At 47.4% G+C, this 285,887-nt stretch overlaps 3 protein-coding genes, 1 long non-coding RNA gene and 1 other non-coding gene across 18 annotated transcripts; 3 read left to right on the top strand and 2 right to left on the bottom strand.

Annotated features, from left to right (window-relative positions):
• Positions 1-491: 491 nt before the first annotated feature.
• Positions 492-11,601, bottom strand: RBMX (RNA binding motif protein X-linked). Of its 3 annotated transcripts, none has more exons than XM_090060647.1 (9): positions 11,466-11,601; positions 10,568-10,695; positions 10,265-10,371; positions 4,304-4,475; positions 2,960-3,079; positions 2,497-2,611; positions 2,272-2,397; positions 2,094-2,182; positions 492-1,570 (listed from the first exon to the last, which is right to left on the bottom strand). In XM_090060647.1, the coding sequence occupies exons 2-9, from the start codon at positions 10,674-10,676 to the stop codon at positions 1,263-1,265; spliced, it is 1,146 nt and encodes a 381-aa protein (XP_089916773.1). In that variant the 5' UTR covers positions 10,677-10,695; positions 11,466-11,601; the 3' UTR covers positions 492-1,262. The 3 variants fall into 3 exon arrangements, with proteins under 3 accessions (XP_089916773.1, XP_089916772.1, XP_089916774.1); XM_090060646.1 differs by having other exon boundaries at positions 2,094-2,197; XM_090060648.1 differs by lacking the exon at positions 11,466-11,601 and having other exon boundaries at positions 2,094-2,197.
• On the bottom strand, positions 10,440-10,512 carry LOC149858022 (small nucleolar RNA SNORD61). Its single transcript, XR_016444051.1, has one exon. It is a non-coding gene; the product is annotated as a small nucleolar RNA SNORD61 (small nucleolar RNA).
• A 6,284-nt stretch (positions 11,602-17,885) lies between the features above and the next one.
• On the top strand, positions 17,886-57,428 carry LOC149858023 (transmembrane 9 superfamily member 2-like). Its single transcript, XM_090060645.1, has 17 exons — positions 17,886-18,079; positions 18,779-18,846; positions 20,099-20,192; positions 21,239-21,366; positions 21,618-21,747; positions 25,472-25,599; positions 27,905-28,016; positions 30,590-30,669; positions 32,201-32,309; positions 36,222-36,354; positions 38,453-38,572; positions 38,704-38,761; positions 43,309-43,468; positions 44,090-44,241; positions 45,871-45,982; positions 47,715-47,886; positions 56,795-57,428. The coding sequence occupies exons 1-17, from the start codon at positions 17,945-17,947 to the stop codon at positions 56,860-56,862; spliced, it is 1,959 nt and encodes a 652-aa protein (XP_089916771.1). The 5' UTR covers positions 17,886-17,944; the 3' UTR covers positions 56,863-57,428.
• A 23,549-nt stretch (positions 57,429-80,977) lies between these two features.
• LOC149858024 (uncharacterized) lies at positions 80,978-213,757 on the top strand. Its single transcript, XR_016443794.1, has 4 exons — positions 80,978-81,070; positions 184,474-185,743; positions 209,790-210,733; positions 213,059-213,757. It is a non-coding gene; the product is annotated as an uncharacterized LOC149858024 (long non-coding RNA).
• Positions 213,758-244,893: 31,136 nt separating this feature from the next.
• Positions 244,894-265,413, top strand: ZIC3 (Zic family zinc finger 3). 12 transcript variants are annotated; one of them, XM_090059825.1, is made up of 7 exons: positions 244,894-246,065; positions 246,384-246,547; positions 246,642-248,490; positions 249,177-249,262; positions 255,549-260,381; positions 261,289-261,418; positions 264,606-265,413. In XM_090059825.1, exons 1-3 carry the CDS (start codon positions 245,012-245,014, stop codon positions 246,822-246,824), a joined length of 1,401 nt encoding a protein of 466 aa, XP_089915951.1. In that variant the 5' UTR covers positions 244,894-245,011; the 3' UTR covers positions 246,825-248,490; positions 249,177-249,262; positions 255,549-260,381; positions 261,289-261,418; positions 264,606-265,413. The 12 variants fall into 12 exon arrangements, with proteins under 12 accessions (XP_089915951.1, XP_089915953.1, XP_089915943.1 ...); XM_090059827.1 differs by lacking the exon at positions 261,289-261,418 and adding an exon at positions 264,292-264,401 and having other exon boundaries at positions 255,549-259,521; XM_090059817.1 differs by adding an exon at positions 264,292-264,401 and having other exon boundaries at positions 255,549-261,418; positions 264,606-265,412.
• The last annotated feature ends 20,474 nt before the right edge of the window (positions 265,414-285,887 follow it).

Raw genomic sequence — 285,887 nt, forward strand, 5'->3', positions numbered from 1 at the left:
AACACCCCCTCCCAACCATTACCTGTTCATTTTTCTACAATGAGCTGCATTCTTAATGTCTGTATTTTTGTAATTGGTGCCATACATGCTTTTTTATCCGAGATAAGAAGAATGTTGAATTTGAAAGACTCCTAATACTATCCAGCATTGCTTTTTCAGGGTTTTTTTTTTAAATCTAGAAAGCACTTCCATTGCCAGGATGTACAGCATGTCTTACTGTACAAAGAGGAAGGTACTTTGGTTCAATTTTGACTTAGACTGAAAAACTTGTTTGCTTTGCTTACCATCTTTGCTGTTGCACAGGCATTTGATGCTTTAAATCTGTTGTGGAATGCTGAAAGATTCACTTGTTTTTATGAAGCCTTTGAGAAGTTGGAGAGAAAGACTTCTTTGCTTATCTTATTTTCTCCATTTGCCTTTGGAATCAAAGATGTTCCTTTAAAAGTGAGACACTACAGAGTTGCAAAAATTTGAAACAGTAAGAGCAAGCATCGGTTTGCAGCTTCTTTGATGGAACTGGTCAACCCTTTTATTTATTTTTTTAATACAGCATTCGGTAGTTGACTTATTACATGTAAATTGTTTATTTTGGGGGGAGGTCATTCCAAACTCCCAGCGTAACAGTACGAAGGCAGAGTACAGTCAGCATTATCCATTTGCTGTTTTAGTGACTGAATGAATTCCTGAATTTCTCTTTATACAAGAATCTGAAGAATTTTGTACAGGGAATACTATGTGGATTTCTGACTCTAGAGAGGAACTGAAAGAGTTCAGATCCTGGAAACTGAAATTTTAGTGCAGCACATCCCCACCACCCTCCATACCACAAGTAACTAATTTGTTTGGAATGCGAGTTTGAATGTGTAGAATGATCCAGCTCCATTTTAGATGGCTAGATGTGTGGAAGATCTTAAACTGCTTGTTCCATTCATGAGGAAAATCAGATGGAAGTATGGCATTTCAGGGTAACTTTTACTTCGAAAATTACAACACTAGTACACAGCTCAAGTTTTATACATTTAACATCTGCGTTTTGAAAGAAATGGTAACAATTTTGAAATGAAATTAAACATTGTTTTAACTTTTCTTCACAAAAGCATAAGTCATGGAGGGGAACTTAACAGGCAACAATAAAAAAGGTAAAAACAACTTTTCCTTTCAGTAGTCCTCTGGTAGTAAAGATTGAACAACTTCCACTTTTCATGTGTTTTTTTGAAAAGTAAATCTGTTTTGGTCCAAGTGTGATTTTTTTTTTTTTTTTTTTAATATCTGCTTCTGCCTCCACCTCTATCAGAACGGCTTCCACCACGGCCACCACCTCTGGGTGCTCCGCGGCTTGAACTACTGTATGAATCTCGTGGAGGAGGATAACCCCTTTCCATGGAAGGGGGAAGACCTCTGTCTTGTCTTCCAACGCGATCACGGCCACTTGAGTAGACGTCACTTCTGCTGCTTGAGTAACTTTCTCGACTTCCATATCCATCTCGTGTGCTGCCGTAATCATCATACCGACTGCTTCCACCATAAGATGGCGGGGGCCCTCGTGCAGGTGGAGCACTACGTGAGTTACCTGCAGGGTCAATGGTCAGGTAATATGGCAACACTTAAGTTATATATAACAATTTAAAATCTGAATGTACAGAATTGCTGTATCAAAGTTTACTGTTACTCTTTTGCATGAATTGAGAAGTTCTTAACATAATCTGCCATGTGGGAAACTTACAGTAGGGGTTGCATATCAGGTAGTGAATGACTAAGGATCGTTTGAAAGGACTGAAGACGGTGTTTATTTCAGGTAGGTTCTTTTTGGGGATATTCCAGAACAGCTTGTTATTTTTTAGAGAAGACAACTCAGCCATATTTTCCAGAGATGGGTGCAATTCTGAACTGTAGACTCTGCTTCGTTAGGATATAGTAATCATTTGATCATCTTGTTAAATGAACTAAAAAATTGCTATTTCACTGTTGGGGGTGGGGGAGGAAAAAAAAAAGTGTGCAATTCCCACTTAAATGCAAGCAGTCTAGTAAAGTTAAAATCGGGTTCATGACTCTTGTACAGACTCCATTACATTATCCCCAAAATGGGTCCTTACCGTAACTCTCATACGAATCTCTGTAGGAGCCCCCGCTTGGGTGATCCGAGTAGTCTCTGTCCCGTCCACCACCGTATCCGTCACGGTCACTATAGGAGGAAAAACTGCTGAGACTTAGTACAAATCAGTGTTGTGACAATGATTTTAAAAAGTGACAGAAAAATTCAATGCTAGGTACCTGTATCCTCTAGAGGGGTACTCATCACGTGAGCTGGAATGACCATAATCACGATACGCATAATCTCTTGGAGGAGGGGCATAATCTCTTGTATCCCTGGAACTTGGATAATCTCTACTTGAGTAACTAGAAAAAGGAAGTTACAATAATTTATCAGCATCAGAGATTGAGTGCTTTACCCTCTGCCAGACTATTAAAATTTTAGCTACATTGCATTAGTTTTACCTGTCCTTGGTACTATAACCATCATCTCTTGGTGACATGTAGACATCTCTTCGTGATGGCATTGGCTCTCTCCGGGGAGGACCACCATAGCTGTCTCTCCCACGTGATACAGGAGCTTTAAGAGAGTTAAGTTACAATCAAATGAATGAACATGGAAGTCAGCAGCTGTACTACACATTCCACAGGGCAACTAGCTGGAAATTCAAAGTTACTTAAGAGATGAACTCCACTAATCAGTCACTACAAGGCCATTTTATGGCTACCAATCAACTCCAAGAACAGTAGTGGATGACCAGTCATGACACTTTTGCTTACCTGAACAAAATTGCTGTGATGCAAGTGAACCCTTCACAGCAATAGGCAATATTATTTAACTGAGTATTACAGTTCAGCTACTGCAGAAGTAGGATGTCACAATAAACTGAGTAAACCAGCCAGCACATTGAACTGTCCCTTTCCTTACCTCTGCCTCCCATTCCACTACTGCTACGCACTGGACCTGAAGGGGCCGATCTTTTTGGTGGAGGCCCCCCACTTCGGGGAGGTGGACCTCTCTTCATTGGAAGTGGTCCTCTGGAAGACCCTTTAATAAAGCAAAGCAAACTGTCATTCAAGCAAAGAAAATAAAATTTAAAAATGTTAATACCACTAGAGTTTCATCGGCTACAATCCAAGGTGACCGATCAGACAGCAGTAAGTCAGCATGAAGTTAGAGAACCAGTTTGTAGGGGGACTCATAAATGACTGGATTACTGGAAACACTTTGACTGCACGTAGGGTATTAAGAACAAGTCCCAGAGTTGTTCCATCTGCATCAGTCACATCTACAGGCCCAAGGTGAGACTACACATTGAGCTAGGTTTCATACATATTATGAGCACTCCTGTCATGAAGAGGTTCCCATTTAAGACAGACTAAAAATAAAATAAAGAGCACAGAAAAAGGAAGCCTAATGAAAGCCAAATCAACTGCTTAAAATTAAATAGTCAAGCAAGTTCACAGTTCTTAAGTGCTGAAGCCATTTGGGAAGATGCATTAGAGTAGCCTGAAAGCAGATCCAACTGACCCATATACCAAAGGTCGTATATAGCAAACTTCACAGGCCCTGCAGAAATGACATCCTCAAACAGTTCCCAGCTCGTTGGCATTAGATGCAGTCACACTTCAGATAAAGTATGTCGTGTTAAAAAGGGCACCTTGTTTTTGTGTAAGAAACTAGTACCCAGATAAATACCAACACAAAAAGTGTACTTTTATAACTTTTTTTTTTTTTTAACTGCCAAAACATTGTACAAAAAAAAAGTTTCTCTTCTTAAAGTGCTGTATTAAAAAAAATCAAACAAACAAAACAAACAAACAAAAAAACCCCAACACCAACCAATGCTAAGGCTTAGTTGGCAAACTCTCTCGATCCTCAAATGGATCATTCTTTTTGAGTCAGCAGGGATTCATTTGTGAGCTTAAAACTGGATAATAATGCAAGAGACATTTCTCCCCCTAGCTTCAAGAACCACTTTTTCCATTGTGTAACAGAAAGCTTCCTTCCTTATTTGCAGGGCAGGAATTTTGCTTTCCTTTTATAACCAAGAGTCAAGTGGAGTGATAGATGTAGAAATAAGTCTTCATTTGGGGCAAGTATGTCTTAAAAGACTTTAAAATTATTAAAATTTGACTCAACTGCAGAGGGCATATTTTCAATGGTTTTAGTAAAAAAGCAAGTAGTTTGATTTCCCAGTATGATATTGCCATCTTCCAACGATTGTCTTGTATGGTGTCCAAGTAGATCATTAGATCTGTAAATACATACCCAAATGACTTCCCCTTGAAGGTGGCCCTCTTGCTCCACTTCCGCCTCTTCCACCTCTAAGGCCCCTGGGAGGACCTCTGCTTCTTGGAGGAGGTGGTGGCCCACGTCTACCACCACTTTCAAAGGATGGCTTGGTTGCTTGTTCCACTTTAATTGCTTTCCCATCTAATGACTAAAAGAAGAAGCTGCTTTACTCAGTGCTCGCAGTCGTGTTTTGATTTCTTAGAAAAACAGCCCCTCTTCACCATTATTACTGGGCTCGTGTTATGAATTAAGAGCAATTCTAGAATAGATGCGAGTCTTCATTATTATTAGTCACTCTAAAACAGGTCCCCGTGCACTCATCAGCAAGTTGAGCCTATGGTTCTATGGGGCTTTGTTCCTGTGGTATTTCAGCTGCAGCAGAAAAAAAAAAATGGAGGGATTTTCCCCCCCACAAGTAAAAAGCCCCCATATTATCCATTCTATAATGTGAACACTGCTTATTATGCTTTCCAATTTCAGTATTTCAATACTGATTTTGTCCCAAACCATAACTGCACCTGGAGTTGCAAGAGGCAGGCTGAACGTTTGGTTAGCTGGTGGGGGAGACAATTTATTAGATCTGCTTGATGCTCTGCAAGATGATGAGCAGTGGAATATTAAAAGATGACATGAAAATTAAAGGCAAATTCAGAGAAATAAAATGATGCAATTCATATTTCTGTGCTACTGGTCCAAACAGCCTACTCAAGGCAACACTACATTTTCTCTTGAAAATAAAGTCCAGACCTAACCAGTTTTCATTTTGAAGACTTTCTAGAGCATATTTCTGCAGGCATGCTCAGTGTCTACAAAGTCTCACACGAGGCAGAATGGTGGATGTATTTGGAAACTCAAGCCAGCAAAGTCCTATATAGCAGCTTTGCTGCTGGTCTTTCACATGCTGTATTGGCTCTTATTAAAAGCTGTAGAACTGGAGAGATCAGTAAATGCTTAAAAGAATTTCTGTCAGTTTAAGACAACAAATCTTCCATAAAGTCTGTAATTTAGTTTTCTGCACATTCATCCAGATAAGAATTCAAGATCTTGCTTTTATATTTGCAGTTAGGCAAGAGATCATATACAATTTATTAGCGACTGCAGAAGGTTGAAGACTACTGTACATTCTGCCTTCCCGCTAACATTGGATATTAAAATTTGTGGCAGTTTTGTTGGAATGCAACACCACCTTTCTCTTACTGTTAAGCTTTGGTGCTTTCAAAGAATGATAGCTCTCTGCAATAGTACAGGAGCTCTGCTACTACATGTATTTGTTCAGGAAATTCCTTTTCAGTGTTATCCAGAGCCAAGAATCCAACATTCAGCGGTACACAAAACTGTTGGAGTTGAAGACAAACATAAGCACAGGCAAAATTAAGGCAGACTACTATCCTTTTATACTACCACCTAGGTTTATTGAGACAAGGGCACCAGTAATTTCTCAATAGTTTTATTGGGGTCAAGCACTAAAATAGGAACAGATTGTCTGGCAGCAGCAAGCTTCACCCTAGTGGCTACAGCTGCCTCCGCCTTACCCTGTGACTCACAGGAAATAGTTTTTTGGTTTTTTTAATCCTGATTCTAGAACATGTCGACTGCCCAAAAGGGAGCCAACCTCCCCCCTCTCCCCCAGTTTCTACTGAGACTACATTCTAAACCACTAGGATGAAAAGCAAATTCCTGTGCTCATTTTTCCCTCTTACTACATAGTAAAGAAGCCAGTTTATCTTTTTTTTTTTTTGCTCTACTGGCAAGTCTGGTTCACCTATGCAGAAGATGAACTTCTTTTGGCATAGGGCTTCAGATCTATGACCAGGCAGTAAGGCTCAGAAGAACTCCCCCAAAAGCCTGACAAAGTTTATCAGCCACTGCTGACTATGACAAGAAATTTGCAGAAAAGTAGAGGGAAAAAAAAAAAAAAAAAGATAGCCAAGATGTAGATTCTGACACTGATAGCATTCCTCTAGCAGCTAGCTTCACATAGAAAGGCAGGCATCTTACAGTGCTCCTAAGCTGCTGAAGCTGTTTTTTTTTGGTGAGATATACCAAATGAACCAGGGTGATCACCAAAGAAGTCTCAATTATATAGCTTAGAATATTAAGTTTCAAATACCATTTTCTTATTCATCTTCTGCCTAATCCATTGAGAGGTTATAGTGGAAAGAAGCCAGCAAGAACCAATAAAATCCAGGGAGAATCACACATTTGGCTGTTTAATACTGATCAGCAAGATCTCTCATCCTTTGTCCGGCCCAAGATAGGATAATGGATGTTAAATGCTTTCATCCGGCTGGAGGAGGTCCAACTTTTATTGTAAGCTCTGCTGGGCAGGTAGTCTGTGTTGCTTCTTGCAGCTCCTACACTACAGGTGCAGCCTCTAGATGCTACAAGAAAATCAGAGCCAACACTATGAAGGCCCAAGCACCGAACTACAGTTATTTCTGCAACTTCAAATTCCCAAGACTGGGAACAAGTACCCAATAAGGAAACAGTACAGCTGTTGAATCTGCCTTTGGCTCAGAAGCCTCCAATTAGTTGCAAGAATTAGTTCAGTACTCCTACTTCAGCTGTCAGTGCAGTCCCACTACTGGCAAGGTGGCAGGCAACAGGGCCACGATTTCTGACAACCTGAAAGCAAGCGACTTGGCCAATTAACATCACAGGGCTTGAGGTCATCTTACATCCTGCAGTTCCTGAACCTGGTTTCCCCAAGTGTTTCACTGATGGTCTGATTTCCTGGCTCAGACTGATGGCATCTCCAATGGCTGGCATCAATGGACAGTCACATCAGGTGGTTTATAAAAGGAGTATAGCTTCTGGTGGAATCAGAAATATTCCCAAGACACTCATAGTTCCCACCACTAATACAAGTTTAGACTGATTTAACAGTGCACATGCATCTTTACAAGGTAAGGCTTTCCTTACAGCAAAGTTGAGACTATTTTCCAAAAACAGTTTCCTCTTCTGGCATTTCTCTCTGCAGGGCTAGGGACCAAACTGGCTATACGTTGCATGCAGTGATTCTTCCAAGTCTTTAACACAAGTAGTTAAAGCTTGCACATCCAACCCCATGACCTACTTCAAAGATAAAAGAAAACTGATTTGCCAGTTGTTCAGAATACTCTGTGTGTTATATGAAGGCTTTAATCACCTCTGAGGATAAAAGTACTTCACTGAGGTAATCTGCAAATTTACAAATCTCTTGTGTACTTCCGTTATTATGAGCCACTTTTGTTCCAAGCAAGGTCTCATGTGAAAATGCTCTTGAAAAAAAAAAAAAAAAAACAACTTGTAGGAAAAAGGAAGCACGGAACTAGATGTACAGATGTGATCTCTTTTACCTGACAGCGTGGAAATGATCTCTTTGCTCTAAAGGACACGCATTAGTTACATTTACAAAGTAAAATAAATTCTCCAGTCAAAAGTGTCATCCAGTAGTCTGTTTTCTTCTCAAGGTCTTAGGAGCAGATTAAAAAAAAAAAAAAAAAAGGACCAGAAACTCAGTCTCTAGTAGAGGAATAAAAACCCCATTCCTTGGGTAAGAGGGAGGGTTCAACAACTGATTCAAAGTAGAGTTGTTCCTTAGATGAAAGAGGATTTGCTTTATTCTTCCAAATTTTGTCAGTCTTGCATCCCAGGATCCTAGGCCCTGGTTTAAGTTGCTGCTTCCCACAAAAGATCCCTGCTTCTGTGGTTTGGAAGGCAATGAACTGAAGACTTCACAATAGGTCCCAACCTGAAGACAGATGCCAGACCTTGTGCTAGTAGAAAGCTCCAAGCAACACACGCGCCTTTTCTACTGCAATAGGGGGATGGCACACATGGACACCACACCAGACACCTTCTCAGAAGCATCAACAGCAAGTTTGCTCAAGTGACTCTAAAAAGACATGGAGGAGCATAGGATATACCACTATGTCCACCTTTTTTTCCTTTGGAGTCTGGATAACCCACAACCAACCCAAAACCAGTTTAAAAGGGAAGGTAAGCTGATCCACATTTGACCTGTACAGGGGCCCCCCCAAAAACCAAACAAGCTACTAAAACCGTCTCTCATTACTGCTGATTTTATGCCAAACCAATACTCTGCAAGCAGGGGATGTTCATGCCACACAGATGCAGTTTGTCACAAAACAAACAGTCCCTCCCCCCACAACAGAAGCTACCCTTTATAGCCTCAGTTCTGAATGCCTGGTACCACAGGCTGTTTCAGCTCAGCAACACAAATCAAAAGCTTCTATTTTAGCTGTTTTGGAGCTCAGGATTTTATCCCAAAACCTCAACAAGCAGAAACCACCCTAAACAGATATGCTCCTATGAACTGGTCTATTTTAGCTATCATAGGGGCATGATTTCTAAACAAATTTCAAGCATGACCAAATGCAGACTATCACACAAGACAGGAACAAGCAGTAATTTGTTTTCAAAGATCTAGTTTTAGGCAGCTGTACTCAACACACATTTCATAGGGATTAGTGACCAACTCCAATCAATCACTAATCCCTGGTGCCTTTAGTTCCTACAAATAATCATGCAATTGTGTCCTAGTTTAAGTGGAGTTTAAGGCTACTTTGAGCCGTGATATGCAATTCTCATGCAAGAGACAGCCCTAAGGAACACAGAAGAGATTGCTTCACTGCCATTCATTCCAACACTGTTACATCAGAGAAGGCACTATTATATAGTAGTTCATAATGATTAAGAATGCATGCATGCACACACAATTCTAGAGAGCCAAGCTACTGCTATTAGAATTTAAGTTTAAAAGGCAAAAATAAGGAAATAGGCCAGACATTTTAAACTAACATTTCTTTTCCTTTCAAAACAATTACTATTATGTACTCTGCTCAAGACTTGGAGCTACTTGCTATACTTTAGTTACCACAATGTAGAGTGCTTTAACCATATTTCAACATATGAAATGCAGAAACAATATATCAGCAGAGAATCTGGTAGTCTGACAAGGGGCATTAAAAGAGACTGAGGACCAGCCCCATCAGTTACATTCAAGTGGACACACCTCAGAGAAAGGCTGAGGCCTGCATTTCAACACAAACCTTGCCCAGATGTGCAGGCACTGAAAACTGGGGGGCTAATTACAATGGTAAATGGATCAATTTCTCAATCCAAACTTGACTGGAAACAAGCCCTTGATCCAAGAGTCAGTGGCCAGGTATGCCAGCATTCATTTCAATCAAAGCCTTTTCTTCTAGTAATGGTTTAAAAACAGAATTAAATCAAAAGTTCTCAACATATTGCTGAGATGAGGCCATTCAAAATTCTCCTCTTTATCAGAGCTGCCAAGTCATGTTGGCTTTTATGCCTCAACGGTTTGGTAACTAATTGACAAATTTGTGAAGATGTTTCTAAACAGATAAAATACCTCTCAGCTTCCAAGTATGGAAGAAATTAGCAAGAGATACTAAGATCAGAAAACTGCTGGGGGGGTTGGGTTTTGTGTGCGATTACAAAACACTGGCATCTCTCCCACTAAGGGATTGTCAGCATCAGACCTATTCAATGAAAGCCGCATTTGTGAATGTGGTTTAATTGCTGAGTTGAGTTTGATGTGACTTTTTTTTCCCCTGCTTTACCAGAAAAGCAAAATGAACAGTATGGATACAGAACAAGCAACTAACATTTCATTAATTACTCAAGTTTCATGCATTATGATTTTCCAAGAAGAGAGCACGGATAAATAAACTTTCTGCTCGATCAGAGAAGTTTTCTTCTGCAAAGTCTTGGACAGGGAGAAAAACAGGATAAGAATGAAACTTTTTATGTGCCAGTTGCTATGTGGGAAGCAAATGGGTACTTAAAAATGTTAAATTCAAATAGAAGACATCTAGGCATCTTCCTACCCTGCCTGATAGGTCCTTAGAGGATATTTGGGCTTGTCAAGTAAGGTGACATCAACACAACATAGCACCAAGATCCTACCTTTCCGTTCATGTCTCTGGCAGCATCCTTTGCGTCTGCTGGGCTCTCAAACGTGACAAAAGCAAACCCTCTGGACTTGTTGGTTTCGCGATCTTTCATCAAGAGAACTGCAAGTATAAAACTAAACATTACTCGATGATCGGCCCCACGAACGTAGCCCACCTGCGACACCAAATCGCTCAGAACTTCTTAGAGGACGAAACAGCAACATCATTTCAGCAGATCAATGCCAGAAAGTTCATCACTGCACAATTTCACCAGCATCCCCTAAAAACGCCCCCCAAACCCGATGAGACTCCTCACCTTCTACTATGCGCCCATATTTGCCGAACACGGCTTCAAGCGCTTTCTCGTTCGTCTCAGTGTTCAGCCCGCCAATGAACAGCTTCCCGGGACGGTCTGCCTCCACCATTTTGACCTTTGAAAGGGACCTGTTCAAAAATAAGTAAGTGTTAAGACCTTTAGATGAGAGAAAATGCATTCATTGGCCTTTTGTAGGATGTTCCCACTGTAGAACCTCCCCCTCACAATTTGGCTAGTAAAAACTCCTATTCTTAGGGACAAAGCCCAATGAACCAGACAACTAAACACAGCATTGGATAATCATCTTTCTACTAACCAGTGTACAAGGAGAAAATGTCTTTGAACAGATGGAGATTGGGCAGGGGTGGGAGCCCTGTAAACTGGGATCTGACCCTGCAATCCTAAATTTCACTTCCCAAAAATCAGTGCCCACATGGACCACCACGTGCCACACGTGGCTCACAGAAGGGGGAGATTTGAGTGCTATCTTCCAACAGGGCGGCTCAGCCTTGTTTTCTCATGTACCCAATGCAGCCTGTGCAGGCTTCAAATCCAGGGACACAGGGATTTTTTTTTTTTCGGAAGGAGAAGGGGTATAATACCATATTGTCCCCCCCATGAGGATACCTCAGACAAGCGCATGCGCCTCAGGCGCCAAAGAATACCGAGGCAAAAAAAAAAAAAGCAGCAGCAGGCCCACCCGCGCGCGGGAAGGGGGCAGCGCCATCACAAAATGGCGGCGGGCCCCTCCACAGCGCGGCGCGGCCCCGCCTCAGCCCGCGGCGCCCCTATCCCCGCGGGCCTAAAATGGCGACCCCCCCGGATCCCGCTGTGGGGAACCGAACCGGACCCGACCCGTCCCGCCGCTATTACCACCCCCCCGCGCGGTTCCACTTACCTCCCCGCCGCCTTGCCTGCAACTGCGCAATGAGGGCAAACAAAGGCGCTGCGGCCCTTTATATAGCTGACGTCACAGCCGCGAACGAGGCCGCGGAACCCGGATGTTGCGCGCGTGAGGGGGCTGGGCCTCGCTGCTGGGAGACAAAGGGAGGGGAGCTCGGGGGGAATGGGTTTGCACTGAGACTGGGGGGGGCTTGTAGGATACAAGGCAGCCGGGGGGAGGCGAGATGGCGGTTGGGAAACGCCAGGTTATGTTAGATGTACAAAAAAACAAAACAATCCATGTGTTGCAAAGGCTGCAAGGAGGCACTTCGCTGTTTGAAGTCTTTTGAATCGTGTGTGCAGCTGTGGTAGTTCTAGGAGTGCCTGGCATTAGCACCCTGAAAGGTGCTGGGGAGGTCTGGCCCCCATTTGAGGGTCCCAAATTACCATGGCTGTGGGAGGATTTAACATTTTATTTTGTGAATTGTGTGTGCAGCTGTGATGGGGCTAAGACTGCACGGCATTGGCCCCCTGAAACGTGCAGGAGGTGCTGGGCAGGCCTGGATCCCCTGGTTGAGAGTAGGTGCCTGGTCCCAAATTGCCTGCTCTGGGAGGGTTTAATGCTCTTGGAGGATTTAATGCGACACAGAAGTTGCTTTGTCTTCCGGTGAAGGGGGCAGAGTGCGGTCAAATCCTCCAAGTTAAAGACAGAACAATGAGAAAACTGCCTTAAGTTGCAGCAAAGGAAGTTTTGGTTGGATATTAGGAAGGATATTCTCATGAGGAGGGTAGTGAAACATGGAAACCGGCTCCCCAGAGATGTGGTACAAGCACCATCCTTTTTAAGACCTGGGTAGATAAAACCTTGGCTGGGGTGATCTAGTCCCGATTTGAGCATGGGGTTGGACTAGATCAGTGGTCAACCTCTTTCATACCAGGACCCATTTGTACAAATCAATGGTCAGTCCCAACTCAGTGCCTGGCACTCCCAGACCCTCCCCCCCACCCCCAAGGTGGGCACATGGAGCATGCTGCCAGCCTGCAAGGGAAAACCTGTGGTTTTCTATGTTTTTCTCCTTTAAAGTAAAAACTATTGTTTAACTTTGTTCGTGACCCTTTTATATATTCTTGCGACCTACGAGTTTCATAGTTGGTAGGGTTGGAAGGGACCCGAGCAGATCATCGAGTCCGACTCCCTGCCATGGCAGGAAAGGTAATTGTCTAGCCAGAGTTGAGAAACATGAGACTAGATGACCTCCTGAGGTCCCTTCCGACCCTCATTTTTTATGAGTTTATGATAAAGGGATGCTTGAATGCAATATTGCCGAGGGTGGGTTTGTGCTGGAGAAGGCTTGTGAACTCATGTTAACCTAAACTGTGTTGCAGCCGTGCCTTCTGCGTAAACTCACACACTTGGTTTCTGCTTTTGTTTGTAGTCCCTGTTGAATGGTTGGTAACACCATTCTGGCTGGCAAAGTTAAGCAGCTGCATAAGTGTCTGTAAGACTGGGGGCCCTGTGAAGACAAGGGAATTGCCTTCACTGGATTTCTTTACTTAACTGCTAGAGTGAAATAAACTTGCAAGTTTCAATTACACAAGGGTTTAATGTCATCTAAATAGGAAGTCACACTTCTGCTTGCTTCAAATTCATTTTATCGGGTATTCTCAAGAGGACAAGCCCTAGGACTGCTTTGTAGCAGATCTAAGCTAAAATGAAATCATTCTTTTTTGTGGTAATTGGCACTGGAATAAATCTATCACTGTTTTAAAATGGCACCTGTAGTTAACCTGATGCAGTTTCCTTGTACGGAGCAGGCCTTATAGGTTCAAATTTCAGTTTATTATTATTATTATTATGGATTCTGGCTATAGGGGCAAATTAATTAAATGCACATAAGGTAGGAATAAAATTGTTAATATGCAGAGTTGTATCAGTTCTGTAAAAATTTAAAATTAGACCTGTGGCTAAACTCGGTGTGTAGACAAAGGTTCTTGAGTAACCCATGAGTCCCCAATAAATATCTTGCGATAGATCCAACGCAGAAGGTTCCTGGCTTTATCTCCTGTGATGCTTATGGGCAACTGTAAACTGTATCCACGTAAACCATGAGAGATGTGGCTATTTGGTGCACAAATGGAAAATTTAAAACTACCCAGTGTCTGACCACGGTCACCCAGAACAGACCACGGAACATATAACAACTCAGTGCCCAATCCACAAATACAAGGGAGGTATCACAGCGATATACTGCTGCTCCAGACACAATTGCCTGGCTCAGCCACCTAAATGTAAAATTATAGTTGCTCTTCTGTATCTACATCAGCCATACAAAAGAAAAAGAGCTTTCCAACTTGCAGCAGGACCTGACTTTCTAACTTTTCCTTACTCCCTTAGATCTCATGGAAGGGAAAAAGAAAAAGGGGAGGTGGGACGGGGCGGGGCAGGAGGAGAAGGGAAGAAGCCTGGTCTTATTTCCCCCCCCCCCCACATTTTTCACAACAGGAAATGGGGATTAGAAAAAATAAATACCTCTTTCTGTTTCCTTTAAGATGTACTGGTTGCATTTTAAATTACAACTATGAAGAAATTAAGATTTGTTGTTGTTTCCATACATTTTTACTGCAGCTGAAAAAGCAGCAGATGAAGTTGGTAACAGCAAAAATGCCACCCATCTGTTCTTCTTTCCGTAACTAGACTTGGGGACTTAGACCAAATTAATGCAGTGTCAGGCTCTCAGGCTCCCCACATGCTGAAACCAATGACTGTTTTCAGATGCACAGAATATTTTAGGCTTCTAATTCAAGTCCTGTTTCAGCTTGATCCAGTGAGGGGCTAATGCCAAGCAATACAGCAGCTGGGCCTTGGAAGGAAGCAGCTGTTCCTATTGAAGTCCCACTAATACGGCTAGCAAAAAGAAAAAGGGATGAATTGTTTTGGACCAGACAAAAATGAAGCATCAAGTTTTAATTTTTCCCCCTCCTACCTCCACAGTTCTGCTTGGCCCCGTCTCTTGAGCTGTAGATTGTACAACGATCATGAGTCATTCTGTAAAATTTGATCTGCTGGTGTATCATCACATTATTCATTTTGGAAAATGTGTGCCTGCGAGAGGGAAGTTTTTCAACTCCTCCTTGCCTTCCAGACTTGTCCTTGGTGTCTTTCTTGCATTCAGTCTTCCAGCTTCCTCTGTTACCATGCAGACATCCTGCAGCGGTTGTATGCCTTAATGAGGAATTGGGGCCCAGCAATCTCAATCCCCTGCATACACACAGTCCTGTTGAGAATACAGAAGAAAATAGGGCCTTTGAAATCTGATGGCTCATAGGAAGGGGGGTGCTGCAGGTGGTGGAGGAATAGGAAATGAGGAATGTCTGGCCAGCTGGTCAGTTGGTTATAATACTTAAACCAAATTAAATCCTGATTTCAGTATAATTAATCCAGACTTCACAGTTTCACCAGAGAAAATGGACCATTAGTAAAAACTGATTCTTAAATCACCCTCAGTGAAAACACTACTAGTAGTGACTAATAGCAACAGCAATAAACACTAAAGCTTTCTTTCTGACGTTTGCTGCCTATGTACGTATATGCACGGTTGCCATAAATACTGGACATCTCCCAGTTAAAAGTCAAAATAGTTATGAAAGAAACTCTCCATTTCTTGTTGCATATGTGGGAGTAAAAACGTTCTTGGATAATTTTTGAATTGGCAAAGTCAATTATGCATGCAATTTGTGGTGAGCAAATGGTCTTGATGTTTTTGCTGTTATAGGCATTAGCAAAAGTCTGATGTTTCTGGCCTAGCTGCAGTACAAATACAGCTATTGTTAGGACTCAGTTGCAATGCTTTGCCAGGCCATAGCATGGGGAGATATTCACTGTGTTCTTCATCCATTGGTTCTGTCTAGTATGAACTGAAACAGCATTATGTTTTAGTTTCTTATACAGTTGTATTTATAGTCTAGACAGGCCCTTGTTAGCGTTCAACAGTACCATTCCACTAAAATTGCAGAAGGCAGGGTAGAGGTGCATTTGATAGTCCAACCGAATCAGAGAGATGTACGCTTTCATGAGCCAGAGTTCACTTTATCAGATGCTAGCAGTTATAACAGATTAAGACATTTTCCTTTAGGATACTTTAAAAAAGTAGAAGCATGCAGTTAAATATGTTACTGATTTACCCACTGCATCAGATCTACACAACACAACTCAGTTCCTGAGCTCACTGATGACCATAAACACAAGAAAAAAGAAAGAAAGAAGACCAAGAAAAAGCAAGCTTGCATATGCAACCCCAAGCCCCAAATCTCCTCATCTAAATTGTATAAAACACTGCATTGTTCTTCCAGATGTCTTTGTGCAAAGAGAATTATCAAAAGTAATGTGTTGGAAAATCAATATCGAATAAATCAAAAGTAAAATAATTTCCTCCAGATGTACAGCTAAAAATTAAAAACAGAAATCAGTACTTCCATAGAGGCCTGCACAAACACCAGCCCTCTGGATATTTGTCATTTGATAGGTATGTCTAAAAATTCAGTCCCTTTCCGTCACAAAACTCAGGCTGGAATGGAACAGAACAAAACACGGCAATGATTTTAGTACGGTCTTTGTTAACTTATTGCATTTTATGACACAGATGTTTCTTTTAGTAGCATCTAGATGGACTCTAACCAGGTCCTTTGTTCCAGTTTGCAGTATAAGGGCAGGATAATCACACAGTTCACAAGAGGACCTTGCACAAAAAGGACTTGCCAAGAATCTTCTGAAAGTCTTTTTTTTCTTCCTTATCTTGACAGAAATCCAAACCGAAAAAAAAGAATCCTTACAACGAACCCACTTCAGTTGAAGTTTCATTTTAAAAGAAGTCTGTTTATTAAACCACATCCCTGATATTGTGACCCATTTGTTTCAGCTGCTTTGAGTTGAGATTTCCAAAACACAATGACTTCTACCCTTTTGTGCCTGCCTGATGCTGTCACATGAAAGGAGCAGCCAGTTAGTGAGTGATGAGTTGATGAAATCAACTCCCTGTCAGGAGAGACAATGGTGACACACTCAGGACCTGCCCTCAGAGGTAAGTGAGGATACCAGAGGCAGCCGCAAGGGCATGGTGGAAGGATATGCCTATGCTGCAGTTGCACCGGTGACCTTTGGCTGCTTGTACACACCACGAGGGGTTAATTTGGTTTAGTTCTCCCTAAGTTGAACTGTTTCCACTGTTTCAATTTAGGGAGAATTAAACCAAACTAACCCCCCCCCCCCCCCGGCGTGTACACAAGGGTGGGGCCCGATCTGTACCTGCCTCTCCAGCAATAAGGATGGGGGCAAGCTGTTGGCGGGCTGACAGTCCCTGAGCTGCGTGGGGGCCCGATGCTTCCCTCTACCATGGTGGTGCTCCCCAGCAGCACCCACTCACTGGCACCCACGGGGTGCCGCCACCGCTGAGGGAAGCACCGGGCCCCTGTCTGGCTCAGGCAGGCTCTGGGAGAAAAAAAAAAAAAGATCAGGTTCCTTGTCACTTTTTTTGTCTTCAGTTAAGCCACCTGCCTGCGCGGGCTGCTGTCATGTTGTACAGCGGCAGGAGAAAGCGGTGGGGATGGTGCCCGGGGAACTGGAGGCCCACCAAGCCCTGAGCACGTTGGCTTCCAGCATCCCATGCACTGCTGCACTTCGTTAGGTAGCAAACTAATGAACCTCGGAGGTGTTTTATCTGGCTAGGCTCCAAAGCTATTTCAAGCAGACTATGCTGCTGAGCGTGCAAACAGCAATACCATTAAAGCAGATTATGCCGCTGAGCGTGCAAACAGCAATGCCATTAAAGCGGACTACACTGCTGAGCACGCAAACAGCAATGCCATTAAAGCCGACTATGCTGCTGAGCGTGCAAACAGCAACGCCATTAAAGGGAGTGTAGAAACGGCGACGCCATTAAAGTGAACTATGCTGTTGAGTGTGCAAACAGCAATGCCATTAAAGCTGTACAAAAGGGCATTTAAGCCGCCTTAAAGGCCAATGTTGTGGGGTGTACAAAGGCCCTGGGTGAGGTGTGAATACCCAGGCTCCCAGGACCAGGGTGGAGCTCAGCCTCGCCCGATTTACTCTGCCCGGGGGCGGGTTGCAGCTGTTGCTGGGATCTGTGTAGCTCTGGTTAGGTTGCGGCCGGTCAGTGACCTAGCGATGCTAAACCAAAACTCATATTTTCTTGCATATCACATGCCCCTGAATATAACACGCAGACTTGAGGGTCCGACTCGGTGCGCCGGCTGCCAGACCCGCGCGCTGCGGCCTGGCTGCACACACCAGCCCTTTCCCGCCGTGGGGCTGCCCGGCGCGCTCTGCCCTCACCCAAGATGGGGGCCGCGGCGTCACCGCTGGGCCCGGCGCGGGGGCTGCGTGCGCATGCGCAGCGCCACAGCTTGTGACGCCGCCGCTGCCCGGCCCATGCCGGCGCCGTCCTCCCCCGCCCCGTCCCGTCCCGTCCCATCCCCGCCATGAGGGGGCTGCCCGTGGGGGCCGCTGCCCGCTTTGCGCTGCTGCTGCTCGCGCCCCTCGCCCGCGCCTTCTACCTGCCCGGCCTGGCGCCCGTCAGCTTCTGCGAGCCGGGCAAGGAGGGCGACGGCTGCAAGGTGCCGGGCCCGGCCCAGCCTGGCGCCCCGGGGGGAGGGGAGTTTGAGTGTGGGGGGCAGGAAGGGGGCTGAGGGTGTGGCGGGGGGGTGCAGGAAGGGAGCTGGGGGTGGGGCCAGGAAGGGGGTGGGGCAGGAAGGGGGCTGTGGGGGGGGGGGGGGTGGGAATGGGAGACCTCTGGCGCTGGGCGGGTGCGGCGGTGCAGCATTGGCTGCTGCTTGAGGCCTGGCTGCAAAAATTGAGCCGGGTCGAGGCTTTTGGCGCCGTGCCCCTAACCCTAACACGTGGTCCGAAACTAGGGTGCTCTGGGGTGCCTCGAGATGCTTGCAGAGGTGCCATGCTGTTAGGTGTGCAGCCCCGATTCGCAAGGCAAACCCAGAGGTTTCCAGTAGGGCTAAAAACACGGCTGCAGTCTTTCTGAGCTCTTTGCAGCATTAGAATCGCTCTAGTATTTTTCTCCAGTCAAAAAATCAGTGAAAACTGGCATTTTTTGAGAGGGGACTTGAATCTGCCCAGGGGCCTGCCGATCTAAAAAGACTGAGGCCCGCTCGCCTAGGTGCAGCCTGGGGAAGAGGGAATCAACCCCTTCCCCATCTGGCCTGGGTTTCATTAGTTGAACAGGCTTTTCAGGGTCCCACAGGCTTTATTTTTTTCATATTCCTCTACATATTTTTGCTTTATTTTCTTTCCCATGCCTTTAGTCGCTCATTGAGTTGTTTGTGAACAGACTGGACTCGGTGGAATCAGTCCTACCTTACGAATATGATGCGTAAGTATATTGCAGACAGATCCTGGCAGTGTTGGGAAGCCTGTTTTCTGTCCTGTGCTTTTAATGCAGTGCTACAACTTGTCATGTGACGTGATGTCTGTGAAGCCTGAAAAAATTATCAGACTAGGTGAAGGAATAGATTTTCATATTTCTCTGAGAGTAATTAATTGGGGACGGTGAAGATGGGATGCTTGGCAAACACCCCCCCCCCTCATTTGGGAGGTCCAGGTTAATCTCTTGTCTTATATATATAAAAAAAAAACTGAATAATTTGAAGTTTATTTGCTGGGAAACTAGAGGCTTTTAGTTTCTTTTTCTGTCTCTGTTCAAGGTTGACAAGAGAAGAAATGTGGTTTCGCACCTCTGAGCCTTTGTTTAATTTCTGTTGTTGTTTATTTTTGGGAGGTAGTATTGTGAAACTTGTGGAGTCCACTGGTGAATAACAAGGGAAACTCAGAAGAATCTTATAAATTTCACTGTGTGTTTGTTTGGTAGCAGCAGAGTACTTACTGGAGTTTGTCTCAGATTGCAAACAGAGGTAGCAGTTATCTTTAAATGTTGCACAGATCTCAGTGACTTAGGCCTGTATGCAGTTGGGGGGGAGCTCAGTCACCAGTGGCAAGTATTTTTTTATCGTACCTTTTACATACTTATATGTGAAGAGTAGCTCCAGAATAGTTAGGTTCCTCCCCTTCTCCCCCAGTCTTCCTTTGTTTAAAAAAAAAAAAAAAGTACTGGGGGAAGTTGTAGAAAAATTGATGGCCTCATATTTTGCCTCCTAGTATAAATGTTGTCAAATACTTCCTCTTTGGAATGCACAAAAAACCCCCATGCAAATTATTTTTTCTCTGAAATTATATATTTTATTATTCTTCCTTTGCCCTTGTGCTGTGAAAGGAACATAAACAGTGACTTACCTGATTCTTTTTTTGTTTGTTTGTCTGAAACTTGCAAAATGTGTTTTTCAAAAGGCCCTGGCACTAAAATATGACTGTTTTATATCTAAAAGAAATATTATTTAGTCTAGGGAGTGTCCTGGAGGGCAATTGATATTTTGTATACAAATGATCTAATCTCTTTGAGATTAGGTTGTTTGTTTGTTTGTTTTCTTAATGGAAATGGATGTTAACCACTGGTGATGAGAGGCATAAAGACTCCAAAATCAGGGATGTAGTTTAATGAACAGACTTCTTTTAAAATTAATTTCAGCTGAAGTGGGTTTGTATTAAGGATTTTTTTTCTTTTTCTTCAGTTTTGATTTCTGTCAAGATAAGGAAGAAAAAAGACCTTCTGAAAATCTTGGGCAAGTCCTCTTTGGAGAGAGAATAGCATCATCACCATACAAGGTTATTCCAGCTCTTGAGATTATAACTATCAAATACAATAGTGTCATGTTCAACTCTGCTCAGCCTTTCCTTTTGGTTAAGTTCAGCGGACTGAAAGCAAGCATGCCTTTTGGACTCTTAGTGTAATGTTGCATTTCTTTCCTTTTATAAAATGTTCTTGCTTACCATTCAGTAAGTTTCACATCTAAGAAAACCACTAAATGGTTTTTCCCAACAGTACTCAATGTTATGTTATGTTTATTTTATAGAGAATATTCAAGTAGAAGTCCCCATATGACCAAAATTTTGGTTAGTGTACAATGGAAATTGAGACAAACTAATCTACTTTACCAGTATGCATGCACTTTTGGAAAACTATTTATGACGTGGCGATGCAAATATAGAGAATTTTGATATCCTATTTGTTTCCCTTTGATATAGCCCACAAGCTATGTACTATCTTCTTATTTAAGTATTGCTTATCTACACTAGGACTTTAATTGTGCCTTTTACACCTGCTAGCTGACAGTTGTAAGTTCTGACCTATTTTAAATGTGGGCAGACATTTTCTTCCTAATGGAAAAGTGCACTTCAGCTGGAAAGGTTCATTGTCTTTCCTGTATTTTGGTAACATCATTGTAGGCTCTTAGAGCATCTATCCTTGATGAGTCTAAAAGCTTACATTGAAATCTGGTATTTGAAATGGATGTTGTTAATAACCTAATTTCCTGATGTACTGTGGTGAGCAAAACTGAGTGGGGGAGAAAAAGAATTATATAAATAGTTTTTTTTATCAGTTTTCAACTGAAGAAATCTTACTGTTAACATGTCATGTATTTGTATAATTCTGACTGGAGATAGTATGCTTTTAAGAGTGAGCAATGTTTTGGACAAGACATTTGGAAATCTTGGTTCTTAAAGTTAAGTTGAAGTTTAGTATAAAAAACAGCCTGACTTCAGAATTTTTTTTTATCCTGAAGGGCAAGAATCTGTATGGGAAAAGACTTTAAGAAGGAATTTTGGGAACATAATTTTAAAATTGCACTTTTTGTGTGTGTTTGTAACAGTTCAAGTTTAACAAACCTGAAACATGCAAGCAAGTTTGTATAAAATCGTATGACCCAGAAAATGCTAGTGACAGAAATAAACTGGAGTTTTTGAAGAAGGGAATGCAGCTGAATTATCAACATCACTGGTGAGTTTAGATATGCTCTCCATTTTTCATTTTGTTGCTTGTAGTTAATTTAACACAACATAATTAATTGTTCCAAATGGACACATTCATGCTTGCTATCTCATAATTATTCTGCAACATGATGTTCGTTATGACCTAATGAAAACCCTGTGGCCTTTTTCCTTGAATATTGCATACCAATGTGAAAATGAAGGACCAACTAGATAACATTTCTTACTGAGGAATTGCCTGTTTAAAATTTTTTTGTCTAGGATTATTGATAATATGCCTGTAACATGGTGTTATGATGTGGAAGATGGACAAAAATACTGTAATCCAGGATTTCCAGTAGGATGTTATGTTACTCCAGCTGGCAGAGTTAAAGATGCTTGCATTATCAATGTAAGTGGTGAGAGCTTATTTCTTTAATATAGCCAGATTCAACTTCTGCAAAGCTGTAGTGTCAGTCAGTGCTCGTGTTCTCTCTGGTACTTGTTAAGTTTTCTTTTCCTTTGTTAAAGAAACTGGGTGCTTGAGGAGTCCAGAACAGAAGATCTATAGAACAAGTCTAAACTGTAAAACACATTCAGAAACATGCAATCACGTATTTATAAAGCTGTTGTAAACAGTATAGATAATGGTGCAAAACGGCTTCATTGATCAGTTTTTGCTAACACATTGTTTTTGAAATTACATTTTGGAATGATAGCTCATGTTTACTTTCCAGCAGCAGGATATCTTTTTTCCTAAGGGTTGGGCAGTTCAAGATGTACAAAGGTAAAAACTCTACTCTTCACATAAGTTAATGCTTTATTCTTCCCTACCCCCTTGCTAAAGAAATGGTGAAGCCCTAGTCCTACAGTGAATCTCATGCAGGTAAATACCTACCCCCATGTAAAGCCCCGTTACCTTAATAATGCCCTATTTGCACATAACCTGTGGTGTGTTTGTTAGGAAATAAACCTTTCAGTGAATACCCAGGAATGGATATTGAAGTGTCAGTTGCAGAAAGCATAACATTTGGGGAAGTAAGAACTTAAAACACCAGGTTCATTCTAAATGCCAAACAGCTTTGGCAAAGAAAATAATTCTATTAGCAGGAAGCTGAAGGGAGTGGAACTTGGTGGCACAATGAATGATGCACTAATATTTTTGGGAATTATTGTCACATAGCCACAAAAATATAATTATATACAGCAATGGATTTTTACCAGCAACTGGCCAGCATGTTATTAATACAAAGCTTATTAGTACAAAAAAAGTTTCTTTGGTTTTGATACCTAAGTAACGCTGACCTGCGTGGTGTTCTCTCAGCAAAATCCAAACGTGTGTATAAAGTGCGTTCCAGAATGTATGCTAGCTGTGCTGTAGAGTCTTTCTTCACCATAAATAAAGTATTCGGACAAATTACCAGGCTACAGATAAATTAATCCATTGATATGGCATGGTGTCAGGAAAGAAATTGGCAAATGGGCACAGAAGACTCTCTCGCAGGCCTTGTGAATGTAAGGTTGACATGTATATTTTAGGAAATATCAGTATTTTTTGAGGGCACATCAAAATACATATTCCATCTTGCCTAAATTCTGAAGAGTTAGCATTTGAAAATAATAATAGTATAACACACCAAGACCTGCTATGAATGCAGGGCTATACAGTAATTGTGATTGTTTTTTGGTTTTAGTGTCCTCCTAATTTCCTAACGCTGCGCAAGGTCTGATGGAGAACAAAATGGTTGCTACAACCATGGATTCTGGAGCATTGTAGCAAAATGCCAGAATTTAGCATCGTCATTAATATTATGATTCTAGTCACAAGTGGGAGGAAGAGACTGGGTGCACTACCTCTTAGATGGTCGATTTTTTTTCTCTCCTGTCCCCCAGCGTGAGAAGTCTTTAACTGGGTTTTTGGCTGTAACCGTGTCGGTGTAAGGACATAGGCAAGCAGGGTTCTTTGGGTAGATGTGATATCTTTTATTAGATCAACTGAGTAGTTGGGGAGAGAGGGTTGTTTTCTTTTGGGTGCAGTCACCCATCTTCAGGCATAGGGAGTCTCTGCTGTTCTGAGACTCCAAGGAACGAAAGAAGCTAGAAGGGTGACAGGATGTCAGTGAGCATGTAAATAGGTGGAAATTAGGAAGGGGTTGGGGAACGAGGAAGCCAAAGGTAAGTAAGGGAGACCCTCTACAGGAGTATATTGTCAATGTAGAGAAGAGATCTTCTGTGAAAAAAGTAAATAGCTGGAAATTAGGAACACACAGGGTAGAAAAGGAGGGAGGAGAAGGGGTGGGGGAAGAAAAGAATAAGAGATCAGCGGCAGGTACCTGGTGAATCAGATGTTAGGCAGGTTGTAATGTGTCATAAATCCAATGTCTACATTGGGTCCATGATTTTTTGCATCCAGTAGATGTATGGAGTGAAGTTCGTAGACTCAGCTATGAAAGGTGTTTTGTAAGTTCCCTTTGAGGACTAGAACTGAGAGCTCAGAGAAGGAGTGATTATCTTGGGAGAAGTGTGCACCCACAGGTAACTGGTGTTCTTGTCTTCGGATTTTCGGTGTGTGTTCATTCTGGTGTGCAGTTGTTGTTTGGTTTCTCCTACATATTTTCCATCGGGGCATTCAGTGCGTTGGATGAGATGTATTACATTTCTAGAGGTGCAGGTATAAGATCCAGGATCAGTGATGATTTTGTTGTGGGGTGTAGTTATTGTGGGAGTGGTGGAGATTTGTTGGCAGGTCTTGAAATTCACTCCCTCTCCGAGCTCTCAGTTCTAATCCTCAAAGGGAACTTACACAACATCTGATTCACCAGGTACCTGCCAGACCTGACCTCTTACATTTTTCTCTTTCCCCTCTTCCTCCCCTCCTTTTCTACCCGTTTGTCGTCTTAATTTCCAACTATTTACTTTTTCACAGACCTAGATTTTCAAGGTTAGAAAAGAGGCATTGCTGTAAAGTCTCCCTCACTCACCTTTGGCTCCCTGTCCCCCCAATTTTCCCCCCTCCCTTCCCTGCTCTACCTTTTTGTTTCCCTGATTTCCATCGATTTCCATTCTTACTGATATGCTGTCAACCTTTTAACTTCTTTCATTCCTTGGAGTCTGAGAACAGCAGAGACTCCTTTATGCCTGAAGAAGGGTGATGGCGCTGGAAAGCTTGCAAAAAACTTTTTTCCAACTACTCAGTTGCTCTAATAAATGATGCACATCTACCCAAAGAATCTTGCCAGAACTGTTTAATGTTACTTCTGTGAGTATTGTGGAAGAATGTTTTTCTGAAAGTTTTCGGGGCAGGGACAGAAAAATCTATGCAGAAAAGGGTGCAGAGCAAGACTATTTTCTCCCTACATGAATAATCAAACAGTGCTTGGAATGCAAGTCCTGTTATTCAGGATAATTTAACTAATAGGGGAAGGGGTTGGGTGAGTTAGGATTATTTTCTGAAAGCATTGAGTTATTAACCTCAAAGGTGGCTGATTCAAAGACTTTGGGACAAGCTATAAGCAAACAAATTTGGAGTGACTGGGGAAGGGGGAGAAATTCAAATACCTTTTAATAACAACAGGCCTTGTTGTCACTAGTGAACTAAATAGTTGTAATTCAACCTCATTGTTTCCTTTTTGGGGGTTGTTAAGAAAAGCAGCCACTGGTAGCAAAGGTGCGATTAACTCTGGCTACAGAATTTTCTGGTCACATCTGCACTGCTGCTTCCATCACTGCTGCCAGTTTTTAGTGTGGGGTTAACCCAGGCCACCTGGGGCAGCAGCTTTGTTTAGAGGCAGTAGCAGACGCATCTCTGAACGTATTTGGTTTAGCTACCGAAGGGGAACATTGTGTCTCATTTTTGTGGGTTCCATACACGTTCTGCATCTGGACTGGCATCTTTAGCACAATATCTTTGTAAGGCTAATTTTAAGCTCTTTCAAATGTAATTTTGAGATGCAAAGTTTATCGTTGGCTTTTTTTTATTTACTCTGCTTTTTATGGTTTGTTACACAGCTGATGCTTTTAGTTATGCATAAACGATTCCTCTGTCACTTTGCCCTGTCTTCTATTTTGATGTTAATCATTCAGTATTGTGCATCATCTTCTGTTGGAAAGGTTTTCAAACATTTTATATTTTTCAGGCTGAGTTTAACAAGAAGAGCACTTTTTACCTCTTTAACCATGTTGACATTACCATCATGTACCATAGCGGGAAAGATGAAAGCTGGCCTGGAGCAAGACTGGTGATGGCAAAACTAGAACCGAAAAGGTAATTGCCACTTTTTAATATATACCTAGCAAAATCACAGGTTCATCTTGCTGGGAACCCAGTTTTGTTCTTTTTGAAGAGCTAGCTGTGCTCAATTAACTATTCAAATTCTTTTAATACATCAATATGTTCTTATATAACTACACTTGAGTAAAACTTACTTACTGGGTAGGGACTGCTGCTGCTTTAGGACTAAATGTCCATATTTTTACTCTTCTTTAGGGAAATCAAAGTGGGGTGCAGGGAGGCAAAATGCATTATTTGGCACGTCAGGCTCTTCGCCCACACCACTGTCAAGCACCATTGACTGACTGACTTTGTCACATCTCCTTTCATCTGTCAAGATGATGGATGGCCGTGTGAAGAAATAAACTTTTCTGGTTTCTTTTTACCAAATTAATTTCTTGTCCTGTAAGCCCTCAGCATTTAAAATTCTTGTTTTGAAATGTTTTGGGTGCTATAATTTGGCGAGTAGGACTCTTCTATCCTTGCACAGCTATTGTGTAGAGTTGACAAAAGTCATACTCTTCTACAAAGCGGCAAAATACCTAAGAAGGCTAAACTTGTTTTCTGTGGAGAAAAGTGAACCAGGTTTTTTGTTCACTTTACATATTGATTGTACTTGCAACTGTAGAAGCTTGCATAGTTTCAAAGGTCAGGAATGGACTGAAGTGATGGTTGCTCTAGTTTCTGGGGCAGTCTATGGATGGGTACCAAAACCGACAGTAAGTAGCAGTTACAGTTCTGTGCTTGTACAACCTACATGTGTGTGTTAAATGTGCACTTAAATTACATGATCATAAACTTTTTCAGCTATAGTTCATAAAAATTGCTGGAAGGATATAACTATGTTTAGCACTGGGCACCAGTACACAAGAAGCGAGGCTGCTTGGACTCGCCATAATTACGGCGTAGTGGAGCAGGTTTGATTAATTGAATGTGGTAATTATCACACTCCAGCATACTCCAGCGGCTTGTGTATCAGCATCCCTGTGCTTAAAAATGAAGGCGGGGGCACTTTAACTAAAGCTCATTAGACAAGCTTTAGTTAGTGTCCTGCTGCCATTTTTAAGCATGGGGACGCTGATACACAAGATGCTCCAGGCACTTTAATTAGTGCTGCTCTAATTAAAGACCTCCTCCCCCTTCCTCCTCAAGCATGGGGATAAATGCCCTGTATTTTTAATTTTACTGGTCTAGTAAAATAGTAATATCTTTCTTAGGTAAAGGTTTATTTCTGTCCTCCCCAGATTTATTTATTTAAACAGGCTGGGGCAGATTTTGTCATTTCCCATTTTGATTAGTATGTTATTCTGAAACAATTGGGTATGAAGTATTTGAGTAATAACATATAAGCAGTAACTTGACTGTACTGCTGGACAAACCACAGGGGGGCATAGTTGGGTTCCACCTGTACTGTTACTGTTCTCATGTTCTGATTTGGTCACTTGTCACTTAAAACTGCACTAGGAGAACTTTGTATCTGGACTTCCCTAGGTTTTATGAAAGAAGCCTAGAGATAGTCTAGACTTCGTAGCTTGGTTGGCATGTAAATATGCAGTAGTGAACATAGGCTCCGTGAGATGGAATTAGCAGCATGTGTACATCCTGTACACTTGCTGTCTTGAGAGGTTCAGAGAGATGAGGGGTCATTCTCATGCAGGTTTTTGAGTTCTGTATTGTCTTTGTCGTCAGGGACTGTGAAGTCCACCTTACAGCATGTAGAAACCCACTCTTAGCTACATACTTTGTGAGTTGCTTAGGACCCGTGTAGCTGGGATAAACCCATGTTCCATGAACTTGCAGTTCAATTTCCGCTGCACACCATGGCCTTCCTTGGTAACACACATCATAAACTTTGCAAATGTCTGCCTCTGAGATGCCCTGATCAAATCCAGGACATCCTTCGAGAAGCCCATGATTATTGTATTGGTTCAGATAAATCTGATTCTGTTTGTACAGTCACAGAGTACTTTTCAGTTCTGTGGCATGTTTCAACTTCCTTTCCTCATCACTTCTGCCTGCAGAGCTATTGCAAGAAAAGTGACTAATGGGTTACTTGTATGTGCCCTTTTTCCATGGGTTCAAAAACATCCAAATCATGTAATCTCAGACTACAAAAAGGGGAGAGACTGGTGGAAAGTTGTGGTTTCAAAGAAATCTGAATGGGTATTGCAGAAAGATACAAAAAATAGTTGGCAAAATTATTTTATTTATTAGTCCATATTTTAATTTTAATTGTGAAGCAGATCTCTACTCAACCCAACAGGTATGAAACTTATTTAAAATCTTTTTGTCTTGCTAGCTACAAACATACAGATAAAGACAACTTAAATTGTCAAGGTCCTCCCATGGAGATCCCCAGAGATTTCACCAGCAAGCTGGATCTGATCTACACTTATTCTGTGACATTTGAAGTAAGTCTGTGGAATTTATTACCAGGACACAAAAGTCTTTGGAGCTGTGTGCATGGTTTTTTTTTTTTTTCCTGCTCCTCCTAGCAGTTTTGTTTGCTTAATATAAATGTTTACTGTTCACAAAAATATATTGCAGTAGTGAAAAGCTTTCTGAGGAACAGCTTTTAAAAGCAACAGATGTTGTAGCTATAGAGGTATTAAAGTCTAGCACCAAACCCCAGAATGTAGTAGGAGAGTAGTGTAATTCTGTTCTAAAAAGCAGCTTCCAGATAAAGATATTTCTAATGAAAAGTAAGAATTCTTTGATGACCGTCCTAAAATTGGAAGTCCAATAAAATTGGTTAATTTTTAGTAATGCATGAATATTCTGAGAGTCAGTCTGTGCCTCTGGCTGCAACAGAACAAATCTGAATTTTTTAACTTTTTTGCTAATTGCTTAGGCAGTGGATTTGTATAGGACAATTTGGATAGGGATGTTACTACTGTCCCAGGCAGAGGGTTGGACAAGGTGCCCTCCGGAGGTCCATTCCAGCTCGACTTCTCTACGATTCTTGTTGAGAGAGAAGTAGGGATAGGCTAGGATCTTGTAGAGATAGGACAGCTTTACTGGCTCTAGTGCGAGGGTAACATTTTTAAAAATAAAACTTAAATTTGGCATTAAAATGAATAGAACCTTAATTAACACACAGCAGGTCTCTTAAAGACCATTCCTTTCCACAGCCACTATTCAGTTGCACTGTTTAAGTCCTCATTGGAAGAAATATGTGTATAACCCTACCTAGAGACGTGGGGCTTTTGTAATGCACCTCAGGGGTGGCCAGCTTGTGGCACAAGTACCCTGGCCAGCCTCTATGGCACCTGGCAGATCAGGGATGGGGGCAGGCTTCATGGCATTTGATTGGCAGGAGGTAGAAATTAGAGCAGGGGCTACAGGGTAGGAGGCAGGAAACAACAGCAGATTGGGCAGGCGAAGGGGATCAGAGCGGCACTGGGGGAGGGAATAAGGGGAGGGTGGAGCTAATTGTGGCACTCCTGCCAAAAAGGTTGCACCATGTATTGATCTACCTAGTTTTTTCTCATGCTAGTTTATAGTAAATCTATTTTTTGGTTCTTCTTGAGTTTTGTTTGCTGTCTTGTTTATTTTGAAAGTACCTTTATTATCATTCCATGCACTTCTGTGCACACCTGAATTTCATTAGGCGGTGGATTTTCAGACTGCCTGAGATTTGTATTTTGCTTATTACTGGGTAGGCAGTAGCGAATCGAGCTTATTTTGTGACTATATTTGCCCCAGTTTGAAAAGTCATCTTTCTCAGGGAATGAAGAGAGTTCAGTTTTAATATGTTGCTTCAGACCTTGGTGCCTGTGTTCCAGCCTGTCCTAAAAGCATGTCAGTTCTGATTTGTTTTTGTGATGTAAGACCTTGGTCCTTTAGGGATTGGATGGAGACCACCAGCTTATTTTGTGTTGGCAGCCAGACAGCTGTCATATAGTAATAGCTTTCACTCTTTACCAAATTGAATTTGATTTGAACCGGTGACCTCAAGGTGCAAGGTTCTAGATCCTATTACTTTTCCCCCGAGCCATCCCGCGTCCCTTTGCCTTGCTCCATGAATGAGCCTCCTGTCTGTTAACACTGGTGCTTAAATCTTTGCGATTTTAAATTGCAACCTGTAACTGTAATGTCAGCTTTGCTTAGTAATTCATAAAATGTGTTATACACTTGAAATATCTATGCTGCTTTCAACCAAGGAGCTTCTAAAGTATAATTATTGCCAATTCAGATACTTCCAGCAGATGGCACTATGTACATCTTAAATGCCATGTATATTTAAAATTGACTGCTGCTCTATTTTTAGTCTTATATTTGGGATATAATAATAATATATGGCTCTCAATATATTGTTTTACATCACCAGTTCTCAAAACACTTTTAAAAGGAAGCAGGTATGCGGCAAAATATTTGTTTTTAGGCCTAAAGAAGGATATTGCAGCTAAAACTTTAACTGATGCCAGTAATAGTTTCTTTTGTGTCCAAGATGCTTGCTATTTAAAAGTAAGCTAAGCACATCAATATGATCCAATCGCTGATATGCAGCATGGCCGCTTGGTAAGTTTTTAAAGCCAAGATGACAATTTTTTAATTAAACATAGATGCCTCGAGCCAGTGGTTATTTTTGGTGGTTACAACTGTGTACCTGGCAAACGCAGAAAAGTGTGAACTTGGTGCAGACACCTTGTGAATGTGCTGTGTGTGGTCTGAAGAAATGGGACTTTGTGGTCACAAAAGTACTTGGAACAAAAAAGATAGGGAGTTGAATGAAGATTTCAGTACTTATAGAATTTAAGTGCTCTGTGGGTCATATTGAAGAGACGATAACACATGTTGGTAGACATAAACAGAAAATGATCGTTTAGGAACAAAAAAAAGATACTATCGTTGTAGTCAACAAGGGTGAATGGTAAGTTTGAACCAAATAGCTGTGCAAGCTCACCAGCTTTAGGAGGCATCACTGAAAACTTTTACTTGTTAAAAGCCATGTGTTGCTTAGTTGTTTTTTCTTTGTTTATAGGAAAAGAATAAGATTAGGTGGGCTTCCAGGTGGGACTACATTTTGGAGTCTATGCCACATACCAACATTCAGTGGTTTAGGTAAGACTTTTAATTTGTGAAATGAATACCTTGTAGCAAAGTACAGAAAGTGTAACTTTTACTGTGGTAAAAAGAAATCTCTTAGTTTTCAGGCAAGCAAACTCTTCTTGTTTCCATATGTGGAGTAACTTTTATCAGTCTTCAGTCTCTTGGGACCAACTGAAGTATTGCATTTCAGTAAAGGAATGTGCCATTATTATCCAAAGGCAAAGCAACTTCTAGGCTTTTATTTCTATTATTTTACTCTACAGAACTTTTGAGAAGTTACTGCCATCATTTTTCTTACCATTGCTGTAAGGCTTGCCCTCACTGCCAAATACAAGATATCTGTGTTTATCTATATATCTGGATTTGCTATTTCATTAATATTAGAAGCTACCAGTAAATGCACAATGGACAGTCTGTCAATTTACGTTTTTTAGTAAACAATGAACCCAGAGTTATTGATCACTGTATAAATCGTATGCTGACCTGTAAAGAAGAAAATGCTTTGCTATGTAGAAATTTTGAAAATGGACAACATAACTAATTAAATATTGAATATGTAATTGGAGCTGTTTATTAGAACTGCTGGTTTGATGGATCTCATGCACCGTTTGAGTCTAGCATTCTCTGACCATTGGGAGAAGAGTCTTTCTGTTTATATGTAGGGAGATTATTTCCACGTGCTCTTTGAATACTTGCTACAGAATTATACAAAGCCTAGTAGATTACCTTTTTATAATGAGAAGTTAGTCTTTTTGGCCATTTTCAGAATCTCTCTCATCTGTAGTTAGTACTTGAGGGTCTGATCTCCTAAAAACTCTTTACATCTGCCTCACCACTTCCTTTGGATGTTGTATCCCACTAGATATGGTGCCTGTCTTTGCTTGGAACCTCTTTCCTCTCCTGGTGCACTGAGTATCTCTCCCCTTTACTTAGCCCCTTCTTTATCATGTCTTCTGTATGATCCTAAACCAGAAGTCTTAAAGGAAAGAAACCTCAAAACTTAGAACTAGCATGAAGCAGGATTGTCTGCTTTATCAGTGTTTTGTACATCTCAGTTGTATATTGGGCACCTAAGATCCAAACGTCTGAGAGTATTCATTTGATTTAATAGGAAAGAGCCTCTGCTTAATCTTGTGACCTTCTTCTAAATTGTTCAGTTTTTCTTACCCCAGCAGTAGGTTTTAGAAGCTAGTTTTAGGAGTGTACTGTAAATGCATAATAGAAAGCACACGACTAGTTGTGCTTGATAGATTGAAAACAAAGAGATGTTGTATTTAATTGTCTTGTCAGTAAACAGCAGATCATAAAATGCTATTCTTTGTGTTCCTAGGCAGTCATTAAGCAACTCATAACTTTTATTATAGTTTGTTTTTTGTGTAGGAAAACATTAAAGTTAAACGACGTGATGATGGCTTACATAAGAAATTGGTATCTAAGTCTATGCCACAGACTTTAAATATGCATATTTGTGTGACTTGTGGTATCCGTTCTGGAGTCTAAAAAAGTGGATTGAAACTTTGTCTTTTTTTTTCTTTATCTACAGCATAATGAATTCCCTCGTAATTGTTCTTTTTTTATCTGGCATGGTGGCTATGATCATACTGAGGACTCTTCATAAAGATATTGCAAGATACAACCAGATTGATTCTTCTGTGAGTAAGAATTATGAGTTTTAGATGAGGTCTTGTGCTAGGGATAGTACAATCTACTAACTGCAGTTCTGAACTTAGTTTAGGGGGGAAGTGCAGTATATTATGTATAATTAGCAGGGATCCTGGTTTTCTTGGATTTAAAGAGTTCTCCATTTTGGGACTAAAAAAAGTAACCCCTAATCCATATTTTTTTTTTTTTCTGAATAAAATGAAACTATATAGTGTTGTTTCATTTTATTCATGGAAAAATGTGGATTTGGGGTTACTTTTTTTTTTTTTTAAATCTGAAAATTGGTTTTGTTTTTGTTTATTTGTTTTTAAATTGGAGAAAACCAGGATCCCTGGTAATAAGTGGCTTCTTGAGCAGGCAGATCTATGTTGGTAACATCTTATTAAGACCAGCATTAATTGGCCTTAATGACAGCTGTTCATCTATAATGCAGTTAAATGTAAAAGTGGTAAGTCTTTGAGGAATATGGAAGACCTCCTTTAGATGATGGTGCAACTGTATGGAAACAGTCTGGGAAATGATGCTTTTTAGAGTCAGAGGCCCAGGAGAAAAAAATTCTGTAATCAATTTATGATTGAGTAGAATGCAGATTGTTTTCTTGTAGCCTCTTGAAAGTTCATTTGGATGGGTTTTTGGGGCGTGTATGTCCAAGAATAAAAACCTTGTAAATTCAGGTTATAGGATTTCTGTAGAGTCTCTGTATACAAAACTGGATTCCAGTAAGCCCCAGCCCCTCTCCTAAAACCTCCATTCCAGCTGCTTAAACTCCTGTAGACTCTTGTTCTGTTTCTGAATAACTAGAATGCACCAAAGAGCCACAGAGTAAAAAAGGTCTCTTGAATAACGAATAGAAACAAGTGATTTGTGCTCTCTGGAAGATGTGGTAGAGGGTTATATGCGCTTCACCTTTGTAATAAAGTAGTTCATTGGAGTACGTTTTCAATAGACTCCTGCTGTGTTTAGTTATTTTATGCTTAGGTAGGTGAATGTTTGAGCACAGGAATTGTTGGAAAAACTGCATCAGCAATGGATTTTGGAGGCTGCCTTTTTAGTTCTGCGCACTGACCAAAGCTTGTTGCCATATCACTATTAACCTGTTGCTGATCTTCCATTTCATTCCTAAAAAATGCAGCTCCTGGTGGTAACTGCCTAGATCCAACATGTGCCCATTACTGAAAGGGAAACTTACCTAGAATCAGTACAGATAGTTTCTCCAGACCAAAATGAAATGAGACAACACTGTAGAAGTTCATGTTGCCACTGCCATTTATCAGTTTTGGTTGAATAACGTAAATCAGATGCAATATTTTTTTCCCTCCAAAATTACTCATGATTAACAAATGCAACACAATGAATGCAGGAGCCACAGGTCTGTTCTGTGTATATACTTCTTTTCTGATGGATGGTGTCTTTTGTCAGCATAAATCCAGACAAAATAATTTTAAAAAATAGAAATATTCCACGTCCTCTGCCTGATCACGTCTGTAAAATTTTCTTCGATCTCTTAGTAACATTTTTTTTTTGGTATCTTACTACTGTGTCAGTTTGTCAAGCTGGCTGTTCTTTTACCTTGATGAAGAGTGAGACTTGTGAAAAGTAGAATAGTTTTACTGGGTCAGGTAGGAGAAAATTTACTTACAAAAAGCTCCTAATAATATTACTGCTTTGTAAGACTTTGAGATGTGTTGTGTTGTGACTTATGGAGCTGAATTACAAGTAATAGTTCAGGGGAGGGCACCGGCTGAAGGAAGAGAGATATTGAAGCTAATGTCTCATTTATTTCTTAAATTAGTATTCCCACTTCAAGGCAGGTAAAAACATAAGATGCTGAGTGTGTGTGTGTAATAGTATGTGTATGGAGCATTTCAAGTGGGTTCCAACATGTTGCTAACCAAGTATGCAAAAAACTGAGGTTTTAAAAATACAGCTAGGGTTGTATTAGTCCTAGAGTTGAAACCTTTTAGAATTCATACTGTTGAACTTTCCTCCCCAGCCATAAGATTCTTAAGGGGAGTGGGTGGAGGGAAGGCACTGAGAGTCTTGTAATCATGGTTGCAGGAGCTCTAAGAAAATGGCATTAGATATTCTGAAACTTGTGATTTAAAATTTAGGAGGTAGCCACATGGGGTCATGTGTAAAGCAAGTGGAGGCTTCCAGTGTTTTATCATGTAGTTAACATCATCTCTCTATTCCTATATAATTGTACCAAAACATGCTTTTCTTCTGGGGCATATGGCAATACTGTACCAAAAATGATGCTTTTGCCCATATATAGCATTTGTGCATACATGTAGTTCTGTGTAAACATGTGTGGGACTTTTACTTACACATTGAAGAAGCTTTTGTGTCTTGCTATGGATAATTTAAAAAAGCAAAGTCTGAATATGTATGTAATCACAACACCAAATTATGTTCTTTAATACATCTGGCCTTCAGAGAGCAGTGTTGCGCTCAAGACACAAGGTAAAATAAAGCATAAACAACACTCTCGCATAAGCATTATTTCTACAATACACTTAAGAGTACTCGTACTCTATTTTTGTTAGGTAAAAATTTGCAAGCACCCTATAAGTCAGAGTACTGTCTTTCACATGGATAGCTAACTAGGAAGCTACAGGTGGTCTGTGTATCAGTATCTGTGGCAAGCGCTATGAAGATTCCTAAACATAAATGGTATTTTAATTCGTACAGTTAAACTACAGGCAACTCATCTGTGATTCGGAAATAATCAAAAGACTTGCTAAAAGTCTGTCCTGTAAGTGGAGGTGGTGTTTTCGTTCATAGAAGACGAAACAAAAACTCAAGCTGTCTAACCTGATCTCATGGCTTACTTTTTTCCCCTTCTGCTGAAGAAGCAAATAGACTTCTAGAGGAGAATTTATCGTGCTTTTGAGTTGTGGGGAATTCTAAGTCTAGAACCATGGTGTCTTTTTTTTTTTTCTTCATTTTTAATTTTTGCTATAAAACTGCCTTCTCTACATCTTAATACCAGAGATCTTTTTCCTAGCACATCTCAACCTCCTGATTTAACCTGTTGTCAATCATGGCTGTACATAGTAACCAATGCTTCCAAAGGTGCCTGTTCCTGGCTAAGGTGCTGTATAATTACCCAGTTCTGCCTACCTGTCTTCTCACCCTTATTTCTCCCTACCCTCCTCTCCCCCAAATACCCTTGGGTATCTAATTTTGGTATTAAATGCTCCAGTGAAATATCTGCTTCTGGGCTGGATGATCCATGGGAAAATATCAGTTCTTGACTGTATGGAGTTTAAGTATATTTGTATTCATTAAGAATTGGCTGCTGCTTCATGCCTCCTGATAATGTTTCTTAAAACTCTGAAACCAAGTGAGTCCTCAGTTTTTGGCCAGCATGTAGACTGGGCAGAGAAGAAGATATCCAGAGTATAAGGAGCAGAGATCTGTACTTGCAAAGTAAAGCAAAAAGCTTGCACTTGTTCCTTTAAGATTACTGTTGAGATGCTTTCTCATATAAGCAAAAGAGATAAATATTTTAAATGCTTTAAACCAAAGTGAAGTGCAGTGATCTGAGTTAAACTAAATTAATGTTTACATTAGCATTATGAGGCTTGTAGTTAATCGCATTGCTTCTCTCATCCTAAAAATAAGGATTTCACTGTAAATCGTTCTTTCTTTTTTTCTTTCTGTGAGCCATTAGGAGCTTATAAAATCAGTGAGTGAATTCATAGATTCATAGATGCTAGGGTCGGAAGGGACCTCAATAGATCATCGAGTCCGACCCCCTGCATAAGAATTGGATACCATGAGTCTGTTTTTGGAATCAAACAAAAAGTTAATCAAACTTTAAAAATGTGTTTCACATCTTGTATGAATTCACTGATTAATTCTTTATAATTTGAAGAGTCTGTTCTTATTTTATACAGGAAGATGCCCAAGAGGAATTTGGTTGGAAGTTGGTTCATGGAGATGTATTTAGACCTCCAAGGAAGGGAATGTTGTTATCTGTCTTCCTGGGTCAAGGAACACAAATTTTCATTATGACCTTTATTACTCTATGTAAGTATCAACAAGTTATTAAAACTGCACCATTACAATTTACTGATGTAATACCATAAGAAACAAGAAATGATTTCTGGTATAGCTGTTTGTCCTTATACTGGTGGCAAAACTTTTTTTTAATTAAAAATTAAATTAAAAATACAACACTTTTGAAACAGTAAGGCTGATCACTGCACTAACGCTATTGTAAGCCTTATAATTTTGAACATAATTGTAGTATTTGCAAGAGCAAATTCAGATACTAAGTTGGTAGAAATAAAGTTACTGAATGTACAAATCCCTTGCATAAAAATAATACTTGGTTCACATTTATCCTTTAGGGTTTGAACGATAGCAGGGAATGCAAGCTTGAAGGCATTTAATTAAAACTGTTTTCAGACCAGTTTTCTTCTAGCATATTTGTTTCCACAGCCAGCCGTCATCTTGAAATAAGAGCTCTAATGCATGTGCCAGTAAAATGACAGACAGTACTTGGATTACTTGATGATCCTGGCATAAATACCTAGATCCATGCATAACATTTTAATCTGTACCACATTAGTATGTCTCATTACATGTGCCCTGCCAAAAGCTCTTATACTTCCTTTTCTCACTTGCACATTAGATTATAGAAACGCTATGGCTTATGTATGAAGGTAAACTCTTAGAAAAATGAGAAGAGTATGAATGCTTTTTTTCTCATTAAGTTGTTTGTTCAAAGTTTATATACTAGCAAAGTGTTTCTGTTTGAGTATCTTGATGCCAGGTGACAGTACATCTAGGTAAAAACAGTTGCTGTAATTTCTTTCTTTCTTGTTTTTTGTTTGTTTGTTTTGGGTTTGTTTTTTGGGGTTTTTTTGCCAAATAACTTTTCCTACTGTAAATAACATAGTAAAGAATGAAACTGGCCTTCCACAGTGTTTTTTTTTCACTTGCAAAAGAGGTTTAGACACAAGAGAACCTATGTTTTCTGCTTATGGTTTATAATAAAAGAAGTGTATTTGTATGCTTATCCTAGATATGTTTTTCAAATATATCTGTCATGTCTAGCAGTGTACTGTAGGTCTTTGGCCTTTTGATTCTGGTTTGATTCAAGCTTTAAACGTTACTGAACAAGGATTGGGCAGTGTTGTGGCCTTTGACTCCCATTGGAGCACAGTATAATCAGCCTCTCGGTATAGAAACTCATTTGGACTTGCTCAGACTAGCTGGGAGTAAACAGAAAGTAAACTTTATGGGCAAGCTAGACCTTTTGTAGTCAGTGTTTTAAAACTCTAGTGTTTTGTTACTGTGATCTGTTTGTGGTATGATGGTCTCTGAATAGCCTACGTAGGGCACTTGGGCGTATAATGGAAAACAAATCAGTAGCGTGAGGGTATGGTGACAAGGCCTAATCCAGGCACTTTAAGATTGCTTCAGGTTTTTTCCCCCCATCTGCTTTTAAAGCTCAGTTGTTTTATCAGTGAAAAATGGTAATTTTCCGTACCATTCCATTATGCTTATTTTATCCAGAGTGAAAAAATTATTGCTTTTATGGTGTTAGCAGATCAGAATGTGAAATGTCTAACCCAACTTGATATATTCCTGGCCGGCTTGCATCTCAGAGAAAATTACTCTTCAGTGTTCTGGTTTAGCTTATCCTTTGCTCTATTTCTAATGTGATGCCATGTAATTAATATAAAAAGATGCCTTTTGTGTCTTGGTAAATCGGTTCATCCATATGATGGCTCTGGGAATCTGTTTCCAATTACAACAATTTCACAAACCACTAGTATGGTTTAGCATAAGAAATCTGTATCATAGTTGTTTTTCTTTATGTCAGCTTCCAGCTGGAGATCAGGGTAAGGAATTGATGAACTCCCTTTCAGAGAATCTGTTTGGGCCTATTCTTACCGTTGAACAAACTTTGACAGGAATTTATTTTCAAGATGATCCTCCTTGTTCATAGACGCTTCTTTTTAGAGCTAGGCATGTTTTAGTGATCAGTCCATTTTTACACGTATGTCAAGATTGTTATTTAAACGTTTGCCAATGAAATTGATAAATGTGGGCACTGTGGTATAAGTTAGCAAATAGGGCACAAATGACCGAGTGTTTCTTTTCCCACCTTTTTTAGTTCTAGCTTGTCTTGGTTTTCTTTCTCCTGCCAACCGAGGAGCTTTGATGACTTGTGCGGTTGTCCTGTGGGTCTTACTTGGAACTCCAGCTGGTTATGTGTCTGCTCGAATGTACAAGAGTAAGTACGAACATTTGTTTGCTTTGACACCAGTGCAGCTTGCACTGGAGATGGCAAACCTGTTACCTGCTGCACAATATTTAAGAAGTACTGAGTTTGAAATTCTAGTAATTGTTTTTAATTATTTGCAGCATTTAGAGGTGAAAAGTGGAAGACGAACGTTTTGCTGACAGCTCTGCTGTGCCCTGGGTTAGTACTTTATTTATTCTTATGAGACTCCCCCCGCCCCCCCGTATGCCCTCATATAGCTGTATGGCTCCATTGGGAATGTCTGTTTCTAGTCTTAGAGCCTCCACTTTCCAGTGGGCTGCCTCAAGTCCTAGCGAGGGGCTCCCTTGAGTCTAAAAAAGTTGAGAACCACTAGTCTAGATGCTCACGTTTTGTAGGATGTTGATCTTGAATGTTTGTGGGTACTTACTGGAAAGGCAGTTCTGTCAGCACTCATGAGTAGTATCTCCTGCTGTCATTGCAGCTGGTCACAAATTTTCCACTAAGTTTAGGGGATTGGGTTTGAGCCTTTAACTCTGGGTACATGCACCTTGCAGCACCTGGTTCTTGGCTGGGCAGATTGGCATCTGCTGAGCTCCACACTACTACAGCTGTATAGTTATTGGTACTAAAGCGAGCTAGTTTTAAGTCACTTGGGTATCCTTGCATTTCAATTGGTGACTGCTCTGTACCCACAGCCTGTTTTCTTGCAAATATTTTATCTTCCCTTTGTCCCCTGAGTGTATTGAAATGTTCCCCTGAAAGACCATGTAAAAGGGACACTGGAATCCTATCCAAAAGTCATCTTGTACCCTCTAAAAGTGACTAGGCTGTGGTGTAGGGGGAATGATGTGGGGCTCTACTTGCATAGCTCTTACAATCAATATTACAAGCATCTCCTCTGCAAACTGCCTCTACTTCAAAATATCGTTATTTAAAAATAACATAGCATGCAAAATTGTAGTGGAAACCTTTAAAGGTAATTTAATGTTGTCCTTTAACACAGAAGATTGCTGGCTGGAGGTAGTTATTGATACAGTGTTCATTGTGAGCTAGAAGGAAAATAGATGCTATGATATACAGTGTGGACTCTTGGCACAGGAAATAGCTAAAGCAATTTATCTGATTTGTGTTCAGTAAATATTTTGAATTTGTCCTCAGGCTTTTTCTAGGTGACCTATTGCAAAATATTGCTTAGCAAGATATTTTTCAACGCCACTTACTAAATTAAGGCAGATGACTAAAGTAGATCTAGCTGTAGAATCATAGAAATGTAGGGCTGGAAGGGGCCTCAAATAATTTTGTAGTTCAGCCCTCTGCACTGAGGCAGGATCAAGCATGCTTAGGCTGTCTGTGCTGGGTATTTTGTCTGACCTGTTTTACACACTGCTAATGAAAGACATTCTGCAACCTGTGTAGGCAGTCCTGTGTTTCATCACTGGAATAGTTAGGAAGTTAGATCCTGAAGATTCAAATTGAGATGGCTCTTGTGCTTCTTCCCCCAGAGGCCATGGAGAACAGCTAATCACTCTCTCCTTTATGTGCACCTTTTACTTACTGGGAGGCTATTATCGTGTTCCACCTACAGACTTCTCATTTTGTAGACTAAGAACACTCTTTTCCTTTAACCCTTCTTCCTAGGTGGTCTTTTTTTGAACCTCTTGCTGTTCTTGTTGCTGAAAAAACCCCAAACCAGGTGAATGTGAAAGCAGTGCCCCAGACAGCACAGTCTAGCAGAGGCCTTCCTAGTGTTGATAGTTTGGGCAAGTGCCATATCCCACTGGTTAGGATCCATATGGTGATTCTTTTAAACCCGTGGGAACTTTTAAAATGCCCTGGAGGTGGTGTTTAATTTGGTGTAGCATGCAGTGCTTTTCTACATCTCAAGTCACTATTTACTGGCCACACAGTGATGCATAGAAAACAGGTTGGTTGCTCTTCCATCGTGAGTAATGCAATATTGAGTTCAGTAACTGGTGTAGCTGTAGTAAGAAGGGGGATGAGTTTGTTCCTATTGCATCAAGACTTGCTTTTTATTTTTTCTGGAAGTGTCCTATATTCCTTAAGTTAGTTCCTCAAGTAGGTGAAAAATCTCCAACGTATGTCCCTGCCCAAGGTTGAGGGAAAGATTATAAATCTTTTCCAAAACTATCTCTGCCAAAAATATGGAATCAATAAAACATGATTTGGTTTAGTAAACTAGAATTCGATCAGACAAAATGTAACGTGTTCTGTAAGGACTCAGTCCGTAGTATTTCAATGTGGAAATTTATTCCCAAACGAAATGTGCTTCAGTCTCCCTGCTGTCATTTAGATATTATCTTGAGAGGGCAGAGATTACTTATCTGTGGAAAAAAAAAATCACACTGATAATTTAAACTCCAGAATAAATTCAGTTTCACAGAGGAAGTAAAATGATTGGGAATGGTGAAATAAGAACAGATGTCTTGATTATGCTAGGCTAGTTCAGTAAATTTGCATAATGTCATAAACAGCCCTAGGCAGTTGTATGCTCAGTAGACTAATGAGAATGTCTCACTGTTTTTTTTTCTAACTTTGGAGGGTGAAAAAGTCTGAAATTGGACTGCTAACATGGACAACTCTCTAAATATGCTTTACAACACTTATTTCCCTAGATCTGATTTAATACACATTTGGAGCATACTTACTTAAGAAATAGCTGGGACCAATTTGTGAAATAAAACTTTCTTTTTTTGCAAATGTTTTTTGGCTGGTAAGGCTCCTGGCAAAGAAAGTCACGAGCAAATCTCTTAACTTTATGTCCAGTATGTTGGACCATGCATCTTTCTATGAGATGAGTGTCAATTCTGCTTTAGGCATTCTTCCGTAGTGAGTCCTGGAGCAGTGTGTTGGGCAGTGACGCTTCTGGAGACTGAATCTTCTCCGATATGCTTCCTGTTCCTTGGGTAGTGAAAATCCAAGCAGGCTTACACCAGGTTTCCAAGCAGTGTATTTTATTGCCGGTAGGATGCGATTTGTTTGAAATCTTTTAATTACTTTTCTCAATAATGTAAAATCGGATTTTAGTGTCAGTGTTTCCTTATGATTTTCAGAAATCAAAAGCAGTTGGGCAGGTTGGAAGGATGACACACATTTTCTTGAAGGCTAGGGAGAACACCATTGAGGTAGTGGTACAGGAAATTGTTTGCTTCCTAGCATAGACTAAAAATGCAGGAGGCTGTCAAGTAAGAAGACATCTGACGTCTAAAAAACCACTTGTTAGGGCTTAAGAAAATCTGCCTAGCTTGGGTTTTCGCTCTACAGATATTTAAAGAAATGGAAGATGCCCTGTTGATTTGAACTGAATAAATAATGCACTGTAATTTTAGTAACTTGGTTCCTGCTGAAATTCTGCATCTTTTTTAAAATGGTACAGCGAGATGATGTCTTTATAAATAGCAAATTTGAATTTACTTTTACATGTTGCCTTTCTGATTGCTGAAGGATGGCTTGGTTGTAACAATAATCTGTTTTTAAAATTGGTCTGCTGACCAGATTCATTCTGTGATATATGCCAGTATTTGTTGCCAAGAGTGATTTTTTTTTTTTGATATGTTGAAGCTTGGATTTTGCCATTGTTGAATGAATTTGGTGCAAGAAGCACATTGATTAGGAAGTATTCACCTAAGCATTAAATTACTAGCAAGAATAGGAAAGTAATTGCAGGCAAAAAGACTGTAGAGACAAGAGCTTGCTAAAACACACAGATTGTGTGCTCTCGTGACTCTTGTATTAGTTAATTTAGCTTATATAGATAAGCTTGTTTTGAATAATTAATCCTACTATAGAAAGTTCCTAAAGTTGTAAGGCTCCTGTTGCTAAATGTCTGTAATCATTTCCTTAAAAAAACCCCACATCTTCTTATGAATTACTGTTGGAATAGTATGGCATGGCTAGAGAACAAAAAACAAGAGCAAGTACTTGTAACCTGCTAGTTCAGTGGTTCCCAGCATTTCTGATCCTGTGGAACAGATGTCTCACACATGGGTTTGGGTTTGGTGGGCCTTGGGTTTTGAAACTTGGCAGTGAGGGAGCAGTAGCAGCATTAATTGCCACCATTCCCCTGCCCCAGACCTATGGACCTGTGGGCCAGGTGTGTTCTTGTTGCACGCAAAAAAAAAAAAAAAAAAAAAGGCTAACAGCATACTGGGTTTTATTAACAAGTGTCACTTGCAAATCGAGGGAAGTGATTGTTCCCATGTTCAGCACTAATGTGGCCTCATGTGGAGTTCTGTGTCTATTTTTGGGCTCCATGCTTTGAGAAGGAATGATTGGAGAGTGCAGTGTACAAAAAAAATGACTAGGAGCCTTGGAAGTAAGACTTATGAAGAAAGGTTGAAACTGCAGCAGAGGAAATGTAGGTTGGAGATTTTTAGGGACTTTCTGACTCTGAGGGTAGCCAGGCATTGGGACAGGCTGCCTAAAGAAGCTACGGAATCTCTATCTGTGGAAATTTGTAACAGCAGGTTGGACAGACACTTCACTGGGGTGATTTAGTCATGGATGACCTGCCTTGAGCAGGGAGCTGGGCTAGATGACCTTAGGAGGCCCTTTTCAGCCCTACCTTTGTATAATTGTATGATACTGCTCCATGGGCTGTAGTTTGAGCACCACTGCTCTAGTTTCATGAACTGCACAAATGTTTTTAAGTCCTCTTCATTTGTTTTAACTTGTCTACACGGGGTTCTGCTTAGTTGCTGATGCTGTATTTCAAATTTCCTTTCCAGAATTGTCTTTGCCGATTTCTTCATTATGAATCTCATTCTCTGGGTGAAGGGATCATCGGCTGCAATCCCCTTTGGCACACTGGTTGCTATCCTGGCCATGTGGTTTGGAATTTCTGTCCCACTAACCTTTATTGGTGCATATTTTGGATTCAAAGAGAAGGTAGGTTTTGAGTGAAATCCATATTGTTCTGCCCCTTGAGATAATAGCTCTCCGTCCTACAGTTAAACATTTATAGTATATTGAAGCTGTTGGCATAAAAAACTTGGAATTTGGCTATAATGTTGTTAACTTCTGATTTGAGAGTCATTTTTTTTATGAATATTTTGAAACCAATTGCACGTTTTCCTGCAGCCATTTTTCCTGGTTTTAAAAACAATTTTCTGACCGTCTTCACTGTAGCTTTGCTTGCAGTTTCTTTGCTGAAGTTGTTTGATTAATATAGCATAAAATCAGTGATTCTGCTTTTAAAAACGACATAACATAAAGAGCTCCCCCTTCCTACATTTTCATTGTGCCAAGTCAGCAGTGAGGTAAAATAGCTAGAATTCACTATTTTCTAAAGTTGGCTTGTAATTTTAATAGCTGTGGCTTGGCTCAGTGTTTTCATGCATCATCTGTATTACAAGATTGGTGGGAAAGACCCATTCTTTGTTAATATGAGATGCGTAGGAACACTTATGAGAAAATGTTTAAAATGACACTCAGTTAAGAAATAATATGAAGGGAGTAATCAATAAATGGTAATAAGGTGTTTTTTCTTTGTGTTAATTTCTCTCAAAGCCTATTGAACACCCAGTTCGCACAAACCAGATTCCACGGCAAATCCCGGAGCAGTCCTTTTTCACAAAGCCGCTGCCTGGGATCATCATGGGGGGCATCTTGCCATTTGGTTGTATCTTTATTCAACTTTTTTTCATTCTAAACAGCATTTGGTGAGTGTTTTATTTTTGTTTTGGACAGCCTGGACTGTCAACTCAAACTTGGGGATAAACAAAAAAGATGTGTACAGTGAGCGCGCAAATGACTCAAAATCAGGGATTCGGAAAACTGGTAAACACCTAGGACCCATGACCTTTGTTGCTTTTTCTCTAGAGGCAGAGCATGTTATATATGGTCATTAAAAACACACTTCTTGCCTCTTCTATCAGAATATTTTTACGGCAAAACTCTTACATATAGTTGCTTTAGTCTGGAGTTAGGAGACCAAAACAGCAGCAGTAAAGCGTGATGTGTCCTAGACGGTCTTAATGCTTAAGCTTTTCCTGCTATAGATGCAGCTGTGTGATTAGCTCCCTGACATGGCTGCAGCACCCTGGTGGCCTTGCCTGGTTAGGAAATCCTGCTGCTTTAAATTTAACTCTTTTAAAATCCACTCAAGACTTTGGATTTCACAGGTTTGTAAAAAAATGCAGAAACACGTTTAACACCCACAGTTTGGTCGGATATGCACATGCAAGCCTAGAATGGTGGATGAGGCAAGGACTTTCTGAGACCTGAACAAGGAAGGGTGCATAGTGCCTGAAAGCTTGTCCAGCGATAACTCCCAGCTACACAGGTGGGCCAGTAAAAGAGATCGCAAAAATAACCTCTTGCCTCATACGTTTCCTGGTCTGTCACGGCAATAACAACACTCTGGCCCTACTAAAACATGCAGATTTTCACATGCAGCAAAGAAACCCTAGCTCATTGCTAATAGTGTATCATTTTGTTGCTCTCTTTAGCATGCCCAGAAAGCATGCATACTCAGATTATGCTTTCATATTTTGCCATTTTGTCCATTTAGAAGAATGTTCTATGGGACTGAAGGCTCAAGCTTTTAAATTATATATAGTGTAAAATACTGCAGTGGGTATTTAGTCACTTTTTACCATTAGTCTTTTATAAGTGGTGGGTGGGCGAGTGTGTGGGTGTGTCTGTGATCGAAGTGTAAAAATGATGTTCTAGTTGTGATGATCCAGAAGTTACAAGACAGGTGAAGGATTTCTTAGGGTGATATCTTTTATTGGACTCAGACATTTGAAAAATGTAGGCAACTGACAAAAGAAACTACACAGGATTTTTTTTGGCTGTAGTTAAAAGTACTTAAACTTGTTATAAGAAAAATAATTCCATTTTTTTTCCTCCTAAAATATCCTTAAAGAATTTGCCAATATACCCTTTTTGGCAGATCTCGTAATTGCAGTAAGGGCACTTTTCTTTAAGGTCACTAAATTTGCTTTGATGCTTTTCTACCTCATCTCATGAAGACAAGGTTACCTTTTTACATTTTGGAGGATTGTGTGAATTTCTGAGTTCGCAAATGGCTGTTGGGTTGAAGTAAGATTATTGGGGGATATGTAGAGTAGAGGAGCAACTGGGTGAAGGTGTCATGGGGGTGGGGTGATACGGGACAGCTGGAAGACTAATTTCAGTTTTATAAAGAAGACAGATGCCAAGCTGCAGAGCTTGGAAGAATGAACCAGTGAAGCATAAGGGCCTGTTTTGCTTTGAAGTTTAATAGCATTTTCTCAGTGATAACTACAAAGTTTACATGCATTTAGCATTTATTGTTTTTGTTTTAGGTCCCATCAAATGTACTACATGTTTGGTTTCCTGTTCTTAGTATTTATAATTCTTCTGATTACGTGTTCTGAGGCTACGGTCTTGCTGTGCTATTTCCATCTATGTGCAGAGGTAAATGAATGTATACAACTTTTACACTGCAGTTGTCAGCATCAGTACATTGTTAGCTGCAAATGTTAGTGAGGTTTGAAAGGGGCTGGGTATTTTAATCAAGGCCATCTTTATAGGTTGCTGGCATTGTAGGGTGCATCTCCACAACACACAGTAGACTATTTTACTGTGTCATGTAAAAAACCATGATGTTACACTAATGTGCAGTATAATAGCCTTCTGCGCATTAAGCATCGCTAAAAAAGTAGGAAAATTCGCCACTACACGTTAGCATGGCTTAATGAGCATTAATTTAGTACCTCACATTGGAGGTACTAAATTTTAATGTGCATTAATTTAGGTGCATTAATGCATGTGTAGATGCTCCCATAGATGTTTTGGCTATATGATATCAATTTTTATATACCCCCGGGTCTGGTTATGGCATTAGTTTATGTTCTATGAAAAATGCATATTAAACGTTAAAAAGGTAATTTTCAGGTTGTCTCTGGATCTGCAGCTACCTGTGCAAACTCTCATTTTAATTCCTGGAACAGTGTTGTAACAGCAGAAACCACCCATAGGAATGGTCATCACAGCTAGATTAGTGGGGTGGGGGGTCTTTCCTATGTCATGAACAACTTGGGTTAAGGCAGCTGTAGAGCATAATACTTCTCTGCTCAACTTCCAGGGGCATTGTGGTAGCATCTGGCCTGCGTGTATATTTAGTAATTATCTCCTTACTGCAAGGAATATTTCAGTACTTTTCTGGAAATTTCCCATAAATTTCTCTTTAACCACAGAAAATTTTTAGATCTAATTTCATTAATGTTAAAAAAAAAAAAAAAAAAAATCCTTTTCAGCTGCATGTATTTAAAATTTCAGGAAAAGAATGAATGTTCCTTTGTGAATGTGCCTTGTTGAAATTGCAGGGATAATCACTCTGGGCCAATGTAATTTTATGCTGCAGTTTCAGTACCAAATGTGGTAAACTTTGTGGCATCTGACATGCACACAAGTATCCCCACTTTCATGCATACCCATTAAAGGCTGCAGATGTTTGAAACTTTTTTGCTGTCTCAGTCCTCAGCCACATAGTACCTTAATTTCTGCACAGCAAAACCAAGCACTCACTCTAGCGGTAGCTGCATTTTTGGTGTATTCTTATGTCATATGCGTATCAACTTGAAAAGTGCTTGAGGGTGAGATTTGGCTGATATAATTGTAATACCCGCACTTCAATGAGTTAATGTTTCCATAAGTGTTAAGTACAAGCTCAGCTGTCTAGTAAAAAGGCTCAAACATGAAACATACAAAATCCAACCCTCCTACCCCCAATAAACCCTAAACTTAGGGAGGGGAAAAAAAAAGGAACTATTTTGAATCTCCAGTACACTTAAGATTCTCTCTCTTCTTTTCTTTAAAAAAAACAAACAAACAAAAAAGCAAAAACATTCAGTTGCTAGGCCATCTTTTAAAATGTTAAATGTTTAGCTTATGAACTCAACATTGTATTGCGGGGGTGGGTTAAGTTAAACATTTTAACATTCTGTTTTAAGGGAGAATCAATAACTGGAAAAAGCAATTTAAATAAAGCAGGGCTCTGGGTAAAGTTTTGATTTAGATGACTGTCTTGAATTTAAATTCAGCCTTTATATAGTTGCAAATAATGAATTGCTTTGAAATAATATGTAGCAGTAGTTCTTGTTCTTGGATTTTTTTCCTCCCTAAACCAGTTTATCATTTCTTCCAGGATTATCACTGGTGGTGGAGATCGTTCTTAACAAGCAGCTTTACTGCAGTTTATCTTTTTATCTATGCAATTCATTACTTCTTCTCTAAACTCCAGATAACAGGAAATGCTAGCACCATTTTATACTTTGGGTATACTATGATCATGGTCCTGATTTTTTTCCTTTTCACAGGTAAGTGAAGCATTGTTAATAAAATTCAATGAAATAGTTTCGAACCTTTTGGGTTGCTGTTTACTGAGCATTATAGCTGAATCAAGTTGTGAAATGCTTTTTGGCTTTCTCCAAAGCATTGTTAATAGTTTGTACCTTCATTAATTTTACATTTCCTCCTCCCTCCACCTCCCAAGTATATTGGTTACATCACAATATAGATGCATTTTTTTTCTGATCTAAAGATCTTGCGGTCTAATTTTCAATGATTCTCTTCTAACTTGTTAAATTCCCTTGATTTTTGCATGGTAGGGGAGCAGTTGCCTAAGCATGTTTACATTTTTCAAAATGCCCTTGGCAAAATGTTGTTCTGTTGGAAATGTAAATCAAAGGAGACAAAAGGAGGCTTAAATGAGAAGTCTTCCTCTATGGAAAAGATCATGGGGTTTCGGGAATTAAAAATGCAGAGTGCCTTTTGCAAGTTATTTAACCTGTGGATGTGTGTTCATCCATAAAGTGGGACTAATGCTTATAAATTTGTGCCTTACAGTCGTAAGTATTTGTAAAAATAAATACATTAAGGATATGAAGCACTCCAAGTGCTTTGTATAATTATTAAACATAAATGTTTTTAAGCTAAAGACTTGATGTACAATATATAGGGATAGGAGCTGGTATTTTAAATATGCTTTATGTGTACATGGTGTCCAGATGTTCCTGTGCTAGTGCACTTGTATTAACAATGACTAGTTGGAACTCAGTACCCATTAGAGTTGAATTATTTCGGATGTCAAGTAGGAGTTGTAGAAAGCAAATCCAGGGCTGGACAACTAAGACAAAGCACAGTGAGCTCTAGAATTTGCTGAATGAAATGGCCATTGTACTGAAAAGTTCCTGGAAGTGTTGGATGTCTCTAGAATTTTAAACGTATTGAAACGAGCCAGATGGGATTCCCAGGATAAGTGTTAACATAGATGGTGGAAGGATGTCTTCAGTATTTTGCTGCTGCATCGGTGCAGGCAAGACTTCACTGTAGAGCCCAGGAGAGAGTACTTTTCTGTGTGGTTCTCAATATAAAGTATGCTTGAAGCATGGTATGTGAAACAGGTGGTTTGCACAACAAAAACTCTCTAACTTGTTCTAAACAAGGACACAATCAATACATTAGCCATTCTTTCCCCTTTCCCTGATCCCATGCAGAAGCTAGAATTTGGGAAGACATTGTTCTTGTTCATAGAAAAAACCATTAGTACTGCGGAGAGGTGGCCAGAATCATCACTTGCTCAGGTGCCTGCTAGAATCCACTAGCTGGCTGTTTTTATGTCTGGTTTGCCTTCAGCAAAATATCTAAATCTTCCCCCTCAATCAAATTGATGTGAACTTTTCAAAATAGCTTATAGAATGAAGGAAGTACCTCAGGCTGGGATGCTGCTTAAAAGGGTGATTTCCACTGCTCTTGGAGAGAATCGGCCTTTTCTGCTAAACTTGTATCGGCTGTTGTCATTGGGTTTGTGATTAGAACTTGAGTAAAGTAACTTTGTCCATGAGGAAACTGAAAGAAAAGTGGGGGAAAAAAATGATTGGGCAATTGGTGAAAAAATGGGAAAAATAATATGGTAATAGGAGCTAACAAGAAACTGGGTATTAACTGGGTAAGATACCCTTGCTAAATGCAGCCAAACTTCAAAACCTGTTCTGTGAAATCACTTGTGTGGACTGGATATCCACTAACTGATTGCTCTAATGTTCCTGAGCCCCTGGCTCTTTGTCATGTCATCCCTGAAATTATACCATCTGGAAAATGAACCTGTTTATCGACAGGTTTTGTAAATGGCCAGGGTTGCCTGCCCTGTGACCTTTTATTAACTTAGTGCTGCTTTTACAAAGTTCGTCTGTGACTCATGGAGAGAGGGGTACCAGAGGCCAATCGCACCCTATTACTGCAGCGGGGGGAGTCCAGGATCGTGATCTTGAAGGGCTCTGTGAGTGCCGATCAGCTGACTGCTGCTTCCGGCCGTGGGAATGCATAGCCCGACAAGACGCTGCAGGCTGGGAGCTGATCTGTTAGCCTCGTGTTCAATTTTAAAGTGCAGTGAAGACCAGCCACAAAGTTATTATTGCATGTTTTTTTGTAATAACTCTGTGGCTTATTTCCTGTCTCACCATGAACGTGTGGCTGGATTACTACTTAAGACATGATCAAGAGTGGCAGTGGGAGAACTTCACCATGCTGTGCCCTACTCTTTCCACTGTCTTTCACCTCCTGACCCCTGGTCTGTACCATGGAGGGGGAGGTTCTGGGGGGCAGGGGGAGGCATCCCCTGCTGCTGATGCTGGTCCCAGGAGCATGGGAGGGGCGGATTGCAAAGTGCAGCTTGGTCTGTGCATCTGCTGCTTGCAGCAGTGTGCTGCTAGGAGAATGGGGTGGCCCAGGGGCTGCCTGTGGGTGGGAGAAGGTGGTGGTGGCAATCCCCAGAGGAGCAGCCACAGGCACCACTGGAGTAGTGGGGCAGGTACAGGGTGCTGAACAGGGAAGGAGAGCATTTACCTCCTCACACAGGCGTCTTGCACCACACTTCTGTCTTCTCTTGCTGCCTTTGTTTCTGAGACAAGTGAACATTGTGTACATTATATTTAAAGTAATGGCATTTAGCTGCCATGCATTTTTCTATAGTGCTAGTTCCTTTCTCATTAGTTGGACTTTGCCAAAGTGTTTCTGCTCCAGAAAAAGGCTGTCATATTGAATATTAGGCAGTCTTGAGTCTTGTAAAAATGGTAGGCAAGGAAGGATTTTATTTCTTATGACTTTATGTTATTAGAAAGCAAGCACAGAACCTGGCACATGTACAAAGATATTAGTCCAGCATGCAAGGTTATTACTCCAGCTCCAGATGTCCTCTCCAATTTACCAAAAAAAAAAAAAAAAATCTATAAGTTAAAAATGTTTTAATTACTCTTTAACTAAAGAAATATGTTAATCTGTGTCTGGGTTTTAGCATAGGTTAGTCGCTACACTGCCAGTTTCAATTTCACTGACTACTACATGGAAATTGGTGGGATTAAAAATATCCCTTTCATACATAAAGTGGTAATTGAAATTGTCTAGGCAGCTGCTGAAATGGTATTAAAAGCTTCAGATGTGCTGATCCTGGAGTCCTTGATGTGAAGGCTGGTGAGGCCCAAAAAAGCACAATAATAAAGTGTACTTCTGTTCTCTTCACATTAATTGTAATAGAACTCTGTTAATAGGGGTTCTGCTGCATATAGCCAGTTAATGAAGGAAATCACCATGCAGTTGTGAACTTCTGAAACAACCAGTTTCCAAATTCACTGTTTTCTAAAGTCACAGAATCCTAGGACATAGCTGCAAGGGACACTGAGAAGTTATCCCATCTCCCTGCCTGGAGACAGGCTCATCCACCTACACCAATCTCTTGTGCTTTTCTATAAACGAACCATGCAGGCTTTAATCAAACTCCTTGATAAACTAAAATGCTGTTTTCAGTTTTATCTTGAGAATCTGTGCTTGGCTGAATAAGTAAACTGTTGCACCAAGATGATTCGAGCAAGATTAAGTTCAGTTTTGTGCCTGAAGCTTTCCTTAATAGCACCAGCTTTGGCCCAATTCTTCCCATGCTTTCGAATGTGGGAAGAATTGGGCCACGTTCTCATTGAATTGATGAGACTTTAATGGACATGAGGAGCTTTACTTGTGCCTGCATGTTTGCAGGAATGAACCTTGATCCATTCTGTTAAGTTGGCAAAATAAATGTTTTGTTTTCCTGTGTTCTTAAACGTTTCTTTCTCAGTTGCTGATGTCTAATATAAATAGCATCATTAGCAGCTTATACTTGGCAATGGGTGGTATTGTGGACACCACAAAAGAGATCACAATGCATAAATAAGTCTTGAATGCCTTTGTGAAATAATGACTGCCTGCAATCACACCAGTAAAATCTAACGATTATTGTATAAATTTGGAGAGAGTATTTTATTTTAATATACAAATTGCAAGAAATATGTTTTAAAAAGGTGTAAGTATAGCTGAATGGGGATAGTTGTATGATTATACACATTTTGTGCTTGGAGACCAAAAAAAAAAAAAAGTTGAATTTAGTCAAAGCATGTTGCTTTACAGTGACCTCTATTTTTGAACATCATTTTCGCTTGTGAGTTAATGCCATTTTCAAAATTGAGTTTTGATCTTCTGAGTAGATTGTGTTTAGAATCTGAGATTCTGAAGCACCCACCACTGTGCAGTGATTGAAACCAGTATGATACAAAGAGCTTTTAAGGTACATAAGATGTATCAGCCAAGTGCAGAGTGCTTTTCTATTTGCTTTCTTACAGTCTGTTCGTGTTTTGAATTCTTTTTTCTTCATTAAACAATAAAGCTGGAAGAGCTGAGTAGAACGGGAGGGTCTTCTTAAAGTATTTCGGTATTCCTCTGTGCAGTAATTCTGTTTTTTAATTCTGGATTTAAAAGAGCTTACCAGTAGCTTCGCTTGAGTCTGTTAAATGTTGGTTTGTGGTCGTCTTTCTGTGTATAAGACCATCTCTTGGCAGCAGTTTATACATCACATAAGATCAGGGAACAGAATATCAAGATACAGTTAAAATGTCCATCTTGTTGTAATAAAACAAATGATGTATTGGTCATTTTTCTTCTTGGTGTAGAAATGTTACTGTAGACATTCAGTAACACCTTCCCTACCAGTTTCATGAATTTGAAATAGTTACCCCAGAACCAGGCTTTATATCTACATCTCTGTAGAGAATGAAAGAAGATACGTAATCAGCTACAGTGAATGGATACTTCCATTTCTATGGATGAGCGGTAAGAGCTTTTTTTAGGAAAGGGAGGATCGTGTGCTACCAAAGGAAGCCAGTGCATGTTCTTCTAAAGCCTAGTTATGTTTCTGCAGGTGTGCAGCTGCTGACAGGGACAGGGCTTGGTTCTTTTTAGGTTAACAGTTGATTTTTTGGAACAAAATTGGGGCCACCTAGAAGCCCTGGAGGCAGAGGGAAGGGGAAGGTATGATCAGTGTCGGGGTTGGAGTCTCTGCCTCCTGTTGTAAAATAAAGGTATGTATCAAAGTTTATAATCCTATAGAAAAAATAGTTATGGAAGCGACAGCGGGGAACTAGCAGAAAATTATTCCAGAAATATTATCCTCCAATTTTAGATTAGTATTTCCTGAAAGTTGATTGAGTACCATCTCTAGTGATTCTTAGAACATGTGGATAGTAAAAACTATTTGCAGGTTGTCCATTTCTTCTAACTGATGAAAGTCTCATCGCTCTGATAGCTAACGAGCCAGTGATGAACTGGCAGAGCCCTTAGACTTTCAGAAAATTCTGGTCTACTTTTAACCATGTTTTTTGAAAAGCTGGTGGGTTTTTTTGTTTTTTTTTTTTTCTAGGCAGGTCCTTGAATCGTAACGAAATGAGACTACTTTTGAACAAGTAGCCTTGCTCTTTTGGCTTTTTGTAAACATTGGCATATTCTTCAAATTGGGCATCGTGTAGAAAATTTTTCTATAATTGATGCTAGGCTTGCACAGGACTCTAATTGATGGTCCTCTCTGCAGGAAAGGGCATCCTCTATAACAGGCTTGGTTCAGATAGCAAATAAAGCAACAAAGGAGGGCAAGCGAGGCAGGATCAGAATTGAAACTGCTGCCATACAGGCATGTATTTCAGGCCAGGGTCAAATGAAAACCAGCACCTGAAAAGGACAGTGCTGGCTCCTGAGGGGCTCCAGAGATTGGGCAGTGAGGAACAGTGGGAATGTTAATTGCTATGGCTCTGGATGCCCTGTTGCAATTAATGGTGTCACCGCTCCCCCATTGCTAAATATTCAGACCTCTGGTATTCCATGCACTGGATGACGTGGCCCCAGCATGCCAGATGCACTTGGACTGGCTGCATCCCCCTCATGGGCCTGCGTACCAGAAAGGTTGAGCAATGCTGCTCTAGGGAGTTCTAAATCCTTGAGAAATTTGGGGTGGGGTGTTGAGAGAAAATTGCAATGCATGTTGGGGCTTGTTATAAAAACACTGGCTACAAAACAGGGCCAGGATAGTGGCATACTGCCAGTGGAGGGAATACTTTAGATTTTGCCTGGCATAAAGAGCCCATAACTTTCCTGTTGAGAAATCCAGATACTGTTCTTCAAAGGGCAGTGTGACTAGTAGGTGCTGGACATCCACCTTTCAACTGCTTTGATATTATAGTTGGTCTGCTTGTCTCCCAGTAACAGAATTGGCAAGATCTCCCCCAGAGTTGTCTGACTTAGAGCAGAGTTTTTGGGACAGATGATGCAAGTGATTTGAAAAATCCGGTTGCAGATTAAACACCTTTTTTGAGAGGTGCGGGATAGGCAATTCTGTGTTTTGAATGAGGGGCTTTGAGGAAAGTGGCATCTACAGGAGAGCCAGTGTGGCGAAGGGAAGGGGCTGTGTGTAGACTGTCTCCCTGTGTTAAGTTCAGACATGCTTGCACTTGCATGGTCATGCTCTGAGAACTGTGCATTGTGAATCTCATCTTCCTGGCTAAAATTTTTTCCTTTTAAATAATAAATCAGCCAGCTTCCCTGTAATAGAAATTCAAGAAACTGCATCTGTTAAACATTCAGGAGAAACATAGCACATCACAGGTTTTTAAGAGACATAAGAGAAGGCTCAAAGCACGTTATGTTATAAAAATAACTAGAAGGCAGATGCTGAGACGTACCATAAAAGGAACAAACAACTGAGCATGAGGCTAGGCAAGTAGCAGTGGTGATGGAGAAGTATTGGACACAGTAGGAAGGAGTGAGAGAATTGGCTATAAGCTGTAAAAGACTTAGTGATGTCGAGTCCACGAAGGAATTAAATTCCATCTTTGGCTGGTGTATGATCTTCTATCAATTGCGATAAATTTGCCATCTCCTACTGTTTCTGCGGATGATAGCTGCAGACTCGGAGGAAAAGGGTAATCTGCGGCACATAATAGTAGGCTGTCAGAAAAGCCCTTAACCAGAAAGATGTGGCACGCAAGAACTAGCGTGCAGACAATAAGCAGCTTCCAAGGAAGGGTTTGTCGCTTATCACTTGTGTAATTGTGGTCAGCGAATGCATGCAAGGGAGATGTTTAATTCGGAGCCTGGCACTCCCTTCCACTGTCTGCATCTTCTGGTGCTGAAAACGAACAGAGGATGACAGAGTTGGTACTGACCGTGCCCTGTAGAAACGTAAGGAAAATTGGAGAAGTAGAAAGCTTCTAATGGAGTGGAATGGACCAGGAGGGTTGTCATGTTGATGGGACTCTTACAGTAACACACACAGCATGGTTTTGATGCGCTTAATCCTAACTTGTCTTAGTTGTCTGACTTCCACATAAATCACCGTGAAGCCTGGGGCTAAGTACTGGTGAATTTGGGGCATATGCTGATGTCCTCTTCGTCATCGCTTGCTGCGCTGTTACAGAACATGCAGTCTCTTTGCAGACTGCTGTATTCTGCTCATCCTTTCATGCCTGCTATCTTTACTGCTCTCAAGCCTATCTGAGAAGTGAGTAGAAGCACACTGAGGTTTTAAACCAGCCATCCTTTCTTCCACAGCTGCTAGCCAGTGCCTAGCTGTTACTGTTTCTGCTTGGAAGATGGAGAGACCTCCTTCATGCAGACACCAGTATTGTTTTCCAAACCCACTTGCTTTCTTCCAGTGGCCTAAGCATTATTTGCCTATTGGATAAATGGGAGGGGGATTTGGGGCACACTGAATGTGACCCCCCCCCCCAATTTACAAGGAGCCTCATGCTGTTTCTAGTTGTCTCAAAACCAACAGCCAGTTTCTTTTGTCTTCTGCTTCTTTCTCTCTACCTTCTGCACTGCAGTCACTTCTGCCTCTGGACCTTCACTTCCAGGTTAATCTGAGTGGAGGGGAAGAACAACTGAGATGGGATCCATGTGACTGGCATTTCACTGATGCATACAACCCTTGCATAGAGTGTGCGCATGCGTGTGTATATGTGCAGCAGGGGGTTAACTCTGCATAGTTGGACTGTCATTTCTACAGCCCAATTGTCCCACTCTAAAAATAAAAAGTTTGTGTTGTGTAATGCCTAGAAGCCCTATCCAAGATCCACTAGACTACCATCTGTTGCGACCCGAAAGAACGTATGAAAGGGATCAACAAACTTCTAAAAAATGGATTCTCCTTTAAAGGAGAAACACATGGGGAAACCATGGGTTTTCCCTTGCAGACTGGCAGAGTTCCAGCCTGTAAGGAGCTGCCCCACACATCCACCTCCCATCCCACAAATTGGGCAGCTGGGGCCTGAGGGCAGGGGGCAGCAGGTTGGAAGTGAGGGGCACTGGGTTGGGACTGGCCGCTGCTGTTTACAAATGGGTCCTGGAACAAAAAAGGCTGAGAACCACTGCTGTAGGGGTCACAGATGCTGTAAGACAGTTCCTCTCCAGAGAACATAGCCTCAATAGTAAGATGGAGTGAGAAGGTGAGAGTAGGAGGTAAAGTCAGTCAGTAGCAGAGCCAGGAAAAGCTTAGCCTTGCAGTAGCATACGGCAAGAAGCAGTGAGTAATTGCAGATAGATATGGTTTGTGTGGGTAAAATGTTAGGGCATTAACTGACCATTAGTTCAGAGCACTTGTGCATGTGACTGCTAATTATGGAATGGTGTAATTGTCCCATTCATTTGTTTATCTGTACATCATAGAAGTCCTAAAAATCTTTATTGACTTTGAAGCTGATGATATAGTAGCCCAGGCTGAATGCGCATTGTTAAATTTTAAAGAGTGCACTTTTACAGATAGAGAACTGGATTATAATAGGATCTGCTGCCCTGCTGGGAACTGCTTGTTATTAGATTTGCTCCGAGAGCATGTTGAAAGATAAACTAACCATTTTAACTCTCTTCTTATTCCAGGGACTATTGGATTTTTTGCCTGCTTCTGGTTTGTTAGTAAGATTTACAGTGTTGTGAAAGTGGACTGAAGAATTTCAAAGTGTCTTTTGAACATATCTTCCTTGCTGTTTGATATTTTTTTACCATGTATTGAGAAGCATACTGTGTAATTATTTTAAGATGTAAAAGCTAAGCAGCTGTCTGTATAGCATAAGATACAGGTTTTTATGGAAGGAAACAGCAGCAGTGGAAAACACACCAGTCAGATTCTTCTTGAAAATGTTAATTCTAATCGCTTTTGAAAAAATACTGTATCCAGATTTGATTTGAAACAAATAAAGGAATGATGCCGTGAAACCACTTCCTTCTTTAAAATAGTGCATTTATACAGTTTTGCAGCTGAGATTTCTGGTGACTGTTACTTTTTTTTCCTCCCCCCCACCCCCCGGTTACCAGTTGTACCATTGAAGCATAGGACTGTCAATCAAATCTTATGTAAAATGTGAAATTTTTTAACTTAAACTCTGTATATAGTATTCAGCACTTTCCTGACAGCTAGTTGAGCATCTTACAAATGTACATGCGTTTAGTGTAATGTAGACTTTATTAAAAATATCAGCGCTGGTTTTTGTTCAAATAAAGTTGCACAAATCCAGCTGATCTCATGTGCATTCTTGTCAGATGGGTCCCTAATGTTTTATGTGCAGGTCTTATTTAATGAGAAGCCAGAAAAAATGTTTCCCTTGACATGATTAAACAGTGCAACTTGCTCTCACGTGATGTTACTGGGACCAAGGGTTTAACCAGAGTTAAAATGGGATGGGGTCCTAAATAACTGCATGCTGTCTAGGGTGGCTGGCTAATTTTCCCTTCCAGTTTTATCGTTCCATCTCAGAGCTGGGGACCGTAACCAGTTTCCAACCCCTGTGGAGCAGATTATCCCACAAATGTTTCTGTGAGATTATTACACCTTCTTTTGAAACTACTGGTCCTAACTGTTGGCGCTAGATTTATGACCCAGATACCTTGTTCTGGGTGGAGCCAAACCCTCAGACTGATCACAAACTCTCTATTAGATAATAGGCAAATTTTATTGATACACAGTGATAGAATATAAGAAGAAGGAAGGAAGGCAAACAAAATACACCCCCCCCCCAATTCTGTATCTATCAGTCGTAAGGCTTGTCACAGAGGGAAGGTACGTGTGGCCAGTACACAAGCTTCACCCTATGTTTTTTTTCTTCATTTCTTCAAAGTCAGATGGCAGCAGCCTGCAGATTTGAGGCCCAGCCCACCCCAGTGGGGTGTGTGAGATGGGCTGGTGGTGTGCCCCCTGTCCATGGTGGCCTTGGGATTCCCCCCACCCCTTGGGGACCCTTTTACCTCTCTGAAATCCTGCCTTTTGTATTCTTTCTCCTCTGATAACTTTGCTGGGTACCATTGATTGGTTTCTCTGTGGTTATTATACTGTCCACGTTTTCTTCTGTCAGCGTATTCCTCTGGTCCAATAAGCCTGTCACATGCATATATCTTAATCTGGTCATTTACCTGTGTCTTAATTTGGGCATGCCCTGGACACATTTGAGTCAGAAACCAGAAGTCCCAGGGGCTCTGCGGCTGTTCGCTGACTTAGCCCATGTAGCAAGCCTATTTCATGTTATGGATTTTCAGGGAACACTGCAAATTTCCCAGCCTGTTTGTCCCTGGACCTCAGACACGTCTGCCTTGAAGCCTGAGACCATGAAACCTGGGCATAAATGGGCTTTTAAAAACCATTTAACTCTTGCCATTCCCCATGAACATTGTTCTAATGCAATATCTACTTTACCTATGAGCTTGTTTCTAAAAACAAACCTCTAAATATCCTTTACTAACCGTCACAAACCAGTCAGAGACAGGTGACTGGGTAAGATGGACCTGGGAGTGAAGGTCCTTTCTCTTTGCCACTTTCTATTTCATTTTCTTTCATCCTGATCCCTTGTTACTTATCAGCCACTAGGAGTGGAATGGGGTGAAGAAGAAAAAGACATGGAGGTAAGTCAGGTTGTTGGCATATTGGTGGCTTTGTAGCCCCAAGTACTTCCCTTTGTGACTTCCAGCATGATAACGAATGATGATGGTGGAGCAACTTCTGCAGGATTCTAAGGTCTCTCAGGCAGACCCCAAACAGTTTGCCAAGAAGCAAACCCAGCAAAGGCCCAGTCCTTTTGATCCACAAGATTTCATGGGTGAGTGAACAATAGAAACACCACGTTGCCCTTCTCCCCCAACAGAATTGGGTAGAATGAGGGTTGATGTTGGAAACATCCGCCAACATTTCTGGGCTCGCTTCAGTTCTAGAGCTATGATATTTTAATGTTTTGTTACTTAAATAGCATGGTTTTTCTTGAGGAATTCCCTGCATCTCCAATGCGATTTTAAAACATTAAGAGTATTTCTTCAACTTTATTTCCTTAACACACCATAGAAGCTGGAAAACCTGCCCCTTAGGTAAACAGCGTCCAGCTACGTGAGTAAATCTGATGGTCATGCTTAGATAGTAGATTCAGTATGGGGAGCCCATCTCCCAGACAGATGAGGTGTGGAGCATACTGCTTTGGGCAGATCTCCTCTAGGCTGGTCGCAGAAATCCAGAGGCCTCCCGTTTGGGACCCAGGTGGCATTCTTTGCTCTTGCAGCCTTGTCATGTGTCCAGAGAAAGCTTCTGGGTGGGGCTCTCAACATCTGACAGCTGCTTTGGCCCTCAGTTTTGCTTTGTCCAAAATGACACTGGAATTTCTCCTAACTGGAAACCTGTAGAATACAGTCATGGGTGAGCAGTGTTTGTTGCACAAATGCTAGGAGGGAACCCAATGCTTTTTACAGGGCAGTCGGTTTTTGTCCTGATGACCCAGCTTCAGCATCCTTTAAAAAACAAGCCAAGTTCTTCGAACCACTGTATCCAGAAAAACTTGTAAAAACGCACAAGAATGACCCTGGTTTTCAGTGTGCTTTTGGGGGCTCTGGCTTGTCATTTAGGATGTCATGCATTCTTCAATTGATTCCCTACCCTGAATGCATCGCATGCCTGGAGCCTGCATTGACCTGGGTCCAGCATCAGATCTGGAAACACTATCTGGGCTGCTGAATATGTTCCTCATGCTCTCGCAGATGCCGTTCTCTAAATGACACTTCCTGTTATAAACTTTGCATTTCAAGAGAGTTTAATTGGGTGGTAAAAATTCCCTAATTTACTTCTAAAAGAATTGGCTGGCATTGGTCCTGCATTGTACATGTTTGAAAAGAAATGCAAACATTCATTGTCCTGGAATTTTTAATTCAAACTGGTGTAAAATTCCAGCAGGAATCCCCACCTCCCCGAGAGAAATGAAGTTATTACGAGACGGTGAGTTGTAAAATAAGTTTTTTACAGTCTTTTTTTTTCTTACTTAAAAAAAAACAAAACAATGCAACCACTGAAGATTTTAAAAATATGAACTGCAAAGTGTCTTCAAAAATCACAAGTTAAATAAATCCAAGGGCCTAAAGATTAAATTGAGTTATACTCGTGGATGTTTACTACTTAAAAAGCTTCATAAAATTTTAGCATGTAGAACAGGCAGATTGATATGAAATCTGAGATGTTCTGGATCAATTCACGTCTCTGGGCAGAGATGCAACGAAACTGGTGGAACTAAAGTCATAGGATTTTTTATTCTGGTCTCCGTTGTTGTTTAAGCATCTTTATTCTGATGAAGGTTGTTCTCCCAGTGTCTGCCAGGACTACGTTACTGGGAAGAGTCCCAAGGGAGAATAGACGAGGATCTTTTCTGGTGTGTCCTCAGCTGCTAGGCCGAGCGGTGGAGATGCTGCAGTGCTGAGTCTGGTCGTGGTGGCCTGTTGCTTGCTCCCTTTCCCACGCCGCACCCCAGATGCTCTTGCATGTGTAGGCAGAGATGGGAGGGTAGAGAGGCTCTGCTGGCAGAGGAGCAACAGCAGGGTGGAAGGGTTTCAGCCAGCACGGGCCTGGGCTCAGATCCTGGCAGGCTTTCCTCGACTAAGACTGCGGTGTTGCCTTTTCCCCGGGGCTTGTGAGGATTTCCAGGCTCACCATGGCATGAGCTCCAGGGCACGAGGAGCCGAAGCAGCTGCTGGCATCTACCGGGAAGCTTTGGCCCCCTTTCTGGGCTGGTGCTATGTGGGCTTGGGGTAAGGCCAGATCCCCTGCTTGGGACCTGCAGGAATGAGACAAGGGAGGCAGTGGGTCAAGTGGGGGATACTCCAGCTGGGAACAAGAGAGGAAGGGCAGGTCTGCCATCAGCTCCAGGACATGGGAGACGATCTGGCTGGGGCAGGGCTCGGTGAGAGTTTAACACCTCGGCAGCACAGGGTCCTGCGGGGGCATGGCTAAAGCAGTGGGGCAGGGTGGGTTCCTTGTACCCCTGCTGTTTGCTGTCCTGGCTACAAATTTCTGCTGTGCTCTTTCTCCTCGGCCAGGTACCCTGAGAAGAAGCTGCTGCATCAGTTCACAACTGTGGCCAAGCCTGGGCCCTTCCCACTGCTCTCTGCTACGGAGCCAGCCAGCCAAGGGGTGATCCTTGCCACCCAGACCAGATGAGGATGCTTTTCCACGCAGAGTCTGTCACCCCTGCAGCTGCCCGCAGCTGGGGGTTTGGGTGGCCAGGTCCAGTGGCCTATTTGAGCCTGTTTCCTTTAAGTGCTTGATCCTAAATCCACTGCTGATTCCTGTCGAGAGCAATGGACTGTCATTCTGGCCTGTACTTCATCCCTACCTACGTGGCCCTAGTGCAATGCAAGCCAAGACGGAGGGCATGATTCCTCGGTGCACAAGAAGCAGGCGGTGGCATCCCCTGGGCCTGAAGCACCAAGGAGGCTGCAATTGGATCTGCATCCCGTTCAGGTGAAAAAAGAGATTAGGATGACAGAAAGCGATCCAAAATAGAGTCAACAGAGGATTCACGATCCTGAAAACCTGCCTGACAGCAAGAGACCAAAGACGCTTGTTAATCCCGGAGAAGGCTGAGAGAGGATTTGATCGGGGTCTACCTGGGGGAGGGATTGCTCAGAGCAGGTGGCTCATTCAGCTGGCAGGAGACAGCAGAACAAGAGCCGGTCTGAAAGCCAGGCACATTTACAGAAGAGGTGTGCATTTTTAAGTGAGGTTAATTAGCCAGTGTAGTAACTTACCCAGGGGTGTGATGGGTTCTTCATGTCACATCTATAAAGCCAGCTTGGTTATCACCGACTTCAATGGGTGCCGTGTCAGGCTGCTCACAGCTTGCTGAGCTGCAGCAAGCCAGAAAGCTCAGTGCTGCGCTCTCCCCTATTTCAGTCTCCAGAGTTTGCAGGATGGTGTTTTATCTTTCGAATCGAGATGCCTGTTCGTTATGGGCTGCGCACGCTAATTAGCATTGCTCACACAAAGTGGGAAGCCCTTAGACTTTCTGGGAAGTTAATAGCGCCAGGATTTGAAAGGTAACATCAGCGTCTGCAGAATTTACCCAAACTAATTTATGTTCTGTTTGCAACCAAAGGAAAAACGCTTAGATCTTTGACATAAAACAGTAAAAGCGCAGATTTATTACAGTAACGAAGAGAACAGGGCTCTCAAGTTGCTTTGTTTACCATAAAAAAGTCCGATTAATCAGAAGTGTACATGTGTCTCCCATATTTTTTTGCTTTAGTTTCCCTCTTGCGCTGCTTGTTGACAGGAATTGTAGTATACTGAAAGGCAGAGGAGCCATAGCAGAAATGCTCTAGGCGATATGGTGCAGGGATTATATCTTGCATCCAAGGACTGTTTCTCTCCTTGAGCAGCCAGTAATGAAAAGAAACATATGCAGTCAAAACTCTCAGTGAAATCGTAACTTTGCCCCGGGAAAAAACCTATGGTAAAATGAGAGAAAATGACTGTAGTGTAACCCAGCTGGTAGTTCACCAGTCTGGTGGTTCAGAAACATTTGTGTCACCAAGGCTCAAAAAGCCACCTTCCTAAAAGGAGAGTGTCGTCCTGCATTGGCTCTGATCACAACTGCGGAGAGAAAAATACAATTAGAGGGAATTCTCCTTTTAGCCCAGGGGTTTTTTTGGGGTTTTATTTTTTTTCCCCCCACTGGAGAAGATGTGCAACCAGGAGAAGACAATCCACACCCTGTGCAGGTGAAATGAAGAGCCTGGTGCTTTTGGGTTGAAATGGGAGAAGGACAAAGGTACGTAATAACGCTCAGCACCCAAGGGAAAGGCCTATGTCGTGTGTAACAACAGCCAGAGATGGGCTCTGGATGGGAGAGGAGGCTCTACCCAGCTGTGCTGGGACCGACCCAGTTGTTGAGTCTCTGTGAGCTTTGGTGGGTCCAAGCCCCCAAAGGGAACCCTCTCACTTGGGAGAAAGGCAGGTTTGGTGTAGAGGGGCTAATTAGCCTCAGCTGAGGGTGATTAGTTTGTGCAATTACTGCACCTGGTGACTCCCCCTGTGTTGCAGGAGGTACCGGGTGTGCTGGTGGGGCTTGTCCAAACTTTTCAAGCACTGGGCTAACTGCAGGCATTGCTGGTAAGGCCTCTGCACCTTCCAGGGCTGTGGTGCTGGCCAGGAGGGAAGTTGCAGGATCTGTCTGTGAGTACCAGAAAGCTGCAGCCCCTAAGCTGGGACAAAGGGAGGGGGTTTTAGTGCGGGGGCAGGACCAAATCCTCCCTTGGATGCTGCCCTGCTTCCTCTTTTCACACACACATCCATGTGCTATATGTCCTTTCCTCTGCTGCATGTGCACGCCAGACCGGGACTGGAGATGCACTCTGGTCCAAAGAGACTGCGGTGGTATTTGTACCATGAGGGAGAAGGAGAGAGCGTGCCTGGGACCCAGGCAGGGCTGCATCTGCTATCAATTGCTTGCGCTTGGCCTGCCCTACTGGACCGAGGTTCATGGTGCCACAGCAAAGTGGAAGTGACTGGCATGGTGCATATGGTGTTTACCCCCTCCCTGCCATTCCTGGGAGGAGAAACAGCCTTTGCTGTGTGCACTTTGGACTGGCTGTACTTTGCAACCTGGCTGCTGTCCCTGGGGGGATGGACCATTGCAGGGGTGCCCAAAGTTTTACCCCTGCAGGGCTATTTCAAAGGGGTGGCAGGCTGCCTTTGGCCTGTGGTCTATTAGGTCCTGGTTGGAGGAGAGAGGAGGGACCTTCCACATCCCCGGCTTGCAGATCCAAACAAACTTAATTCCTGTTGGGCAGGGGCAGTCTCGTGTCCTGCAGCAGCGGGGAGCAGAGCAGCCTAGGACACCCATTTATGTCACTAATGGGTGACACAGCTGAACTGTTTTTCGTCAATTAAGAAAAAGACCCTTGAGCTGCTTGGAAGCCGGAGTGAAACCTGGGAGAGTCCTTCTATGTTTCGGAGATGCTGGATGTGCCGTAGAGCCTGTTGCTACCTGTTAGACTCCTTTGATTTCATAGACATCAGGGCTGGAAGGGACCTCGGGAGATCATCGAGTCCAGCCCCCCGCCCAAAGGGCAGGAAGTCAGCTGGGGTCATAGGATCCCAGCAAGATAAGCATCCAATTTACTCTTGAAGGTGTTCAGTGTAGGTGCTTGAACCACCTCCGCTGGCAGACTGCTCCAGACCTTGGGGGCTCGGACAGGAAAGAAATTCTTCCTTATGTCCAGCCTGAAACGGTCTTGCAGGAGTTTGTGACCGTTCGACCTCGTCATCCCTTGGGGCGCTCTGGTGAACAGACGTTCCCCCAGATCCTGGTGGTCACCCCTGATAAACTTATAGGTGGCCATCAGATCACCCCCGAGCCTGCGCTTTTCCAGGCTAAAGAGCCCCATGGCTCTCAGCCTGTCATCATAAGATCTGTTTTCCTGACCTCTGATCATGCGCGTGGCTCTCCTCTGGACTCTCTCCAGCTTCTCCACATCCTTTTTGAATTGTGGAGCCCAAAACTGGACGCAGTACTCCAGCTGCGGCCTCCCCAAGGCCGAGTACAAGGGGAGAATGATGTCCCGGGATTTGCTCGAGAAGCATCTATGGATGCACGCCAGCATTTTGGTCGCTTTACCAGCCGCAGCATCGCATTGCAGGCTCATGTTCATCTTGTGGTCAATGATGACCCCCAAGTCTCTTTCTTCTGTAGTGCTAACCAATGTAGCACTGCCGAGCCTATAAGGATGCTGCAGGTTTTTCCTCCCAAGGTGGAGAACCTTGCATTTTTTGGTGTTAAACACCATGAGGTTCTCGTCTGCCCATTTGCTGAGCTTGTCCAGGTCAGCCTGGATCACCCGCCTATCTTCTGGCGTGGATGCTTTGCCCCAAAGTTTGGTGTCATCGGTGAACTTGGCCAGTCCGCTCCTGACTCCAATGTCCACATCGTTAATGAAGATGTTGAACAGGATGGGTCCCAGGACAGAGCCTTGAGGGACCCCACTGGTCACAGGGCACCACGATGAGTGACTGCCATCAATCACAACCCTCTGGGTCCGACCACGAAGCCAATTTCCCAGCCAGTGGATCGTGGTGGAGCCAAGGCCACAACTGGGCAGTTTGGCCAAGAGGTGATCATGGGATACCAGATCAAAAGCTTTTCTGAGGTCAAGATATATGACATCAATCTCTTCTCCCTTGTCCAGGTGATAGGTCACCTGGTCACAGAAGGAAATGAGATTGGTCAAGCAGGACCTACCCGCAACAAACCCGTGCTAGCTATCCCTTAGGATGTTAGCCTGGGCCAGTCCCTCAAGGATGGCCTCCTTAATAAACTTTTCTAAGATCTTCCCCAGGATAGAAGTCAGGCTAATGGGCCTGTAGTTAGCCGGATCCACTCTCCTCCCTTTCTTGAAGATCAGCACCACGTTGGCCTTCTTCCAGTCTTCGGGCACTACACCAGAGCGCCAGGAGCTCTCGAAGACCCGTGCCAGGGGCTGGGCTATGACGCTCGCCATGACGCTTTGCTTTCCCTCTTCCCCCCCTTGCAAAACCCACGGCCTGTCTTTTGGGGGAAGTTGTCCCGTGTCTACATTTACGGTTCTGGCTATGGACCGCACTGCTGCCGTTGGGAAGGCAGGCACTGGAGGTACGTAGGCCCAGGCCACGTGCAGTAGCGATGCCTGGGGAGCGGCATGGTGCAGGGGAAAGTGCATTCGGTTATTATCTACCGCCCTGAACTTCAGAAGGCCAGGATAGAGATGCATCCCACCAGAAGGTGGGCAGCGTAGTTGCAGCTCCGGCAAAGCTGTCTCCACAAAGGCAGGGGGAGGATGCTGCGGCTTGGCAGAGAGCGGCTGTATAAACTGTCGTGCAAATGAGATGGTGCTCTGTACTGCACATGCCCTTAATGACAGCATCCTCATTAACATATTGCCATGCAGGATAACTTCCAGCACTCCACATCATTAAGAACTTTAAATGACCGTGCTGGCATGTTGCGTCTAATTCTCTTTGCCCTCTGATTAGAAATGTCCAAGCGTCAGAACTGCTAACGCCAGATAGAAAATAGCAAGCGGGTCGTTACCTAATTAGAATCTACTTCACAATTTTGCCATGGGGCTTGTTGAGCTGGCCTTTTTATTTCCCCCTACTTTGTGCTCTGAATGACTCTGAAGTTTCCCTCTGCTCTCCCCCTTAATGAGTTGTGCTGTGGTGAACTAAATGAGATGCTGTGCTCCTGGAGATGCCGCATTTGAAAGGTTTTAATGGCCACAGTAAGAATGAAAAACCTATTAGCATGTTTTCTATTAATTATTTAATTGTTGTTTTGTTACTTGCATGAAATGGGAGAGCGCAACCGCAGCATAACAGACTTGCAAGCGCTAAATAACTTCCCTTTACAACCATGGGGACCTAATGGCTATAAAATCTTTACTGTTTGCAGTACTAGCCTCTGAAGCTCGAAACAAAGTTCCTTCCTCTTGCACCTATTGCTTTGCCAAAGGCTTAGCTTTTATTAATGGAGCAGAAACGTACACAGTCGGAGGAAGCCTGAGCGTACCAAGCGGGCCTTAATGGATTTCCCACAGAATGAATGGCTTGTGTAACAGGGTTTTTCCCCCGCTCTGGGGTTGGGGACTGATTTGCAGTCCTTGCTTGGGAGATGGTCCCAATAGCCAGAGGGAGTGTGTAGGTCCTCCACACTTTATTGGCATATGTCAAAACTCCAGCAGGCTTTTAATCTGCTCAGATCACGTTAATTCAAAAGGGGGGAAGAAAGCAAACGCACCCCAAAATACCCCCTCCGCCCCATAAACAAGCCCATTCTACACACCGAGAGAGAATAATACAGTATAGAAATGGGCAAAAACTGATGACTTTGGGGGAAGAAAACTCAAGTCAGACTGTTGCTGGACTTGACTTCTAATTCACCAGTCTACACCCCACGTGAAGGAGAGGCAGTAGTGGGTCTGGGCTAGGGAGCTGGGTTGTCCCTGCCTCCCTGGTGCGGGTGCCGCCACATTGGAGATGTGCGGGATGCGATCTTGGAGCGGGGCTCCCGGGTGGACACCCTGCTGGGGGCACGAGGACAAAAGCTTTTCTTTTGGACCTGGGCCCAGCTGTAGGCAGGTTATGGGCTCCCTGCTGCAAAGGAGGCTTTTGGGGGCCTGTACAGAAACAGAGCTTCAGGTCGCTGCGGACTTGGGTTTCAAAACCCGAGGTGCTCAGGATTGGGTTGCACCGGCCTCCAAGCTCGGAGGTGCTCGGGATGGGATGGGGTTGCATCGGCCACCGAGCTCAGAGGTGCTCGGGATGGGATGGGGTTGCATCGGCCACTGAGCTCAGAGGTGCTCGGGATGGGATGGGGTTGCACTGGCCTCCTTAGGAGCCAACCTCCAAACAGAAGAGTGCACAGGGGCCGGAAGCAGCTGAGGGTCGGGCCCTCGTCTGCCCAGAGGGCTGGTGTCTGGGTGCTTGCTGGTAGCACCGGGATGCTTTTGCCCCTCAGACTGCGCCCACCTCCCGGGCACTGGGACCCCCTTGTTCAAGGCCCGTTCTTGCTGCTGATCTGTGGAGTCCACCCTTGCTTTCAGCAGCAGCCCTCCCAAGCTCAAACCTTTTAAAGTGCATCGCCCCTGCAGAGGGAATTTGGGGTGTAATGTATGCAGTTTTGCTCAAGCAAGTCCTGTCTTCTTCACTCAAAGGGATGGGGGTTTCACTGGGCTGCTGCAAGGGCTGACTGCCTAAAATCCAAATGAGCACAGCCTAACTGCATCCAGGTTTGCTGAAGGTGGGCTTGTGCTCCTGGAAGCTGTGCGTTTTTCGACACAAGGTTGTTTGCGAGTCTTTAATTTTTCATTAAATGGTTTTCTTAGCTCTAGCTGTGAGGGAGAGAGCTCTTTTTATTCCAATGTGGTTTATTTTCAATAATTAAGAAGGATAAAAGACAATTACTGGAGTGGCAGAGTACATTGCTTATAGCATCACTATTCTTTGTTTTAAGGTTTTCCCCAGTGTCGGAGTACTGTAGTGTCTCTCGTTTAGCAAATATAGCATGGAGCCCTCTTGAAAAGGAGCTTTAGCCTAGTGGGAAAACGCAAAAAATATTTAAATATAAATAATTTACCTTAAACTTCATTTCCTGTATTTTACGTGCCCTGGTACCTCACTGGTTATCAAAGCAGTGTGCAAAACCAGTAAGCCTCACTGTTGTTCATGGTTTGTGAGAGGAGCTTTTCCAGCTAGAAGTTTCCCATTATGTGGCTGGTTCCATGTTTTGGATTTTGTATGATATATATTTTTAACTAATAGTCTGTTTTATGTAAACCTTCCAGAGATTACAGAGGATGAATTGACTCCTAACATCTCTTGATCATATTTTATGGCTTCTGTGACTTATAGGTGTAATCTTGTCTCCCTTGCATACTTGATATATAAGAGGAATTCCCTATGGTAGTTAATCTCAATTCTATACCTTCCCCCCTTGCAAAAAATTAAAATATCTTTAAAGTGGGGTTGGTAAAAAGGTAACTCTTACAGCCAATCTTCAGCTCCAATTGCTCCTGCTGGGGAAGTCATAATGATGAATTTGTGACATAATTTCTACGGCAACATGCTGTGATTTCATAAACGTGGGATGATGATTATAGTGCAGGATCAAGGTGAAGCTGGATTGTGATGGAAAAAAGCCCCTATTCAAATGCAAATTTTTCAATAATAGCAGAGGGGATACCAGAAATTACTGGCAATTTATTTTATTTGGGATTAAGCTCCTCATTCAGTTTTCTCCAGTCGGGAAAATAACTCTTTTAAAGCCGAGCAGCAAAGAAATGGTGGTGGGGGGGGTAGGAAGTGAAGAAAACCCCTCTTGTCTCGAGAGAATAAAATTGATTAGTTTATTAATTAATCGGTTAGGGTAATGAATGACAATGCTTTGTACTTCTACAGCTACTCTTATCCGAGAGTCTTAGTCCTTCAAAAATCTTAAATCAATTAAATCTCCAGCACCCTGTGGGGTGAATCCAGCCTCATTTCCCAGGTGGCGGAAGAGGTGGGAAGACGGCCTGGGGGTTAAGTGATTTGCCCAAGGACAGACGACAGTTGGTGTCCCATCCCTACCATGAATCAAAATGGGAAAGAATAAGAGAAATCTCATTGTCTTTAGGCCTCTCTGGTTTGCGAGCCAGCTGCTGATTTGGTTGCTCCTTAGACATTCACAGTGGAATTGGGAGTGAAGATTTTTGTTGCTGTTCCAAATAGCTTGGATTTTAAAGTGTTTAGCCCAGGATTCAACTAATTGTTCCTGCTCACTGCGGTTCCCAAACCATTTCATTTGCATCTGTTAACCCTGCGAGGGATGCGTGTGAACCAGTTGCCAGATGGTCTTTTGGATTCGAGTGGCCATTAGCCAAGTGGCTGCCAGTTGGCTGGTTGCAGAGAGATAGTTAAGAAGTCGCGCTATGTGCACGTTCCCCTTGGCTACTTCTCGTGGTCTTCCTGCCATCAGACCCCAACCTCAGCAAAACCAAGCCTCCCACAACGGGCTTAGTTTATCGATGCCTGAAGCACGCACTGACAAGGATGGATGTCATGAGAGCTTTTGTGAAAATTAACATTTTTCCTCCTGCCATATCTATGACTTACTCCACACTGTGCCTAATTATTGCTCATCTGTTCTGGTTTTTTTGTATGTAGAAGGAAAGCATTAATTTAATGCCGCTGTCTTTCAAAAGCAGGTTTACCTTCACTTCCAGTAGTGTGGAGTGATTCTTAATTTATTGCTTGAGATGTAAGCCAACTGGCATTCATCATGCCTCCCATAAAAGAAGAAATCGCTCCTCGTCGCTCTCCTTACAACTGCACCATGGAAGTTATAGCTTTTGGTTAATGCAGAATTTGCATTTAGTTGATAAGAGCTACCTAGGCTGGATTAAAACAGGTGCCCATGTCTGGAAAAAAAAAACTTGGTGCATGCCAGGGGAGCTGGAATGGGATTTTTGCTGCTGTAGGTGAGGTGGCTCATGTGCCACTAATCAGTATGTGTCCCTTCCTGCTCTGCTCCTCTATGATGATTTTTTTTCTTTTGTAATTATAATATTTATTAGTTTTCATGTTTATAACAATAAACAAAACAATAAGCAAAAACAATACAATATAAACTATTAAGTAACATACAATCTCTATGATGATGAAAAGTGCTTGTGGATCTGTCCCAGGGATCTGTTTTCTAGCCGTGTTGGTCTGAGACAAAGAGGAATACAAAACTCTAAAACCTTTGGTTCAGAGGTGATATCTTTCCTTAGGCCAACTAGAAAATAGCAACAACAACAAAAGACCTTTCTTTGCAGGCTTTCCAGTGTGCACCCCTTTCTTCAGGCGGAGGGGAAAATAAAGATGGTAAAAGTCCCATTAAGTAGAAAATAAACTTCATTTTGCACAGGCGATGTTGAAGGTGGATGCATGTTCCTCTGAGTCCACGAGAGTCCCTTTGCGCGAGTTGCTCTTCGATGTGCCGATGAGGCAGCTCTGTCCTACACTTGACTGATGTGATGCGAGGCCAGGGAGATGAGCTTTCACCGTGGCAATTATCACCTAGGATGGGACCGTTTCAGCTGAAGGGAGGAAGGGTGCCTTTACTTGCACCAATGCAACAGCAGCTTGTTGGCCAATTAGTATTTGCTTTCTGAAGGTCAGTGGCCACTTCATTTGTGTGTCTCTTCTAAAGGCAGCAGGTGTAGGCGGATGGGGCAAAGAGAGAACTCTCACCCTAATTCCCTGGGTGAGAGCTGAAGTGGGCTAGTATTTGGCACTAACGAGGCTTTCTGCCCTGGTGTCAATGGCGTTCCCATCCAGAGCGGCACGCTGGGAGGAAATGCACCTCACTAAATAGTCTTTGGTGGGGGCAGAGGGGAAAGGCTAACTGGAAATGTAAATGATCTCAATGCAAGATGCACCTCTTTGTAGTTAGTACAAATAGTCACCTGGAACCACCGGAAGGAAAACGGCTGATATTTAATAGACGGTGATGTCATTGCATCCCTTCTGGGGTTGATGTTTGTACCGCTAGCCGACAAGGACCTTGGGTCAGTCACATTTGCAAGCAAAAAGGAATCGCTGGATTGTGTGTTGCTAATGCATCTACCAACTGGCCCTTCAACTGAGGCCTGATCAAAAGCACATTGTCGTCAGTGGGAAGACGCTAATAAATTCATTGGGTTTGGAGTTGGGCCTTTACTGGAAGACAAATGCATAAGATTTCTCAGTTGCACCTATGTAATAGGGAAGGAGAAAGCTGTGAACCTGCAGAAAGCCTTGAGTCTCAAGAGGTATCCAAAAAATGGTGCTGAATCACATAGGAAAAGAGACCCTTACAGACCCTTACCCTTAATCCTATTTGAAGAAGCCTGGGTATGTGAAACAATCTCTGTGTTAACTGGTTCAGTCAGTGATTCTCACTATGTGCCTTGACATCCTTTCAAAGGTGCCCTGGAAGCCACACAGGTTTAGGATTGTTAGGTTTGCAAACGTGATTCACAAGCGGAATCCAGACATTTCACGGAGGAGCCCCTCGTGTTAAACACGGTCTGCCCTGCTGTGGCCTTTCTGAGGTCTTTGCAAAAGACTTGCTCTAATATTTTTCCTTCCATCAAAATGAGGATAGTCCTAGTGGGAGGGAGTTAGAAATAGCTCTTCAGTTGTCTGGAAACAAGCATTTGGTATTGAAAATGCGTGTCTCCTGTTTTAGCTTTTGAATGCTGGAGGAGGAAGCTGGAGCGACCTTTGAGGTTGGGCAGCCCAGTGGCAAACATATTTTAATCATGTGAAAACGCATTCAGGTGGGACATCTTTTGCTAATATAAAAGGTGGTTGACATGGGTCTTGTGGTACATTTATCTCATACCTTGGAGCTAGAAGGAACCCAAAACTTCCGACGTGTCACTTGCAGATCCATGGCCAAGACCCCTAAATTGCAGTGTGGCTATGGGAATCTAGCGCCTTTTCTGTCTGAAATACCAGGGAAAACTTTAGCAGGGAGAATATAATTGCCCAGACTTTCCAGGAAACTAAACTTCCCACCCCTGCACTTCTAAGTTGCTCAGCTCTTCCCCTGGATTAACCCCCCACAACAAACCCCTTGCTGCCTGCAGGACTTGCATTTTCACTGGAGGTTTCTTGTTCTCTTCTTTGGTGTAATGTGACCTGGCTTAGTTTATCAAGCTCATGGGCTGGTACCTCAAATGTTTCTGGCCTACCAGGCTAATACATCCCTTTACTGCCCAGTTTAAGAGGGGAATTTGGGATTAAATTCACTTAATTGGTAACTCCATGCTGACAGTAACTTCTGGCTATAATAAATCCACTGGTGATCAATCCTCTACCAAACCCAGTGCTGGCTGGAAGGCAGCAGAGGGAAATATTTATCAGCAGTTTTTTAAAAATAAGCTGAACTCCACAGGCTGGTAATTCCTGGTGCTAGGAAGGGGCTCTTCCCTCGCTCCTACAGGAGTTGGGTTTTTTTTGGAAATAACACCTTGAGAATGAAGTATTCTAGACCTCAGCCATAGACCGTGACTGGTGGTGTCATAAATTTAGAGAGGCAGAGCCTAATTTTTTCCCTCCCCATCTACTTTTATACTGCTTTAGAGCTACATGTGGTTCATGAAGAACGACGCGGACGCACTTCATACCACCACTATTAAAGTGATGTGAAGCAGCTTTTGTGCTGCTAGGGGTCAAGCCCAAGGAGCCCAGTAGCTCGGAGCCTACCAAAGGGTAGTAATGCCTTATCCACCCCGTGAAGGATGACTGATCACAGCATGTGGGAGTCTTTAAGCAAGCAAGCTTGACGCTGGGGTCCTGAGAGCAGAGCTGGTTTTTCCACTAAGTTGCTGACAGTGCTTTTGTGTTGTTATTGGGGTTTGCTCCTCAGGTTCCTTCCAAGCATAATTTTCTATGATTTATTATCTGGGAAGGCCTCGAGGCGTTTCTTGCTGAGGGGAGCCTGGGCTGAGCACAGAACTGCGACGTGGCTCTTATGCACAAATGCCTGTGTGGGAGGAAGTCAGAGGACCCGTGGTAGGAAAGTCTTTCTTGCCCAAGGGTGCCGAGATGAATGCTTGCCCACCAGCATGGCTGGATTTTTCTGATGAGGCCTTAAAAGTTCCTGCATGTGGTAGATATTTATCTGCCTTCAGAAGACTGTGTCATTGTGTGTCCAAAGATCCCGACATCAGGACTCGAATGAACTTCCTACTATGCAGGGCTGCGGTAATCCCAACTCTTCTCTATGGCTATGAAGCGTGGGTGACCTACAGGGACCACCTGAAAAGCCTGGAGTACCTTCACCAGCGCTACCTCCGGAAGATCCTTGGCATAAAGTGGGAGGTTTGTCTCTCAAATACAAATGTCCTTGCTGCTGCCAACACTACCAATCAGTGGAAGTACTGATTATTCAACATCCGCTGTGGTGGGCAGGGCATTGTGCGTGCATGCCTGATGCATGTTTACCAGCACAGCTGCTATACTCCCAACTCAGCCATGGCCAAGGGACACGCAGGGCCAGAGGAAATGCTTCAAGGGCACCCTCAAGGTGAACATTAAGTGTGGCCTGGACATCACAAATTGGGGAAAAACTCACCCGGGACAGGGCAACACAGTGATGCTTTATGAGAGAAGGTATATCTTACTTTGAGGAAAACCATCTCATTCTAGACACAAAAAAATGACAAAAACGGAAGGAAAGGAAAGAAGACCCTCCCTTTAACCGGTGACTCTAGGATCGGCCTACTTGGACATCAGTGGACTCCTCTACAACTCTACTTGACCCGTGGGAGTGGTCATCCTCGACCGTGGGGGATCGCCGCCTCTGCTGAGATTCCCTACCGCTCGGTGCATCTGCTGCTGAAGGATGCGGGATCACGATGGGGATCTGCGTTCGGGTCAGTTGTGTCTCTTGATCTCGCGGTGGCTGCTGCTGAAACGTCCGCTCTGTGACGCCTCTAAGCTCCCACAGTTTGGACGTGTCGGCAGAGGACTTGGCTAGGCCCTGACGTGCTTAACCAGTGTAAGAGCTCCAGTGTCGGGAAGGATTTTCTTCAGCGCAGCCGCGCGCGCGGGGCTGAGAACAGCACGTGGCTGTATGGGGAAAGGCTCGTATGTTAATGCCAGTAATTAAATTTGGCGTCCTTTGTTCCTTTCTGGGGGAACAGCATGTTTCCTGCCAGACGCTCTTCTCTGGAGGACTGATGGCTCCATCCTGGGGGAAGGCCCGATGCCAGGATGACACAGTCCCTTGCAGCCAGCCCACTCGGTGTTAGTGCCAGAGCAGGACAGACCACGGACCTCAGTGAGTTATGGGTAGCTTGCTTCACTAGTCCCATTGCTCTCCAACTCGATTATGGCTTTCATATGTGCTCTATACCCAGGCTGCTTTGCAATCCAATAACGGAGCTGGCCATGAACAGGGGGAGAGAAATGACTGTTTTGTACAAGGGAGAATTTGTAGGAATGATTTCCTCTTCCCCCCCTGCAGCTATCCAGGTGCTGTTCGGTGCTGGCACCTGCCCGGGGGCTACGAAGCAGGGGCGAGGCTCCATGCCAGTGCAAGGCTGAAACCGCCTGCTCCAGCACGAGATGCTTTCCCAGTACCCCTCCCCTCTGGCATACTGGGGAGCTGGCAGGGGGCTCGCATGTGTTGCCACCGGCTGCAATTTGTGTTAATCTAAGTCAAACAAATGACGAGATTGCTGCCTTGCACGTGCCTGACGCCTCTCACCTGGGTCAGAGCATCCCGTTTGTGCCCATTGCTAGCAATGCCCGCGTCTCCCATTGGCGAGAGGCTGAACTGCTGCTAAAGGGGTTGAATTGAACGGACGAACCCCGATTCAGCACTGTAGGAGTGGAGTTGGCGTCATCTTCATTTGTATCCGGACAGCCTTCGGAAACTGCTGCTGATAACCTTGCAGGCACTAGTAACCTGTCTGCTCAGACAAACTGGGGACTGATATGTATGCCTGCTGCGCGGAAACATTTTCCATGCACCTGGCAGGCGCTCTTTCCGTATATAATCCCAAACCGTACTTGGGAGGTGGGCGTCAGATGGTAGACCGGGAAAACAATCTCAATGCTTGCAGAGGAGAGTGCTTTCTAGCAATGCTCGCTAGTGCTTTCGTAAGAACAGGCATGTAGCAGCGTACAGGGTGGTCACATCTGTCTTGGACGCCCATGCTGCTTCTCTTCTCCAAGGTGGGGAGAAAAGCCTTGGTTTGCTTTGCATGAGATGAGGCCACCTACTAAGGCCCTTCCTTCCGAACTGGAGAGGACAGATGCTCCTAATGCACAAAACTTGGCTAGCATCCCTTTTGGGAGTTGGTGAGCCCTCTAGCGGTGCTCGCAGTGCTTGTGTTTCGATACAGAAGCTGGTCAGGGCTGCAGCGTGTGCAACGCTAAGCCGGGCATGTTTGTGCACGCAGCGAACGTTGTTATAGGGGGACCCAGCCCTGCCAGCTCGTCCGTGCCAGTGGACAAATGGCAACAGAAATGACAAACCTGGTTCCAGAAGGAGGATCTACACTTTCTACCCTGGGGCTGCTGGATTTGATTTCTTAGGTGCTGGCTGCATGTTTTAAATTTTTCCCAGCTCTGCTCTTGGAGCACGAGTGGAGCGGGGCAGGCTGGGCTGCACACTGAACCAGATTGTGTTCTCGCCTTCCCTTACCCTCGAGCTTTATCCATTTGTCTTTGTCCAGGGTGGGCCTGAGCACTTGCAGCTGCGGTGAAGATGGACGGGAGGAGTCATGCGGGGGAGAGGGGGGGAGTACTGTGCGAGCGCGTTGGTGGAAGGAAGGACAAGACGAGCGGAAGAAGCTTCCAGGATGGTGCCGAGAGGTCGGAGGCACGTGCGGGGACGTTGCTCAGCTGCCAGGTGAATGCCGAGCAGGAAAGGGCGCGCTAGCTTGCACAAACGCTCCAGGCAAACGTCTCCTGAACTGTACCCATCAATAGTGCAATGCTGCTGCTTAGATGTTCAAAGGGAGAGGCCCAGAGGCTTCCCTTGAAGAAGCATAGCAGATGCATCTCCGAGTCGATACGTGTATACGGGGGAAGTCGATCGATATGGCAAGTGCTCAGTGCCTCGGGAGAGGAGCTGCGGTAGCTTTCTCCAAATGTCCTTTTTAAGTAGAGGTGGGGCTGGAGGGGAAAAGCCAAACAATTGCTTGTTTCCTAAAGGTGACTCGAACAATTAAAGTCTGCCAGGGTGGCTGGAAGAGCTGTGCATGGAGCAAACCCCTTCATGGAAATAAATTAGCCTATAAACCTGGAGAGGCCTGCTGGGTGTGAGAGAGGGAGTTTGCCCAAACTGGCACCTAGATCTGCTGATGCTCCCAGCCCAAGCTTTGAGGCGGCCGATTAGGGCTATTCAAGGAGCATCGTGGCACGAAGTGTGGGAGTACCACCCATCTGAATTGAGATCTAGCCAGCTGTGCAAAGGTAAATGATAAAATACAGCCACAAGTCGCGCCTCGAACACACTGAGAAACACGGTGATGCTAAGGCGCTTGTAGAGGCGGCATGAAAAGAACGGCTAATCAAGTCCTTTGCTTTGGCTGCTTTTTGCAAATCGTAAGGGTGGAATAATACACCAGCCTTTCACGTTGTAGCTGCCAGTTTGAGTTTGTTTGATAGCTGCTAGTGACCTCTCTTCTCTGTCACAAGACCAGCATGCAACCTGACACGATGACATGTGGCTCGAAGCTTGTGTCTGCGCTCGGTTTCTGAAGGAGCGCTCTGGGCCGTGGAAAGACACGGGTAACTCTCTTCGGTAACTCCCTTCCCGCACATCAAAGTCGTTAAAGTGGAAATCAGCATGGGATTTTAAGTGCCGCTCTCCCGTGTCTTTCATGTCTTATTACATCTTGCTTTCCCTGCCTGTCTTTGGCGTGTGTTTCAGGATCAGGTGGGAGATGAAGTAGGCTCAGAGTTGGCCTTGGGGAAGCTCCGATAGCTACCCACACACATCCGAGACCTTTCTCTTTTGGAGGAAGGGAAAAAGCATGCATTGCACAGCAAAGCCTGGTCTGGGCAGCTTTGCAGTCATTCTCCTGCCACGTCTGGGGTGTACATTGCAGTCTGCAGAACCCAAATGTGTGCCAATCTGCTCTGTGTGGCGGCATAAAAGTTCACGAGCTCATTCAAGCAAGAGGCGCTCTCCCTTAAATGTATGCTAAAAGCCAACAGATGGGGGAGTAAATGCCAGGAAACCATGTGCCCAATCAAATGGCCTTAGCTGTGCTCATACTGTATTTGGACAATAGGCTGCAGTGCCTATTTGGAGACTGATCTTGTGAAAATGAAACCCTGCTGGTGCTAACCCGCAGAGGTTTTGCGTGCTGGGGAAATGGCCAAATTCCTTTGGAAAATGGTGAGTCTCCAGCTGGGGGAATTAATGAAAATTCGCCTGTGCCAAAAAGCAAAATTTCAGCCTTTCTGCATGACAAGAAGCTGCAGCAGCGGTTTAAATGGAGGAGCTTTTGCCCTGGGTAAAACGCAAATAATTGCCAACATACTTGTTTGCATAGAGTAGCGGCAACGTGAGAGTCGGTACAGCTATGCAGAGATCTTTTTCTCTGTATTGGGAGGATAAGCTATCTCTCCCACCTCCCCATCTTTTGGAAAGGGTTTGTAGCTGGGGGTTTGAGGTGTGATTGTTTTTACCCATGCTAGTGTGACATTCACTCCCTTTTAAAGAGAGGGATTGCTATAACTAAGCCCTGGTAAAGGCTATCACAGCAGGCTGGGGATCAATACTGTACACGTTTAATCACTTCCACTGACATGCATAAGTTCAACATGTTAGTAATTGATGCTAAAAGCTTTTCAGCAGAAATGTGCATTGAATGATTTTTTTTCTCCCAGTGTTTAAGTGTGTGCTTCTGGTCTTGTTTTAAAAACCAGCAAATCCTTTCTGGGTGGATTTGAAGTCCATGAATAAAGTTTTCTGCATTCCCCATCCCCCCGGTGGCTTTGCATTCCCTTTGCATAGACTGCAAGTTATATGCTGTAAACGGAAATGCAAACTTAGAGCCTTTCCTTGTTGTTCAGTATATACAATGAATTGTGCATTGCTTTAAAAAATAAAAATACCAAGCTCAGTAAGAAGATGTTAAGGATTTTCTTTTTCCCAGCAGAGGTCTCTCTCCTGTTTCTGAGCAGAAATACGATCAAAGCTGTCTTGTAAAAACTCAGGCCATTATATCCAAAATGGTTCTGTGGTATTAAGTTCCTTCACATTATCTCTCAGTAGCAGAGTTGCCCAGTAATTTGAATTGTAGCAAATTCTGGTTTCTGGGAACCGAATTCTGGTGTGCTGGAAAATGTGATAATGGGCACATAAAAGAAACAGAGGCCTATATTAACGTCACAATACCGTACGTTGCTGCTCTCTCTCAAAAAAGAGAGTCACCCCATATAATTAATGCCATAATGTGGTGTACGAATGCCTTGACGAACAGGCTCTTGTTGCATATGCTCTTTACAGGTATGGTTAATGGAGGAAAATGTGAAGTTCCTTTTTGGCTGGTACCGTGACGAGGGAAAAAGGCGAGCTGAGGATTCCCCGCGTCTGATCCCCTGCCGGAGTCACGGGAGGTTTTACAGGGGGTGCATTATGGCAATGCGCCCGATGGAAGGGACAAGTGGCATTTTTTAGATCTGAATTGCGTTAGGGCACTAGTTGAAACTTTGCCTCTGAAGTGGTGGTGCTTTCTCGTGGCATTTCAGTGTTGCAAAGCAATTTGGACGTTCAGTTGAAAAGCCACAATTTTGGGGCCCCTGAAAAAGCAGGTGCCCCAAAACCTGGTGTCTTGCATGTGGTTGCAGCCTCTCCTGTTCCACTGGCAGGTTTTCCCGCTCCGTTGGGGATGTCCATCACCGTACCTAGACTCCTGGCGGCCACAGGTGAACTTTTAGTATCAGGCCCCCTTTTGCTTGAGATGATGATGATGATGTTGATGATAATAATTTTAAAATTACCATTTTCAGGCTCCGTTTCTGTCCGGGCCCCAGGCCATCGCCCGGTTTGCCCATGGCTGCATCCGGCCCTGCAGGTCTCTACTCGAGTTGCTTCTCTGTATGTAGTGGGGAGGTGGATGGAGGTGCTCACAGCTGGCTAAAAATCAACTCTTCTTTGACTTAGTTTCTTTGGAGTTGGGGCAATGCGAGTGAGACGTAGCAAGGTGTTCTCAGTTGGGTGCCTGGTTGGGGCATCTGAGTTCAGTATCCAGCCCTGCCAGACTCCTCGGGGGACCTGACCCCCACAATACCAGCCCTGTGCCCCCGGCATTCCCAGGAAGGGATGCTATAAAGGCAAATCCTTATTTCCTTGCCCCTTAGCTTCACCTTGGAGGGGCAGACAGAGGTGGGCTCCTCCTTGGTCTTGCGTGTTTTAATTTGCAAGCTGTTTGGGTTGGGATCCGTGTCGTATTGCTGTGCACATCCATCCTCAGGGAAGCCCCAGCCAGGAGTGGGATCCCAGGTGCTGTTGTGAAGTGGTAAATCCCTGTACTTCTTTCTCCCCCGCTACAGCAAGCAGCATGTGAACCAAGGAGCAGTCATTTGCTGCATGGCCATTCATGTGCTAGTGAGCATTGCACGGTACCATTTCTTGCAGTTGTGTATAGATGCATGATCTTTTTCCTGATCCAGTTGCCCTGTGAAGGAAGCAAATCTTTTTGGTGCAAGCTCAAGCCCTGGTGATAGAAAACAGCAATAGGAAGTAGCCTTTTCTCAGTCAGAAAGAGCACAGACACCGCAGCTGAGCCCAATGTCATTCTCTGAATCATGTTGAAGTTGTTTAAAAGCACGCTCCTATTCCAGACGTGGTCCTGGGTTGGATGGGGAAACCTCTCAGGCCAAGGGATATGCGATAATGGTTTCTTACAAATGTGATAATTAGATAAAAGGGGACTCTTGGAATTTAGACTTAAAGACACTAATTAAATTCATATTGACAAATCAACATAGTGGTCTCCTATGGATTAAAGCCATCCAGAAAATGCTTCGTTCATGTAGACCCCACTAATTGAATTCATACATCTTTGGCGATCCAAACCAGTTACGTTAAAACATGCAAGGCAAAAAGCTGAACTTTTTCAGTGAAGGTGTCTAAATTGGAAGTTTTTAAATGAGCTAATTGCTCAGAATTTTAGGAAAATTCAGGGCCGACAGTTTGTGCAAACGTCCTACCTTCTCGGCAAAGGCTGTCAGAATGATGCATGCTTTTACTTAAATGCTGAGTGCTTAACTGCAGTTTTAAATTATGCTCAATGATGAGGTAATAAAGTATTTCAGTAAATACGTCTCGGAGGAGAGCTCGGTCAAGGAAAAACGCACGTATTCCCAGTAGCCAGTCTGTTCAGGTCACTGTTTGAAAACCAGAGGTCACGCGCTGGAGAATTATGACCTGTTGCCAGCAATATTTTCAGAGGTTAGGACTTCATAAATACATCAAGCATTCTGCGCAACGTCCCACAACAGAGTGAGCGAGGACCTCTGCATATTAGTTTTAAAGAGTGAAGCTAATATTTGCCTTCTTGTAATAGAAAGGTTTTATTGGGCATTGGGTTTTTTTGGGGGGGTGGGTGGGATAGGAGGGAGGAGGATCTTAAAACACTGCGTTCATTGATGGCAGTGTTGCCTGGAAACTTGAGAGGCGATGTCAAGTTTCGGACCCGTAAAAACTCCCCAGCCCTCAGGACAGAGCCTGCTTTCAGAAATGCAGGAGCCAGCCTTCAAGGGGATGCTGCTCTGCAGAGCTGGCAGGGGTGGAAATGAGAGCAGATGGCTCCCTCGTTCAGTCGTGGCCCTCCCGAAAAGAGGTCAGCCTTTTAAAGCAGGGCTATGGGAGAGGCTAGGAGTTTGGGGCAAGGGGAGGTCATGGTTTGTTGGCTGTCGGGAGTTGAAAGAGTGCAGGGCATGGTTATATTGGGGTATCTCCAATGGGTGCAAAGCCCCTAACTGTGAGACAGAGAAGGGAGGGGGGTAGTTTTGAAACTTTCCTTTGCTACCCTCCAGTTACAATGACCTGTCTCCTATGGGAGGACCAAGTCCTCCTATTGTGTTTGAATTAACTGCTGCCCATACCTGGCTCCAGGCACAGCAGCATACTGGTTAGCCATGTAACTGGTTGGCCATGCTTCCCCACCCTGTCCTGGGTCATGGCAACTGGTTGGCCATGCTTTCCCCATCCTGTCCTGGGCCATGGCAGCCCCCAAAGGCTTTATTCTGGTTTGGCTGGCATTCCCACAGCAGTTGCCTTTCCCCAGTGCAACTGTGCATCGGAAGGGTGCTCTAGTGCTGTGGTCTCCAAACTTTTTTTGATCATGCATCCCATCAGTAAAAAATTTTTGAGCATGCACCCCCAATATAGGTATATTTATAAAAATATAAATAGAAGTTCTAATATTTTCTTCCTGTGCCCCAATGGATTGTCTTGCACACCCCCTGGGGTGCGCACACCCCACTTTGGAGACCACTGCTCTAGTGCATGGAGGGCTGGTAGCCAGGACTCAACCACCTGGCCATGGTTAGTGCCTGCCCTCCGCTATGTTGTCATGTAAACTGCCAACAAGTGACACGTTTGTCTGGGAATTTCCTTAGTGCATGTGCAGGGCTTTCTCCCAGCAGGACTGGGGAGGCGGAGGGACGTAGGTGAGCACACCCTGCTGACTGATTCCAGAGGCCAGCAGGAAGGGCAGCTCTATTCCCTCTTAAATTTCCCAAGACACGTATTCGTGTTGGTCTCCTGTGGACACTGTGAGCCTCACAGGAGGGGGCCACCATGCAACTATGTGGCTCAAGGGCTCTATGTGACTCAAGACTTGCCCTGCCGTAGGCTTTGAGTGGTCTCCTCATGTGATGCCATTTCCCGCTGAAGGATCACAGGAGGATGAGTGACCACTTGTTTAATGCACTGGATGGGGACACGGGACGCTTTCAGTGCCACCCCAGTAATAGAGTGGGGGGATTCTGGATGCGCCCGTTGGTATCGGACATTGTTGGTCACTAGAGGTCGAGAACTCGACATAGCTCAGACTATGGGCGGTCAACACGGGGGACCAAGCTGGAACTGGAGCTGGGTGGAGGCCTATTGGCACATCTGCAGTTTGTGATGTCCACTCATAACCGCTTAGACGGATGTGGGTTTCCGAACCACCCTTTTCCACTCCAATTAACTCCTAATGCTTGCAAAGGAGTGGAGCTTTGGTGGGTCTCCTGAGAGTTGTGCGGAGGTCGTTGTTAGATTTCTGGAAGCAATGACATTTCTGTGGGTTGTGCCCTTCCCTTTCCCCGCCCCTTCCTGTCTCGAGTGGAAAACACTTTATTTTGTTTTTGCCAAAACACGGTTTTTTTGTGGAAAGGGGAGCGGACACGTTCTCTTCACCATTCAGGTTGCAGCTGCCATCTTTTCCCACTGCAGAGATTGTGGTAACGTGCAGGCCCTGGCAACAAAGCCCTTGAAAGGGGTAGGTGTAGGGACAACCTGGAGCTCCCAAGCATATCCCCAAACAGGGTGATGGGAAATTCTGCTCTGCCAGAAAGCAGGATGGAGTCGCTTCTTAGACTGACTCCGAGAGGCATAAGCTTTCGTAAGCAGCAGCTCACTTTGTCATCCTCCGCCCTGTTGTCTGAAGGAGATGCGGTATGCCTTCACCTTTTCAGACCACGTGTCATGAGAAATGTATGTTGCACTGTCTCTGCAGCTCTAGGTGTGAAGCCCCTGCCGTAGCACGGAGCCCTCCCTGTGTAGTCATTAGCAAATATTCCATTTTCTGTCAGTAAACACAATTTAAGCATTTAGCAGTTAAGCTTCTTAAGATTCATAGCTGATGAGGGAGCAATTAGGACAGGATTTTAATGAATACATACAAACTCGGGGGTTCCTGCCAGGAAGAAAGGCTAGGTTGGCGAGCCGAGGCTGCTTTTTTGTTTTAATTCAGAATATTGTTCAGACAGATAAATGACAGTGCAGTGCAATCAAACCAGGGCCCTTAACTTCGGGGCTAATTATGTTAATCTTTCCCCCATTATCTCTATTTATTATCTGACCGTCAAACACAGTTGCTCAAAAGCTGCCCTTGGCTATCTTTGTAGCCCCATGAAAGCCAGCGGAGCTGCTGGTGTGCAAGGGCAAAATTTTGCTGCATATGCTAGGTAGAGCTGATTAGTGACTTGACTGTGTAACAGCTAGAAACCGTGTGTGTTAACGCTGACAGCCAGCAGGCGCCCCAGCATAGCATTTGTGTTGCACGTCAGGCACAAAAGCAGTGCTCGCTTTTGCAGGTTTCCTTTCCGATGGGGTTGGAAAAAGAGATGGATGCTTTCTGGGTTTTCTTAACTGCTTTGGAGCACCAGAGACTTACTTGGCACCTTTTTGCTCTGTTGTGGAGGGGCCTATCTAGCATCCATTAGTGTCATGGGAGTTCATCTCTGGACCTTACTGTGATAAGAAAGGGTACTGTAGTGTGGATAAGCCAGGCATCTTCTGTTCATTGCATGCAAAGCAGATGTGGTTGAAGAAGAGGGAGGTCTGTTGTCGATCTAATCCTAGAAGGGGTCTAAAACTGTCAAGGGTGGGAGAGATCAAGAGCCAGGATGCAGGGAGCTGGTGGCTGCTGTGCGCCCCTAAAGCACAAACCTCTTGGCACTTGTGTGTCTGAGGCACTGTGTGTTCAACAAGCCACTATCGCCTCTACCTGCTTAATACCTAAACCAGCATGGCCTTTCAAGCCACTCTTACTAGGAGTTTCTCACTGCAGTGTCAAGAGAGCAGGTGTGTACTGCCAGAGATCACGAGTTGTGAGTTGCCTTGTGTTGTATCAGTGGATGGGTTGTGTGTATACCTAAAGTGCTACTCTGGCTTTCCTGGCTGCAGGACTGGTGTAATGTATAATATAATGCATTGTGTGCACTACAACACATATTGTGTATGCATGCAGAGCAGAGGTGGTTGCACACAATGCTGGCAGCCAGCAGGCGCACAACGCTGCTGGCTGTCACAATGTGTTTCGTTACCTAACACGCACATTACACTGGGCTCCTTGAGCCACAGAAATGGACATCTTCCATCCTTCACCATTTATGAGCATCTGACTTAGGCACGATATGGCGAGGCAGTAAGGGCCTACACTCTGTGCCACTTTGCGTGAGACGAATGCTAGGGGAAGGTGCTGGGCCATACCTGTGCTGTTCTTGGCAGAGGAACGCATCAGTCGCCCCATGGCTTTGCTTTATTTGTGAGCTCTGTGCAAGTGCCTCTTCTCTCCAGCCGCCTCCTCTCGTTGGCACTGTTGTATTTGCCTGTAACCTGCTAATTATCTCGGGTTAATGACCTCTTTCTCTCCCAGGTAATGACATGCTCCCTCTTTGCAGCCTCAGCTGAGCTGTAGCGCCATTGCAATCATTTTGCAATGTTTCCTTTCGTTACAGAGACCTTTCTGCCTAGGTTCTCTTGCAAGACTTGATAATGAGAGTTGCAGAGTTGGTAATTGCTACAGCTGAGGGCTGGTGGGTTGATTGCAATAGGTCCTGTAGGTTTTTGCTGGGTTGGGGCACACCCAGGTGAGAGGGGGTGTTTTTTTGGTGTGAACAAAGAAGTGGTTTCTTCAGCTTGATGTGGCAGAGGGCCCTGGCAAGGAGGCTGGAGGGGTGGGGGAAGAGAGCATCGCTGTAATCGCTGGGGAAGAAGACAGGCAGCAATTTTTGATGAGCAGCATTTCCTTCCTGCGGTGTTTGTGAACCCCGTTGAGATGCTGCGTGGCTGCCGAGTGCTATATAAATGCAAATTTCCTTCAGCGTGTGCCCGCCACTGGCTCGGGCGCAGGTGGATTGAAGCTCAGGCTTTGGTGACCAGCATGCACGCTTGGGGAGGGCGGTGTATTGTCTTCCTTCCCCACCTCTCCCCGGGCAGGGGTGGGGAGGCTTGGCACGCCAGAGGCATTGGCAGGGGATGGCAGTCCTATGCTGGACAGTAGCATCCCAGATAGCAGGCAGAGGGATTCCCTTTCTGACTGCCTGAAGCCAGCACGCTGCAGTAGTGTGAGGAGGGAAAGGATATTTCTGTCGGGGCACACGCCTGGCTTGGGTGTGTGGGGGAGGCACATCACCAATACAGCACGCTCTCACAATGCTCAGGGCTCGGCAGCAGCAGTCGATGGCTTGTGCCCAACTTGAACTGACATGCTGGGCTGTCTTGGGCAGGCATCTTCCCTCTGCACCTCAGCTTTCCCCTCTGTAAAATGGGGAGAGGCCTGCTTGATGGAGCTTGTGAAGATACTTTGGAGATCCTCCGGGGGTAGGCGCAATAGAGCTGCTCTGCGTGGCCACGAAAAGGAAACGCAGGACGGAGGCAGTAACAGGAAGCCTGGATCCACGGAAATAAACTGGCTTAACCCACGGTCTCCTTGTGTTTTTAATACTTAGCACTTGGAGCGCATTTCAGCCTCGCGCTGCTAGACAAACAGCCGCTGATTAACCCTGCCTCATGTAATCTGCCTGTCAAGGGCTGGTGCTCCATCCCTGGGGACTCGCTGGAGGGGCCAGGGCAGTGCTGTTGCTCCTTGGCAGACAGGCGAGGAGAGGAGCGATCCCCACTTCCACTGCGGCTCAAGCTGGCTGGGGACGTCCCGCTGCGCGCAGTGCTGTGCTGTGCTGGGAAGATGCTGGTGTTGTGGAAATGCAAGCTTCCTTCCACGCACGTGGGACCGTGCGTGCACCGGCTCAGACCAGGAGGGGTGGCCAACACGAGAAAACGAACCTCATGCCGACCTGGCAGGTGGGGACAGAGGTGCCGATCCCTGACCTGGGAGCTGCAGAGAGGGGAACAGCACAAGAAAAGCCGATAACCCGAGCCTGAACTTCCCTTGGGATGTGGAATCGCTAAAAAGATTCAAGTCTCTGGTCTGAATCCGGCACGGCCAATTCTGGAGTGGGCGAGGGCCCCTCTCTCTTGCTTTTTTGTCCTGAGACCCTTTGGTGGATCTCTCTGTTGCCCCTTTTTTAATGCAGAAACTTTTTGTGGGGCAGGGAAAAGCTTCCCTGTGGCAGGTTAGGGTGTTGGTAGTTGTATGATGAGTTATGGGTTTGTATAGGATGGTTTGGGTAGGGGGTTGGACTAGACGGGGCCTCAGGAGGTCCCTCCTGCTCTGGGGGTGGCGAGCTGTTCGAATTTAAACCCCTGTGAGAGGTTGTGGGGCAGCAGGTTCCTCACTCCCACGTGCGTGCTGCTGGCTTGGAGCTGACCTGCCTGGGGCCGAAGAACCAACGAAATAATCAGTTTATTTCTCTCTCTCCAATGGCAAACCACGGGCAGGAAGGTCTTGCTGTTGGAGGCAGGCTCTTGCCATGCTAGATTGAGCCACTGACTTGAGACGTGGTGAGTGGGGGGCACGTGAACCATCGTAGCCCTGGCAGGGAAAGGAGAACCAGTGGGGACGGAGGGAAGGGAGAAGAGGTGGGTGAAATGGGAGGCCGGCATAAACGTTGCCTAAATGCTCCGGACCAAAGACCATTCACGATGCAAATCCGAAGCACCTCAGTCAGATTCATTGCTCTGGATTTACAGCAGGATTTTGAGGCCTTCCCAGAGCCCGCTGGCATCGGCTGGAAGCTCTGAACTGGGCCTGCTGACCGGACCCGACCGATCCGTCGGAGGTCTTCCAGCGCTAGATGGTGGAGAAGAGCAAGAACGGCGAAGACCCCTGAAGCAGCCCCCACCTCCGTGCAGTTCAGCCTGCGTAGTTTTTGCTCCCATATTGCATTCGTGTGATTACACAGGCTCCTCTGCAGACCACGGGCATCTAAATTAGCTGATCTTACACGTAAAATTAATCTGCATCTTAAGCAGCAGCAGCTACCTGGCTCCCATAGGGGTGGTTAGGGATACAGATTCGGGAGTTATTGCAAGTCCCGTGATGTCACGGCCCAGAAACGACAGTACGGTTCACTTATTCCAATATCCCAAGTAAGAATAACTTAAAGGCCTTGTGTGCCCTGGGAGCAGCATCTACCCCAAAGACATAAGGCCCATTCTTGCTATTGGCTTCAATGGTAACCTGATTGTGCCTTAGATGGGTAATGGTTAACCACATCATGACTAGGACCCTGAATTTTTTAAGCATTGCAGTGCACACATTGGGGAACGCTTTTACACAATCAGTAGAGACTGAAGGAAAAAGAAACCTCATTTCCTCCCCGCCACCTCACTCTGTAGAGCTCTGCCAGCATCTCTGGGCCGTCGAGAGAAACCGTGCTGTGTTTCCTTTGCAAAGACGCTGGCATCCGCGTGCGGCTGAAACGCGGCACGTGAGCTTCGTGGCATCCAGCCCCCCGGGAGGGCAGCTGCCTGCATGGTTAATGGTTGCTAAACCGACCGTTCTTTACCTGGCGTGAGCCCGCTGTGATTTGAAACTCTCAAAACTGCCAATAATACGGCGGGGGCAAGGCGAGGTCAGCCAGCGCCCCAGATGGCTCGGCGTTGGACCGGCATCCCTCTCCCTGCTCCAGCGTGTTTCCAAGTGGGCGTGAAAAACAAGTCAATTGTCCAGTTCAATCCTGTCCCACCTGAATAAATGGTAGGCTGTGCGGCGTCCTGGGAGACCAAGGGCTATTGTCCAAATGGGATAACGCCGGGTCCAGGCTTGCCCTATGCTAGTTGAAAGCTGAGGTTGTTGGAGTGGAAGGAAGATCCCGGGAGGCGGATGAGGAGTGGTATGGGCCAGGGCATGCTGCTCTACCACTAAATGCTGCATTATAACCGAGTGCATGATGAGGGGTGAGGGCATCCCGCACCACCCCTCTGCCCACAGCCGGGTGGGTGGCATAGCTGCATAGAGGCTCTTCCCTACTCTTGTGCGTGGTGGGGTCGGTGCCGGTCCAGAGCACTTTGGCATGGGGGGCTTGGGGTTATGCAGAAGCTATGGGGTCTCCAGGGTACCACTGCAGGGGGTGGAGGCAGGTGGGAAAAGTTATCCCAGCCCAGAGTCTGCAACAGTTGCTGTGCCAGGACTGAGGAGCTGCCTTCCCATCTGGGGTTGGGGGGATCTGGATTCTGTCCTTTCTGCCCCAAGTTCTTGCACAAAGCCCCTTTATTCAGGCTCGGTCATTAACCGTCTGACCATGCTCCCAGCAGCCCATCTGCAGCAGGTGCACGGGTTAGTAGGCAAAGTCTCCTTGGGCACAGTGGTGGTACGTTCAATTTTTATGCTGCTGCCCATCAGCAATGTGAATGCTATAGCTCTCCTGTGCATGGCAATTGGCCAGGAAGGAATATTCTCCAGGACCTCGAGGGAGCAGTGATGGCATCCATTTGTTATCTCCCTGCATTTGTTAGCCCTCTGGAGATGCAGGTTTTGTTTCAAATGGGCTGAAACCCAAGACTTCTCAGCCCTCTAAACAAGCTGCCTGCTCTTTGAAAGAAAAATCAGTTTGCTTGCTCCAGGTCGATTCCCTGTAGGACTGAACAGTCCCCCAGCCTGCCAGAAAATATAACTCATGACCGCAGATCAGATACGAACGAGCCTTTAGCATGTGTCCAAGGCAGAGATCCAGGGATGAGAAGAGAAGAATCATAGCCATTTAGGCACATCTTGACCCTTTCTGGTGTGGACGTGCAGGAGGAAAAGGGGAAAATCTGTACTGAGACGAGTTCCTCAAAACTCTCATTTCGATATAGACCAGCTGTTCATCATAAATCTGCATCACTTCTTCCAGGCTCACATGGTTATTTGTATTATGTCACTTTGTTTATGGCCCTAGATTGCCAGCACTGCACCACTTACTCTAGCAGCCAGTTTGGCCTGAGGGGGCCACTTATGTCTCCCGAAGGATGCTCAGGTTTTGAAGCTGTGTACATATTCTTGCTATTGGGTAGTCCCCGCTCCCCTGAGCATGTTCTTGTTGAACTGTGTGCAACTTCCCAACGATACTCACCTTCTTATCCATAGTTTTCAAAGCAATTTATCTTAATGCTACTTAAACATCAGCTTGTCCAGACTTGTGGATCTCTTGTTAATCAGCCGGTCGCACGTGAAGCCAATGACTTCTTTGGCTCCTGAGCCATACCACAGTTTTGCTAAAGGGTGCATGAGCTGTTCTCTGTACCAGGTAGCTCTATAGGAGAGGCCACTACATAAGAACTGGATCACTGGAAAAGACAACGTGCTTGGTTACCTGTATAGTGTGATGGCTTTCATGGACTTATCTTGGCATTTAATAGAGCACTCTCCTCTTAATGCTTGTGTGGTTAAAATAGCTATCAACCATTCTCTGTACTGTTAGTAAAAGCTAAAATAATGCTCTTTTGATTTAATAACTTGGCAACACAGTGTGAAATACAACACGGCTCTTCCTTCTTCAGCAACCTCGCTAAAGGTTTGCTGAAGCTGGTGGATGCCTTTCCATTAACTCAGGTGGGCTTTAGGTCAAGTCTAACATAAATGCTCAAGACTTAACTCTTTCTCTGTTTGCATCCAGCCTTCATCGAACTGGAACAGGTTTCCATTGATAAGGTCTGGCGAGTTGGTGATGTAACGGCATTTAACCTTTGAGCAGGAAAAAAAAATAAACCCCCCATCGCCTTTCCACTCAACTCCCGCTAAAGTGCTGCATGGCACAAAGCCCAGATCTCCTATTAGTTTATTCAACATCTGTAGTCACATCCCTACTGCAGAAACAATTGTGCAGTTGCTAATGAGCTGCCTCGCCAGCCTGCCAGACAGGTATTCTTCTATCGGAAAACCTTTCCATCGCATGACATCTGTCTATAATCATTTGTCAAATAGTTCTGTAATACTCAGATCTCATTGGAGAATGATCTTAATTATGCCAGATTAACGTAGCACATGCTCCAATATTTTATACTGCTTGCATGACTTGAGCTAGCTTTAAATTGTGCAAATGAGCCGAAGAGGGATCTGTCATTTGGATCTACCTTTGCTGTGATTTTTCTGCAGGAAATATTCACCTGTCAAACAGGTGCCATGGGGGTTTCTGATATCTATCACAAACCAGCAGAAGGAAGATGTCTTACCTAAATGAGAACCAGTTTTGCTAATAATGTTGATATTTGTGTGTGTATGTTGGGATTAAAAGAGCTTGGAAGCGAGTTACTCTGATTTTTAAAGGCAGGAATGCGGGCTGTTGCATTCGGTACTTGGGCAATGAATCCTGAGGAAGAACAGTATCATTTTTGCACCATTTCAACAGACTTTGCTTGGAGCGAATGAAGATGGAGGGTGACTTCTCCCCCTCCGAGCTCTGAAAGACAGCGATATGTCGGAAGGGTTGGGGCCTCTGTTCAGCAACGCACTTTGACATCCTACTGATGCTGACTTGTGCCCGTGTTGGGCTTGAGGTCTTGGCGAATGGCTGCGAGAGTCTTGTCCACCTGCATCCTCTGAACAAACTGGTACTGTGCTTAGAAGCACGGGCACACGCACACCCTACAAGGGGCTGATGGAGGCCTGGCTGACAAAGATGGGTGATGCATGGAGATGCAGAGGGGCAGGAAGCTCCTTGGTGTCCTTGCTCTTTACAGCTGCTTCAGAGCGGAGGAGTCCCAAGCACCGCTGTGTTGTGGGTTGTGACCAGCTTAGAGCACTATGAAAACTCACCCTTAAAGCTAAGTACAGACAATCAAAAAGCCCCAGGCTGAATCCATTCAGTCTTGGCAGGTTTGTTTAAACTTTGTAGACTGAACCAATAAGCAAGTGAACAAACGTGCACTTTTGACTCTGGAAATGCAGCCATATGCCTGCAGTGGCCCAGTCCAGAAGCCGAGGGGTGCTAATGCATGCCTTTCTGCTCAGCTGGAGCAGACGGCTCGAATCTGGAGGGGACCTCAGACGGCAGCTCAGTAAACCAGTATAACCTAAGTCAGTTAAGTCTGATGCTACATCTTAAACCAGTTTTGGCCATTTTGAAAGCAGTGTTATGAGCACTGAACTTCTGTTGTATTACAGATTTGAACCGGTTTCTGATCATTTATATTGGTTTATGTGTAACTTCTGTCCTTAGCCTAATTGCACAACAGTTCGCTACACTCCTGACTGCTGGAGCCAGGGAAGCTGAGCTGTCCTCAGCCGGCCACAGTTGGACCGAAAGCCTGACCCCAAAGTGGTGTCTGTGTGGCCCTCGGAGCACCTGAACCTGGACTCGGGAGACCGTCCTTGCTGCTAACTTCATTCCCTGCCTGCAGCAGAGCTTGCTTGAGTTGATGGTGGAGACTTCCACTGGCCGCAGAGCCTGAATGCAGCGAGGCCTGCCGCGGCTGGCACCTACCGTTAATAAAACCACTGTGCAAAGACTAAATGACCTGGCCGTTCAGCGGCTTCATGGGCAAAGAGGCTTGTGGGTGTGATGACCATGTTTCTACCCTTCTGCGTCTCTGTCCCTGCTCCCTTATTCTTTCTTTCTACATCTACTTCCCTGCCACAAATCCTTATTCCAATTTCATTCCCCATTCTGCTACGTCGCTAAGCAATGGACCACTAAATATCCGTATTAACGGTCCTGCGTACTGGATGGTAAGCAGAGAAGTTCACGCTCCTTGGAAATGCTGGTTCAGGAGGCAGCCCAACCTCTAGTGCATTATTGTGATGCCCGGATTTTTCTGCAAGGACTAAACTTTTAAATCCCAGAGCATGGTTTGAAAAATGCCACAAAAAGCAGGGGCTGGGTGGTAATGTGGGACATCTCTGACTTAGTACCATGTTACAAATATACAGGCTATTCAGAGAGAGACTTTCTTCTGGTTATGAAACCTTTTTAATGGAAAAGCAAAACAAAAAACCCTCATCTAGTTTTTTTTTTTCTCCTTCTTCTTTTTAAGCTGCTGGCTGTGAAACTCATGCTTTGCTTTTGAAGGTTTATTACAGGCTTGAAGAGTGTTTTAATTCTATTCAACAGTGTCAAGAATTTGTGCGAAAAATCGCTGCTTTCTCCCCTCGCAGAGTGGCTTGTGTTCAAACTTTCCCTGTATAATTGCTCCTGATTTTCTCGGAGCGTAAGGTGGGGAGCCTTGTGTGGGTGAAGGAAATCAATGCATCCTTGGAAATGCAAACACATGGTTGCATTCACTAAGCATGAGCAAGATATGATGCAGCATAATCTGCTCCTTTAAAAGGGTAATTGGAATTACCAGCATTTCTAAAGATGTTGGGTTTTTAGCCCACACCAAGGGAATAGCGAGTCTTAATTATTATTCTAAACCCTGAATTCTGCCTTTCAGTCACTTGGCAACTATTAATTTTGTGGGAGAAGCTGTATACAAATGCGAGCGAAAGTGTCCTTTTCTCTTTTTTTGGCGTGTGTGACAGCCACGCTTCTAATAGCTGAGCCTGAGGCTTTCCTTGGGGTACAGAAGTACAGGGAACAGAAACAGTCGCTTCATCTTGTACAGGCTCATTAGTGAAGTACTGGCAACAATAGGCTGTCAGCCCCCAGCCTCGTGTGATCGTTCTGCCACTTAGTGCGGTGCTGAGCTAATAGGACCCGTGTCGGGATCCCTTCCACGTGCCGGAGGAGCAGAGGCAGGCATCGACTTTGCAGCTGGAGGTCAAGTCACAGCTGGGCCAGGAAGACTCTTCAGTGCACCCAAAGCGCTGGGGAGTCGAGGAGGACCGGGACTTTACCTCCGCGTAGGCATTGCTGGGGCTGACACGGGAGCTCTGCAAACCGTTTGGGCGGCTGCATCCTAAAGGGTTGCTGAATACCTGGAGAGGGGGCAGAACAGAGCCACCCATCTAACTTGAGGGGGGTTGAGAGGCTCTGCACCCCCAGTGAAAGTCTTCGCGCTCGGTTCGTTTGGCGTCTCGCAACAAAATTGAGCGGTGGCTTGATTGCAGCATCTCAATACCATCGTGGGGGCTCGGGGTGAAATTCAAGGAGCTAAAAGCTTCTTTAAATTGGCAGAGGCAGAACGAGAAGGAGGGACTGGGCTTGATCACAGTTTGTCAGCGGGGAGCAAAACTTCGTTAGCGAGCCCTTGAGTGCAACCAGATCCAGCGGCTGCCAACTGAAGTCAAATAACTTCAGCAATAAAGTTGAATTCATACATCTTCGGCAATTAAATAATAAAGGACAGCCCATTTTCTGTGTAACCGAGTGGGGCAATTAGCTGCTGGAACAAATTACCCGGCGCAGCATCACCATTGCCGCCTATCTTTAACTCCAAGCCGGCGGCTTTCCAAACCAAGGATGCTGCACTTCCAACATGACTGATCTCACAGAGGCTGTGCAAGATGCCAGGTCCATCAAGGTGATGACCACAGTACTTTCTGGCTCTGTAATCTATGAATCTTGCTAGGCTGGGGTGAAGCGGCTTTGCTACACCAGCAGGCCAAGGATGGCATTGAGACCTCGGCTTCCTCCCTACTCCACAGGGGAGGCAAGCATCATCGCTCTGTCGCCTGGGACCTCTTCCTGGGAGCTTTGCTGTAAGGAAGCCAAACTCGGTGGTGTTGGGAACCCCAAGTGCCTTTGTATTGCCTCCCCTTGAGCAACAAGGCTAAGGGGACATTATCTGTATCCCAGTGCATAGACCCCACTCGACACCAGGAAAGCTGCCGTCTGTTCCTGCCTTGGCCGCTGATCTCTTGGGGACTCCTCCCCTCCGCCTCATCCGTCGTCTTGCGAGCTCTAACCATAAGGACCGAGCCTTGCCGCCGGGATTGTCTGATGCTCTGTGCTTGTATAGCATCAGCCACGGTGGAGTCATGAGAGCAGTGAGGAGCCCCTGGATGCATCGGAGCAGAAGAACGGTGGCTGGGGCGACGATTGTACCCCAGCTCTCCCAGTCCCACGCCAGTTTGAGCCCTCTATTTCTCCCTTCTTCCTTCATAATAAAGGTGTTAGCTGTGCCAACCTCCATTACTAAATTGTGACCATTGCTGGAAGCCACCCTGTCATGGAAGAAAACCTTCAGCAAGGTGTAACATGGGCTTTAGGTGGGTTGAAATGGCATTTGAGAAGAATTCGAATAAAATCCAGAGCTCTGGCAGGGAGGCAGCTCTGTTCTGTTCAAAGCAGGGGTCAGAGACTTGCAATACTGTAGATGCAAGATGAGATCTTACTGGGGCTCGTCTTGCTGCTGGGTGCATCTGGGCAGCATCCCGGGGGCAGTTGCTGCGCTACGCTGCTCTGGACGGGGCGGCCACCCTTGATATTTAATGTTATCGAGACTGCAGCCAAGAACTAGCCGCTCTTCCTACCGGGAAGACGGGCTGCTCCTATTGAAACCATGCTTTGCTGCTTTTTCAGGCTAGCTTCTGCAAAGCGGCTGCCTCCGGCATCTCCATGCATCCAGGAAAGATTGGGAGGAGCTGAGCGACCGTACTCATGGGGGAGTGCAACTGCTCAGGTGGCTTATCCTTGCCCAACCGTGAAACTCTCCTTGGTCAGCTATCAAGCAATGGAAGGACACTTCTTCCTTCCGCGTCAGCCTCTGCCTCGGCCATCCGGAGAGCCTGGCAGCCGAAGAAGTACGGCGGCTAGAGCTGTACCAGGCACCAGGAAAAGCCATGGGGCTTTTAGGTCCTGGCATTAAAGATCACCTTATGTGCAGCCAGAACAGACTGAACGTGACTGCGTTTTCGTGGTGCAACAGTGACAACCGGTGGCCAGCTGCTCTCATCTGGGAGGACTATTGTCTTTTCAAGGCGAGGCCGGCCTCCCGCACAAGCAATTTCCGCTCGTCCGGTCGAGCAGAACAAAGCTGACGTGGACTCCGCTCGGCGCGAAGCGTCTCTGCTAAAGAGGCCTCTCCAGGACCAGCGGGCTGCAGCACATACCTCTGGCGCTTCTCTGTGCAGAGCTGTAACCTTGCTGACGTTAACTCGGAAAACTGCAGCGTAGCAATTTTCCAGCCCTGGCTAATCTGCGGCAGCGACACAATTGCAGAACAGCATTCGGAGTAAATTGAATATGATAATCGGGGTGCTAGGTGAACACCCGTCCCTTCCCTAGACGGCATAACACAAATGCCGGAAAGCGTTTTCCTTTCGTTGACTTAACCTTAAGCCCATGATGGTGACGATTTATTGTAGGGATGATCTGCTCCCTTCTGGAGGCTTTATTTTACTATTGCATCCGTGTATGTCACAAATGAACATGAATTCAAATCGAATGCGTAGCGAGGCTTTTTTTTTTTTTTTTTTTTAAACTATCCCAGGCTTAACAAAGGGAAGAAGGATGCAGGGGACGCGTTTTTCCGACGGGTATTTTTTGGAACGTGCTCTTTGGCACAAATAAGAAATGACTCCTTGTCCTCATCAATGGTTGATGGGGGGTTGGGGGGCTTGCTGTTCCTCTTTACAAGATTGTGTTCTGGATATAGCATATTTGTATTTCAGCAGCACCCAGAGACCCCTTTGCCTTGGGTACTATATGTACAGAGAGAAAGAGGACAAGTCCTTGCCCAGAATATCTGTGATCTGGAGCAGAGGAAGAGGAGGAGAAGAAATGGGGGACCAAATAATTTTTCATGGGGTCACAAGCTGGCCAGAAAAAGACCCAGGTTTCTTGAGACCCGAGTCTAGTGGACTGTGCTGTCTCCTCTGGGAGTTTTGTCTTGGCTCTGCTATAGAAACGGTGCAGTGTTGGTTTTGTCCCGGGGTGGTTGGAGCGAGCTGCCCACCAGGCCGTGTTGTATCTCAACATTAATTGGTCACCCTTGGGCACAAAAACCTTTCCCTGGACATAGCCGAGGGGTGAACAAAATTATTCTACCAGTTTTGTCCAACAATGGGGCCGCCGTCTATGGAAAGAGTGTGTATATGTTGGGGGGAAATCTTGAATATTGTCTGGTGTGTCGGCAAAGCAGGGCATGCATGGTGACTTTGGGGGGGGCAGCATTTAATTTTTTTTAGCAGCAGGGGCCTAATTTGCAATCAGATTACTCCCTCAACTGCGTCTGATTTAGATCAGTCAAGCACCTTTTTGGATCTTCCCGAAACTATCCCGCGGTAACTTCTCGTTGTGTCCCACATTGCACGATCCAGCCCAGCCCAGTTCACAAGGATCTCTCCTTGGACAGTACAAAGATACAGGGTCTCTGATGTACCAACACACTGATAGCCTTCAGTCCCTCGGAGAGCGTAGAGCTGTCTCATCTGCCTGAGGTCTTTGAACTTTTTTTTCTTGGCAAGCGAGGTTTGGAAATGAGTCGAGTGGAGAAGCCCAAGCAGTGGGGATGTTCAGGAAAGAAAGTGTCTGGCTTTTCCAGGTCGGCGAAGTCGCAATAGACGGCTCGTATGTAAGCGATGGACCCATACGGCCGTAGCGCTGGGGCTGGAGGGGAGTCCGAGTGCAAATGCGACGTCTTCTGAAAGCTTTGAACTGGATGGTCTTCCCTTCAGAGGGTCTTTTTCTCCTTCCCTGAGGGCTGGGCAGGTGATGGAGGGGAGATCCTTTTAAATGCGTGTTGCATCTTTTGAAAAGCGAGAGCCTTGTCAGCCGCAGAGACGGGTGCGAGACGACTGCTATTGAGTGTTTCGTGTTGGTCTAAGGACGTAGGCAGACAAGCACTACGGATTCGCACAAGTTTAGGGCTGGAAGGGACCTTGTGAGCTCATTGGGTCCAGCCCCCCTGCTTTGGGCAGGAAAGGCTGCTGGGGTCAAATAACCCCAGCAAGGTGTGTGTCTTTGGGTAAATGTGATCTCTTTTATTCAACGAGCTCAAATAGTTGGAAAAAATTCTTCTTTGCAAGCTTTCAGGGAAAAACACCTTTTTCCGGGCAGAGGGAGCATCTGCAGGAGAGCACAAAACAGCTGCGGGTGCTCCCTTTGCCTGGACAAGGGTGTTTGTCCCCGAAAGTTTGCAAAGAAGAATTTTATTCCAACTATTTGAGTTGGTTTAATCAGCGAGCTCACATTTACTCAAAGAACCTTGTCTGCTGGGAAAATATCGATGCACCTGCATACGTTTCGCTGAGCTCTCGCAGGATAACAGAAAGCAATGCTGGTACCTTAAGTACTATTTGTAGGAGCTTGCTAAAATCCCGTGCTCCGAAAACAGTGAAAGCTACAGGAAACGGTCACTCTCTTTCCCAGCTCGCATCTTGGTAGGACCGAAATATTTTGCAGAACGGTCTTCCCATTGGCTCGTGCTTGTCCCTTCTCCCCCTCCCCGGCGGGTAGCTGCTGGCACTGAAGCTGTGCCAGCTTGAAAGCATGACTCAGTCAAACGAGCGGGACCCGTTTTCCATGCCAAATGATCGGACGGAAAGTTTTGCTTCCTTGCAAGCTCGAGGCCCCCCCGCGACCACCTGTGCCACGCTGGTGGTTCTGACCCCTGCGGCCGGCCCTCTTGAAGCCAGCTACATGTTGTTTTGTTTTTCATTTGCAAATGCATTTAAAAAAAAATTAGATCCAATCCACTGAGCGCCAAGCTTGACCCCTGAATTTTTTGCCCTCCTGAAGAATGCGCGGCTCGTTTATGACATCCAGCTCTTTAACGAGGGAGAGGAAATTCAGACCCTCTTGGACACTGTTTTGCACCCGGTAGAGTTGAAAGCAAATAATGGGCCAATAACACAAAAAAGTCCATCGTGTGGTGGATGGGCCTCTCCTTGAGGGTGTTTGAAATTTTACTGAAGTGTCTTAAATTATGATCTGCTCTACTTCAAGGCCGTGTTTCTCTGACCAGCTTGGGCGAAGAGTAAAAAGTAAAACAGGAGGTGAAAACCCTTACTTCTGTTTGTTAATCTTTCTTCTTCCATCTTTCTTTTTTTCTTTTCTTTTCTTTCTTTTCTTTTTTTTTTTTATTAGCCGGGCTCTTTTTTTTTTTCCGTTCTCTCTCTCTCTCTCTCTCTCTCTCTCTCTCTCTTTGCCTCAATAGAAAGAAAAAAAGTTTTGTCAGCACTCCTGTTTCTTTTGTTGTTTTCCTTTTCTCAGAAGTCTTTTCTGCTTTTATCCTAATCCCAGTCATGCATGAGAGAACAGTTGTGCTCTGTTGTTTGTCTGTTCTGCTAGTTTTGAACCAGTAGGGCTCCCGCTTTGTTCTCTTTATTTTCTGAACACAGAAAGGTAAAAGAGTAGGAATAGTGATTGAAACTCTTAAGAAGAGAAACCTTCCATATTTATTTAGATTTAATTCATTTTTGCCATGTTGGTAATAATTAAGGGACTATGACAAATAATAATAATAAAAAATAAATAGAAAAGCGCCACCCCCCTAACCTGGGCCGCTGCACGCACAACTCCCGTAAGATCACAGTTTCTTTACCTAGAACATTTTTAACTTGCACCCCTTGAGACGTGGCATTTTTTTACCAGCATTGTCCAGTCTATTCACTCCATGCACCCAGCTAACGATTGAACGTTACACTGGGGTTTGCTTTTTTCCACCACTCAGAATTACTCCTGTTGCAGAGATCAGTTTTATGAATCAAATGCCTTGGATCTACATTTTTGTACTGAATCAAACGCTATTAGATTGCTTTAGCTGATGGGATGTCAGCTAGATTTCTTTCCCCCCCCCCCCGCCCCCCTTTTCCAAATCAACACTGAATTTTAAGTCTTTTTTTTTAAACTTTAAATATACCCCATCTTGGGCAGCTGTTTGGTTGGAGCATGTCCTGTGCAAAAGTTGGGAACCAATTTTTTGAAATGTGTTTTTCCTTCCACTTAGTTCTTGGCTGTGTTGGCACGCCAGATGATAAATTGCCTGAAACATTTACCAAATTTAAACGAAAACTAAGCACCAATCCATCTGCTTCTGTTTCATCCTTGCAAAACAAATCTTTTATGATTTTGGTATCCAACATGTGCTTGTTCTCTGTTGCTATGGAGATGCTGTAGGCCTGAAATTTTTTTTTCACAGGCTCTTACTATGAAGTTTTTGAAAACTGTTTTGATTAATTTTTCCTCCACTTCAACTTCTCTCTCACTTAAACTGTTTTCTCTTTTGTTTCACACATGATTTATGGCAGGTCGCTGTCATTTAAATAGATGTGCGTTTTGAAATTCCTCCTTTCTGTTCTAATGCAAAGAAAAAATAACCCATGCAAGTCATGCTCAAAGACTTGGTTATTGTTGCTTGCTGGATTTCTGCTCTCTGTGGTTGTCGGGCCTAATTCAAAGTAATTCAGGCTACTCAGTGGGGGCAGTGCATAGCTCCACAGGAAATTATGATAGCAAAAGTCTTCCTGTAGAGTTCGGCACTTGGCACTACAAAGTGCCTCGGGCTGCAGTTACCTGAATAGGGTTGAATTAGACCAGACAACCGCATCATCCCACTTCTTAATCTATTAGAGCCATATACAAGTGGCAATTGTTGATTGCAAAAATGGGATTAAGAGGCTCTTCAAGTGAATTGATTTTCTTGTGAGAACAAAAAGAGGAAAGAGAAGCCTCGTTTGAATCACACAGCCAGAAAGTTTCGTGAATGGGTTCCACTCCAAATGTTAGAATTAAAGCAATCAGTGTTTCCCCATGGAGCACGCAGGTGAGAGGAATAAACTGCTGAAAAATAGCAAATCATGTCTAAAACCTAGTCGGCGACATTCTTGCCCGAAGACTTGTCAAATTGCAGGACTTCTTCCCCCGCCCTTGACAGCGACAAGAAATCCTTGTTTTAGCCCCGGCACAGAGAAGTTGGTCCGTGTTTGTTTGTCAGGCCCCTCTTATTACTCTTTAGCCTTTATTTTCATCAACGCACTTTAATTTCTTGCTTTTAACGTGGAGAAATGTTGAAAAGAAACTTATTGAGATTCCTCTTAAATTTCTGGCCTGACACTTTCAAGTGCCTCTTCTCTCTACCCAGGCCAAAGAACTGTTTGCTGTCTACGAGGAACATCTAAAATTTGGTACATCTGCTCCTCCATCGGAGAGCTGGTTAGGTTGTTATTACTTGTAGCTTAAAAATATGGGAGTAACGTTACCGTAGCTATTTCCCCCCTCCTAACTGCTCCGTGTTTGTTTTTCATTAGGGCTATAAGTTCCTTCCAAGACATTTTATTTGGGTGAATAATGCAAATCTTTTCAGTTTTAAAGCCTGCAGGAAAAGCAAGGTGGCTGCAGTGGGCTTCGTGCCAAGACCCATGCTGCATGAGCATCCCCTGTTTGGTGGCCCTCCCGGGAGCTGGAAATTGCTGTTGCATCTCCGCGGAGAAGCGGCTGCATGGTTGCTGCGGCGGTTCTTAAAATGATATTTAGCTCCACGCGGAAATTCGGTTTCTTTGGCGCACGACGTATCTGGAGCGATCGTTGATCTGGCGGCTTTAGCTGTCAGGAGCTCCAGGAGTGTGGAGAATAGAAATGACACCCTGATGCCAGCTGGAGAAAAGGGGCTGACCAGCGCAGATGGAGGAGAGCGGTGCGTTACCTCTGGCTTTAGGACACGTCGCGAACAATGAGGCCAGGCCCCAGCTCCGGCGGCCGAGGCGAGCGGTTTTATGCACCTGACGTGCTCAACTAGCCCCGCGTGAGCCAAAGCGGCCGCGGGTCCGGTTGTGCTGCTGCAGTCTTCCCTTTGCTCCGCAGAGGCGTCTGGGAGAGGGAGAAGGTGGCGCACGTTGTCCCCCAGGGAGCTGGCGAGGGGAAGGGTGCCATGGGTGATGCCATCTTCATTGGCGTGGAAAGGGGACTGGGCCCTCCATCCGCAGGGGGAGAGAGGAGAAGAAATAAGAGGCGCTGTTTAGACATTTTACCTTCCCCGTGTCTGCCCCTTCCCTGCTCTCCTGCACAGCTGGTTGGTGCTACAGATTATTATGATTTTTGTTTGGTTTGGTTTTAGTTTGCCTTTTTTTTTTTTTCTTCCCTTCTCTTTACCTAAGCTCCTTATCAGCCAACAGCTCTATAAGGAAGGTATTGGAGCAGAAACTCTGATGGAGTCGTTACCGCTCAGCGGCCGGGGGGGATGCTGCGGGTCAGGGCTCGACCTGTGGGTGGCACTGCCTTCAATACGAGTTTCACGAGTGAGCCGGAGGCAAAAGGGCAGAAGCAAACTCGGAGCAGAAGGATGGCGTCTGGGCTGGAGCGGGCGGCATTGTGTTGGCGGAGCGGGCTACGGGAAGGATTGCAAAATATTGACGTTAGCAAAGGCGTATGCATCGGAGAGGGACTCCCTAGGCTCCCAAACTGCTGACTTCGTTGTGCGCAAGCTCCCTTTTTGCATGGCAGAATACGAGTCAAATACCCATCTCCCTCCTGAAAGACTCTCTTTTTTGGTCATTTCTGCAAAATGCGGATCACGCCCCGTTGCGACAATGTTCTCTCCGGCATATCCCAAGCTGTTTCCATCTCTCTCGTAATCCATTTTTCCTTGGGTTAGCCCCTAATTTTGTTGGGGTGCATTTCGGTCTCCCCTCAGCTAAGGGTTTTGCCTTAAAATCTTGCCAGAGCTGTGAAGAGATGCGTTGGCTCATGGGCACCCCTGCCTCCGCGTGGTGTGTGTGTGTGTGTGTGTGTGTGTGTGTGTGTGTGTGTGGGGTGGGGGGCGGTAATTATTGCCTGCTCGCGCTAACGTTGCGATCTGGAATTGCTCGTGCATTAACCGTTCCATCTCGAGCGACCTCGGCTTGCATCGGACTCGACTAGTGTATTTGCACATTTGCTATCAATTATGTCATAATAAATTAATTTACTTTTCAGGATTCACCACAGCCGATTGTTGGGCTTCTGTTCCTGCTTGACTGTTCTGACTTTGAACAGGTTTATTCAGCTGTTGTCTGCTAAGCTCTACAAAAAAGAACAATGGCTTCTGATCTGCCTTTTATGGTTTATTGGGAACTGGTGGTCCGCACTGCAGCTCTGGTCAGTGATTAACCAGAGTGAAAACAAACTACACAAGGCTAAGTTGATGTTGGAGGAGGAATGAGCCCACTTCATTAAGGCTTTAAGAGGAAACCTTTTCTTCTTCAATGCTTGTTCAAAACTTTTCAGGTCTCTATTTAATCACGTAATTCTCTCTAAGTAGCAAGAGAAGCTTGCTGCACAGCAAGAGGTCTTTTGCCACATGACAACTTAGAAAGATAAATTATATATAAATATCTTCATGGTTTTGTCCGGAGGAAGCCAACTTTAGTTTTACTGCGTGAAACTAATTTACTTGTTTCTTAAAGAGGTGGATGCTTCCCAGTGTCAGCGCAGAAGGAAAAATCTGTCTCGTTGTTATCTAACTGCTGGCAGAGATGCATAAGGTGAGCCACTCCGGCTTGGGAAGGCAAAGAAACAGAGGCAGCAATAATGAACACGGCATTTTAAAATGGAGCTGAATGCAGGTTGAGCTGAAACACCCTCTTAAAAGTTTAAAAAAAAAAAATCTGTCCTTATTGCAAAATCCAGTCCTCTACGGCTGGGGCCTGCGCATCTAAGCAACTCCCCTGGCTGGGAAGTTATGAATTAAAAAAAAAAAAAAAAAAAAAGAGAAAAAAAAAGATCGCAGCAGATTTGAGATGGATTAATCAGGTGCTAATGGGCTTTGTCTTTATGTGTACACGATGCATCCGCTCCTCAGCTGCCCGTGAGGTCTATCCTTGCAATATGCTGAGGCGTTGTACAAAGTGAATTGCACTGCGGTGTGCTGCCTGCTTTTGTTTAGCTTAATTTATTATTTTTTTACGTGGCAGTTAATTATGGTTTGGGGAGCATATGACTTAAACTCAAAGCACAGAGGTAATAAATCAAACCGCTAGCATACCGGGGTCATCCTGCGTTGGGCAAGCCCCTTGCTAGGACTGCAACCCCCTGCAATAGTAGCGTTTCATAAATCAAGTCACCCATTGTGACAAATTATCTGTGCGCAAGTCAGGGTGAGTGGGGAGATGGGCATGTTTAAAATAGCTTTGAACTCTGGCATCTTTAACCGGAGCTTGAGAGTGGGCGATCTGAAGGCCCTTATTCCACATAAAGTGAGTCTTGATACTGGTAGATGAAATATTTGCATTTAAATCTCTGCCTAATAAGCTCAAGTACTTGGCTGATGTAGGATGGGTTATCTTTCAGTGTTTCTTTGGAGCCAGTTATTGTTGAGGAGGTGGGCGTGTAGGTATTATTTCCTTTCCTGTTCAAGATTGCTTTTGACCTGCTAAATGGAGAGCTATTAGAAAGACGCTCGGCACATGCATCAGCCAAAGACAGCGGGTTTTAAACACGTATCACCTTACGTGGTTTTTATGCGGCTTGGTTTCATTTTAATCTGAGTATTTTAAACTGTCCAAAATCTTACGTGCGGGGGCATCCTCCTACAACAGCACTATGCTTTGTCGTGTGATCTGCACGGAGAGGAACCGTGCAGGAAAGAGAAGGTGCCCATGCGTGGTCTCGGGGGCTGGATGGGAGGCCCTTCATGGCCTCCTGCCTCCGCCGAAAGAACAAAGGTGGAGCAGGTGCAGCTTCGGCACTGCTGTATCACATCTGTTCAGCAGCCAATAACTTTTTGTCCCTGCTGCTATGGGCTGGGCTTGAATCGCAAGGCTGGGGGAGAAAGCAGCCTCGTCCCATTGAGCTACCGAATTATCCAGTTTCCCAGGGCGGAGGAGAGAGGCTTTTGAAACTGCCCCCAAACTCAGCCCGGGTGCTGGAAGGCTGCGATGAATAAATATAGGTAACCCAGCTATACGGTGCAGGGAGTTGCACCAGCACCTGGATGCTCCAGCCTCCCCGCGCGGCTCCCAAGGCCGGATCAATGCTGCCCTGTCGGTTCTGGGGTCTGCTCCACCCCGCTTTTTTGTCAGATGGACCGCAACAGGTCTGGCTGTTTTGCTGGACTTCAAAACATGCATGCTCCAGGCCTTCTTCAAGGTCAGAGGTGCAAGATGCGCTCCGGGGCGCTTCTGAGCAGGGGGAAAGCGCAGAACATGAAAGATTCGAAGACAGTAGGCAGCTCAGCAGGGCAATTATCTGCCTCACTGATTCACTTGTCCGGGACCCAGTGACTTCCATTCTCTTCCTGCCCATGCTGCGCTCTTCTCCTTGTGACTCGCCACAGACCGACAACACCCGGGACCCCTACGAACAGACTGTCAACACCGCTTCTAACAAGGGGAGCTTTTTACCACCCACCCTAAAACATGCACTCATCCAAATCGTGCGGTCTAATCCACTGCTTTTCATAAACCCATCCACTTTTAAGGCTGGAAGGAGCTGTTAGATCATCCAGTCCGGCCAGGTCTATAACGGAGGCCGTTACATTTCACCCCGTTACCCCTGCGTTGAGGTCAAGCATGTCTGCGGCTGGAGGTTGTACTTCAGCCGGACATCCAGGCTTTTGACCCAAAGATACCAAGAGATGGAGAATGCCCCTCTTCCCTTGGAAGTTTGCTCCGGTGGCTAATCATCTTCACAGTTTAAAGCCCACAAAAAAAGAAAACTGTCCCGTATTTCCATTTTGCATGCATCCAACTTCAGCTTTCACAGGCCTCGGGGCCTGAAGTTAGTTCCCCCTTACTTATTTTCACTCCTAATAGTTGGCACCTTGTTCCGTTTTCTGATATTTTCACCCACATTCAGTCACTCGTCTGCTGAATTCAAAGAGTCCAAGGGCAACGTGGGCGCTTTGTAAGCTGCGACGAAGTCCATCATTGATTCTTTTTTTGCTGTAGATGAGGAATCCTTCACGCGCTGAATTTCTCTCCCTATGAAAGTATGGATGCTGTAATCAATTCACCTCAGATGTTTGCTGATTGGGTAAATGGACTGAATCCTTTTTAAGTATTTCATATACAGGTATTCCCTCCCATGCACTACGCTTTCGATGCATCGTTCCAGGTTTTCCAAAATCCTGTTTCAAATGCCCCAGAACTGGGTGCGCTATTTCCATACAGGTCTTGCTACATCTGCCTACGAGAGACACCCCCTCTACTCCTTATCGCAGCTCTGCTATATCTATATCCCAGGGTCTCATCCTTTTGCCCTGTAACACTGGGGGTTTATGTTAAACTGCTCGTCTGCTGTGACTCCTAAAACGTTTCCGAGCCACTTGTTTCCAGCGTCCACTTCCACCACTGGATGCACGCGGTCTGCAACCCTTCTCTTTAGGAGTACAGCCTGGCATCTGCAAGTACTAAAATGCAGTTGGTTTGTATGCTCCTAGTTTCCAAAGAGCTTCCTGATCTCTGTGCAGGGCAGCCCTGTCCTCTTCTGGATGCGCTATTTTGGCTATCGTGCCTATTAGCACGAGGTAAGCTGTGGTGTGGCTCTGCCGTGAGTTAGCTGGTCTGCACTGATTACTTGCATGGACACCTTGATATGCCAAGTGAGATGCACTTCAGCCTGGACTAGGGACATATGCACAGGGAGATGGTGCAAAGTAGCGAGTATGCTGCAGATCCACCCTCCGCCTTGTCGAGCACCAGCTTCCACGTAGACACCTGTGCCCGGTGCCTTCTGACGAGGCTTTATCTGCAGTACGCCTCTGGTTTTATTTCCAGATCGGGACGGAAAGGTCAATCTCGGAAGGAAAGCCTCCATCTGATGCTTCCCTGCTGACCTCTTCTTCTGGAGAGCTGTCAGGAAGCCAGTTCTTAATCCACTTGCCCTGCACTTTACTGACACCATAGAGTGCCATTTTCTTCATCCTTGTCACGTCGTATTAATTTGAAGGCCGTTTTGAAGATGGATGTACATCACAGCTATGCAGTTATTACCTCCATCAAGCAAAGCTGTAATTAGTTAAGGAATGAAATCTCTCTGAACGAGACCTGTTTTCCACGAAGCCATGCTCATGTCTTGAAGCACTGCTCAAACCCTTCTGAAAAATGCATCTAAAGCCTCCCCAAACCCTACCGCACCCTTCTGCGTGCCAGCAGATTGAGGAGTTTTGACAAACCTCCTTGGAAAACATAAATTCATCAAACCCAGACTTTTTGTGAGGACAGAGATCATCATCATCATCATCATCGGCAATCCCTTGCAGTCGAAGACGATTGTCTTCTGTGATTCTTATATGTGGGTCTGAGGATGGCTGAGGCCAATCTGGGGTCGACAGACCCTTAGGCGCATGTCTCCCTGTGGGGTGGGGGGCTCAGGTCTGTGAGATGCCATTTCTGCCACTCCCGCTTTTCCATCTCCTGTTGTAGTAAGGTTTCGAAGCTCCGAGATCCTTGCAGCAGACTCTTCCTCCATTTTTGGGGCAATCCTGGGCAATCGTTTCCCATGAGTTGATGTTGATTTTTTTTTTTTTTTTTTTTTGCGTGTTTTAAAGCTGGCCTTGAGGACATCCTTGAAGTGCTTTCTCTGCCCTCCCCTTGAGCGTGCACCCCGACTGAGCTGGGAGAATAACACTTGCTGTGGGAGTCTGGGGTAGGACATCTAGGTGACATGGCTGGGCCAGCGATGTTGATGTTGGACGATCTTGATGCTTGTGGTGGTTGCTTGCTAGAGGACGCTAATGTTGGTGCATCTGTCTTCTCGCTGGATTTGAAGGATCTTCTATGGGCAGCATTGCTGGTACTTCTCCGGCAACTTGAGGTGTCTCCTGGATGTTGTCCATGTCTCGGCTCCATACGGTAAGGTGGGGATCACAACTACTTGGTAAACCATGAGCTTAGTTCCAGATAAGTAGTCATGGGCCAAGCAGCGGCAGCATCACCAGGATGTAGTGGGTGGCAGATGGCAATGCTTTCCCTCCTGAAAAGTCACAGCTGTTCATTGAATCTGGTGTTGAGGAAGAGGGTTTAGGGCCAGGGATTTTTTTGGTCAAAATAAGCACCCCAGAAAAGTCAGGGGCCTGGTGGTCAAACTTGGCATGTGGGGGACCCAGGGTTAGTCTTTACACTTATTGCTGCTCCTGTCCGTCGATTCACAGAAGTTTAGGGCTGGCAGATGGGGAAGTGCGTCTGTTCTGAACCCGCTGGATCTTTCTGCAGTATTTGATATCGCCGACCACTAAATGCTCCTGCCTGTCGAGCCTCCAAGAAACCTGCAGGCAATATAGATGGGTTGCATGCTTCTGGGTCTCCTTTGCTTCCTGTGTGCCATGCTCCTGGGACCACTTTCTGGTATTCACTGGCACCTGTGATGAGCAATTGGGAAAACTTCTGATCGAGTGTCCATGCAGCTAATACAGCACAATGTTGGGAGACCAGAGCTGGGTCTGGGGCAGAAGCAGTGCAGTTGCAGTAACACAGCACACTTGCTAAACTTAGCTTAACCTGCCTTGAAATGCAGCCCGGATGCATGCTGGGATTTGCTTTTGTGATGATGAGCCTGAGAAAATCCCTTGTTTGAGGAAAAGGATGACCTGTTGAAACAAGTGACCCTTTTGGAAGGAAATACTAAATTCTCCGAACGGTGGGAGCGATGTTCCCGTACTAGTATGAGATGATGAGTTAAGGAAAATGCAGTACCACTGGTCAAGAGCAGCCCTGGCAGACCTGCAGGGGGTTTTTTGTGCGTGTGTGCACCTGGTCAGCATGTTTTGGGGGTTGTGTCAGTTGTTCAACACGACACAACCTGGTTAGCGTCGCACACTAGCGACACTGGGGAGCACTCCCGCTGAAGCCAAGTCGAGAGGATTGCGTGCAGCACTGCAAGGTTCAACAGATGTGCAAGCAGCAGGGGTGAGAGTAGTGAAATTTCTAAGATAATGTCCCACTTCTAATTAAGGAAAAAACTACCTTTTTTTCTCGTCCTCCCTTGAAGTGCTCTATAAATTGTTTTATCTTAGGGGGGGAAATTAGTTAGGTATTTAATAAGTTACAGCAAACTGTGACAGGTATTTTCCTTTTCCTTTTTATAAGTAATTAAAAGATGGGGGAAAAAAAAGCTGTGCTTCGCAGTTTTTGTTCTCCTCCAGAATTTTATGGTGCAAGTGTTTTGCATCCGGACTGCCTGGGTAATGCAAAAAAAATGTAAAAGCCCTGTAATGGCTTTTGAAACACATTAATGAGTTGATATTTTTAAAAGGTTTCTTTATTTTTTTTTCTTTTCCTTTTGTAAGAGTTGAAAGCTGAAGTGAAATATATGCTAGATCCTTAGCTGCTGACAATGGTGCAGCTAACTCCAGTGAAGCTGTGCCGTCTTGCACCTCCCGAGTGCCTGGCCCTACGTATCTAAATATCAGACGTTTGCATTAGACTTGATACTTCAATAACTAAAGCATACTTTATAACAGTGAGGCTAAAGCAGTGATTCTCAGCTATTCTAGACTCGAGGCATCCCTTGGAAAATGCCATCCACTGGATCCTGTGCTGGGGTGTCCACTTCTTCCCCCACGGGCTTTTCTGGGAACCTTAAGTGCTGGATCCCACTAGGTCCTTTATTGGATCTTGACCTTGGGGACTTGGTGGCAGTGACTCTTCTTCTGACAGTTTTTACCTGAAGATTTGGCACAACCTTGCAAAATTTTTCAGTCGCTCTGAAGCTCTTATTTTGGAAATTTTTCCTTTTTTTAAGCATTGGATCATTGATGTGCTGAAAGTTTCACAGCTGTGCTGTATCGGTAATCGCACTGGTCGATTGGTGTGCTCTAGTTGTAGTAATTAGACAATTGGTTTTAAAGTCAAAGAGTTCTCAGGTGATGAACTAAGGCACAAAGTCTAAGGGACTGTACCAAGACCAGGCAGGAAGTCTGTAGCGCAGCAAGGCCTTGGAGCAATGTTAACCAAGCCCTGAGCACTGGACCCTTTCACAACTCAGCGTCCATCCAGACAGCAAATCCTACTCGAGAATGGAAACCAAGAAGGAGCACTGGAAGTGAGGAAGGCCGAGGTGGAGTCGGCGGGATCCGCTCTTATTGCACATTTGAAGGCAGGGGGAAAGGTAAACTACAGCAAGGAAGGAAGTTTTCAAATATTTTGGTTCAATTGTGAGCTCCAGCCCCACAGTCCTTGCTTCTAGATCTGGTCAGAAAACTGGAAGGGAATTGCAAAAAAACCAATACTTGATTCAGATTTCCAGCCCCCAAGGTGTGGCTAGAATAGTGTGTGCATTATATATTCATATATTACAGAGGTAGGGGTGTGTGTGTGTGTATGTGTAATACGGGGCAAGGATGTCTTCAAATGATATCTTCTATTGGACCAACCCTAAGACATCCTTGCCCCCCATGATTTCTGGGCCCTCACAGCTACACTGTCACTCTTACACAATTGTATATTATATATGCCTGTGTCATACATACATACATACATACATGTGTATATGTTTTTGTGTATTATATATGCATATATTACATAGCTGCCTGCATGTGTTTGCATAATATATAGATGCACCTGTATGTATATAAATTTAATAAAATGATTTCTACCATTTCTTTCTGTCTTTGAAAGCTGGGCATCTCTGCTGCATTCATCACCATGGCATCCAGGTAGCTGACAGAGGTTACGTACAGTTACAACACGTGGGTGCATATGCGACGGACATATAAATCTGTAACGTGATCGAGCTAAGTCCCTGCTTAGCGTTCTCTAATGCCCACACCCCCCGATCCATTCAACTGTCTTCCATTACGATCAATGGTAGAAACACCTTCTATGCACTGCACGCACCCAGACCTCGCTTCCAAAATGGCAGCTGGTTAGCAAAGGACCTGAATTTAACGACTTCTTTGCCTCCATTGTCCTGAGCAGGGACCGGGTCGGCCCCCCTCAGGCCCCGGGGAGGCGCGCCCAGGCCCCGGGTCAGGGCGGATCCAGTCAGGGAGCGTCCGGCGGGACTGGACGTGTTCAAGTCAGCGGGTCCGGACGATCTCCACCCCCGAGTGCTGAGGGAATCGGCTGCGGTCGTTGCGGGACCCCTGGCACGGCTGTACGAGCACTCGTGGGGCTCTGGTTGGGGCCGGAGGACTGGAAGAGGCCAACGTGGCTCCCATCTTCAAAAAAGGGAGGAAGGAGGGCCCGGGAACTATAGGCCAGTCAGTCTTACCTCGGTCCTGGGTAAGCTTTCTGAGAGAGTTATCCTGGCGCATGTCCACGAGGGGCCGGGGGGGTTATGCTCGGGGGCAACCAACACGGGTTCGTTGGGGCAGGTCCTGTCAGACCAACCTGGCGGCCTCCTACGACCAGGTCACCAAATCCTCAGACGCAGGGGGAGCAGTGGACATCGTCTTCCTGGACTTTCGGAGGCCTTCGACACGGTCTCTCCCCCCGTTCTCATTAAGAAACTGGGGGCTGTGGTGTCGACCCCCCACAGTCAGACGTGTCGCCAACTGGCGGGAGGGCCGCGCCCAGAGGGCAGTGGCGGATGGGTCACGTTCGACCCGGAGGGACGTGGGCAGTGGGGTCCCCCAGGGCTGGGTCCTCGGGCCCGCACTGTTCAACATCTTCATCAGCGACTTGGACGAGGGGGTAACAAGCACCTGCTCAAATTTGCTGATGACACTAAGATGTGGGGGATGTGGGCATGCTAGAAGGGAGGAATAGGCTGCAATCGGACCCAGACAGGTTACGGGGGTGGGCAGACGAGAACAGGATGGGATTCAACACCGACAAGTGCAAGGTGCTGCACCTGGGGGGGAAGAGCCGGCACCAGACCTACAGGCTGGGGAACTCCCTTCTCGTCGGCAGAGGCAGAAAAGGATCTGGGAGTCGTCATTGACGCCAAGATGAACATGGGCCGGCAGCGTGGGGACGCGGTCAGGAAGGCCAACCGCGCCTTGTCCTGCATCCACAGATGCATCTCAAGCAGGGCCAGGGGGGTGATCCTCCCCCTCTATGCGGCACTGGTCAGGCCGCAGCTGGAGTCCTGCGTCCAGGTCTGGGCGCTGCACTTCAGGAGGGATGTGGCCAGCATGGAGAGCGTCCAGAGGAGGCCACTCGCATGGTCAGGGGCAGCATGACAGGCCCTATGAGGAGAGGCTGCGGGACCTGAACCTGTTCAGCCCCCACAAGAGAAGGTGGAGGGGGGATCTTGTGGCCTGTTGCAGACTAGCTAGAGGGGACCAGCAGGCACTGGGGGAGTCCCTGTTCCCCCGAGCACCGCCAGGAGTGACCAGGAGTAACAGTCACAAGCTGGCAGAGGGTAGGTTTAGGTTAGATATCAGGAGGCGACTTCACGGTCAGGGCGGCTAGGGTCTGGGACCAACTTCCAAGAGAAGTGGTGCAGGCTCCTACCCTGGGGGGCTTTAAGAAGAGGCTGGATGTACACCCTGCCGGGCTCATATGACCCCAGTACTTTCCTGCCATGGCAGGGGTCGGACTCAATGATCTGCTTAAGACCCCTCCGACCCGACCAACTATGTCGCTATGAATCGTCGCGTGCACATTGGATATGTGTGAAAAACTGATTATGAATCCAAGGAGCTGCAGCCTGAAAATGTGAACTCCAGCAATGGCGTTTAGTTTCTGGTTTAAGCTTGATAAAGGTACGTTGAAAAGGACTTGCAGAGGTCTACAGTGTGACCCCTCTCTTAGTTATCCACAGGTATATTGGCATCATTACCCATGTACCCAAGCACTGGTAGAGTAGGCCTGATTATCCCTTCTCAAGCTTGTTGAAGGAAGGCTCTTCGCTGGTGTTAGGAAACTACTGGCACTAATGCTTGACAACCTTCAGAGTCAAAGTTCCTCCTAATTTCCCTCTTAAATTTCCCCTCCTGCAGCTTGAGGCCATTGCTTTTAGGTGTGTTCCCTGCACCCCCAGAGATAAGCCCATCTCCATCCTCTCTATACTCACCCTTCAGGTATCTGAAGACTGTGTCATCAACTCCCCCCTCTCTGTCTTCTCTTCTCCAGGCTAAATAATCCTAGTTCTTTCAGCCTTTCCTCAGAAATCATGCATCTCAGGCCCCTAATCATTTATGTAGGTCTGTGCTGGACTCTTTCCAACCTGTCCATATCTTTCTTGAGGTGTTGGGCCCCAAACTGGATGCAGTTCTCCAGGTGATGCCTCATCAGTGCTAAATAGATCAGAAGGATCATTTCACTTGCTTTGCAAGGGACGCTTCTGTTAATACAACCTGGGATGCTGTTGGCTGTTTGTTTTCTGGGGTTTTTTTTTTTTTTTGCAACAAGGGCATATTGTTGGCTCATGTTCGTCTTATGGTCCATTGTAATCTCCTTCTCTGCAGTACTACAGCCTACCCAGTCATTGCTTGTGAATACAGTTATTCCATCCCAAATGCAGGACTTTGTACTTGTCCTGGTTGAATCTCACCTGATTGATATTGGCTCATTTCTCCAGGTTATCCAGGTCATCCTGGATCCTAGCCCTGTCCTCCAGAGCATCTGCAACTTCACCCAACTTGGTGTCATTCAAAAAATTATTAAGTGTGCACTCAATCCCATTGCCAAATCATTAATCATTGAACCATACCAGACCTAGGACAGATCCATTTGATACCTCCTCCCAACTAGACACTGAGCCATTGATGACTACTCCAACCATTTATGTTTCCACCTTGCAGTACTTTCATTTAGTCTGTATCTCCTTGGCTTATTAATGAGAATGTTGTGGGAGACTGTATCCAAAGCCTAAAGTCAAAGGATATCACATCAACTGCTCTTCCCCATCCACAAAGCCTGATACCTTTATAGACGGAAATCAGGTTGGTCGGGCATGACTTGCTCTTGGTAAATCCATGTTGGCTGTTCCTGGTCACCTTGTTCTTGAAGTGCTTCACAAGAGTTTCCTTGAGCACCTGCTCCATGGTCTTTCTGGGCAGACTGGTCTGTCTTTCCCCAGATCCTTCTTCTTCCCTTTCTTACAGATGGGCCTTATATTTGCCCTTCTCCAATCATCTGGGACCTTACTTGACCTCCATGAGTTCTCAAAGAGGATAGCTAATGGCTTGAGAATTGACTGAGGTAATTCCTTCAATTTGAGTTTTGCTCCATTGACCAATGGAGCAAAATTCAAATTTTTGAGTTTTTGGAGTGGGGACGCAGCTGAAGGTGTTCGGTCGCCGTTACAGTGACACGAGTTGCAGACCCAGGAAGTCAGAAATTCAAGAGGCTGCATAACAGGGTGGGCCATGAGAAGGCTGTCACCATCCACCCCAGTACTTTTCAGTGGCTACCAGTACTTTCAAATATTACTCCTCCCTCTATTCAACAGGATGTAGCAACATATGGAGAAATACATGCGTATCAATAGTAATCCAGACCTTCCCATCCACGGAGACCTTCAAGAGCTCCCAGTTTGTGTCACGATTGCACACCGCCTCTTTGGACGTGATTGCACACCGCCTCTTTGGATGTGATTGCACACCGCCTCTTTGGACATGAACTGAGCACTTCCTATACCACAACCCGGAAGGATCTTGGAGGAAAGCTTGGGCAGAAAACATTTTCCCAAATAAACACCTTGTTTCCAACCCAACCATGCAACAACTGGGCTTCAACCTTTCACGGAGCATGTGGACAACCCTTAAGAGGATGTGTACTGGACATGGTGGCCACCTAATGTACAAGTGGTGCCTAAAAATCTCACCTGGCTGCAACTGTGGAAACCCCAGCCACGGAGCACATGATTAACATCCTGCCCGAGATATGAGTTTGAGGGTTACACTCGCTTTTCCAGCCTGGCATGGGCCCGGTTGGGGAATTTGGAGTTAAAACTGTGATGATATCTCTTGCTCCTAAAGCCATATGAAAGAGAGAAATTCCTTCAATACCCTAGAGTGCATCCCATCTGCCAACTTGAAAGCACCTAGCTTCTTTGAGTAATCCCTAACCTGTTCTTCTTCTCTAAGTTGTTTGTCTGCTTCCTTAACTTTGCTGCCAACTGCACTCACCATCTGGTTGCTGCCCCTGGTTGTGAAAACTGAATTAAAAAAAGGCATTAAATACTTCACCCTTCTCTGCATCATTTGTAACTAGATTGCTTTCCATATCCCATAGAGGACTTGTGGGTTCTCTGGTCCTCTTCCTCTCGCCTCTTGGGAAACCCCGTTGATGTGCCATCTTGGCCCAAAGTCCCCTCTGCATCAGGATGCCCGCATGAGCTTCACTACCCGGTTAGTCGGCACAGGTGAAATTACAGTGGCCCTGAGCCCGTAGCTGTAAAACTTCAACCAACTTTGTTGCAACTTGAAAACCACGACAGGGGGGAAAAAAAAAAAGTTTGGTTAACTTTCATAAATCAAAATCAAATAAAAACTTCTGGCTTGTTTGGGCTCATTCCCTGGTTATGAGGAAATGGATATATTAGAAATGTAAAGCCTTTTTGAAATTGTTTTTGCAATCCTGCCTGCCTGGAGAACTCCAGAAAGTACTGATCTTTCAAGAATTGCAGTCCGGTTTTCAGAACAAAGACGTTTCAGATCAAGAGAAATAAACATCAGACTTTCGGATGCTTATCCTAACTCAGCCAATACTTTGAACCTTTTAAGGCTTAGACGTTACTATCTGCTGGTGTTTTTGGGTAGGAGTTTAAAAGCAGTTACTTTTTTCCCCTTTTAAAGTAGAAATAGTGGATAGCTACAGTTCTAGCTGCTTTTTTTCAGCAGCTACTTCTTGCTTTTGGGGCTTTGAATGTAGAATAACTAATAAGTAAAGTCTCTTTTTAGATTTCATCTGTTATATTTTTTCTCTCTTTTGGGAACAACATAGCTGGTATTGGTTCTTTGTCTGGCTCTCTTTGCTTTTACAATCCTGTAGAGAGAAATGGTAGGGGTCCTGGTTTCTGCGCAGCTCTCACGTATTATTTGATGCGTTTGGTTGCTGTCTGATAAGATTTCTTACTGGGGGGCGCCCCTTTCTCTTCCGACAAGAATAGTATGCTTAAATACAGATGTGAAGGGTGTCAGTGGGCTCCAGACAGAGGCGTGATGAAGCCTACCTTGGCCAGAGGGGCGGTGGCAGTGATGTGAGGCTGTTCGGCAGGGGCTGAATGGGGATGATGAGGGGACTAGCAAGAAGGTGACATCAGAAAATGTGAAATCATAGGGGGGTGGGTGAAGCGTATATCCTTGGTTTTTCTTTCTTATCAGTAGCCCAAAGACATTCAGGGGAAATGCAAGGAATGTAAACGGGGACTGAGGGGAAAATAACTTGGAAGAGCATGAAAAAGGGCTGCTGTAATCTGCTCTCCCTGCCACATGGGAAGGTCGGCGTGAGGATGGAGAGAAACTGGTTGAAGAGCCCCGATTTTACCCAGCGTCACTTCTGCCTGAAGTGTGGCAGACGACGAGGGGTGCAGCTGCTGTTTCATTGGCCTTGATTTTAATTTTGCAGCTAAGTCTGTGGCTGTGAACTTCCTCCTGCGAGGCATCAGCGTGCCGACGCATCTCGGGAAGATCACGGCGAATACAGGACAGACCCTCCAGGCTTTGAATGCTGAGGAAAGAGCACGTGCCTTAAAGCCTAGGTCGGGCCAAAGGTCCCTCTAGCCAGTGCCCTGTCTCCTCCAGCGACCACCACCAGATGCTTTGGAGGAAAAGGGTAAGAAAAACTGGGCACGTGCGGATTGATCCACCCGCTGTCGGATCTTCCCAGTCCCAGCGTGAGGGATGGCCTGACCTTGAGGTGACTGTCGTATTGAAGTCCCCGATGGACCTGTCATCTGTACGTTTGTCTAAATCTTCCTCCCACCCTCACTGGGTAACCCCCCCCAACTATCCTACTGGCTACTAGTTAGTTTTTGGTCACAGGGATGAAAATCTCCATGCTTAGGTCGGTGATGGCTGGAAGAAAGCAGCTGACTTCGAATCAGTTTAAAGTTGTCTCTGGCATCCCATCCAATAACACTGCCTCGTATTTCAGTGCACGCTGAGCTAGCTAAAAGCCAGCTCTGGGTTTCTGGAAATCCGGTGTTTTCCCTGGCAAGCTTTTCCAGGCCGTAACATCTGTTCTGTGACTTTCCTGGGGACGACAAGCCCCAGGCGAAGAGCCCGTACCCTGGCGTGCGAGTGGCCCGCAGAGCGGCAGCCCCATTAAGATTATGGATTATGGCAAGAATAAGTAATGCGATGCTCTGTGCGGTCTCTTCCAGTAGCCACTGCACCCCGGGAGGAGAGCTCAGGTTCTCATGGGCATACCTGGGTATTTTGATCCATGGCTTATTCACGCCTATCCAATGAATTGATGGGGAGGAAATAAGTAATCTGGGTGTTCTTCCCACTATGAGATGATGGCAAATGAAATGTGCATTGAGAATACCCTGAAGCATGGCAGCTACCGTAGCTGTGTTGGGATCTCCCCTCCTCAGCAACAGGGGAAGGGCAGGGCTGGGCCATGCAACCCTCCTGGAGACCTGCCCCCCTCCCCCGGGTGAATATTCAGTCCCCAAATGTGTGAGCCGCCTAGAGAGACGGTGCCCTCGAGCCCCTGTGCTGCATGCTGCGTCCAGTACGACTGCTGTGACGGCAAAGCCGTTCGTGGAAGGAGGACAGGGGCACTTTCCAGCTTGGCAATGCGACCGTGCCTACCTGCTTTTCCCACGTTGCTAGCACCGAGGAGCAGCAGCCTCGTGGCTGCTATCCCCACGGGCAGTCGCTGAGCAGAGATGGTCAAGGGCAGGGGTGTGCAGCCCATCCGAGCGCTTCCATGCGCGCGAGAGCAGGGGCAATGCTCCTTGGACCTCCACTTCCACCAAAGGGAGCTGGTTTCTGAGCAGGAAATTCTTCGCCCTGGCTGCGTCTCGTGCTTCTGAGAGCTCTTCAAAGGCTTCCTCATGCTCAGACAAGCAGCCAAATAATTGCATATCTTTCTTTTACAGCACAGTGGGCCACTTTCAGCCAGAGGGAGGCAGAGTCCTTCTATCTAGCATAGCTTCTGGGCAGGATGTTGATACCGGGACATCATTCCTACAAGGGAGGGACTAGCAGGGGGCGCCTGGGTAATCAGCTGACTGTAAAAAATAATAATAAAAAAACCCCCTTGGCTTCTGATTCAAAGTCCTGCAGAGGATAAACAGCTCCGTGGGGGACTGGGAGCAGGCAGTACCTTCCTAGAGCTCCCGGAGCAGCCGTGCGTCTATCGCCCTGCAACAGACTGGTTGGGATCTCGTTAGCGAGCGCTGCCAAGCCCAGATGTGGGGGAGCCACGTGTTTTATATGCAAACGACATTGGCTCGGACTAGACCGAGTTGAGCTAGCAGGTTCAAACGCCCCTAGGCCGAGTTCAACGCGCTCTGGCTTTTGGACTCGGATCAAATGGTGGTTTCTGGAGCCTGCATTTTTATGGCGATATTTTGCCTGCAGCCTTTTAAGGGGCGGGTTGGTTGGCAAGCCAGCTCGCCCCCCGCGTGCTGTAGGAAACCGATCGTTGGGGAGGGTCGTGCCCTCACCGTGGGCTTCTCGGTATGGGGCACTTAGCGGGCGCCAAGTGAGGGGGTGACTTTGCAGAGCTCCCTGTTGAGGCGTGCTCACGCCGTATCCACAGTACCCCCCTCTCGAGGGGTGTCTCGAGGTAGGCATGTCCTCTGGGTGCCTTCCTGCCCACTCTGCTTGTTCTTTGGCATGTAAAACGTGTTGTCTGGAGAGTGCCTTGGCCTTGAAGGGGCTTTCCCTCAGGTGTGAAGACAAGGGTTGGGGATGATGTACATAAAGCAACTTTATTCGTGGATGCTTCGGCCAGGTGGGATTCAAAATCTGCAGCATTTAACATGGCAGCGCCTGCCGCATCTTGGTTGCACGGGCGTTTCTAAAATGGCTCAATGCGTCTGTCCTGTTCTGTTTGCCTCTCTCTCTCTCTGTCGGCAGCCAAAAAAACAGTTCAGCTTTCGGTAGTTTTAGGTCTCCTTGTGTTGTCATTACTTATTATTCATTAATGTGAGGTCTGTTCCTGCTCCTGGTGACAGCCTCTGCAAGACTCCCATAAGCTTCACTGGGGCTCGGATCTGGTGCAAGGTCTTCCAACAATCCCCGCTGCAGCACTGCATTGCCAGTGTTTGGAAACGCGTTGGCTTGGGTTGCTGGTCCCGCGCAGAGTCGTGTTGCATTTTACTTCCCGTTCTATTAATGGTCTAAAAGAAGTTTTTGAAATGTAAATTGTTTTATTCCTTAAATGTGTGGAAGTGCTGCACAGGGAAAATCGTGAGGTGGAGTTATTGGACTCTGACGATGCAGGGGCTCGGGAAGGGTTGCACCTAATGGGAGTCGGAGGACGGTGGTTTACCAGCAGAAGAAATGATGTTTAGCTACCGTTCTTGCTCACAGGCCTAATCACAAAAGGTCCTAATCATTAGGTTCAATTGTGCTGATGCTGGTGCTATAGCAATTTTAATCTCCTTTTCCAGGAGATGAAGGATGTTGCAGTGTTGAAGCTATGGTCCACTCTCCTAGCTGTGGTGGCTGCCAAGGGATGGGGTCAGGGTTGGGTATCATCTGCAGAGCTTGTGGCGTTGATGCCCGAGCTGAGCGTGCCCCAAGTGAACGATTGTCACTGAAACGAGCTTGAAGATGCCGCCTGCGGCCAGAAGTCCTTTAAAGGCAGATGCCCCCGTCCTAGCTGTCATGTCATGACGTGTCCTAATTATCCGAGACCAGAGACTTAGATGCTTGCTTAAAGTGCACCCAGGTAGAGCAAGGGGTAAGGTTACACTAAGCCCTGTGTGCCATTGGGTGGTTATTTCCCTCTCTAAAACTCATAGCCTGGTGACAGTCCCACGGCTGGAGCCGGAGCACGCAAGTGCTCGGATAAAGTGATTTTTCGCTCCTCCCTCGGTCCCACGCCAGGCTCTCGAGGGACTGCGTGGTGCTTGACGGATGCTTTTCTAGGGCCAGCGGTTGGGGAGCTGCGGCTGGCTTTGCGGTGCTGCTTCTGCCACGGCAAAGCTAATCTATCCTAAATAAGTGTGATCGCACTGTCTCTCTCAAGGTGTTTTATAAACCTTTGAATCCCTGCCTGTCTTACATAAGTGAGGCCACTGTTGACATGCACGTGTCTTAGCACGAGTTGCCCAACTCCCTCGCGCACCTCCTGGCTTTCTCATGCGGGCAAGGGTTTGCAAGGCCGGTTCCTCTGCCGTCTCACTCACTCCCTTGGACCTTGCTGGGAGCCTGGCCAGAGCAGGAGGTGTCGATGAAGGACCATGCCGCCCCTCGACCATCCAATGGCTGCAAATGCAAACACTGCCGGGCCCCTGGCATGAGGCGGGTGTTCCCAGTGCCAGATTCCTCGGCATCTGGAAGATCACCTGCCATTGCTCGCTCTGCATTTTTTGCAAACTGACCCTCTCAGCCCATGCTCCGGCTGTCAGCTGCGAGCTCTCGCAACTGGCCCAAGCGGGCACGATGCCACACAGCAGACGGGCACAGTGCAAATGCTGCCAGACAGCTAGCATGCACAGGGCAGGGTCGCATCCTGCGCTGGGAGGGCTGCTCTCCAACTGTATGCGAGCCAAGAGGAGCGGAGCATGCATGGAGGGATGGGCCCGATGGGTCGGATTCTCTGCAAAGCTTCCTCCGTGCAGCGCTTCCTGCTGCTGCTGAAGGGGACGCTGCATCCAGACCCCTGCTTGCAGCTGGATTAACTTCTCAAACCCTCCCCACCCCGCCCCCCAAAAAAAAAAAACAACAACAAAAAACGAAAAAAGGCTTCTCTGGTGATGCAAAGAGAGTTTCTGGGGCTGGGGACTCAGGATTAGTGCTCTACAAAAGGAGGAGAGGAGTATTATAGTGAAATCTAGACCTTGAACGACTCTCCATAGGAGGCGCCCACAGATCTCTGCAATAGAGAGAGAGAAGGGAGGGGGGGAAAAGAAGAAGAAGAAAAAAAAAAAAGCAATGCATGGCCAGGCCAAGTTGGCTGAGGAAGCCAGATCACCATAGCTGCCTCTCAGGAGCAGGTGTAAAACTTCCACTGAATAGAGCGCGTGGGAGTGTGCCATGGGTGTGCGAAGGTAATACTCTATTTCAGCTCCTTCCGAATAAGGCCAAGAAAAAAAATGCACAAATACACTTTGCCCACCGTATCTTTTGAGCTCCTGGGTGTTTGCAGAGGGATCACAGGCAGACAGGAGCAGTGGGGTATGAATGAGATGGAATAGTATAAATTCACTTGACTCGTTTGCCATCTGCCTGGACTTTCTTTCTCTCTCTCTCTTTTCTCTCTCGCTAGACTCTCTCCATTTCTCCTTTTACTTTGTTTTTAACAGTGCTTTATAAAATGAGTAATGTTTACAAAATGTTTTGCCTATTTGAACTTTTTATTTTATTTTATTTTTATGCTACATAAGCAATAACAATGCAGATTAAAAGATCATGGAGAGACAAAGTGCTTAGGTGGGAAGATAAAGCGCGCGTCTGTGTAGCCTGTATCGGAAACTGTAGTTAACCAGCACTTGTAAACATGGTTTTTGTTGAACAAATATGAAACGCGATGTCACCCTAACAATACCTTTAAAAATAGGAAGCCAAGAAGAAGGGGAAAAAAGCATTTAACAGGGCATAAAAATCTCTCTCTTTCTCTCTGCATTTCATTGCGTCCCTGCATAACTTTCCAACTAAGTATTATGATCTGTTTGCAAACAGCCTCAGCTCAGCTGCGTGGTCAGCTCGATGGTGACGTGAAATTGGGACTGCATCTGCAGTGACTGTGGCTTGGATGGGTTTATAGCTTGTGGTTAAATGCATTTATTTATTGTTATCGCTATTATTATTTCATGTTATTTTTGCAATAAGCTGGGCTTGTTAAAACCCAAGCTGAGCATTGTGAAGTGAGCCCTGCTGTTTTTCTGCGCTTCTTATTCAGGTAAAACTGCCACCGACCCATTTTGGGAAGGGGTGAGTGGGGGCAGAAGGGTCCAGCCCTGTGTTTCTGGTAGTCGAGTCTGTTGACTATTGGCTAAGCCTTTCGTTTCTCCAAACAAGCTGCCTGCCGAAGTGTGCTGAGAGGAGCAAGGCAACTCCAAATACCCGGGCAATGCTGCGGGTCTTGCCAGAGCGTTGGGATTGAAAGAGAAAGCTGAAAGCCCCCTTCTTCTGGGGCTGGGAGCGAAGGGGCCGGGTCGTGGCGAGCGTTTTGGAGAGATGTCTCGCCCAGCTCGCCTTGCCTGCCTGGCTAGCAGTAAAATGTCTGCAGCCCCTGGCAGTCGCTCCTTCTGGACCGCTTCCACCGACTCCCTGCACTTGTTTGGAGGGCTCTCAGGAGAAGGGCTTGCAGTTTTGCAGCATTTAGAAATGAATTGATTGGGTTTAACCCATTCTGGTGTACAGTGCAAAAAATGACATTTTCCACCCCTCACCCCCCCCACCGCAATCTTAGAAAGTCTGGAGACTCTTTGTGAATAGGGACCTCGGAGGGTAAAGACAGGCCTGAAACCCAAGAATCTTAATTTTGCCTCAAATTTTGGCTATACTGTTTCTATAGAGACCAAAAGGAGGCTTTGGCCCCCCCACTCAGCTATTAAAGTTTAGTGCATTGAAAACTGTCTTCATGCTGTGATACCCTTTCAAGGAGTAGAATAGGGTCTGAGCTAATCCATGAAAGTTGTCATGCTATGAACTAGTAGTCAAGCTTTTTCCTTTCAATTGAGTCTAAAACTATACTGTACTTCACACTTCATTGGCCCTTCAGATGGCAGGACTCAATATCCCTGTTGGAAAGAAGCTCGTCTTCACACAGTGATGTTGAACGTGGAAAGATCTTGTTTCTATGGCATAATTGCTAGCGCTCCGATATGAAAGTCGTAAGGATGGGATTGTTTTTAATTATATCAATCTTGGCATTTTACTTCATTTTATTTTATTTTTTCAAAGCGCGTTTAGCACGGTTTGAATGCCTCCGCCATGCTCTTGGCATGCCATCTGCAATGAAGGCAGGCACCAAATCAAACATCCCTACCAACTTTAGGAGTCTTTCTTTTCTCCGTGTTACATGCACAAATATAGCAAGAGAAAGCTGTCATCTGAATACAAGCCTCGGCTTTATCCCATTGAGTGTACTGTAGCAAAGGTAATGAATGGGTCATTTTTTTACAATCAGGGCTATCAAGATAACTGTATAAAACAAAAGTCTGGACGAGGGTGATTTTTTTTCTCTTCTTTTTTTTTTCTAATGAGAAAACGCTCCCTTCTTTGACATTCAGGTTGCTACTTGTGTTTGTTTTCACATGTGATAAATCAATAACCGGTAACAGTGGGCCATAACAATAGGGGGAATAGCTAACTGTCTAAATTAAGACTTCACCAGTGAAACACTACTGTATTTTTGATAATAAAAGTTTAACTGGAAAAATGCCTTGATCTATGCAGGCCAAAAGGGGGCACCAGGGTATTAAAAAAGTTGTGTTTTTTTTTTGGTAGCTTACATGTATAACTTAAACATAGTTCAGATTGTGAGGGTTTGTTTTTTTTCCTAGAGTATTTAGTAAATGAGAGAGCCATTAATCCTCCAAGCTGGGGTGCGTTTCTAGTGCTTTGAAAACCCCACTGGAGCATTTTGATTCAAAGAATGTGTCCATCGCTCGGGTGTGCTCTTCCTGTTCGATTTTCTTTTCTTTTTGTAAGTTCCTCTAAAGTTTTAAAGGAAGAAGCTAAGCAAGATCCTTTTTTATTAAATTAAAAAGGTTTTTGGGAAAAACGCAGCAGCCAACCATGTCACGATATAAATCTTACAATCCAACGAGCGCAATCGGTCTAATTCCATTATTCAAAATTTTGACCCGGCCAACACTTAATGTAAGTTGGTTGATTTTTTTTCTTTTTCACCAAACTAGCCACGTACTCAGTGCAACAGGATCTGCCGTTACTCGGATGTGTCTTGAAGCAGAATAAATCACTGCGGTACCTTTCCTGTGGCACCGTCGGCGCACATTCGACACACAGACCGGCAGCATTTGTTGCAAGTAGAGGCTAATCTGTAGAATAGAGACTAGAGATGTAGTCAGGACAAGGGACAGATTTTAGAAGAAATTCCACATTTTGAATGATGTGACATTCGAAGGCTGTCGTCTTGTGTTGCTGTGAGGAAAGAATTGAGTAACATACTTGATAGATTGCCTCCATTTTCAATCCTCACCGTACATTTGTTTAAAAGCATTTTTTTGGGTGTGAATTAATATGTCCTAGAGCTGGTCAGATTAGCTGAGTTTTGGGATTGCTGGTGGCTTTGCTTCTCCAGGCTACGCAAGATCTCACCATGCAGAATATACATCTGTACATCTCATCTTGCATTTGAACAAATGTGTCTGTTTGTTAAGCACAAGTCAGGATCTTCTAGCTATTTTTCAATCGTTGTGTTTTATTTGTGTCTCTGCAGCTCTGTTCGTCCAAACACCCTTTCATAAAATTGTCAAATTCAATTATTTTTAACACCAAACGTGAGCGAGTTTGTTTTCGTTATTTTATGACACCTCTTTTATTGGATTTTAAATGATAATTTAAAAAATGAAACATGAAGTATGTTCAAGCATTGAACATAATGTTTTATAGTTTAATTTGCATCAAGACCCTTATTTTTAGTTTTGTTATAAAATCCTTATTTATTGGATCGTATATTATGTAACGCTAGGCAACTGACTAGCTGTAGTTACGTTAATAATTATGATGCATGTAGCTAATTAGATTGTAATCTGTAGAAGTAGGTTTTTTAAAAAAAAACTTTCTTTTATTTTTAATATCTTGATTTCAGCGACACTTTTCAGTCCTGAGTTATGCAAACACAACAATTCCTATAAAAATATGTTCTATTTTTAATTGATTTTATATTTAAAAGAATGACTCTCACCTGGATGTCTTGTGATTTACTTCAGATAAGGAGCTAGTAGCTTTAGGGAATGCCCACCATTTATTAACAACGTTTATGAAAATTGGGGAACAGGAAAATCTCTGTGATTTAAGGCATGGTGTTTTGATCATGTCAGTAATTTTGCAAGAAATGTAAATTAGTGGACATTTTGACAGAGGAGGCTTTGTAAGAAAATACATAGATATAAATTACAGACTATTAATAGTTTTAAAATAAACTATCTTTTGAACAATTTAGTTGAAAAAGGTCAGTATTTTGTTGAGAGAAATATTTGGGTGATTTGAACATAAAACATTCCTCTTGCAGGTTTGTTTCAGCCTTATATTTGTCCACGTTATGTGCCCAAATGTTTTACCCTCATTATATTTTCAGAAAGTGGAATTTAACCGTAAACTCTGTGAAACATTTGCTCACGAGCGTTACAATTAATTTAATGTAGTTTAAAAAAATCCTTGCTATTGGATCCAGCAAAATAACATGCATCGCATGATTCATCTTGTATCTTAACTTCACAGCTCCTTTTTTAAAAAAAAAAATAAAAGAGAAAAAGGATTATCATAATTCATTAAATCAACAGCTAGATTTTTTTTTTTTAAAGGAAGTCTGGGAAGCAGCCCATATACAGTTCTTCAAACACAAACCTCCTCGATCACTATATGCAGAAAGCTGCTTTCTCACTTGAAGTCTATCTGTCTTAGGCATAAAGCAGGTTTTTGCAAATTGAAAAGGTTTCTTTGGGCATTTTTGCATAGAACAGATATATACAGGTTCCTCACTTTTATTTATGCATTGTGTCTCTTTTACAAGCAAAAAGTTTAAAAAAAAAAAAGAAGGGAAAAAAAGAAGAAACAGACTTTTAATTTCACAACTCAGTAGGACAAATATTATGTCTGTGACGACTGATGTTGAATTGATTTGGGGCAATTCCAGGTAGAACTTAGTCCACAGTTTTTTCCTTTTGCTGTACATTTTTTCCACGTAGCAAAGACGTTGATGGTCTAGTGCTGCCTTCTGCACATGCTCAGTGACTTGCCTTTTTTCTTAGCTCACATCTGTATACTCGATAAACAGAGTAAGGTCTCTACGTTATGTACTACTTACTATTGCTCTGGACTCTCAACTCGTTAAGAGGTAGTGGGGCCACTGGTGCCAAAAATTTCTGTTAGCACATGGCAGAGGAGTGGGAAAATCCCATTTTTCATCCTACCTTGTAGTCATTGAAGTTTCACTTGATCCACTTAGGGTGAAGTGGGATATCGGTGAATGAAGTCATTGCTTATTTTCTCTCTCTATATTACATGCTATACAAATGATGGTGATTTTTAATTAGTTTTGTTTTCCTGAGGCTGTTGGGTGGGGGGTAAGATGCATGCAAACAATTTCAGACTTCTAGCTGCTGCTGCTGCTTTGAAAAATTTAATTTTTTTTTTAAAATAGGGATATAAAAGATAAAAGTCGCTGTCCGTGCTTGATGAATGGAGAACCTGGGAATAGTATATGAGCATTTTTTAAATCTGGGAAGTGTATTGCTATAGTAGCAAAATAGGCTACAAAGTAAAAGATTTCCTGAAAATATATTTATGGGATCTCTTTTTGTAATGCTAGCACAAAGAAACATAATCTCAAGAATGAATTGGTTTCTATTCTCCAGCTCATGAAAACCAAGATTTTTTTTTTTTTTAAAGTTCAGGCAGAAACTTAAAAAATAATAAATGTTGTTTGATCTTGCAAATGGCACTGTCTCCTGCATACCTTCCCAAGGCACTTCAGCCTGACCCATGATACAGCTTTTGTTGGTTTAATTCAAATGCCTGATATCATAGCTTCCTAGGAAGTATTTGAGCTGTAAATAAATAATTTGGTTACATGCAAATTTTTATCATATCATTTCTTCTTTATTTTTTTAAACGAATGGTAGTAAATCAGATGCCTCATTACCTGCACATAAAGAGCTTTTATTAATCACTAGCATGTCTTTGCAGAAGTGAAGTGTCTCCATTTAAGCAATGAAGAATAATAATAATAATAATAATAAAACCAATAGGTTACAGTAGAACAGGACACTGGAACAGGTTTAATGTTGCTGTGCACAATTAGAGACTCAAATGTACATACGTGCTTAGATTAATTACCGCTAATTAATATAATAAAATGTTGATACAGAAGAAATGATAAAAATGGGTAGTTGCCAGGTGATTAGGGCACAAGTCCAAACTGCAGGCTGGTGTTGAAATCCTGTTGTAAAAACACACATAAGGGAGGGGGGAAAAAAATTATGTACCATCCTGAAATGGTCTAAATTAAATGCAGAGGCTCTTGCTTATTTGATATTTAATACGGTCTTATCAGGGCAGCTTATCTTAGATGAGAGAGGAGAAGAAAACACTCAGTTAAGAGTGACAGAAGCAAACTATGCCACAAGCTGTAAAAAGAAAAAAAAATCAGATTTTTTTGGGGAGGGGAGGGGGGGGAAATCATACCTAGTTTATGCAGTAAAAAATGCACAGAGCATCCTGAAAACCTGGCGAACGTGAGCCTAGATAAAATAACAACAAGTGGTGCTGGAGCAGAACTGGGTCTCTCTGCATTTTGAACACACCGTAAATAACCCTTTCGATGTCTGGCCCTTTCTAACAAATAGATCGATAAGAAGCATGTTCCTTTTATTTTAAAAAAAAACATTTTTAGAATAAAAGCTATATTTAAAATGTTTCTCAAACAACTTGATTCTCCTGGCTTATACCCCCACTAAAAAGCCTGTGCATGAAATAAATGTCATATTATTGCATATTTGAAGTGTTTTTTTTCTTTTTCTTTAAAGGCGGGTGGGGGGAAGGGAGAGGCTTAGTATAGCAATCTCTAATTAAATCCAGTAGGAAGTATTTCCTGAAAGTCAGAGACCTTTCTCACTCTGTTATCTAATTCTTTACAGGTGATTATTTATTTATTTATTTTTTTGGTACTACGTTTTTTCCAGGGATTTAACACTGCAGAAATACTAACTGTAGCTAAAACCAGTAACATTTTCATGCTCTGAAATTTATCTGACAACTAGTAGACGCTGAAATTGGTAAATATTGCAATTTTTGTTAGAAAGAACAAGTAAGGAAATGAGATTAGCTCTTGGATTTTTCAGCTGGTTGGAATCTGGCTTTGAGGCGTCTTAAAATAACGAATACGTTTCCCTTGTGTAGAATATTCTTACAATTTGTTTAACCTCCTATTTTACATAAAACTGACTTCCTTTCTGTTTTTTCTCCCAAAACGTATCAAATTTGTAAAGGGAGATAAACAGTGCTGAATAACACTGAAACGTCCAGGACTTGTTCTGTTTACTTTCCTAACCATTTTATATTGGTATCTTTGTCTCGATTGTCTAACCAGTCTTTTTTCCCCCCTCCGCTAAAGATGGCTAACTCTTAGGAAGTCAGAAAACGGGGGTGGGATGGGGGGAGGCTGATATTTCCCCCCTCCCCGCTCCCAATCGAGTCGCACACCAGGCCAAAGTTCCAAAAATCTTTTATAACAAAATCCAAGTGCACACACTAAAGTCCAGACAAGAGGGCAACAAATCATGTAAACTATAACAAACTAACAATAGAAAACACCCAACTCACAAAAGTGCCTTTTCTCTCCCAAGGAAGAATCGGCCTCTCACCTCAAAAAATGCTTTGCTATAAAAAGGACTTTCCCAGGCGAAATAACATACTTACATTGGGAGGAGCCTTTTATGCTATGGCTGTTGTGTGGTTAATTTAAAAAGTGGCCCTTTCCCCCCCGCCCCTTCCCTGAAGGATAAAGGCAATGTAAAGAAATACAAATGACATTGCAGCAACTTGGGTTTTCTTGCCTTTACCCCTTGTTACACAAAGAATTGATTTGATACATGAGATCTGTATCTCTGTGCTAGTATCTACAATTTAAATCACTTCCAATTTTCTTCAAAGCTATATAGCACGATGCTTTGCCTACACTTTAATAATGCTGTCTGAAAAGCAAACAATTCAGGCAGCCAATTAAAACCATATTTCTTTCAATACAATAAATGTGTAAACACCACCCCCACAAACAACAGAACCATCAACTAGTATTGCACAGATATTTTTATGCAAATGAGACATCATTTTGGATCAGCAAACAGTAAGAATTTTAAATTATTGATAAATCTAATAAAACAATCGTTCAAAAATGTTAGAATTAAAACAAATGTAGATTTCTTCCTCGTTGACGGAGATTACGAGTTTTTTTTATTTTAAAAAAAGACATCTCCTCAAAGTGATTTTCTTTTTTCTTTAAGGTTGGTGTGTGTTTTTTTTCCCCCTTCTTTTCACTCTAGGCCTAAACTTAAGCAAAGCTTATCAAAGCTCAACCTTTGCAATACTCACTTTGCCCCCTGGCTCTCATGGTATTCTAATTTCTCTCTCCTTTTTCATACTGTGCATTCTGCACACCCTTTCATAGCATCTGATGTAGTGAACTTGGGTTCACGAAAGCTTCTGCGCTCTCTGTCTCTGCCTTATTTAGTCTGTAAAGATGCAGATCCATATTTAGTCCAAAAAGGACTATATTTAGTCTATAAAGGTCTACATTTAGTCTAGAAAGGTGCAGCTCTCCTCCTGCCTTCTGACCGACTGCAGCAAACACTGGGACGACCTCTCACTAGCTCCCTGCCAAATGCTGCGCTTTCCCTTCAGACTTACCCAAGCCTGGCAAGACGCTGGCTGCTCTGCTGATGGGCACTGAAGTCCCGATCTTGAGCATGGGCTGAACGTGATGTGCTCTGACCTCCTTGGGGTACTGTAGTGAGCTCTTCTGATGCTATTGGAGGGCCAAGCTTCATTTTATTCTTCCAGCTGCTAGCCCTTGGGCTGTGAGTGAATTGCTTACAGTGGCCAAAGTTATATACTCCTGTGGGATCGGGGCCTCGGTGAGGGGAGCAGTGGAGCTATGAAAAGCACATGCAAGCCAATGGAGTAGGTGGAAGTTGAGTTGTTTTAGGCACCTACCGTGGCTCTCCCTGACACCATTCTTCCATTGCTAAAACCCTTCCTTAGCTCACTAAGTGTCTTCTGATCCCCTCCTACCCCAAACTCTGTGCCCCACCCAAGATGCTGTAGTGTAGACAGACGTTGGAGGTCTGCCACGTGGATGGCAGCACTCAGGGCTCCTTAAACCATGGGCTTTTCTTTCTTTGCATGCATTTGTTGTGTGGTTATGTGACTTGTTCTGACCTTCTCCTCCTCTCTTCCTTCATTCCAGCGCAGTTGAGATCACTACTTTCAACACCGGGAATAAACAAGCCTTCCCAAGGGCACGGGGTCTCCTATAGATAAATGCTTTAGGGTCTTGTGCTGCCATGGATCTGTATCACGAGGAGGGAGGAATATGACTGTTTAGCTGATGTACTGAGCATGAAGTACATATGCTCTCATGCTTGCTTGATTTGCTTGTGAATTTGTTCTCTCTTTCTGTATCAGAAGTTGGTTTCCTTGTGCATGGTGCAGGACCCTATGCTTCTGCCTCATATAACACCATGTGGAAGGGGCTGCTTCCCAGAGAAGAAGGGTTCCCCAGCTCAATTTTTTTTTGTATAGATAATATGATGGATGTAGTCACTGGAAGAAGGCTCAAGAGGGCTGGTTTTAGGGTCCACCAGTGCAGATGGTCCAAACCCTGCTGCTCTTGGTCCCTTTTATCAGGCAGACTGGATTGAGTGACATGACCAGACCAAGGAATATCTCTTAAATTGCCTGCTCCCATGGGGAGGTTGCTTGTTTGGGGCACATCATCTATGGGTCGCTCCAGAATATACAAGCTCCTTTTTCAGAATAAATGCCTTCCTTGGGCCGGAAAGGTGACCTTGATCCAGGAGCCATGCGCGTGCCAATGAAACATGTCCGTAGACCACTTGAGCCACTGGCCATGCTTCCTTGTTGTCCTCACCATGTTCATCCTGAAACCTAAAGATGACCTCTGAAACGGCAATGCTGGACAGCTACCAGGCTGCTGCGGTTGAACCCACAACCTTTGGGGTGTGGTTTAAAAGCTCCTTTTAAGCTTTGTGTTGGCTTGGAGCATGATGCCCTTTGCTTTCTGGCTGGAAGCCCAGGCAGCTGTTGTCCTGCAAGTTAGGTCTGCATTCTCCAAACGCCTTCCCAGCCGGTACTGAAGTCCCCTAAAGAGACCCCCCCGCCCCAATTCCCAATGCCTCACCTGTGTGAAGACTCCAGTTTGGAGTTTACACCATCAGGGGACGTGTGAAAGTGGATGCAGCTAGAGCTAGGCTTTGTGGAAGGATTCCCGAAACGACTGCTGCTTGTATCGAGCCAACCAAAAAAATGAATGGAGGCATGTTTCTCCCTGCCCCCTTTTCCCTCCCACTTCATGCTTTCTTTGGGATTTGGGTTGGTGTCCTCTCAGGGTACTGGGCTTTTCTGTGGGATTGCAATGTTCAAGCTCATCGATTTCCCCTCCCCAGGCAGGTTATTTCCTCCAGTTTTGGCTAGTCTCTGGTTCCTTTCTGGGAATTTTTCCATTCCTCCTAACCTCGAGATGGGATCAAGATTAGATTGCAGATACCCTTTATTTTGCCAGGGGTTCATCTGTTGGTTTGCTGGGAGTCCTTAATAACTGTCTTGCACAGAGGCAGGCATGCAGGCATCCCTCCTTATCTCCTAAGCACAAGGTTTTGTCTCCGGGAAGCACTTTTGTCCTGCTGTTGGGTACACTGACTCGCACCTAATTTTAATTAAAAAAAAAAAAAATTCGGAGACTTCCCATGATCTCTGTATCAATGCTCACTGTGTCGTTCTGATTAGTTTAGTGGGATCATCCTGCTAAAGCAAGGGTCCGACTCTCACGAGCTGCCTCTGCAAGTGAGATACATCACTCGCCCCAGTGCTAAACATCCGGCTTCGTTCTGGTACCTTCCTCTTTGGAGCGCTGTTTCCAGCCCAGAAAAATGGGTGCACATTAAAAATGAAAATGCAGGGACAGTTTTAAACTTGAACTTAATTTCAGAGTAACAGTGGGAGCTGCTTATTGATTATGCTCACACTTGGCTCATTAAATAAGATCCCTCCTTTAAAAAAAACAGAGCTGTTGCAGCACGTTCAATGTTTAGGGCCTAAAGCACTGAGGACTTGGGGGCTCCAGTGTGCAATTGAATAAATGGGAGCCTGGAAACTGGGCAAGATGGACCTATGGTCTTGCCCAGTAATGGGCAGGTCTTATACTCTCTTAAATGCACTGGCAGTTTTATTTTGTGTCGGTCTGATTTGAGAAGTGTGCTTGTGCTGTACAGTTTTATTTATAGGGAACTATAAGGCAACATCTTATGCTGTTTCTACAGATGAATGGCTCCTTTATTAATAGATGTTTATTAATAGTTGAATTGAATGTATCGATACGTGAAATGTATTAAAACAAACACTGTAAGTGATTGCGATGAGATTCCCTATTAACACAGCACATGTGTATTCAGCGTGCAATGCAAGGATTTTGGAACGGGAGGGGGGTTAGAGAAAGCAGCCTGACTTTTGCGGGAGCACAGAGTCCCCCTGAGCAAGGGAGACTGAAAAGCGGGGGGCTGCTTGCCTTAGGCCCATATGGTTTCCCTTGCACTTGGAAGCGTTTCCAATGTGTCCATCATCGCCCTTAGACGGGATGCGATAGCACCAGCAACTTCAGGGCTCACGGCTGGAGTATGTGGAGCAGAACCCGCGTCTGGCAAGCCGACCGCTCTTCCTGGGCAGGGCCCTGCTTGCTCGTGGCGCTGCAGAAGCAGCGTGCGCAGGCTGAGGGGTGGTGGGTGCTGCAGCATTGCTACCTTTGCAGCTCGCTGGTTAGATGGTATTTTTAAGGGTTTTCTAGTTTGTTTTTTTTCCTCCAGGGCCGGGGGGCAGTTGTAGTGCCAAAACGTCCGTATGAAGGCTCCCGTGTCAGGTTTTTGGGTCTATGGTAAATGGTATAGTGCCATTTTTGATGCCTTTCGAAGCTCTTCCTGGTGACTTTTGAGGTCTATATGGAGATAGGTGGAGCAGCTGGGATCTGCCATCAGGCTGCCACCATCCAAGCCTGACTCCTGCTTGCTGTTTGAGAGAGCAACCGGGCCCAGGTTGAATGCCAGAATCAAGATCCTGCCCTTTTTCCAAGGGGACACCTCCCATAGCCTGAGCGAGACGGTCCTGGCTGCAAGGCCTGTTCTAGCTGTGGGAGTTATTGGGCCTTTCAGTAGGAGGATGGCTCCTGTGCTTTGGACAGAAGGTTTACATGCTCTGAAATCACAAAATTCGAGGAATTTCTGCAGCTGCTCACGGGTCAGTTTGCAGCTCCGGCACTATCTGGGGTGTCCACTCCCGCGGGAGCCTCGGCTGGCCTTCCTCTCTGCTCCCGACCCTCCCCGTGTGGGAGGTTGCGGGGCGCTTTGCTTTGCAGAAAGTCTTGGGACCACGGCTGCTGGGGGAGGTGCATCCTCGGGGGGTACCGCCTCGCCCCAGGTTGGAGGGCAGGGGATGGGTCCGTCCTCGTACCCAAAGGGAGACTCGATGGAAAGGGCGTATGGAAGCGCTCCGCTCTGCTCCCCCGCGCCAGCGCCATGTTGTGCAAAAGGAGAAGGCAGCTCCTGGTCGGCAGCGAGCGGCTGCGACTCCTCCCTTATTCCTTCAGGCCACGCTTGGAGTTTGCGGACATTTTGAAGATCGTCTGTGTAGGGGGCGGTTTTGTGCTGCAAGTTGCTATGGCAGCTTGCCCTGCAGGAGGGTTTAGCTTGTGTGCACCGTCGGGAAGCAGGCTTTATTACAAATTGCTATCCTTCTCCGAGCCATGAGCACGGGAAACTCAGGGCCCCTGTTCAGCGTTTCCCTTGTACCCGATGCCGTAACAAGTTGGGTCTCGACTTTAAGCACGTTCACGTCTACTTCCGACGTCCTCCTCCTTGCCCCGGCCACGATGGGCTTCCTAGTCGTTTCCTGAGCAGCTATAAAACCAGGCAGCACCTTCCCTGTTCTTCCGGGAATTACTAGTCCCTTTGTTGTAACTGCAGAGGCCACACATCGCCTAATGAGTATCTGATCAAAAACTACAATTTTTCAAATAATAAAAATAAAAATTTTTACAATTTTTTAAAATAATCGGTATTTTGCTATTATCTGCAAGTGACACAAAGTAGAAGTCGCTCGTCTCTACCAAGCCTCGCTCATTTGCACTTGCCTGATCTGCAGCTTCCGTAATCAACATGCGCAAAACAGTGATTTCTCCACATTTATTAGCACTGATTAATAGAAGAACACTGTAGCGAGATCTGTTAAGGGGAAAACTTCACTTCTCTTGCAAAGTAGACTTCAGCTCTCTGACTAGCATCCGCTATACGAGGACAAATTATCAATGATTAAAACCAAGCTACACTTGTCCAAATAAATTAACAAAGCATGCTGCGAGAGGCGGCAGCCGCCCTCTTGTAGCGCGTTCGTTTTCCGTGCTAATTTGCAACGAGCAGGAATTTGCAAGGGAACTTCATGGCATTAGTGCAAATTAGTGAGGTAGACGGTAGCATTTACTCAGTTGGCAGGTACTGCAAGAAATGTGGGTTTTTTTGGGAAGTGATTTGAATGTTGTTGTGTTGCCTCATACATTATCAATATTACATGTCACGGATGCCATGAAACTTTCTATGCAGAGGAGCGTAATTCATTCCTTGGTTTGTAGGCCCAGAGTCCTCTCTGGATTGTCTCAAGGTCTCCTGGCACCTCCGGCTTCAAGATTTTGCATTTGGATCCCTGCATTAGCAAAGAGATGAGTCAAATCGTGCGGAGCTCCCTACCGACCACGGCGTCTGAGGTGGCAGAGAATGGCATTTGTTTTCATCGGGGACGTGGGAGAAGTCATGCTTGTGAAATTTGCTCCAAATCTTCCTGCTTCAGAGGGCTAATGTGGAAGCAAATAGTGCAGAGGGCCAAAATGCCCTGATCATCTTCAAACCCTTCCCCAGCAGAGGATTTTATAATTTAGTGGGAGTTTTCAAGGGTTTTCTCAATCACCTTGGGGCTTTTTTGTCCCGCTATCTGTAGCAGTAGGCTGAAGGAAGAAAAATTGTACTACTGCTGGCTGTGATGCATCGTCCTCTCTGGAGAAAGGCAGTTAGTGGGTCTATGCAGGGAGCAGGTCCCACGGGGGGCACGGCTTCAGCTCCCGGCACTTGCATTATAGCTTCACGACACCTTGGAGTATCTGCAGTGAGGGTGCCGCTACATTTACTCTGCCCAATTTGGTGGTGCAAGATCGAAGGCAACCCCGAGGAACAAAACCCAAACCCCAAAGCTCTGGCAGGAGAGGAGAGAGAGAATCTGGGAAATGGAAACCTGCCAATGCGTTGGGTGCAGCTCAACAAAATATAAGGAATAAATAGGTGGAGGGAAGGGAGGGAGCCATCAGGAGTGAGTCCCATGTTGGGAAAGTCAGATAAGCTGGTAGGAGGTTAATGGGTCCTGGGAATACAGGGAGAACGGATGGAAGACGATCTAGATGAGTCCTGAGGTCCCTTCCCAGCCTGCAGCTCTACAAATCCCGGGACTTGCTTGTTGCATGGTGAGTTTTACTTCTCTCCCTGGTAAAATAATGGAAAAGCTGCATCCAAGCATCACAAAATGCTTGATGTACAAAACTGGCTTTATTCTCATGGATTAAACGCTATCTCAATGGCCCGGCCCTCCTTGTCGGTCTCAGTGGGTGAAGGGCTGGGTTTGACCGCCTTGGGTCTCGCACTGGGCAGGTCCAGGAGCTGTCTATACAGCATCTATCCTGCTACTAAAGAGACTTCGTAGATGCGTGTTTGACATGTTTGGCAGACCCTTGCAGCACATTTGTTCCAAGGATCTTGTTCAAGACTTCCGGAAACTTTCATGGTTCGTAGTACATGGTTGTGCTATTGTGCGCTCTCCTATCCCGTGCATATTTTTGGTGACACACTAGGGGGTGGGGGAAGTCGCCGAGGTAGATCTGTCCTGTTTTTTCTTTTTTGGGTTGGGTTTATTTCATGTCAAGCTGGTATAAAGTGATAGCCACCTTGGTAGGTGGAGGCTTCTTACAACATATAAGCCAGTTTATCAAAGACTGGATTTGGTGCTGTTGTTTTCCTATTAGGGAGGAATTACATTAAGCCTGCAGCAGACATTTTGTGTTACCATGGCAGCCCATATTTCCTACAGGGTTGTGACCTCTAATGACTACAGTGGAAGGGAGGAAAAAGAGGGACTCTTTGAAGATTAGTAAATAAATGCATACTTATGCAAAATATCCAAAGGATGGGCCAAGTGTAGAGAAGGACTAATGTGATTGTTAATGTTGAGTAAAAGGCTATATGTAAATATGTGAGTGTTTTAAAAATCACCTTTTATTTTATCATGTTCTTTAAAGGCCTGTTTTGTACTCATCATAGTGGTATGTTGAGCATGTTTCATGAATAGGGCATGGATTATTTTTCATGTAACAAAACAGCAAGACCGAGTTCAGAATTTCGGCATAGATGTTTCTTGCAGTCAAAATCGTTCTTTTTTTTATGGGCTTTTTAAATATTGCTGTCTCGATTTGGATTTTCAGCGTTCTTTTAGTTCATCATTGCTAAATAAAATAAGGCAGCAGAATGTAGTGAACTTTTAAACAGACATCTCAGCAGGAGCTGTCTTTATTCTTCGAAAATAGCACAGTGGAAAAAAACCCTTCTGTTTTTAAAAAGAAAAGATTTGTTTTTTATGTAAGGGATTCAGTTAAAAAAAAAAAAAAAAGGAGAGAGCTGCACCTACTCCTTAGTACGCAGCCCTTGTATGGGGCCATTTAATAATATTTCCCAATGTATTTTGTAGGAATAGTTTATAAATTGAAATGATCCTGTACTGGAGTATATAGTTATCTCTTGCACTACATGAAACTTCAGTAGAGTTGCTGCTACTCTACGTATCTTAAGCTACTTGCTCTTTTCATGTAAAACTCAACTGTTGTCATCAAAAAAAAATTCGAGGAGGGAAGTATCTGGAAATTGATAGGGGAAAAAAATCTCTTCCTCCCTTTTGTTTCCCTTTTGCTCTGTAATTCCACAATGGTTTTATTTCTCTTTCCAAGAATAACTTTATTTTTTAAAAATTTAGACAGCGTTGGGTGCCAGGGTCTAAAACTCTTACAAGCAGTCAGCTGAAAAAAGGTGGTTTAAAAAAAAATCTCCCTCTGACAAATGTCAGCTGATCCAAGCAAAACAATGTTGAGTATTTTAATCCTTTCATAACTTCACTGGGAGAGGAAACCCGGAGCCCATAGAGTTCTACAGAAATGGCCCCTAAACGCATCAACTTCCCTCAAAGTTTTAATACCCTAGCATTTTGGCCACAGCTGTAGTGTTTTATGAGGCATGCTAGAGGGTTTTTTAGGTCTAAATGTAGGGTGACCTGGCATCCTATATAGGTCTCTACTTAGTGAAAAAAGTATCTAACTGGGCAACGAGTCCCTGGAAGGGCATCTCTTTCCAGCATGGCTTGGGGTGTAGAAAACAGCTGTGTTTTTTGAGGGGGAGTGTGTATGTTGGATTGCTGCTGGAACTATTTTACTTTGTTACAGTGACTGACTCTTTTATGCCGAGCACAACTAAGGGCACTAGTGGGTGAGGTGGTGTAAGGGCACTTACCTGAGTGGTTGGGACACAGGTTCAAGTGAATGGTAACTCTCTACCTTGTTACACTGTGCCAAATGACCTTTATCCTGTGCTTTGCTGAGATTAAAAACCTTCCCTTTCCGCACAGCTTGATCCAGGGGTGACTTTTGAGGCCTCTTTGTTTTTTTCTAGCTTAGCAGCCAAACCAAAATGAGTCTCCGTAGCCATATTTCTGACATAGCCTGGCTGCTCTTGCTGAGAGAGGCTTCCTGCTGCTGTGACCCTTGGCTCACAGGCACTCTGTGGGTGCCTGTACATGCCACAGGGTTTAATTCTCATTAAATTAAATAGGTTTATAACTTGCTTATTTTGGAGCATTGCATCAGTATTTGCATATACTATGTTTTTGAATGAATTAAGCTTTGGAGCGTTGCATCAGTGTTTGCATGTACTAGGTTTTCAAGTGAATTAAGCTTTGGAGCATCGCATCAGTGTTTGCATGTACTAGGTTTTCTAATGAATTAAGCCTGGTCCCTGGCTGGTGCTGCAGGAGAAGAGAACAGTTCCACATTGTCCCTCTGGCCCAGGGACCCCACCCTGTGCCCTGCCATGCAGCTGTGGGAGCAGGGAGCTGGCACATGGCTCAAGGAAAAAAAAAAAAGTGGCAGCAATTCAAAAGAGTGAACTGCAAAAAAGTCACAGTGCCATCTGGTGGACAAAGAGGCTCATTACATGTCTTTGAGTACCTGTGTTTGCATGCAACAAATCCATGAATGCAACACTTTAATTTGCGGTGAGCCAAACTAAACTACATCTGAGCAGTTTTAGTTTAATGCATCAGAAAGACTTTTAAAGCATCCAAAAAAACAGATTGTGCAAACAGTTATGCTGTTGCAGTGCAAGAAAGGGCAAAAAACGTGGCATGTACAAATGCCCTGTAGGTCTCTGCATCTGTTCCAAAGCCTCTTCTAGACTGGCTGCTGGGGGCTCTGAAGACAGGGAGCAAGGGCTGTGGTGACAGGCAGTGCCTGCTGTCTCTGCTTCTCTTGGGCTGGCAGTTGTGAGATCCAGAAGTGACTGGGACTAGGTGGGGGAGGAAGATGGCAAGTGTTCTGGGCTGGCAGGGCTTCTCTGCAACTCCAGGGCAAAGTGAAGGCTGCTGACCCGCACTGCTCCACAGGTGAATTCTCTTTTTGGGGGAGATGCTTTTGCAGCCACAAATTGTGCTCTGAGCTAGGACACCCATCTGGCTTTGCATAAACCTCTTGTTTCCCCTGTCCTCCAAGGTGCCTGAGCTCAGTCACTGTGTTGCTGAACCTCGGACAAGGGAAAGCTTAGGGCTGCAGTGGGTTTGGACCCCAAACAAAGCTGCGTGGCTCAGAGCTGTATTTCTGATATCCTCAAGGGTGGCTATGAAGTTGATCCCAAACAGGATCATGAAGGCAAGGGAGGAAGAAACTGCTGAGGCAGATGAGGAATAATGATGCTATTCACCTTCCAGTCTCTTTAGAGATAGGTATGCGGGAAGAAGATGGGAAAACATCAGGAGATGTGGGATCGATGACTTACCCCCAAATGGAATATTCTTCAGTGCTCTTAGTTACTTAGTTGGGATGGTTTAGTCCGGGACTGTTATGCCCTGTGCAGGGATAGGTCTAGATGGCCTCTTGAGGTCCCTTCCAACCCTACTTTCCTATGACCCTAAAAACTGCTACCTGACGGGAGCCCCTTGCTTTGCTTTTGTCCTTCTAGGGGAAGATTTAAGCAGTAAAAATGGACTCAGGTTAAACACAGCTTTAATTAAAATGCCAGGCTCCTTTCCTGCATTGCAAGGGCTTTTGGAAACTCTTTTTCATTTGCCACTCACCTCGCTGTAGCAATCACAAGAGCTAAATTATTAATCCAGTGGGTCAGCTGCTGTCGTATAAGAGAGTAAAGAGGTGGTCTGATTCTGCTACTCCATAAGCTAATGCTGATAGTAGGTATGACCATACGCTACGAAGATAATGCCAAAGGCCTTTTTCAAAATGACTGTACTGCACTCTCTGTGACTTAAGAAGGGTGAATTTAGATTTAAAAAAAAATAATCGGATAGATTTGCAAGTCTGTTGTGTCATCCGCTCTCAGACTGAGCAAAACCTCTATGCGTCATCTCTTGCACTAGTCTACAGAGTACGGCTCCGAGTGAGTCAGGGAAGCAGAATGTGGTGTCTAGTTCATTTTGTTGAAGAGAGCCCCAAAGACTTTGCAAGCAGTGATCCTTATGCCTTCCCTCACCCCATGTGCAGTATTTTTGAAGGAAGGTTTTAATTAATAAATTTGGGCAAACATGCTGCTTGAAATGCATGTGAATCTTGCTCGGTTTTAGTGGGAACTCGACCAATGCTGGTTGGAGATCAATGACTCAGTCATGGATAGGTCACATTTTTCATCCCAAGTTGGGAATGTGACAGTGATTCCAGCAACCATGTATTCTTGCACAATTTCCATTTGTGAAGGAAAGTTTGTTTTGCTGGCAAAACCTACATTGTGTTTATTATAAAGACTGCCTCTGTCCGGGGGCCTGGGATTTGTGCTAGAGGCAAAAGTGGTTTTCAAATATGTTGGTCAGATGCAGTTCTTCAAGAACTTCACTCTTCACTGAAGCCCAACATAGAAATAATTCACAATTAATTACTCTGGGATGATAGCAGAGTTTTCAAAATGTATTTGAAATTCAGCCTTGTTTGGTTATAGCTGGTCAGACCAAGCCTGCGGCGATGCTGGTCTGTGCTCTGCAGCGTTCATAAGCATGAGGAAGGCACAAAAAAGTTTGCTGAGAATTACTCTCCCAAAGAGAAGCAGCCGTCGACAACGGCAAGGCACTTCTTTTCCTTTCTGGGGTGGATAGACCTTGGTTGAGGCATCATCAAGTCTGGAAAGTTTAGGCGAATGGATGCAGAGTCGGGATTTAATTTTCTTTTTTCACAAATTCACAAAGTGTGTGTGTGTGCATGTAAGGGCCCTTTGTAGTAACAGATGCTATTGCATCCTTGTCTGGTTTGCTTAATCAATTTGTCAGGCTGGAAAGGCCCATTAGGACGATCTAGTCTGATGTTCTGTGGCACAGGTCCACGTTGCCCATGGTGACTCCTCTGTGTAGCCCAACAACTGGAGCTGACCTGGAGCCGTGGTACTCAACCTTCTAGCCCCAAGGATGGATGAGTAGCATGGGGATCATTCGGTAGACCACAGTCCTCTGCAGGGTTGATGTGCGGGGTCTGTTCTTGGCATATGTCAACCTGAGCCTGTACGTTGGATCCAGCCAAGTGCACCAGCCTGATCTAGCACATAGGCCACGTTATGCAGGCCACGGAGCTCCCCATGGGTCCAGAAATTTGGCAGCAGCAACTAATCCTGCCACTGCTCCCCAGCGCTGCCGTGGGAGGGGGTCCCACAGATCAGAGGTTGAGCATCACTGAACTAGATCACTGCCCTTCAAAGGAGACTTAAAGACGTTAAATGATGGTGACTCTCCCAGGTCTCCTAAAGAAACCATTGCACCACTTAAATGCCTGAACTTCAAAGATATGCATCTTCTTTTCAGTATTGTGTCAACTGCTAGCCATTGCGGCTCTTTAGGGAACTTACCTTCTTCTGGAAGAAGCCTGATCATCCTGGAGCTTATGGGAACCAAATGGAAACCGGACCTAGGCAGGCTCAAAACCAGTAGGCTTGTTGGTAATACTTACTTCCTTTCAATGGTCAACCAGCACTTGCAGAGTTTTGGCCTCCTCGATGTATTTCCATTCCTGTCTATCATGAGCTATTTCCTCCTAGTTCTGTCCTATGTTAAATACCTTCAGCTCTCTTCTTCTGTTGTCCAACTACCATTGGCAAGGTCTACCTTGAAGACATCACCTTATCGATTGATGGCTACAGATAATGTCAATGGTTTTTTTTTTTTATTCCTCCACTCTCACCACATGGCTGATTTATCCTTGTAACGAGGGGTTATTCCATGAAGTTTCGTAGTTCTTCATTACTACTTTGCTGTCCTCATTGGGTCTTTCACTGGTCCAACTATCTTCCTACAAGTACTGACTGAATTGATTGAACATTAAGAAGCTGGTAATACTAGCAGCTGTTTTTCAGCTGGACACAAATCCTCTTCTAACAGCACTGGGCTGATCTTTGTATGTCAGTGGAGTAACACAGGCAGGGATAGCCCAGCAACAAGTGATGTTTTATCTTTTTGTTCAGCTGGAGAAAACACAGGCTGTATCAGTTTCCCCTTTGCGTGAAATAATTCTCACGGCTGTGCTTACCCGTCTATTGTACTGTATTCATTGCTGTTCTGTTATTAGACTTCATTTTAGGTGATACTGCGTGACCTTTTCTCCACATACTGGGCTCCGAGCCGCAGAGGAAGAAAAAGTGGCTATTCTCTGACTGTCATTAGAGAAAAGCAAACACAAATTTCATTTGAAACCAATAGACTATTGTAAAACCAACAAGGACATCTAGTTCAGGTCAAATTGCTGGCTTACACACCGAAATTACTGCAGTCCAAGCTGGAGATAAACTATGGTTAAGGTTGGATGTCAATTGGTGAGGAAATAGGGACTCATTGGGGTAGATGGGGACTGATTGCCCTCGTACTAACAAATACCTTGCCGGAGATGACAAGATGAACAAAATACTTTCTCATATCAGTAACAATTTCAATACATTGCTCCTTGATTGGTGAGTGGCTTCTGTGGTATATCCTTGCCTCTCTTCTTTGTTCCAACTATTTTGGAGCTCGAGAAAAGGGCGTCATTTGAGGGTCCAAAAATGTGAATGTGAGCACCTGGCTATGAGACGTAAAGGTAGGACGTTTGACAAAGTATTTGAGGATTATGGCAGGGTTACGGATGAAGACCCTGAACAACACATACTCTGACTGTGAGAGGCGTTTTGTGCCTTGTCTACACTAGGGGCTTTGACTTATGGTTGCTCTGGTCGTGGGTCCTGGTGTTGCACCGCTGTCCTTTTGGGGCATTGTGGCTCAAGGTGGTTTCATGTGCTGGCTCTTCCCTTTTTATCTCGCTGGAAGTTGCCCCCCCCGGCTGGCTCCCAGAGAGAGGACTGAGGGTGGATGCATTTTGGTTTTCTTATTTCTTTTGGCTTTCTCTCTCTCTAGCTATTTTGCCACCCCTTTTGTGAGAACAGGCAAAAGGCAGGGTGCTTTTATGTCTTCTGATGGTAGACTTTGCACTGGCACTTGGGTCCTTCTGACCTATTTCAGGATACTAAGTCCTCTTTCTTTCCCTTTCACACCCCACCCCTTGCTGCACCAGGCATCCACCTCTGGCATCCGTATCTCTCTGACCATCCAAAAGTGCCTGTCCGAGAGGCTGCGCGAGTCTGAAGTCATGGAGGACAGTGCCAAGGTGCCCACCCGAATCTCAGTGCGCAGGAAATTGCCTGGGAATTCATTCAGGATCATAGTCAAAGCGGCTGGAGAGGTGAAAGGTGAATTGTAAACTTTCCGTGCTTAAATAGGTCCTGGTTCCTGGGTCTGCAGCATTTGAAAGGAGAAAAACGTGCGACTCTAGGAGCAAAAGACAAATGAGATGGCATGGCCCCTCATGCTGAAAGCTTGCACCGAAGGGTTTACCGGAGCCTGAGGAACAAGGCTATCAAATAAACATCAGCGTGGCACCAAGGCTGCAGCCTCTGTGCTCCTCGAATGGAGGGTAGGAGCCTTTTCCTCCTGCACCCGTGCACAGCTCCTGCTGACGTGGGGGAAGTCTGGCTCGGATGGCAGGATGCTGACTTGGGGCACCCGGCATCCCTTCGGCCCCATGGCAAATTCAGCTGATCCTGACGATCCATGTCGCCTCCTGGGACGGCAGCAGAGGCCGAGTGCTGCAGGGGTGATGCACAACTGCATGAGACCTACCGGGTCTGCTGTTCCCATTGCTATTCCTTCAGGTATGGCGAATGAGGAGGGCCTTCCTAGGTCATAAGAGATCGCTGGCAGGTGGAGATATAAGTCTCCTCCTGACAGTCTGCTTCTCTCTTGGGTCTCTGGCAGCTCTGAACGTAATTTGGGGGCAGGGACGGAGAAGACGTGCAGCTTTAGGACATCAGTCTGCATTGCGTTTTGTCAAGGGGTAAGAGAAGCAGCGTGGCCCCATCAGAGGCGACTCGTGCCCCTCCGCCCACTTGAGAGGGATCTGTCTATTTTGTCTGGGTCCTGAAGGGACTGTTCCAGGGCTTGGATGACCCTGATGGGGAGCAAGTTTTCTGTCTCTACCTACCCCTAGGAAGTGCTTCCCCACTTCCCCGCTTCTCTGCCTTCGCAATCAAAGCCAAAGACCTGAACAAGGGAAGAGGGAGGGGGAAAGATCATCCCCCCGCGCTGACCGTGAGGAGCGTAATCGCGACGTCGGTGCCAATGGCAGACTCGGGATGGAGCTGGGGGTCCTGAGGACTTGGAGTTGGTCGGGACTACAAATGTCAGGGATGAGACGCAGCCAGGCAGGAAGGCCCCATCTGGGCTGCAGCGTGGCCAGATCTAGCTGTTTCTTTGATGGATTTAGCAACAAACTGGGGTGAGAGCTGTTTTTTTCTGGCCGGTCAGGGTCCGAGAGACGGCAGCCGGTGGCGGGGCTGTGGCCAGGAGATGCTGGTTGCACTGCAAGGCCCCTCGTCGCTTCTTCCGGGAGGTCTGGGAGGGAACGTCACCGATGTGGGTCTTGCCTTCACCGCGGGGTCTCTTTGCATCTTGGGGCTGGCCCTTCCTTCCTCCCCCTGGATAGTCAGGAGAATAATTCAGGCTCCCTCGAGCAGTCTGAGTTCAAAGGAACGGTGCTGCTTGCTTTGGCGGGGATAATTCTCGTGAATCGAGCGTCCGGGTGTCTGGCCCTTGGTTTGTATGATAATGTATTTGTCCTTTGATATACTTGTTTGAGCACTTACCATCAATGCCTCGGGGCTAGCTCCACACTTCTTAACATGCTTCCCAAATTTGCAGCGGCCACAATACCGACCAACTGTGGGGCAACAATCAGAAACGCCTCCCCCGTCCCCGTCCCCCAACAATTCCCTGCCATCCTAGCTTCCAGGGCTGCGCCTTGTCCCTGACAGCCACGGCAGCGAAACGTTTATAGCCCAGACCAGCTCCGAGCCCTCAGGACCCCAGGCTCCAGCCCGAGCCTGCCAAAAGGCTGAATATCCAGAGCAGCCCCATGCCCAAGAAGGAGAGCAAGCTCTTGGGCTCTGCTGGAGAAAGGAAGGGAGCTCCCATGTGTGCCCTTCCCTTCTTTCCTGACTCTTTCGTGCCACACGACCTCGTGCAGTTCACTCTGTCTCCTGAAATAAAGACTCGCACAGCAATGGTTTTCAATGCCCTGCAAAGGGGGGGCTCCGAGAGGCCACGTACGACATATGCCGGCTGCGTCCGAACCGATTCCAGCTGCAGCGTTGAAGGAGACGCACCTCTTTTAACGGGCTGTGAATCCCGGTGCGCCTTTGCAGGGGTGGTGACAGGTGCGGGTGTGTCTGCTTGATTGATGAGTGGCATTGAGCTTCCCCTCTTTCCTCCCCCAGTTGTCAGCCCTTTACTCTCCTAGGTTTTCTCCTTTGGCCTGTGCAAATGCCTGGCCCTGAGTGAAGCCCCCGGGCATGCGTGGAACGACTCCTGTGCCCATAACTCGAGCCCCTGGACTCTGTAAATTCTCTGGGGCCGGGAATATGCCTCCACGGGGTTTGCAAAGTGCTGCCTCTGTTGTGGGAGAAGTGATTTGGCTTTAATGAGCATTAGCATAATTGCGCTTAATGCAAATGCCAGTGGGGGGGAATGTGGCGTGCCACCTGTCTCTGGGCTAGAGTAATCCCCTCCTGGAGCTGGGGCTGGGGACTCGGGGAAGGGTGCGCTGTCGGGGTGGTCGGATGCGTCCCAGTGCATGGTGACATCCCACGGGCTCAGGTCCTGGGTGGGGATGGTGCAGCCCCCACCCCCATGCTGGGCCAGGGCAGGGCAATGCCAGGACAGCACCAGGGACCCATCTCTGGGAAGCACCCAGGGCCTCTCTGCAGGTGCCTGCTGGCTCTGGAAAGACGGGTAGGAGCAGGGGAGACACCGATTTCATGCACCAGCTGCGGGAAGGGTTGTAACAGCGGGATCTCGCTCGCTTTTCCACTGCCAAGTGAAGACCCTGTACCCACAGCCCCCCATGCTCCCGGTGAGGCTGTTCCCACACGGCAGCAGAGCGGGGTGCAAATTAAGGGGGAGCTCGGGGAGACTGAGCCCCCCCCATAAGAGATGACCCCCTCCCCCATAAAATTTGAAAATAATAACCGTGGTTGGGGTGGTCTCCAGTCAGATTGCTCCTTCACTTTGGTGGATTGGTTTAATTTTTTTTGCAGACCTCCCCAGTAATAATCACACCCTTGCTTGCAAAAGCCCATGGCTTTCTGGAGGTCGGGGGGAATTGTCACATGGAAACACAGCGTACGCAAGTCCTAGCGTCCCGCGTGCTGGCACGGTGCTGCTCGCTTGGCGTGCCAGATGCTAATTGACCACTAAACTGGTTCTGCCCACGGCCGGGGAAACAGTACGCTGCAGAGACTGTATTTGCTCGCTCGCTTCAGCGACAAGAGACAAGGATGTTTCCTTAAAAGGTTTGCTTTACTCGAAGCAGACCAAGAAAACCAGTGATAATTGCATTAATCCAATTTATAAATAAATAGCAAGCTGCTATAGCATGAGCTTCAAAAGTACCCCGGGCGGAGTATGCATTACAGCACTCTGGTTTCTATCATACAGATCATTTGAACAGTAAGAGCTTTTTTTCTTTTTTTTTCCCTTCCCTGCCACGTGGAAGTACAGTCAGTTAAACCTCTCTGCAGAAATAATGTCCATGAAATCAAGGGGCTGTTGCCTTGCACGTGTTTTTTGAGGGACAGCATTCACTTCAGTCCCAAAGGTGTTTGGGCACCTAACTTCGACGGTCAACTTGGAATTAAACTGGGATCTACTGGAAGAGAGGAGCGCAGCTGTGCTTTGCTCTCACCTGCTACTGCCTGGGCATGGCTGGTTTATCATATAGGCATGGCTTTGGTTACTTGGGCAGTCGGCTTGGATGGAGGCTCATGTAGGTCCTCAAAGTGCTTCCTTCTTCCTGCCAGCCTCGCTTGGCTTGGGCAGAGCCGGCACATGATGTCTGCAGCTGCTGAGAGGAGCCGCAAGTCCGCGTGGCGTCAGCACGGTGGTGGCACTATAGGTCCCAGGGTCTCGCACCCTCTTCGAGAAGCCGTGGATGTGGTGGGTTGGGAGGAGAGAGATGGACGCCTCTCTAGTAGCATGTGGAAAGCTTCCAAGAACCAGAAAGTAGCCCCCTTTTTGTGAAGGCAGCGGTGCTTCGTACGCAGGTTATACGAGATGCACCTGACTTAACACGACTGGGTGCAGGTCGTCCAAAGACTGCCCTGCGATCACCTTTACATGTCTGTGCATAGGAAGGGGAGCAGATGGTGAATTCATTATTGTCAAGCCCCCTTGAATATCCGCTCAGCTGCGCTGCTGCAGTGAGGTCAAGCTGCCTTTGAAGATTATGTTCAGTGGAGGCTGCTCCTCGTTGCCGTTCAGTAGCCGGGAGGGGCAGGGCCCTGGTTCTTGGGGCTACCCCTGGGTGTTTCCAGGGATTTTGAGCAATAGGGTCAGATTGCAGCGAGGAAAGTGAGATGCACTGATCTCTGCTCTGGCTCCTAGGTAATATTCAGTCTTGATTTTGGTGTTTTTCAGCAAAGCAGGAGACCATGTCTTTGTAAGCGATGCTGCTGGGGCCTGAAAGTGCATGCTTTCACCTGGGCTGATGAGCCAGATAGCTCAAGCAGCCTTCATTTTGCTGCCGGTAGGGAAGAGAGGTAGCTGCTAATTGGTTTCCTTTGCTTTCGGATAAGAAATCCTTGTGCTCTTGGGTTGATAAGGTTGGCTTATGTGCTGCTTCCCCCCCAAAATGCTCACTTTTCCTAACTCCCCCTTTCTGGGGAGAGTCAAAGTTCAGAGATCTCTACAAAAGTCCCCCCTCTCAGCAGGCCAGCAGCAGAAGGCATCATTTCTATCCAATATGCTCAATTTAGTCTGGGCTTCTCCTGTCCTTACCTTTGCTGCCCAGAGACCGGAGAGGACAGATGGGTTGTCTGCACATCCTCCAGGCCTTCCATTGGGCTTGGACTACTTCTGTCTGGGTTTTGAGGAGACGAGGTCACCTGGCTCCTTGTCCCTTGAAGATGCTACCAGGTCCTTAGGTGGGGCCATGCGGCTGTCCTTTGGCTGGCGAGCTGGGATGCTGGTCCCTGGAAGAGCAGCTGGGTGCTGCAGCACAATACCCATGCGACGTGGAGGGAGGCTTCCCCTTCCCTTTCTTCCCAGCAGTCGAACAGCTTGTTACATCATGATGGGCTGCACCAGAGAGCCTTTCTGTGCACTGTTTGGGGATCGTCCATCTAATCTCCGTGCATCCTTCATGTTTTGCTGTGGCGCCGGTGTGACATGAGTGTATATAACTAACTCTGGGGGAGCTGGCAGTGAATCAGTCACAAAATCGCTGCTCCCTGGTCTTGTCAGTAATTTGTGTTCATCTCCTAGTTGGTTTGCAGGCAGCATCTCTTGTGCATTTTCAGACTGTTTAGGTTCCCCCCACTTGAAGCCTCTGTCAAATGCCTCACTTACCAACAAAAAAAACCACCCCAACCTGGAAAGCTTCCCAGACTCAACATCTGGCCCTCAAACCAGCACCTTCAGGAGGACAGGAGCAAGCGGAGAAGAAGGCAGGTGATTTGATGTAACCAGTAGCTTGGGACTGTTCCCCGTGAAACAGTGGTGGGTGATCAAGCCAAGCTGAAAGAATCGCTTGGACGGGCGATGCTCATTTTCCTGCCACAGCTGGGCCGTGCTGGTGCGGGCATGCCGCTGTCGTGGCTCGTGCGCAAGGCACTACATGCACAACACAGCGTGCAAAGGCAGGTTTAGCATGGGAGCCATTGCACACAGAGATTCCCAGGCAAAGTCGAGATGTGTCCTTTGTCACGCCCCTGCTCCTGCTTCCCATGGCTGCTGTTCAGTACATATGTATGCGTGCATTTGCGTCGCTTGGAAGGAGCCCAGATGAGGCATGTGGTGTTTTGTATTTTACTCTGCTAATTTGCAGTAACTGTTTGCCAGGATCTTCTGTGTTGCACTGGTTGGGGGCGGGAAATGCCTGACACACAAAAAGGCAGAGAATCATTCTTTATTGATTTGCATCTTGTCTAATAGGCATCAGACCGGGCAAAGCAGTGCAATTGCATCCATTTTTCACGGGCACGTTGAAAATTAGTCACTGTCGAAGCATCCCTTTGTGTGCCCACTGCTGGGGCAGTGCAAATCATTGAGCATCCCACATGAAAGCTGCTGCTCCGTGGACACACAAGACCCACAGATGAGATGAGAGGAGAAGGTGCAGCCAAGGCCAGCTACACGAAGCAGCTGATGTGTAACGTCACTTGTTCCTGCTTCCCGGTCACATCGGCTTGGAAGTGAAAGGCCATTAACAAATGCAGAGACCCTGGAGTTTGAAAATGCAAATGGAGACACCCTGGAGTTTGAAATTCCTCCTCTTCTCCAGCGCACAAACATTTTATAGCCCATGAGACAATAGCCTGTGACACAAAGAAGCTCCCACATTTGGCGTTCAACCTGTGTGACTAATTAGTGGGTGGCCTTTGCCAGGAGGTGAGTCCTTTCGTGGCAAGCCACGGCGGGAAGGGCGTGGATCTGCACTCCAACGTGCCGATGGCCATGCCCAAGCTCGGAGAACGTTCTTCGCTGCCGCCTCACCAGCCCACTGGAGGAGAGATGCTCTCATGCCCTATGCCAAAGGCAGGAGTTGGATTAAAACTAAACCTAGCTGCCAGGTGCAACCGCTGGCTGGAAAGATTTAAGTCCAAAAAACAAATGGAAGTTTTAAAAAGTTGCGTGCTGGAAAGAAATCCTGCAGCATGTCAACCCGTGCAGCAGGGAAGACATTAACAAGTATAATTAAAAAAGTATAGATGTAGTTAGCCAGAAGGTCTAAGTGCAAAATGGGATAAAGGCTGATCCAGAATACAGAATATAAAGCATTAGTAAGAAAACCAGTCGTGACCTTGTGTTCTATTAGCAGCTTATGCAGCCTACTAGGAAAACAGCATACTATAATGCAGGGTGCCATATGGTATTGGACTAAATCGTTAATACAATTAGAAGCTCCAGCATCCATGTTGAATTAGAGCCTCCCGTCTTGTGCACTTCTGTATCGACAAGCACTTCCAGAGTCGCCGAGACTACGGGTCTTGGAGAAGGACTAAAACAGGTTGGGGAAGAGACAAGGTTCGACATGCTTGCGGATGGACTAGCCTCTCGCCGAGCTTTCTCTCCTACAGCCCTCCTTCACGTTCAAGAGGATCTTTGGAGGAAGCTCGCTGCTGTTCTGTCTAGCATGGGCGTCAAACCTATGCCCCATCTATGGCATCTGGGGCTCTTTGGCCTTGCTGGGTATGGCCATTCAGCAGCATACTCAGCTTCCCGTCACTGGAGCCCTTACTGCCACTGCCATGTAGTAGCCACTGCGACAGCCCTCATGCCCCAGGCTGGATCGGGCCCACAAGGAGCCCTGCAGCCTGGATCCGGCCTAGGGCCCCGGGTGAGTTTACCCCCAGGGCTTTCTGGATTGTTTAGAGTAAGTTGCACCTGACGGTACTAGGAGGCAAACACACTATGACTGTCCCTCGTGATTCAGAAAACGCATTTGGGAAACAGAAGAGCAGATTTTGCAACCACATGAGCATTGTATAGTCAGGTTGGTTAATTCCTAAAACCTCTGACATGCCCGCTGGCAGCACTTGTACCATGATACGCATGAGCGAGAGGGCAAATAGATTGTGTTCGTCACAGCCGCACAAAAGAGAAGATCCAAAGCACGTAATAAATACAATATACGCTCAATAACCACTTCTGCCATGGGTGTATCACTGTATAGATCATGGCTGAGGCCCTATGGTACTCTTGGGGGGGAAAAAATAACCTTCCCAGACATGCATGGCATCACCTCTTTCCTGACTTCTATTAGCTGTTCAGCAAGCTCAGCATGAAAATAAAGTCCCAGCCACAGGGCTCTGGACACCCCTTTCCTCTGAGTTGGCTTCGTTTCCCAAACTTCAAGCTCAAAATGCTGCAATAGGACTAATTATCCAGGGCTAGCTTCTCCTTGGCTAGCTAGGTGGTGTGGGGATACAGCCCGTTTCACACTAAATGGGCTGCCTTTTATGCCCCCGTGCAGATCACTCGTGCCGCATAGGACCCCTGTAATTCCTTACGTGCCAGAGGGCTTTGGCTCTGCATCCTGAGCACATTTCTAAACCTCCTGCACCAGGAAGTGTAAAACCTTTTGGATGGGCTGAGTGATGTATACTGATGGGTGAAAGAGCGTAGGTACACACAGATAGACCAAGACATCGTGTGCTGCTAACAGAAGTGGTGCAACTCTAGTCCTATCCAGGCCTTGCTCCAATTGTCTGACACCTTGGATTAGGCAAATGAGCCATCAGCCTGGGGCAGGAAAGCAGAGTATGGGTTCAGATCTAGAAAGCAATCTGGCTTTTTTGATTATATATTTAGCAAAGGGGGAGAAATAGATTGTGACATGATTACTCTGGTAGGACCAGGCAACTCACTGTAGTTGCTAGTTCAGACTTGGTTTGCTCGCCACCCGGGCACCGATGGTGCTGGCCTCCCCTAGTCCCTTACTGCGGCACATCTTGGTTTTTACTTTCTGAAAAACAGGTGCTTTGTCATGTTGGTATGTGCGAGGGGGTTGAGTGGATCTTGTTAGACACAAGGTCACCTGTGACTGTGGGGGAATGAACTTGATAGCTCAGGCATCCCCGTCCTGTCCTATGTGTGTTCCTATGTATTTCTGGAGAGGTGGAGCTGTGATCCTGCAGCTAAAGGCAGGAATAGGATCAGAGCTGAGCAAATCCTTCCCATCCATTAAAGAAATTGCTCTTAGTTTTATCCTTTCTTATTCTTTCAAAGCTGCCAGTGAAGAGTCCAGGTTTTGTGCTCTGGATTATGACTTCCTGAGTGGTCTTACCCTTATGTAAGGAAATAAGGGTTCAGCTGTCTTGTCAGACTGGAACATTTAAGGGAAAACATTGGTATCAGGATTGGTTCATTTCCACTGACGTGAATGAAGTTCCCCTGCTCGGGTCTAGGGCAGGGGTAGGTGCAGAGCCCAGGATTTCTGGGTCCTGTGCTCACTTCTTTGGCAACTTATTTTAGTTCTTAACTATGGGCTTTGAGGTCAGACCTTGGGCGCCCTATATATCTATATATATATCTATATATATATAGATCTAGAGATCTATATAGATCTATCTCTATATGATATATATATCTATATCTATCTCTATATGATATAGATATCTAGAGATATCTATATCTATATATAAAAGCCAAGGCCAAAATGCCAATGTTTAGACTTTTAATGAACAATCCTTTGTCAAATATATGTCACAAATATTTATAATAAATAAATACATGTAGCAATCAAATATGGTGATAGGCAAATGAGGTGGTACAATCGTCACCTCTGCACATGTTCGAGGGGAGGCTGGACAAGCACCTTGTTGAGCTCGTTTGAGCCCAGTAACTTCCTGCCTATGGCAGGGGACTGGACTTGATGATCTTATATGTCCCTTCCAGTTCTTCTATTCTATGATTTTATAATTCTAATATAATCTAATTTACAATAAGAAAAAAGGTATTTATTGTTCTAGGCTTACCCCCAGAATTACCTAAAGAGTTTTTGCTCAAAGTAACTAAAACAATGTCTCTCTTAGAAAGATGCAAAGCACAGAAATCTTAAGTACTGTAGGGGCAAACGTGTAAAACTGAGTGGATGAGAACAAGAAGTTTAAAAGAGAAATTACTTTGCAGCCTGAGCTACTGCACTGTGTATTGACATGATTTCTGCTTGCCTACACATATGTACACTCCCCTTTCCTGGAGTTACTGTTTTTGAAAGTTTTTTTTTTCCCATAAGGACTCTGGATTTTTCTTACATAATTTTTCAGGTCCTTCATGCGCGTGCCCACAGGACTGAAAGCAAAAGCCAGAAGTGTTACCAGCACCGGGAGCAAATCCTCCCAATATCTATTGCTGACATGCCTACAGGATGTGCTTCTGCTCATTGGCCTGGTAATTAGGCGCATCCTTTTTAAGTGCTGTATCTGAAAGGCATTACAGCCCAGAGTTGTCCCCACTTGAAGTTTCCCAGGCTGTAACATTGGTTCTCCATCGCAACCTGGTTGGAGCTCGGTGATCCAAAGCCCATTGCTGTTGATGCTAAGACTCCCATTGACTTCCACAGGCATCAGATCAGGCCCCTGGTCAGGAATGAGGCATACCCTAATGTATGAGCATCCCTGGGGACACCACTGTATTTACAAGCCAGCAGGGTCTACCTTTGATTAAGCAATCCTATTAAGTCATGCTGATATGCATTATGAAGTTTTCAGTACTGAGAGACAGAGCTCTGAAATGTGGTTAAAACAGAGGCTAAGAATAGGGAGACTTAAGGCCTATACCTAATTGGCATCCGTCTAGGACAATGGCCAGTCATTTCCTTCTCCCTTCTATGCTTTGCATCTTCCCTGTTTGGCACAGCAAAGCTTTGTGACATCAAGTGAGAAGTGACATCAAGTGAGAAGCTGCCCTTACCTTTTTTAACAGGTTTCAAAGTTTTATTATGAAAAAATTATGGGTATTTACATGACTTTGTAGAGTTGTAAGACAATATAGGCAGTCCTTGACTTACAACATTTTGTGTTACAATGTTTTGCACTTTACAGCGTTTATAAATGGACACCCTGTTTCAACTTTACAATGCCAGTTTCGACTTGCAACGCTTGATCCGATGCCACACCAGCGAACGAGTTCGCTGCATCACCCATCTCCCTGGGGAACATCTGTCCAAACTTCCTTGGACGCTTTCTTTAAGAAAGCAGACAAGACCCCAGAAAAACCTGCGGCCAAGACTCCTGACAAGACTATAGCCAAGAACCCTTCAAAAAGTCCAACCCAGAGCCCTTCAAAAAGTCCAGCAAAGTCGCCTCAAAGAAGTCCTTCCAAATCAATATGATTGTATTTACAATATAAATATATTAATGTAGCTATGTTACTTATCTATAATTGATTAAGTACAAAGTTCGGGGGTATTTTTGGTGAAAATAGGGTATTGGGCCTCGGTCCAGGAACCAACCCCCCATTTATAATATTGTTTCTTACGAGAAAATTGGTTCTGAGTTGCAATGTTTCAACTTAAGACCTGGTTTTCAGGAACCAATTTTGTCGTAAGTCCAAGGACTGCCTGTATAGGACCTCATGCTGGCTAGAAATACAGTGCAATGACTTTCGCTTGTACTTGTGTTGCAGGGTACAGAGCTTGTGTGTGCAGGAACATAGGTTTTACGTGCTTCATTGTAACTATTTAACCAAATTGGATGTTTTCGATGACTGCCAGAAGGTTGATTTTTTTGGTTAAGCAATTCTTCCCCCTCCACGTGTACCTGTTTTCAAATGGATTGCTTTCTGTTGGAGCGTGTAATTGCAAAGTGAGGCTTTGGCTCAAGCCCGCTGCTGGAAGAGAGACTGTAACACAAGATATTTAACGGGGGTTTTCAGGTGGTTGGTTATAGTCCATTTTGAACTTCAAGGAAAGAATGTGTGGGGATAGGCATCTCCTGTTAATATGAAATGTGCCTTTAATGGCCAAATTCTGTCGTCTTTAGGAACAGGTGAATTATCGTCTGAGGTCCATCCTAGTCCTGATGGCCAGCGCCAGGTAATTCAGACAAACTCATTCTCATAGCACTTAGTCACAGCCTGATTTAATCCTGAAACACCACTTTGATATTCCTTCCCACACTTACACTGGCTAAGGAACGCTTGTCCCTTGCTAAGTATTTGGCCCCAGCAGTTTGCAGGTGAGTTCCCTAATGTTGAGCCCTTACCCAGACAGACATCTGCATCTCATCCTCGCTCCACGTCCTCTTGTTCTGGAGCCAACCCGGAGCCTGTCTGTCCGGCCCTCGTGCGAATCGGGGCAGCCCCAAGGGAGGTGGCTCTGACCTACTCTTTTCTAGCAGCACGTGGCACTTACCTGGCACCGGTGCTGATCAGCAGGACAACCTTGGCTGAGAGGAGTGGGAGATGTCGACTTGCTAATACTCGCACAGACTCTGAGACAGTGGTAGGCAGGGACTGTCTATGGGTCTTCAGTAGATATTTTGGGTTGGAGGTTGAGTAAGAGGTTCACTAAATATTTTGAGAGCGCCGTGCCCGAAAGGGGAAGGCTTGTCTCTAATTTTTCTCGGTGTCGCCCTGCTTCTAAGTTCTGCTCTTTGCTGCCTGCGAGGCACTCCAGGCAGGCAGCTGATTACTCCAAAATTAAACAAGAGGCCTTTTATTAAGAGACGGCTGCCTTGTCTGTCCACGAACCATCTCCAAATACATATGCGCCGCTGAGAACAAGACCGCTAAAAGCTCCCTCAATGAAACGGCTAATTCTGTGGCAATAAATTCACAGGAAATGGACATTATCTGCTGATTGACCTTCTCAGTACATTAAACAGCTTTTGCTTTTGCCTTGAGGCATCCGCCTGCCTGACATGGCCAATTATCCTATGATAACATCAATTTCATTGGGTCTTATGGCTTCATTACGAAGCTGCTTTAGTTGATAATGCATGCCGATTAGCTGGGGAACGCTCTTTGGAAGGGAGATTAATCTGTGTGAACTATGCAGCACTCCTGACCCCAGCGCAGCTTTCCGAAAGGCACGTTTCGTTTGTCTTTCGGCACAAAAGGGCTTCCCCTGCCATGTCGGCTGGGTCCTTGCCATACAGCGTCTCTCCCCCCGGGACAACTGCAGCCTTGGTGCATCGGGCACCTCCAGAGCTGCTGCTTCTGAGGGAGGGAAAGTGCAGGGGTTTGATGAGGGGAGTTGGGATGAGGGAAGAAGAAGCAGCAAGCAGACCCCTTCAAGTCCCTTCCCTCTGCCTTTCAGGGTCCTTTGCCTTCCTCTGTCTTCAAACCGCGAAGCAATTTATATATTTTCATTTGCCACAGGAGGAGCGCCAGGATCTCTCTCCAGCTGGGGGAAGAGCATGCAATGCTTTAACTCTGCCCTGGCTGGAGCACAGGGTCCTTCCCCTTGCAACGGGAGCTGAGCAAAAAAGCTAAGTCTCCTAGGTCGCATTTCTGCTCAGTCCATATCACTAAGATGGGAGCACCGTTGCCCTTTCCCCTTGGAGTATCTCTTGGCTTTGGCCTAGGGTAGGAAGCAGGTTATGGCAGTGACGCTGGTTCACACCCAGGCGAGCACTCAAGATTTATGCCCATCTGCAAGGTTACCAACTCTTGAAGTTTGCCTTTGAGCCCTTTGATGTCTCATGACTTCCTTTTAATGAATGCCCCAGCTCCTGGAGCCACGTGAATGCCTGGGAGTCTTATTATTTTTTTAAAATGAACATTTCTAGCCCTTCTGGATACAAAAAAGCTTGAAAATATAAATGCTAAAGGCTTCAGCACCAGAAGGCAAATTTAAATGAAGTACAACAAGAATGGCGATGATAACGACTCATGATTTTGAAGCCAGTTTTCTGATTTCCTGAAGGCCTCTGCTTGGCAAGACTCTGCATCCTGCCCTCCTTGCAACCTGTTGGGAGGTGGAATAGCTGATGACCAAGAGGCTGAAGAGGTGACATGAGCCACCAAGGCAAGCTATTTTAGGCATTTGATTGAGAGAGTCAAGTTTACTGAGGTTGCCATGACCTCCAGTCCCATCACGCTTGGGGATGACCCAAACTTGGTGAACGTTGCTTAACAAGTAACTGGAAAAGTTCAGCCTCTGCTCCTGTTCATGATGGTCTCCCAACAGCCGTGTCCTTAGATCTTTTGTTGCTCTGTGAATTGTCATGGACCTATGTAAATGATTATTATTGTTATTTTCTGTGCATAACACCCAACCAAGATTAGGGCTTTAAAGGCCTCTCGGTTCCCAAGGAAGGGACAGTCTGTGCTCCAAGGAGCTTGCAGTTGGAATAGATAAGGCAGACCAATTGGCTAAGCAGCAGCTCTTCAGAAAAGGACCTGGGGGTGACAGTGGACAGTAAGCTGGATAGGATCCAACAGTGTGCCCGTGTTGCCAGGAAGGCTAACGGCATCCTGGGCTGCATCGGTAGGAGCGCTGCCAGCAGATCAAGGGAAATGATTCTTTTATTCAGCACTGGGGAGGCCGTGTCTGGAGTCCTGTCTCCAGTTTTGAGCCCCCTACTACAGAAAGGATGAACAAATTGGAAAGAGTCCAACGGACAGCAATGAAAATGGTTTGGGGGCTGGGGTGCATGACTTGTGAGGAGAGGCTGAGGGAACTGAGCTTGTTTCATCTAGAGAAGAGACGACTGAGGAGGGATTTGATAGCTGCCTTCAAGTCCCTGCAGGGGGGTCCAAAGAGGATGGGGGCTGGGCTGTTTTCAGTGGGTGCAGATGACAGGACAAGGAGCAATGGGCTCAAGCTGCAGCAAGGGAGGTTTAGGTTGGATATTAGGAAAAACATTTGCACTCAGAGGGTGGTGAAGCACTGGAACAGGTTTCCCAGGGAGGTGGTGGGGTCTCCATGCTTGGAGGTTTTGAAGACCTGGCTAGACAAAGCCTTGCCTGGGATGAGGTAGTTGGGGACATCCCTGTTTGGAGCAGGGGGCTGGACTAGATGTGACCTCCTTAGATCCTTTCCCATCCTCATTTTCTATGATTAAAAGCAATATTACTGGAATGCCTGCTTTGTAGATGCTTTGCGAGAGTTGGATATCCGAAGCCTCGGTCATGGGGCATCTTTCATCCCCCTGAATGGATGAGTGAAAGGCTTGAGCAACTGTGTTTCTTTCAGGAAAATTTGTCTCTGTACGTGTGTAAGGAGGGAGATTGGGGTTTCGGCAGTAGCTTGGCCGCGCTACGCGAAGCACTGGTAGATGCTTCTATGTTAGTAAGCAGCGAAGTAGAGTCTAGCCTGTTGTGCATTAGCACCATTTCACATGAATAACTAGTAGCCTGATCCAAAATTCACTGAAGCTGATGGAAAGACTCTGGAACAGCCCCTGAGGACAATCATGATAAATGGCTTCTGGCAAATTAGCAAGTAAATGAACAAACGGCTAATAAAATGCGCTTTGCTCCTCTCCAATGACAATGGAAGTTTAATTCAATTGATTAATGTTAACATTATATTACATTGGGAATTTTTTAAGTGGCCTACAAAAAGAATTGTTAAATCTTGGTGATGGGAGACCTCTGTAAAGCATCTGCTATTAATTCAGCCCTTCTTGCTGAGGCGTGGAGACAGAAACTTCCTGTGTGTGAGAATTTATGAAGCCCATGGAAAAGCAGAGCCTGTGGTACAAGGCTGTGCTCTGTGTTTGGGATGTGTGTCTTTTTGCTGCATGGGGCAGCTGTCTTGACCCTTCTGGGGACATGTAAAACTATTGGCCGACTGCTGGTTTGCCCATGAATGTGACGGTGCACATGTCAACTGCCCGTGGTGATCCGCTGAGTGTAGTGGGGGCGATGGCTCAGTGCTGGGGTGGGGGTAATGTTCAGGCCAAAGAAATAAGGCTTTTAAATTATTCAGGGCGGTGACTGCTCTGGCCACCTCACCCCTGAGTTGCAGTGCTTTCTTCACAGAGCGACGGTATACTTTTATTTGGTGGTCTGGTTTAGCAAATGGGTTGGGTGGCAGCAAGCTGTGAGACCAGAAGCTGGGGTCCGTTGAAGAGGGAGTAGACTGGGAAGTAGAACAGAAATTTTTGAGTAGCCCGGGAATGGGAGAGTTCAGAGCAGCCGGGACAGCTGATGGAGGTGAGATCAGAAATGAATGAAGGGAAAATAGTTGAGCATAATCTCCTGCATCCACTGGATATGAAAATGCCTCGGCATGTGTGTCACATTGTATTATGCTGGTCTGCCACTGTCGTGCGATTAGTCCAATGCCAAGAGCTCTTCTGCCCCGCTGAAGACACATAGCGTCTTGCTAAAAGAAATGTAGCGCAGGCATTAATGGATCTCCTCTGTTTCCGGAGACACTGTCTGGGTTCCTGTTTGTTTGCAGAAGGGAAATGCAATGAATGACATGACAGTTGTGCTGTATTTCAGCAGGCAGTTTCAGATTTCTACTGTACCTTTGCAGAGATGCTCACTGTCAACTAAAACCAAAGTCCCAAAAAGTTGTGGACATTTAAACAGTCTGCAGCTCCTGCCCCTGTCTAGCCAAGCAAGGAAATGCACAGAAAGCTTGGGAATATTATTATCAGCAGTATGTTTGGAAAATCTTCCATATCAATAGGAAGGGTAGAAGAATGAAAGCCAATGTTCTGGCTCAAGCAAAGCACCATTAGAATTGAAACCATGTTTATATGGCATCAGCTCCATTGGACAGGGCATATCATAACAACTGGCTCTCAAAACAGGTCCTGTAGTCTCAACTCTCCAATGGTTGCTGCTCTAGAGGAGGGCAAAAGAAGATATTTCAGAACACCCTGAAGGCCAGTCTGAAGAAATGCAATATTAACGTCAATACTTGGGAGACTCGAGCACTCTATTATCCCCAGTGGTGCTGAGACGGTATTGACTATTTTCAGCAAACTTGCCTCACTACAGAGGAGAATACATAAGAGAGACAAAGAGAGAGCTGTGACCTCACATCACCAGAATCCGCTCCTTCCTTCTGGAACTGTATGCCATATCTGCAGTAGAGGATGCAGGTGTCAGATTGGCTTCTTCAGTCATCTCCAGACTCACCAATGACATCCCTATCTACTGGAATACTGTCCTCTTCGTATTGAGGGACTGCTGCCACCACCAATGTTTTCTGCATGCATTCAGGAGAAAGTGGGGCAGAAAAATTCCCAGGGAAAATTGTGCAACTCTCTTTATTCATTTTGTTACTTGTGTGTCATTGGTCTTCCAGGATAACATTTCTTTCCTCTCTAAAGAGTGACTGCTGACAGATGTGCAGCTCCCTGGTCTAACTCATGGCAGTTTACAGAAAGTGCCATGAGTTAGATGGGATTGGGAGGGTGGAGGATCAAGCTCCACTTTGGAGCTGATCCAGTGAGAGAGACCATGTGGCTTCTTCCCCTAGCCCTGTCCCCTCCTCCCGGCTCGGTGCTGTCTCAGGATGGGAAGGAGAAGGCAAGGGAGGGAGGGAGGGTTGAAGACAGCACCGGGAAAAGGTCTGGGCTGCTTCAGCCCAGCTTTGCTCCCAGCACACACTAGCAGAAGTTAATGAAGGTGCTGTGCTTTGGAGTGCCTTCATCTGAACCCTCAGGTAATGCAGGTTCATTTATTGTGCGATAAGGCACCTTTTAAAGCACTCTGCAGCTGTGCACTTCTGTCACCTGCAGAGCACGTTCAGTGGTCAATTGTATGGTAAAATGTCACTTCTGTCAGTGCCCAGTGAAGCCGAGTGCAGTGAAAATGATGCCTTGGGGGAGGTCAGGTCCACTGGAAGCTAAGTGCCTGCCTGCATTGCTGCGACCGAGCATGTACATGTTGCAGGATCCCGAAGTGAGTAGTCATTAACTAGAAATGCACCCTGGCAGTATGCTGTCAGTCATTCCCAGGATTGGGGGAGATCCTGACATGCCGAAGTAAGGAGCAGAGAAGACAAAGACATTCAAGTCATGTGGTGGGGAGAAGAGAGGATATCTGAGGTGGTTGTGGCTAGATCTGGGTGGTTAGTAACTATAGATAATGAAGACAAAAAGGTGGTAAGGGGAGGAGATGGTGGAAATGCTGGATTATAGGTGTGGTGAGAAGAGCTGATATCACCCCATAAATCACCTGGTTGCTGAACTGAGAAGCAAGCCAAGGATCTGAGTGACTTGTAAAAGGATTTGCTTAAACTTCCTTCTGACTTTTAGCAGCTGTTTTGTAACCTCAGTCCTATGTGCAACCACCACAGGACTGTAGATGGGATGGCAACATGATGGATGAGGAGAAGCCTTGGTGGGTGTGCTTCCAGCTGCAGTAGCCCAAAGGCAGCATAGACCCTCTGGGAGCTATACCAGGACTAGAAGAAAAGCTTGTCAGACGCAAGGGAAACCACAGCCCAATTTTCAGTGGGAGCTGGATGGAAATGTCTGTTAATCAATGGGGAGTTAAGTGCCAAAATGAAAAAGGCATCTTTAAAAGAGAAATATTGCACCCCTAGCCCAAGTTGCCAGGACTTTCCAGTCTTGTTGTCACCGTCCAGCTTGGGCATGGAAGCCAACAACCAGGAGTAGCACTCTACTTGTGAGAAACTTTTCAAATTGCTGCCTCGGTTAGCTTTTCCATGCCATGAATTGAGCAAAGCCCTTGTTTACGGAGCATGTGATAAATCCTTGTTAATGAGAATTTCCCTGCCAAATTACATGCTGGTAATCTTTTTTTAACTCTGGTGGACCTGCTGAATCCCTTACGGAGGTCCCACCTGTGAAAGATCAGATCCTGCTGGTTTTGGAGGTGGAGGTGGTGGTTCTGTGCAGAGGAAACCAGATTAAGACTACCAAACTCATGACGTGGAAGCCAGGCAGCAGCTGGGCTGAGGATGACGGTTTTGCGTCATTACCAACCTCCTGGGCCATCCGGTCAGCAATGAGGCTCTAAAGCAACTTGTTCTTTCTGGAGAGGCATTCCCTTCTGCCGCTGTGAGAGCCAATGCAACATATGGCATCTTCCAGATATTAGGAAATAGGTAGGTGGTTGGAGGGAAACAGCTTTATATAGTGCGGATAATTGTTTGGTCGTGCCTTTCAGTCAACACGGGCTGGGCTCATGCTTTCAAGACGTGCTCACGTATGGGGAGATTTGGCTTGTACCAGGATTCAAAGCAGAGCTGGCTGAAATGTGCTCAGCGTTGGTTTTTCAACAAAAATATGGCCAGGGATCCCCACCAGAAAAAATGGGCTGAATTGGTCATTTTCCGTTGACATTCTCCTTCTTTCTTCATTTCTAGCCCATGTGGCAGGGCAATGTTTTTCAGAGTTTGATGCCAGCAAGATTTCCAATGTGGGCACCCATCCTGCTCTACCTCCCCAAGAAGAAATGGTATGGATTTTTTTTTTTTGTAATGGCTTTAAGCAATGGACTTCTTTGCCTGTCATTCTGCCCAAGGCCTCGGTCCTACAGTTTATATGCAGTCAACTTTTTAAGCATGCAGGAAGCCCCATGGCAGCCAATGGACTGTGGTTGTTTATCTGGGTGCGTCTTGCCTCCTGGGAGCTCTTTCCAGATCTCCGCTTTCCCAGCGTGTTTCCTTCTGCCTGTTTTCCGGAGGCTGCAGCGGCAGCCGAGTTACCGAATGTGAAGAAATTGGCTCGTGACAGACGATTCTCCAAGGAACTGGGGGAGGGGGAGCAAAATCTCTTTGCTTTGTCCCAGTGAAGTCAACTCATTTGCTTGTTGAAATTGGGACAGAGATGGCAGTCCCCTCTCTCCAAGCAAAGAGCCAGGAAAAAAGCCTGGTAATGGTTAGTTCCCGAGCAGAAGCTGAGTTTGGATTTGTTTGCCTCGTCTCCACGGCAGGCTGAGCCTCTGTTCTTGATGTACTTGGTGTTTACTTTAATAAGAGATGGGCGTCAGTTTATTGGTGTGAACGTGGCTGTGGTAAATACCTCCATCTGTTGGAACTGAAGACGAGAGTTTCTACCAGTGTTTGGGGCTGGTGGCTGCCGCTAGCTGGCTTGTACCAGTTGTCATCCAGAGACAAAACTTTAAAGAAAAGGATCTGGGAACTCTTGGTCGAGGTCAGTGCTGCTCCGCTATTAGCTTGACGGGCCACTCTCCCTCCTTCATGTAGGGCTAGTGACACATGGACCACATGCTTGGGCTTTAGAGGGAGAATTTGCCTTTGGTGCTGGGAACGGGACTCTTCCCAGCATCACCTGAACAAGTGCAATAGGTCAAACTAAACAGGCAAGTGTTTTCACGTGGTAACAAAATACAGAGGTTTTCTCTGACATGCAGAATCCCAAGCCAACAAACGACTCAGTGGTGAAAGCAGAGCGACTTCCTAAACGTGTTGGGTGCCAGTGGGGTGATACAGGCCTTGGGGGCCACACGTGCTGGCGAAAGAGTGCTAAATGGTTGTACTGGTCCAGGTTGTGGTCTGGGAATGGGCTGTGGCTGAGAGTCACGAATTGGTCCTACCATTGCCTTTGCTGCATGGGGAAAGCAAGCTGCCCCGCCCTTCCATTGGGCATGACTTACTTCCTGCTGGGTGGTCGTTGGGGCGGGGACAAAACCAGGCTCCACCCACTTCCTGCCTTGTGCATGGAGGAAGAGCAGCTCACCTGCTCATCTTCTGTGCCCAGACTTGCCATGTGGGTCGTCCAAGCAGGGGCGTGTAAGGTAACTTCTAAATGAGCCCCGTGGAAAGAGGAAACCCATTCATTCAATGTGGGGATCACCTCTCTTTTTTTTCCCCGCTTGAGAAGAATGCATTTCCTTGGCTAGGCCGGGTCCATGTGGTGCACCTGGGTGCTAAGGAGCTTTTAAAAGTAGTAGCTCAAGGAAAATCTAATGTTCACAAGAATGGAAATGAAAAGCATACTGTGCAGCCCTAATTAAAGTATTTCGACGCGTGTACAAGATGAAAAAAGAGAACATGTCAGCACATGTCAAAATACTTAGATGGCGGGAGCTGATGTCCTGATGACGTTTTTGATGTTTAGTCAAAATGGTTTGAGAGCAGATATATGAAAACATTTATTTATGCACAGCTCATTTCTGAGACACATAAAAAGGAAAGGAAATAATTTGACCTGTGTCAAGAGACCCAAGCAGAACTTGACGTCAATCCTTTTTTCCCCCTCCTTATGGAGCCCAGCATCTAAAAAGCTAAATTTTGGTGGTGAGGTAAGGGGGAGAAACCCCTTGGGAACAGGTTGAAAAAACCATGATTAATAGCTTCAACATCCTCGGTCTTGAGCGCTTGGCATTCATAAAGTTGAACAACTCACTCCTTTGGTGGCAGTTTTTATGCTGCACATAAAAGGTTTCTAAAATCTTTACAGATCCTACCACCTTACAGCTGCAAAATGAAAACTGCTGGTATTTTGCACATTGTTGTAAGTTGGGTTTGAAGGGAAATCTGGACAGCCTAACGCAGGGGGAAAAAAAGGGTAATAGCTGAAAGAGCTGAAACCTGCAGAAACCTTCGAGCTGTGGTATTTGCTAAGCTGATAACAAAGTAGCTTGCATACATGTATGACCAGGGGAAATCCTCAGTATATTAACATGAGCTGCTCGCCGTTTTATAGCTAAGTAAATAGACTCCAGTATAAGGATATTTTAAAGGGAATTTGAGAAAATAATGAAGCTCAGCGAATTAACTTGTATAGCTTTCATTTAAGATTACAAAAATTCTTTGTAATACAATATTTAAATATCCATGTGGCTCCGGGGTCACACAAAATAACACTGCACAGAGATAAAGCTACTATTCTGTCCCAACGTTGGTTGGTAATCTTATTACTGAATTAATATAACAGTGCTTTGAAATAACTGGATGTCTCCTGTTCTACCTCTTCCTCCCTCGCCACCCCGCAACTTGGCAGAAGAGATGAAGGAATAAAAAATGGAAGAGGGTCAAACACTAAATTGAAAGACAGTTGAACCAAGTGTTTTGCCCCTCCAGTACATGCAATTGCATGACTAAACTAGAAAATTGAGCATGGAAGCAGAGGTGCTGGTTGTAAATGGAGAGCTTTGTAAAGAAAAGTAGGCAAGATCTCAATTTGATGGGATGGTTTTTAGTTCGTGCTGGGAGCATGGGCACCCCTGGCTCCCAGATGCTCTTCTAAGAGTTGCAAATCAGCCAGCCCGATGCTTTTCACCTCTTGGCTTGTATTAGTTTGAGTTCACTTGGGTTATTTCCCTCCCGGTTTATTGCAACTACTGCAGTTGGCTAAGTGGGTTGGAGCTGTGGGCCACGAGATGCTGAATTGTGGATTTTTATGCTTTTGGGTTTTTTGTACTAACTGATTAGACCAGCATCTCCACAGGAGGCTCCTTGCTGGCTCTGAATTCAGGTGCTTCCAAGGCCCGGTGTAGTGACTAAATAGGTTGCTCTGTCCCATGTAGGGATGCTCAGACAGATGTGATGAGGACGGTTGGAAGTCCCTCTGTGGATGTTGCTGCTACTAGAGTTGAAAATCGAGGGTCCCTGGTTTAATTGAAGGTGTGATTTATAAACGCAGTTAAGCTTGTGCCGAGGGTCTCTGCAGATGCTCCTGCTGTGCTTTACACAAGACTTAGCGTGGTTCACCTCGAGTCTGGTTCAAACTCGGTTGGTATAACTCACTGGGCTGCACAGCTGCTGGCCCTGGAGAAGAAAGGTTGCATGTAGACGAGGCTGTTGGTAGCGGGGGTGAGGAAGAGAAGGAACAAAGGCTGAGAAGAAACGATAGGGAGAGAGATGCAGAGACAAGACGTGAAGGCATAAAGCAACTCTGTGTGTGTGAATCCTGTGCATGAAGCCATGTGAAAAATAAGACGGGAACTCATGAAAGCAGAATGCAGAGAGGAAAACCCAGGAAAAAAACATCATCCCTTCCTTCAGATACTGATGAGCCAGGCTGAGAAGAAAAGGGGCCAGTAATAGGCTACAATGCAAGGGGCAGAAGAGAAGGCAAGCAAGCAGGAGAAAAATTCATTTTAGCCCTTGGAGGCCCAGATGGAGGTCCAGATGGGGCTGTCCTGAAAGAGGCTGACTCTGGGGCAAAGCCCATCCTTGGGCCCAGGTGAAGCACTTTTGCCTCACCTGCCCAGATACGTGGGGTAAACCCACCTTAAAACATCCCGGGGTGCAAGGGCCTGGCAACCCAGGACAGGCACACCAGTGACTTGCAATAGCTGTAGTCATGCCAGCGTCACCTGCCGTGGCAATGTTCTTCTTCCAGTGTAAGAGAGGGCCTGTTTTTCAGTTTAGCTTATGTTGTCTGCAAAGGGGTTTAAGATAATCCCCCCAAAACTGCTCTTATGCTTAGTCAAGAGTGTCAATGCTGGGATTTATAGTGGTATAACTCAGTTGGTTTCGCTTGTCATCCAAAGTGTGCTGGAGAGCTCACCAAAACATGGCCAACCCCTGATGATGAGCTACCTTAACACCAAAGTAGGATGCAGTAGCCAAGGTTTGGAGATGGGGAAGGCTAAAAATCCATTGGCCAAAATGGTGAGAGCCTCACTGATTTGTCCTTTCTAGCCGACCTAGTTCTTGCAAAGTCTGTTTCCTTACAAGGAAGGATGCAGATCTTTGCCAGGCGGCAGCATGAAGAGTCCGATCGATCACATCTGCGTCAACTTGAGATTCAGGTCACCTGCCCAAGATGCAAAGGCCTAGCCAGCAGCAGATGTCAGCAGCAACCGGCCTCTTCATTGCCAAACTGAAAATAAAGCCAGGAAACATTAGCTCTAAACAGAAGTGTGGGAAGAAAATCAGTAGCATGAAACTGGAAAGGGAGAAAACAAAGGAAATCGCTGCAAGAAATTCCAGGTCAAAGTGAGGGAGCAGGTTTGAGGGTACTGCTAGTGGCCAGGAAAGGTGAGGTATGTCCTGGAAGTGAAGGGAAACGGGCAGTGGTGATGGACCTTGTGATCCAAGCGGCAACAGTCACAGCTGGAGGCCAAGAGGGATGGGGCTGCAATGGGAAGAGCTCAAGAGACGCAGCGCCTTGATGAAGATAGAAGAGCACTGGAAGGAAAATTTGGTTGCAAAGGCCAAAAAAACATTGGAAGAAACAGAAGAGGAGGACAAGAGGCCGACCCAGCAGTGAAAAGCAATACAGGAAAGATGAATGGAGATATGTTGAAGGCCAAGCATCTGAAGCTACTACTCTGGTGGGAAACCACAGAGCCATTCATCAAGTGACTGAAATCCTATGTGGAAATTAGCTGAAGATACGAAATGGGCAGAGATGAGAAAAATGTTCACAACTATGTTTCAGAGCGGAAAAACAGCCGGGCAGCGTGTTTCAAAGAAGTCCTCCACGGATCTGGCCTCGTCTCAACCCCAGGTGTTGATGAACCTGAACGACTGGGCACCAACGCAGGACCAGCCCAGATGTCAGGAGAACAAGCTGAAAGCCGGAGGCCGCGAAAGAGCAAAGCGGGGAGATACAATTAAATCGCTAGTAAAAGTGACTGGATACCATCGTCTTAAGGAAGCTGACAGAGCTGTTCAGTGAAGTCTCGTGAAAGAGAAACCACTCCTGACCAGAGAAAGCATGGCATCGCTGTCAGAAAATCCAGCGAGGACGATTTCACTGCCTGAAGCGGCTGCAGGGGGGTCATGTTGTAGGGAAAGTCTGCAACGCGAACTCACGCGGAGCAGAATAGGCAGCGGTTCCACTGTCGACGGACAGGGTGGATTCGGGCCCAGGAGGTCCTCGCCATTGAGATACTTTCATGAAGCATAAACGTGAGTCGAGTGGCAGGCTCTTCTTACCTTAGCAACATTGACTTTCTAAAGGTGTTTGACAACCCGCACAGGCACGCATCATGGGACGTCCTTCAGTCCTGCACAATCCTCGCCCAACCAGCCAAGCCTGGACAGAGGTGCAAAGGATCTCTGCAAGGATGAGCATCCAGACGGCGGGGTGATTCAAGGCAGACGCTAGCAGGAGGTGGGGCTGTGTTCTCCCCCTATTTCTGCTCTTCGTAGCTGAAGACAGGGCGCTGGAGAAGTGTATAGGCAATACAAATGCAGGCATAGCGTAGCAAATGACTGGAAGACCTAGGCTTTGCTGATTTTTATTTTTTGCATTGAGCAACTGATTGATATGTCTGGATAGCAGAGAACTTGGTCAAAATACCAGTCCAAGGAGGGCCCAAAACACCCCTGTTTGAAACCAAGGGCCGAGCAGTAATGTCACAGTAGAAAACAGCGAGCATCAAGAAGGCAGAACCACTCGCCTACTGCGATGACACCAAACTGGCCAACAAACTTCAAGGAGGAACTGTCATTAGAGGTAAAGTATCCAGACCTTTCACTAAGCGTATACAGCTCCATGACAAAACTCAAATGTAATCTTGAGGCTTATGCATGATTGGGTGTACCAAAGTGTCGAGTGGGATACCTGGGTGCTTCTGAAAACGGGACAATTGGATGGAAAAATATGGAGAAATGGCCGACCCACGGCTCAAACCCACCGGAGCTGGACGGGAGCGCTGGCCACGCGCGAGACATCTGACCTGGATGCCAGCAGGCAAACTCCCATGTGAAAGCATTCGGTGGGAACTGAACGGTGCGAGGAAATGAAGTAGCCCACAAGAAACTCTACAAATGACCCTTAGCGGGAAGGCAATTCCTACAGTCCTATTTCTGTTGCTCATCTCCTGCTGACTGGCATTCATTGCAATACCCACCTTGGCCGTACCACGTAGGATCGGGACGCGCTGCAACCCTGGAGTGATCCCTTCTCCTGTCCTCATGCTGCGGGTCAATGGAGGGGGTCCTTCCAGCAGCATCGCAGCCAGGCTAACACCAGTTTTGTTCCAGTTTGTCCTGACAGCTGCCAGACAGCAGCTAATTGTGGGTCACTAAATGCCATTCCTCCGGCTCTGCTGGACATGGAGCATTAGGGCCCCTGGTTTGCCGTGCCCTCAGGGGCATGACTCAGAGAGATGGGAACTTGTCTCGACTGCTGCTTGCTCTAGTCCATTCTGGTGCCAATATTTTCCTTCCTGCAGACCACCCCCCTTGCCCCCAGGGGTTCTCCCTGAGACCTGAGCCTTTCGTGGGATGACTTGGGCTATTTGGATGCAGCCTTAGCTGTCATCGATGCACCTGCCAGGAATGTCAGAGTCGTGGGCATGAACATGGATTAGGAGAGAAGGGGAGAAATAGATGCACCAAGATGGTTTGGATGGACTTCAGCTCCCCTGGGGTCAGGATGCCTTGGAAGTGAGGAGGAGATTGTTTCCCTGGCTTAAACATACCTGTTAAACTGATCGGAAATCAATATTGGGGATGGGTGGGGGTGGCAGAGAGGAACCTGTACATGTGGTGGGCATCACCCGGTTGACAGATGCAGATGATGTTTCATTACATCTTTTTTCACATTGTAAACTTGACATTATTGAAAAGAAAAGAAGGGCAATGTTTGCTGTGTTTGACAGGTACGCGGGGATTTTTGCTCTGCTCCGTCAGCATAAGAGCGAAGAATTCACCTGTTTTTTGTTGGGTTTTTTTGGCTAGCTTTCTCATAGTCAAGATACTATGAGCAAGAACAAGGAGCAGTGATCTCAAGTTGCAGCAAGGAAAGGTGAGTTTGGGTATTAGGAGAAACTTCCTCAGCAGGCGGGCGGTGAAGCACTGGAACAGGTTACCCTGAGGTGGTGGGAGGTTTTGGAGGTTTTGAAGACCCAGCTAGACAAAGCCTTGGCTGGGATGATGTAGTTGGGGCCGGTCCTGCTTGGAGCAGGGGGTTGGATTAGAGGTGACCTCCTGAGCTCCCTTCAGCCCTCATTTTCTGTGATTCTGCTGTGTCAGCCTTCTTGTGGTGGTTTGGGGCAGGCTAGTGGTGAGTTTTTGCTAAGCTTCGATTACAGCTAGTTGCATTTAGGAAAGTCTCTTAGTGTTCATTCATTTTGCCCCCATATGTTGTCCCTATATATGCACACAAGTTTCCAATGCGACCCTCTAGAACAGTGGTTCTCAAACTTTTTAAAATGCCAGTTTTTGCTTTCATATTTCAGGTGTCAAAAAACCCCTGCATTTTTTCTGTTGCAAAGACCTCAGAAAGGCCTAACAGATCTGAATATTTTTAACACTGTGGATTCCTACTTGAAATCTCTGGGTTTGTCTTATGAATTATGTTTGCATGCCTAGTAGTGCTAACATTGCTTGGCACCCCGTGGCAGCCCTGAAAGCATCTCGGGGCACCCTGGCTGAGAATCGTGGCTCTAGAAGAATGCAGAGCCTAAAGAGGAAGGGATTTGAAAAGGGTCCCTCAATAATAAGGAAATAACAGTTGATTTCTGGAGGGGGGTAGTGATTTTTTTCCTGTAGCTTGCATGTGTGGTGGAGTAGATCTGTTGCTGGAAAATGCCAGTTTTGGCTGTAGCACTTGGGGTTTTGCTAGCAAAAACCAAAATGACATCAGAATTCTGCGCTATCCATGTGGATTATTGAACACGTTTCCTTTTCCTTGGGCATTTAAGGAGAAGGTGGGAAAAGGAAGAGCAGCAGCAAGCGGTGTTAGTCAAGTCACTAGGACGTTTTGCTGATTCGAGCGAGAGCTACACTTTCCAATCCAGCCAACGGTTATTAGCGTTGCAGTTGTGTAGACTTACCCAAATCATGGAGCTCATCGACAGGTGACCAAGTGAACCTGATGCCGCTGACTCTTGGATGAATTGTATCCAGAATTTGGAAAGCATCAGGCAATAGATTAGATTTAAAGATTTCTCTCCTGATTGTATAAGCATAACAGCTAGTATTTTGGGTGCCCAACACAACGTGGCTTTAAGAGAGCTGGGTTTCCCTCACTACCTTGCTGGAGTGCGTTCAACATCTTTCCTTCGAAAATCAGGCTCCTTTTCAGGCTGGGTGCCCAAAGCTGCTAATCTCTTTGTATATGTTCCTGTCCTGTTTCATAATGGGGGAGGGAGTGTTAAAATGGAGTTAGCAAGGTTAGGAATAGAGTAAAGGCTTTTATTGTTCGTAGGATGTAGCTGTGTTTTTGCAGAAAGCCTTGTCTGCTTGAAGGTAGACTGCTTGGCCACCATGGTGACTGGCTGTTGGAGTAGATTCATTAACTATGAGTTTTTGGCCATCATTGCAAATGGAAGGCCTCTCTCAGTTTGGCCAAGAGAGGTGCAGTCCCTCCAGCTCTCAGGAGCGTCTTGGGATGATGCAAAGCTAGGGTTAATGTGCGGACATGTGGAAGGGGTACATGTCCCTTTGTGAGTGCTCAGAGCAAAGCTCCATCCAACCCTAGCGGCCCACAGGGCTGGGATGATTTAGGCACACTGGTTATAGTGCCAGGGCCAGCATTGCGACTTACTGATGTGGACTCCCCAGCTGTAACAGTTGACATCTCAAAAGCTCTCTCACCCTGCCCCAGCTTAGGAGAGCACTGCTCACCCTCCAAAACCAAATGCTTCTTAGCTATGCACCTTAAGAAGGCAATAGGATAATCGTGGGCAAGGGGATCCAGGTCCCACGGTGTCTCTGCTTATGCATCCTGCCGTTTCGTTGCTTCACTAAGAACGGACCGTGGAAAGGATCTGGGGCTTCGGTTTTTGTCTGGAGCTGATTTCAGTCTCTGCTCCTTTGCACTTGTGTTCGTATCCTCCATCGTCACCCGGCCAGCAACACGTGCAAAGGCGCATGTGTCCGGTGCAGCCAGGGAAGAACAAACGCATTTGTTACCCCACCAAGAAGCTAAAATGAATTGCTCAGCTTTTAAAATATGGAGATTTCTTTTCCAAACATTTTATATGGGGAAAGAACATTGCTCACCAGTCCCCAAAAGTCTCTTTTATCTGCCTGTTTCTTGAGTGGCCGAAGTGTCAGGATTTTACAAGAGTTGCTTATCCTTAAATGAGTGCATTTATGCTGACAGCTTCAGATGCAGTGGGAACTCGAGCAACCTTTCACCAACGTGTGTTGCTTGCTGGATGGTTTCTGAAGACCAAACCATAAAAAGCATCTTCAGTAATTTAATGAGCAATAAAGAAGTCTCTCTCTGTATCTATATCTATGTAATATGAAAAGCATAATGAGATACAATGATAGATTTTAGCACCCTAAATTATTACCAGAAGCACTTAGCCGAAGCAGGGGGCTGTGCCAGGCAGAGGGATAGTTCTTTGTTGTTCTATAATTCAAAACATTTTAAAAATAAAATCAAGGTGGGGGCAGAGGCTGAAGGAGACACTCTTTAGACATCAAACTCGGTCTCCCTCAGGATGCCCTCTGATACTCAAGTAAAGCAAACAGTGCGAGCGCCAGGTGTTGACTTGCTCGTCTCTTTGATCCTTCTGTCATCTTTTGGAAGGGGGCTGTAATTCACTTTATTTCAGCAATTTTTTATCCAGAGGAGGAACATCCACTTTCATGCTGTTATGGTGTTAAAGGTAAGTCGGCAAGTGTTGCTTCCCCCCTCCCCCCAAAAAAATCGCCATGGGAAGATGCATATTCTCAAGCACAGAAATGTTGTATTATCAGCCAGAGCAAACGTTGTGTGTGCGTGTACAACTTGCAGAGTGATGCGCATAAACATGCCCCCTCTCTCCAGCCCTTGTGCTTTTGACAATGCAACTTATGAAATAAGTGAGAGTGACAGTATTGTACCAGCCAACTTCTTTATTAACACAAGTTCTCTATTAAGGCCATCATCTCTAAGAATATGGGCGGATTAATTATAAATGCTCACGCAGTAACACAGTGCTAATTGTTTACACTAAGCCACATTTGCTTATGTAAATGTTCTTAATTGGAAAATTCTTTACTGTATAATTGTAATAGAGAATTAAAGACGGGATGAAATGTGGAGGACATGCGAGGCAATCATCTCTTAATTATACTCTAATATGATCAAGAGGATGACCTAATCTGTTTACATAAATGTTTATAATTAACTTAGTGGATAGGTATAAATGAGCTCGAAACATATGGGCCATAATTCTCTGTCGAGGGCTCCGGTCCTACGAGCCAGTCTTCTCGTGTGAGTCATCCCAATAACTCTGTGGGAGTGAGGGATGTCGGGGCCAAGTTTCAAATCCAGAGGCTCTCGGCCTGCTCCCAAACTGTTGGCAACATCTGCCTGAAGTCCACGGGAGCTGGGGACGCTCCACACCTCGCTGAGCCAAGCCTCGCTTGCAAGGTGTGCGCCTATTCATTCCAAGGGGCGTTAGGCCTGGCTCCCGGCCACCTGCACAGCTACATTTAATTACGTGCGTAGCATTTGCTGCTGATAACTATACAACCGCATGCAAATGTTAGCACCCCGGGAAACTCTTTGAGCAGTTACCCGGAGCAGGGCCTGCGAACATCTCTGCAGCGAACGAGCATCTTCCTTGCGTGTGGCACGAAGGAGACGTGCCTCCCAAACCGTTTGTTTTGCTCGGTGGCCTTAACGAGCAAAAATGACGGTGGAAAGTCGCTCAGCTAGTTGCTGTCTGCGTGAAAGGCGAATCATTTGTCTTCGTTTCCCAGAGTTGCCTGCTTTTCGAATGCTGTGCACCTCACGGAGCTCAAGGGTGGCGTCCAAGGGGCTCCCAGGACAGAGCTGCGTGGGGCTGTTGCTTCCTCCAGCGTGGTTCTTGCACGGAGAATTTGGGACAAATGCAAGGCAGCTGCAGCACTCGGAGACCATTCATTGAGGGGCAACTGCAGCAGGAATCGGCTTGTTTCTGGCTCTTGGGCCAGAACGGTAGCAGCCGTTGCATGGGCAGCCGTGGTAGTAGCTCCCAACAGCAAGGGTGGGAGGTGGGGGGGGGTGGCAAAATCCTACTGGGGAAAGAGCAGAGGCCCTGCATTATTAGGGGGATCTTTGACTTCCATAAGCATGTGTATTTTTAATTTTTTTTTTTATTTTAATTTTTTATTCTTTTGCCACCTCACCTGGAGGAGCCCAGCAGTGGATCTGATCTCCCTCGGGCCTCGCTTAGTGGCTGGCGTAAGGTTGTTTGCCCCCGGGGAAATTCAGCTCCCTGGGCCTACGGGCCCTCTCCTCCACCCCGTCCCCCGCGATGACCGGCTCTCCCTGCCCCCGTGGGAAAGGGTGCGCCTTCTCCCCACCTGACCGTCTCTCCCTTTCCTAGCTGCTGCAAGGAGCGCCCTGGCCGAACTGGCCGCCTCCGTCCCGTTGCTGGCTGACCTACGTGGGTCTCCTCTTGCCCTGGGAGCACGGACATCCCTTTGTCCCGACGTGATGCATTGGGCCAGTGGCGGGCTGGGCAAGACTCTCCCGGAGGCGATATTGTCTCCAGGCGCTCCAAAATTGCGTGCACGTACATGAACCCAGGGCCGCAATACCTGATGACCAGGTCGTCGGAGGGGAGTTAGTCTGTGCAGCGGCCCCGTGTGCAGGTGCGGGTCCAGCGTGCATGCCGGCGTGTTGATACGTGGTTCAGAAGAGCACGCATGCGATTAGATATTCAACAGGCATTGTTAGGTGTGCATGGTGGAACAATGCAGTTCACTTCAAAGTGCTCCCCCTTGTCGCTCAGCCTGGACCCATGTTGCTGTAGCCTTTTTTTCGCTGGAGATTAGATACATGGGTAGATAGATTAGATGGAAGATGAAAGTGCACAGTACATGCTGCTTTCCACACATGCGTCCCTCTCCCCCCTCCAGCCCCCTTTGTACTCACTGCCACAAACTTCATCCAGGAGCAGCCCGGGCTCTGTGCCCGTATTATTCTCACCGTCTTCCTGACAGGCGTAGTAATATACAGAGCTATCTCAAGCTGGGACCGTTTGAATGAAGGAGATTTAAAAAAAAAAAAATATTAAGAGTGAGATTTCAAATGTCTCGCCAAAGAACAATGCAACAAACTGCGTCATCGGGCGATGCATGAGACATGGGGGGAACTGAAAATTAATCCAAGAGGAGGGGTGGCTGGCAGGTGTTTCAGCATGGAAAAACCTGAACTGGACCATTCTGCTGGATAATAGTTACTGGAAGGGGGTCTGTCTGCTTGGGGATTTTTGCCGCCACTGCTCAAAATGGGTAGATGCCACAGTTCTCGTTGCACGAGAAACGTCATTATCGTTCAGCGTCCGAGGTCCAGTGAAAATATTTTTTTCCGATGGAAAACTCTGTGAATGCAGAGGATAAGCCACCAGAGCCCGTTTCAAGTAGCCTCATTTGTATCGACCATTATTGTACTCTTGGGGCAGTTGTGGCCGGCGCTGGATCTAAGCTCTCATCAGAATTGCCTTCGCTTAGAAGCGAGAATAATTTGCAAGTGCCGCGGGAGCAGGAGCGGGGAGTTTGTTTGGGTGTTTTTAGCCTGTTTGACTCCCAGTATTGCTCGTGTCTCCGGTTCCTGGTGGGGGAAAGGGGGGTCTAGTCTTGATGTCATAAAACGGTTTGACAAGCCAAGCGTCCTAAAGCAAATACTTGTGAAATATTAGTTCAGTCAGGTATCAGAGAGGAGTTTCTAAGCCCTTCCCTGATGTACTGGAGTGTTTGAATGTGTTAATGCAAGCAGCCTGCAACTAAGAGGCTTGTGCTGCTCAAACAGATGTATTATTTTTGAAGGGTGTTTCTTTGAGCGTTACGCCTTTCTCATGCTACATGCTGTTTGCATTCTTTTGTCTTACAAGCCTTTTAAATTTTCTCCAGGACACTTCAAGTTTTTTTTTCCCCCCCCCACTCTTTCTATCATACCTCAGTAAAAAATAGTAAACTAAGAGGCGATGAAGGGCTGAATGATAATTTGAAACTTCCTGGGAGATGATAGCTGCTGCTTTTTTCTTTTTTTAAAGGAAAACAACGTATTGAAGGGAACGCGAAGCAAAAACACATGTTCCAGAATGTATGCATATTTTTCACAGTTATTTTTTGACATAAAATATATCAACCCTGCATTTGATTATTTTCAAAGGGCTTAGAGGAAATTCAGTAATTCCTGGTTTTGAAACTCCTGTACAATCCAATTCATGCTTGTTTGTTTCTTATTAGAAAAAAGTTGCGCTCTAACCAGTTGTGATGCTCCGCTGTCTCATGGATGGTGCCCCTAATTACTGGGGCTGTAGCAACTAGTTAGTTCAGATTAGCTTTTAAAACGTCAGCAGCTCTCCTTTTTAAATGAATGCAGGACGGTGGCAGCACGGTTTGTTCCTACGGCAGTATTTCACCCGCAGAGGCTTGGGGCCAAACCCAGGACTGGTACAAATGGGTACAATTGCCTGAAGCCCATGGAGTCGGTGGAATTTCCCTCCTGACTGATGGGCTGTTTGTCGCTGGGATTTGAGGGGCTCGAGCTCTGTCAGCGCTCTTGTCTCAGGGGTGTCCCTTCTTCCATTAATAAAAATCAATTAATAGCAGCCTTCATTTAATAGCAGCCTTCACCTCCCTGCCGGGGGGCTGCAAAGAGGACGGAGCTGGGCTGGTCTCAGTGGGGGCAGATGGCAGGACAAGGAGCAATGGGCTCAAGCTGCAGCAAGGGAAGTTGAGGTTGGATATTAGGAAGGATTTTCTCACGAGGAGGGTAGTAAAACACGCAGAGAGGTGGTGGAGCCTCCATCCATGGAGGTATTTAAGACCCGGGTAGACAAAGCCTTGCCTGGGATGATGTAGTCGGGGCTGGTCCTGCTTGGAGCAGGGGGGTGGACTAGATGGGACCTCCTGAGCTCCCCTCCAGCCCTCGTTTTCTATGAGTCTATGAATTGCTCCATCTCTTATCGTTGGCTCTAATGATGGATGGTCAGGAAAGCCCACTGCTCTGTGTAAGATTTTCACTCCATCCATTTGGCCAGCGGACCCAACGACCAACAGGCACACCTCCGCACTGGCTAAATGAAAATAGGCCTCGTGGAAAACTCACGGGGATTTTGAAACCTGCTCCTGCAGGGATTCCCAAGTCACCTGGCACCGGTTTGAAAGACTCCCTGCCGTCTCTTCTAGCAGGGGGCTAACCCAAGGCAGAGTTGCCGCTTTCTGCCTTGTGGCTTCTGTGACCGGTTTGTGTTGCAGCTTCAGCCTTGTTTAGCCCAGTGCCTGGTGCTGCACTATGTCTGCATTTCTAGCAGGCTGTCGGCTAGAAACACGCTGCAGTAAATGCCCCTCGCTGTACATAAACGGAGAAGAGAGTTATTCTTTCTGATGCAAGAGAGGAGGAAGGGGGGAGACAAATAAAGCCCCCTTTGTTCTGATCAATGAAAAAGATCCCTTCACCACATTTAATTCTGGACATGCTGTTTTAAGAGTCTGTTGCCACCTCTTACGACTTTGTTGATGTTTCCAGCAAAGCCCCAGCTCCCAGAGTCAAGGGATTACATGAGCACCTCAGCTTTGATATAAAAATAATAATAATAAAAACTCTAACCTTTATGGTAGTGAAGCACTGTTTGAAAAGGGAAACAACCTATCCTGGAGCCTCTGAGGCCAAAACCAAAGAAAAAAGGACTTCAAAGTTTATTCTTTGTGCAAAACCCATGAAGGTTTGCTTTAAATTTTAGGATTTTGGGAGCCTGACTCATGCATTTTGAACACTCGGGTTTGACAATATTAAGATGCAACTCCCCATCCTCCTCCTGGTTAGAGCTGAGAACCACTTTGGACAGAGCACTGCATAAAGCAGCTGAAGAAAACTGCTGGGTATAAAGAAGCTGTTTCATTAAATTTTGCAAAATTGGCGTTTAATTTAGCTTTTATCCAGTATGGGATGGGACAACCCAGTTGTAGCAAATCGGGACTGAGCAAAGCCAGAAGACAGTTAGGGAAAGACTGCTTGCTGAATGCCTGCGCCGTAACTGCTGCAACGAAGGTTGACTTTTGTAAGCACTAAACAAGCTCTCCAGAGTTAAAACGCACATACATGCACAGACACGCATGCACATGTGGAAATACTTATAGTTTGGGATGCATCCATCTCTTCAGGGGTAGTGTTGTAGTGTACAGCTCGTTGGTTCAGCCAAGACCCAGTACTTGTGGACACCTACTGTTTCGACATCTCTGTGCTCTGATCGGGGGCAGGTTGGCTTTGTGGTTGGTGCCTCTCTGCAGAGTACCACTTGGAGGAATCCTGTATCTGGAAATGAGAGCTCCTTGCTGCGGTTCCCTGTGGGATGGCGCAGCGTTTGGGGACGTTGGGAGAGCCAGCCGACATCTACAGTAGGGGATGTACTGGTGCCGTGGAAGTCCATGGGGCCAGGATTTCCTTCCATGTATGCATCCAGCTCAACAACATCTCTGTTGAATTCTATATGGAGGGAGACTTTGTGCTAAGTTGGTTAATACTCCAGAGCCAAGAACAGTAGGAAAGTAGATCTGCCTAGCAGTAGTAGCCAGCTAGCAGCAGGCCCAGGGATACTCCTGTACTTCGTGATTCTCAGAAACCCTGAGACTGAAATGGTTTGCTTCATGCACGAGCGGGAAAGCAGGTAGCTTGGGCCTGTTTCCCATTCCTAGGAGAGGGGGTCTGGGGAAACTTGGCTCCAGCCAAATAAAGCACAACAGCAGGAGGCTTTTCTTGGTACCCAGCCTAAGCGTACCTTGCTCTGACTTTTTCCTGTTGCTCTCCCTGGCCTCAACTTTGGCCACCCTATTGGTTGAACGTACTTGTGGATGGTTACTATTCACTGCAGCACTGACCCAACCCACCAGACATAGGGGGTTCCTTGCATTGAGAAACAAAACGTGGAAACAGCGTTGCTCTGTGGAGCGGTCTGTCCTAGGCCTGTCTGACAGGTGAGAAACGAAGAAGGCTGCAACAGTCGGGGGGGCTAAGCCTTTCCCTAGCACAGTGCATGTATCTCTCCAACACAAGATAACTCTCACCCACGGAGACTCGTTAGGCCGGTTTACTCCAGATGAGTCTTTGCCGAGTTAATTCGCACTGCCATGGGGCCCTGTTTTGTCTTGGGGGGAAGCCACTAAGTGAAAAAATAGCAACTATTCAGCCTTCCAACTGCGTTGATGCATGTCTGTCTCATTGGTCGTGAGGCTTTGCATTGTTAAACTGGAATTTGATGGGGTGTGAATGAAGAGTGCCCCAAAAGACAAAATGGAGCATGTTCCTCCCTGTGCTAACACCCCTGATGTGCAAACAGCAATCCCTGCTACGCAGTGCTCGGCTAACCTCCTCTCGAGCAGCTCTTCTGTGTGGCTCCGTCTGTCCATTTTGGTCCGGACTCTCTCAGGTGTTACTCTGCAGGGGATGGGCAACTTTTCCATCTCTGCCGAAGCAGCGGCTTGGGTTCCAAACCCTTCTGCATTTGCACGGAGCAAATGGCGGTGGGGATTGACTCTTGAAACCGGTAGATGCCCTTCAGTCCCCAGATCCACCTACGGGGCTGTGTCCATGCCCCAGGCTTCTCCAGGTCTCACAGCAGGATGGGGGAGCTGCTCCCCCCACCTACCCCTCTGTTACTATGCTGAGAGGCGAGGGGAGAGGGGGTGTCTCAGGCCTCAACCCTGCTTTGGTGGGGCTACTGTATCTCTTGCCACTCTTCCCAAGCGGAGCTACGATTCCTCTGGCCATTGTTTGGCACGGGGAGACGGATGCATCCCCTGCACTTCCCAGGGGGAGTTGTTTTGCCTGGCCCTACAATATACCCTCTCCCCAGCACAGTTTTCATCCCTCGGGACGGAGCGGGGAGGATGCCTGGAGAGTGCTTTATCCCCATGTCTTCCCTTTGCTCCCTATGGATCCAGACCCTTGGATCCACCTTCCACTTTGTGGAGGGCGTCTGCGGGAGAACGGCGCTGCAAGAGGGGGTCCCAGCTTAGCACAGCTGCAAGCAGATGATGCACTGCAGATGATTAAGCAGACAATAAATCGTAACCAAACTCGCTCCAGAAGCCTCCCTCACCCCCCCCCAGCTCGGGGGATAGGGTGCACCCCCCTTGGGGAAGCGCTAACCCATTAAGGAAGAGGCGCTTACTGGGTTTAACTGGAACCATACGTCCCTCTGTCTCCCACTCCCCTGCTCTGTGCCTTCATCCCTGGCAGGGAGAGACCCCCCCCTTCCTTCTCATGTGGCTTTACGATAGCAAAAGGGTCCCCAGATAACTATTTCCTATAAACAAACCATGCGGCTTTAATGGAATTACCTCAGCCCTGCTAGTAAATAATTTATAGGAGGCAGTAAATAAAATATGTTTCTGTGCCTTTTTTTTCCCACCTCCTCCTCCCCAAAAAGACTTGTCAAGCGGCAAACACCCCCCAGAGGGACATTAACCCAGAAGACCGGCCCCGCGGGAGAGCCCCAACTGTGCAAGGGGACCTGGTGCAAAGAAAAAACAAAAACAAAAAAAAAAAAAGTGGGGGGAAATAAAAAAAAAGCACAGTCCTTGTTTTCTTTTCTCGTCTGAAGGGGATGGGGAGGCTCGTGGTGGCTAGCAGCGCGAGGGGCTGGGAGATGGGTTGTGTGCGTCTGGCTCGCCGGCTTTGGGCATCGGTGTTTGCGTCTGCTCTCGGGTAGCGCAAACCCGCTGGTTGCGGGGACTCCTCGCATTGTTTCAAGGTTACTGCCTGATAGCCTTGACCGTGAAACCCGAGTCCCCCAACACTTGACCTAAATTTCGCAGGGCATCCGTTTCCATCGAGTAATTGTCACCATGCTTCATTTGAAACTCGATACCCTGTCACTAATAGTATTAACAGGAGCTGCGGGCTTCACGCAGCAAACAAAATCTCCGTGCTGCAGAAACAAATGGAAACCAGGAATGTGTACGGGGCGCAGGGGGGTGGGAATCGGATGCAAAAGCAGCGCCCAGTCGGTTTGCTCCAGGAGGGCAGTTTTGCGCGCTCGCGGCAAAAACAGCTACAGCAACGTTGGGGAAATCTGCGCCGCACAGACCTCTTCCGGGGGTTTGTTTGCAACTTTTCTCCTCTGTGCGCCGGTTGGCTTTTTAAAGCCTCTTCTACTTTTCACTAATGCGCTCAATCATTGTCTGAAACCTGGTGTTTAATTAAGGTGACTTTTGTTAGATCATTACAGAGAATCAGGAAACCATTCCAAATAGATATCATTATAAAACAATCTGTTCCAACACCTGCACATAGTCCCTTTTTGCTTTTCATCTGTGGCACTCGACTCATTTTATTTTCTTTCCCCCTTGCCCCCCCCACCGGCCCGAAGTTTTAATATGCGAGAAGAGATATATTTCACGAAGGCGTGGTGTCCCTTCTGTAGCTGCATCTGTTCCATTGTATTAGGAAAAGTAAGACATTTTGATACTAATTGCAAATAAATTGTGATGTGTTCACACTGTAATTCATTTAATGAAGTTCACATGAAACTCCTGAAATTGGTCAAGTAAAAGGCACCCTGGCGAGGCCATTGTGGGAGGGAAAGAGGCGAGTGCCTCACAGAGGTAATGCGGAGCAGGGGCGGGGGGCGAGGGACAGATGTTGTCTAGGAAGCCGCCATTGTGACTGGGACACAAAGAAGGCCGAACCGTGCTGCCCCCCCGCCCCGAAAAATGAAAAGGAGGAAAACGTCGGGATGCTACTAGGAAGCCTCCACAACCCTGGGTGAACGGGCCAGCGTTTCAGAGCGGCAGTCGGTGGGTTTTAGGCTGAGATTGGCACGTGTATCCTGCATGCAAGGAGCCCTCACGTTTTGAAGGGGGGGAGAAACCCCTCCCCATGGATGACCTTTTCAAAGTGCCAGCAAACCTCTCTGCCCCAAAGCCCCTTGCCTCGAATGCAGCAGTTTTGGAGCGCTCCCAAGCAAATCCTCTAACAGGCCGAGCCCGTTAGCAAGCACCGCTTGTGTCGGCCACGTCGACTTTACGTGGGGGGCGCTCGATTTTTCTCATGTCTCAGGAGGAAGCTTCCCAGCGGTCTGCGGACAGTCCTGGTGGAAGTTTGAAAATGTGTTGAGCCAGGCCTTTGCTTTGTCAGCCGTCGGGACACATTGGTTCATTTAGCATCCAGCCTGTAGGATGGGCTGATGGCATGTGCCAGCCCTTTGGAAGCACTAGAAAGCAGCATCGTGTCTTACTGTAATACTAGATACCTCTTTTGTTTGCTTCCACTCGATGTTTGTGGCAGATTATAACCAGTCCTTTAGCGATCAGATGGCAATTCAGCACTGCTAGCTGGCGGGGGAACGTTTCTCAGGCCGCCTGGATCCAGACAAAACGACCAGACTTGCAGGGAAACCTATGTCAGGAGACCCAAGCCATTGCCTGCACCCTCCAGCAGTCCAGTCCAGAGGTGGACTTCAGGGTCTGATCTCTGCAGCCATTGCAAAGGATGGAGAAAATAGATCCAGTTTGTAAGAAGAATAAGTGCTGGGGTATACAGCAGGGTTCTTTTTTTCCCATCAGTGGTAATTGTCTTATCAGGAAACTCATGCCGAGCTCTGGTTGCTGTATGCTGCACCCAGTGAGCTGGAAGCCAACCCCCCACCCAGGTTAAGCCTGCTTATTTGCTCTCACTCCTCTTGTTCAAATACTCAGCTCCTCCCAGCTCCAGCACTGTCTCTAATGAACTTTCACTGATTGCCCCTTCCGGAAAAGAAAGTGACAGCTAATCTGGGGATACAATAAAACCTAATTGCCCTGGTTTGGCAGGGAAATGTTCATTAAGAAACGTGGACATCCACTTCTTCCTTTTAGCTAGATCACACTTGCATTTCTTCACTCTGCAGGGATAAAGCTGACAGAAGCTACCGAAATCCCCCAGTTTGATGTCCAACCCAGCCTGGGCATTTCTCGAGGAGAATATCTTATTTTGCATTGTGGTGCTGCGTGTAGCTTAGCCGAGTCATTTTAGATTTGTTGTGCAGTGTTCGGATTTACCTATTAATCGAGTTTTAGACATGGAAATGAAGGCGACAACAGGCATTTTGGCAGGAAAAGCAGTTATGAAAGACCTGGCTCAGATTGTCCCATATTATTGGTTTTGTTCCTTTGTGCGTTAAGGCACCATAGTAATAAGTTTTAGAAATACAAAACAAACGGGAGTCAGGCCAAGGAAGGGAAATGTTTATTAAGTCTTGAACGTGGTGCAGTTAGGGCCTGGGCGTCTTGAACCCTTTACATTTCTATCAGACCAAATCAAGCTCAAATACGTAAAAAAAAGGGGAAGCTATTACATTGCAGCTTTGGCGAGGGAATTCCTCCGCTTGTGGTTCATGCTGTATTTTGAATTCTTGGCTCTTTCTGGACCTGTTCCTGCACTACTGCAGCCCACGGGAGCTTTGCTCTTGGTTTCAGGGGGCTCGGGGTCAGACCCACAGTCTGCTTTGTGGCTGTCCCCGCACAGCCATTTCAGAGCCCTCTATTGATACCGGATGGTGAAATAGTCTCTCATGCTCTAAGATTAGAGCAATCCCCACTCTCCACTGAACCCTCATCTTAAATGACCCCCCAAAAACACAGTCTTGGTTTGTAATTGCCCCCGTTAAAGCGGCTGAACATTAATGAGAGCCAGGAGCGACTTGATCTGCCCCCCGTAGAAAACAAGCCTCTATTTTTGCCACGTTAAAGTGATGGAAACTTTTTTTTGTATTATTATTATTTAAAAAAAAAAAAAGGGGCTCAGAAAGAGAACCTGTTGTTCAGTCGTTCTGGGAAATACATATAAGACACTTTCAGGTTGACTGATCCTTCACAGAGTTCATTTAAAAAATGTCATACAAGATTTAATGCAAACCACTTGAAAAGCCTCCAATGGTGAGAAGCCTGTGGTGGGTGAACTTTGGAAACGAGCTGCCGAGCACTGTTGGGGTTGTCGTTGCGAAGGGAGGGGACTAGCCCTGCACGTTTAAAAGGATGGGGTGGGCAGTGGTCTCGCCATTGCACCCGCAGCACCTCTGTCGGATTGCACCGGGGCACGGGCATGCTCGCGGCGAGGCGGGCACGCTCGGAGCGAGCCAGGAGGCCCCTTGCACAGCCCTGGAGGCCGCGAGCCCCCGAACCTGGCTGGGTGCGCTTCTGTGGCTGGGTTTCCCATTCCCCGCGCAGGGCGACCGTGGGGGCTTTCTCTCTGCTGCCATCCGCCCTCACCCCCCGGCTGGCAGAAGCTGCGCTCGGGGCCCAGACAGCCCTGAAATCCATCCTAGCCGCGGGAACCAGCTTTCCCTCGCTGCCTGGCCCCCACGCTCCCGCCCTTTTCTTTCTTTCTTTTTTTTATTAGGTTTGGAGGTTTTTATCCATCCCAGTTGTCCCCGTGCTTTCCCAGGCTTGTGACAACAGGAGCTGGGCTTAAACAACTGCCCGGGAGACTCCATCCCGGAGGCCCCGTGCGACGGCCCGGGGAGCAGCCGCTTTCCAGGCGCCCGTACTGCCCCAGCCGCGGGGTGGAGACGGGGATCTGCACCTCCTGGGGCGGAGGGGGCCCAGACTGGAGCCGGCGAGCTGGGGCTGGGGGTCTCGGGGGGGGCGGGCGGGCGGCGGCCTGAGAAGCAGTCAGTCGCCCGCTGGCATGTGAGAGTGAGATTTTTTGGGAGCTGGGAGCTGGAGATTTACGATGCAGGAGGACAGAGCGTGAAAGCAGTATATCATCATCAGGTTGGGCTGAAAGAAAGAAAACATATCTTCAACAAAAAGCAGGGCTTTGCAATTCAGCTGCGTTGTTAGGACAACGCAAACTATCCTTGAAATGATTAGTTCCACTTCAAAGGCATTTACATTCAACAGGGGCAAAGGCAGCCTCTTTTTATGTCTCCAAAAAGGGGGATTTCGCACTAAGGAGAGTCATATGTTTGCTCCTTCTATTTATTTTTCCTCATTCAGGGAGCACTTGTATAAAATAAACAGAAAGATCCACACTCCAGCCCCATCAGGAGCCTGTTTAAAGGCAGGCCGGGCGGGGGAGTCAGGTGGAAAGGCTCTGACATGCAGCCATTTTACAAGAGGGAAATGTTGGGACTTGTTCCCCCTTTTTTTTCTTCTTCTTTTTTTATTGGGGAGTAAAAAGGCAACACTTCAAAAAAAAAAAAAAAAAAAAAGAAGAAGAAGAAAAAACTCCCAAAAAAACTGACCTCAGCAGCCGTCTCTCCTGGGACATCTGTTATGAACTCAAGGAAGCGTGACATACGTTTGGTTAGATCACAAAGGCCGAGAATATCTGGCCACCGTTTGGGAAAGATTTTAAAATGCTCCCCTCCATCCTTTAACACCACCCGCCAGCCCCACGCACGATATAGGGTAAGATGTCATCCCCCCAGCTAGGCTGCGTGTGGCTTGGTGGCCCCTTATCTAGTGCTTTCAAACTGGGAAAGTAATATGTATGTGTTTTCAAATGAAGAGGCCTAAAAAAATCCCTTGGCACTAGGGTTAATGTCAGGGTTAGTTCTCTCAAGCATCAGGCCTATTCTGCTCCAGGATACCCTGAAAAGTACAGTCAAGATACCCCTGGATAAGTGGAAGAAAGATGCTAGGATTAGACCAGAGGGCTCTTCCCTGCAAACACGCGACAACTTTGCGCATCAACATATAACCCCCTCGTTTCAAGGCACATGACTTATTTTAAGCCCCATTTGCTTCCCGAACTGGGCAGCCCTGTCGGTTCTGGTGCTGAAAATGATTGACACGAGAAACAGAATCCCAGGGCTGTAGCTCTCAAAATAATTATGTACGGAAAAGGAAGGAATTGCATGGCATTTTATGTTTCTTGCATCAATAATTAGCACACGTGTGTGTGTGTGTGTGTGTGCGTGCGTGCACTGGCCTTGGCAGCATGAGAGCAAAGCAGCCAGCTACTATATATAATTTCTTACGAGGCTTGGTTGCAACTCCGAATTCAGTAGGCGAAGGGAAGCGAACGTGATGGGGCTGTCTTGAGGACTGGGCAACACTTCTGTCTCCCACAGAAATCTCAAAGCACGTGCACTGAATTACTTTCAGCATTGATGTGGATCAAACAAGCTCTCTTTGAAGTCGCTGTTGTATGAAGGTTGATGTGTAAAATCTTAACGCTTGCTGTTTTTTGGGTTTTTAAAAACTATTTCAGGTGTTTGGGGTAGTGGCAGCTCAGTACTCCTAGCCTCTAAACTGGCTGGTCCTGTCCTGTTTCAAAAATGAGGGTAGGATGTGCCCCCACCCCCCTCCCCGCTTCATTAATACATTATATTGTGTCCCGAGACTCTTCATGCAGCTCTTGGAAAGTCCTGGGGTTCGTATTTGGACCAGGCTGTCCTTGAAGTGTTGATTTAACAGTGCACACCGATTCTGGCTTTTATTTTTCGACGCGTCCGTGTGACTCGTTCCTGATCTCTGGGTGACCGTGTTGTCATTTGTCAGCACGAGGGCGTTTCTTACATTGTGGGTTTTCTCCCTCTCTCTTACAGGCTCAATGGCTTTCCCGTGGGCTCTACCTGGGGAAGACCTATTCAGATGTGGACGTGCTAACGCGTCTAGTTACCGCCAGTCGGCCCCTTTTTAGGAGCTTTGGCTATGCCGTTTGCTTCAAAGCCTTGTTCGATACAAGTATGCCCGCCGCGTGGCTGTTTTGAAGGCATGTGCACTAGCAACCTGGTGAGAATGAGAAGAGGGGCATCCCTAATTTGCTGTTGAGACTCGGGGGGTTTTGCCTGTGCTGCTGCACTGCAACAGGTTCTGAATTTGCTCCCGTTTCGACTTGCTCAAAGCTGCACCTTTCCAAAAAGTTCCTGAAACGTCGCTCCCTTTAAAGTTTTGATGGTTAAGCAAGACAACCCCAAACTGCCAGAAGTCAGCATGCGAGTGTCTCTTGAGGAGGTCCTGCTCTTCCTTGCAGGTGTGTGGCACCCGTCAGAAAGGCGGCGAGATGAGAGGCACTGCCGGTGGAAAGAAGAGGAGTAAAGCCAGCAAGCCTTGGGACACCCAATGCAAGGAACTGGGAGAGAGGGACCCGGTGTCTGACAGAGAAAGGAGGAGATTGGCACAGAAAAGTCCTCCTGTAATGGAGAGACTTGATAACTGAGGAAGGGCAAGGATGGACCGTGACCTGCAAGGAGAGCAAGCCAGGAGAGCTGGGAGTCCGTGGAGCTTTATCCATTTGTGTTGTTTGTCATTCCTAAAGTAATCTCTGCAGCCAGAGGAGAAACCCAACACATTTTTTTTGAATTCTGTGGAAGTTCATATTGGGGGGAAAAAATGTGTTTTTCATTTTTTGACTCATTTTTTTTTTTTGTTTCATGAAACATTGGAAACATTAGAGCTTTGGAGATCTCCTACCAGACGTTGGAGCTTTTCACTTTGTTCCTGCCGTAAGACTGTCGTTTGAGGAGGAGCTATCGGGAAGCTGAATCTGATGCGTTTCAGCTTGAGCGTGATCGTCCGATGTGGAATTTCCTCTGGGTTTGAAGTATCGCTCGGACAGAAATTCCACCGCCTCGCTCCCAAGATACAAAATGGAAAATAAGACTCAGTGCTTGTGCTTCATCCAGCAAGATCTGGTGCTGCAGAACAGGCAGCCGGTCGACAGAAGGAGCACGCCCCGCTTCCATTTTAAGGCAAGCCCTGAGTGGATTCTGCGCCTGCTTACGCTGATGTAAACCTAGAGAGTGCACAGGAGCTGGTCCGATTTGGCTCCGGTGCCTCCGAGTAGGATTGGGCTCTTCAGTGTCGTGTCTCGAGGTCAGAAATATTTTTTTGTTGTCGTTCTCCTTTGTAAAGGTCAATGGTTTTGCAGTGGGGCAAAAGGGTGCCATGCATCTTGGCAAAGGTGAAAAGGTGGGTCTCCAAGGGGCGATGCGGGGGAAGTATTAAAACTAGCGTGGTTTCCTGTAGGAGCTGAGCTGCTGAGTGGCCCCCTTGTAGCTGGTTTGCTGGGATAAACCGAAATCAGACTGCCATGGATTCTTGCACCCAGCGCAGTGCTTGCAGGCCAAGGACTGCCAGCGAAGGGCTGCCTTGGCCCAAGCCAGGATCCACTGGATCCGGAGTATCCTTCCCATGGAAAGGGGTAGTATGGCAAAAGGAGGTCCGCTTCCAGCTGACCCACACCTACTAGTCAGTGCCCATCCATGTCCTCACGTAAGGCAGGACAGGAGCAACTACGGCTGGTGGTTGCGCAGTCAGTTGTGGGTTTGCTCGGGTGTGTTTGGCAACTGCTGATCCATCCAGATCATGGTGTATACGTGAGAGGGCACCCAGGCTTTGATGCATATGCCTAGGCAGGAGCTTTTGGAGAAGCGGAGGCTGCCCAGACCTCCCATCTGAGACAAAGGCCACGTTGGGTCCAGATGTTTGGTGCCTCCACAGCTGTATTTTTGCATAAGCATCCAGGAGCCGAACCCGGGTCTCCTGTGTGGCAGACAAGGATTCAACCACTGAATTGTGCATGCACGTGTATGCAAAAAGCAAGCATGTGGGCATCAGTAAGGACCGGGAAGAGGCTGCAAAGAGAGCCCGGGGCACGGGCGGTCGCAAGGGTTGCGCTCCATCAGCTCTCCCCACGCGGGGCGGCAAAGGGACAGAAGTGGGGTGTGTGGGATCCCGGACTTTGTGGGGCAGCCGCCGGAGCCCCACAGCACAGCACGAGGCGAGGCGTGCTGCCCCGGGGACACCCCACCGCAGAGGCGTGAGATGTGCTGGTATTCTTGTAAGGGGCAGGGAAAGAGAGAGGGGACAAGAGACAGCGAAGGGGAGGGGACAGGGACGGGCATGAATGGGACCCTGGGGCCAGGTAGGAAACGCCCCTCCCCAGGGGGTCCCTTCCCTCCTTGTTATGGAGTTGTCTTCCCCTTTCTCCGGCTGTTGTGCGCGCCGCGCTCCCCTCCTTCTCGTCTGTGTGTCTCCCCTCTCATTCATGTCTCTCTCCTCCCCTCCCTCTTTCTTGTCTGTCTCGGCCCACACCCCTTTTGTCCTGCTCCGCTGCTCTGCATTGCTTTTGTGTGCTAATAGCGGCCGAATGAACGTGAGCCGAGGTGGGTCTCCCAAGCGCCCCCCTCCAGCCGGCTCCCACAGAGGCTGGCAGGGCCCTCGGCCTGCCAGGCTGCAAGCGGCCGAGCTCTCCTATTCAGCGGCTAAAGGCACCGGCAGCCCCCACTTTCCTGGCTTTTGGAGGGGGTTGTAGCTGGCAGGGGGGTCTCTGCACCCCCCCATAGCAAGAGCTGCAGCTTCCTTTTACAAGGGCAGGATGGGAGCGGAGGCAGTGCCTGCAGGCTCCTCTGTTGACGTGGGGCTGAAGGGGTCTCTCCGGGGTCTCTCTGCGTTGGGTGTTGCTTTCCCCCAGATGCCCTGCACACAGCCCATAGACGTGGGCTCCTTGCACGTGGCCTCGGGTTCAGGAGGAAGGCGTGGCGGTGGCGGCTGTATCGTGGGCAGAGGCAGTCTTTGGGAGGGGACTTGTACAGGCAAGTTAATAAGAAGGGGGTGAGCCTTTGACTTGTGGCTGGATGCAATTAGTGTCCCGGTATTATTCAGAGGCAAGCCCAAAGCGGACAGTTGATGGAGGCACTGCGGGTGAGGGACCCCGGGCTGGTCCTGGGACAGCCTTTTCTTTCCTCTTGAATTCAGGTGGAATAATGACATTGGCTCATTGTGGAGCCGTTATATTTTTTTAATACCTCACCTTTGCATGGTATGGCAACAGACTCGCAGGTGCCCAGAGAGAGCCAGCAGAGATGGAGGTTTCCCAGTCTTGGCCCCGTGCTTTCTGACAAGGTTGTTGGAAATCAAAAGCCAGCTCTCCTGAGCTTCAGCCCGATGCCTGGCCCACACACCCGGCCTTCTTGTGCTTTGTCTCTCATACTCAGCGTATCGGGAGATCCCGCACAATCTTGCATGGAAGTTGGTCAAGCATCCTTGGAAGATGATGACTTTGCCATGAGACTAATGACCTCTGCATCTTTCTAACCTGAAGTAACGGCGGTGCAGCCCCTTTGCATGTTCTGCCCGCAGGGCTGTGTGTGTTATTACTAACTGTGTATTATTGGCCCCTCTCTCCTTGTTCTTCCAGTCCCAGCTCTGGCACTGGGATTTATCCTCTGGCTTTTGGAGACAGCCCAGGCTTCTGGGTATCCAACAGGTGGTTTCCCAGGCCTGCCTTCCCCCTGCATTTCTTCTGCGAACCATCAGTTTTCTCCTTTTTTCCAGTAGTATCAGAATGACAAACGCTCCTTGCATTAGGGAGAGCCCCCGATTGCTCCTGAGACCGGATTTGTGCCCCTGAGCCAGAGAAAAACCACCACGAAATGTGGGACCAAAATCTTGGGATATTCTCCTGCCCTGCTGGGACCCTGCTGCAAACCAGCAAATTGCTGTTTCTCTCTGGCACCTTGTATCGGGCAAGAGGTAGAGGCCAGGGGGTGACACTAGCTGTTTCTGCCAAAATACAGGGATGAAACAGGCAGCCCAAGAAAACTAAGGCAAGAAACATAAACCAGATGGCAAAACTGCTCCTTTGTACAGGTTCCCAAGAGTTTCCCTTTCCAAAGGATAGTCAGATCAGTCATAAGATGGTCTGCGTACCCAGCTTCTGGAAGCACTGATGGGCGCTTGCTTTTTGTAACCATGCTTGGATTTAAAGGCCGCAGAAATTTGGGTGAGGGGAGTGCCTTTTGATGCATTTCACACCCCTTGAAATAGCCCGGCTTTGCAAAAGTTCAGCTCGGATGTTGGATGGCACTGGGTGCGCGTCCCATGTAAAAAGACGGTGTCAAGCATGGTAGCAGAGATGGGGGAGAGAAATTTTATTGAAAAAGGAAATACTAGATTTAGAGAGTGTGTGAGTGTGTGTGTTGGGGGGTGGTTGTGTGTTATATGAAACACCTACTTGTGTCCCTTGGCAGACAAGGGTCTTTGGGTAAATCTGATATCTTTTATTTGACCAACTCAAATTTTAATTGATCTAATAAAATATATCAGATTTACCCAAAGACCCTTGTCTGCAGCTGTCCTTAGACCAACACCGCTACAACCTACACCCCTGTACTTGTGTCCTTTACCCTTTACTTGTGAATGAGAAGAGTGACGAAAGAGGACCCTTGTATCTGCAATTCATTTGACAGACTTCTCCTCCGGGCCTTGCAAAAACTGGTTTGTTTTAATTACCCTTTGCATTGCATAATTTGAATCCATATTATTTTTTATGGGGATTCATTTAGACCTAGGATTTTTTAGCTCAGGAGGAGCTGTTTCCAGGTGTCCACCTGAATTGTCCGTCTCGGCACCGGCTCTGACCCTGTGGCTGCGCGGTGCGCACAGAGCGCCGAGTGACCTGCCGTGCAATTTGGCCCTCGGGAAGTCGGCGGGACTGTCCCACAAGAAATGCAGATGTCACTGATGATCGCTGCAGCATTCATTTTTCTGGAGTAAAGTCAGAAATGATTGCTGCTGCCTGATAAACCTGTGAAAACTTACTTCTGTGAACCTATTATCAACATGTGCATGTTATATCATCGTTTTGCAATTAATCAGAGCTTTATTAGGTATTAGTGCTCCTTGAAATTTGCATTCCTTCTCTGAGCTCAGGCTTTGGCAGTAAAGGAGGTGCAAATTAGCAGGAGTCTTTACCTGGCATCCCCAGGTTAGTAAACTGCTGTTCCCTGGGGCCTTGCGATGGCGTGGTTGTGTCTCTTGCTATTGCTCCAGAGGTGCAAGTTCAAGCCAAATACTGACTCCCTCCATAGGCTGATCCAGGAAGCTGGACATGGTACCCTTGTGTGTATGTGTCATTGGCTACAGAAATGGGTGAGCTTTGACCACATTAGCTCAATGATTCATGCTATGCATATTAGGTTTTTAGGAATATGGCAGGAGATAGGATCTGAACAGGCTCCCGTCAAAGATCTGGATTTCCTAAAATCTGGAGCAGGGGGAAAACGGCGTTGACTAGCATCTCTTCTCTCTGCGCTCGTATTTATTCTTTTATTCCTTGAAACAGTTCTGAAGAAGTCAAAGTTACAAACATTTTTATCTTGAAAGGCCCATCAGGGTTTCCTTTCTCTCTCTGAATCATTGAAGTAATTGGTCATATTTCTCCTTGGCGCCCATGCGTACTAGAAGACATCTGTTTCTTTTGCTGTCATATAGGACCATATTCAAAGAGACCCCATCTCCCACTGGCAGTTTCTCATTGCTATTGCCAGTTCATCTCCCCTGGGGTCAGGTGTGCTGGGTACCACGGTGGAGAAGGGCTGCCAGTCGCTTTTGAAGTACCATGTCAGCTGATGTTGCTCAGAACAGATCTAATTGACACTTGGCTGCAGTCACAGGCTGCTCTTTCCAGGAGGAAAGGCAGCTCTTGTCAACCGGAGGAATTTTTTGGGAAAATCTCCCTAGCGTTGTCACACGAGTGTCGGAGTAGGAAGATGTGCAACTTCCACCTTCTTCAGCAGACCGATCGCGCTAACTTTGACTTGTGTCTTGTGCACCTTCCCCTACGTTGCTGGATTTGACTTGCACCCTGAGGTCTGCTCCTTTTGCAAAAACCAAATCTTCTGGTTCACCTGCGAGCTCTTCCACTTGGGGATTCACCATATGGTTTTACCAATGAAGCCTCCAAAATGAGGTCGGACCCTCCCAAAATCATGGGATGAAAGGGAAAAATCCTGAAATATTATAAAAATAACATTTCCCCCCCTCCCCGTCTGTTGGAGTCTTTAGGGATCCTATTGTCAAGCTGGTTGTTTTGGGTTTTGTTTTTTTTTGTTTTTTGACAAGCTGCAAGGACCAGAAATCTTAGTTTCTCTTTTAAGTGAAAGCTGAGATTCTCATGTTTAAAAAAAAAAATTTGGGTCAGAACTTTAAGGACATCAAACATTGAAGACTCATGATAAAATTGCAAAGGATAGCAAGGTGGTTACGTTGACTAGCCCCAGATTCTGTGTAGTGCCTCTGCAAATTGCTAAATAAAACCCCATCGTAATAATTAGAGGGTATGTTCACAAGGAACTCGCTTCCGCACAAGTTGATTGCAATTATGTGCATGTGCTGAGAGCACAAGACGCCCTTTAGTTTCTTTTTAGTGTGCCATGAAACACAGTAGAGACTTTTTGGAGGATTAGAAGTGTTTGAGTCCCAGCTTTTCTAGTTAGAGAGACTTGGATGTCGCGTTGCACTCTCATTTTCAGATGCATCTATTAATCTGCACATGCACGAGTCACTTCACGCAGTGAGAATGCAGTGGCGTACAAGTTTCCATTAAACAAACATTAGAAACTAGATTTCAGTACAGAAGAGGGGAACGCTTGAAGGTGGCAGAGTAAGCCGCGTAACATATATAGCAGACAAGGATTTTGAAGGCAACTCCTGCAGTTGGGACTGGATTTTTTCCCCCCTGTGTTCATCATTTTCCCCCCTTCCTTTCCCCATTTAGACAGAAATGGTATGCTTGTGAAAAGTCCCTGATGGAAAACTCTCTGTCTTTCTCCCTACGTCAGGTTAATCCTATCCAGGGAAGCTAGACAGGCTTCCCTAGCCGCATGCTGTTTGCTTCCAGGCTACAACTGACTTGCTACGGGAGCCAGCTTGAGAGGCGTCCGTGAGTTGAATGGCCTGGTGGGACCATGCAGTTGGGCATGGGGGGGAATGATTGATAGATGTGCTGGGGGAAGAGTATGGAAGCGATGGATGCTGTGGAATAGCTTTCCCACCGCTAGCGCGATTCAAGGAGGTGCATCGTTTCACGGGGGACCCCATGCTCAAAACGTGACTGCCCTTTGCGGTCACAAAGCGCCTGTGCGCCCGTCTACAGGAGACGCCGATGGCCATCCGTTCTGTCCTGGAAGGATGTCTCTTGACTATTTTCACACTGAAACATTCATTCCTTGCGCCTTTTGGTTCTCTTCGAGCCTCTGCCTCTTCCAAGGTCCCTCAGTCCTATGCTTGCGATAAAGGAATAAGGAATGGGAGAAGGAGGATGAGGATGGGAGACCAGCTTTTTTCCAATTCAAGGGTAATGTGGAGCCATCCACAGGCTCTGATCCAGTTGTCCCTTCCCACACGTGCAAACACATGGCGCTCTTATTTCCACGGGCTGCCATAAAGCCTTGTGCAATTCTGCCCTAAAAACTGTTTCCCCTGTTCTGGGCCGTATAAGCATTAGCGCTGGTTTTTCACTCCATCCTATAGTCGGGAGTTACGATTATTTTTTTTTCTGCCTTTAGCTGTTTCTCCAAATGGCTGAGGGACTGAGTAAAATTAGCTGACCAATTAGTCACTGTGGCCAATTAGCCTGAATGAGCTCGCCCCACCTTGAAGGGGAACGGCCACTTCCGAGCGCTATGACGGGTTCTCCGGGGTTAGGATGTTGGCAGCGGGAGTTGTTCCAGGCTGAACATAATAAGGGTTTTTTTTTTCTATTCACCATGTGGAGAGACCTTTTTGGGGAAGGAGATGTCTGTTTTGTGCCCAGTGCTTTCTGCAGTGGGAAAGGAGAGGTTTGGCGAGTGGCTCATCTCCCCTCCTTCCTCTTACTTCCCTGGGTGCTTCAGCCCTTCCCTGCTCCTCGGTGTTTTCGCCAACTGCTTGGATGCACAAGTGAAAAGAAAACCCGTTGGCTCGACTTGAGCAGCCTGAGACCATGGGCTGAAAAGAGGCGGGTGGCACCGAGTCGCCTTTGCCTCGAGACTCCCTCCGGTTCAGTGGGGAGCGCCGTGAGCTAAGTGCGGCGACCTTAGGAGCAGGTGTGTAGCCTCCGTGGCTCCTCCGTGCAAGGCAGGTCTTGGGGAGAGGCCAGGGATGGGATGCTCGAACTGTCTGCCATTGAGCGGTGGGCTTATCTCTATGGAAACTGCGCGCCTGATTCAGAACAAGCGAGGGAGGGGGGTAGGAGGTGAGCGGTGGGTCTGAGAGCATGTGCATCCCCAGGTCTGAACGCCCCACCGGTGGGCTGCAGGAGCTTGGATGCACCCAGCCTTTGGCTTGGTTCATTCCTGAGCCTCAAATAGGTCCCTGGTTTTTCCAAACTGGGGCTAAACAGGTGGTGGAGGGACCCTGGCAGGGTGAGAAGAGGCAGGTTATCATACTGCCGGCCCTCTCGACCCTCTCTGGCCAGAGACCTGATGTCTTCAGCGCTGCTGCTCCACCCCATTAACAAGCACGACCTTGTTAAACGCTGGTGTTGCTGATGTCGGTGGTTTTCCGTGGCTTTGGCCGATCATTTTTATCCATCCTTTTATTCGGTTGCGCTGTTTGTCCGCGACGCGTGGAAAGGCCTTGGACCAATGAAACCTCGTGCAGGGGCAATAAAGCCATCGTTTTAGTCTGCACGGGTGTGAAAATATGTTTAATGAGAGGAGCAGGCTGTAATTAGGGGTCCTGAGCGTCTGCTGCTGAAAAGGATCCATTGACAGAAGTCCATACAGGCCGGATCCTCAGCTGGTGGAAACCCGTCCGAACAGCTTGTTCAGAGCCAAGAAATCCACTCTGAATGGGCACGGGCAACTCTTGTTGAAGGCAATGGCACCGTTTGCCTTTGGTTTGGAGGCAAATTAAAAAAAAAAAAGGGGGGGGTGTTAAGGCGGAGGGGTATGCGAGTTGTAATTATCTTGTAATGTTTGCTGGCTGTTTGACTGTTGTGTCAACACGCTTGGAAGGGTTAGCACAAGGAAGTGCCGTTTTGGGGCACCATGAAATCACTATACTCAAAGCAGAACGGGGTTGAATATTACAAATCCATAGGAAAAGGTGATTAGCAGCTATACTGGAGGATGCAAGCGTGGCATGGGCATCTCCACATCGTATTGTTTGCTAATGAAGTAATGGCATTTTATTAAACACAGAAGCACTTTTCAAGAGCTCATACTGAAGTGCTCGAAATCTGCCTTTATTACCACATTGGTCAGACACAGTTGCTTGATTAATGCGCTTGCTGTTGTAAAGTGAATTTAAATATTGTGGCTTTTTTTTTTTCTGCCAGGGGCTACTTTTATTCGTCCCTGGCAAGGCTAATGGGATTGCACGTGAGTAAAAGAGAGCAGAATATGACCCAGAACCTCTTATTTTATAACAACGGAGGTCAAGAAAGCTTCAAAGCCATGCATGGAGCTGCTTTAAAATTCTGCCCTTGGTGACTGGCTGTGCTAACCGCATCATACGGTTAAGCTTTTAAAATATATATTTACAATTTAGTATAATTTACCAGGTTTTTTTTTTTCTCTCCCTGTGAATTGATTTGATGAAATGAACTCAGCAAATAATAAATTCTTCCCTGGAATGAATCTGTTTAATCAATTTAAACAATCAGTCCTGTTCTTTGCCTAACAAGGTTTGCAAATGAAAACAAAATATTTCATTAGCAGGGATGGCCACAGATTCATAATGCAAGATGGCATCTAAGAGCATGGAAAAAGAGGGGGGAACCCCCCCCCAAACCCAAATACACATCTACTAAATTCATGACCCAGTCTTAACAGGCAAAAATCCCTTTGATTGATATGGATATTTTACTTCTGTGAGAGTTAGTGAGCAGCTACACTGGCCCATATACCATGCTTGCAAAAACCAACAGGAGTTTTGCTGCTGATTTCAGTGGGGGAATAGTAATACTATGCACTGCACAAGGAAACCCCAGTGGTTATACGTTGCAGCTGGAAACAGCCTTGATATTAAAGTTACTTCACTCTTATTTGCCTTTCAAATAGGGAGCTGAGTATGAAGTATTACTAAATAACTAGGTTCTTACAATGGACTGTAAAGTAAAACCTCGTTTGAGAAGCTGAGTTATTCAAAATACATTTTAACAGCTAAAACCAACACGAGGACCCTGGGAAGTGGTGATGTTTGTACAGGAGTGCACGGTACTGTTTGGTCTAGTCATTCTGAAGACACGATCTCCTAATGTTTTATTTTCTTTCTGTTCTGGATTTTCCATTGATTTTAATGATACCTCTTAGGGATAATATCTAGCGAACTCATTTTCTTGAATGGCAACACTAAAGCATGATCCACCTCCAGTAATTACACATATTTCTTACCCCCCAGATATAATAGTTGTACTTAAAATCCAGCGCTGAATTTTTAAAGCCCGTTTTACAGTCTCTGCCTGTAGAGTTTCAGTGAATAGAAATGAGTATGAAATGCGGGACAAAATACAACCCTCGTCCCATAGTCTTGTTACAAAATCTCCCTGGTAATTTCCCGGGTGTCCCCTGTTCCTGGAGCTCATCCTGCCTCGATCAAAAATCAGTCGAAGTTTGGGCCCGCGAGTTCTGCAATGCCTTCCATCTGTTTTCAGAAATGTCTGTGGGCCTGATCTTGCCCCTACACCGGCAGTTTTTGATGCAGGCACCGTTCTGCTCTTCCCAGGGGTGTTATTCTTGCCTTGCGCTGACGGAGCCGGCGTCACACCGAGACCCCACATCCGAGTTCACGGCTGCTTATGGCCGAAGGAAAGTCTTAATCCTCGCACGGCTCTCTGAATTCGGCCGTGGAAACGCTCCGCTGGCCTGCTGCTTGATGCACACCGCTCACGGAGAGCCACAGAAAACAAATCACGTGGGGTGGGTCTTCATTCCAGTCTAATACCGGACGGATCCTTAGACCTGTTTTTAAATCAAATACGTTATTGCTGAAACTTGGCTTTCAAAAACAGAAACCCCCCACTCATTTGCTCTCTCTCTCTGGTGTGTGTAGGAGCTGCAATCAAGGACCAGCCCAAGGAGGAATAAGAGCTTTTCCTCCTGCAAAGCGCCACAACTGCATGGATGGGTAGCACCAGATAATCTGCACCTGGACTGGCCTCCTGCTTGTGAGCCTGGATGCAACACACAGCCACCTTCTCCCCTTGCAAATCCCTCCTCAGAAGCCCCCTTCCCCACGGTTTGCCAGACAAATGCTCCAAGGATGATCATGAAAAAATAACTCGGTGAAGCAACGCCATCATGCTAACACGATGCACTCGTCCCCCTGCTATTTGTTTCCGCCACTTCCAGCTCTCCTTGCTACACAACCTGCCGCATGCACCGATGGTGCTCTGTGTCTGTAGTCTGCCATCGACCCCTTGCTTGTCTGACCGTTTGTGTATTTGATTGTAGATGCTCCTTTTTTTTTTTTAAACAAAAGGAGGTGTGCAATTAAAAATTGCATTGTGATATAATAAGAGCCACAACAGCAATGAGAAGCAGCAGAAGGTTAAGTAATGGAGGAAAATAAAAGCTCCCGTCTTGGGAATCGAGATGAGGAATTCTGCTAACCGGCTTGGAGAGGCACGGCACAGAAAGCAACTGGGAAAGAGTCCTCTCCCCTTTGCTGTATCTCTCTACCCCCTGTTTTGGTGTCCTCTGACACCAGTAAAGTGGCAGCTGTCACAGCCCACCCACACTTGCATTTCTTCCACAGATACCTCCTCGCCTCAAAAGGGGTTGATGCTGAACTGAACCCAAACGCCGATGAAATCCTTTGAAAGGCATCCGGAAACTGGACCTGAAAGCTGGCAAAAATATATAGGAATATTTCCCTTTGAAAGCTGTAAAAAATGAAATGAAATCAAATAAAAAAATACCATGTCACACTGCAAGCATGTTCTTTTGGAAGGGCAGAGCGTGCCTCAATGTATGAGACCTGCACTGTGATTTGGCATTTGCCGGTGGTCTTTCTATTTTACTCCAGAATCGTTAAACTCAAAGAAAACTTGCTACCACAGTACTTTACAATGTGTAGTTTTTGTATCCTGATCCTGAGCCCCCCCCCCAGCTTCCCCTTTAACACTGTGTCTGCATTTAAGGCATTAAACCTTGGGATCGGGATGTTGGCTGAAATCCCTCCCCTTTCAAAGGACGCAGCTCACGAGGGTCCAACATAGGGGACTGCTCCGTTGGAGATGAAGAAATGAAAAAGTGGAGCTTCTTAATTTTCAGCACTTGCTTTCTGTGGCTGCTAATCTTTGCATGCACATCACTGGCAAATATGTATATGTATGTGTGTGTATATATACATATATATTTTTTTTCTTTCCCTCCCCATTTCTGGCAAGGCTGCGAGCTGCTGTGCTGACACAGGGCCTGATTCTGGTCCTACTGAAGCCAGCGGACAGTTCCTCTGGCGGAGCCGTGAGCAGGATCCAGCCCGTAGCCTGTGACACTCTCAATTTGCACAACATTGTATGAGGCCAATAAGCCAAACTGGCACAAGATTTGTGTACAACACAGCAGTCATTTTCAGGGCTACGTAGTTCTGTATAGGAACCCGGCAGTGAGCCAACAAGCAACAGAAAGGACTTGTAAAATATAATGCCACGTACGATTACCACCTGAGCAATGTGGATTTGGGCTCGTTAGCCGCAGCAGTTGGAGATTTCATGCAAAGTACTGTCAAAATATTTTTTTTCAACCTTTCCTACAGTTGACTATGGAAATAGATCCCTAAGCCTTACTTTCATTTTTTTTTAAACAATGTTTTTAGAAAAGGGTTTTTTTTTAAATTTCCAGGTATAGTAATAACAAATGCATATCTCTCTGCTATCCATGATGATGAGTGCCGTTCAGTAAATGATAGTACTACAAAAGAAAGACAAACAGTGACTTCTTTTTTTTTTTTTAAATCAATAATTTGTTTTATTGGGCCAATTCTTCAATATATATTTTTTTAAAAAGTTTACTCTGGCAAAATAATAATAAAAAAAATTTAAACAGAACTTGCCAAAATCTTTTTTACACAAAGCAATAAATGTTAGAAGATTAGAAGGAAGGAAATATATAGCCTATAAAATTTTGGACTATTTGCAAAGTACAACTTAATAAATACTCAGTTACAAGAGAGCTTCTGAAAGACCTAAAAGAGGAAGTTAAACGTGGTGAGAGATTTCATGGTCTGTAGATATGTTTTAACTTTAAAAACAGTCTGCCCGGTGGGGGAAAATTATTGTTAGCCCTTACATTGCACATTTCTTAATCTGAGATTACTTCTGTTAAACAGAGAGTTATATATCATGAGATGCTTCCTGCATGTTTATATCTGAGCATCCGTTAAGCCAAAAAAATCTGAATACAGAGCAGCATTGTTCCTCTGCAGGAATTTATTTCATTTTAGGATTGGTCTGTCCTTCGCCACACGAAATGTGTTTCAGCCTTAATTTCAAGGGACTTGCCAGGTCCTCCGATGAGCACAATCCATGCCGAAAGATAATTTCGTACCTCGTGCGTAGGTTTGCGTTTCTCAGCAGCAATTGTATTCCTTTGCAAAACCTTGATGCGACCCCCCCCACATAAAGTTAAATAAACCGATGCAAGAAAGATACAAAGTCTGACCTGTCTAAACATGGGTTTGTCCACGTGCCAGTCTCTCTGTGCAGCGCTTTGTGGTGGCAGGTTCTCGTTCCCGTTCCCGTCGGGGTTTTGCGTGGCACGCTTGCAAGCACAAATGTCCCGTAAAGCCTGGGGGGCAGAAGTCTAGGTCTGTGTTCTGATCCAGCAGCTAAATTAGCCTGCCTGTCCTAGCCTCTGGCTTTGAGCTTTGCCCTAGCTCAAGCACGCTACGTGTTAAATGTCCCTGACATAGCCACCGCTGGCATCTTGCAGTAATTCAGACAACAGAGTTAATAAGCAACAGAGCTGCGAACGTATTGTTTTACGGGGCACGATGTAAAGTCTAACATCTGTAGCGCGCGTCTCGGTGCACCGTGGCTGCAATGCAAACACGAATGATCTCCTATAGTATTGCTTGTCTCTCTTTCTCTCTCCCTCTTTTTTCTTTCTTTTTTTTTTTAAGTTCCCCAAAATCAAATATTAACATGATTAAGGATGCAGTATTACATGTGCGGCAGAGAAGAGCGGTAGGTGGTGACAGACAGTTGGATTGTGTTTGATCTGGCAGTTTTCATCTGTGCCACCATTTTATGGCTGCTGTGGGAGTACTGCAAAATGGTGGTTTGCTTCTACTGCACCTTAGTGATTAACAGGACGTGTGAAAAAAATAAAATCGTAGCAGCTCCTCTAGGCCAGGCAATATGCTACCGCTGGGAGAGCACGCTAAAAGAAATACCTTCTGTAATATAGCACGTAGCCAGGGAATTTCTGCTGAGCATCCCCTGGTCGAAATGGAAACGCGCTGCAATGGTTTGTCTCGTGCACCTGGGACTCGGCAGTTTCTTCAGCTAGCGAGGATGCCTCGCCGTGCCGGGGGGCAACGAGGGAAGAGCGTCTGGCCAGAGCATCCAGTTCAGAAACTCCAGTTTGCGGCACATTATGAAGTTGGACGGGCCAGAGCCTTCCACCCTGGTGCAAGCAAAGCTCCCCCTTCCCGTCCACATCAGTGGGAGTCTGAGCCACAAAAGAGTGGTCAGCTGCAGCCCACAGGGACCCGAGTGCCAGGGGAGCAGGCTGTGCACGGGGGAGTTTTGCAGAGGATGGAGCAGGGCAAGCATGACTTACTTCTCAAGGCCAGGAGTGAAGGGCTACAGAAGTGGCTGTTGCTGCCCCCCAAGTGGTTTCGTGGGTCCCCGTGGTCCCCTGCTCCACCTCCAAGCCCAACGGTGCAGCCGGGGAGAGGGCACTGCCTGAGCAAAGGGTCGGGTGTGCGAGCCCCAGCTCGGGGACCAACCGCATCCACACCTTTCTTGCACAGGGGTGTCCCCTGAATTGGCTCCGTTGCTGCATCGGTCCCTCGCTTCCCACAGCCCTTCCTCCCATGCCACAAAGGCATCTCTCAGCTGCCCTCCACGGCCGTCTGAGATAGAGGCAGCTCCAAATTTCTGGCTCTGAACTCCTTCGGGCTTTCAGGAACTGGAGACCTGCTCAGAGTTGCTGCTCCCTTGCTGCGGGCCCACCTGCCTTGTGGTGCTTCGGTGGGAGCAAGCCCTGGCTGGCCCGACCTGGCCTCTCCCAATGCAAACCCCAAACTCAGGTATTTCTCAGGGCCATATGTTGACCAGCAGGACATTGAGACAGGGAAAGGCCATCCTACAGTGTAGCAAAAGCACCTTTTTTTGGCGAGGATGTAGCATCTTGCATCCCTACACAACAGACTCTCCTGCCTGTTGGGAATCTTGCTGAGCCGTGTCTAAACTGCAGTACCAGCAGCCACAGGATGAGTTTTAGGATGTTGTCTGTAAGGGGTCGAGGGGTTCATGGGATTTCATGGTGGGGGGGAAGGGGAATGTGAAAAAGATGCAACGAGCTGGCTCATGGGCTGATCAGGGGCATTCAAAGCTTGCTTCTGAGCTGTACATTGGTTCAGCAGTTTGGACTACTGCAAATGTCCCTGGGTCGATCGCCACAATCCAGTAAGTTGTGCATTACCCTAAAGCATGCATGTAGCAGCACGAGGCTCCCTTTGCCGTGATGTGCGGCTTCACGTCAAACGGCGATACCCAAGAATAGCCTTACCTGCACCTGTAACCTTACCTGCCCCACGGGAGCTCCTGCATTAGCTTGTCTGGGTTCGCAACTGAGTGTGGGGCTAGCAGGAGCACTGTGGCCAGCAGCGAGGGGTCAAGATTTGGCTTGGGGGACCTTATGACCACGAGTGGCAAAGCTGGGGTCTGCCCTTGCATTGGAAACATGTCCTTTTTAGACAAAACTTTTTAAGCTCATCCTGATGGGAAAGCAGAGGCCTCTGGTCATCCCAGCAGACCAAATCAATGCCTGCAGCGAGGCTGAGTGCATTTATGACATTGCTGTGACAGGCCACTTTCTCCATCTTTCGAGCATTTCAGAGACATTGTTCCCCCCTTTTTCCAGCAAGGGGAGTAGGTATATAGCTGGTGATGGGGAAACTGAGTCAGGCAGTGGATGGGCCTCATTTAAAGCCCACTGACTTCAGTAGATTCGGGATTGGGCTGGACTCACTGACTTAAAGCCAATAGGACCATTTGCGTGAGCGGTGGTCTGGCCTCAGACCCGAGAAGTATGGCATGCCTTGTCCACGTGCAGCAGCAGGACCTGAACGGAAAATCCCCCTATTGCATTCCTTGTAGTCTGAATTTGGTCTTTCCAGTCTGCAAGTGCTTTGGATTTGGCTAATGATGTGTTGGCGGGGCACCTCACAGGCGCTGGTAATGGCGAGACCCTCTGTACGATTCCTGGTTTTTCAGTGGAAGACGTGATTTCAAAGGGGCTCGGGGCTGGGGTGAGCATGAGGGGAGGGAAAAGCATTTAGGCAAGTCGCATCCTCAGTGGCCTCTGATTTTCTGCTGCCTGCGACCTCCCCGTTGTGTTTACAAATGCGCGCATCAAGAAGCGTTTCCTTCCACCCATCGTCTACTCTCCCTTCTGCTCCCCGCTGGAAACGAGCCATTAAAAATGTGTTTATGACATCACAGCCAGCTACCATGGAAATGACTTTGATGTGAGAGAGACAAATACAGCATCCCGACTTCAAGGGGTGGGGACAAGACCCTTGTTCAAATAGTTGGCAATTAACAGAGGTAGCGACGGGGCGGGGACACTTGAAAAGCAGGTGTAAAGTGCATGGGATCTGATGCACTTCTGTGTTTCTTCCCATTGCAACAATCGCGTTCAAACAAAAAGTTACAGAGCCCCATTGAACTGCTTGAAATAGAGCCTACGACCAGGAGACACGAGGGAGGGGGAAGCTTTGGAAATGGGATTATGTATAGCCAGCACTCCCCCCCCCCAAATGCGCACACATCTTTTCAAGTGACAGCAAACTGCACCAAAATCAGCTTTGGGATGTCCGATCCCAGCCAGACAAAGGGGCTCATCCTCCCGTTTGCGTCGGCTATGAAGTCTGCCCGGGCTGTGGGGGGCGAGGGGAGAGGGGTCGACCCCCGTGGTTCAAACCCGGATCAGTCGCTGCACGCGTAGCCCCAGCTCAGGCTTGTACCAGGGCTGCTCATGAGAGTAAGGATTTGGCCTTTAAGCACCAAGGCTTTTCTGCATGGAGACCATGAATGCTCCTCCCTGAATAGTTGCAGGATTTTGCAGAGGGAAGTGTTTGGGGCTGGGATGGGAGTTTGATGGTGCTCCCTCGGCACCGGGGCGGGCATGGAGACACTGGAGCAGGGTTTGCTTTTGCAGCAAAACGTAGAAACCACAGAAGTGAAGGGGAGGTTGGTCACCGGCTGCCTTGGGGCCAGGACATCTCTGCTTCCCTGCCCATTCACAGGGTTTACAGCACGTTCCTCCAACAAAAAAGCTTCAATCTGGAGGCTTCAGCCAGCCTGGCTGACTTCCCTGCGCCAGGCCTGGCAGCTTGCTAATTCCCTCTCCGCCGTGGCTGTGTTCCCACAGATTCCTGTCTTTGAGCAAACATATTAAATCGCTTAGGATGTGTTGTGAGCAAAGATGGGCCTAATTATGTAAAACTGTGTCAGGGCGAGCTTTGTCTGTTGCCTGCTTTGCGTTTTCGCGTCGCCTCCCCGCCTGGTGGACATGGCCCCCGCGAACCGCGTGGGGACATTGATAGCAATTCTCCTTAACGGGATCTGGGTGACACGTGATTGTGTTCGGCAGTGCAAGGGGACGTGCACCTGGTGTTCGACACGTGATTGTGTTCGGCAGTGCAAGGGGTGTTCAGCACTAGTATCGGCCCGGGTGTGGGTGTGCTCTCCTCTGAGAGCTACGTGGAAATGGAAACGGGGCAGAGGCACGTGATGGGGCATATAACCTTTCCTCTCTTGGCCACTGGAGCACGTCCTACCCCAGCTCAACTGAGTCAGGGCTGTTCAGTCGGTGGATAGCTGTGGGCCTGGTATACCTCGTCCTCTGATTTCCATTATCCATATCACTCTGGGAATTGTCAATCCTGGCTGAATGGGCACGGACTCTGCATTGCTTTGTTGACTTGCCGAACAGCCTGCTTTAATAAAGCCTTAGGCAAGCCCAAGGTATTCTCAAATCTGTGCTTACGTTGGGAAGGCCAGTTAGTGCTAGCGGCTGACTTGCCGCCTGTACAAGGGGACACGACAGACTGGATTTGACCTGGGAAGCCTCTGATGTACCCCAGATTCTCCGAAATCTTCTGTGAACCTCTCCTACGAACTTCAGCAAAACTTTTCCATGGAAGAGCTGCAGAGTCTGACTTGGGCTTGCACGGAAATGGCAGCTTTGGGACAGGTAATGAAGTAGCCAGCACTTGGAAACTTCAGAGCCCCCGGGATCATACTTGCTACAAAAAAGTAATGTTAACAAAATCCCTTCTGGATTTGTGTTTTTGAACAATCACTCTACAATATGTAATTATGAATAAAATACCCTCTGAAAAGACCTCCTCAGATTCAGAGAGAGCGGAGAACAATAGGCGAGGGATTAAAAAAGATTGGTTCTTCTCAGCTAATTGTTTTTAATAAAACGGTAAAAGTGAAGAAAACACCAGGAAACTATAATTAGGAGAATAATCTATTGTTCTGCAAGAAATATGTAGCCTGTTGCCCCTGCTCTGGCGAGGTAATAAAGACGGCTGAATGGGGGATAAATGAATAGTGAGGATGAATGAGGAGCAAGGGTGGTTAAATGTCAGACCGCAAAGGTCATTAATCCTTCCTTCAAGGTAAAGCTGATGTAAATGAGCTGAGGCACATCCAGGCGGAGAGCCTACACCGGGGGGCCCTCCCCAATAGTCCCGATGGACTGGTGATTTAGGTGCATTTATGTAGGGCCCTTGAGGTAGTGGGCACCAGCTTGGCAATAGCTCCCTGTTCCTCCCCTTGGACGTGGGAGCTGACGGCATCGTCTCACATCTCAAAGGGCATCCTTAGAAGAGGCACGTCCGCACCAGGGCAGGATCTGCCAGGGTCAGCCCGTCCCTCCAGAGAGCAAGTTGTTTGCAATGGCACCAACCAGTAACTCCGTGCAATTCAGCTGAAACTGCACCTCCCAAAACGGGAAGCCAGGATCTGGCCAGCGCCTGGCAAATATGCTGCACTTTTCTGAACGCCTCAACAGTATATTGGGATCGGAGGAGTCCTTCCTGACCCGTTTACTTTGCCTTTCTTGGAAGGTCTTTGACTCAAGGGCTGTCTTACTGTTGTGCTTGCCTGGTGCAGTTGGGGGCCAGGCTCAGGAGGAAAAAAACCGGCATCTGCTGACGAGGATTTGATTGTGTAATACTGCGTTTCAGATGCTATCTGTGCTTCCTAGGAAGCTTGGCAGCTCTATGGTCTTGTGGCCAGATTTTGGAAGCACTCAGACTGAAGGGCAGATTTTTTTAGGATTCATTGGCCCACTGGAAACTCTTTGGGTGCCGCCGAGCTCCTTCTGAGAAAATCTTACCCACCGGGTACCCACCGATCTGAGCGGGCTTTGCCCATGACTCTCAAATTACAAAATTGGTGAGCAAACATTAGCAATATCCAACTCTTGGTTATTTAGAGTGGGTCGAACATTTTCTGTCAAACCATTGTGGGTTTTGTTTTGTTTTTTGGGGGGCGTTCAGTGGGAAACCGGCTTTTCAAGACAACAGAATTTTTGTTTGGGGGGGGAAACAGTCGATTTTCACAGCAAATGTTGTGGGGCTTGACACACCACTTTGGGTGCAGGAAACAGAAAGATTTGGGAGAGTCCATTTTTTTGTTGGAAGAGCTAAAATGTTTCCAAGCAACTTTTAAAAATACCCTGAAGCAGCCTTTCCAGGCCAGCTCTGTTATTTTTTTGCCCTTGGTTGTGGTAAGTGCTCAGACAGTCCTCGCTAAGCACAGAAGACGACACTTGGGCAACCTGCAGCAGCAAGGTTGGTTTAAAATGTTGACTTTCACTGGCTCTTCTGTGATGCTCTCCTGTCCCCCGGCCAGGCCCTGGTCAACCCCGTCAAGAAGCAGCTGCTAAACTGAGCTCCCATCCCTGCTGATCCAGCTGTGCCTCCTCCCTCACATCCTTGGCTCCTGGATGCTTCTTGGATTCAGTTCAAATGCCTCATCCCTTCCTTTCAAGTGCCATATGACCCTTCTCAGCTACCCACTCCCAGGCTCATGGTAGAGGTGATAGATTTATTAGACCAACAAGATTTTTGCAAAAAATTTTTTTTTGCAAAAATCTTGTTGGTCTAATCAAAGATATCACCTCTACCAGGAGCCCAGGTTGCTTTTATCTCTAGACCAATACAAGGACAACCTGGATACCCTTCTCAGCTACCCAGCTTTTGTGCTGTACCCTCTGCTAACGCTCTTTGCTTCACATCTTCCACCCGCTGTCCCATAACATTCCCAATCTAGTGTCCCTTGGAGATGGGTAAAGCATTTATTCAGGCAACTTCGCATTGTTCCTTAGTTTTGAAGGATCTGTAGAAGGTAGGGCAAATCTGCACCTTATAGGCTAGGTGTATATACGTGTGTATATATAATGCAGACAAGGTTCTTTGGGTAAATCTGATCTCTTTTATTAGACCAACTCAAATACTTGGAAAACTTTTTTCCAAGTATTTGAGTTGCTCTAATAAAAGAGATCGGATTTTTCCAACGAACTTTGTCTGCCTGTGTCCTTAGATCAACGTGGCTACAACCTACACTCATATACCATATACGTATATACATCTATTATATATGTATATACATATGTGTATACATATGTATATAATGTGTGTGTGTGTGTGTGTGTGTGTGTATGAGTGTGTATATAATGCAAGCTTTTATGACCTAAAGCTCACTTCCTCAGAGGTTGTAAAATGACATCTGAAGGGCCTGTAAACAGCTTTGGAAACTTACAGATTTATTAATCCTAAATAAATGTAGTTGTTACTCAAAGGTGCTCAGCTCATCCTTTTGGCCAACCTGTTGGCCATTTCAGGACTAGCAGCAGGTTCCTCACTTAGGTAGCGTCGTTCAGCAGTCATTATTTGCTGTCATATGTTATTATTCCAGGTATCAGAAAGGTCCTCAAAGTCACGAGGAGGTATTTCTGCTTTCTGACTGCATGCCCGGCACTTCGAGGTCCCTCTAGTAGATGGAAGAGCTTTTAAGGGAGCTGTGCGAGGGTCTGAGGTGAAAATGCTCACCCAGACACCTGTTTTGAGGGGTGTTTGTTCGTGTGAACCAACCATCGCTCATACCTGCCAAGACTGGGGAAGAAGCTCTTGGCTACTATTCAAGTCAAAGCCTGGGCATCGTTTTTTCAGGGTTCACCTGTCTCTTATTGATAGGTGTGGGACTTTAGGCCTGGAGGCTGTGAGCATTTCAGCATGTGCTCAGAAAAGTGAAGGACCCTGGTGCAGTGGCTTGAATCTCTGGAAGTGCCCCGGGTTTTGCACGTGACGTGGGCAAGGCTCTGAATCCCCCGTGCCCAGCTCCTGGCTTGCAGAAGGCGGATTCTTCTGTCTGCCTTGTCTTGCAAACGCTTTGGCACAGAGACCGGAGCGGTTTTACGCGGGGCCGTGGCTCACCTGTTGGAGGAAAGCCCCGGCTGTGCACGTTAAGTGGGCATCCCAGGGGAATCGGCGATGCCCCCAATTAACCCTTTGCATAATTATCAGTAGATCAAAGCAGCCTGGCCCCAGGGGAGGTGGCCCCAGCAGCTGCCTGGGCAGTAGCCGTCTTTCCCTTTGCAGTGACTGATTGCTTCTCTTGTTGGGCCTGGCCCTCGCCTCCAGGACTGTTGTCTCTGGGTCTAGATGCAGGGCAGGGGACAGCCCAAAGCCTTTTTGAAGTAAATACAGACATGGAAAACACCCAGCCTCTGGGGAGCAAAATCTGGGGGCAGCCCAGGCTTCCCACAGCCGCTGGGACCTGGAATTAGTGCTCCCATTTCTGCCACCAGCGAGCGCAGGGCTGCGGGGGAGCAGCTACCTTAGTTTTGGTGCATGCCAGAGCCTGCAGGGCCAGAAGCAGTATAGCCACATTGCTCTGTCATTAGAGGATGCTGTGTCCAAACGGGAGACCTCCGAAATGACAGGAACTAGTGACACAGTGACATCTCCAGAGCCGGGAAGAAAACCTTAGACAGCCTGTTCCAAACTACCTGGGTTTGGCTGCTACAATTAACTGTACCGCCTAACGAACATGTTGGAGAAGTAGTCCACTGCCCCGTTCCTTCACTTGATGCGATAACAGCTTATAGCCATTATCGTCTCCACCTCCTGTTGGTGCAGGACAGAGCAGGCATGGCACCCTGTCATTTCCCACCGAAGCCCCCAAAATACTCTTCCAAATCCTTTGGGGGCAATTTTATACATTGAAGCAAAAAAAAAAAAAAAAAGTGTGAAATTGGTTGTTTTTAAAACTTTGCAGGTCACCTTTGCCAATGAGCAAAGCCAAGTGCAGTGTGTGGCTGGTGTTTCTTTCTCTCTTTAAAAAAGAGTCCGGGGTCTTGCAGGGTCTAGATTGCACACGCGTTGTCTCGGCTCCGATAAAAAGGCCAATTAAAAATTCTTTGAGTACAGTATAATATACACAATTTCAGCTTGTGGTGGGTGGGGGAAAGCTGGCTGGATGCTTGGAGGAGTACCTGAGGACCAGTCTGACTGCAAAATGTTAAACAGCCTTTCTTAGAGGCCGGCTCCACGAGTCATGTTAGCATAGGGAACAAACTTTGTCCTCCGCAAGAGAATGATCATGATTTCACTTATATATTGTCTGAGCTCGTTGGTCAGGAGACAGGCAGAGACCACCAATGTTTTAGCCCCAAACAGCCTTTTTCAAAGGCAAAAATGTTGGTGGATTCTCAGCGCAGTGATTATAGAGGATTATTCTGAGGTTCTCACAACTATCTGAAAACCAATCTTTCTAAGTTATTTGTGAATAGCTATTGAATGGATAATTTCCATACCCATTATCAAAATGATGTGCCGGCGGTGAAATTTAGCTGCATTGTATTTGATCAGTAATTGGTGAAATGTTTTCCTAGGGTTAAAAGTAGTGTCGACAACTGCTCCGTGTAAGGATTTACAAGGTGTTTAGATACATTTTTATTTATTCAATTGCTTTATGTTATCCAAATACTTTGATAGTGTGGAGGAAGCTAATGGGATTTATCTACAGTATTTGAAGATAAGCTGAAAGGGCTTTTACCTTCCAAGACCTGAGTTTAGTTTTGCAGGGCTTGGGTTAACTACCTAACGCTTAATACAGGGAGCTCTACTGCAAACGAACCATTTTTGACCCAGTGAAAGAAGCCAAGTTCCCCAGAATGGGTATTTGAGGCTCAGAAGGAAACGAATATTATAGAACAACGAGCAAAGAAAAATAATGGGAAAAGGAGCAAAAAAGGCTGCTTTGGTTTTGATTTTTCTTTGAATCGCTAGTGAAGCTTTTAAGCTGGTTTCCTTCTCTCTGTCTGTCTTGGAAATGAGAGTTTTATATGGGAAACTTTCAATTTAAACCAGCAGAAGATTAGCTCAAGTCAAGCACGACAATGCCATCTGAAAGGGAGAAAAAACACTATCCCTATTTCAAGGTGCACTGCAAAGACAAACTGCAAATGGATTTAAGTGCTGGTTTCTGTCAGCATGTTCCCACTAAGCTCGTGGTGTGTCTATATTAGTCGCAGAAATAGGTCGTGGAGATGGTTTATACTGGAGTTTAAATGAGTTCTGGGTTGTTGTTTTTTTTTGCCTTTGTAATGGATGGATGGATGGTTAGAAATCCAGTGGGCTGGAGCCTCACAAGGTCCTGCCAAGATGCCCAGGGAGTAACTAGCTGTTCTTGGACCATCTCATACCTGAAACGCCGCAGAACCCCAAACCTATTCCCCGGGGGATGCTTGGAGCTGGACTCGCTATTATTTTTATCCACAGTCAAACCTACTGCACAGCGAAAAGGGCAGAAAAGCATGAAAGCAGGGGAAGGAGAGAAAGATCAAAGCAGAGCAGGAAGGAAAACAGGCTTTTATTCAGGGTGCGGCGGGCTCTCTCTGTTGGCTTCCCAGATTCCCCTTCCAACCCACCATAAATAAAGCAGTTGGCATGTGACATGCGATGTGGGATTGATCTGCGCTGGCATATGCTATGCATATTTCCCGTGAAGCTATTTGAGCTCATCCTTGCTAAATTGCTAGATGGCAGCCAGCTCCGGGGAGCACCAGGGCTGTGCGACAAGGCGCTGCCTAGCCTCAGAAAGCATCCAGCATCTGCAGCTTCAGAGAGACCCAAAGCATATGCAGTCCCACATGTTGGGGAGATGCAAATACTTAATTTTGTCTCCCTTAATATCAGCCTTTTAGCAGGATCTGCTTTCGCAGGTGCCTACCCAACTGCCTGGCTACCCACCACTGCATTTTTCAGCTGAAATTATCTCGCGCGTTAGGTCTCTGAAAGTCAGTTTTGGATCAGCCCCACAGTCCCCCTCATTCCTGGGTGCTTCGGAGGAAGGTTTAAGCTCCAGGAGGAGATGAGTTGTCTCACTTGGTTATCTTCATCCTGATTCCTTGCTGTTGCAGATTGAAGCACGAGGTCTGATCTCCCTTCTAGGATGTCCTGTCATTAATTAGGGCACTTCTGGGCATGCTGCTCTTCATGTTGTTATTCAAGAGGGAACAAGATGAATCTAGCCCGGGGCAATTTCCCTCAGATCGGCTTTGAATTCCCCACTTTCCTACTCCACTGCTTCTTTCAGGGACAGCTGAAGTCGTGCCCCCCGCCAGTTCCTCCAGACATTTCTGTCCTTTCTCTCCCTGCCCCTCTTCTTCATCGGCCAAGGCAAGAAATCCAGATGGTTTCGGGATCTCTCCCAATCTAGCAGGGAAGATGCTTTCACCCCATGCCAGGGCTACCTCAGCCAGCGATATCAGCAGCTACACCCTGCAATCGGGGATCTGAGACGTAAATCTGACCGTCTTCCCCGGCCCAGCTGGACGGCGGGCTTCTTGGCTGTCCGTAAGGATCTAACCCACTGTTTCTTATCCCTTTCCAGCAGGAATAAATGGGATCTAGTGAAGGCTCCCAATTCATTTGGTTCCTGGGGTGGTCATGTCTACCAACCATCCCACGCAGCTCCCCGGCTCGGACCTCGGCACCTAAAATCCTCCACGTACGCACCAGGCCTGGATCCGTTCAGTATCAGAGGAGACTTAGGAGCCTTCTTGCCCAACGGACCGAATGGGAATTTAGCTGGCTTGTGCACGCAGTCTAGCGCAGCAGCTGTTTTAGTCTGCAGACACCAATGTATTCTCACAGGAGAATGAATGCTTTCGCTTTGCATCCTACCTGGTAGTCCGCTGATCCCACCGCCTGCCCAAAACAGCTGGTCAACGCCAGGACCTGGAGCTCAGGTTACAACTCGGTGGGACTGCGCTGCTCTGGAGCGGTCAGGTGCATCTGGCCTTAGGAAATGCTCTGCAGACCCTTGCAAACACGGCCAGTTACAGCATGGTGACGGCGGGGTTTGGAGGACCGATGTGGGAGCACAGCCCTTTTTTTTCCACAGGGCACGGATCCGTTTCCTTTTTGCGAGCAGCAGCAGACTCAGTGCAGCTGCCCAGGGCAAGTGCGATCACAGCGCGGGCTGCAGCTGTCCTCCTAAGAGCTGTGACGTGTTCCACATTTTTGCAAGTTGAGGCAATTTCTAACATACGAGAAGTGCTGAAGAAAACCGCTTTTTAGCTCCCTTGGCTCTAGGATGTCATCCTGGTGGAAAATCATCTTATTTGGTAAGAGTGCTGCCATGGCCTTTTTGGATAACGGTGCATTGTTCGTGGAGGAGAAGCAGTTTTCCAGTCCTCTCACAGAGCGCTTGCTTTCCGAACGTCTCGTTCCGTGTCGCGGCCACCAGCTCCCGCATCGCCCGGTCCCCAGAAAATCCAGCCGTCCACGTGCAGGACAAAAGGTCGAGTTACACGGCAGAGACTCTGCTGTCGGCTGGTAAGTCAGCTGCACAAGCTGTAATGTTGGCTAAATTGCAATACATCTATTGAGAGAGTTAGGAGATGTTTGGATGCAGTAGCTCTTGTGTTCCTAAGCCCTTAAGACGTGTTTAACGCATGCTAATTTGTAAGTGAGCTGCTTCCGAGGGATCGGGATGCTGCCACCGTAGAGCATGGATGCTGGTCTTTGCAGGGATCTTTCTGCAACAACCTTTCGTACAACTGGTTTTCATAGTTTCATAGTTTCTAGGGTCGGAAGGGACCTGAGCAGATCATCTAGTCCGACCCCCTGCCATGGCAGGAAAGAGTACTTTCCTCAAATGACCCCAGCAAGTTGTTCATCCAACCTCCTCTTAAACACCCCCAGGGTAGGAGCCTGCACCACTTCTCTTGGAAGCTGGTTCCAGACCCTAGCCGCCCTGACCGTGAAGTCGCGCCTCCTGACATCTAACCTAAACCTACCCTCTGCCAGCTCATGACCGCTATTCCTGGTCACTCCTGGCGGTGCTCGGGGGAACAGGGACTCCCCCATTGCCTGCTGGTCCCCCCGACTGGTTTGTAACAGGCCAAAGATCCCCCCATAGCCTTCTCTTGTCGAGGCTGAACAGGGTCAGGTCCGTCGCCTCTCCCCGTAGGGCCTGCCCTGCTGCCCCTGACCATGCGAGTGGCCTCCTCTGGACGCTCTCCATGCTGTCCACGTCCCTCCTGCAGTGCGGCACCCAGAGCTGGACACAGTACTCCAGCTGTGGCCTGACCAGTGCCGCACAGGGGGGGAGGATCACCTCCCTGGCCCTGCTCGAGATGCATCTGTGGATGCAGGACAAGGTGCGGTTGGCCTTCCTGACCGCGTCCCCACACTGCCGGCCCATGTTCATCTTGGCGTCGATGACCCCCAGATCCTTTTCCGCCTCCGTGCTGGCAAGAGGGGAGTTCCCCAAGCTGTAGGTATGGTGCCGGTTGTTCCTCCCGAGGTGCATCACCTTGCACTTGTCTGTGTTGAATCCCTTCCTGTTCTCGTCCGCCCACCCCTGTAACCTGTCTAGGTCTGATTGTAGCCTGTTGCATCCTTCCAGTGTGCCCACGTCCCCCCACATCTTCGTGTCATCAGCAAATTTGAGCAGGTGCTTTTCACCCCCTCATCCAAGTCGCTGATGAAGCTGTTGAACAGTGCGGGCCCGAGGACCGAGCCCTGGGGGACCCCACTGCCCATGTCCCTCCAGGTTGAGGAGGACCCATCCACTACCACTCTCTGGGTGCGGCCCTCCGGCCAGTTGGCGACACATCTGACTGTGTGGGGGTCGACACCACAGCCCCCAGTTTCTTAATGAGAACAGGGTGAAAGACAGTGTCAAAAGCCTTCCGGAAGTCCAGGAAGACTATGTCCACTGCTACCCCTGCATCTAACGATCTGGTGATCTGATCGTAAAAGGCCACCAGGTTGGTCTGACAGGACCTGCCACTGATGAACCCGTGCTGATTGCCCCTAAGCATGCAGTCCCCCGCTGGCCCCTCCTGGATGTGTGCCAGCATAATTTTCTCAAACAGCTTCCCCAGGACCGAGGTAAGACTAACTGGCCTATAGTTTCCCGGGTCCTCCTTCCTGCCCTTTTTGAAGATGGGGACCACGCTGGCCCTCTTCCAGTCCTCCGGTACCTCACCAGAGCACCACGAGTGCCGGTAGAGCCGTGCCAGGGGACTTGCAATGACCTCGGCCAGTTCCTTTAGTACTCTAGGGTGGAGATCATCCGGGCTGGCTGACTTGAATACGTCCAACCCCTCCAGAAGCTCCCTAACTAAATCCTCGCCAACCCGTGGCCCAGGGGTGCCTCCCCCGGGGCCCGAGGGGGCCCCAGCAGGGAGGTGGCTGTTCTGGTCCCTACTTAGGAAGACGGAGGCAAAGAAATCGTTAAACATGTTAGCTTTGCTGTCTGGTGTGATGACCGAGTTTCCCATGGCATCCTGCAAGGGCCCCACATTACCCGGGACCTTCTTTTTACCCCCTACGTATTTAAAAAAGGACTTCTTATTGTCCTTAATCTGGGAAGCTAGCCCCAGTTCCATCTTTGCCTTGGCCTTCCTGACTGCCCCCCTACATCCCCAAGCAACTGCAGAATAGCCCTCCTGGTGATGACCCTTTCTTTTCATTGGGTGTGCGCCTCCTTTTTAGCAAGGAGACATTCCCGGATGCTTTTGGTGAGCCACGGAGGCTCGTGTGCTCTCCTGCTCCCTTTGATCCTCGCTGGGATTACCTTCCTTTGGGCTTGTCTGAGTACTTCTTTTCTATAAGCCCCTCTCATACTCTCATTTGCTTTCTTTCACTCAGGAAGTGGTATTCATCTTCGAGGCATCCCTGGCCAGGTCTGCACTGGTCTGACCCACAGGTGGGAGCAGGACGGGATGCAGCCCATTCATAAATGAAACACGCACATCTGAATGGAGCTGGCAGGGGGAAGCGGTTTGCATAAGCTCGTGCCATCAGATGAGCATGCGCGCTACACAAGTCCTGATGCGCACGGTAAGCGGAAGCTGACCCTGGACAGCCCTCATTTCCATAGCACCCTTGGGACCTACTCATTTACTGCAGCTTCTCCTAATCACCGTGGCCCCATGATCGTTACACAAGTGCAAACGCTCTCGGAGACGCGTGCTGATTAGTCTCACTAGCCCCCGTTCTTTCACCATCGTGGTGACCTGGCAGATGTGCGTATCGCTGAAACTAGGGCTTTGCTTTGCACAACGTCAATCAATAAAGTGGAAATACAGCCGTTAACACCACTTACAGTTTCTCCTATTACTACAATGCCCTGCTTGTTCTGCGGGAAAGCAATTTTATGCTCCGCTGAAGCATGGTTAGCTTAGCCTTCAACTAACGGCAAATGCCAGATACTGCAAAATGTTACAATTATGGCAGCCCTGTCCTATATTTATTTATACGTATCAGCACAAGGCTTAATTTCATGGCGAGAGGGAACAGGGAGGCAACACCTCCAAACTTCGGAGAAGTGAAAAAGCTTCAGCTTGGGTTGATCTGCCATTATGGAGGGACCGTGGCTCCATGTCAGCCTGGTTCCAAGAACATTTTTAACTTTAAACACATCAATAACTCCTCTGAAGTCATGGGAGCCCTTCACATGCTCCGATACCTCGCTGAATGGAGCGCTATCTATATGCCTTGTAACAAATGGGTGATAAAGCCACTCGGACCTGAATCTTGTGCCATTAAATGCTGCTGCGTTTTATATAGCAGACTGCTTTCAGATGCGGGCACCCAAACGGGCGTCCTTTAGTTCAGCTGTCCAGCTCATGAGAACAGGCCTTTTAGAAAAAAACCCCCAAACAAACAGCCCCCATTTGTATTCATATTTATTATAACTGTGTGGGATCAGCATGCAAGAATAAGGATGAAAGCCACTAAATGTGTCATTTGCAGTAATTTCCCTTTTCCGTCTTTTCCTGGGTATATCTGTCAAATCTGTTTTTGACAGATTAAACTCTTATCTGTTTATTGCTTCATAAAGGACAATTTGGTTGCATGTCCACTGATGACCTAGTCCCTGTCGGTTGAATGCATGGAGCATTTGTACCCATAAAGCTGAATAAAAGTCTACTAGCCGGGGAGCTGCGGGGAGGGCGTTCGCTTAGGACTTGGAAATGCAAGTTTTGTTTTTAGCGCTGCCACAAACCAGCTACGCGGCCTTGGCTGAGACACTTAGCTGCTGCGGGCCTTAGCCCTTAGGATCGGGCCTCAGGTTTTCCTCTATTTTAGAGTGCACCTACTTTTGGGAGCTGGACTGGAGAAGTAGGGAAGTGCCCACAGATTGGATCTGGCTGCCAAGTTTTGAAAGAACATCTTTCCTTTAAAAATACAGTGCCATCATTATCAAAATGTTCAGCAGGCACGTGCTGCTGCTTATAACATTTGGGATGGGAAAGGGTCGATACGAATGGTTTTTTTAGCTTTCTTGTTTCATTTTTTTTTTTTAATATAATATTTTTAAAATATCAACAAGTTTCCTTTTGACAGTGCCTGAACCTTTTTGTTTAGACATTATCACACAAGCATAGAAAACCAGAGACTTCTACCAGTAGAACTGTATCGTTTCTGCTCCCTTCCTTTTTCCTTCTGTATCGTAAAATATTAATTTCGACATGATCTTTCTAGCTCACATTTAATGCTATCAGATAGGCTCTCTTGAAATATTTCTTATTGTAATGCTTTACCGTAATGTGCCACGAACCTGTGTGATCATTCTGAAGAAAAACTTTCCAAAATGGTCATTTTGCAGGAAATGTCTAAATATAAGGGAATTTGTTTCTATTTGGAATAACAACCGATTTCAAAATGCTGGCATTTCCCAAAGCCCCCAGAATAGCTGTTTCCGGCCAGTTCCACTCTCTCTCTGTATAACGTAGGCATAATGGAGGATTAAAAGCTATGATACAATGCAGGAGTCTACGGCTAAAGCCACTGCAGGTGTGCTTTTTAATAAGGTAGTAATTGAGGAGCACAGAAGGGATTTGTAGACGAAGGACCACGCACATGATCGGTTCTTTCATTAAAGCAATCAGCTTGAACTTTACATTTCTGCTGCGTATGAGATTCAGAGCAAATTTCCCATTCCTCTCCTCCATCCTCACATGCTGCACTCTCATATCAGGCATGTTTAAGGGCAGCACGTGGGACTAATGCATCCCCTTCCCATTGTACAGTGCACAGCCATAGTATAGCTCAGTAGAGATATAGAAACAGAATGCAAAAACATGGTCCCTAATGAAAAAAAAGGATTGTGAAGCCATGTTGTACCATCACATCTGAAGCAAAATTCCTCATTGACTTAATTGTGGAGCTCGGCTTAAAAATCTGTTGGTCTGTGTGCATCCCTTTTGAAGTGGAAATGCAAGGCAACGATTTTTGCCATTGCTTATCGTAAATGAATAAAGAGGGATGCTCATCAGTCGGGGCAGCCCGGAGAAAGTATAACCAAGGCAGAGAAGTTCTCAGGAGTGCAGCGCAATGGCAAAGAGATTATTGACATGGTGACTCTCCCCTCAACCCACCGGTTCTCCAAGTGCACTGCATTTGCAGAGAGGTGGCAGACTGAACCTCTTCTCTGGAGTTGCAGTTTTAAGTATTGCCTCTATGCAACCATGTACACGGTGCGGTTTTGATGCTGGGCAGGAATGAGGTCATGTGACCCCAGTACTCATTCCTGCCCAGGGCGGGGGGGCAGACTCGATGATCTAATAGGTCCCTTTCGACCCTCACATCTACGAAACTCTGTTCGTACCCTACGTCAGAAAACCCAAGGGGAAAATGGACTTCTTTGTCCCCATCTGTACAAAGGAGTGTGGAACAGGCAACCGTGCTCATAACCATACACCTAAATACAGAGGTACAAAAATGCCCATGAATCATGGTGCCATACAGCAAACGTAACCGCCAGGCAGCCGGGGTATAGTGGAAGGGCAAATAGGACAAGATAGTGTATGGTTAAAAGGAAGTGCCAGGCACTATTTAAAAATGACTGCAATGGGGGAAAGCCAAGGGAAGAAAACCTGGGGGGAGAAAACCCAAGCTGGTGAATTCATTATCCAGGGGCTGGTTACACTTGACGTCGAACCCTGGGGTGGGTAAAGGTGGCACGTCTGTGTTCACACCTGGAAGCTCAGCGGGGTCCAGGTTACTTTCTGTAGAGCCACAGGCTCTGGTGCACACACAAAACAGGCCAGGGAGCTTTTCCATTTAATTCTGCGTGTTATTTGGCCTGGATTCATTTTTATTTTCTCGTTTGACGCCATTGTCTAGTTCAGTGGATTTGCACCTTCTTCGTTTCTCCTCTAATGTGTGTTGAAGGATTCCCTCTGGAGCGGCCACTTGTGATGCGAGGGCTTGTTTTTCTGAGACTTTTGCATTCACCTCATTCCTGCTTGTTTCTTCCCCACCTCCCAAATTAGCGCGTCTATGAGCCAATGCTTCTACCTCTGACAAAAAGGGCTTTTACCAGACTCCCGCTCGCAGACATTTTCCGCAGTCAGAGCCGTTTCTGCCCCCTGTTCGTTGTTAGCAATATTATGTCAACAATTATTTGCTGTTGTGTTGGGCCATGGCATTTTTCTCCGGGATGCTTTGATTGAATATATGTTGCAGATGCTGAAAAAAAGACCAGTGGAGCGCAGTCAAAATGTTCTGTAAGCAATTCCCCAAAGTCATGAACAAAAATTTCCAAACATGAAAAACATTCAGCCAACCTAAAAGCCGCCTTTAAATATATTCTAGAAATGGTCTGTCTGTCTAAGTTGTCTTTGTCTATAATGTTGACATTAGCATCTCTCCCACTGTTGCACACAGACGGTATATGTGGACAGAATGACGATGGTTCAGTCCCGACTTTGGGGAATTTTGTATATTATACCATACTCAAAGAATTTTTAATTGGACTCATTTTGCTTTTTTATCAGAGCCGAGACAATGCCTACGAACCCCTGTGGTTACTCGATGCTCAATAGGCTGCCAAATAATATTACGGAAGATATGATTGGATTAATGAAAAGCATGTAACAAAATTACCATTGTGAGGAAATTATCCTATTGGGGGCTCTAATTTAAATTGGTAAGACAAAATTAGTTTTAAATTAAAGAAAACAACTAATTGTCTAGATTTGGCGCAGTTGATAAATATGCTAGTTGGATTCCCTTCCCGGGGCGCTGTTTATACAGGTTTGGAGATAAAATGCACAGACCTATTCGACGAGGACTGCTTTTACAGTTACACCGCATGCTTTTGCACACTAGGCTCCCGTCCTGGCACGTCTTGCCAGGAGCAGACGGCACTCCCTCGCGGAGACCCAATGGCCACACCGGGATTGCAGGCAGCAGTCGCGGTCTGCCTACGTTCAGAAGTGTCCGGGAACGGCCGCACTGGTGGAAATAACCAGCGCTGTCGGGCACGACCAGCGGGTCTTTGCATGCTGCTCACGCTGGAGTGTAGCTGGGCCTCGATCCAGCAAAATACATGAGCGTACAAGTAATCCAAGGTTGTGTTTTCTTGCAACAGAAGCCTGCTTGCCCAACGGATCTGGATGGAGCCAAGGGTACTTGTTGTCTTGATTTTTGGGAGGAGGGAGAAAGTTTTCCCCTCTTGTTTCACTGCCGTGATCAGAGTCGGACCCAGACTGGTTCAGCGGTAGGACGGCTTCTCCTTCCTACCTGGAACAAAGGCATGGGATCTCTCCCCATATTTTGCAACCATTCATTTTAGGGATTTGTTTGTCGTTGTTTTGTGACTTTTGTGCGAGCATATCCTCTTCGGGAGCGGTGCCAGTTTTCTTGGAACTAGAGCTGCATCGGAGCCGTGTTATTTATTTCTCTTGTAAACACCGAAGTGGATCCGTCAAATAAATGAGTGTTTTGACATTGCCTTGACGTCTCAAGTCTTGCTCAGGCTTGCACTGCTGTCGTCTAGATGCTGTTTTGACACTTTTTTTCTCCCACAATTAACATCCCCTTCTCTAACCGGTGCTGACGCTGGTCTTCCTTTTACCCGAGGTCTCCCATCCCCCCCCGAGCACAACGGTGTTGGTTCGGACTCGTTCTGGCCTTGTGATGTCATCAAAGCCGTGGCCTTGTGATGGAATCGGCCTCCCAGACGCACCGGGCGGTGCACGTGGGACATCACGTTGTTGGTGATCTGTTCGGATGGATCTATAAGAGAGGCTCATGGAGAAAGGGCTGGGTTTTGCTCCCATCCCTGCTGCTGTTTCGAACGAGGTTGGCCATGTTCCTTAACCACTCTGTGGCTTGGCTTCCCAGCTGTAAAATGGGGGTGATAATATCCTCATCTCCCAGCCCTTTTCTCTGGTTGATTTAGATCCCAATGGTGCATCGTGGCCCTCACCCGACCAACCCTGCAGCTGTGTTGGGCCCTGTCAAAGCTAACGGAGGCCCCCAGAAGTGCAAGCTTAGGTGGCTCTCAATGAAAGATTAGAGCCAAAGACTACGTTTTTGGGGACAAGGGCTGTCGTTGGGATCTTGACTGCAGACTCAAGGTACAACCAGTCATTGTTAGGCAGCGTTTTGGCCTCTGCCGTAGGCTTGAGCCCAGATCCTGCCATGGCGGCCTTGAGGCGAGTGCCACGAGGGAGTGTGGTCTGTTCTTACTGCTTGGCTGCTGAGCAAACTTCCCGAGATGGACAAGGTTCGTGACTCCAGGGAGCTCGCTCACTCTGGAGGCTGCATATGGTGACCAGAGCATACCACCGAGCCACGGATTTGCATGGCGTGGGGAAGACCTCAGTGTCCTCTATGCTAACCCCAGCGCAGATGCGCTCCCCTACCACTCCCTTTCCTTTACAAGTGAATTGTCCCTTCAGCCTGGAGAGTCCCAACACCGTGAGACCGCCGCGTGTGTGCCGAGGATGCGAGCATCACAGAAACAGCCGGAATCAAAGTTACTCCGGCACGACTGTTTCTGAAACGCCGAGTCTGTTGGCGAACAGTGAAACGGATCCCTGTGCAGAGGGCCCAGGCTCAGCCAGGTGTGGTATTAATATTTAACAGGAGTGCATGCAACGACTTCTGCTGACATCCTTTCCCTGCTGATCTGGACCTATTAAAAGGATCTCCTCAAAGAAGCATAATCATTAAAGGAAGAATATGTTGCGTTCAGCTCCTATGGTAATAAGGGCAGTAAAAGCCTTAGCTAGATAACATAAGAGAGTTCTCGTGATATTTTTGGTGCCCTTGTTACCCTAGGAGCTGAATGCAACATTGCCTTACTTTTTAATGCACGCGCTGCTCTGAGAAGCTCTTCTTCAAAGGTCACGATCTGCTGATGTCATCAGGACTTGATTCTGGCCCAAATTAGTATTTCTAGTATTTGCCTGGAGTAGTCGCTCGGTACGGAGATGCCAAACTGCAAGATTCAATCCGAGCTTTATCATGACCTCACTCCGCTGGTAGTGATGATGTCACGCAACGTGTCGCATCCCGTTGGCCCATGTTGTGCGTGGTGATGTCAGCGCTGCTGAAAGCCTGTACGGTGCTTCTGACTTCCTTACGCTGGCAGCTGCCCTGGGGGAAGAGCAATTCGTCGTGTCATTCGGGGCTGGAGGGGACCTTCCAGATCCTGGGGTCCAGCCCCCTGCGCTCGGGCAGGGACGACGTGTCGGTAAGGAAGGGCGGATCTCGAAGACGCGCCTGTCCTGCGATCTTTCCTAGGCTCACATGGGCGCTGCATTAGCTTCTTTTTAGATCATGACTACTTCTCATGTTTGTAATGAGTTTCAAGCAGATTTTCTAAGGACTAATTGGATTCTCTCTTCTCCTTCCTCATTACACAGAAAGGCATCGCCTCAGGATCCTGAGTTTTGTCAGTCTGCGCATTCAAATTCCCAGGTCAGCTGTTTAGCTAAAAACCCAGTTTCCTTCCATCATTTCCCCCCCGCTCCTCGTGCACATGCCCGTTCCTTGCATCTGTCGCCGGTCCCCGCGTTATAATTCCAAGGCAAATAAATCTCGATTGAAAGCCATAAATCCCTTGCTGTTTCGGGAAGGCTTTATTTTCTCCGTTAGTGACCTCTTGTTCCTCATGTCTTTGACACATCTCCTACATGCATTAACCAAATATGCAATCATCCTTTCATTCGCTATCTGTGCTTTCATAATGATTTTTTACACTTCATTAAATTTCCCTCTGTAATTGCAACTCTTTGTTGCACCAAAGTTTTATGGCTCTTTCCTCTCCTCCATCACTTCTTGCGTTCCTTTGTTATTCAGGGTAGCTTTTTTTTTTTGACACCGTGCTCCTCGTCTTTTTCCGAGGTGTCAGGCAGGCTCTGAGGCCTAAGCTAATTTATCTTTGAAGGCTCTCCATTTCCACTCCAGCGCTTTGCTCCCAACGAATTCCCTCCGCAACTTCCTTTTCTTCTACAATTGGCTTTTATTCAATATTCTTCCCTTTTGGTCCTTTTAGGCCTCATTATAAACCTGATGGCTAGACCTTCCACGAGCTCCACTCGTTTTAGACCAGTTTTGTCACAACGGTCACGGGTGAGTTGTTTGACGCCCCCCCCCCCCCCCCACCGGATTCCAGTGTTGCACATCTGGATCCGTGTCTCGCACCGGCTCGGAGATGTCGGTGGCCATCCTGCCTCCGAAAGTAGCCAGCACTGGGTGGTTCGGAGAGAGGGATGAAGGGATTCTGTAAAAAAAAAAAAAAAAAAAAGTTCCTTCCTACCCGTGACAGTGACAGACCCAAAAAAAGTGCACGCTTCCCATAAAAAAGTTTTATCATCTCTCATGGCACCGTGGATGTTCCCGCCAACCGTAGACATAGCGAATCCTTTTAAATCCTATTCATCTCTTGACCTCGGTGATATCTCGTGGCAAGAAGTTCTTCAGGCTTATTATATACTGGGCAAGAAAACTTATTTCCTCCAGTCAGGTTTAAACTTGTTGCCTCTCGGTTGTCCGGGTGTGTGATCCCTGTACTGCGGGTGGAGGAGGAAGAACCATGTTGCCGTCGGATCACCTTTTATTCCCCTTAATGTGCTCGCGCTCTCCTCGCATGGAAGTTTTTCCACGGTCCACTTTCACCACTCGTCTTTGGGCCTCTCATTTCTTATCGAGCTTTTCACACACTGACGCCGCACAGAGAATTTGGCAAGGAGGCAAAGCAGGGGTTTTTATTGCTATTTCTATTTTCTCACTTTCCGGCCTTTGCAACACAATGAGCACGGCTCTTCATCTGCCTGTCCAAAATGATGCCTCGTCTTTCCCCCATGTCCCCTTGAGTTGGTTTCCAGCTCAAGCACTTCCAAATTGCCCTTTCAACGGGCGTTATAACTTTGCGTGCGGCTTTGTCCAAGTCCTTCAGAGCTCCTCTCGGGCTTTCCTCATCTTGATCCCCCCGGATAACGTCTTTTCAGCCCCGACGTTTTGCATCTCGCCATTCGTCCCCTATTCCAGACCACGTTGGCTCTAGGACAGATTTTGGACCACTCTCACTCTCTTGCTATGTGGGCTGTTGACTGGCTATTGCTATGCACGCGCCTGTCATTTCCTAAGACGATGTCTAGCCCGGGCGCTTGGCTCCCTGTTACTGCTCTTACCTGCCTTAGTGCCCAACTGATGGGCTTCGGAGGGTCCTCCAGGACGGCTTTTTGTCGCCGGGATCCTGAAACCCCTCAGAGCTGCCACCTGACACTCACCTGCCAAATTGGAGGCACCAGAGCATCTTCTCAGCGAAATGAGCTGAATTGCATTGGCTGAAATTTTCCCCAGAAACTTCAACCCGAAGCCAGCGCTGGAGATGGGTGCAGCTCGGCAGATGGCACGCGCGGCTCGGAGCAGGATGTTTGACAAGAAGGTGTCGGGCCACTTTAATCATCACCGGTCCATCAGCGATAGACAGGGCTTCCACCTGTGCCTATAATGTAGTGGTGGCTTTTATCCCCCTGCTCTCTGCAAGAAAAGCGTCTTCCCCGTGCTCCGCTGGGGCTCTCAGCTCCCCTCCTGGTAGCTTTTCCCTCAGCTTCTCTGATGCGCGCGGAGGACTCATTACTTGGTATTCTGGGACTGAAGCTCAGCTCTGTTTTTCTTGTCCTCTGCCAGCCTCAACGCAGCCTCTCCTGGCAGGTGACTGCAGGCAGGGGCCGGGCTGAGCAAGCCCAGCTTTGGGGAGAGCATTTTGTCCTTCAGTAGCATTTTCACCTTTTTATCTTGCACTCAGCCTCCCTCTGCCATGGGTGCTTTTATCCCCATTTCACAGAACTGAGCGCAGAGAGGTTAAATGCAATAGCGACGGTCACGTGGGGGGGTCAGTGGCAGAGCCAAGGGCAAGCGGCAGACTTGCGGCAGCGTGCAGACACGCGGGTGCACATGTCAGTACTGATCATTATTGTTTGCGTCCCTGCAGGGCCTGTCTCATTTGGGAGCCCTGGGAAGACTCGCTCGCAGGGCTCGCCTACCAGTCCAAAAGGTCAGAGCAAGCCCGGTCAGGGAGCGGTGAGTGAGCAGGGAAGTGCCAGCCAGAGAAGGCGATGCACGCGATGAAGGAGGATCTGGAGGGAACGCAGGCATCGCCGGCGTGGTCCCCGGCAGGTGACCGACTGGCTGCTTGGTCCGGCCCCGCGACGCTGGGGAGCAGCGTGTCCTGCAGAAGTTTGCAAGGGCCTTCCTGAGCTGGCAGGCATCTTGTCCCTGCTGGGAACTGCTTCTCCGCTGCAGCCGGATTCACGCTATGGGCCGGCGCAGGACACAAGAGGCAGGGAAACTTGCACGAGAACTTGATAATAACCTCAGCCGATCCTGCTCCTTTCGCAGAGCACGAGGCATCAGCATCCAGGGGATACATCACGGTTCCCTGGTATTTGTGATGAATTCATAGGTTGTTATGCAAGGATCGCACCTTGGAAATAACCCAGCATGAGAGGCTAGGTTAGCCTTGATCCTATGACCCCGCTGACTTCCTGCCCTTCGGGCGGGGGGCTGGACTCGATGATCTCCCGAGGTCCCTTCTAGCCCTAATGTTTATGAAATCTATGAAATAAGAGTTATAGAGAAGTCAGGCTGCCAGGGGTCATCTAGTCCAGCCCCCTGCCAGAGGTAGGATCATCCCATACAAATGCATCGTCTAACCTCGTAGCAAAGCTAAACAGCCATCCCTATCACAGCACGAGACACTGCAATCTGCAGTTCTTACCCTAACGTATGCTATCCTTGGAGGGGAGGGGGGTAGATGTCGCTTTAAAACATTTGTGCCTATATGTGCGTGTCTGAAAGAGTTAAATGATCTTTGGCTTTTGTCATGGTATCAGAGATAGAGAGGGGGGAAAAGAGATCTCCTGTAGAAACATATTTGCTATACTAGACCGATCACAGGGGTTGACCCGATAAATCAAATATCATATACAATAACACACAAATAAATACATACTATGGTCTTGCTAAGCACGCTGTATTTGCCGTGTACATTTAGATGGCCAGTACTGGATTATTATAGTCTGTCACTTAGTCATGAATTTAGATAATTTGTAAGGCGAACGTTATTTAATAGGCCGGAAGAAGCCTTTTGGAGCTGTTGTTATCTCTCATGTAAATGCATGTTAAGGCAATTTGAAAATGCATATTACGTTCTTGATGGACTGTATAGCGGCTCTGGAATTGTTAAAGTCTTTTATATTGTGTCAATCCTCAGCAGTACTAAGCTATTTGCACTCTCTGTGACATGAGCTTCAGCTAATGGAAGGAGGAGAGTGGACCCCTGCGGAGGCCAAACCAAAAGCATTACTTACAGCAGAAATTAGTGTCCTGGCTGGACAGGGGCACAACGCCGGTCCGGTCTAACAGGTGGAATAGCTAAGGGTACAGGGAAAAGAGACCAGAAAGTCCAAGGCAAGCAAGGCTGAGACCATAACCGTGAGAGATAACGTCGACGAACCCGCCTGAGGCTTCCCATCGTGTAGCGGCAGGGCCTACCAACGTGATGCCGCGGCGCGGCGGCGGTGAGGGCAGAGCTGGAGGCTTGCAGCAGCGGTGCTCGGGACTTGCTCATTAAGGTCTTTGGGAGCTCTCCGGTGTGGAGTGAGGGCTAAAATATTGTTATTACCATTTGTTAACAAACAGCAGAGTGCGACGGTGCCATTAATGGCAGGTAGGGAGGGGAGGCAGGGGTCCGGCACTGCCCAAAAAGCTGGCTCCATGGCCAGGTGTCACTGGGAATAAGAGGCAGGCATGGCAGGAAAAAATAGCAGGATCTCAAGATTACAGGCTTAAAATTGCCGTAAGAGTAGGTTACATTTGTACTTATTTTCTGCCCGTGCAAGCAGCCTTGCGCTGTGCCGTTTTCGACTGTTATTACAGCCTTTGGGCCGGATTCAGGAGCTGAAATGTGTCCTGCCTGACTCGGATATATTTTTTGATTCAGCTCAATAAAAATCTGCGATTCATTAAGTGCTTGTCATGTTTTGATACGTGGATCAGGAACTGATCAATAGCCAGCCAAATTTAATAAAAAGGAGCTCTATTCTTGGGAAATGAGCTTGTTACCATGCCAACTATCGATCTTCCCTGACAAGCTGCTGTAAGTCGCAAAATGGGGTCCTGATGGGCAGGTCAGTCGGCTTGCCTGCCTTCAGGAGATGGTGCCGATCTCCGTCAGATGGGAAAGGGGCTGGAGACAGCCCTGTATGTGTTTTTTCGTGGCGCGTCTACGTGTTGCTTTGGCAAAGGCGCTAGATGGCCCGGAGTGATCGGAAATCATCCAAAGTCGATTTTTCGTACCAGCTCTATAGTGGCGGAAATGCAAATGCACAGGCAATGCCAAGCTGCATTCCCGGATGTGGAAATGCAAGGTTTGTTGGGGCACCGTCCCAGTGAGAGGGGGGTCAGGACCGCTGGGTCTTTGGGGTGAGTTTTCAGAGGGCGTAAGGTTGCGTGTGGGACACCCTCATCATTAGCTTGCAGATACCAACTGGCCTGCACCCAGGCACACATGGCAACGTGTGCCCAGCCACCCACTGCAGCATTCAGCCTGAGAGCTTGTGCTCAGGAACCGAGGCTCTGTTTCTGCAAGGAGCTATTTTTCCCTTTAAAATGCCCCATTGTTGCTGCCACAGGAATCATAGGAAACGAGGGCTGAAGGGAGCTCTGGACGTCACATCCAGTCCAACCCCCTGCTCCAAGCAGGACCAGGCCCAGCTACATCATCCCAGCCAAGTCCAGTCGGGTCTTCAAGGATGGAGGCTCCACCACGTCTCTGGGTAGCCTGTTCCAGGGCTTTCCTACGCTCCTCGTGTGAATCACACCAGCGGTCTGTCGGGCCCAGTGTCGTGTCTCTGAGGGGAGGTAAAATAAGAGGCAGCAGGCAGCGATGTGGAAGAGCTTGTCCCTCATATAGGCTTTGCCGGGATCTCTGAGCGTTGGAGGAGGACTTACGTGTCGAAGCACCAGAATTAAACTTCTTTGCAAAATGTTGGTTGTCATCAGTGATGGCTGTGGACATTTTTCACTCTCCTGAAAGTCCGGCGGCCTTTGGGAAGCTGAAATTCTTGCCCTTGGGGACTTTGCTGTGGGTTTTGTAACTAAAAGAGGTGCTCAGCAGCTGGTGGGAGCTCTAGCAGAGCCCGAGCCCGAGCCCGAGCCCGACTATGACTTTGAGAAGACTACAAAGGGAAAGCTGGTGTTTTGCACCAGAGACAACATCCCTGTGGGTGTCTCCACCCCGCAGCTGATGTGAATAGCTGTTTTCCTTATTGTGTTGCACCGACCAACAACCAAATAAACGTTGCACCGCCTGTTCCCCTCCGCCCACCCCCATGTCTCCAGTGCATCCTGATACCGTAGCATATAGTCTTCGGGGAACCAGGATTCACGTCTACCACCAGCGTCCAGAGGGCTGTGGCTCCCGGAGTGTCTTACACACCCTCCAGAGCCCATTCTGGGGTCTCCTAGTCGTCTACTTGCAAGAAAGCGCGAGCACTGGACCTCTGCAGGAGCAGATTATGGCTGGAGTCTCAGGCTACAAGCCGGGGTTTTGTAAAGACTAAGAGAGGAGTGCCGGTAGCATACAGCGAGATGGATGGGAAGATGAAGGGGGTCTGTAAAGGGGAGATATGAAAGGACATCGGGCTGGTTAACCACCGAATTCAAAGGACCCCACGAAAGATTTGGAAACACCAGCTGAACGTGGATGAGGGCTGAGGACAGCTGGGAAATGCAAATCCTGGGCATCTGAGGTTTTGCTTTGCCCGATGACCCAGTTTGCAGCGGTCAGTGATTTTTATTGGTGCCCCTTTCCCCCTGCACAAAGGAAGGAGGGCTGGGTATGCCGGATGGGCTCCTTCCCACACAGGCTGCACCGGGCGGGGAGCGAAAGGCGCTGTATTCTGGCCTCTGCTAGGCGATGCACATCCTGTTTGCACAGCCGGGAGACACACTTCTTCCGGAGGCATCCTGCCAGCTGAAATCCCAGCCCAACTTTGCCCTTGCAAGCCTTTCAGCAACAGAGAGGACTGCCCAGGCCAAGGGAGGTGATGAATTCGGAGAGAAGGAAACAAGCCCAGTACATGGGGATGACTGGCCACTTGGACCTTCTCCATCAATGATTACCGACACAAGTCAGGGGCTACACTAGATGATCGTGTGAGGTTCCTTCCAGGCCTACTTGCCTATGATCCGAAGTCACAGGGCATTTTAAACGCAACATGCACACCTCCGAAGTGGTGCATAGGGCTGGATTCACTGCCACTAACTTACACTCACTTGTTTTATACTTTCTTTGGGCTCCTCAACACACAAACTCAATCCACTTAGAGGTGCCAGGTCTACCTATGTAGAGGGGTTTCTAAGGGCCTGGGACAGATAGACACGCATCTTGGTGCCCTGTACATTGGTGTGCACAAAGATATGAATCACACCACAGCTCCCGACAAGGGTGCAACCGTCCTGGGGTAGCTCATGCAAGTTGGCAGTTATGAAGTGAAGGCCTGATTGCCTTTAGCAAATAACTACCCCAAGGGGGTCATGGATAGACCAAATCTAAGCCAGGCTCACTTGCATTGGTAGGATTTCAGGAGTGGCTGGATTAGGTAATAGGACCCTGCACACTGCTTTTCACTGCCTTGTAAGCCCTTCATCTCTCCTGCCATGAACTGAGACCTGGGGTCTTAGGCACCATGGAAATGTGGAACAAAAAAATGGTCCCTGTTTCAGGAACTGATGATCTTAAAAATACAACAGGTGGAAGCGGGCGGACGAACAGACGCGGGAAGCCAAGGAGATGGAGAGATGAACGGCAACAGGCTCAGCTCCATGTTATTATACCACTATTGATATCGCCCAAAAATGAAGCCTCCCCACTCCCCAGTGGATGTCACAGCCCTTACTTCTAGCATTTCAAATGCCTGGATCCTACAGTCAGCATTCACTATCAACCTAGTTTTAATGAAGTTTTTGAAAAAGGGATTAGCTCCCATTCTCTCTCTCCGCTGCAGCCAGGTTTCACCGATGGTCACTAAAGCTTTCCAGTTATCAGGAGGTTGGAAGCAATGTTTTAGCCCTTTTAAAATGCTTCTGACATTGTTCATTCTGCAGAAGGGACAGCGCGCACAGATTGCACGGGGGTTGTGCTAGAAGGATGTAAGTCACGTCTGCTTGGGAAATCCCTCTTTGCCCCATGGTGCTGGGAGTAATATTATCTCTCGGTCCTGCGGATGTTGCCGTTCGCTGCTTGATTTCAGTTGGGTTAGACCCCAAGTGTGCATGAGAGCCTCTAAGAGCTCAGGCCCCAAGAAGACCAGCACCACATGAATGTGCTGGGAGATGGATAGTCGTATAAGCAAAACTGGTTGGCTGTTGAAAAAAAAAAAATACCCCTTAACTTTCCTCTCCCCTGCTATGAGTTGGCTGATTTGTTATGGGTAGAGGACACATGAGACTTGTGAAGTGATTGGAAGGAAAACTGGGGAGGTCCCTTGTAGACAGGCTTCGAACGACACTTTGACGCTTGGTGGGGTCTGCACAAAAAATTAAACGGGTCCATTGATGAATAAGTCCCTCTAAGTGAAGGAGCAATGCGCTCGGAGACCCCCCGCCCCCAGGTTATGATTTTCAAACGTTGCAGGGGGAGCTCCTCTCATGGGGGGGGGCTCAGCCCCCATAAGCCCCCCCTTTATTCGCAGCCTGCTCGTAGATCACTTTAGCAAGCATGTTCCCTGCAGAAGGGGAGAGCTGGAGAAGAGCACGGAGGTACGTATGGGAGAAGCGGGTGAGACGTGGACAGAGGCCTTTCCAGGTTGGCACCGAGGGCTCTCGTGAATAAGGGGCCTTTTCCGCGCGCTTTTTATATCACGCATTTCCTCTCTCGTTCCATGAACATCCTGCATATATAGACAGAGGTGTGTGAGCGGGGATTGATAGGGAAAGATTGGCAGCTCGGCCTTCCCGCGGGTACAGACTTCAATACCAGGAGCTGCTGTGTGTTCCTCATAGTTAAGTCCTTTGCACCTAATATCACTTAATAGTCTGGAATTGAAAGGATCTCTCCCGTCCCTTTGCAGCGAGCTACATTTAGAAAAAGAATTTTTTTTAGACAGAACTGAAGTAACTCTGCATGTCGGACCTTGTGTGGCATCCTTTAATGACAGGGTTTCAGCGACCGTCGTGTGAAGCCTGACACTTGCACTGATACGTCTAGGAAGGGAAGTGGCAAATCGGGTCCACTGCAAACTGCACAGGTCTAAGGTGCATCGGAGGGCTTCTGGGAGCAGAGCATGGTCCCTCGCCTGTACAAAACTGATACTGTGCAGCTCTGGAGATGCCCCGTGCAGCTGCAGATTTCAGAAAGGTGGAATCAATATTAACTGAAAGCCATCACCACTTGATCTGCTTTCATTGCAGTCACCCTGTGAGCATTAATAAGGTTTCATCCTGAGTCCCCCTTTCCAGCCCTGTCTCCTCCCAAGGTTTTGGGCTCTCAGACACTGGCAGACATCCCTGTGAAGCTTGCTAACATCACTTGTTGCGCTGAAAGCCCCTTTCAATATTTAACAAAGAAGGATGCAATTACTTTGGTAAAGTTTAGCCTTCTGGGGCCTAACAAACCATTGCATTCCCCTAGTTTCCACCGAGGTAAATCTACTGATTTCAATAGCGCTTAAGGAAGTGCTTGTAGCCTGTGCTGTATTGGGGCGGTGTCATACATGCACCGAACTTTCAGCACGTGGGTAGGCACTATGCTGAATTGCAACCTAAAACAAAACTCTCCTGACAACTTGAGTGAAGGATTTGCTTGAGGAAGGACTGGTGGATGAAGCCATTGATTGCTATGCTCTATACCTTTTGGCAAGTTTAAAAAAAGTTATCAACTTCAGGTATTCTGCTTTCTATGAAGCTTTGTTTGCTGGCTACAGGCATCTCCCAGCCAGGTATGCAAGGGGGGTACATTTTCCACTTAGCACTGGAGCTGGCCTCCAGCATCTACAAAGCACACCGAACGAGGAGGGGTCTCAGCACCGCGCACGGGAAGGAGGTATGCGATTTCTGTTATTGTTCATGGGTGTTCCCCGCCTCGCCCTTCTGAGCAGAGCTGAACGCCCACATCTGAAACGACCGAAGCATAAAATCCTTCCAACAAATTCAGCAGGAATATGAGCTGCTGGAGGACCAGACCTGAAAACACTTTATGCTTCAGAGAAGCATGAACCTTGCACGCCAGACACCCAGCACGCTGCCAAAACCGCGTCCCGCCTCGCCGGCGTTCCCGCGGCTGGGCAGGGCCTCGCACGCCACGCTGCAAACCAGCGCATTCTTCCTCGGTTTTGAGGACTGTCGCTGAAGTCGGCGGGTGCTTTCCCGCGAGGGTGCCAACAAATTTATTTCTCTTGCTGGTTTGACGAGGATGCTGTACGGCGTCCGTGACACATCGTTCGCCCTCCACGTCCGAGTGATGCTACTCAAAAATCGTGGGAAGGTGGGGAGTAATTCACTCTTCTCGGCTGGTAATACACCCCTTCTGTCTCCTTGACACAAAAATACACTATAAATGCTCCAAAGCTGACATTTTTGGAGTATGCAGTAGTAATATTTTCCCTGTGCGAGGGCCTAGACAACATGTCATATTCCCCTCATTTTTTATATAACCGCACACATCTCTGCATTTGCTCTGGGTAATAAATCAAAACCAACACCCATCCCTCTACTCGGAGCAGGAGTGCTTTCTTGGTCTCTGCAAAGTTGGCAGGAAAAAAGATACTGGATCCTCCTGAATTGGCCACAGCCACTCGTCTTCGGTATCACACCCGCTCCCTGCTAGAAATGGCAAAAGTTAAGGGCCCAACATTGCTGCTTGGAGAAATAAACAGCAATCTGCTAGATGCAGAAAGCTGCACATTTGAGGCAGGCAATACTGCTGTGTTCGGCCTCAAATCTGATTTTTAATATGAATTACATCTGGCATATGCTGAGCTGCATCTTTTTCAGCCACTCAGAAACCACCTGGATGGCTCAAAGTCAAGCCGCTCATGTTTTTCCCCTTGCTTTTATTTTACCTTAACTCATTTTTGCTGTTTTTTCCTTTTCTTCCCTTCCTTCCTGTTATCACGCACCAACGTAATAAAGCAGTACCACCGAGGTAAGTAAGCAATACCTAATAAACCCACAGGAGTATATTGACATTTATATTTACATTTTCTTTTCTACCTCGGAGAACACGTAACGCCGGCAGAGCCTCCCCGTGCCTGAAGAAGGGCATTTGCTCCCGAACGCTTTGCAAAGAACAATTTTTGTCCTGCTATTGAGTTGTTCGAATAAAATATATCAATCGCATCTACCCCAAGACCCTCGCCGGCCCTAGTGGTATCTGAGTCATTTGCTGCATTTCCTAGTTCGGATCAGCATGCTTTCCATACCTACGTCTTTCTTCCATTGATTTTTAGGATGCGAGGGCTTGTCAAAAAGCGAGTAGGACATCACTCCCTTGCCCACAGGAGCCCTGCTGCCGCGGGGAGGTTTACAGTCTGTCTTGCGACAGCGATGCCAAGAGCGTGGTGCCAAGTCTACCCGAAACCCTTGCTGTTGTTGCGTCCCCTCCCTGGCGCGAGCAGCGCAATGGAAATAGCACCGACTGTCAGGAATTTGTCCAGCCTTGTTAACTGGAGTGTCGAAAACTTCTGCCGCTCGCCACTCGGCCCCGGTCTGTTGTCTCCAGTCAAGGAAAAATGTAGACACAGTCATGCTGATTTTCAGGGTTGAGTGACTTCATGAAGAAACACGGAAAGTTCGTACAATCTCGCTTTTAGGGTGCAGGATAAATAAAGCCCACGGCCTCCCTGCATTTAAGGTGGAGAGCCCTCCAAGCCACCTGTATTTTACTGCCAAGTCAGGAGCCTCGCGTTTATTAAGGGCTTCACTTCAATGGGAGGTGGGTACCTAAGCATCTTGGAGGAGTTGAGGCCAAAGCCTTATTTATGTGGAGCCGATTCTCTTCCATCAACTCAACCCAGGACTGGAGAAGCCATAATTATTTTCAGCTTCATAGGAAAGAAAAGTCATCTTTCTTTTTTTTTTTTTGCCTTGTTTCTTTTATGAGTTGATTTGATAGTATATAATAAGGTGAAGGAGGTTTTTGAGTTTCTGGTGTTCAGGCTAGAAACATGGAGAAAATTAATGCCAGAAGCAAGGTGTATGTCTAAGTGCCTGTTGGTCTGTTTTAGAGGGGGTGAAGGGCAGAGTTGGGTGTTAATACATATTGGGGTAGAAAGATCCTTTCCATCCAGACACATGGCTAAAATCCTGCCTCCTTTACGCATGCAGAGCTCGTGTTCAAGTCAAGATGCTCTGATTGTGTAAACCGTCATCGCTCCTCCAAGGCCACGCGGCAATGATGGTTTCCCCTCCCTGAGGAGCTGAGCCGGTGGAGAGGTTTGCTCGAGTTCAGCTAGCAATGATCAGCCCCATCCTAAGGCCATACAAATATACTAGCGCTCTGAACCAAGCAAAGCCCTTAAGTGCACGTTGAACGATCAGTGTGCGCGGCCCAGCGCTGGCTTGTGAGCCTTAAATAACCAGGTGCTTGTTTCACAGAATCAGGCCCTGAGGCCAAATGCAGTGATGAAGGGACGCTGCCCCTTCCCCTCTCCACTGGTGATCAGGCAACCCGTGTGTGGGTCTCTACCCGGGAATTAAAATGTAAAGCTCTGAGCTAAATGTTGCTCTGTCACTCGTTTCATGAGGGTTGCATCACTTCGCCATGGGATCCCTGAAGCCCAGGTCCTCAAAGGTGCCTAGGCCGCTTGCTTTGTCTTTGTGCGTGCACTGCAAACCGCGCTCGCTTGCTTGTAGGGACCAGTCTGTATCAGAATCGCCGCTCCCTTGACTCCTTCCTGGCCAGAAATGTTTTTCCCACACTCGGCTGATATTTCAGCCCTACCAGTCGTTTGACTTTCTGCAGCTATAACCTCAAAATCCCGGAAGACGTTGCAAACAGCACTTGGCAGCATGGACGGCAGCAATTGGAGCCTGTTTCCCTCTGTATATTCTTGCATAGCTCCTACTGCCGCCACGCACCCCATTGGAGACGAGAAAGGACTCCTGTAGACACGAATATCGGCTCTTGAAAGAGAAAATGAGCTGAAATTCGGAGGACTTTCAGGCCCAACTCCTGCCATTTACAGAGATGAATAGTGCTGTTACCACTGAAAAGGGAAACCATGCACTTCCCCAAGAAGGCAGATCTTATGTACTCTGTATCCCTCTAAAGGAAACTGTACGGCAGGTCAGGCTGTCAGTGGAAATCAGCACGTCTGCACGCAACCAATGCCACAGCAAGCACTACTCTGCCTTCTCCTTTCTTGTATTTCGGGGGAGACCCTCGCATCCAATGGGAAGGGGAACTTGGTTCTCCGAACAAGTGATATGCTGTGGGACAGGATGATATAAGGTGGTAATTTTAGGGTTTCTTTTTAAAAAAAAAATTATTTAGCAATTTAATTTCTTCTGCATTGGGCAACGATCATTTAAATGTTAAGCTCTTGTGCGTAAGCCCACAGATGCTACAGCGAGGCAGCGTTTCCAACGCTTGCTGTTTTATTGCAAGACTTGTGTTAAATGGTGTTTCTCTTAAAGTCCCAGCTCCAGACATGGTATGATGATGGGAGAATCTCAGCTTTTGCTTTTTTTTTTTTTAACAGAAAAGTACGTTCCAGACTTTTGGCGGCAGAGAAAACTCTGGAAATGTAGTCAGCTTTAGTCCTGACAGCAGGACATTTAAAAAAGAAACCTCCAAAGTATTTGTATTGAAAAGTATGATGATTTTAAGACAATCTTATGAATTTGGGGGCTCATGATTTAGAAAGCTGACCCATGATTTTTGAAAGCCTGGGATTGCAATATAATCAGTTTCTGCACACGATTTTTTTACAAGTCGGCGTCACATTCATGTTGGCTTTGGCGCTTTGGCCAATCCTCATAAAGCTTTATTTCCTTCCATATATTTTCTCGTTCCTTCTCCTACCTGGCAGCTTATCAGAAAGGATGGCAGAGGGGGCAATTAACTGCTGAGAGCCCATGTTAATTTATCAATCCCAAGACAGACTGGAAAGCAAAGTTATTGCAGGCTCTGAACAAAACCATACTGCAGCGAAGAGTGTTTTTTAGTGTGTTCTTCTTCCTACCCTTAGAGTGGGACATAAGCTGAAGTAATAGTAATAGCAACAATAATCAATAATGATAATTGTTGTTAGTATATCCCTCACCTGACCCAGAGCCACTTCTTTTTTCTTTTTCTTTTTTCTTTTTCACTTCTTATCTTTCAGGCTGTGCCCTCTTTGGGACCCTGCTGTTGATTACGTCCAGCAGCTAGTGCCGAGCAGCTTAATTAGAGTTTGACTTTTAGGTGCTAGTTCAGTGTGAATAATCAGCAATGCCTTTAATCAGCTGTATGTTAGGCCCAAAGGGAGTCTTGGCTTTCTCCCCGTTCCCTGCTCTCCTGGCACGGAGGAGCACTTGGTCTGGGTGGATTTGAACAGGACTTGTGTCCAGTGTGCAGCGCGCGCTCTGGGGAACTGTTCATGCACTTGGGTCACTACCTGCACCTTTCGGGGTATTAGTATGTCAGGACCGGGCCCTGAGCAGCGCCCACAGAGCCGGAGACACGCACCCGCGTCCATGACCCACTCGCTGTGCCGTGTCCAAGTTCACCCCCTCCTCGTGATAACATTGCCCAATGCACAACAGGACTATGGGCTGTGCCAAGCAGCCGTGTGCTCACTGCTCCCCTAATCAGGCTGGGTCTCGGGGGCCGAGCGAGTCATCGTTGCCTGGGCTGAGCAGGGAGCCTAGGACCGGGCCCGGTTAGGAGCACTTGCATTGCTGCTTGGCGTCCCCCAGGCCCGGTGGGCAAAGCTCTTCTGGCTGCAGGAAGCAACAATCGGTGCCTCTGCAAGGCCGGGGCGCCCTGTCTTTCCAGAGGGTGCGCCCACGGGGGGCACAAAGGAGCCCACAACATAGCTTGGTGAAGGAATTGCAGAAAAACCAGGCTGCGGGGCCCCAGGGTGGAGCCCGTCCCTTGCTCATGGCAGGACTGCCCCTGTCTAAACCGAGCCTGGACAAAACAGTTTCCTGGGACACGACTCCTGGCCCCAGAAGGCAAGGACTGGTGGCAAATTGAGCTCCGGGGCTTAGCTCAGCATCACTGAGAGAGAGAAGCCCCTGCAACGGGCGCTCATAAGCACGGCTCTGCAGGGCTTTGCAATGAGCACAGCTTCGCCCCCCGACGTGGTCCAGGACCGTCTTCCCTTTAGACGTAAGGTCGAGGCGCACGGCACAGGCCCTTTTCCTTGGTGACCAGTTGCTCTGGTCTCATCGTTCAACGCTATTTCTGGTCGAGGGATCCCAGGGTGCCGGGACTCTGCCGAGGCCAGCCCTGCCCTGACTTGGCTGCTTGCGGGTCCAGGAGGTTAACGAGAAGAAAGCCCTCTTTGTTCCCCATGGAGGGTCAATGAATGAAGCTCCTTAACACTAGGAAACGGGACTTCCCCCCACCACCGCCGAAACGCTTTTGGTAAGTGTAGCCATCACCTAAGCTTGCAGCGGGGCCCGATCCTGCCAAGCAGGGCGGCGCGGGACAGGGCCCAAAAGCGCAGCGACGCAAGGCTGCGCTAACTCTGAAAAAGACAGGGTGGGAATGGTAGGAACAAGTTTTCAGGGATCACAAAAATACGTCCATAAATCTTGATCTCGAGGATCTTTTTATCTGCCCGACGCGTAGCAAAATTGCCAAGGGCTTGCAAAGAGAATCACTAATAACCCTCCAGGCTGGGGACTGCAGCAGGAGTTGATTAGGGGGGTTTTAAATACATATAGGATATTGAAGAGACCTCACGTGGCCTTGTTTGGGCAGGGGAAGGACTCCGTGGCTCTGAGGGGCCTGTCCTTGTGGGCAGGGCGGTGGTTGCCAGTGAGAACGACCCTTGGACAAAATGGTTACAAAACCAAGCAAAAAATAATAACAATCAAATGAACAAAAAATGGTATTTTTTCCTTCCCTTGCAAATGGCAGTTTTTAATTGATATATTTTAACTCTGGGGGGTGGGAAAAATAGAAGCCATCTGGGGGTGGTAAGTGCTTCCCCAGCCCTTTCCACTGATGGGTTATGAGACATGATTTACTATCCATGTTCCCACATGCCACGGGGGAGGCAGAGGGTAATTCATGGGTCCTTGCAGCTCGCGGACGGTGTTCAAAGCATGAGCTGTCTCAAGCGAGCGGCTTCCAGCGCTGCTGGGTCCAGCTGCCTCGCGGGGCTTTATCCTGGCCACCCGGGACTCTGCGCATGAGCCCTGCCCATCTCCCCCCGCTGGGACCTGTCCAGGTGCCTGCGCGCCTGGTTCCCCAAAGTCAGTCACTGAGAACATTATTAATAAGGACATTTCTGTGAGATCGGCCGCATTTTCCCCGGGCACGCGGTTATTTATTCACCGTGCGTGTCCAGCTGACACCCAAAAAGCTGGAGTGGAAATCGAAGCCCAGCCAGCCAGCAGGCTCCAGGTAAGACTGAGGCTAGGCAGACCAAGATGCCCCATTACGCGCGCTTTCAAAACCTATTGCTACTCAGTCCCACAACCGCAGCTTTGCAGGAGGACAGCGAGGTCCCCAGGACCTGCCCCGGGCGCTAGCGCTCACCACCCCGCGCCGCCTCCTTGTGCGCCAGGTGCTCGGCGCTGCGGGCGGTGGGGTGGCGAGCGGGCGGCTGCCCCGCGTGTGCCCGTGCTTCGGGCATGGGTGGAAGGGTCCTTCTCGCCGAGGCTTGGGCAGCGGGGAGCTCCCTGTGAGCAAGGGGCTGAGGCTGGCATGGCCTGGCCGCTCCGGCGCGCCTCCTGCTACCCCTGCCTTGGCACAGCCCGGGGAGCTCAGGGCAGAAAGAAGAGGCTGGGGGGTTATGATACCCCTCCCAGCGGCGGGGTGGCCCTGTCCTGTGCCAGGAGGTGGCCCCTGGCAGGGATAAGGCTTGCGCGGCCCCCACCCCGCGCAGGCACCGCTGCGCCCCTGCCACTGCCACGCAGAGGCGCTCTCCTGCATGCAATTTTCAGCCCAGACCGAGCCTCGGCTTCCCCCCCCAACCCCCTCTGGTCGGCCTTTGCAGCCCACCCGGGACCCCCTCCCCTCTGCCAGCGGCTGAAAATCCCGCGCCGGAGCCGCGCAGGGGTTGCGCGGGGCGCTAGGGATGCGCGAAGCCGGGCTTGAACCGCGCGCACGGCCCCGTGTCCTCATCGCCGCCGTCATCGTGACCGCCAGTATTGTCGTCATCGCCACGAGTATTGCTACAACGTCACCGGCATGCGTCACCGCGATCCTGGGGGTGCCGGGGGTGGCGGTGAGCGTGAGCGGGCGGCAAGGGCGACGATGGTCGTCGTCACCCCGCTGATGACGGTGGCGGTGATAATGATGACGATAGCAAGAAGGATGAGGACTGTCCTCGTCCTCGTTGTGACGCTAGGAATGACGAGATCATCACCAGCCTGCCCTCGTCATCACTATCCTGATGATGACTGTGGTCGTGACCATGATGATGATAATAGTAAGAACGAAGATGACGATAAAGATGATGATGATAAAGATCGCCACCGTCATGGTCGTACTTGCTGTGACGATAACAAGGATGATGGCCATAATCACCATTGTTAATAACGATCATGACTGCCGTCATCATTATCCTGGTGACGATGATATCATCGCCTTAGTAGTAAGAACTCTTCTGACGTAGTTCTTCATAACCGTAATAAAGATGATGACGATAAAGGTGATGATCATCGTCGTCACGGCCACGCTTGCTATGATGATCACAATGATCGTTATTAATTACGGCGATTCCCGTCGTCATCATTACCCTGACGATGACTGCGGTGGCGGTGGTGACGCCAATAAGAGTAAGAACGAAGCTGGCGATAAAGCTGATGATGATCATGCTCGTCGTCGTCACGGTCATGCTTGCTGTGACGACGACAAGAATGATGCTGTCATAATCATCACGATGCTGTGACCCCAGCTGACCATCTTCCGAGGCCCCTGCCAGCCCTGCCCTCTATGACGTCTGTGAAGTCATTCCTGATCACGGTCGCGCTCATCATCCTCGTCGGCATCAGCGTCATCCTTCGTGTCGCCGTCGCGCTGGCCGCCGGGCCCGGCCCTGGCGCGGCTGCGGCGGCTCGCGGGGCGGCTCGGAGCGGCGGGGGGGGACGGTGCCCCCGCGGCTCCCGCGCGCGGGCAGGGCTGTGCCGGGTGTCACGCGGGCAGGGGCGCTCACAGCCGCCCGGGGGCCGTGTAGCCGCGGCGGCGTGAGACGTGTCCTAGGCGCGTGTGTGCGCACACGCCTGTGTCCGGAGGGGCAGATAGGTAGCCAGATGACGCTGGTTTCACCGTCATACACACAAATATATCCATGTATGTACATACGGGCGTGCGCGTGCAGCCTGATGCTTGCCTGTACGTACATACATACATGCGTGTGTATACACACGTACTCGCATAAATACGCACACACGCATATAGCATCAAGTTGTATACACACACACACGTATGACTGAAACCAGTGTAAGACATATAGTATAAGATACCTGTCTAGCTAAACGTGTATGCATGCGACATCAAGTGTCCACTACGGTCCCGGTTTTGGAGTCATAGTTATATAAATACATAGTTATATAGTGATGTGTGTCCGAATATTACTATACATATGTGTGTGTGTGTGTGTGTATACACACATATATGTATGAATACATACACATATATATAAATCTATATATTTATACATATATATTTATATTTATGTACATATCAGTATATAACGATATACTTACCTATCTATCTAGATAGACAGACAGATAGATATACAGCTGGCTTCGGAGTCATACATACAGATATGTAGATATACATATGTACAGATATGTACACATATCTCTGTGTGTGTATATACAACATCAAGTTGTATATACAACATCATGTACATACAACATCATATACATCATGTATATACAACATCAAGTTGTCCACTACGGTGTTGATTTTGGAGTCATATATGAATCTAGTTATATAAGTATACCGTTATATACTGATATGTATATAAATATGTGTGTATGTGCATACATATATGTGTATATAACTATACAGATAGGGATGTACGAATTTATATACATATCGTGCTTCTTTTGGAGTCATGCACACAAATATGTGTGCGCGCGGGGGTGTGTGTATGTGTGTGTGTGTGTGTGTGTATATATATATATATAGAGAGAGAGAGAGAGAGAGAGAGAGAGAGGATATAATTTTTTGCAGTTTCCCTGTTGGTCTCAAAAGCTATCATTTCGGAACCAAGAGTTCCAGATTTGTGTATTTTTCTTTTTGTCTCAGACCAACACGGCTACCAAGTACATCCCTCTGCGTGTGTACACGCGCACACACACACACACACACACACACGCGCACACACCCACCCACCCACCCACCCACCCACACACACACACACACTATCAAATTGTCCACTCTGGTGCTGGTTTCAACGATATGCGTTTATAAAGATATGCATGTCTAAATATATCCATCTATTAATATAAAAATATATCCATTATATATATGTATAGAGAGAGAATTGTATTTCTATATACGTATAACTACATAACTATGTGTTTATGTAACACACGTACCTACGGTATCACGTTGTTCACTCTGGTGCTGGTTTCAAAGAGAGGGAGAGAGAGAGCTGTTTGAAACCAGCATCGGAGTGCACAACTTGATAGTGTGTGTGTGTGCAGATAGATATAGATAGAGAGGTAAACATATAATTATACCGTTACATGTATACATAAATATAATCCTCTCTCTCTCTCACTAGATATCGTTATTTTTATATGTGCACATACCAATAAATATGCGTGGGATTCCGAAACCAGGCAACCACATCTATATCGATACACACACATTTCTAGGTACACACGCGTGTGCCTGTCCGTCTGTATCCGCTGCAGATAGACAGACAGGTCGATCGATGGATCTAAATCTCTGTCTCTCTCGGACCCCGAAACCAGCGCCCCGGCGGGTGGCTGGATCCGAATCCGCTCCGAAGCGGGCGCCCCGGCTCCTTTCCCGTCCTGCAGTCCCCCGCAGCACCCCGCGCACGCCCGCGGCAGAAACCCCGCGCCGTCCCGTCGGATCCGCACCCGGGACTCCCCGCGGCGCTGAGCGGGAGCCGGGGGTGGCGGGGGAGGTTGCAGGGTCTCTTGCCACCCCCGTGTCGAGCCCTTCCCCCGTCGGGGGACGACTGGCCGGCTCCGCCCGGACACACGAGCCGCGAGGTTACCGCGGGGGAAGGCAGACCGGGGGGGGGGCTCCGGGGACACACGTCGCCCCCACCAGCTGCAACCGCAGGATCGGGGCCCGAGCCTGCACCGCTCCCCCGGATCGGGGCCCTCCGGGCAGCCGGCAGAGCTGGAAGCGGGGCAGGCTGCGGGGCTGGGCGGGGTCAGAGTGCTGCCGCTTCTGTCGTCATCAGCATCTCTGTCGTCACTGGCATCGTCATTTTCACCCTGGCCTGCGGCCCCCGCCCCGCCCGGATCCCCGCGGCCTGGGGCGGGGCGGGCGCCGTGCCCCGCGCTAAGGGCCCGGTGCGTGCGTGCGCCGCTGTTCCCCGGCCGGACACGGCCCCGCCGGCCTGGGAGCGCACACACGTGCGGCCCCGCTAACCCGCGGCAAGGCCGGGGCGGTCGGGAGCGGCTCGGGCTGCGGGCGCTGCCCCGCGGCAAGGGGAGACAGCGGGGGGCGCAGGCCGGGTCAGGGGTCTCGCTGATTGAGACCCCCCACCTCCGGGAGGGATCCTGGAAGGGGCAGGAGCCCGCAGCCCCGGCGGGCAGCAGGGGCAGGGGGGCTCCCTTCGCTCCCCGCTCCCCGGGGCATTTGCACGCGGGCCCCCACTCCCCTCCTGCCCCGGGGGGGGCTGAGCCCGGCCTCCCCGCCGCCGGGCCGGGAGGAGCGGAGGGACTGGGGCTCTGGGTCGGGGGGGGGGGGTTGCTTTTGTTTTTTCGTTCAATTCAACGCGCTAAAAATCACCGTGGACCCGAGCAGGACCCGCCCCGCGCACCCCAGCTGCCCCGCGGGGGTCCCGGCGGCCCCGCAGGCCCCGATCCCGCGGCGGGGGGGGGGGGGGGTTGCTTTTGCTGCTCCGTTTTGCGGCAGGCCGGCGGGGCCGGGGCTTGACACGAGCCCGGCCACGTCCCGCGCTGGACACGGCGGCACCACCCGCTTTTATTCAAAAGGAAAAAAAAAAAAGAGAGAGAGGACCCCCACCCCCCCCGGACCCCGCAGCAGCTGCCCCGTGAACTTCACTTGGCAGTGGCAGGTCCCCCCAGCTCCACCGCTGCCGGTACCAGCCCGGAGGGGACAAGAGCCCCCCCAGCTTCAGCCATCGGCTCCGGGCTGGAGGCTGCGGCTCCCCCCCCGCCCCCCAGGACGGCTCAGGACAATGAGCCTGTGCTGCACGTGAGGGGCCTGGTGGCAGGCAAAGGTCACTGGCCCCAGGCCGGCGTCTTCACAGCCCCGCGCCCGGCCGGGCCCGGCTCATGAGCTAATTGCACCATGCCTGTTCTGCGGCGGAGCCAGCACCGCACGTGCGGGCGCGGACACACGAGCCCAGGTAGCGGCTCCGCGAGCCCAGCCCTTCCCCCGCCCGCGGGCGGCCCGGAGCCCCGCAGCCCCCCGCACCCCGCGCAGCACGCCCGCAGCTCCGGCCGCCGCTTTCCCCAAACCCAGGCAGGGTTCATTTGTTATCCACCGCTTGCAAAGGGTTGCTTTTTTTAATTTTTTTTTTAAATAAATAATGCCCCCCCCCCTCTCTTTAGACGCAATAATTGAAGACAGAAGTGACTCACCTTCCAACTTAGGGAGTGCTCAGGGCGGCTGCGGAGTGGGCATTTTGATGGGTGCTGGTGTGTTACTTACTCAGGGAGACTTTATATCTGTGGCTGGGGTTTTTTTTTTTTGCTTTCTTTCTTTCTTTCTTTTTTTTTTTGCAAACCCTAAAATAAAGAATGCGAAGTCTTTCCTGGGGCGGATTGGGGGGGAAGGATGTGAAAGGGCTGCTGTTATAAAGCGCTGCTTGAAGCAGTCTCAATACGTCTCTGAACTTGATCAGATTTTCTGTTTCCTGCAGAGAGACGGCGGCAATCCTGTGAGCCCGGCTCAATAGGCAGACTTTGGGGCTCAGCAAATCTCAGGATATTACAATTACAGCCATCTTTCTTTCTGCCTTTTCTTCCCACTCTTGCTCCCCATCGTTCTTTGCAAATGCTTTCCAGAACAGAAAATGAGTGGATTTATAGTGCTGTCTGCGGCTAATCATTATTCCGAGGCAGGAGGCTGCAGTCGCAAAAAATCGAATGAAAAATAAAATAAAATGTAAAATAATCACAATAAAAAAAAAAATCAAAAATCAAAATACAAATGAAACGGATGCAGCAAGGCAAGAAAGAAAAGCAGCAGCCCCGCTCTTGATTCCCCGAGCAGTTGCTACAGGGAGAGGGGGCGAGTCGCTGACGCTGTTTGCGGAGCTGAAAATCCCCGCAGCTCCCACGAGGAAGGGCTCGGGCTTCCCCGGCTCGGCCGGCCGTCCCACTGCCCCGGGGGCCGAGTGGCTGCCCCCCGAGTGCAGCCGCTGCACAGCACAGCCGGGGTCGTCACAGGGGCAGCACGAGCCCCGGCACTGCCCCGGGCTGGGGCAAATCCGCCTCGCCTTGCCCCGTCCCCTGGGCAGCGCGCGGGCCGGGGCGCAGGCTGCGCCGTAACAGCAGCAGCAGAAATAACACGAGCAGCAGTAGCAGGAGTAATAGCAGCGGCAACAATAATGATAGTAGTAGCAACAAAAATAGTGGTAATAATAATAGTAGCGGTAATAATAATGGCAGCCATAATAAGAATAGTGGTAATAATAAAGGTAGTAGTAGTAGTAATAATAATGGTAGTCATAATAATGGTAGTGGTAATAATAATTATAATAGTGGTAATAATAATAATAGTGGGGGGTAGTCATAATAATGATAGTGGTGATAATAATGGTAGTAGTAGTAATAATAATAATGGTAGTGGTAATAATAATAATAATAGTGGTAATAATAATAATAGTGGGTGGTAGTCATAATAATGATAGTGGTGATAATAATGGTAGTAGTAGTAATAATAATAATGGTAGTCATAATAATGGTAGTGGTAATAATAATAATAATAATAATAGTGGTAATAATAATAATAGTGGGTGGTAGTCATAATAATAGTGGTAATAATAATGGCAGTAGTAATAATAATAGTGGCAACAATGGTAGTAATAATAAAAATAGTAGTGGTAGTAATGGTGGTGGTGGTGGTAGTAGTAATAATAGTGGTAATAATAATAATAGTGGTTGGTAGTCATAATAATAGTGGTAATAATAATGGCAGTAGTAATAGTAATAGTGGTAGTAATAGTGGCAACAATGGTAGTAATAATAAAAATAGTAGTGGTAGTAATGGTGGTGGTAGTAGTAGTAGTAATAATAGTGGGGTAATAATAATGGTAGTAGTAATAATAATAATAATAGTAGTATAATAGTGGTAATAGGCGTAATAGTCGTAGTAGCAGTAACGGTGGTAATTATACCAATTATAATAGTAGTAGTAATAGCGGTGGTAGTAATAACAGGAGTATAATAGCGAGCGAGAGTAGCAGTAGCAGTAATAGTGGTAGTAATAATCGGGTAACAGTGGTGTGTACAGGAATTGGAATAGCAATAAGAGCAATGGTGATAGCAGTAATAGCAACAGTCGCAGCAGTAATAGCGGTAAATACAGTAACAGCGAGAGCAACAGCAGTCATAACGGCAGTAGTGATAACAGTGGCAAGGGCAGTGATAAGAAGAGTCAGAGCAACAGTGACTGCAGGAGTAGGAAGGGTGCTGGCGGTGGGAGGACTCGCACGCACGCAGCCGCGGGCCAGACGAGTGAGCGCGGCGCCGCGGCGGGAGCCGGGCTCGGGGTAACAATAGTGCCGCGATAACGGTGAGAAGGATCAGTGCTTATGATGAAACACGTGTCACGCTTAGGGCACTGCTCATGGGTTGCTCGCAGGCTGGCAATAGCCGTCTAGCAGGAGCAGCCGGGGTCATAGCGCTGTAGTCACCCTGCCGCCCTAGGGATGCTCGGACCGGGACCCTTCCCCAGGCCCCGCGCAACCGCCCCGCCTGGCCCCATCCGCGGCCAGACCCCAGCGCCCCTGGGCCGCCTTCTTTTTTCTTCTTTTTTGTTGTTGCTTTCCGTCTTGCGGCGCGAGCCCCTGGGGCTGAGGACTTTGCAGCAGGGCAGCGAGACCCCCCTCCTCTCCCTCTCTCTGTCTCCCGCAGCTGGAGATCGCTGCCTGCCTTTGATCTCCCCTCTGGCCCGGGCAGCGCGGCGGCGATCTGCTGCTCGCCCTTCCTTCCCCCGCTGACCCCCAGTAAAATAAAATAGCGGCGAAGAAACCCCAACCCACGAGACTGAAACAAACCAACAAAAAGGGGAGCACAACCCATCGGAGGAAGCCAGCAATGGGGGGGGGGGGTGCACGGCGAAGCAGGAGGAAGAGGGGCTCCGTGAATAAAACGGAACGGAGGGATCGACCTTGCAGCGGTCTCAAACCAAACCCGGAGCAGAGCAAGGCGCGCGAACAAGAGAAGCCGCGCAAGGACGCCAGGGCTAGCAGCGACTCGTTACAATCGTCCCATAAAATGAATCCGGTGGCAACGCTTGCCCCGTCCCTGCCAAGGGGGCACGCTCCCCCCCCAGCGCCCGGACCCTCACCTGCGAGCCTCCCCGCGCGCGCCAGCCAATCAGCGGGCCGCGGCTGCCCCCGCCCCCTGTACGCGCCGTCCATCATCCCGCGTCCCGGCCAATGGGCGAGCCGGCGGGGGGTCAGGTGACGCGGGGCCCGGCGGCTCCCCATTGGCCCGCGGCGGCCGGCCCCCGGCGCGGGTTTATGTGCGGGCGCGGGGATGCGCTGGAGCAGTCCAAGGACGTTGCGGCGCGAGGGCGCGGGCGCTGCTGCTGCTGCTGGTGCTGGTCGTCTCCGCGCAGCGCTGCGCGCTCTTTTTTGGGGGGGGAGGGAGGGGTGGGTACCCCCCCCTTGAAAAAAAACCCAACCCCGACCCCCCCGCCCCAAAAGGGCGAAGAAGAGGAGAGGGGGCGGGTTGCCGCGGGGTAGGCACCCCCGCCCCCGCGGGCTCCCCCCCATGAGCATGCTGCTGGACGGCGGGCCGCAGTTCCCCGCGCTGGGCGTGGGCGGCTTCGGGGCTCCGCGGCACCCGCACGACGTGGGCAACCGCGAGGCCGCCGCGGCCGCGGCCGCCGCCATGGGGCTGAACCCCTTCGCGGACACGACCCACGCCGCCGCCGCCGCCTTCAAGCTGAGCCCGGCCGCGCACGACCTCGCCTCGAGCCAGAGCTCCGCCTTCACCCCGCAAGCGCCGGGCTACGGGCACCCCCCGCACCCGCACCCGCACCCGCACGGCGGGCAGGTGCCGCCCTACGCGGGCGCCGCCGCCGCCGCCGCCGCCGCCTTCAACTCCACGCGGGACTTTCTGTTCCGCAACCGCGGGGAGGCCGCGCCGGGCGGCGCGCAGCACGGGCTCTTCGCCGGCTCGCACGGGCCGCCGGGGCTCGCCGACCCGCCGGGCTACCTGCTCTTCCCGGGGCTGCACGAGCAGAGCCCGAGCCACGCCTCGCCCCCGGGCCACGCGGACAACGCGGCGGCGCTGGGGCTGCGCGGCGAGCTCTTCGGCCGGCCCGAGCCGTACCGCGGCGTGGCCAGCCCCCGCGCCGACCCCTACGCGGGCGCGCAGTTCCACAACTACAACGCCATGAACGTGAACGTGGGCATGAACGTGGCGGCCGCGCACCACCACCACCACCACCACCACCACCACCACGGGCCCGGCGCCTTCTTCCGCTACATGCGGCAGCCCATCAAGCAGGAGCTGTCGTGCAAGTGGGTGGACGAGGGGCAGCTGCCCCGGCCCAAAAAGAGCTGCGACCGGACGTTCAGCACCATGCACGAGCTGGTCACGCACGTCACCATGGAGCACGTCGGCGGCCCCGAGCAGAACAACCACATCTGCTACTGGGAGGAGTGCCCGCGCGACGGCAAGTCCTTCAAGGCCAAGTACAAGCTGGTCAACCACATCCGCGTGCACACGGGCGAGAAGCCCTTCCCCTGCCCCTTCCCCGGCTGCGGCAAGATCTTCGCCCGCTCCGAGAACCTGAAGATCCACAAAAGGACGCACACAGGTGAGGGCGCAAAGCGGGGCGAAGCCTCTCCCGGGTAAAGCGCGCCGGTCGCTCGGTGCGGTGCAGGCCTGGCGGGGGGGGGGGCTCGCTTCTTCCTCTTGGTTTGTGGTTTTTGTCCCCCCCCCCCCCCTTTTGTGTCCGCGCCGCCGGGCCGACGCGAGGCAAAGCCGGGCGCCCCCTCCCCGCCCATACAAGTGCTAATGCCCGCTAATTTTCGGCACGTCTCCTCGGGCCCCGCGGAGCGAGCGCGGGTGCGGGCGGGGCGGAGAGGGGCCTGATCCCGTCCCGGGGCGGCGGCTCACCCCCGGTGCCCCGCAGGCGAGAAGCCCTTCAAGTGCGAGTTCGAGGGCTGCGACCGGCGCTTCGCCAACAGCAGCGACAGGAAGAAGCACATGCACGTGCACACCTCGGACAAGCCCTACATCTGCAAGGTGTGCGACAAGTCCTACACGCACCCCAGCTCCCTGCGCAAGCACATGAAGGTGAGCCCCGCTTCCCCCGCGCCGCGGGCGGGCCCGGGCCCCGCACGTCGGGGCGCCCGCCCGGCGCTCAGGCCCGTCTCTCCGCGCCCCGCAGGTTCACGAGGCGCAGGGCTCGGACTCCTCCCCCGCCGCCAGCTCGGGCTACGAGTCGTCCACGCCGCCCGCCCTCGGCCCCGCCGGCGGCAAGGACTCGGGCAAGCCCCCCGCGCCCGCCGCGCCCAGCGCCGCCGGCCACAACCCCGGCCTGCCCCCCAACTTCAACGAGTGGTACGTCTGAGCCGGCCAGGGACCGACCCGAGCCACGGCCACCCGGACCCGGGGAGCGCCCGCGCCGCCGGGGCGGCTCCGGCTTGGCCCGGCGGAGCCTCTCCCCCCGCACCGCCTTTTCTCAGGATCGGATTCGCCCCCCCCTCCTTCTTTCCATTTTTTAATTTTAATTTTAATTTTTTAATTTCCCTCCCCTCCTCCGGTGCCCTCCTAGCCCTCTTCCTTCCTCCCCGCGCAACCCCGACGTGAAACGTTTCCTTCTTTGGCTGGGGAGATCGACCCGAGGATGGAAAGAAACCCCCCTCCGCCCGCCTTAGTGCTGATTGTTTGCAACTCACAGTCTTAAACCGTGCCAAAGTTCCTGTTATGTCTTGAACTTTCCTCTCTCTCTCTCTCTCTCTCTCTCTCTCTCTCAGCATTACACTTGTGAATGTATTCTCGTCTGATGGGGTCGCTCCGTGTTTTTTCAGGATGAAGGGTGTGGTGTTCTGCCCGGATCGTGACCGTTTTCGAGTCTGAAACCGTTGCCTTTTTGTAATAACTTCTTCTTCTTTTTTTTTGTAAATACATATCCGCGATGCCATATTTATCGTTTGTAATTTAAGGATCGAGACAAAAAAAAAAAAAGTGCCGGGAACTGAACAATATTTATGGAGAGGGGAAAAAAAAAGAATTAATAATAATAATAATTAATAATAATAATGGTTTTCTAACAAAAAAAAAAAAAAGAAGAAAGAGTGGGGAAAAACCCGAAACAAACAAAAAAGAAAATTCCCTGGGAACGGATGGGAACTCTGTACAGCTTTTGGTTATAACTGCTTTAGCATTAAAAGTTTATTGTTTTGGAAAGAGCCCGTTCCCCGCGTTTTTCCACCCAATTTCCCCTCCCCCCCATCCCGGCAGCCTGGTTCCCCGCCGGGCCCGGCCCGCTGCCGCGGTGCGCGTGCCCCCCGCGCCCGCGCGGACTCGTGCTGCCGCAAGCGCGGTGCTGCCGGCGGGGCCGGGGCAGTGTCACGTCTGTCCGGGCGCAGGAGGTAAACGGCACCCGCAGCCCTGCGCGCGGGTGTCTGCGTGTCCCAGGCGGCGCGGATCCGGAGGGGGTGACGAGCTGTTTACTTCGGATTAAAGTAAGTGCTGCTTCATCTATCCCGTGTGCGTGTGCGTGTGTGTGTGTGAGTGACCCCCCCCCCCATCTGCTTCTGCACATTGTAATGTTTTAAATATCTATTTAAAAAATGGGGGGGGGGGCAGCCGAAGGAAACCGGGTCGGCGCCGCACGGGCTGGTGCGGGAGGAGCCGCCGCGCGTCCCGCTTGGGGCACCCCCCCCCCCCGGGCAGGGGGCACGGCTCCTCCCGCACTTGGGGCGCAGCAAACCCCGGGATGTTTAAATGCTTTCTGCTTCTTGCAGGACGAGCCGGGCCGGGCGGGGATGGCGCGGAGCCGCTCGGGCGCCTCGGAGCAGCCTTTCGCCTCCTAAGTGCGGTGCTGTCGGCTCCCGGGAGCCGGGATGCGCGGGGGAGGGCCGGGCCGGGGCGGAGGGCTCCGGCAGCGGGATCCTGCCTCCGAGCCGGGGGAAACCCGCCCCAGGCCGGGCCGGCCGAGGCCGAAGGAGGAGCAGATCCTGCCCGGGGCCGCGGGCAGCCCCGCCTTGACCCGACCCGGGACACGAGCACAGGTAAAAGCCCCCCGGGGGGCCTGAGCTACTTGCCGCTCCCCATGCAGACCCTGCAAAGGGCTGCTCCTAGCCTGCATGCACCCCCTTGGCAGGCGCCGCCGGTCCCTGGGTGGTGGGAGGATGCGGGGCGCTTTCTGCAGAGCCCAGCTCCAGGGAGTCACCCCAGGCATTGCAGGGGTGCGCCAGCCCCCCCACCCCTTGCCAGGCAGCTGCAGGCCTCTCCCCTGCCCTAGCACCAGCCCCTCCTGACTTTATCACCCCACCTGCTGTTTTCCTTAATGGGGCAGAGGGAGCTTTGCTTGCCTTTGTTGCGGGGTGGGGGAAGTTAGTTTCCAGCCCGAAGCCTGGCGGGGAAGCAGCAGACGGAGTGATGGGCAAACCCAGCATGGGGTGAATGCACCTGGGTCCTGGATCTCCTGGGCTTGTGCTTAAAAATATAAATAAATTGTACGCTTTTGGGGGATGCTGCTTGTGCTCCCTAGATGCTGGCAGTTCACAGCGCTGCCCCAGGGCCGTCCTTGCTCGCGTGAAAAGGGCAAACGTTGCAGACTCATCTGTAGGGAAGGGCTAGCTTGGCCCAGTAGAGCAGGGGCCAGGTCAGTTTGGCTTTGAATGTGTCATTCATGATGGCTTGTGCATTTTGGGGTTTTTTTTGTTTTTTGTTTTGTTTTGTTTTATTACTCAAGTGTCCTAACCCAGTGGCACCCCAGGACTGGAGATATAAAGGGCCAAGGAGCTGCTTGCCTGCGTTGTGCCAGCAGCCCCGTCGAAGGTGAGCAGCACTGGGTCTAGACTAGAGTCGATGAACGTATTTTTAAAGGACTCGCAAGGATTTGTGGCGTAGGGAAGTACCCAAAGGAAAAAAAGGAGTTGGTCAACCCTCCTTTTCCTGCGGTGCCTTCTGGCTGCTGGTGCTGTTGTGTTGGCCTGTTTGCAGACTTCAGGTGTGAGCTTATGCGAAGCGTGCCGGTTTCGATGTCTGTGCTGTGCGTGCCACTGATGGCTTGTGGGGGCACACGTGAGGGCAGAGTCCCAAAGGCTTTCGCTGAGGTTTTTGCTCAAGAGTCTTGGGCTTGTGTGCTGTGACTTACATAGTAACTCCATGGGCTCGAAATCTCCGATTTCCAGGCTTAGTTTGGACACTTCCATTTAAAAAAAAAAAAAAAAATACTGCATGTTCCCAGACAAAAAGCATTGCATATTGACTAATGTCAACTTGTGAGACAAGACAGACTTTCGTGACTGTCTTTATGAACCATTCCTGACCTGCAGGCTGTTACTATGGTCAATCTAATTATGTGGAAAAAATGCCTCTGCAGACATACGTTATTGTTTTTGGAGAGGAAAAAAAACTGGAGATTAGCTTTCCATTTGCTAGGAGGAAGTCCTCTTAAATTGCACAGTCTGCAAAAAAAAAAATAAAATGAAAAAAGGAGTTCACACCAGCTAATCTGCCCATCAGATGAAATCGGAGACTTGTTTAACCTTGCTCCAACATTTGCATTACTCAAAAAAATATATAAGCTGTATCTTGTAAAGGACTAACCGCATGGTTTTTATTCATGTAATCGAAGGCAACACAAATATTCACAGGATGAAGCGCTTACCGTCGCGCGTATGGGTCCCAGCCGGCTCAGCGTTGGCATCGGCTAGCTAAGAGGGACTCTGGGTTGCTGGAGATTCAGGGCAGGGTTTTGGGAACTGCCTGGTCGTAGGTTGATGCGTTTTAATTTTGGGACACTGAGTTTAATTTCCAGCAAAGAAAGTCATTTGCTATTTCGATTTCCTTCCCACTGACACTTTGGTCAGCCTGAGAGCGCCTGTTTCTTGATTTCATCTCTTTGTAAGAAGCGAGACTTTGAACAGGAGCCTGGGAAGGGCGTTGGGGCGGGGGGGAAAGGAGCTGATCCGAGTGGTTTTATTTATTTATTTATTTTTGGTTTGGCGAGCTGTTCCAGGGTGTCTGCTAAAAATTGCCCGAACCAGGCTTGGAAATGAGCCCCGCCTGCAGCTGAATGGGCCCGGGCCTTTCTCTTGAGCCCGACCTTGTGCTTCCCCGCGAGTCCCTGAAGTTTTGCTCCTGTGCACGTGGAAGAGGCTGCGCGAGGCAGGGAGCTGGGCGTCGTCATCCCCATCGCGCCGCGGCGCGGCTGTGATCCCTGCCCGTCTCGTAGGGTAGGTTGGGGGGCAGGCCCAGGAGCATTTAGGCCGAGCGTGGTCGCCCTGCATGTTCTTCCTAGGTCTTTGGACCCTGTTCAGAAGGTCTCCTGCTCCGGGTTTGGGCGTGCAGCAACTTTCGGGATACAAAATGGCTGCTGTGCAGCTGTTCTGGATACGGAGCACGTAGACTAATGACCGCCGAAGCCCACGGGTTCGGAGCAGGCACTGAACAGCCTTTGACACCCTAATCCCAGTCGGCTGCTGTTCCCTGTGACACCCTCCCCTCCCCTGAAGTGGGGGCAGACGAACAAGCCCTTTACGATGCGGTGCGAGGGGCCGCATACTTGCATGGGGTGGCTGGCTTGCTGAGGGGGTGCTGAGCGCCCTCGGTTCCTGCCTAACTTCCACGGGCGTCCCCGGAGCTCGGCAGCCTTCAGCATCGATGCTGTGAGCGCGCTGCTCTCTGTATCCCAGGCCTGGCTTTTGGCCCTCGGCTGCTGGCGCGGCGTCAGCCAGAAGACGACATCCGTGCTGCGGTGCTCGCATCTTCAGGGCTCCGCGTTTGGGGAACGAGAACTGCTGGAAGGGATCTGCCGGCCCGCACGATCTTCCTGCAAATCAGCCTCCCGTCTGTGCAGCTCCAGCTCTCCACGCTCCCTCCTCGGCGTCGGAGCCGGGGTTATTGGAAGTGAAAGAACTTTGCAGTTCTCCTTCGCGTTGTACCGGATTTGCTGTTTCTGTCCCATTTGCTAAACAATCGCTCGACTGTTTTGGAGACCGCAACTCCCCGCCGGTCCTTTTCGCTCCGCTCCTGTTTAATTTTGCTTTGCGTTAGCAACCTGCCGTTGTGCCTGGGGTTTCCACTGATTTAATGCTGCATTATAACAACAGAAAACGTTGCGTTGCTGCTGCATTTCATATCCCTTTGAATCCACGGAGCTGAAGTCTCCCAGCAGTTCTCGGTAAACTCAGAGTCACATAGTTGCCAACTGCTTTTTTAGGGCTGCGGCTGAGAGCCGGCTCGGTCGCATTTAGCTTTACTCACTTGAGTAACCGAATCTAAGGCCCAGTCCTATAAACACGCAAGGAAGTTCACTCATGCGGATAGTCCCTGTGGAGTTGGACTAGTTGTGTCTGCCAGTTATTTTTCATCCAGCTGAGTAACTTTACAAAGATTTGCTTTATACAGGAGCCCAATTGACTTCAATGCATCAGGGCTACTCATGTGAGTAAAGTCTCAGAGGGTTAATTAAAGTAGGCGTATCCAGATCTGCGTCCAAATGAAATATGCATTCCCCAATCCCCCCATATATATATATATAGATATATATACATATTTTTTTTTTTTACTAGAAAGAATAGGCCAGATGAATTTAAAATGTTTTAAATAATCCTGTCAGACATCCTCCAAATTAGAGATTTGCTTTGAATTCATGGGATTTTTCTTTTAATTAGAAAAGTAAGGACATTATATCTCCCTTCTGGTTCGTGAGTCTTTTGGGTCACAGCCTTTCCCAAGGGCTACATGGGATTTTTTATTCTTTTTTTTTTTTTTTTTTAAAGAAAAGCCCAGTTTCGCCAGTGATCACATGGCACGAGGGGCCAGAGCTGTAAGCACAGCACAGTGTACCCTGAAATGGGTGGTGGGAGCGGCAGAGCTGGCACCGCAGTCGCAGCAATGCTTTTGATTGCATTTTTTACATCTCAGCTGACATTTATTTTAAAGCGAGCTCATGAATGGTATTGTTTGCTCTCGTGCCTTTGTAAACGTTGGATTTGGAATTAATGACAAATCTATAGGACATGAAAACTGTTACATTTTCCCCTCTTCCACCTCCTTCTTTCCCCGCTCTTTTTGTTTATTCTGGAGGAAAAAGGCAAGAATCCAATCTTGAATCTGCTCCTCAGAGCTCCTCCCTTTGAATTCACTGAGCCTGAGTTTGGACTCTTTGATATTGGGCCAGAGACTTTTTTTTTTTTTTTAATAAGCAGTGGTATTTTAGTTACTCAATTTGAGTTATTTGGTGTGTGTGTGTGTGTGGTGGGAGGGGCCTGGTTTTTAGCTGGTAAGTCATGCTCACTTTCTGAAAATCAGGTTCTTCCCAGGTATCTCAGGCTGGGCACCAAAGAAGCAAGTCATGCCACATGTTTTATACCCCCACTTAAATCTTGGACTAGAAACAGATTTGATGATGATGAAGATTTTGTTTCCGCGTGTGTTGGGGGCAATGAGACCCTTTCCACCCGTTTTCAGTAAGGCCCCAAAGTGTCTTGATAAATTCTGCAAACGCTGCCTGCTATGAGTGTGTCACCTCCTTTTCTGGTTTGATTTGTAAAATGTATTTCATAGAAGCTGCCTGACATTGTCTTTAATTAAGCCATGATAACAAAACGCTACACTCTGAAAATTGCGTTTTTTAAACGGAAGCAATTACGATTTTGGACTATGGCTATTTGATCAACTTAAAAAAAAAAAAAAGTCCATCAAGGAATCAGACAACTGTAATATTAACATGGATCTGAGCTCTCTCTGCCCTAATTTGTTTAGTATTTAAAAGAGCACGTATTATCCAAAAAGAACAATGCTTTTTTTAGGGAGCTTATCAGTGCTTGATTTTTTTTTTTTTTTTTGTCCTGCTTTTTATCCTTTTTTATGTGTCGTTGTTTTGCTGTAGGTTAAGAAATGTATTCCTCAAGATTGACAGTAAATAGTTGTGAAAGAATGAAGTCAGCAGAAATGCCCCCTACAAAGTTTAGACTCACAGATGCATCAGTCAGGCATTAATGCTCTGAAAATATGTGCTCGTTTTTGCCATCATTTTTTGCTCTTAATTTTGGCCAATTTTTTGTGCGTGTGCATGCACAAAAGCTAGTCCATCAGTGCCACAATCTGAGTAGATCGTGTTCGACAAAAGCAACTGACACAATGAAGGGGCATACAAGAAATATTGCATTTCATAAACACAACTGCTAGAGCATTAAGAGAACAAACATGTGGTTTTATGAACATAGTTATAAATATTTAAACATGCAAAATGAAAATGTTACTAAATGTCTGGTTTCCATTATCTTTCAATGAACATTTTCATTCCTGGAAACATTAATAGCTGTCTGCAGAGCGCTGTTACGGAGCCGGGGGTGGGGTAGGGGGGAAGGTATGTATAATATGAAAATGTGTTAAAAGGCACAATTGCTTGAAATGTCTTTGACCAAAGGAGAAGCTGTTCTACCAAATTTGGTGTTCTGCATGTACCAAAACAATCACACACTAAAAATAGGGACTTACTTTGCTGCTATTGGCAACTTTGTGTTAAAAAGATATTCATATCCAGAGACCAGGTTGGGAAATTTGAGGTGACACTCCGCGTGTTTGGGATTGCACCCTGCAGTGGCAGTTTATTAATCTTTTATTAGTACCTTTATTTATTTTATTAGAACTATTGTACTAATCTGCAGTTATTATTTCAAAGTGTCTGCAAGTGTGCCTGTGCGGGAGAGTTTACAGCTTCGAATCAGAAGTTAAGTGCAGACAGTCCCATGAAAGCAAAGGGAAGCTTCCCACTGACTTCAGCAGTTGTGGGATCAGGTCTTGAAATGGGAATTAGATACTGCTTTTATAACAGGGTCTGTATGAGTGGACCCAGGCCCGGAAGCGCGCGGGGCGTTGTACGGGTGCAGGACTTTGCCCGTGGCTCTACTTACTGGATCGGGGCGCTGGCGTTGTGTCATTGCACTGTGCAAGGAGGTGCAATGTGGCTGTCAATTATTGCCCTTATGCTCGGTGTCTCCGTGCATGGGTGCTAGGGTTTGCTGAAGGCATGGGGCCAGAGAGCACCGGGCCCCGTGTTTCTTGTGCCACTGGGGGTACTATAGGGCTTGTTCGGAAGATGATTGAGGTAAGAGGCTCGGAGGGTGGCTTTCGAGGTAAGGAAGGGAGGTCTGTAGGATGGGACAGCGGGAAGGGAGGATAGCAAAACAGGGCTGGGGGTGGAGAAGGAGCCAATCCAAAAAAGGGGGACAGAGCTGGAACATGAGGGGTCTTGAAGGCATCAAGGTGCACGTACAGAAAGCAGAGTCTCCAGGGCCTTGCTTGAGGCAAGTCGATGCAGACCGAGCAAGTCGTCCTGGGGCGAGGATGTCAGGACGCAGCCTGGTGTGAGCAGGCTTGGGTTCCCTGCCTTCACATCCAGGCCGGGGGCCAAATCGGGGGAAGAAGCCGTCACACCCGGCGCAGGGGATCTGGCATCTTTGGTGGGCTCGTGGCCGTGGACCTGAGAGTCTCCTCTGACACTGGTGGAAGTAGTTCTGTTGGGCCCGGTTGCCGGAGGATCGAGGCCTTTCCTGAGTTTACAAACTGTGTTACTCCATTCAAGACCAATTGCCAGGGGAGGCCGCGGCGAGGAGAGATCCAGCCGCCTTTGGCAGGCGAGACCGAGTGGAGCTGGCACGTTTCCTTGGCCTGCTACCCCTCGCTCCGGGAGAGGCATGCTCACGTGATTTCAGCATATGACAACTTCAGATCCACCGCGTTTAGGATAGCAGGGGAGCCTCCGAGCCATTTTTAACCGGTCCCAGAGCTTGCCCTAGGCCTGGTGCTTTTCTGGGGTCTTTGGGGGCAATGCGGGTGGGCTCAGACTATTTTGCCCCATGTCCGAAAGCAGCTTGCAGCTCAGCCTGGAGCCACCCTTCCCAGCTCCTGGCCAGAAGCTTCTCCTGACTAATTGGAGCTACTCAGGCCTTCCTCTTGGTTTCTTCTGAAAAATCTTCAGCATATTTTCAGCAGATTTTGCACGCTCTCGATAAGTTAATTTTTAGAGAGGGGACACAGTTTTGTATGTTCGTTGCAAATGCTTTTGAGGAAATTCATTCTCATTCTCTCTCTTTCTCCCTCAATGCAGATCCTACGAGGAAAATGAAGTGTCTCATGAAATGGAGTTGTTCTGAACATCAGGATTTTTTTTTTTTTAGTTTTAAAAAGTCCTGTTTTGACTCATTTTTGAGTGAGGTTGCCTAGGTCCACTCTGCCAACACCAAAAAAAAATCTATCCAGGTGTTTTGTGTTTTTTTTTTTAACTCTCTGCAATGGTTTCATAATGCAGGGAAACCTTGCTATTTTTAATTCTGAAATGCCATTCTTCACTTCTAGCAAGTATTATCTTTATTTTTAACAAGCCCTCCCAAACCTCATGTGCTCAGAAAATTGTTCGCTTGAACAACAGCCCCATCAGGAGAATCCTAAAATAATCAGCATGAAGAATGGATGTCGGCCGTGGATGGATTGCGGTGGTTCTGGGTAACATTTTAATATCTTGTTTTTAATTCAGCTCAGAGCACCGCTTGATGGACAAGGATGCAGCCTGAAGTCAGTTGTTAGAGGTTATGGCAGAAATGATTTCACGCAACCAATCGCACCTCAGCTGTTAGTAAGGATACGATGACCTTTTGGGTTGCAATCCTGAAATGCTCTCTACCCCTTGCCCTTTGTCACCCCTAGTTAGCTTCTGGGCCAGCCAGAGCAGCAGGTTCAGTTAACTCCTGCCCATTAGCATATTAAATGAAGATAAGCATTTTAGCAGCAGCAGTGATTGCGCTGACTGATCAGTCGCCATTACCCGGTAGTCATCATGTTTCCCTGCGCTAACAAGATCGGATGCCAGCAATTCAGTCTTCCCACCAGTGAGGTTTGATAAAGAAATCTGTAAAAATGTCCTTGTGCACTTCAGCTTGTGTCTTTCCCTCCTCGCCTGGCATCTGTTGCGGTCCTCGAGCGTTTCTGAGCCTGCAGTTATTTTGATGCCTGCCCATTGCCCCGGAGAGGTGCAGTTAGAGTTGTTGCGCTAGCCCTGAAACCCGGTGCAGACCCTTGATTTAATCTCTTGGAGCAGCCTGCATTGGAGCAGCTTCTTCCGCGCATGCTTGTGACCATGCGGCAACACGAAGGAAGATGGGGAGCTAAAGAGACCTCTTTCCCTCCTCCGCTCCTGCGAAACAATACGATACCCGGCTCTTGATTTGTTTTTAAGGTTTCTGGCAAAGCAATTTAAATTCAACTGAGGGCTTTTGACTGTCTAAAACTTTACTGGAGGTTTTCGAGCAGAGGGTGCATGGGCATTAGTTTGCAGTGTTTTAGGAACAGGGAATCCTTCCTCTGTACATGTGTGTGGCTGGATGGGTGTTGAACTAGATTTAGTTAGCAATCGGGGCCCATGGTCAGAGGTGATATCTTTTATTAGACCAACAAGATTTTTGCCAAAAAAAAAAAAAAAATCTTTAATTGCTAGCTTTTGGGCACAAACAAGCTTCATCAGGCATCAGAGAAAAGATTGTAGAAGTTCTGGGTAGAAATGAAAGTGGTGTCCAACCTCTGGTCTGCAGGCCACATCTAGCCTGCAGAGTTGTGTCACAGATCCAAAAACTTGGTGGTGGGGGAGCCATGGCAGCGTTAATAGCTGCTTCCCTGCTGCCAAAATTTCTGTCTCTGTGGGGAGCCTCACAGGCTGGATGTTGTGTGGCTCTGTGTGCCAGGCTGGGGGTGGTGCATGGGGTCACTCCATGGCCAGATCCAGCACGTGGGGTCGAGCTAGCATGAGTAATCAGACCAAAGTTTGACTCTTGGGGCAGTCTGCCAAAAAAAATTAAACCGGTTCATCAATTAACAAGTCCACCTAAGTGAAGGAGCAATCTGATCAGAGATCCCCCCCTGCCCAAGTTATAATTTTCAAATCTTACAGGGGGGTCTCATTTAATTTGCACCCTGGATCAGACTGGCACATGGCTGGATCCAGCGTGCAGGGTTGGGAGGGTGCACGGGATCGACGGGATCCAACCTGTGGACTGGCCTCATGCTATCATCCAGGCAGCGGGGCCTGAAGGTTGCACACCGCTGAGCTAGGGGCAACCCAAGGGTCCCTCCAACCAGCGGTCTTATGAAATGTCCTCAGTGATGTTCTTGTAAAGTTGGGAAGGGAGCGTTTTGGGCTGCACTCTATATGCCAGGAGAGTTAATGCCAGCGGTGATCTATCGTTTCCTATACAGCATCAGCACAGATAGAAGAGGGAAGTACAAAGCACCTGCATCGGGGTCCCTTGATCTGTGAGTGTGCAGGGAAGCACCTTGCTGCCGGGGCAGGAGGGAGTCCTACATCTTTTTGCTATTCTCAGAGACGGGCAAAGGGGGTTTTGTAGGTATTGCCACGCGCGCTCTTGTGCAGCTCTTTCACGGACAGCTCCTTGCTCTTGCACCTTCACTCCTCTCTCCTGCCTGGGCTGCCTAGGGAGCTGAGGCTGGAAGGGAGGAAGGATTTTGCATTGCTGTGATCCCATCCCTTTGCTTGCTGCTCTTTGGGGCAGGCCTCCTAAGTTTGCAGCCATGGAGTGTCAGGAAGCTTTCTTGTCAACGCCGCACCGTTGAGAAGATTTGTCCTCAAGTTCAAAGCAGCACTGGCCTCCGACGTGTGATGTTTCCTGACCTTTCCCCTCTCCGGAGCCTCGGCCTGCTTTCCTTTGAGGTCAGCGTCAAAATAGAGACGTACGTGTCTGCGGCTTGACCATGGCTCTGACGCTTTAGATCAGGAATCCTATAGTCCATTTGTCTTCCCATCTGTCAAGCAGCATTTGAAGCCAGCTTGCTCTTTCAGACAAGTGTGAGAGTCAGTAGCCTTTTTAATGGAGGTTTCGGCCCATAAAGCATTTGCTGAGATACCACCTATTAAGATCCCGGGATAGCACCTTGAATAGAGATCAAACGCAACGGAGTTCACTGCAAACTTTAAGTCCGTCAGCTGGTTTAGATGCGTGCTGTATTGTAGCCCGGGCAAGTCCCAGCTTTGCTACTGAGTGACTTGGGGCAAGCGACTTAGGCACTTGTGTGTGTTTTTAAAAAAGCAAAGCAAAACACTCAGCCCCCCCTTTGTGTGGATGCCCGGTGTCAGCGCACCATTGTGCTTTCACTGGCACCGCTTGCTTATTCCTTGACAGTGTGAAGTAATGAGACCCGTCAAGATTGCCTTACAGCGGATAAGGCCTTCGTCTGCTTGGCCTCGGTCCAGCCAAGTGAAAGGGAGCCGGTTTGCACAGCACAGCTGTCATGCATGACTGAGGGGAGTTGTTGGCCCTGCGCCTCAGTTTACTCCTCCGTACAATGGCAACAAAATCAAGGCTGTGGGGAGGTTTCATTAAGAAATGAGGTTAAAAAAAATAATCTATGCAGCATAAGGTACCATCCTTGGCTACTTCAGGTAGTAGTTTACCTTGTGTACTGCCCACCCCTGCTAACGACAGGATCTGCCTTCTGCTTCAAGGCAGGGGGAGCATTCACAGCACTCAGGGGAGCATCGTCTCTGCTGGGCCACCTCCCTATAAACCCTCCTAAGAGCCCGGAGAAGGGACCAAAGCAATCAGGACTCGTGGCAGAGGTGCTTTCATTAGACCAACTAGATTTTTGCAAAAAAAGGAAAAAATGTCTTTAATTGCAGAAAAGGGGCCATTCATTTTTCTGAAGTATCTTCCAAATGCCTGTTAGAGGCTGCTTTGAAATCTGGGGGGAGCCTTCTCGCTGGTGGCACACGTGGGTGGCAAAGGGGACGCAAAGCCGTATCTCACCGTCTGTGATCAGGTCTGGGTTTGGCCCTGACGTTGCAGCCGGCTATCTCTGGCCCCTTTATAGTTCAATGTCGCCCGATAGCGGAGGGGCAGGACGATGGGCAAATGCTAACAAATGCTGCTCTTTGTTTACAGAGCCCAGATGTCCCCGGAGAGCTGAGAGGCCCCAGGAGACCAGGCTGTCGAGCCATTGATGGTTAAGCCCAACTTGACTCACTGGAGTCAAGGCCACCATATGGCCCTCCCTTTGAAATAGGACCTGTGCCGTAGGTAAAGTATGAGCTGGACCCAGGCGTCGCTTTGATGCCTAACGCCTTCAGGCATCAGACACCCACTCTTCCGGGCTCCCTTTTGACCAGAGCAGCTATCCCAGTCTCCGGGCCCTGTGGATTATTTTTTGATAGGTAAAATATGGGGTAATTTTGGGTGCAGTCGGTGCAGAAAATGGGCAATGCCCTGTTTTCCTTTTGCTCCAGGGAGAGGGGAGTATCTGGTGGCCCAGCCCTGGCACATGGTCTTCTTGGAGGCAGTCTGACATCGCTGTGATGTCATCACATACCTCACTTGCTACAATAGGTCCGGGCCCTCCCCATTTTTGCCGAATCCTGATTTCAGTGGCAGAGATACCTCGTCTTTAGGGAAAGAATTTGGCTTCACAAAAGCCCATGTTGAGTTATTTTGCTACTAGCATCCCCTGCTAGGAGGCTGGGGGGAGGGAGAGCGGGGACGGAGCTGGGTGGATGTTGCAAAGAAAAAGCCTGCGTTGATCTTGGGGGATATTTTCAAATATCCCTCCTTCCCCAGGTGTTTTCCTGGGAATATTTGTCCAGGCAAAACAGTGTTTCTCTTGAAAGTGAGCAAGAGCCCAGTGAGTACTCAGTTTATAAGGAACTTAAGTAGCAGGATTTTTCAGGCATATGCTTACATTTGCTTGGGTGGATGCTGTTTGCTTTGCTGACACAAGGTATTAAAAAAAGCCAGTGCCTTATTGCAGCCTTTCAATATTTCAGGCATCCCAGCTGAGTGCAAAGCTATCCTGTCTCACGGAAGTGCTCCCAGTCACCTTATGCACAGCTGGCACGTGACAAGTCCCCGTTTTCTCCAGATTCTGCTCCCTTATGTTGATAATGGTATAGTTTTTCTTAGTCTTTGATACGAGCAAAGTTCAGACTTACCAGTACAAGTCCTGAACTGTGCTCCGGAGATGGCTGTTTGCCTTCAAAAGAATTGCTCGGCGTCCCGGGAGAGGTGACCCGGTCACCCGTAAACAGGGGATGCTCGCAAGGCATGCTGCAGCATCCACCGACTGAAATATCTGTACACAAGCCCATTGGATAGTACTTTTAAGCAGCAAATAATAGGTTCGTTCATGGGGCAAAAAGGTCTAAATCCATCCACCGCTGATAGTTCAGTGAGCTTTGGCAGGGGTAACTTCATACGCCTGTCCTGGGCTGCTGTAGGGGTGTGCAGTAGGGTTATGTTGAGCAATGGTTGCTTTCCATCCAGTTATGATTTTCCTCTTGTCCAAGCCTTTTCCAGGTGGAGCTGATCTGGAGTGAAGCCTATTTGAGAAGGACAGCAGACTTGGTTATGTGTGTTGACAGATCAGGGAGTCAGCCTGGGCCTGGCACCGGGGTCCAGCTCCTTCGGTGTCCTGTTTGCCCCAGTTATGAAACAGGAGGCACAGAGTTAGAAAGAGCTTATTTCGGCTGGACGGCTTACCGAGACAGAAAGGTCCCCGCTTTCCTTCTGCATGTTTTGGACAGAGTCCCACAAAATGTCGTGGCAATTTTTTTGTTTTGTTCAAGGTCTTTGGGACCTCCCAAACTTTTTTGCAGGGGGAGGCCCAAGCTTCCTGGGAAAAGGACTAGGGGCAGTCCCTCCTTTTTGTGGGAGTACAGTCTTCCCCGTCCTCCCAGTCACGATCACGTGCCCTCATTCCTTCCATTTTCAATCCCCATGTCATCCAGAGCAGCTGCTTGCGTGGGACGTTACCATTATTTAATATATTTGTAGCTGTCTTTTAATGCCGTTTAGCAGCTGGAAACGAGGAAGAATTAGCAACCTTTCAGTAGCCACCTCTCCTGGGACCCCCACAATTGTTTTGGAGGCAAGCAGCGGTCTATGGAGCACAGTTCAGGACTTGGCCGTAGCACATTTTGTACTGGTAAGTCTCAACTTTTCTCACGCTAAAGACAGATAACATTATCTGCATCAGGAGAGTGGGATCTAGAGGGGATGGGGACTTGTCACGTGGCAGCTCTTCCATGGTAATGGCCCATGTGCGCTCTCTTACCCCACAATAGGTAGAGATAAGCCAAGTAGCTAAGCACCCAGACAAGTGGACTGAGGTCCTGGGGTTTAGATTTCATCTAAGAAAGTGTGCACAAAGGGAGTTGCCACGAAGCAGCTGATGGATAGTAAAGCCCAGCCCCTTGCCTCTGACACTGGTGGAGGTGCCTGCATGAGATGAAGGGGGAAGGAGAGGCCGGCTCCTAAGGACTGGAGCTATGCTTCGGCCCCTGGTACTTTGAGGAGAGCAGGGAGCATATGCAGAATTTGATGAGTCTTTAGGCTTTGTCACCGACCAAAAACAACTGACAGACCGTAACAGGAGATAGACTGGGCCTCGTACATCCCCAATGGTCATGTTTATACGAGACGCTTACTGCGCATTAGCCTAATAACTCTGCACAGTAATGTGTCACTGCAAAAACCCTGCTAATAGCCAACTGCGCAGTGTTGTTAGGCTAATGTGCAGTGAGTGTCACTAAATAACCGTGTGCCCACACTACTGCACAGTACGTACTGTGCATTTAGTTAAGACTTTCTTAAGGAAGTCCCAGACTAAATGTGCAGTCTCTAAGGTGCATTAATGAACATGTAGATGCATCCACTGTCACCTTATAAGAGCCAGTGGAGTTATGCGATGAATAATTCTCTCCATCCTGCAGATATAGTGTCACATCACTTGGCTACACACGCTTGATTTTCTTGGTATCTTTTCCTAATAAAAGGGAAGGGAGATGGGTCATTAATAGGCTGTGACGCTAACAACAGGCCGTAGTACAGCCCCGATTATTAGACAGATGTAACAGCCACATACACTTGGGTTGTGCATGGCAGAGTGCGCTTTTGGTCATTGTGTATTGTGCTTGTGTGTGTGTGTGTGTGTGTGTGTGTGTGTGTGTTTATGTGGCCAAGATGGCCCCTGTTGTTTTGGCCATGTGCTCTGCACATGGAAAGCCAGGGCCTGTATCTGGGTGAAATATGTAAAATCCTCTGGCCTTATTGGCTGGAGGACGCAGAAGACACTCCAGGCAGACTGAGTAAGAGAGTGGCTGGAGCACAGCACTCCCTAATTGGACAAGGCTTGGGTGATGTCACACCAGGTATATAAGAACAACTCGACTCAGGTTTTTCTCTCTTTTGCTGGGGGCTCCTAAGAGCTGCACAGCTGCATTGGGAGCCACAAAAACTGCTGTCTGTGGGGGGTGGGGGCCGGGTCTCCCCTGCTCCTCACTAAAGAGGAGAGCGAAAGCTACCTGAAGGGAAAGCCTCAGGTACAGGGAGAGAAAGTCTGTCTCCGTGTTTAAGACTCCTCTTTCCCCTGCTTTTTTTTCTGAGTGGGAGAATACGATGCGGGGGGGTTCATTCCTGGAGCAAACTGATCAGGCATGGAGTCCTAGCAGTTTTGCTGACGGTTTTTGCCACACAGGCCTCAACTGGGATCATACCACGGGGGCATTAACCCCTGGAGCAGACTGACCAGGAATGGGGTCCTGGAAGTTACTGGCCACATGCGCTTGGTCCCCTCTTTTTTGTAATTGTAGTGTCTCAGCACAGCGATATAGTTGAGACTGGATCATTGGCGACGCGTAGGGGGTGGATGCGGGTGCACATGCACCCCCGGAGAAAAGCGCCGCTGATGCTGCTGGCAGCGCCGCTTGCCACCACCCCCCTTCGCCTCCAATACCGCTGGCAGTGTCCGTGGTCGGTCACCACTCGACCTGTCCCCGCCACCGCTGCAGCTGCCTGTGGGAGCTCCACACTCACCGCTGCCATGCCCCCGCCACCGCCGCCTGCCGGCGGTCACCATGCCCCCCCAGCCTCTGGGAGCACGTGTTGTTCGTGGACCCGATGCCCTAGGCCTGGCCCCTTTTTCCTGTTTCACACCTACTGCATTTCAGCCTAGCTGTATGGCTGCACCCCAGCATGTTTGGCTGGCAGACTTGGGCCAGGGTGAAGCCTGGCACTTCTTGGTATTGATCTGGGCCTCAGTGTAGTATAGGTCCGCCCGGCTTCTGCTGCCCAGTTTAGGCCCAACAAGATAGATCTGGGTCTCCTTTTGTAGTTTGTCCCAACCAAGCGGTGTGGTTGGGCGCTAGTGGTAGTTTGGGCCCAAGCCAAGGTAGACCTGACCTTTCCTTTTGAGTTATTTTGTAGTTTTCTGCCCAGCAGAGCTGGGATCGGGACTAGGGATTTTGGGGTGCGGTACACTGATGAAAACCGCAGTTAACCCTTCCAAGCCACCATGTGGAAGTGGAGGTCAGCGCTTTACCGCTTCTCCAGGAGCAACAAAGCCTTTTGCAATGCAGAAGGACCCTCGAGCAGGTCCTAGGACTCTGCTATGGCTCCCCTCTCCAGTCCATTGCTGAAGGGCAGGTATACAGGTGCAGACCCCCAGAACTACCCTTCGGGGAGCCCCAAGTCCCAGATTGTCTGGGCATGGGTGAAGCCTCCCCAGGCAGGTGCTATCTATAGACTTTATTTTGTAGTTAATAGTGTTTAAAAATTATATTTAGTGGGGGTTTTTTTGTTTATTTTCTGTAATAAATTTGGGGTTTTGTGTTTACACTGCTTGCAAGGAAGGGGGTTTGTTTCTATGGGCCGCCTCCGCAAACTTAGTGTTCCCAGATTTCTGGGTGGGGGCTCGAGCTGCTGTTCTAAGTTATGAGGTACCCCGAAATGTAAACCTGGCCCTTTTTGCTGCCAACTGGAAGGCTTATACAGAGTTTGTCCTTTGATTTTTCTCCCTAGAGGTAGTTTCATTACGACTGGAGAGTGCAATACAGTCCAGTAGCTCTGAGAGATCTCCTTTTGCCCGGAGCAGAAGATTGCACGTAACAGCACTCACTAGATAGTTGCAGGTAAAGCATCCATTAATACAGACAAATAAAATCAAAAGAGTTCTGCAAACCAGAGTAGCCGGAAACCAGCTTGTTTGAAAACCCCGATCATTTGCCATAAATGGTCTTCTGCAGAATATAAATAAAACTAATATTACGGTGTACAGTGTTATGCTGTTCATTTCTTTACAGCTCCATTGACCTCGATCTTTTCATTCGTTGCAGGAGGTCCATATTCTGCTATCGAGCTCTGTGATGGCACCCGTAAAACTCCAGATTTGCTTTTGTTCATATCCCTACTGCGAACATCGACTCCGTGTAAAGAAACAGGCTCAGCTGAACGGCAACACACGTTTGTCTCATTATCCCGCCCCCGCTACAGACTTCATTAACTATCAAGAGCACAGAGATTTTGGGGGCGCCGGTTCCCCGTGCCACTGTAACCCGGTTTCCAGTATCCCAGTATATTACTCTATTTCTTTTACCCCTGTGCAGCCTGACATGACTTTGCTCACTTCGCTCTTGCCGTCCGGCAAAATGCAGGAGCTGATTGTTGCTGCACTTAACTGTAGCTCACATATTTTGTACACGGTAAATTTGTGCCTGTGCTGGTCGTGCCTCGGTGAAAGCCTTTCTTACTGCTGGTGATGGAGGTGTCTGCTGCTGCAATGAATTGCTCCCTTTAAAGCCATTTGCTTTGCCTTTTCAGAAGTGTGTTACTTTTTAGTGCTCTCTGAGCCCACAGTAAAACTCTCTGGAGCGCACAGAGCCCTGTCTATCATAAACCGCTGTTATACCACATCTCAAGAATTAAAGTTTAACTGTGGGCAGATTCTATTTTCAGATAGCATTGCGTGGAGACTATATTTTCAAAAGCATTAACTCAAACCACACCGATGCACAACTGCTTTAAAAATGTAAGAATTCGCACATGTTTTTTATTAGCGTACACATAAAACTGGAGCATAATACAGTAGGATTTGGCAATAAAATGGGTAGTAGATATATAAATTTTATGCCTAGTTTTTTAGATTAATGATTCTTCTCTTCTTGATGAATTGAGCGCAGATGAGCAAAAACACAACAGTGATTAAACACGGAGACTCTGGGCACATAAAGCGATGTGGTGGATAGGTCAGAGCTCACTTCACTAGTTTTTTCCTCCCCCCCACCCTCCTTTAGACACAAATTGAGCATGGATTACTTGATAACCTTCTTCTACTAGCCAAACCACTACAGAGACATTTTCAGTCTCCTCAAGTCCCCATTGTTCTCAAGAAATCACTTCCTTAAGAAATACCCATATGTCGAGGGGCTCCATAATATTTTGTGGGAAACCAAATTGAGGGTCAGATTCATCCCCTTGCTTGAGTCCCTTGAAGTCGGGCTCAGCTGGAATGAATTGCCCTGCACGGAGTTGCACCAGGGATGAGTCTTGCTTTCCTTTCCCGGCAGCGAAGCAAGAAGCGGTTAGGCGTCTTTCACCCACGGTAGCAGCTGCAGGTGGCGGGAGGCAGCAGCAGGCCCCGGCGAGCTCGGCTTTCGGATGCGGGCACCTTTGCTGGGCATCCCCAGCTCACGTTGGGAAGCTCAGGTTTGCACTTTGGGGTCTTCACACGCCTGCCGAGTGCCACAGTGCCCAACCCTGGTGTCTGAATGTGGGTTTTGGAGCCTTTTCTTGCAAAATGGGCTCTGCAGAAATGCTTCAGAAGAGCACGTCATTCATCTGGGAAGAGATAAGTGAGTGTGGCAAGGTGGACAGGACCCTTTGGTGCCCTGCAAGGAAGGGGTTAATTAATTCCTCGCTAGGGCTAGGCCAGGAGTGTCTGCTCTGCTCCTATCCTTGCAGGAGAGAAGGGCTGGGGCTGGGCCAGCTGTGGGAAATAAAGCAGTCCCTTGCCCCTGAGTATAAAAATGGCTACAGGTGGGTAGGGGGAGTATTAAAATGGCTACAGGTGGGCAGAGATCTTGAGCTAGGAAAATGAATTGAGTTGGGTCAGGCCACACACCTTAGCCCTACCTCTACAGGGTGGAAAGGGCTGGGATAGCCTTCCCTTTTCCTGGTGCATGATAATAAAGTGCCTTTGCAGGGTGCAAAAATCTCTGTGGTGTCAGCACCCCATCCGGGTGCTGGGCCCCCACGGGAGGGGGGCTGGGAGAGCTGCTAGCTTGCTCCTAATGCCTAAGGGGCTGCTGGGAGTCTGTTAGGATGAGTGATTTATGGGAAGGGTTTTGGGCCCTGGACCTTTCTGCAGTTTTGGCTTCTGAGACGTGGTGAGCTGGTGGGTAAGTACCCAAGGGGCAAAGTGAAGGAACATTGTGTACTTGTATGGGAGACCAAAATGATGATGGTGAGGGGGGGAACAGTACCCTTCAAAAGAAGCCTCAGTGCTTCGGGGGGATAATAATGCCGGGGGGAGCAGCCCTGACGAGCTGCGGCGTGGTCACGGCTGAGGAGGCAAAGCTGACGTAGCAACTGGTGGGAGGCGGTGGGGAAAAGCAAGAAGCTGTCTTGACTCGGTTTCCCCAGTGGTGGGAGGCATGCAGTAAAGCAGATTAAATACCCCCATTACCTACTAGCATTGCACTGAGCATGGGTCTACCTCTGCAGGGTAGACAAAGCCAGCAGGGAGCTGCCTGCGAAGGTGCTCTGAGATGTGTGGTGGTTCCTGATGACCTGGGAGGCAGGTAAGAAAGTTGGAGAAACCTGACTTGTGTTGTTTGTGATGCATGTTGTCCCCTGCGCTTGTGGGTGGGCTGGTGCGCTGGGAGTCCCAAACACTAGTATCCAGGACCCATCCTGGGTGTTTTTGGAGAGCTAGGCTCCTTTCTCCTTTCCAATTACTCTCCTTGTCCTTCTGAAGCTTCTCACTGATACTTTAATTTTGGACAGGGTATGTCTAAACCAGCACAGCCCCATCCAAATCTAAGTTCAGACTTGGCAGGGTGAAAAAGTCAGACCAAAGAAGACAGTGGGCTAGAGGAAGAGGTGAAGAGCTCCTCCTAAAACAACCGTGCGCCCAGTGATGGCCACTGAAGCAGCACGGAGGCAGTGGCTCCTTGCAGTCGGCCAAAACAGGCCTGAGTAATGACAGTAAGATTTGTCCCACGACTGCTTTTCTGTCTTGAGGTTCCAGTGGTTTGGGTTACAGTGTGTGTCCTGTGGCTTTTTTTCTAGTTTCCATGTTAAGTATTCGTGGAGCCCATTCAAGCTGATGGATGAACTCCCTTTGGCTTCAGAGGGCCCAGGCTTGATCAGCAAAGTGTCTGTTCAGAGCTGTGGGACATGTAGGCTGCGGGTTTTTTTTGTTTTTAATTATTATTTGGTTGTTTTGTTCTTCCCAACTTAAATTCCTTGCACTGGTGTTTCTTCATTTCTGCTGGGCGGGGGAGTCGTCACACTGGAAATATTGATCTGCATGGTGGTGTTCGATGTACCATAATCATCCCCTCCGAGCAACTGCAAGTCTTCAGCAATACAGTCCTGCTACCCAAAGTCCTCTCCCTTTCGTCTACTTCAGCACCTATGCATAAAGATTTAGGATCAGACTGAGAGCCTTGCTAATCCTGCCATCTACCAAGGGCTCTGTGCATAAAAATGCCAAAGGATCTTCCATGACTCCCTTGCACATCTCTCCCCACTCCTGCAGCAATTGCCACAGCATTGTGGGGGAGTGAGAGCAGCATGTACCTTATCGGGGCAGGTGCATGGGAATGCCTCTGGGCAAAATGCGAGCAGGGCAAGAGCCTTGTTTCAATCCCCTGAGGGAGGAAGAAGCATGAGGATGGGGGTCTTGGCTTTCTGGTACAATGCAAAGCCTTTGCATTGGTCGGGGTTATGGCAGTCAGAACCCATATGGATTAATGTAGCTTTGCATGGGTGTAGGGGGTCTCATTGCAGGATCTGGCGGCTAATGCTTGTCACTCTAAAATACTTCCTATGGATTAGCTAAGCAAAGGCCTCTGACCTTGCTGGGCTTTGCTATGGGCAGTCTTACTTTGAACACAACTCTTCAGTATTTCATTTTCCAGCTCTGATGCTTAAAGTGACTCCATCGTGCCTACCGGTGAACAATGAGGCTGTGTCGTACGGTGTGACTACGATGCATGCTCTTTTGTGTTCTTAATATAGAAGGAAGCTGCTCTAGCAGTCGCTGTGTGTTGCATCTCTGGCAGAGACGCCCTGCCCTACCTAGCTAGACCTGAAGTTGTTTAGAGATGGGGACTATCTGAGCTCTGTGCCTCCGTAATGCCTCTCGCAGTGACGGCCACAACTTGTGCATGCTCCTGCAGTACAGAAAGCAACTAAGCGCCCAAATCTGTGCAAGTCTAAATATGGATTATAACATAACCAAGACTTTCCCAAGAGCATGTTTGGAGTTGCTCATGTCCGTGGGTCTCTGATTTCTGGCTAGGTCACTTATGACCTGTATGGCGCTCCTGAAATGGAAAGTGGGGTGGGGAATTGGGTCAGGAGCTTGGCTTGTCTCGATTTGATAAAACAAAGTTTGGCTAGCAGGGAGGAAACCCATAGGAAATCAGTTGGGGGGGGGGGGGGGCGTCCTATTGGCTAGCTTGAGTATAATTGTTCATCTCTTCATTGCCTAGCAGCTGAATCCTTGGACTTGCAGCAGTTACTCTATTGCTCTTTCTTTCAATCATCCATTATTGCATTATCTGTGAAGTGGGAGAACCCTTTTTCCTCCGTCACCATTTGAAACCTTAACAAGGAGGGAATACAGCTTTGAGACTTAATAAAGGAAAATTGGAAATGATTGTGGAAAAAGCCTAGAAGTGATCTGATGAACTGGAAAGATGGACAAATATTTAATACTGGGGCTTTTTTAGGGCCCCAGCATATTGTTGCCTTTCTCTTGAAAGATTAAACCATATTTTATTTTGGCGAATTCATAACGGCAGTCTGGGGGGTGCTTTTTTGCAGTTGGCTGCTATGATTTAGATTAACTTGATTTCCTTTGCTGGAATAGGTACCGAAATGTGTCTGTTCAAAGTGCGTCTTGGAGAAGTGCTATGCGTGCACAAATCTCTGACCGCCTGCCCAAGAAAAGCAGTTGAGAGCGACAAAACATGAGGAAAAAGTAGAGGGGCTGTTTCCAGTCAGGCAGGGCATTGATACAAACTTCCCGTGCAGCTCTGTCCTGTCTCATCTGAAGCTAGCTGTAATCTTGTCAATGATGTCAACTGACCCGCGGATGCAGGTTTGCTGTTCTTTGGGTATCTTAAAAGGTCTGTAATGAATTTTTGCTGCTTGGTATAATGACTATATACATGAACATTCAACTTTGTAGTTGGTCTATAAGGTCCAAATCTCCTCCTGCCTTCTGCAAAAAGGTTTGCAGTCCTCCAGTCTTGTTCATGAAGCTCATCTACCAAGGAAGGATGGGCCAGGGGGCGTGGAAAAGAGGCTGTAGGCTAAGAGCAAAGATGTCTTGGGACTGTTGTGCAACTAGCAGAAAGGAGGAGAAGCCTTGCACTGTAGCTTTTCCATGGTGTTCACGAGTACATCAGGTAATGGAAGAAAGCAGCTGGTGAGCATCTGTCATCAGTGAGACCAAACCTGTCCTGGGTCCCTGAGGTGTGGATGCATTTTCACCCACTATGCGAATTAGAGGCAAGGCAGCCAGGGCAACCCCGGTGGGAAGGTGCACGTGTCCTGCATCTAGTGTCTGCCTGAGTGTTGATGCTTGGTCAAAACTTAGCTTTACAGTGGCAGCAAGTGACCCAGCACTTGGAAATCTCCTATGAGCAGCAAGGAGTACTTGTATCAGGAAAAAACCCCTTCGAAATCGGAGTAAATGCCTACCTCTCCAGCCTTGCTCCTGACGCAACACTTTCCATCTGGATCTCTCCGAGGCTGCAACTCCAGCATCTCTGGTTACAGCCTGAGACCGTGCATGTGTTGCAGCCCTGTCCAAAATACCAACAGGGTTATGTGGAACATCCCTGCTGCCTTGCTCTCATGGGGCTGCAGCTCGAAGGCGCTTTCCAGCTAGACGGTCCCCCGAGACTCTGCTCATCTCCAGAACCAATTGGTCATTTGAGGGGGGGGGGAGCTGCCATTTTTGCACTTGCTTGCAAGAACTTGGCAGGCTTTCCATGGCAAACACAGCGGTGCAACGTCTAAAATGCAAGTAACCAGCTGCGTGAGGTGTTTGTTCCCTCCAGTTGCGTAAGCTGGAAGTCATTCTGCGGTTGTTTGCCTAATTAATAAAATGCAACTGGAGCTGGCCTCTGCTCAAGCCCAACACATGGACTTGGATCCAGGTGCTGAAGCCTCAAGAGTTTGTGGATTTATAGGGGTGAAACTTGCATTTCAAACTAATAGTTTTACACTGAAAGGATTCACCTTTTTACAGCTCTTTGCAAATTCTTCTTTGACTGTGCCTGGGTCATCCATGTTAAATGGGATTATTTCTGCTCACTCAAGGGATGACTAAATGCTTTTAATTTGGACTATGGAAGAGTTGGTGTCAAATTAGTGGCTTCCTACTCTTCAGATGCTTTCATAATGCCTTGTGTGGAAATCTACTGAACTTTTGCGACTTCCAAACTTTTTGCTTGTGTTTTTAATTTGTTGACCATGACAATAAACAGATGGTTATGTACAGCAAATTAGCCATGCCTGTCCAACAACACAAGGCAATTGCCAATTATGGTACTGGCTGATTGGCTTTAATTGTAGAGCATCAGCTGTGGCTGCTACCTTGCAGTACGTCTACCCCAGCAGACCTCACAACCCTTAATTTCTGCTTGCTCATGCACTCACACCACAAAGCTACGAGCTGTCCCAGTTTGACCAGCACAGCTTGGGGGGGGGGGGGGACCACAAAAACTTGTCTCAGCACAATACAGATCTGAACACTGGGGTACTACTTCACTCTGGCAGTCTCTCACCATGATGATATAAGCCATGCACCATGTCCCCTTCATGCATGAGGTTACTTACTTTCCAAACAGTGACAGCAGTACCTGTTGAGGCAGATGCATGAGTTAATTGGCCATACTTCTTCAGGGTTGGGTAGGCTGCCTTGCTGGAAGTGGTGTATCTGCTTTAATGAAGCCCTCCAGATGTGTGAACACATCTGGGACAGTACTGGCCTCATTTGGGTTACCATAAGATTAGTAGCTTTATTGCTTCTATCCATGGGGAGTACAAGTCTATCTGGGAGGACTCTCTCTCCAAGCCATGTAGCTTATTCAGTCTCAGAAATGGGACCCCAGGCTTGCAGAAGGGTAAGGGCATGATAGTCTAGGATGTCGTGCTTTTATGTGCCCAGTCACTAAGTGGGTAGTGCTCTGGTGTCAATCCTGATAGACCTAGTGGTCCCAAAGAGTCAGAGTGATTAAGGTGATCCCAGGTCCATGCAACACCAATAACTTACCCTTGGCTCACAGGTCAGAGTACAGGGGTTTGGGTTGTTTGGTCCCATGTGTTTAAAAACTGTCAGACCCTTCCATTAAACATGGTGACAAGAATCGGGTACTGCTCTCATTGCAAACCTTCTTCCTGGCTATTGATCCTATTGAAGTTTCAATAATTGTCTTCTGGGGCAAAAAAGAGTGTGTTGAGATGGGGGTAGAGATGTCCAAATTCAGTTTTTCATTTAAAAACCCCCTGGAAATAAACCCCCGCCATGCACACGGATGCAGAGTAGCACAACAAAGTTGGACAATGTAGCTCCAGTCTCTAGTACCGGCGGTCACTAGCAAACCTTGCCGCCAGAGAAACGGGCATTTTCCTGCCCACTCGGCAAATCTGTATCCACCTCTGAGAGCATAGGACGCTGCTTTTAGCCTCTTCCTTGGTCTTGGGTTCGTTGCAGTGTTGCAGAAGATGGTGGTCTTAGCTTCTCCTTGAAAGGCAAAGGGGAACCCTAGGAAAACAAATAACAAGTGGGGAGGGAGAAGGAAGGTAGGGTGGGGTCCAATAGCAGGAACCCAAGTCTCAGATTTGAGATCGTGACAGCTCTTGCTAACTCCTGAACACTATGTCACTGATTTATGCGCCTTGGGCCTGGCGTGATAGGAGCAACTTCCAGGCTTGGGGTGCTTAAGTAGTTAACTGAGGCTTGTCGCTCTTGTAGGCTGCCCCTTGATGAAGCTATTGGGAAGGGATGACCATGCTTTGTGCCAGATTTCCAGCTGCTACCATTCCCAGTAGAGGCAACTTCTCCTCCCTCTTCCTCCCTCCCTCTCAGCCCCCTCCTCTCCAAGCGGCACCACTTGCAGCTGTTCCAAATGGCAGGTCATCTTCCAGTTAAGTGCTAGTTTTCCCCAGCGAAGGAGAACGACTTTCCCTAATAGACTCCAACTGAATGAAGGGGTTTCGCAATTAAAATAATAATCTGAATGTCGTCGTTGAGAAATGTGTAAACAAGCTGATTGCAGCGCAGGCCTGAATAGTTGTAATAAGCATGTGTGGGTATTAAATTAGCCATGGTTCACAACGCAGCCGTGGGTGCGTGGTTATTTGCAAATCACTTTTCCTTGGTGCCCCACTCTTCACGCCGCCCCAGAAGACGTGGGCTGTTACAGCACTGCACAACGGGGGGAAATCTGTAGCTTTCGGGAGTCTCGTGGGCGTTTAAGCAAATTGACCTCGGGAACATATTTTACACTTGGTTTCCTACACTGTGATTTCCTCTCTCTGTGAAGTGGGGATAAGGTGCATTGCCTTCCTAAAAAGGCCTTGCGGTTTCATGATGCAGGAAGGACTCTGCAGAAGGCCGTGCCTTATTCTCAATATTTTTTGTGTTTATTTATCATGTTGGGGTGGTTGAAATAAGCAGGAAGATGTTGGACTTGGTGGTTCGGTAAGTCCAGGGGGGTTAGGATTGCTTCTGTAATGTGCCTAAACGGCACACCTGTCTTCAGTGACAACAGCCGTGCTGTAGCCGTTGACCTTCACCAACCAAATAGTCGTGCAGACACGTGCGTTCGTATCGTATTCACCGGGCTCTAGAAAAGGGGTGGTTGAGGAGGTGCATTTAGGCTCCTGCTTGAGCATGTGCTTAACTTTACCTACAGTGAGTAGTTCCACTTCAGGCTCTTTTTTTTTACTTCTTCCCAGAGCCATCCTACTCTAGTATGGCCCAGCTTGGCCCCGGGCTAGGTGCTTTTGTAGGGTCAAAGGGTACAGACCTGATTCTGCATGTGGCTGAAAAGGCCTTTTGTGTCGGGTAATGTGGGATCCACACGGCTGCTGTGGATTTGTGGTGGGCCTCGGGTCTCTTCGCTTACCCTAATTGGCTCGCAGACCTTTTAAGTGGAGTCGCACCGATATAACACTCTGTAATGCACTAAACCAACAGGCCCCACAAGCCGAGTAAAAGGGTTTTCCATGGGTTGCAAAAAGCGTATCTCGGTAGAAGATCCAGCCAAAGAATAGGCCGAAATTGTGCCTTCAGATAGTTGTCCGCAGGGTCCACCAAAACCGATGGGAGTAGCGTGCTCACAAGAGGTTAAAGGTCATAGATTAGCTCATCTGTTGTTCCCGCTTGGAGGAAATCCAGCCAGAGCTCCCATTTTTGGAAGCAACTCGTCCTCCCTCGCCGTCCTCTCGGGATATCGTGTCATGTAGTGGAAACCCAATGCCTTCCTGGTAGCTGCTGCATCACTAAAAATAACCTCACCCCTTTTAAGTGCGCCGTGACTGAGGAGAGATTTAAGAGGGCGTTGCGGGGGAGGAGGGGGATGCTGGATCAGTTACTCTACCGAAGGCAGCTGTAGTTCTTTGTTTCAGCAACTGAGTTGTGACGTGCAGCACGACAAAGGACCGTGCGTGCTCTTTGTTTCTCGCCCGTTGACTCCTTGCCATCGCTGATCCTTCCTTTGCTCTTGGACTAGTCGTGGGGCTAGTCCCTGGAGACTGCCTTGGGCGATGGGGCTGATCTAGCTGGCTCTGCCTCGGTGTCCCTTTCCATATACTGACACGCGCCTTGTATGGTCCTGGCCCACGCTACGTGCTAGGGCTCACAACACAAGGACATCCAGGAGCTGGCAGACAGCGAGTTACCTGTGGGTCATTCAGAGTCACAAACTGCACTCCTTGGTCTCGGGCTGGGGTAGGCATCACGTGAAGGTCCTGATACCCCCTCCCCGCACCAAATCCGTGCTAGGAAATGGGCTGTGCGTATATCGTGGTCCGCACAGCAAGGGAGAGACTCCTGCTCCACGGCTGAAGCTCCTTGCGGACATTGCCCCCCTGCGCCAGTACCCGTTCTCTCCTTGCTGTTGGTCTCTGGGGGCATACTGGTTGTGTTTGCTGCCCAGGCCATCTCTCTGCATCCTCCCAGAGCTGGTGCGGGATGGCAAATGGGTAGCCAAGGTTTGATGCAGGAGGAGGAGTGATTCTGCACGTCAAACAAGAGGATCAAGGACACTGCACGGTTTGGAGCATGAAACACATTTCACTAGAGTATCCCCGTGCCCACGTGGATTTTTCCTTCGGCTCGCAGGTTGGTGGGGCTCTGTCCACCGAGGCATGTATGTGGCTCTTGTCGTTGTCCCATCTTGGGACATTTTTTCCCAGCTGCCCTGTGGGAGAGGTGCATCCGAGCCTTGCTTTCTGCCCTGGAAACCTCATACTTGGAAAGCTTTACTGGCCTGTTCATTGCCACGCTGAAGGTCCTTAATGCAGGGCTCGAGTCCTATCTGGTGTCCTGACCTCCAGACTGCCTGTCCTGTCCCCGCAACTCTGGACCTGCTCTGTGATGCCCCCTTGCCCATTGGGTCACCTTCTTCTTGGATTCGCCAGTCCTGTGCCCTTTTCCTTTCTGCTGTTGCAAATCTCACGCAGGCCAGAGGTTTTGTGATGACAGGCCCTGTTCCAAATCAGCAGGGGTTTCGGAGAGCATGGGTTGTGCTTCCCCAGTAACCGGTGGGTCACTCCTGTCCCTCGCGGGTCACGGCCGTGAAGGCAGTAGCGGCCTTAGGGGTGGGCAAACTGGGTGACCGCACTTTTGGGAAACCCAGAGTTTTGCAACAACACGGAATAGTTGTACTATGAAGATTGCACAAAGACACTTTCATTGCAGTTTCATGTGAAAATTGAAATGGAAAACATCCGACTTGCTTATAGGCCGTCAAAATCAAGCCTCTGAGGGGCCCCAAATGACTCGCTTGCCCAGGACCCCCAAAACCCTAGGGCCACCACTGATGAAGGCGAGGAAAGGCCCCGCAGATGAGCATTGCTCTGCCTGGTGCGGTTTTGAAGGTGGCTGGGTTGCCCTCATCCTTGATCTGTGTGTCCTCATGTCCCCTGTGCCTCGTTCATGTCTGTCACATCCCACAACCAGAGCCAAAAGACTCATGCTGTCAGCTGGAGGGGGTCCCCGCTTCGGTGGCTGGTGCATCATCCGGGGTGGGGCCATCAGATACCACCGACTCCAGCCGTGCGGGCTCCTTGCCCAGGTCAGTGCAGTGGGCTTCAAGCTCACAAATAAATGTAGGCGTATTTAAACCGGGCAGCGACGGCCCCTGCCTGCTAGCTCCCTGTCACGGAGGGACCCTCGCAGGCTTGCTAGAGCCGTGGAGCAGCTCTGCTGACTCTCCTCGCCTCGATGGGAGGGTTTCTTATCCGCAGCCTCATAGGACCGTGGTTATTCGGGCCATGTGCTGTGGAGCCGGCTCTGGCCTTAATGCAGAGAAGCTTAAATCAACACACAGATGTGATAAAATCTGACATGGTGAGATGTTTTCAATGAAACCCAAGACTACCTGAAATCCAAGCGCTTGCACATCTTGATAGGAGTTGGAACATGGGCCCTTTTCGGGAGGAAGCTCAGCGAAGGGGCGCACATGTTGCGAACAGCGCCAGACCCATTTCCAGATGAACGCTGCTCCAGGATTTTTCAAACAAATTGTGGAGGAATGTGACTTTCAACAGACTTCCCCCCCTGGTTCGTAGAGGCAAAAAGGGTGCAGTTTTTAGTCCCAAAAATGTAAATAAAGCAAAGTCTTTGCAAGGGCAGAATCAAATCCTAGGAGATGAAATAGCGGCCGTCATCAAGGCTCCATTTTGCAGTTCATTTCTTTTCCACGAAGGCAGGGAGGAAAGGGACAGAGGCGGTTTACTTTATGTGCAGGGGCCCGTGCGTGCACAGGCTCGAGGGTCTGTACAAATCCTGGCCCAAGTGACAATGGCTGAAATGGTGATGCTGCCTGTATTGCTCGGCTCGCTAGGGCCCGGCGCTTCGTTGGCGGTGGCAGGGCTTGTGTGAAATACCACCTTGAAAACCAAAGCAAGGATGACTTGGTGCTGGTCCATCCAACTGCCCACCGGCTTGGGGCGATGGGATGGAAAGGCCGATGCTGAGCCCCGCTGCGGCGCAGGGGCAGTGAGATCCTGCTTTCCAGGAAACGCAGGACTCCAGAGAGCGGCTCGCTATCAGGTGTGGCTTTTTGTTTTTCATCCACTGGAGAACTTTAATCCTACAGTTTTGGCCTGGGCTGGCATTTTACATGGCTTGCTAACTACTTGCAGAGGGTCAAGAGGATGCGCACGTGCGCCGTGTAATTATTAACACCAGGAAATTCTGCCTCCTGAGGCTATAGGGTTAAACTAATGCATATACCCATTAAACTTGAATAATAAGAGGTTAACTCATTAAGAACAGACTACTTTTGCTGGCCTTGACATAAGGGGAAGAGTTTGAGATGGTGAGGGAGCCTTACCCCTACCTCCCTTGTGAACCTTTGAGTTATTTTAATTTGCCTGCTTGTGTGCTTATTTCCTCTTTATTGAGTAATTGAAAAGAAACACTAAGGCAGCCTCCTGTGCATTATATACAGTCCTCCTTTAATCTACTGATTATGGACATGACTTCTAAGGTCCTTTACAGACCGCAGTGTCAAGGGTGGGTTACAGGCTTGAAAATAATATAGATGCCGCGCAGTGTTTTGCACGTTATTATGTACGCAGAACAAAGACGAAAGCTCCCAACTACTGCATTTGAATGCACGGTGGTAGCCTCTTAAATGCTTGCATCTTGTCTATTTTATTTTTATTTCCTTTCAAAATACCCTAATAGCAGAAAAAGCCTTGAGGCACTAATCTATATTAAAGTCAAATGGACGGCAAATGGAATGCTTTGCATCAAAGCTGACTTTTTTTAATTGCAAAAGCACAAAAGAAAACAAGCTAGCCCCCCCTTCTATTTATTGTTCTACAAAAAAAAAAGAGCTAACTAATCTCAAACAGATTGACTTAGCTTGTGAGCTGCTGCTTGGATTGTAAGCTTTCTGGGGCAAGGACCGTTTTATTAGGACGTCTCTTGTCTGATATAGGAAGATTTAGACCCATCTGCACTATTTCTATCATCATAATAGTGATACATCTGTAATGGTCTCCCAGTGGGAGACTCAAAATGCCAAATTTCAGATGGAAGTAAATGATGTGCATGTCATTTATTACAAACAAAATGCCTGAGCACTAATTGGACTACATCCTTAATAAAAAAAAAAAAAAAAGGCCTAGAAAACCCCACTTCAATGGCCATAAGTTCAGTGTTCACATAATTTTTCACTGTTTTTTTTTCCTGGTGCCTAAATGCACATCAGTGGCCAAAACCACCTCTCGCCCCCAGGTGATATTGTCTGTTCCTATTTTTGGTGATTATTTAATGCCATTGTTTGTGCTTGGAGAAAGCACCTCTTCAGCCTTGGGGTGCAGCTGCTGTCAAGGTGTTATGCTGGTTGAAAATTTTTTTTTTTTTCCTCCTCTGGATCTGTAGGTTTCAGTGTGTCTTGGTTGTGGGTCAACTCATTTCCAAATTTCCTATAGGAGGGAAGTGGAGAGTCCCTTGCATACCCTGGAGATGCCAGCTCTACAGTCCGTACCCTTGGTGTCTTAAGCTCTGCTGTCTTCTTCCTAGCTTCAATCCTTGCTAAGAACAGACCCTTTGTGTATCAAGGGGTCTGGGCATATTTTGTTCCCTGTGAAACTATGCAAGTATGGAGTGTACAGACCCGGCATCCTTCCCCTGGTAGGGGACAGGGCAGAGATGCATCCTCTCCTCTCTGATGCTGCGACTCCAGGACACCTCCACTATGGACCTCATCCTTGTTGCAAACCTCCTCCACTGCTGTCTCATTTCGGGGAGGGGATGAATCTGGCTTCTCAAGCTCATCTTGCCCTCTGAGGACAGCGTCGAGTTGGCTCTGCTTTTGTCGCAGGCTTTTCTCATCCATGAATGACACTATTGCATTCGGATCCATAAACTGTATTAAACTAGCCACCTGCCCAATAAACCAACTTGGGTCTGAAAAAAGTGCAGAGGACAGCCCATGATCATGATCATTATTATTAACAACAATAATAATGTTAATAATGTCAATGAGGACCAAGCGGCCTCATTCTTTGATAGTACTGTATTGAACAATACTGTAAGTGAATGTGGATTTCGGTAAGGTGACTATGGAGAGGCAGTGATTGCAGATGACATCAAATTAAATGTTGTGTGTTGTTTTGTACGTTGTGCATTGTTAGTATTATGAGTACCAGGATGTCTCTGGCCATGGACTTCTCAAGTGTAAGAGTTTAAATCCCAGCGTAGCCCGAGCCAGTGTGATCATGTTTTTCAAGGCAGAAATAATAATTTATAATGCACACAGCTGTGCAGGCTCTCAGCAGAATCAATTAGGGAACGTTTTACTTTGTGGACCACCTGAGAATAGCCTGCCTTTCCCCAAGCTTGTACAGAAGAGATGCGAGAGGTCTGGTAAAAAGCTTCTGAGCAAGGCGGCTTCCAGCAGCAAATAGTAAACCCGTGAAGTCAGCCGAAGGCAGGAAATCAACGGTTTGGCTTCTCCATCCTCCATGGCTGCGCCTCCCCTGTCTATAGGGGTGCACCCATGAAGCGCTCCCCAGAATCGCGCATCATTGCATTCATGCGGTTGCGGAGCCGCTGATTTATCGGCTGTTTCGGTGCTTAACGCAGAGTCTCGTACGCTCAGAAAATGCAGAGCCCCCTTCTCAGCTGTGCTTCGTGGAGTGAGTCCCAGGATCTGAATTGTTCCATATGTCGCAGAAGCGCCGAGGACGCAAAAGAGCGCCTCTGTTAAATTTACTGGCCGTTTTATTGCAGATTAATCTCTGCATTCTTTGTCAGGCATTTCATACGGGATTCCTGTTGAAGAAGCAGCCCAAACACTGGCGTATCTATTTATGGCCCTTTAGCAGATTCACGGATTGTGAACTCGGGCTGCGGAGCTGCAGCTGACAAGGTTTTGAACGTGTGAACCGTTTCACAAATGCCAAGTATCCTTCTTGCTGTCATTTGGCCTTGTCTTTATGCTTATTTCTGTTGTAAGATGCTTCTGTGGTGCTTATACGGTGCTGGAATGATGGCAGCGTGTAGGACCCTGGTGAAGGCTGGAACCCCGTGGCGCTAGGAGCTGTACAAATGCACAGAGTTGCTTTTCAAATCGCTTGAAATCTGAAATAGAAAAGACAGGCAGAGGGAGGAAGGGTTAATGACTTGCCCAGGCCATGTGACTGATTGGGAGCAGAGCCTGGAATTGGAGCCAAGTCTTCCCTAGGACACTTAATCACATTTAAATTGGACTTTTAACCAGTGGAATTGGCTGTCCCTCTATGGAGAAGTGAATCCAGGCAAGGAGAAGTCCTGGCTCTGTATTAGCTCTGCAGGGGGCTGGACTTGATGACTTTGTGAGGTCCCTTCCACTCCGGCTCGATGCTGATTTCTCCCGTCTCTTCCTTACCCCGGCTTGTCAGAAGGTCGTGCGCTAACTTGATGGCTTTAACTAAATTGAATTCACTTGTTTGTTAGCGAAGCCAAGCCCTTGGGGAGCAAAGAAAATAGACTTGGAGACTTGCTGAATGTCCCTGAAATCCTCTAACCTTCAGTTCATCGCCTTAAAAACAGTCAGGTGTAGCAAAGACGCTGCTTGCCACTGCTCACTGGGAAGATGGTCATGGCTTTGGGAGGTGGGGATGGCCTCTAGCAGCGGCAGTGCATCAGGGCAGAGAGGCCGCCCCGATCAAGAAAAAACAAAGAGGTGAATGAATGCAGACTTTCTCCTCCTCTGTGTGTTTACCACCCCGCTAATTTTATTCAATAGCTCCACATAATAGATCCCTGCTTTCCATAATACATATTTGAGAAAGGCAGGCAATATTGTAATGCAGCAATTAGCAATATTTGCCTTCGCTAAGTGTGAATCAGATTAATATACCGGAGTGTTCAACCTAATTGATCTATTATGTGATATGGACTTGCAGCCACGCTGCAAATTACGGCTTCACCCCCCAAAGGGCTAGACTTGTTTAGAAAATGTGCGAGTCTTTCCGAGATAAAATTAATAGAGCTGATAGTGACCTATATATGCTGCGTTATTAATTGTGCTGGGTGCTTTAGCGGGTGGCAGGGAAGCCTGTGCATTGGGAAGAGAGAGGGCTGCCGATGGCAGTGATGGGAAGGGCGGTTAGCAGCAAGCAGGGCAGTATTATAGCCGGGGGTTCCCTGGCCCAAAAGCGATCGGGGCAGGACATTGCTGCGGCCCTGCTCTTTGGCGGGGATTAGACAAGTCGCCCGCGCAGCGCGCCGGGGAAAGAATGGCTCGGCGGGAAAAATGTAAATCAGGGTTTTGTATTAATGCAACCAGTTTAATATGGTTTTAATGACCCATTTTTCAGTCTTCACCAGAAAGTAATTACCAGTTAGATAGCAAGTGCTCTGGGCTTTCTGCCGCCTCTCACAACTCCTGCAGCCAGCCACCAAGGGGCTGCGTGGGGGCACCGCTTGGGACCCCAGCGAGACGGAGGCGCTGCAGTTGTGCTATGCAGCCGGGGGGGAGGTGGTGTACTTTGTTATTCAGTACAGCCCGCCCTGAGCTGTGGAGCGCATCTTGCAGGAGTCCCTGCGAGACCTGGGACTTTGCAAATTCAGTGGTTATTACGTGAGGTCAAAACAGCCATGAGGCAGGAAGCTGCTGTGTTGCAGGTCCATGACCTGGGTTGAAGGATTTTACCCCATCACATACTCCGAGCCTTTCCGTAAGCCCTGACGGTGGTGATGACTGGGGTTAGTTGCAGCTGGGAGCTCCCCACACAAATTAGGGCCCCTTAGGTCCTGGGCAGACCCCCAGCATGAGAGCATGCCTTGGGTGTGGAATACAAACAGGCAAAGAGCTAGAGAGGAAACAAGAGCAGAGAGGTTAAATGATCTGCCCAAGGTCATGTAGTGCATCTGTGGCAGAGCTGGGATTCGACCCCAGGATTCCTCTCCTGTGGGTTTGGCCATGCGGCTAGGGAGGGGGGAGCCTCTGGGTTGTCCTCCATCCCCGAGATCTTTACCTTGCTTCAGCTAGATGCAAGGCACCAAGGGATAGACGAGTCATAGGCCAGTTGATTTCTAGAGAGAGCAGGAAGCACTTCTAGGGACGGCTGCCCGCTGCTTGTCTCTCCTTCTGCGCATGGCTGCAACTTATAGGTAGTAGAGAAGAAAAGAGAGGTATGGAGAGGCAGGTATCTTTGTGAAACAGCATTCTTCCAGCTTCATTTACGAGCTCCCAGCATGCCTCCGAGACTCTTTCCAAAAGCCTTCCACAGAAACAGGGAAGAGAGGCACCTGATCTGGCTGAAATAAAGCTGAGGCAGGCAAGTGGGGAAGAGGTGAAAAGACTTCTGGATTTCAGGGGAGAAGGCTGAGGTCTTCCTTATGCGCCAACTCCATGTCTAAAACCCTTTGCAGGTCACCCAAGAGGGAAATAATGTAATGCAGCCCAACACCACACAATGCCTTGCCTTGCAGGTGCATCGGGAATATAATAGCACAGCTGCTTTTTTTATATATATATATATATATATATATATATATATATATATAAAATCATATTACACATTACTATTTATTATTATATATGAATATTTATAACATTGCTTCCAATATCATATATGCATATAATATTATGTATACATGATATTGGAAGCAATATTATAAATATTAATATATGCAATAAGAAATATTAATGTATAATATATATTATATTGTGTATAAATGATATTGGAAGTAATATTGTACTTAATGTATGCAATAAGAAATACTAATGTATAATATTATGTATAAATAATATCGGAAGTAATGTTGTACCTATTAACATATGCAATAATATATAAGAATAAAGTAAAATATAATTTTTAAAGTGAAAGTGGCTCACGAGGTCTACCAGGGAGATGATTCAGTGCTTACAGTTATGATGACATGTCAGAGTGTGGTAAGCTCAAAGCAGGCTGTCTTTATTGTTCTTTCCTTTTCATCTTGCAAACACGGAGGCCTCGTGTTCCTATCAATTTCCCTTTCCGCACGATGAAGAAGCACATTATAAACACCGGTGTTCTTTTGATACGTTACATAATTCAGGAGCGCTGACTTGAACAGCAGATCATAACTGGCTGCTGATAGGCGTAGGAGGTGCTAATGCTTCTGGCTTGATGTTGTAGAAGTCGTTCCCACATGGCTGTTTGGAGCAGGGTGATTGCCAGCAAGTCTTTGTCTGGGATTTTTTTGTTTGCTTGTTTGAGCACACTGTGTGCCTCGATTCCTCCCCTGACAGCTCACCTGTGCCTTCAATTACGTTGCAGCATTTTAGGAAAGAGATGAGGTCAACAGAGCATGAGGAGTTTCTAGGAACTGCTGAAAGCGTCTTGCTCAAGCACATTTCTTTTTTCATCCTGCACTTGCCTTTGGAATGGCAAGTTTCCAAGCGTGCGCGTGTGTGTGTGTGTGTGTGTCCGTCCGCCCACACGCGTGTTACAAGGCAGCTGCCCAGAAAGGCTGAGTGACAGACCTCGTTACCTCTCCCAGCTGCGGCAAGGTGGCCACTCAGAAGACGGCTGCTATAAAAACCTCCGAGGATGGAGCTGCCCCCACCTCTCTGGGGAGCCTGTCCCAGTGCTTCACCACCCTCCTCGTGAGAGTTTTTCCTAATATCCAACCTCAACTGGGGCCCATTGCTCCTTGTCCTGTCATCTGCCCCCACTGAGAACAGTTCAGCTCCGTCCTCTTCTGAACCACCCTTCAGATAGTTGAAGGCTGCTATGAAATCCCCCTTCAGACTCCCCTTCTCCAGACTAAATAAGCCCAGTTCCCTCTGTCTCCCCATATCAGTCATGTGCCCCAGCCATTTTTGCCACCCTCTGCTGGTCTCTCTCCAACTTCCCCACATCCTTTCTGTAGCTGGGGCTCAAAACTGGACACAGGACTCCAGATGTGGCCTCCCCAGTGCTGAATAGAGGGAAGAAGCACTCGATCTGCTGGCAACGCTCCTGCCGATGCAGCCCAGGATGCCCTCGCCCTTCTTGGCAACAAGGGCACACTGTTGGCACATAACTTGTGTCCACGCTAGCTTGCACATAGGATCTCAGGTCCTCTGCCCTGGAAATGAGGCTTCTTTCTCACTTGTGGGTGTCCCAGAGAAACTCACCGCTGAATGCTGCCTCCACACAGGATGCGCTAGTGTGCACCCTAAATATATGGCTAAAGGCAACATTATGAAAAGACCCTCTTGCATGATGCTGAGTAGGATTTGCCTACCTTGAATGAGGCTATGAGATGATGCTGGAAAAGCTGATAGTCCTTGGTCTTTAACGGTGTCTGTTTCCTGGCACCCAAGGCAAGAGGTACCCAAGAGGTGATCTTCCCCTCTACCCCGCAACTCCAGCAAACAAGGAAATGCAGACCTATCTGAAACAGAAATGATGGGCTTGAGTCCAGGGGTTGGCGCCGATCTTTGTAGGAGGTCTAACCACCCTATGCAGCGCTGTTTGTCACGTGCTCTTTTGTGCACGGACTGTCCGATTATTGTGAGCGTCGGCTTTGTCTGGCATAACGGGCCCCTGATTAGAAGTAGGGTTGGAAGGGACATTGTAGATCTTCAAAGTTCAGTCTGACCCCCCACCTGGGCAGGAGAAAAACTGGGCTCAAATGACTCCAGCCAAGTAGGCATCAAGGCTCTTCTTAAAGCCCCCCAGGGTAGGAGCCAGCACCACTTCCCTTCGAAGTTGGCTTCAAATCCTAGCCGTCCTGACCATGAAGTCGTTCTTATGGATGTCTAATCTAAACCTCCTCTCCAACAACTTGTGGCCGTTATTCCTTGTTATGCCAGGGGGCGCTGGGGAAACAAGGTCTCTCCCAAACCCTTCTGGTCCCCCCTAGTGAGTTTATAGATGGTCACCAGGTTCCCCCTCAACCTTCTCTTGTGAAGGCTGAACACGTTCAGGTCCTGCAGTCTCTCACTGTAGGGTCTGCCCTGTGGTCCCCGCATCATGCGGGTGGCCTCCTCTGGACCCTCTCCATGTTGTCCACATCCCTCCTGAAGTGCGGCGCCCAGACCTGGACGCAATACTCCAGCTGTGGCCTGACCAGTGCCGCACAGAGGGGGAGGATCACCTCCCTGGACCTGCTCGAGATGCACCTGTGGATGCACGACAAGGTGCGGTTAGCCCTGCCAACCGTGACCTCGCATTGTCGGCCCATGTTCATCCTGGAGTCAATAATGACTCCAAGATTCCTTTCTGCCTCCATGCTCTCAAGAAGGGAGTTTCCCATCTTACAAGTGTGCTGCTGGTTACTACTGCCCAGGTGTAGCACCCTGCACTTGTCAGTATTGAAGTGCATCCTGTTTTTGTTAACCCACCCCTGTAACCTATCCAGGTCTTGCTGCAGTCTTTCCCTCCCTACTAGCATACTCACCTCACCCCAAATTTTGGTATCATCAGCGAATTTAAACAGGTTGCTTTTTACCCCATCGTCCAAATTGCTGATAAAGAAATTGAACAGCGCGGGCCCAAGGACCAAGCCCTGGGGGACTCTGCTGCCCACTTCCCCCCAGGCTGAATATGACCCATCCACCACCACCCTCTGAGTGCGACCCTTCTGCCAATCTGCAATCCATCTGTCATCTAGTCTGTATTGCCTTAGCTTGTTAATGAGAAAGTCTGGGGAGACGGTGTCAAAAACCTTGCTAAAGTCAAGGCATATCACATCCACTGCTCTCTTCCCCATTCACAGAGCCTGTCCCCTTATGATAAAAAGAAATCAAGTTGGTCAGGCATCACTTGCCCCTAATGAAACCGTGCTGGTTCCCCTTCAGCATCATCCCTGAGGCTGGCCCATCGTAGATGTGCTCCATGATGATCTTCTCAAAGAGCTTCCCTAGGATTGAGGTAAGACTGACGGGCCTATAGTTGCCCGGGTCCTCCCTCCTCCCTTTTTTTTAAAGATGGGGACCAAGTTGGCTATCTTCCAATCATCTGGCACCTGGCCCAAGCACCACAAGTGCTCGTAAAGCTGTGCCAAGGGCCCTGCAATAACCCCTGCTAGCTCCCTCAACACCCTGGGGTGCAGAGCATCTGGACCCGCTGACTTGAACACGTCCAGCCCCTCCAGAAGCTCTCTAACCCGGTCCTCCCCAACCTGAGGTCTGGAGGCATTCCCCTTGAGTCCTCTTGCATCACGGTGGGAA

Source organism: Crocodylus siamensis, chromosome 8 (genome assembly GCF_052110815.1).
Source record: "Crocodylus siamensis isolate JL-2025a chromosome 8, ASM5211081v1, whole genome shotgun sequence".
NCBI classification, from domain to species: Eukaryota; Metazoa; Chordata; order Crocodylia; family Crocodylidae; genus Crocodylus; species Crocodylus siamensis.

Coding starts and splice junctions, on each gene's coding strand:
- RBMX (XM_090060646.1), bottom strand. CDS start 10,676: ATGGTGGAGGCAGACCGTCCCGGGAAGCTGTTCATTGGCGGGCTGAAC. Junction 2,398..2,496: donor GGTTATAGTACCAAGGACAG/GTAAAACTAATG, acceptor TCCTTTTTCTAG/TTACTCAAGTAGAGATTATC. Junction 2,198..2,271: donor TACCCCTCTAGAGGATACAG/GTACCTAGCATT, acceptor AAGTCTCAGCAG/TTTTTCCTCCTATAGTGACC.
- LOC149858023 (XM_090060645.1), top strand. CDS start 17,945: ATGAGGGGGCTGCCCGTGGGGGCCGCTGCCCGCTTTGCGCTGCTGCTG. Junction 28,017..30,589: donor CTTATTCTGTGACATTTGAA/GTAAGTCTGTGG, acceptor CTTTGTTTATAG/GAAAAGAATAAGATTAGGTG. Junction 45,983..47,714: donor ATTTCCATCTATGTGCAGAG/GTAAATGAATGT, acceptor CATTTCTTCCAG/GATTATCACTGGTGGTGGAG.
- ZIC3 (XM_090059825.1), top strand. CDS start 245,012: ATGAGCATGCTGCTGGACGGCGGGCCGCAGTTCCCCGCGCTGGGCGTG. Junction 246,066..246,383: donor CCACAAAAGGACGCACACAG/GTGAGGGCGCAA, acceptor GGTGCCCCGCAG/GCGAGAAGCCCTTCAAGTGC. Junction 246,548..246,641: donor CCCTGCGCAAGCACATGAAG/GTGAGCCCCGCT, acceptor CGCGCCCCGCAG/GTTCACGAGGCGCAGGGCTC.